Here is a 288,358-nt window from a genome sequence, read left to right on the forward strand (position 1 = left end):
CTCTTAAACATACTATGATGGAATTGATCCAGGGACAAGATGAGAGGATGTGCTCCTGCACCCAAACACTTCAAAGCTTTTAGAAAGACAAGTGCATTAGAAGCACTACATCAGAATATATTTTGATCTAGCCTAGTGATCAGCATCTAAATAGTTACACTATTCCTCTTTCTACATAATTTTTTTTTTTTTTTTGCTGTGTTTGGTCTTCATTGCTGCACGTGGGCTTTCTCTAGTTTTGGTGAGCAGGGACTACTCTTCGTTGTGGTGCATGGGTTTCTCATTGCAGTGGCTTCTCTTCTTGCGGAGCACAGGCCCTAGAGTACACGGGATTCAGTAGTTGTGGCATGTGGGCTCAGTAGTTGTGGCTCGCATGCTCTAGAGCGCAGGCTCAGTAGTTGTGGCGCCCAGGCTTAGTTGCTCCGTGGCATGTGGGATCTTCCCTGACCAGGGAGCGAACCTGTGTCCCCTGCATTGGCAGGTAGATTCTTAACCACTGAGCCACCAGGGAAGTCCCCTTTTTCTGCACAATTGTTACGAAATAATATGGTGCCACAGAAAGAAAACCATACTGTTTAGTAACATCTGGGTGCTACAAGACCCTCTTATTTTTTATATTCTGTAAAAGGTCCCTACATGGGATTTCTGCAATCCTGCCGTGCTAAAGTACTACGATACCCGGGGAGAACACCATGTAATATGGTTACATATAGTTCTAGTCTTCTCAGCCAGAGATTCTCACACTTTGCCTCATTTGTAGAGATTGTTTAAAAGACAAATGACTTGATGCCATCCTGTGAAGATTCAATATGGAGATGCAGAAATATACTAAGTTATAGGGCTTCTATATACACTTCTTCCATAACTTCTGTCATACTCCATATAATTGCTAAGGGACCAATCAAAAAAATAATATGACTATCACACTTGCTAATCAACATCTTACTATGATCTATGCATAACTATATGTGAATCGATTTCCTAGCAGTACCAAACAGTCACATGAGCTACAGGCTTTCCATGTTATGATCATTCTCCTTCCGCACCCTCTGGCTTAATTTCTCATTGCTCCTTTCCTGCGTTTTAAGCTCCAGATTAAATCACCTGGTGATTTCTCTTAACACTCACCTCCTGTTATTTGCCTCATTAGATTCTCATCCAATAGAATGTAAACTGTAAATATAAGTCATTCCGTAGAATGTTTAGTTCATTGCCAACAACAGTGTCTGGCATATAGCAGGTTCTCAAAAAAATATTTTCTGAAGAAGTGAATGAATAAATGAAAGAATTCTTTAACGTTTAGCTTTTCTGTCTACTCTTAACAGGAGGCCTTCTCTGCTTCTCCTCTAGTACCGTCAAGCTAAATTACATACCTCTCCACAGTGTTCCCATGTTAATACACACATTTTTCTATTACTGTACATCATACATTGCTTGTTGATAGGTGTGTTTATTTCTAGACACCGAATTCCCTTTTTTTTAGGATCTATTTTATTCATATTTCTTTTTCAAATTTTTCATGCCTAGTAGGGCAGATGACACATTTTGGGCATTCGATAAATATCTGTTGGATGAATCCATGAATAAGTTCACTCTTAACTCTCTGGATGTGTGTGTGTGTGTGTGTGTGTGTGTGTGTGTGTGTGAGTTCGCGCGCGCATGCGCACACGTGCACGCGTGCTTCATCCAGGTTCAATTCCATCCAGGCTTCTCTCAGGTTTTGTCAAGGTTAAGTGTGCATTTGCTTTCTGGGCTAGATTCTACTTTGGCTCCTTTGATCAAAAAGAAAATTTTTAGGTTACCAAAAGAGAGAGATTGCTCAAGTTTCTATCTTTGTTGTTGCTGTTCATTTATTTTACATGTTCTTTATGCCATAAAAACATTCATGTTATCCATAGTTTTTCCAGCCTCCTGCTGAAATGTGAAAATTGTCAGTGTTCTCATTGATCGGGGTGGACAAACTGTCAGTCACATCTTCCATTATGTGTCATTTTATAGAGGTGCCAAGAATCTACACTTAATTTGGACATTGTCCAGAGTATCCATGATAAAGCTTTGCTAAGGTTGCTATATCCTAAAATATGATAGGAAACCAGGAAAGTAAATATCAAGTGAAATGTGAAGGTCAAGGCAGAAATGGATCCATTGACAGAAATTAAAATGACAATAAAGATGACATAGAAGACAAATTCACTTGAAAGTCCATAAGGTTTAAGTAGCAACCAAGGAGTAGTCAGGAGTTGACAGTCAACATGTGAGGCTAAATGGTTAGCAGCTGATCCATAAGAACCACAGGGAACAGCAACAAGAAGTGATAAACACTAAGATCAGCAAAAAAAGGATCCAGCGCTAAGATTGTTGTTTTCTGTGGTTGTTCAGGATGTTGTTCAGTTACTTTGATTCCTCTCTCATTCAAATGAGAGTCATTAATAAATATGACCTGCAGGCCTGTGTGTAATTATAGTATAAAACATTCAAATGTCTAATATTTCAATAAAACTAGCAATGGCTCAATAATTGCAAAACACTTTGAAATTTTATGTTTGCTTTGTTCATATCTTAGAATGCTTCTGTTTATTTCTCTTTTTACCTTTTTATCTGAGAGGAGACACAGATTGTAAGTATGTGGCTCCATGAAATGTTCACAAACTGCACACACCCATGTCCCCAGCCCAGATCCAGATACAGAGCGTTCCTGGCAATCCCCCTGGTGTCCCCTCCTGGACGCCCTCAGCCCTCCAAGAAAAACCACCACCTGACTTCTAACCTCAGAGTTTCAAACATGAAGTTTCTAAAAAATTCTGCTTTGGATATTTATAAGTCAGGAAATCTGCATTTCTGTCATACTTTGAGGGACCATGGGCCATGCACTCCTTCCAGGCAGCTGCCTGAAGGAGACCGTTTCTCAGGAAGGGTGTGGCCTCTCCAGGCCCACCTGACTCACTTCCTCCTTTTGTCACGTGCCCTGCCCACTGGTGAAAGAGCTTGCAACATTTGTCTTTTTCCATCTCTGTTTTTTGTTTGTTTGTTTGTGGTACGCGGGCCTCTCACTGTTGTGGCCTCTCCCGTTGCAGAGCAACAGGCTCCAGACGCGCAGGCTCGGTGGCCATGGCTCACGGGCCCCAGCACGTGGGATCCTCCCGGACCGGGGCACGAACCCGTGTCCCCAGCATCGGCAGGCGGACTCTCAACCACTGTGCCACCAGGGAAGCCTGCCTTTTTCCATCTCTTGATCCTGATTTCAGTGTCTTTGTGTTTTGAACACCCTGAGCCTTTTGTACAACATGGTATTATTAAATAAATAAGTAAATTAAAAAAACAAGTAAAAAAGTGTTTCCTTTCTCTTTTTCCTCAATTAAGTGAATTACAACACTTTAGTTATCAACAGTATTTCAAAACTAGGAAATTGTACAGCCATCCATAAATAAAGCTATGTGGAAATATACTTCCTCTATCAATTACAACAATCAGGAGAGTTTAAATTTTTGATGGGTGTTTAGAATTTTGGGCAAATCAGAATTCTTCAGTATTTGTGAATGGATAGTGAAGTATAACATATTTTGATTCTACTGTTTTGAACCCATCATTTCAACTGGTCATAAGGTTTTACAGTGACCTTTTAATCTTGCAGATTAAAATTTTAAAATTCACGTTGATGAATGCAAATAATTTAATCATAATATTTAATTTAGAGATACAGTTTTTGAAGGTAACTCAAATCATTTTTGATCAGCCTCCATAATGTGAAGATAAATCATTTACATTCTTTGCTTTGAATTTTAAATTTTCTTTGAATTTTTCCTTCATAAATTTCACAATGAAGACTAGATGCATTTAATTTTTTAATATGTATCAACTTTTACCACTAACAGCATCTGTCATTTGCAATCTTATTTTCTGGCTATCATTTCTACTAAGTGCATTCTGCTTGTTTAAATTTGAAGACAGTTTACAATGATTTAGTCCTCCTGTTATATTTTTATCAATAAAAAATTTTATAAGTACAAATTATTGCTAATGTTCAGTAAAATGAAGTTAATATATGTAGTTTTTAACATTAAGATAGGAATTCACAGAATTTTATGTAAAAATTTTCCATGTGGAAATTTAATTGTAATTAGCATTATTGTTTACTTTTCTCAGTTTATATGATAGCAATATTCAATTTGCAAGAAATAATAAGGTGAAAGTTTTTTTAAACAGTTACATCAGATAATAGCTGTGAGCCTCTTGGGTATTACAGAATTGTTTTCATTTTCAAGGTTCAAATACTTCTCCATTTTATCTTTTTTTCCCCTAGCTATGGAAGATATACATAACAAAAAGAAAATGCCTAAATATTCTATTGGCTAATGGTCCTATCTTCCTATGTTCTTATTACCTGAAGGACAAGAGTGAAGACCTGGATGAGACCCAATTTGAAGTTTGTAGTTGTCAACTGAGCTACAGTATTTCTGGGAAGGAAAGTCAGGTAGGAGACAAGAGTTCTTTGGAAGAGGGAGTCACTCCTTTGATGAAGTGGGTTTATGAGATATATGAATATATTAGACCCTATCTACTCGTATGTGTCAGCTAAACCGAAAAAACAAAAACAAAAGAATAACAAAATAGGTTTAAACAAGGAACCAGTTAAAGGATTCATTCCAATTCACTTTTTTGTATGCTGTCGTATATGACACTCTATTTTTCCCACGGTAGTCTATACATAAATAAAGGGTTGGAAATCCTTCAAAATTGAGATAATAATTTGCATAGCTTGCTTTTTGTGTTTTTGCTGAGTTTGAAGTATATGATAAAAAGCAATGATAACAGTATTGGTAGAAAAATTTGGAACATCAGAAGCAGCTAAAATAATGAATAATTTAGAATAAGAATAAACACAAAAAATGTAAAATAGCATTTAGCTGTTTTTAAAAAGTCTTCATAATCTATCAACTAGATTCTTAAAATACTTGATTAAAAATACTTTTATTCAAAAGGCCAAGTTACTTGGAGAGAGATTTAAACCTTCCCAGTAAAAACAATGGATTTGTGATGAAAATTCTAAATTGCTGGCATTCTATTATTTCTTCACTCTTAGAAGAAACAGTCACACTGAAGAAATTGGAACTCATTTTGAACTTTAAAAGATTTTTTTTTAATATTTCAAGTAATAGAAGGCCTTTAGAGCAAAGAAACTGAAACTGAATCAAAACAAGATTTCATACGGGATTTCACATTTCCATTCTTTCCTCTTCTCTCTTCCTGCCATGTGAATACATACACCTGTCTTTACTTGAGGTCTGGGATAATTATGGCCAGATAAAGATCTGCCCCTAGAAGGAATTCTATGAAATAGCTTCTACCTAGAACAGAAACTAGATATAATTGTTCAGGTCTGTTTTACAATAATTCAAAGTTCCTCTGTTTTGGTGAAGACTGTCAAGGCATACAACGCAGAATGCTATTTCTCTCTCTCTCTTTAATTACAATAGCACCTAATATCTGAACTACTTTTTGTTACCCATTTCTTGAAGCCAATCTATTTCTTCACAATTTTTCCATGATTTTTTTTTTTTATGGCATGGTAAATGTCCTTAAAATTCATAACTCAGCTTAGTTCACCTTTCATCAAGTAAACACTATCAGGCAACTCAAAGAAGCAAATGAGTGACCAAAGATAGACAGTTGGAAATTTTTAAATTTTCCATGTTCTTCTACAGATAATTAAGATGTGAGTGCAAAATAAAAAGGAGCTTCGAATGTGATGTCATGTTCCATCCAGGATTAATGGCATCAGTTTAGTGACTGTGCCCCTCACTCTCACCATATTTCTTTGTGCTTAGAGTGGAATACTGAAAATAATTCTCCTCCCAATTTCATCTCTTGTTATATCCTCATAACTTTTTAATGAAATTAACATAATACCATATCTTACCACATCCCTTTCCATGGAAGCATATTCCTTATTCCATATCCCCAAAAAATGATGAAGAGAAGAAGACAGTTATATTACTATTATATTCTTCCAGTATATGGCATTCCACCAAGAGATCAGGAGATTATCTTCTCTTTTCACCACTGCCTATTTTTTTTTAGATTGTTTTTTGATGTGGACCATTTTTTAACTCTTTATTGAATTTGTTATAATTTTGCTTCTGTTTTATGTTTTGGTTTTTTGGCCCCAAGACATGTGGGCTCTTAGCTCCCGACCAGGGATCGAAACCATGTCCCCCGCATTGGAAGGCGAAGTCTTAACCACTGGACCACCAGGGAAGTCCCTGCCACTGCCTATTTTTGATGTACTTTCCTATATGCCTTATTTTATCATTCTCTCAGTTAATATCAGGTTTTTTTCAACTCCCACTCCCAAGAGTAGGAGTTGAAAAAACATAATATGTAATGCTTATCATTACAAAAATAACAAGCGTTATTATGAATGCTAAGTATGTTCTAGGCACTCTTACAAGTACTCATTTAATCCTGAAACAACACTATAAGGTAAGCAAGTGCCCATTTTTTTCCAGCTTTACTGAGATATAATTGACATATAACATTATGTAAGTTTAAGGTGTACAATGTGTTGATCTGATGCAAAATAACTACCATCATAGTTTAGTTTGCACTTGCATTATGACTAGAATGATGGTTACCAGGAGCTGGGCAAGGGAGAAAAGGGGAGATGTTGGTCAAAGAATACAAAATTCCATTTAAAAGATGAGTAAGTTCTGGGGATCTAATGTACAGCATAGTAATTATAGTTAATAATACTGTGTTATACACTTGAAAGTTGTAAAGAAAATAAACCTTAATTATGTAAGATACCCATTTCAAAGATAGGAAACTATAGTTCAGAGAGGTTGAAAAACTTGCTCCAAGTCTAGAGCCAGTAAATGTAAGTTAAAATTCAAACTCAGGCTGTGTGGTGAGGAAGTGTCACTGCCAGAGGGAATGTCATACACTCTGTCATTTGGCTTCGAACTTTCTCATATTTCCTTTGTCAGTACAGGATGTATTCTCTCACTTTTAAAATTATTTCTTGTTTATAATCTATTCCTCTCATTTTACTGTTCAGATTGTGAACATCTCTCTGTATTCATTCCTATTCCTTCTGAAAAAAACTCTAAATTCTTCACACTGAACTTTTAGGTCACTCACTAATAATTAATTATGAGTTAAAGTAAAATTCCAAACTTTTAATAAGTTAACATTTAATCCCAACTTCTTTCTGAATGCTGAGAAGTAAGGTCCCAGCATTAATGTTTGAAAAAATTTTTGCTCTTCAGAACATGAGGACTTGCCCAAAGTACCAATTACTTATAAAGAGATGTATTATTTCCAGTCAAAATCAGAAGTACATATCTAGTAGTAATAAAGCATACGCAGCACACATTTCAGATAATCAAGGTCTTTCAAAGAATAACTGCTTTTCTGTAGTCCAATCATCTCTGGTCTGGCAAACGTGCCTTAATCCATATCCAAAAAGTGGAAATCAGAGACTGGTACTTTGCTGTTAAAAAAATTACAGTTCTAATATCACTGACTTGGGTTGTCCAAACAAGTTTTGGTTTGGGAAGTATGATTTCTTCACAGTGAGGGCAGCCACTCAAAATATATTAATTCATTGGTCAATCCAAATAAGGTCTTTTGATGAGAACATTATATATATATATATATATATACACACATATATATACATATATGTATGTATGTATGTATATAAACATATAATTGACTCATTTATCCAACTGGAACAGAAGGGAAGACCTGGAGCAATGCTTAAATATGAAATTGTGCTTTGTTCCTCAAAACAATGAAATAAAGACAGGATAATTTAAAATCCCTAAAGGAAAATCTGGGAAGAAGGAAAAGAGCCAATTTTTGAGATCTCTTTGAGAAGTGAGAGAGAATAAATTTCCAGGAGGCATCCAGGATTGCCCAAAATGTTCACATGAGAACATAAACATGAGAGTGTGTATATGTGTGTGTGTGATATTTTCTGTCCTATGCAATGTGAGCCCTCTTTCCTACCTTAAGTATCTTTACGAAAGACTACAAAACTATCTCAATATCTGGTGTTAATAGATGACTTATGAAAGTCAATGATGGATGTGGATTTTGTGTCTGAGACATAGCAAATAAATATAAATACGGCACTGGAAGATTCTGAGCTGTCATCTGGATTATATGAGTGATACTTGTTTAATCACTTAGCAAGTCAGTAAGACACAGTTGGTTTAGCTTTGGATATCAGGAAACAAATTATCACTTGAGCGCAAGCAGGAAACAACAATTTTAAGATGACCAATGAACTGACAGACCAGGGAACAAAATGTCCCGAATTAGTTTTTTTTTTCTGAGGTATATATGTACCATTTCTTAGATGAAGAGCCAGCATCATTTCCATTATTTAAATTTTTTTCTTACAAGGGCCAGAGCAGGAACAGTTATATCATTCCAGGCCCTTAAAACAGCTTATGCCAATATATTGAATGGAAAAGTTTGTGTTGTGTTTGCAACACACGTTGAAGACTTCCATTCACATAATAATCGTTCTTTAGACCCAGATCAGCAATCACTTTTCTCAAGAAGCACTTGATTAATGAAAAAAATTTTTTTCTAGCTCCCTCTGTGTATTTGCTTTCTATTGCTGCATTACAAATTAGTATCAACTAAATGGCTAAAAGCAGTACATATTTATATTCTCATAATCTCTGTGGGCCAGAAGTTCTAGCTTGGTTGACCCTAGTCTTCTACTCAGTGTTTCCCAGGACGCAGTCAAGGTGTCGGTGGAGGATGTGTGCTCATCTAAGGCTGGGGATCCTCCTTCAAGATCACATGGTTGTTGGCAGAATTCAACTCCATGAGGTTGGGGGATGGAAGCCCTCAGCTCCTAAAGGCCGCCTGCAGTTCCATGCTACTTGGCCCTCCTTATAGGCAGTTCGTGTCAGCAGCGTGCTTCATGAAGGCCAGCAGGTGAGTTTCTCATTCCAGTAGGCTAAGGAAGAAACTTGTATAAAGTATGTAATCAAAGATGTGACATCCCATCACCTTTGCCATATTCTATTGATTAGAAGCGAGTTGTATGTACTGTCTACACTTAAGGGAAGAGGAATATACAGGATACAGGAATTATTGAGGGTCTCCTGGGGCCTGTTGACCACACTCTGCCTGCTTTAGTAAACTGACCATACTTTATTTTGTTTCTCAATTGTGTTCTAAGTGCTTTTTTAACATAATACATAAATCAACTAATAAATTATGTTTTTCTCCTCCAATCACTTAAATTTCTGTATTAGTATGCTAATCTATGTATTTGATATGTTTTTCTAAATCAGTGATTTAATGAATGAATGAAATAATGAATGCATGAGTGATCTACACTCATCAAAAAACATGAGTATATAACAATTTGAGTAGAACAAATGCAAAATCTTCCATGCCATGAAGAAAACTGGATTCGAGTCAAAGTCTTAACATTTGGTCCGGTTTTGATATGTTTTGCGGGGTTGGTGGCATGGTGGGGCTTATGGGTTGTGAGACATAACAGCATAAGTATAACAGGAATAAACACTGAATTTCATGGACAAAGTAGAAGGTTACTATGGGGTGTATAAAGTTATCAGATTAGAATCATATAGGCCCCTAAATACCATGTTCAGAAGTCTCCTCTTTGAATTTTTAATTATAGGTTAAATTTCAAAAGTACAGGACAAAATAATTACAGCTATTTGGAGTTTAGATCTGTCCTTTAGAGACTCCTTTCTGTGTAAGACAATAATGTTTCCACATCTCCCATGATATTATTTGCTACAGCATATATATTCAATGGGCATCATGACCCCTACATTTTGGTCATTTAATTCCAAATTTCATATACATAAATCACTCAAAATTGTCTACGTTTTATTATATTTATAAAATGTGCTGACCAGTGTATAAATCCTGCACAGCATCTTGTAGCTTGTATAATATTATTTACTAAACTACAGTCTATACCCTTCTCTGTAACAACCGGTGTCAAGTATTTTCAAGACGTAACCTACTCATTTGAATTCTTTCCCATACCCTCCATTTATTAGCCAGCCTGTTTAGAATCCCCACCAACTATTACTTTCAACTTACTTTTGAACGGATTTTTTTTGAGGTATATTATTCCAGACCTCTAGATACTCAGAATTTCAAATCAAGCAAACGACCTACGTATAGATCACTGAAGAAACAGAGAGAGCAGTCATACCTTCATAAATTATATGGCGCCTCACAGAGCCCGCAAAGAAAACATTGCTCCATCTCTATCACCCCTCTTTCACTTTGATGTATCTGCTTTCCCAGCTTTTCCCCCCTGACTCTATCTTATTCCCATCACACTGATTCTGTAAAAATTCTGGTCAACATAAAAGTTCAAATCCATCAATGCACTATCTAGAACACCGTTCATGTCATTTAAATCAATCTTGTGTTTTTGAATCAATTGCATTCACACTCTAGGAGGAACGGCTTTTGGGGTCCTCCCAACCTGCCACTCTCACCACCCACTCCACAAATCAAAATCTAAAATACAACTTTATTGCCATGTTAACCTCAGTAAGGACCACACATCTCTAAAAATAAATAACAAAAGGTCATTTTTTATTGATTATTCAATCAAGAGCCCATTCCCTGGTAAATTCAAAAGATGATCTAAATCAGTCTGCTTTGCTAAAGCATTTTATTTCATCTTAATTATTACTTCATTATAGCTGTCAGCATTTCATTCTGGGTATTTCCAAGGCATTTTTGCTCCAATCAGTTTCTACTTGTCAGACCCTTGATTGATACAACTCTGCTCACTTTACTTTTGCTTAGCTACACCAAGAAGATGTTGCTATGAAAGTTCAAACTGTAAAACTCTTATTTGATTAGGAGCTGTCAAAATCCATTTCTTTTCTTTTTTTTTTAAATAAATTTATTTGTTTATTTATTTTTGGCTGCGTTGTGTCTTTGTTGCTGTGCATGGGCTTTCTCTAGTTGCCGTGAGCGGAGGCTACTTTTCATTGTGGTGTACGAATTTCTCATTGTGGTGGCTTCTCTTGTTGTGGAGCATGGGCCCTAGAGCACGTGGGCTTCAGTAGTTGTGGCACGTGGGCTCAGTGGTTGTGGCACACGGGCTTAGTGTGCTCCACGGCATGTGGGATCTTCCCGGACCAGGGCTGCATTGGCAGGCAGTTTCTTAACCACTGTGCCACTAGGGAAATACAAAATCCATACATTTTCTATGGAACCAATTTTCTCACAATAATTTGCCTTTCAATGGATTTAGATAAATGAACTAAATTGCAAGCATGCAGGATCAAATTAGGTGGCAATCAATATAAGTTGTTTAAAAATGTTTCATAAATTCAGTGAGAATCATATTAGTTTTTAAAAAAATAGCCTTGATTGATCAAATAATTATATATGAGTGTTTCTGAAAGCTAAATGCAAGTACCTGTTTCTTATTGTAATATTTAAGAGGTCTTTTCATCTTAAGAATTGAGACACATACAAACACATGCACACATCTGCAAGTAGTGCTGATTTGCTGGTTTGGTAGCAGAAGTTAGTCCTCTGCCTTCTAATTCATAGTCACTGAGAGAGAGCTTACTACAAAGTGGACTTGAGAAGCAAGGATAGACAGCTTTGCAAAAAGAACTCATCCAGTCCAAATTTCTCTGGAAGAGACATTTTCAAGGAATGGGGCAGATACTGCTCATCTAATTGGAGAGAAACTTTTGCGGAGGATAGTATTATGACAACCGATTCTTATTTGGTATTTAAATAATTGCTTCGCTTTCTTCGAGTGACAAACATTTAGATAAATTCGCTTGTGTCCTAGTGTTCACTCCTCTGAGAGTTACGTGCAGAATGGATTGTAGGCTGTCACTCTGACTTGTGGCTAGAGACAGATTTGGGTTTGTACCTCTGCAGTGCATGGTGCAATTCTCAGTCGCTTCCATAACTTGTTTCCTCCATCTTTCTCATAAATACCTAAAATTCAAATTGCCTAACTTTGCATTAAGCAGTCTAATTTTGGAGCCGGTCTGGTCCCTGAACTTCGCATTGTCAGGTAATTTTGCCCCCATATTTTCAAACTCTATCTAAATTTGTATATTTTTCCCCAGAGATATTGACATGCTTAAATTTCTCCTATCTTAGAACAAAATAAAATGAAACGAGTTTGTTCTGCAGCCTAACAAACACCATTAGCTACTGCGGTTATCTCTTTTCTTCCTCAAAGTGTTGAGCTGCTGGGCTCAAAAAATTGAGCCCAGTCAGTGTCAGTATTTCTCAGGAAAATGATACTTCTGGAAATATTTCATGAAAAATTAACAAGATCTAATAATTTGGAGCACATTTGGATTAAATAAAGTAAAATAATTTCCTGTTGCAAGATTACTCAGAATCTTAATTTAAAACTTTCCACTGTGAACTTCCAAGTTGTTTTCTAATGGCCATGAAATAACTATGAACACTTTTTCATTCATTCATGTATGCATTCATACATTCATGCATTCATTGATTCAAAAAGCAATATACTTTTGCAGTCTCTAACTTCTCACTCTAGATGTTCACTTCAATCCAGAAGAATGCACATTTACCACCTAAACTCATTTTGATCCTCTACAGAAATTTTGTAGAAGAAAAGAAGAGGCTAATGGTCTTTTCAGGCTTTAACTTAACTGCACTGCAATATTTTATACCAGTGGCTCTTCCTTCCCCAAAGGTCCCTCTCTAAAATTCATGCTTTCTCTCTGCCATGATTCTCCTCCTGTTTCTATAGTTCCATCTCAGTCTCTTTGGCAGGCTTCTCATCTATTTACCTGTTGGTGTTCACAAAAGGCTGGTCTCTGATCATCGTATTCTACACAGTCTCTGGATTATCAAATATGTTCTTGGGGTTTTAAAAACTATCTGTATTCTCAAGACAGGAAACTTGCTATATCCCCAAATTTTCAGTCTTCTGATTCACATATTTAGCTGCTCACATCTCTTTCTGGGCTTTCCTGGGAAATCCTCAATTCGAATGTCTAAAAATATCTATTTTCTCTCCTGTGTCTGAGCACATGGCATTACCATCTGTTCAATCACCCATGTCAGAAAACTGAAAACTTTTCTTCAGCTCTTCACTCAAGTCTTGACTTAAATAGATGACTGGGTTTCATTGCTTCTGTTTCCTTAATATCTTGCAATTCCATCTCCTTCTGTAAAACTTAAAGGCTACTGACTTATTTCAGTCTCTTACCCTTCCCCCGATTATTGCTGGAGACTCCTCACAGCATTTTCTTTCCCAGATCTTAGCACTTAAAAAGGTTCTCAGAATTTTATAAACACAAAGACCATGTGTCTGTACTACTAAAATCTTTTGATAATTTTATAATTATAATTCTATAATTTTATAGATAAAAGAATATTTCAGTTCATACATAACCTTCCAGAAACTTGTCTCTTTCCAGTCATTAGTTGAGTTCTACTCCCCCATCCACTGAAACTTGCTGGGCTATCCTGACTGCTTTTATAAAGAGAACAGAGCAGAAATTGTGATGTTTGAACTATGAAGTTAAGTATAAAAAGCAATACACTTCTCCCCTGTCCTCTGTTACGATGTTCATCCTAGGATACCAGCCACCATGTTGTGAGCCAGGTCACCTGGAGAAGCTACATATAGGTCTTCCAGCAAACAGCCTTAGCTAAGGTCCAAATTGATAACCTGTATCATTGGTGATGTGTCAGTGATCACATTTGAGTAAATGAACTTTCATAAAATGATCAGCCCTTAGACATTGAGGCACCCTCCTACAACTTAATGAATTATCTCAATAGGAACATTCTGGAGACTTCTCTGGTGGTCCAGTGGTTAAGACTTCTCATGGGTTCAATCCCTGGTCGGGGAGCTAAGATCCCACATGCCTCACAGCCAGAAAACCAAAACATAAAACAGAAGCAATATTGTAATAAATTCAATAAAGACTTTAAAAATGGTCCACATCAAAAAAAAATTCTTTAAAAAACTTTTTTAAAAAAAGGAACACTGTGAAGTCATGTCAGAGGTCATTAACAGTCTTATCTATTAAACTTAAAGGGGTATGTGCCTTATAAGAAAGCAAATCTATTATTAGGTACATCCAGCAAACATACTGAACATTTGCACCAATAGACATATACCAAAAAATATTTATGAGAAGCCCAATATCCTTAAACAGCAGAATGCATAAATAAATCATAATTTACTCAAAAATTAGGATATACCATAATGAAAATAAACCAATATCATAGGCAAAAATAAGTAAACTTCATTCAAAATATTTAGCAAATGAAACTAGAGACAAAAAAATGTACTTACGATCTGAAATAACTTATATACAGTTGAAAAAGAGCAAAACTGAAACACAACACCAAAAGTCTAAGTAGTAAGTGATGCCTTGGAGGAATGGGGCATAGTGATGTGGATGCTTTTGTGATATTGTCAATATTCGATTTCTTGATCTGTGAGATGACTTCACAGTGTTCTTACTGAGATAATTCATTAAGTTATAGAGGGGTGACTCAGTGCCTAAGGGCTGATTATTGTCTGAAAGTTCATTCACTCAAATGTGAGCACTCACACATCACCAATGATACTGGTTGTCAATCTGGACCTTAGCTAAGGCTGTTTTCTGGAGGACCTATATGCAGCCTCTTGAGGTGACCCGGGCTCACGGTATGGGGGCTGGTTACCTAGGATGAACATCCTAACAGAGGGAAGTGGAGAAGTGTATTGCTTTCTTCATTAGTGTACCCAAATAAAATTATCTTAATTTTAAAATGGCTTCTATGGTTTGAATAGAAACTTGGTCTAGATTCTGCAGAATAGAATAACTCATTCAATCAATAAATCATTTCTCAAATGCCTATTACATGTCATACTCTATGCTGGGTACCAGCATTTTTGTAGTAACCATTATAAATCAAGTCTTGAGGGTGTGAATAGAAACCAAGATTATTATATTCTCTTTCCTTTCCTCTATCCCATTTTCTCCCGACCCTTAGAAAAAATCTAGGGCAAGCTCTATGATTTATGCAGTTATGCTCAGATGACGAAAATTCTTCCTGTCACTTCTGATCACAAGTATAATCTCATTTCAGGAATAGTCAAATCTACAAATTTTATTTGAATGCAATGTCTTTCTCCTGTTCCACTTCTGTTGGCAGTGGGAAAAGCGGGTCATGATGGGCTTCTTTATTTCCTCAACTTGGCTTTTTATATCAGTCTTTCTGTGACATCTGCCTAGGTTAGAGAGGAGTGGGAAACCAGGGAAAGTCTTATTAGATTAGCATCGTTTGAACTAACATTTATTTCCTCTGGCTGTGGCTGATACAGAAAGACAATATTTCTCTTTCAGAGTGTATTGTGGGCTTATTGCAGACATCTTCCAGTTCTTCATTATCACTTATCTAGTGTACTTTATGGTACGTAAAGAATTCTACTCTACAGATGGTCACTTGTTATTCTTCCTATAGCTCCCTTATCATGGCAGTCCACTTATACTCAGATGCTCTCTGTGGGGACCCACAGTCTAAGAAATCTTCTAAGTCAAAATCATTTAAGAGACTTGCAGACAATTCCTCTCTTTTTCGTCTCACGTGGCCACATTTGATCTTTGGGAAATACATTTTTGAATCTATATCTATAGAAATGTCATTACTTGTCTAAGTTTAATGCTCCATGCTGTTGCCACATGTAATTTCAAACTCCCAGGCTTTATATTTCCTGGGCATGTATCAGTTTATAGTAGCCCTCAAATGCCAGGGGACATATATCAAACTCTCCAAATGGCCTCCTTGAAGCCTCCCTTGCCCAATTTAAGGTGAAGAAAAGTTCCCTTTCTCCTTTCCCTGTTGGAATATGGGTTGTTATTTTTAAGGCAAAATTCTCTGCAAAGAAATATTCCCAATTTCCAAACTCCTTTTTGAATCATCAATTTCATAGCCAGAAAATGAGTGATAGTTACAAAAGCCATTTTTATCTATCTTCTATGCAAATTCAATATTGGTTGATTACAATAACTGTTAGAATATAAAAACAACTCTTATCTTAGGATCTCAGCTAAAACTGCGATAATTCCTTTCCTATCATCCTTTTATGAAATGATGACTAGGAGCTTGTCCTATTGAAGTTCACATTCTAGAAGAAAATAATTGGTACACAAATAATTGCTAACAACATGATCTAGTCTATAATATATATATAAACTATATACTCTGAGAGCCCAAAAGATTGGGAGAATAACTGGTTATGTATGATACATTTTTTTAAAGGCAGATAATAATTGAGGAATACTTGGAAGATGAGTAGAAGTTTGGCAGGAATAGAAGAGCAAAAGATTCTCTAAGCAGAGAAAACTGTGTTTGAAAGGAAATAGTAGTAAGAGAGAAATATTTAGGGAGAAATAAAAGTTTTGGTGTATCTAATGAGTAGTGCAACAGATATGGTGGCAGCAAGAAGTGAGGGATACAAACAATGCTGGTTAAGTATTTTGAACAAGATATAAATGGTCTTATCCCATGCCTTCAGAAAATGGGGTTTTATTGAGGATTTCTGATCTGGAGAGTAATATTATGAGATTTGGATGAAAGAGAAGAAAAGCATTTCTCAAGATTTATTGCATGGAAAAATGGTCTGGGGTGGAGAGGAAGGTCAGGATTCTAGGGAAGCTCCTCAAAAACAGGCTCTATAATTAAATATGTTTGAGGGAGTCTGTGTTCAAACTATCAAGCATACTAATCTATTGAATAGCTGGAGAATTTTTGAGGTAGGAGAATCTTTTAACATTGAATTAACCCAGCATCAATCAAATGTGTTAGAACACATGAGTTTAACAACTAATGTCCTACAGAGATATTGAGAAGTGAAAAAATATTCCAGGTAATCCGGTATTGTTGACATTTATGAGCTTTAGCGGCTATTTAGAAAGTGATCGTAACTATTTACATGAAAGATTTTGCGCCTTCATTAAAAGAGTGGTAATTGGGGTGACTAAGAGTACCTATGTAGAGGACTTTTTCTACAAAGGCACATGGGTGGACAGGGAAGGAGTGAAGTTTTACCCTGAGAGCTTCACATTTCAATTGTCTGTAAAATGTCAAACCATTTGCAGATACTAAGAAAGCATCATAAACTTGTGTTTAAATTGTAATTTTTAATCACAAATATTAGTATAGAATTAAACATCCATCACACTTATCACTCCACCCTTCGTCCACAGCAGTCCTGTCTCAATTTTGTGGAAATATCTCTGAATAATTCCTAAATCAAGAAGGAAATATCCAGTTATACAGGATAAGAACCCTGCTTAGGTCACAATTGATATTCTATAAATATTCTTCATTACATTTTATCTTTTCTTCCTGTCAGTGTCTACAGTTTTAAAAAGGAGAGCTTATAAAAGATTTTTTTTAAGTAGCTATTTTCACAGCTTGAAAAAATAACTTTTTTGTTGAAAAACTATATTGTGACTTCTATTTCCAGTAACAGTGCTGACTATACACCCTGAAAAAAACAAAAACAAAAAGAAACTACTGGCATAAAATGCCTAGAAATGCCATTTCTAAATGTATAGCTGACCTTGCACGATGTTGAGTGAAATCCCCAGAAGCAGAAAGTGAAGAAGAAGCGGAAAACTGCAGCGTTTAGAGAGCCCTGAAATCACGAATGCCCTAAGGGCATTTACTAAGGTCAGTAGCTAGCTTTTGGGTTTGAACGTCTGTGCCAGTGACAGAAGCCAAGGCTCTGGGCATGGTAAAGTGGTTACTTAGAAGTAAGACTTCTGCCTGAAATAAGACCATTGAAGAGGTGCAACTTCAGGAAAATTTGGATTAAAAAAGTCCTCCTACCGAAAATATCTGACAACAACAAATTACATCAGTCAGGATTCAAGGCAGAATTTGAAATACAGAAAAAGGAAAATTTTGTTGACCATTCATAATGCTATGCATGACCTCATGTAGAATTAGTTTGAGTTTACAATTCTTGAGTAGTTACCAAAGTCCATTTAAATTAGGTTAATGTTTTATAGCATTCTAGGGGTCCTGGCAGAGGGAAATCCTCCTGGGAGAGAGACCTGTCTCTGGTCTCAAAGAATATGGAAAGATTTGAGACAAAAATTGACACAGTTGAAAGAAAAATGGACTGCTACACAAACAGTGGGCAACTGCAGCACATCAATCACAGTAACTATAAGAACAAATGTCCTCAAATTAGTATGCATACAGAATACTTTATGAGTCAACAGTTATCCAAATAATTATATACATGTATGTGTATATATATATATGTATAAAATCATGCACCTTCAAATTAGAAAGTAAACATTCTTACATGATTGCTAGTGTGAAGAAAACATGATAATAAAAATTTGAAAATACTGATAAAAACATGAAAATAAAAATTATGACATCCAAACCTCTGGAATGCAAGTGAAATAGCAATTAACAATATAATGTCTTAAATTCTTATCACTAAAATCAGAAATAAAGAAACAATAGAGAAGTTCAGAACTGCCAAAGTTTGGTTCTTTGAAAGGATCAACAAAGTAGACAAAAATTGAGAATTTTGATGAGACAGAATAAGAAGCAGGAGTTTTTTATAAACTATATTAGAAAAAAATTAACCACAGATAGAATAAATGATTAAGAGTATACTAGTTTAGGCAAATAGGTATAAAAACATAGTCATAACCCTAGTATAAATACAATATCAAGTAAGCAATAAGTTAATTGAAAAGTAAAATACACTCATTAAAAACATTAAATCAGTAAGTTAAAATATATGCCTATACAACCCACTCCTCAAAACTATTCCAGGTTAAGATGATTTAAAAATAAGTTTTCACAAAGTTAACAATTAACCATCCAAATATATATGAGTTCTTACAGATATTTAAAAATCAATTAATATTATAAGGATAGTATCAACTTGATATAGTATAGGATTAGCAGAAGAATAGATAATCTCCAACCTATCCTGTTATGTATACAGATGCAAAATTCCTAAATAAAATACTCATAAATAGTATATCTAAAAATTGTATAAAAATATATGATAGAACATTTGATTTACATGAAAAATGCAAGGATGACTTAATACTAGCATTTGATCTCCTTAACTACTGTAAACATAGCCTATACTTGTACTCAAGATACTGAATGGAAAACCCCGTTGTGTGTTGCTGGACTGTTTTGGAAATATTTGGTCAAATGTGTGTTAATTTGGCTGTAATTGAATTTAAAGCAAACAGACAAAAAAAAAAAAAAAGTTGTGAAAATGGCCTTGGTGCATTACCTTTAGTTACTTAAAGAGTTTTTAGTTTTTCTTAAATACAGTTTATGTTAAAATAATTTTTATTAATTTAGAGAAGACAATGTCTGTGAGAAAACGGACTTTCTTTTGGATTTTCTTTTTGTGGTCATTGTGAGTGATTGCTTTTTCCTTTTATTAGTTTCACATTATTCCTTTGTTCTAAAACTTAGACTGACATCTAACATTGACAATCACAGTATGTTTTATTTTCCTGAGGCAAGTACTAACATATAATGTTGTTTACTTTTGTACTATTGGTGTGTTTGTGAATTTTTAAACTGTGTGCTAACTGCAGTAAATTATATGAATGGAAAAAAAAGATGTAATTTAGCACATTAATAAATTAAAAGAGAAAATGCATATAATTATCTCAGCTGTTGTAGAAGAAAAAAATAAACATAAAATACAACATCCAGTCATGATAAAATCTCTCAGGAAACCAGGAATAGGATAGAACTTCCTTCCCTTGAAAAAAATGTATCTAGCATAAATCTACAATTAGTATCATATTTAATGATCATGTATGTTAGAGACATTCTTTTGAAAACAGGAAAAAATTAACATACTTGCTCACACCATTTGTATTTAGCATTTATAGGACATTGTAGTTAATATGTTAAGAAAGAATAACCAAAAAAAGAATGTAAAAATAAGAACTAAAACTGACTCAAATAATTAAAAATTTCATACTATTGAAAATAATATGATTGCCTAGTTAGATGACTCAAGCTAAAGAAAATTAGTGGACTTAAATAAAAAATAAAGAATTTTAAAAGATTATTGTATAAAAAGTTAATATATAACAACAAATTATATACTTAAATACCAGCAAGAAGCAGTTAGGAAATGTACATTAAAACATTTTTAATAATAATAAAATCCCCTACATGATTTTTATGGGCCAAATTCCCTCTAGGAGAAAAATATCTGCTAGTATAGGACTTTTGTTGTTGGTATTTCATCGTGACAACTCATAATCTTTCCTTGGGCTCTTAATGTTACATTCTTTGTTTGTATCATGGAAATAATTAGTCATAGGCTTTAATTAGTTAATTTAACTTTACCTAGTTTAATTAGATTTTAATTAGTTTTATCAAACCTTAACTAGTTGAACATGTAGAACCTCCACCTAATGAGATAAGAAAGTGGACAATATTTTTTTTCAGAAAGCAACTATATAGATGGATAAAACTGTCAAAAACAAGTATTTCAGCATTCTGGAAATTGACCAAAGACATACAGAGAAGCATTTATTCTTGAAAACTGCTAAAGTTTGCATAGAAACTGGATGATTCTATAGTGGTCTTTGATGAGGACTCTTCCCATATCTCACCCCAGCTCTGTCTGTGTGGTTCAACAGTACAGTGTGTGTGTGTATGTCTGTGTGTGTGTTTATGAGAGCGAGAGAGAGAGAGAGAGAGATGATATGAGACTGCTTGGCAGAAACTAAAGTAGCAAAGCAAAGACTTGAAAATGGCCTGGCATTTGAATGCACTCTACAGAACACACACAGATCTATCTTCAGAGTGTGAGCCCTTCTGACCTGAGGGGTTTGAACACAGTCTCTTGTCAACTTTTGGCTGAACACTGATTGTGCTGACACAGGGACAACCCTAGGAAAACCAGCTTAAACATAAGCATGAGAAAATGAACTGAGAAAGAGAGTCTCACAGAGATTCATCATAGTTAAGCTAATCAAATTCAAAGAAAAAAAGAAAATCCTGGAAGCAGCAGGAAAAAGAAAACAACTCATCATGTACAAGAGAACAAAAATATAATTAGTGATTGACTTTCTATCAGAAAAAAATGGAGGTCCAAATGTAGTGGAAAGATATCTTTAAAGAGTGGAAGGAAAATACTTTATTTTTAAAATATAAAGGTAAAATTGGGACCTCCCTGGAAGTCCAATGGGTAAGTCTCTGTGCTTCCACTGCAGTGGGGCATGGGTTCAATCCCTGGTTGGGGAACTAAGATCCCGCATGATGTGTGGTGCAGCCAAAAAAAAAAAAAAGGTAAAATAATGTTATATCCAGAAAAAGAAATTGAGAGAATTTGTTACTATCAAACCTGTCTTACAAGAAACACTAAAGGATGTCCTTCAGGCTGAAAGAAACTGATGCCAGGAAATAACTTGAATTTCTAAGTAGAAGTGAAGAACATCAGATACAGCATATATAGGGTGAGTATAAAAGAATCTATAGATATATTTCTCATTTGTTTCATTAACTTATAAAATTGTATGGAGCAATAGGTATAATAGTCTATAGTGGGGTTTATAACATATGTAACATATATGACAATAAAGCACAAAGGAGAGGGGAAGAAAATATATTGAAACAACATGTCTATACTTTACCATAATTAAGTCAGTATTATTCTTAATTAGAGTATAATATGTTAAAATCTACTTTTAATTCCTCAGAAAAAAGGAAGAAAATAAATGGGAAAGGGTTTTTAAAAAATCAGCAGAAGAAATAAAATAGATAAAAATGGTTTGACACAAAATAGGACATTAAATGAGAAAGAGGTGAGCAAAAACTGCGTGAATAAAATAGAAAGCAAAGAGAAAATAGATGGCGTGAAATCCAACCATAACAGTGATGACACTAAGAGTGAATAGACTAAGTACTCCATTCAAAGGGAAAAAAAGATATTAACAGATTTAATAAAAAAGGTAGCCTGAGTTATATGGGGTCTAGAAGAAACACTACTTAGGTACAGAGACAAAGCAAGTTGAAAATAAAAGGAGGAAAAATAGATCATGTAAAGAATATCTGTAAGAGAGATGAAATGGTTATATTAATACCAGGGAAAACCTATAATATTTGGAACTTAAAGACAATCCTACATAACCCATGATTAAAAAAGGAAATCACAAAATAAGTTTAAAATATATATTTCAATCTGTGTGAGAATGAAAATACAACATATCAGAATTTATTAGATGCAGATACAGCAGTGCTTAGAGAGAAATTTATAGCTGTAATCTCCTCTATCAATAAAGATGAAAGGTCTCAAATCAATAAACTGAGCTTCTGCTGCAGGAAAATAGAAAAAAAAAAAAAAAGATAAACTAATTCCAAAGCAAGCAGGAAAAATGGAAAAAATAAAGATTAGAGCAGAATTCAATTAACTAGAAAATAGAAAACTGAGAAAACTCAATACACCAAAAGATGGTTTTTTTGAAGAAGTCAAGAAAATTGTCAAACATTTAGCATACTGACATTTAAATGATTAAAGCCAGAAAGGAAAAAGGAAACCAGTATGAGCCCTATAGAAATCAAAAAGATTATAATGACATATTATGAACAACAGTCTGCCAAAAAGTTAGATGAAATAGACAAATTCCTGAAAAATACAAAATCTAAGACTGACTAAAGAAATGAAAATTTTGAATTTCCTCGGGAATAAGAAATTGAATTAATTATTTAAAATTTTCCCACAAAGTCCCAAACCAGATGTTTTTACTAGAGAATTCTATGAAATATTTAAAGAAATAATACTGGCACTTCAAAAACTCTTTCAGAAAACAGAAAACAAATGAACATTCCCCAACTCATTCTATGAGGGTAGTATTACCATTACATCAAAGAGAGATAAAGATATTTCAATAAAGAAAACTATAGATAGATAGCTCTCAAGAAAATACAACCAAAATTCTTAGTAAACTATTAGCCAATAGAATCCAGGAACATATAAAAAGGATTATAAATCATGGCCAACCATAATTTCTAAAAGGAATGCAAGGTTGCATCAGCATCAGAAATAGAATAAATGACAAAACCATGTGATGCTTCCAATAAACTCAGAAAAAGCATTTGAAAATATTCTCTAACTTTTCACAATAAAAACATCTAACAAACTAGAAGGGAACTTTTTCAACCTCATTATCGTCATTTTTAAGGCCTGCAACTTGTATCATAAAAAATAGTGACAATGTTTTCCTACTATCTTTAGGATCAAGGAAAGAATGTAAACTCGAGATTTCTGTTCAACATTGTTCCGGTGGTTCTAGTGAATGCAAGAAAGGAAGAAAGAAAAAAAGAGAGATAAAGGTAGAGACAGAGACATATGAGAGAGATAGAGGGAGAGAGAAAGAGAAGGTATTTTATAAGTAGAAAATCCAAAGGATCCACAAAAATATTGCTGGAACTACTAAACTACAGAGGTCACAGAATGCTAGATATATATACTGAAATTAAATATATTTCTATATATTTGGATTGTAGCAAACAATCCAAAATTAATACCAACAAAATAATTTTATTCATAATATCAAAGTTAGTAAAATACCTAAGAAAAATTATAAAAACACATGTAATATTTGTACATTGAGATCTACAAAGCATTGCTGAGAGGATATCAAGAAGGTATAAATAATTGAGAGAACTGCCATGGTCATTGATTGGAAGACTCAATATTGTTAAGGTAGTAATTATCCCAAAATTGATCTATTGATTCAATATAATCACTATCAATAGTCCAGCAAGAATTTTTATACACATTGGTTAGCTAATCCTAAAATATATATAGAAGTGCAAAGGACCTAGAATAATCAAAACAATTTTTAAAAGGAAGAGCAAATTAGAAGATTTAAACTACCAGGTTTCAAAACTTATCACAAAGCTACAGTAATAAAAACACCATATGGATATAACAAAATTAAGAGTCCAAAATAAACGCTTACATTTATGGTCAATAACAAGATGTTAAGAAAAATCCAGTTGAAGAAAGGAGAGTTTTTTCAATAAATAGTTCTGGGACCATTTTTATAACCAACTGCAATAAAATGAACTGAACACTAACGTGACACTATACACAAAATTAACTTAAAATGGATCATTGACCTAAACATAAAAGCTAAAATACTAAAACTGCCAGAAGGAGACAAAGAATAAAACCTTCAACATCTTCAGATGGGTAAAGTTTCCTCAGATACAATACCAAAAGTATAAACCTTAAAAGAAGGGGAGAAAAAGATAAATTGGACTTCATTAAAATTAAAATTTTTATGCTTCAAAAAGTACCCTTAGGTAAATGAAAACACAACCTACAGACAGGGAGAATATATTTGCAAATGATACTTGGAGGACAGACATTAGATAATCCCCCATAGTTTCCTCCCGGTGTCTATGTCTTTGTTTAACTCCTTTCTATTCAATGTAGGCAGGCCCTTTCACATGCTTGCAAATTAAAAGATATGATAACAGTGATGAGATACCACTCCCACTGCTAGTTATGTTGTATAGGACTGTCTTAGCAGCTGAACAAGCTTCTCCTTACTGGCTTCATGAACTAAGCAGCCATGATGAGGAAGTTCATGTATTAAGCAACTGAGTAGCCAACAGCCAACAGCCAGCAAAAAGCCAGGACCAACACTCACACATCAATAGGAAGACGAATTCTGCCAATAACCTGAATGAACTTGGAAGCAGATCTTTCCCCATTTGAGCCTCCAGAGGAAAATACTGTCCTGTCAAAATCTTGATTACATCATTCCAAGACCCTGAGCAGAGAACTCATCTAAGCCATGCTCAGACTTCTGACCCATGGAAATTGTGGGATTATAAATGTTTGTGCTGTTTTGGCCCCTAAATTAGTGGTAACTTATTATGGAGCAATATAAATTAAATGAATGATATATTTTCTAAAATATATAAAAATGGATACAGAATATGTAAATAACTTCTAAATTCAATATTAAAATGTCAAATATTCCAATTAAAAATGAGCAAAATAATTCAATAGACATTTCTCTAAAGAAGATATATAAATGGCTAATAAACACATGAAAAGGTCCTTAACACCATTATTCTTCTGGGAGATGCAAATTAAAAGCACAATGACATAACACTACCCACTAGAACGGATATAACCAAAAGAATAGGAGCCGGGTGTGGATGATGATCAAAGGGGCACAAATACCGGGAACCAGGAATGTCTCCCTGCAGTATCCAAATTCGGAAGGTGTGGAGAGGCTGTGTTTGGATTTGAAGAAGGCGCGTTCTAGATGGCGGAGGAGTAAGACATGGAGATCACCTTCCTCCCCACAAGTACATAAAAACTACATCTACATGTGGAACAACTCCAAAGAATACCTACTGAATGCTGGCAGAAGACCTCAGGCTTCCCAAAAGCTTTCCTTTTGTCATTTGTCCTAGGGTTCTGACTGTGCATATTTTGTTTTTAGGTTTTTTTTTTAGTATAGTTTTTAGTGCTTGTTATCATTGGAGGATTTGTTTTTTGGTTTTGTTGCTCTCTTCTTTCTTTATTTTTAATTACTTTTTTAAAATAATTCTTTTCTATTTTAATAACTTTATTTTATTCTTCCTTCCTTTCTTTCTCCCTTCCTTCCTCCCTCCCTCCCCCTCCCTCCCTCCTCCCTCCCTCCCTTCTTTCTTTCTCTTTCTTTCTTCCTTCCTTCCTTCCTTCCTTCCTTCCTTCCTTCCTTCCTTCCTTCCTTTCTTTCTTTTTCTCCCTTTCCTTCTGAGCCATGTGGATGACACAGTCTTCGTGCTCTGGCTGGGTGTCAGGCCTCAGCCTCTGAGGTGGGAGAGCTGAGTTCAGGATATTGGTACACCAGAGACCTGCTGGCCCTGCATAATATCAAACAGCAAAAGCTCTCCCAGAGATTTCCATCTCAATGCTAAGACCCAGCTCCAATCAACAACCAGCAAGCTACACTGCTGGACACCCTATGCCAACAACAAGCAAGACAGGAACACAAACCCACCCATTAGCAGACAGACTACCTAAAATCATAATAAGTTCACAGACACCCCAAAAACACATCACTGGACACGGTCCTGCCCACCAGAAAGACAAGATCTAGCCTCATCCACCAGAAAACAGGCAGCAGTTCCCTCCACAGGAAGCCTACACAACCTGCTGAACCAACCTTAGCCACTGGGGGCAGACACCAAAAACAATGGGAACTACGAACCTGCAGCCTGCAAAACGGAGACCCCAAACACAGTAAGTTAAGCAAAATGAGAAGACAGAGAAACACACAGCAGATGAAGGAGCAAGGTAAAAACCTACCAGACCAAAAAAATGAAGAGGAAATGGGCAGTCTCCCTGAAAAAGAATTCAGAGAAATGATAATAAAGATGATCCAAAATCTTGAAAAAAGAATGGAGGAAATAAAAGAAACGTTTAACAAGGACCTAGAAGACGTAAGAGCAAACAATGATGCACAACACAATAAAGGAAATTAAAAATTCTCTAGAAGAAATCAATAGCAGAATAACTGAGGCAGAAGAACAGATAAGTGACCTGGAAGATAAAATAGTGGAAATAACTACTGCAGAGTAGAATAAAGAAAAAAAAATGAAAAGAATTGAGGACAGTCTTAGAGACCTCTGGGACAACATTAAATGCATGAACATTCGAACTATAGGGATCCCAGAAGAAGAAGAGAAAAAGAAAGGGACTGAAAAAATATTTGAAGAGATTATAGTTGAAAACTTCCCTAATATGGGAAAGGAAATAGTCAATCAAGTCCAGGAAGTGCAGACAGTCCTATACAGGATAAATCCAAGGAGAAACATGCCAAGCCACATATTAATCAAACTATCAAAAATTAAAATACAAAGAAAAAATATTTAAAGCAGCAAAGGAAAAACAACAACATACAAGGTAATTCCCATAAGGTTAACAGCTGATCTTTCAGCAGAAACTCTGAAAGCCAGAAGGGAGTGTCAGGACATATTTAAAGTGATGAAAGGGAAAAACCTACAACCAAGATTACTCTACCCAGCCAGGATATCATTCAGATTTGATGAAGAAATTAAAACCTTTACAGACAAGCAAAGGCTAAGAGAATTCAGCACCACCAGACCAGCTCTACAACAAATTCTAAAGGAACTTCTCTAGGCACAAAACACAAGAGAAGGAAAAGACCTAAAATAACAAACCTAAAACAATTAAGAAAATGGTAATAGGAACATACATATTGGTAACTACCTTAAATGTAAATGGATTAACTGCTCCAACCAAAAGACATAGACTGGCTGAATGGATATAAAAACAAGACCCATACATATGCTGTCTACAAGAGACACACTTCAGACCTAGGGACACATACAGACTGAAAGTGAGGGGATGGAAAAAGATATTCCATGCAAATGGCAATCAAAAGAAAGCTGGAGTAGCAACTCTCATAGCAGACAAAAGAGACTTTAAAATAAAGACTATTACAAGGGACAAAGAACGACACTACATAATGAACAAGGGATCAATCCAGGAAGAAGATATAACAATTGTAAATATATATGCACCCAACATAGGAGCATCTCAATAGATAAGACAAATGCTAACAGCCACAAAAGGGGAAATCGGCAGTAACACAATCGTAGTAGAGGACTTTAACACCCCACTTTCACCAATAGACATATCATCCAAAAGGAAAATAAATAAGGAAACACAAGCTTTAAATGATACATTAAACAAGATGGACTTAATTGATATTTATAGGACATTCCATCCAAAAACAGCAGATTACACTTTCTTCTTAAGTGCTCAAGAAACATTCTACAGGATAGATGATATCTTGGGTCACAAATCAATCCTCAGTAAATTTAAGAAAACTGAAATCGTATCAAGTATCTTTTCCGACCACAACACTATGAAACTAGATATCGATTACAGGAAAAAATCTGTAAAAAATACAAACACATGGAGGCTAAACAACACACTACTAAATAAGCAAGAGATCACTGAAGAAATTAAAGAGGAAATAAAAAAATACTTAGAAACAAATGACAATGAAAACACGACAACCCAAAACCTACAGGATGAAGCAAAAGCAGTTCTAAGAGGGAAGTTTATATCAATACAATCCTACCTCAAGAAACAAGGAACATATCAAATAAACAACCTAACCTTACACATAAAGCAATTAGAGAAAGAAGAACAAAAATCCCCAAAGTTAGCAGAAGGAAAGAAATCATAAACACCAGATCAGAAATAAATGAAAAAGAAATGAAGGAAACAATAGCAAAGATCAATAGAATGAAAAGGTGGTTCTTTGAATAGATAAACAAAATTGCTAAACCATTAGCCAGACTCATCAACAAAAAAAGGGAGAAGACTCAAATCAACAGAATTAGAAAGGAAAAAGGAAAAGTAAAAACTGACACTGCAGAAATACAAAGGATCATGAGAGATTACTACAAGCAACTAGATGCCAATAAAACGGACAATCTGGAAGAAATGGACAAATTCTTAGAAAAGCACAACCTTCCAAGACTGCACCAGGAAGAAATAGAAAATATGAACAGACCAATCACAAGCACTGAAATTGAGATTGTGATTAAAAATCTTCCAACAAACAAAAGCCCAGGACCATGGCTTTCACAGGCGAATTTTATCAAACATTTAGAGAAGAGCTAACACCTATCCTTCTCAAACTCTTCCAAAATATAGCAGAGGGAGGAACACTCCCAAACTCATTCTACAAGGGCTACCATCACCATGATACCAAAACGAGACAAAGATGCCACAAAAAAAGAAATCTACAGGCATATCACTGATGAACATAGATGCAAAAATCCTCAACAAAATACTAGCAAACAGAATCCAACAGCACATTAAAAGGATCATACACCATGATCAAGTTGCGTTTATCCCAGGAACGCAAGGATTCTTCAATGTATGCAAATCAATCCATGTGATAAACCATTTTAACAAATTGAAGGAGAAAACCCATATGATCTTCTCAATAGATGCAGAGAAAGTTTTCAACAAAATTCAACACCCATTTATGATAAAAACCCTCCAGAAAGTAGGCATACAGGGAACTTACCTCAACATAATAAAGGCCATATAGGACAAACCCACAGCCAACATCCTTCTCAATGGTGAAAAAGTGAAACCATTTCCACTAAGATCAGGAGGAAGACAAGGTTGCTCACTCTCAGCACTATTATTCAACATAGATTTGGAAGTTTTAGCCACAGCAATCAGAGCAGAAAAAGAAATAAAAGGAATCCAAATCAGAAAAGAATAAGTAAAGCTGTCACTGTTTGCAGATGACACGATATTATACACAGAGAATCCTAAAGATGCTACCAGAAAACTACTAGAGCTAATCAATGAATTTGGTAAAGTAGCAGGATACAAAATGAATGCACAGAAATCTCTTGCATTCCTATAAACTAATGATGAAAAATCTGAAAGAGAAATTAAGGAAACACTCACATGTGCCATTGCAACCATAAGAATAAAATACCTAGGAATAAACCTACCTAAGGAGACAAAAGACCTGTATGCACAAAACTATAAGACACTGATGAAAGAAATTAAAGATGATACAAACAGATGGAGAGATATACCATGTTCTTGGATTGGAAGAATCAACATTGTGAAAATAAATATACTACCCAAAGCAATCTACAGATTCAATGCAATCCCTATCAAACTACCATTGGCATTTTTAACAGAACTAGAACAAAAAATTTCACAATCTGTATGGAAATACAAAAGACCCCAAATAGCCAAAGAAATCTTGAGAAAGAAATATGGAACTGAAGGAATCAGGTTCCCTGACTTCAGACTATACTACAAAGCTACAGTAATCAAGACAGTATGGGACTGGCACAAAAACAGAAATATAGATCAATGGAACAGGAAAGGACACCCAGAGATAAACCCACACACATATGGCCACCTTATCTTTGATAAAGGAGGCAAGAATATACAATGGAGAAAAGGCAGCCTCTTCAATAAGTGGTGCTGGGAAAACTGGACAGCTACATGTAAAAGAATTAAACTTGAACACTCCCTAACACCATACACAAAAATAAACTCAAAATGGATTAAAGACCTACATGTAAGGCCAGACACTCAAACTCTTAGAGGAAAACATAGGCAAAACACTCTATGACATAAATCACAGCAAGATCCTTTTTGACCCACCTTCTAGACAAATGGAAATAAAAACAAAAATAAACAAATGGGACCTAATGAAACTTAAAAGCTTTTGCACAGCAAAGGAAACCATAAACAAGATGAAAAGACAGCCCTCAGATTGGGAGAAAATATTTGCAAATGAAGCAACTGACAAGGATTAATCTCCAAAATCTATAAGTAGCTCATGCAGCTCAATATCAAAAAAACAAGTAACCCAATCCAAAAATGGGCAGAAGACCTAAATAGACATTTCTCCAAAGAAGATATACATATTGCCAACAAATACATGAAAGGATGGTCAACATCACTAATCATTAGAGAAATGCAAATCAAAACTATAATGAGGTATCACCTCACACCAGTCCGAATGGCCATAATCAAAAAATCTACAAACAATAAATGCTGGAGAGGGTGTGGACAAAAGGGAACCCTCTTGCACTGTTGGTGGGAATGTAAATTGATACAGCCACTATGGAGAACAGTATGGAGGTTCCTCAAAAAACTGAAAATAGAAATACCATATGACCCAGCAATCCCACTACTGGGTATATGCCCTGAGAAAACCATAATTCAAAAGGAGTCATGTACTCCAATGTTCATTGCAGCTCTGGTTACAGTAGCCAGGACATGGAAGCAACCTAATTGTCCATCGACAGATGAATGGGTAAAGAAGATGTGGCACATATATACAATGGAATATTACTCAGCCATAAAAAGAAACAAAATTGAGTTATTTGTAGTGAGGTGGATGGACCTAGAGACTGTCATACAGAGTGAAGTAAGTCAGAAAGAGAAAAACAAATACCGTATGCTAACACACATATATATGGAATCTAAAAAAAAAGAAAGGTTCTGAAGAACCTAGGGACAGGACAGGAATAAAGACACAGACCTAGAAAATGGACTTGAGCACATGAGGAGAGGGAAGGGTAAGCTGGGACAAAGTGAGTGGCATGGACATATATACACTACCAGATGTAAAATAGATAGCTGGTGGGAAGCAGCCGCATAGCACAGGGTGATCAGCTCGGTGCTTTGTGACCACCTAGAGGGGTGGGATAAGGCGGGTGGGAGGGAGATACAAGAGAGAGGAGATATGGGGATTTATGTGTATGTATAGCTGATTCACTTTTTTATAAAGCAGAAACTAACTCACCATTGTAAAGCAATTATACTCCAATAAAGATGTTAAAACAAAACAAAACAAAACAAAAAAAGGATAGACAATGCTAAGTGTTGGCCAGAAATCGGAGAAACTTAATGTTGGTGAGAATGTAAATTGTAATTTGGTACAACCACCTTGGAAGAAAAAACATGTATCCCGTGATAGCTTCCTTCATAGTTAAGTATAAAATCATCATATGATCCAGCATTTCACTCCTATGAATATTATCCAAGAGAAATAAATGTTTATGTTCACAAAAAGATTTGTGTGTGAATGCTCATAACCACATTATTTATAATAGCTAAAATCTGGAACTGATACAAACATCAACTGGTGAACACAACGTGATGCATGTCTACAATAAAATACTACTCAGCCAAACAAAGAACCAAATACTGGTACATCATGGACATACCTCAAAACACTCATGCTATGCGAAAGAAGCCAGATGCAAAAGTCTACTATTGTATGATTTGTCTATATAAAATTAGCAAGCAAATTTATAGAGGTAGGAAGAGATCAGTGGTTGCCTGGGGTTGGAAGTGGGAGCAAGGTTAGACTATACGCTGGCTGGTGGGGAATTTTAAGGATGATGGAAATGTTCTAAAAGTAGATTGTGGTTCTGGTTGCACGTTTTATAAATTTACTGAAGATGACTGAATTGTATACTAATGTGGTTGAATTTTTTGATATGTACATTATGTCTCAATATAGCTGTCTAAAAAAAAAAAAGAAAAAGGAGGTAAAGACATATTATAGTTCTTCCTGATTTACTGATTTGTAATTGTTCTTTCCAGTAGTTAAATCTGAGCCTATATCCTCCACTGATTAATCTGGAGCTAGAAACATCCAACCCAAATGGGTCCAAATAGTTCTCACTCTATGAAATCTGAAGCTTGACAGAAGAGTCAACAGGATTGAGCTAAACTTGAACTTAATCACACTCTTGCTATCCTACCTCTTTCTGCTATAGTGATCCTGCATGGTATTTAGGTCCTGCCTTCTCTAACGGTTCTTGTCTTGTCTGCAAGTGGGTATTCTGACAGACTGCACTTTTTGCCTCAAATCAAAGTAGTTTTCTGTGGTTTGCAACCAAATCAAACTTAACAAATATAGAATTTAACTTTAAAATATATAAATGCTATATACATTAGTGAGAGGGCAAGTAAATTTTATGTCATTTATTCAACATATTTATGACAGTATCCAGACCTTTAGTCACTCACCCTCAACATCTGTAAAAAAGAAGGGAATTGACAAACTTGGAGGATTTGAAAGATAAAATCGTAGAGCACTAAAAATGAGAATGATTCAATCATCAATACCAGTTTCTTGCTAGAGCAGTGTAATAGAATAGCTATAATCTCTAAAGCAAAGTGAGTAAAAGAAAATGTTTTTGAAACAAATGAAAGTTGTAGATTTCTTGACAACGAATCACCAAGGGAGATCATGAAAGTGTCTCACTAAAGAATTTGAGTAACGGAAAGGAATTAAAAAAAAAACTACTTCAGTGGGATAACTTAACTGCTTTTCTATCAAAAGATGAGGGTTAGATTAGTAATAGCCCTGACATTCTAAGGATTTTTGGTTTTTACTTCTGTGTAAATCTAACAATTTACTGTGTATATCTAACACTTTCCTGCCTTGCTTATAAATGGTCCATTTAACACGCTGTAACAATTCCAAAAGCTTCCAAAAATCTGTGGATTTGATATAGTCCTTACTACGCTCTAGACAAGAGGGCAGGCAGTACATGATAAATATTGCTAATAGATTAAATGGTCTCCTCTCCTAGCTAAAGTTCCTCAGAGTCATGGGATAAATAGAGTTTAAAATGGAGTATGCAAAGTTAGAGTGAAAAAAACCACCTCATTTCTAGAACACTACAACCCATTATAAGCATTTTGTTCAATGGTGTTTTGAATAATCTTTTGTGAGATTAGTAATTGAACCCTGTAGAATATTAAGAAAGCACTAATTATTTTTTAAGTGCCTAATAAAATGATAGATGACTTTTATGTAATATCTCATTTAATCATAAACTTAGGATAGTACGTATAGTAATAGATATCATTTATCTATCTATCTACTATGTACCAAACATTTGTCTAAGTGCTTCATATAATTTAATCTTTGTAAAAACTCTGTGAAGTAAGTACATATGTCATTATCACCCACTTTGGGAAATGAGAAAAAAAAAGAGAGATAGACAGACAAAGACTTGAAGTTAAGAAATCTGCCTACAGTTAAACAGCAGTAAGTGGCAAAGCTGAATTTCAATAAACGGACTATGGTTTGAGACCTCAATTTCTTAACCCCTATGTATATATCCTCCCTAATAACCCTATATATGATAGCTATAAAATGGCAGAGCCACAACTGGGAGATATTTGTTTCCAAAGCCTGTGATATTTTCTTTACAACATACCTCTTTATTATCTAGAGTAATAAGTTGGCTGGGTATGAGGTCTAGGCACATGAACATTTTTTCTTTTTTTTGAGCACTTTAGGTGGGACTGAGCAAACTGAATGAAACTAGAAGGTGGTACAGAGTAATTGTTACCTGTGCCCTCCCAACCCTATCTATGATAAAATTGCTGGGCTGCCGAAAGAAAAGTACTCCTTACCACACCATCTTCTAAGTTTCTCTGAAACAGCCTTTTGTTTTTCCCCCTCCATGTCCAAGATGGTAATACGCAAGGTATGAGCTAGTGCTTACCTGCTTTGGCTCTGCACCAGCCTGGATGACTCCAAACTACTGTGCTCCAAACTTTCTCCGCAGTTAAAGGTTTTTCTCTGTGCATGGGGCAATCTCTCACAAATTAAGTTGTGATCCCCTACATTTCCATGTCCTATTGCATTTATCTGGAGAACATGATCTCACAGCAATGCAAAATTTATTTTCATACAAGTATTAATTATAATGACCCGATGTAAAGTCATTTTGTAATGTAAGAATAGCTTTCCCTCCATTACACGAAAGCAATTTCCGCTGACAGATTAACCGTAACTGAACACTTCCCTAATTTTATCCAGGCAGTATCACACAAGTGGAATACGAGGGATATTTTAGAGGGAGTTTTTTTTTAACCTATTAGACACTTGTGAAAAAAATAGAAAAATAAGAGAGAAAGAGAGAGAGAGAGGAAGAAGGAAAGAAGGAAGGAAGGAAGGAAGAAAAAAAAAGAGAAGTTTCTACATTTAACATTTCCTCATTGTTTCTATTTTAGTGTCAATTCTAAATCAATTTTAAAAAGGATTGAAGAAAATGTCTTAGAGAATGAAAGAAACTGCAAAATGCTTTGCAATCTATTTAGGAAAAGTTCATGGCATTGAAGAGAAAATAATTGGTCTAAACTAGCAACTCTTTTAAGATTTTTTTTTTTATTGAGACATGTTTCCTCTTAAATATTTTTTCAGCTTTACTAAAGTATAACTGACAAAGTTCTAAGATATTTAAAGTGTACATCATGATTATTTGATGTACATATACCTTGTGAAGATCCCCACCACCCAGTTAATTAACACATCGATCACCTCCACACACTCTACATATTTATTTCCTTTTTTTTTGGTGAGGACATCTACCCTCTTAGCATATTTCAATTATATAAAATACTGTTATCCACTATAGTCACCATGTTTTGAGGTTTAACATTAAATCCTCAGACCTCATTCATCTTATAGCTGAAAGTGTGTCCCCTGTAACCAATTTCTCCCTATTACCCCAGCCCCAGCCCCTGGCAACCACCTTTCTACTCTCTGTTTCTGTAAGTTTGACTTTTTTTTTTAAGATTCAAGATATAAGTGATACCATACAGTATTTGTCTTTTTCTATCTGACTTGTATCACTTAGCATAATGCCCTCAAGCTCCATCCATGTTGTTGCAAATGGCGGGATTACTTTCTCTCTCATGAGTGAGTAGTATTCCACTGTGTATATATACCACATCTTGTTTATCCATTCATCTGTTCATGGCCACTTGTTTCCATACCTTGGCTATTGTGCATAAAGCTGCAATGAACAGAGTAGTGCAGATAGCTCTTCAAGCTCCTATTTTCATTTCCTTTGGACACATACCCAGAAGAGGGATTGCTGGATGATATGATAGTCCTATTTTTAATTTCTTGAGGAACCTCCATACTCTTTTCCTTAGTGGCTAGACCAATTTGCATTTCTACCAACAGTGCACAAGTGTTCCTGTCTCTCCACTTCTTCACCATCACTTGTCTTTTTGATAATAGTCATTCTAACAGGTATGAGGTGGTATCTCATTGTGGTTTTGATTTGCATTTCCCTGCTGATTAGTGACGTTGAGCATCTTTTCATGTACATGTTGGCCATTTGTACATTTTCTTTGGAAAAAAAATGTCTATTTGTTTCCTCTGTCCATTTTTCAATCAGATTGTTTGTATTTTTGCTATGGACTTAAATGAAAATTTTATTACAGCAATGGTAAGATATATACAGGTGGAATGAATATAGACGAAATATGCATGAAGGCCTAACCTCACATCTTCTTGGTTTCCTCGTGTCTTCACAAGGCTGTCCCTGAGATATCTCAGTGTAACTCTAGGACACCATGGAACACAGTGTGAAAACCTGTGAAATAATTTATTATAAACCTCAGAAAAATTACCTCCAGATCAAGAGTAAGAGCCACCATTAAAAGGCAACATTGGGAGAATTTGCTCGTAGAAAGGATTTTTCAAGAGATTGAAGAAACAAGGATAAGAACGTGTTCTTACGAAATACTCACTGATCTGTAGCAAATCAGTAACTAATTCATATCTAAAATAACAGGGGCTTCCCTGGTGGCGCAGGGGTTGGGAATCTGCCTGCCAATGCAGGGGACACGGGTTTGATCCCTGGTCCGGGAAGATCCCACATGCCGCGGAGCAACTAAGCCCATGCACCACAACTACTGAGCCTGCGCTCTAGAACCCGTGCTCCGCAGCAAGAGAAGCCACCGCAATGAGAAGCCCGCGCACAGCAACGAGGACCCAACGCAGCCAACAAAAACTAAATAATAAAAATAAATAAATTTAAAATAACAGAAAAAAATTTTAACCCTACTTTTTTCCTAAACTCCTTTCCTATTCCCAATCACCTATTCCTCTCTAAACTTTTCTCACTATCTTCCTTACTTAAATTCTAGCCATATGGACAACCAGGCTGGGCCACTATGATAGCCACAAGGATAAGCCTTGTTAAGAGAAAATGGTGAGAGTGGGCAGTTAACCTGATTTTAATGACTGAGGCGAAATCTAAAACAGGGAATGCAATCTCTTCCTGTAAGGAGCCAGAGAGCAAATGATTTAATCTATGCAAGCTCTACACAGTGTCCATCGCATGTTCTTTTTTATTTGTTTGTTTATGCAAACTTTTAATATAAAAACCATACTCAGCTTGCAGCCCTTTCAAAAAAAGCCACAGGGCTGGATTCCATAGACCATAGTTCGCCAACCCATGATATAAAGAATCTCTTTACTGTGAGACAAAAAGTATGAGGAGAACCTCTGAAGCCATATTCTGTCATAACTCATTCTCTATTCACTATACACACTGATACACAAAACCATTGAGTTTCAATATCTATAATTGCTACTCTGGATGAAGTATTGGTGAATATTATCTAGTTTCTTTGGCTTGGTTCCCTGACAGGGGTTTGTGGAAACCTGTGGGGTTATTTTAGCTTGTCACACTGACCACAGAAGAGGGTGGTTTGGACGAAGGGGAGTCATAACACGTATTTATTGCCGTATGTTCTGCAATGGAAGTTCAGCCACAGTGAAAAATTACCCTCCCCATGTGCTAACAGCAGCCATGTCATGAAACATTGGATTTTTGGAGTCAGTACTTTGACCCAAATTTCAAAACAGACATGCAGTTTTAGAAAACCGATTTCAAGAATATGAAACAATCGATACAAAATTAGGCATAAAACGAATGTTTATTTAGAATGAGAAATGAAAACACTACAAATTACCAATTTTAAAAAAGTTGACAGGTACTTAAAAATCAAAATTTTGGAATGCAAGTATTTTGTACTTAATTTTATATTTTTATAATAATTCCTTTTTTTCTACATTTTATTGCTGCATGCTATTGGTACTCTTCATATGACAACAATTTCACAATATTTTCTGAGGAATCTACAGAAAGAAAATATTGTTCAATATTTCTTCTAGCATGGTGGAGCAACATTGTTTTTATTTCTGTTCGTGAAAGTCTCAGCTCATCACTCTGTGATTGGTATCTGAAACTCCTACATTCTTTCTCAGGAAGAGCTTCCTGTGGAGAAAAGGCTTTGGGGAACTTCAATCCATTGATCGCTTCTAGGCATCTGGCAGCCCCTATAGTAGCCGGTTTAGCTTTCCTCTATATTCTCTAATCCAGTTCCCTTCATTTGCCCATAGGCAGTCTGACCTCAGCCAAGACTGAGTAGAATCTTATTCACATCCTTCTCCTTGGCATCAAGAAGAGAGTTGGAGATGCTCCCTCTGGGTCCATCAGGGACAGCTTTCCACTGCAGGCATGCTTCCTCTGACCCCTGCTAGTACCCAGCCCTAGGAGTAATGCTACGGCTGAGGTGTTGACTCCCATGCTGAGGCAGCAACTCCCTCCATATGCTCCCCAAGGACAACCCCAGGTCTTTAGGTTCCTAGGCAACTGAGGAGCCCTGAAGATTAGGTTATATATACTCACATCACAGATTTAAGAGTCAAGTTATGATCAATCCGTTCTATGGAAGACTTTGCTTCTCTCCAATACACTATGTCCATATTGGCTATCTTCTCCCTTCTCTCTCTTCCTCCCATTTACTTTTAAGCCCAGGTTATTGATCTGTGTATCATCTAGAAGACATATTTCCTGTGTAAGAGCAGCAGTCTCTGTGGGTATTAGAGGATTATTTTAATTCCTTTTATTGGAAAAACCACTATTATAAAATTGCCCTCCATCAAGCTCTTCCATGATACCTTCTGTATAATACGACTTAATAGCCCACCGGCAGAAGTATCTTGGAGTATTTAAAAACAGTGGTCCTACTCTCATAGGTATTGAGTTTTTATTCTTTAAAGAAGTTTCAATCACTATTTTCTTAGTTTCTTAGCATAGCTCCCTTCTTGTAACACCCTCAACTCTATAAGAATACACGCTATAAACAGAAAATAATATCAATTTAAAGCAAAACATGAATTGTAATCATTTCTATTTTTAATGAATTAAAGTTCAATTAAAAGCACAGTTAAGAAGATACCTTGAAAGAAATTTTTAAGATAATGATAAATCCTAGATTGTTGTAACAAATCAATGAAAGCTATATATCAACAAGTAAAACGTTGGGCCCAACACACTTATATGTTTTGCTGGTAAACTTTCCATCCTGTGATGTTTCTTCTTATATTTTACAACAAATAAATAATATATTTTATTCAAAGTAACTCACAGAAAAATAGATGTATTTTAGTAGCACAAGATGGTGTACACAAGCAACAAGAGTTTTTATTTTTCCTAAAGAAAAGCTATGTGGAAATAATCACAGAAGAAAAAGCATCCTAGTCTCCCCAAAACAAGAAAAACACGATGTTTTTGTAACCTGGCAATGCTGTATCTATTACTTTCAGAATTATAGTGCTTCCTGAATTGGTTAATCAGTTAACTTGATGTTATCTTTCAATGCTGTTGTGCTTCTTAGTTTATCTCATGTTGTTCACAAACGTTCTTTTCTCCTTCCTTTGGAAGGTCTCTCAAACAAGAAAAACAGGCATATGCAGTGCAGTATTTCTGAGAAAATGCACTTGCATTTTATTTCCACTTATAGTTTACTTTTCTCAGAAGCATCTAGAAAACAAGAATTATTGCTTTTAAAAGTGTTGAATATTAAAGAAATAAATGTCTTCATGTAGTGAAAGAAGAAAAAAATGTGGAGTTTATTATACCATTGGTAGTTAAAAATATGTAAGATATATGGAAAAAATTTTAATTATATTTCTAATTTACCTGATGTTTGTTCAGGGAGTTAATGTAGGATCATTGTGCAGATGATATAGACAATCATGCCATAGGATGATGGAACCTAAAGACAACCACTCGCCTGAGATTTAAATCCCCTTGAACACGATTAGTGATTACCTGGTCTCGGAATATTTCCAGTCATCAGGGAATTAATCTCATAAAGTTACCTATTTCATTATTAGAAAGTTCTGTAAGTTATAAAGTTCTTCCCTATATTAAGTATAAATTTACTTTCATTAGCTTTGAATCCCTAAATCTGTCCTATCCATGTACAACAAATGTAATTCCTCTCAACCTAATCATATTTCACTTCTTTGAGGCTCCGGTTCTAACCTACTGTGTCATTAAAAAAAAAATTTACAGACGGTTTTGCGAAGTATCCCAGAAACTTTTGTGAGAAGTAAAGAGACAGAGAGGGATTAGGAAGTGGAGGTGAGTGGAGGGAGTGGGGTCAACTCTGCTTCCTCCAGAGCAGTTCTGCATTTACATCTTTTGCATTTAGCTCTTTTTTTTGTTGTTTTTTATTTTTATAACTTTATTTCATTCATTTTATTTTTGGCTGTGTTGGGTCTTTGTTGCTGCGCGCAGGCTTTCTCTAGTCATGGTGAGCGGGGGCTACTCTTCGTTGTGGTGCGCGGGCTTCTCATTGTGGTGGCGTCTCTTGCTGTGGAGCACGGGCTCTAGGTGTGCGGGCTCAGTAGTTGTGGCTCGCAGGTTCTAGAGCACAGGCTCAGTAGTTGTGGTGCACAGGCTTAGTTGCTCCATGGCATGTGGGATCTTCCCAGACCAGGGCTCGAACCTGTGTCCCCTGCATTGGCAGGTGGATTCTTAACCACTCTGCCACCAGGGAAGCACTAACTCTTTTCTAAGTTGGGCTCCCTCCCATAGGAGATTTCAATTTTATTACAAATATTTAAAAGTCAATATATATATTATATGACAACCTAAACATTTCCAGGTTACATGGACATTTAGATTCTGTGATTTACTGGTAATGATTTTCCTCATAATATGAGAATGCAGTCACTCCAAAACATTGAAATCGATGTGAATGTCAGACCTCATGTAGCTTGGGTTTGAAATAGAATCTTAACATTAGCTGTTTAGTGGAGACTTTAACTTCCCCACAATTTCTTTCCAAATATTGCTGGAGTCCTTCAGAGGTGTCCTATTGGTTCAGCAAGAAACAGGTCTCTTTAATATGTAAAGTACTTGTAATTGTCTTCTGAGGCAATGCTGGCCTTGCTATGGACAGCTCTTGCTTTTGCTCTTTGCAGAACATGAGGCTCCTTTACCATTGACCACCAAAAACAATGTCATCACTCCTCATTACTGTCAAAGCAACTGATGTCTAAGACACTGCTGATGTGTAAGACAAATTTACCACTGCCCAAGATTAAGATACTGATGCCTCAGGTAATAGCAATGAAGCCCAAGAACAATATGCATTCAGCATGCACTTTCCCTGTCACCAGAAATGGCATGGCTATCCACCAATGTGGCAATATTATAATTAATATTTCTACTACCAGCACTGCTGTTTCCACCATCAGCATTGTAACACTATGAGTTTTAGTTTTTTTTTTTTAATTTTAAATTATTTTCAAATTGTATTATTTAGACCAAAATAACCCATGCTATTTGGTCATCCAGGAATTTTAAACACTTTTCTAAATTTTAGGAATAACCATTTTACGAATGTCTGCTCTGTAAAGTTAAAGCCAGCAACCTATTCCCAACTCCCTTGAAGCCAAGCTCAGATATTTGATACAGGCTTGGCAGTTTGCATACATCCCCTGGGATGTTGATTAGGAGGAGAGGAACATGAATGAGACACTACAAGGGAATCTATTTTCATGAGCGTGATGGGAAACAGCCAGCGCGCAGGTGTAGCAACATGCAAGGTCAGAATAGCACTGCTATACTAGTGGCTGTCATTCTTGTGCTCAGTAGCAGCTGAAGTAGATTGTTCATTAGGGCAGACAAGTGGCATAACACGATCATTGTTCTTGGCTGTGTAGATGCCTGGTCTGGTTCTCTAGCACTGTAGGAATATTTGATGGACTCTGTTGATATTTTAATGAATTTATGTCTAGCTTAAAATAGCTACAGTGGGATTTGTGGTTTTTAATTATGTCCTGACAGATACAGTCAGAATGCTAAATATTTGAGGAGAGACCTTAATAAAACTCGCGAATTAAGAGTAAGACTATATAAAAGGCAAATTATTTCTACTTCAAAGGCAAAAATCAAGCTAGGAGGGCTTCCCTGGTGGCGCAGTGGTTGAGAGTCCGCCTGCCGATGCAAGGGACACGGGTTCATGCCCCGGTCCGGGAAGATCCCACATGCCGCAGAGCGGCTGGTCCCGTGAGCCATGGCCGCTGAGCCTGCGCGTCTGGAGCCTGTGCTCCACAATGGGAGAGGCCACAGCAGTGAGAGGCCCGCGTACCGCCACAAAAAAAAAAAAAAAAAATCAAGCTAGGTTAGAATAGTCCTCTGAAACTTTAAAAAAAAACTATATATTTACCACATAATTTTATTAATAATGATAACCACAATCTTCTAGGACAAATTCTTTTTCTTCTAGGTTACAAATACGGTATAAATTTATATTTAGAAGAAAATACGTTCAGAATAAGTATATTGCCACTTATTTCCTTATTTACTAGCTTTTTGTATGAAAAGTAATGATGAGACTAATACAGGTTTATTGGGAATAACTAATGAAATAAAGTTTCAGAAATTTTTTAAAAATATTGTTTATCTTCAGTTGTGTCAGAAGGTATCATTCCCTAACACACAGAATAAATTACCAAAAAATTGATCAATATAGGTAATAGGAAAAATCTGAAGTTCAAATTTATCTATTACATTCTGAATACAATATTTACTCCTTTGTTCCCACAGTTTTCTTAACTACATCATGAGTGTTGTATCTATTTTAGCATAGTTCATATGATTTTAGTGGGGAAAAAACTACTATAAGAGTAAAAATCTTATTTTGCCTCTGCTGAAAATTTTTGTAGCAAGGACTCACTTGTGCCATTTTTATCAGTCATCAGAAACAGAAACAAAATTGCTGACATAGCATACGTTTGCCAAGAGCTGGGTTACTTATCATAATGAATGTCAGAATGATATTTAATAGGATTTGTGTCAAAGAAGGGAAATGGTGAAAAGTCCAATTAAAATATATCTGACCAAAATACATTTTTTACATTCCAGCAAATTTTGCTCTTAGTTTAGTCTAAGTACATTTTAGAAACAGGACAGAGTAAACTATAATCCATCTTTTTAATATTGCAGATGATGAGAATAAAGATAAGGATGTAATCTGACTATAAATTTTATTCATGAGGAAGCATTCTCTATCATGAATAACTGAACAACGTGACTTTTTTATAAAGCAGATAAGAACCCATAATATGATATAACATTTATACTCACATATATTTACATACATGTGTGTTTGTGTGTGTGTACAGAGGAGAGAGAGAGACAGAGACAGAAAGAGAGAACACATGTCCTTAGCTGCAAATCTAAAATCCAGACAGCTATACATCAAGATTTTTCTTCAAAATTCACATTTTAGCAATGTCTGCAAAGAACAATCACTAGGCTATCTGTAGTCTTTTTTTTTTTTTTTTTTTTTAAACAGTAATTGTGATTGCTCACACATTTTGCTGCAGAAATGCTGAGTCTGATTACAGGTTACTGCCACCCATTCCTCTGGCAGTGTTAGCTATTATATAGTATATGTGCTACATCTCCTGTTTAAAAATGAAAAAAATTTGAATTCTAAAGCACACCTGTCCTCAGAGAATAGAGATAAGGATTGTCAACCTGTATTGTTAAACCTTATGACCCGCAGACTGCGGGGATTATTTTCTCACTAAGTCAAGGGTTTACATTGCAAATACATGAAAATTCACCTCAAATGTTCTGAAAAACTAAAGGAAGGGTACTGGTACACATAATTGAAAAGACTGGAAGTAGTGGGGGGCTTCACCAGATTTGGATCTCAGTGACATCAAAGCTGTAAATTTCCCCCAGGAATTTTCTGAGCTCTGCCCTGATCTACTGAATTTTCAGGGTGGCTTAAGGAACAACAAATGCCTCCAGTGGTAATGGGGATTGCTATGATTACCAAGAGGGGCAGTGCTTTTTACTCCCATATATCAAGCCAGGCTGATGAGTTTCACTCCGGGTTGAGCCATTTAGGTCATAAACTTGGATTGGAGAAGGGATGCATTAATTGGTTAAGGCTCTGTCCGTCTTCTATCCTTAGAAAGAAGATAGGGCCACCACCAGACTCTGCAAGTGAAAATCATGGATTATTGGAGAGAGACAAGAGAGAAATGGGTTCTGGGGAATCACTCAACCTGATTACGATATAGTAGTCACATTCTAAAATGATGGAGGTTGAGGCTCAAACAGCCTAAAAGAGCAAGAAACAGATTTTAAGCTGAGATCCATGTGACACCAAAACCTACCCTCAACTTTTCTAAGCTGTACCTGTTCTTTGTTTTCTGACTTACTCATCTTTGATTTCCTTTAGTTGAATCTCTTTCAGGAGAGTTTCTGGTACAGGCAAAACTTTAGTTTCCAGCTATATTTCTTAAATATATACACTGAAGGACCTTTATTTTTGAAATGCTTTCAATACATTAAAATATAAAACTATTTTTTACATAAGCAGATATAAGAATAATACGTATATGAATATATATAACATACATAAAAATAATAACATCCATAATAAAAGCACATGAAAATAGTTTGTTTTTCATGAATATTAAATTTTGTACAGAAACAGTTAAGTGCTTTCCTTTATGAAATTATTTTACTGAGAAATCAAATGTGCAGAAATAATATTTAAAATGGATTAATACATTATTCTGATTTTCCAGTTAAAGACTATTGAGCAATATAAAAAATTCACTACTTTGATATATATAATAAATGTATACTGGCATTACTGGAAGCAAATACAATTACAGTGTTGTATAGCAATGACAAAAACAGAAAATAGTTCAAGTACCTTCCAGTGAGCTCTTAAGCCCCTTTACAGTACAAATGAACACTAGACTAAAAAAACATCTTATTTCAAATAAGACTTTCATACTATACCACTGATGGAGCTAACACACCTTTCAATACAACAAATTTTTATGAAGTATTTGAGATCATCTACTGTAGGTTTATCCTTTTTCAGGTTTTGTTGTTGTTATTGATATTGTTTTTTATTTAGAAAATGTATCCAAAGAAGCTAAATGACATGTTTAAGTTCAAGTGCCAGAGTAGCATATATGAACCAGTCTGTTATACTTTCAGGAGTGCAATTTCATTTTCCCTCTTTGGTTCAAGAAAATTGCTCTTGAGCTTTGGAAAGAAAATTGGCTAATGTGGCCTACCCAGTGGTTCATGTGAAGTTTACCGAAAGGGATTACCTGGTGAGGCAGCTAAATGAGGGCTCTAGTGAAAGCCTAGCTTTTAGTCTTGCTACACATTTTCTACCAACCTGAGGAAGTACTTATGTCACATCAAGCCTTAGTTTTCTCATCTAAAAAATGCAAGGGTCAGTATGTAATACATATTCAAACAAGGATAGTTTAGTTTCGTTTAATTAGATATTATCAAGGTTGCACTCATCATGTGTTATCTATAAGGCATTATCCTTTGGGTGCATTTACACATTCCCTTCATTCTTCATGTTCGTTATCTTCTTTTTCTGACAATATTTTTTTTAATGGATATACAAAGCACATAAGGTATAAGTACCATGCGTGCAAAAAATACTTATTAACTTCTTACATGTTTACATTCTAAAAGGCTTATGTGTATCACATCCATACACAAAAGAAGCTCTGAGGTAGGTTCTATTATAAACTCCTTGTGCTCCTAAGGAAACTGATCAGCGAAGGTTAAACGACTTGTGTGAAGTCATATAGCAAGGAATTTTGGAACCTGGACTCAAACCTCAGCACAATGTCACTCTTATTCCAATTCTTTTGACTTACTGCTAAATCTCACTATCTTCCAAATTAGTGGTCAGTAAATATTCTCAGAAGACATCAACAGTAATTAAATGTATATTTTTAATAATGTTCCCTTTCCATCGTAGCTTCAAATATGGCATTTGAACATTATCATGCGCAAATCTATGCATGGCTATTTTTCTCCATTCAAATGCCTCTTCTTGCAGCTTAAAATTCCTTTAGAAACTGACTGGAGTATAAATAAATAAAAAAGTTTAAAGGTTTTCAGAAATTATTTAGGAGGGAAGAAAATGGAAATAATCAAATGAAAAAGAACTATTCATTAAACAAAATGGAAAAGAAATAACTGGGTGTGCTGGCTATGTGTAATGTGTGATCTGCCATGTTTATCAACAATTAATAGTATTCTTCTCATGAAAATACTTCAAATATGGAGAAAACTATTCTGGAATTGGATTAAGTAAGCCATGATCTCTAAAAAGATAATAGGCTTGCCATGAACCTTGGTTTCTAGAAACCAGTAGACCGTACTTCCTTGAATGTCAATGCCTCAGGACAGGTGAAGTGGCACTGCAATTAGAAGCTATGCCCATACACTTCTTTCTCCCTCTTTCCACATCATACCAATGTTTCACATAGCAATTTTCATTCAGTTGCTACAATACCTTGACACAAAGTGATAGATCACCTGTCAGCAACTGCAACAGCTATATGGCTGAAAACAGACTAATTGCAAGAAATAGAATTGCCAGTAATCATTTGCTGAGAATTTCTGAAATCTCAAAGAGTTCAAATACATGAGCATGATAGCTTTTGGTGAAGAGAATAAATATAATTCCATCCTTCACCCAAAAGGTTCAATGTATAAGGTCCACATCCTTAAAGTTCATAATTACCTAATAGGTACGATTCAATCCAACTAACATTTATTGACGCTGACTATGTTAAATTCAGCATTTAGGATCTGGGTATGCAGGGATGACTTATACAAACTTACATCGAAATGAAAGAGGGTAGAGGCAAGTACAAATTGATGCTATACAAGCCTTATCACATGGGTACAGAGTCAGGGGAGTGAGAGACAAGAAGTATCTTGTTTTAATTAAAAGTAGTGAGTCAATTTACTTTGACTGAAGACATGAATGTATAGCTTTCAGTCAATATTTACAGCCGGTAATAATGTTTTAAAAAGTATATATTACTTTAATAATATCATTTGACATATTTCTAGGGCCTCCTTTTTTAGTGTGCCAAATAGTTTCTACTTGTGGAGATTATGTGTCCTTCATTTTGTTGGAGAAGATATATGTACTAAAAGAGTAACTGATTTTAGTCAATGCTATTAAACCCATCTCTACATTTGATGGAGCATTTCAAGTATGTTTGAATATGTCTTTAGAGTGAATTGAAACTCAGATGGCCTTCCTCTGACCTCAAGTGTCAGGGTATACGATCTGAAGACATACTAAAGACCAAGGGGGTTCTAAAGTGGCACCAACCCCTCACTGATAACCTATATTTGGGGGCAGGGGCAGTGGATATGTGTGTGGTGGGGAGGATTACAAGCATTAGGTCTTACTGAATCCAACAAAGAACCTATGAAGATCTTTAATATTCTTGATAGATTTGATCAGGGATTTTATCTGTCTTTCTTTTTATCAATAGGATCTGTGATTCCACTTCATAAGAGGTAGCCAAAATCTTAGATAATAAAAATGAAAACAGTTTAGAGTAATATGATGCTTTGTATTTTTTTTTTTGTTTGTTTGTTTTTTTTGGTGGTACGCGGGCCTCTCACTGTTGTGGCCTCTCCCATTGCGGAGCACAGGCTCCGGATGCGTAGGCTCAGCGGCCATGGCTCACGGGCCTAGCCGCTCTGCGGCATGTGGGATCTTCACGGACCGGGACAGGAACCCGTGTCCCCTGCATTGGCAGGCGGACTCAACCACTGCACCACCAGGGAAGCCCGATGCTTTGTATTTTAAAGGGTTTTTCATATATATTATTTTATATAATCCTTACAGTTATTCTGTGGAGTACATGGGACAGGTATTATTAGTAGTCTCAAGTTAGAATATTGAGGAAAGAATGTTTTTAATGGCATTTCACATGAGGGTTAATATTTTTAAATTTGTCACTCAAAACTTTACTGATATTTATATTTGTAAATGTTTGCAACATGTGTTGTATCATCATATAAAAACCCTATAAACCTCTATCAGTGTATCTCAGCATCAATTTTCATTTATACAGTTATATTTATGTATTTATTTTTAATATATGATTTAAAATATATGTTTCAGTTGTACAGCATTATACATCTCAATGTATACATCTACATTATACAACTCAACATCTATATACACTACAAAGTGATCACCATGACAAGTCTAGTTGCCATCCAACACCATAGAGTTGATCCCTTTCACCCATATCACCCACCCCAACCCCCTTCCTTTATGGTAACTACTAGTCTATTCTTTGTATGAATTTGTTTTATTTTGCTTGTTCATTGGTTTTGTTTTGTTTTGCTTTTTAGATTCCACATATGAATGAAGTCATCTGGAATTTGTCTTTCTCCATCTGACATGTTTCACTTAGTATAATATCCTCAAGGTCCATCCATGTTGTCACAAATGGCAGGACTTCATTCTTTCTATGGCAGAGTAGTACTCCATTACATCCATTCATCCAACAATGGAGACTTCGGTTGTTTCCCTATGTTGGCTATTGTAAACAATGAACACAGTAGTACATATATGTCTTTGAATTAATGTTTTTGTGTTTTGTGAATAAATAACCAGAAGTAGAATAGCTAGATCATATGGTAGTTCTATTCTTAATGTTTTGAAAAATCTCCATACTATTTTCCATAGTGGCTGCATCACTTTACACTCCCACCAACAGTGTATGAGAGTTCCCTTTTCTCCACATCCTCTCCAACATTTCTTATTCCTTGTCTTTTTGATGATAGCCATTCTAACAGGTGTCAGGTAATATCTCACTGTGGTTTTGATTTGCATTTCCCTGATGATTAGTGATGCTGAATATCTTTTTATGTGCTTGTTGGCCATCTGTATGTCTTCTTTGGAAAAATGTCTATTCAGACCCTCTGCCCATTTTTTAATTGAGTGGTTTGTTGTTGTTGAGTTGTATGAGTTCTTTATGTATTTTGGATATTAACCTCTTAATTGGAATATATGACTTGCAAATATCTTCTTCCATTCAGTAGGTTGCCATTTTTGTGTGTGTTGATGATGGTTTTCTTTGCTGTGCAGAAATTTCTTACTTTGAAGTAGTACCATTTGTTTATTTATGATTTTGTTTTCCTTGCCTTTGGAGTCAGATCCACAAAAATCTCCTTAAGACTGATGTCAATAAGGGTTACTGACTATATTTCATTCTAGAAATTTTATGGTTTCAAGTCTTATATTCAAGTGTTTCATCCATTTTGAGTTAATTTTGGTGTATGGTATAAGACAGTCATCAAGTTTTTTATTTTGCATGTGGCTGTCCGGTTTTCCCAACACGATTTATTGAAGAGACCGTCCTTTCTCCATTGTATGTTCTTTGCTTCTTTTTTGTAGATTAATTGTCCACATATATGTGGGTTTATTTCTGGGTTCTCAGTTCTGTTCCATTAATCTATGTGTCTGTTTTGGTGCCACTATCACACTGTTTTGATATTATAACTTTTTAGTATAGTCTGAAATCAGAGAGTGTGACACCTCCAGCTTCTTTCTTTATTCTTAGGATTGTTTTGACTATTCAGGGTCTTCTGTGTTTCCATTCAAATTTTAGAATGATTTGTTTCAGTTCTGTGTAATATGCTATTGGAATTTTTATAAGGATTGCAATAAATCTGTAGATCATTTTGGATAGTATGGCATGTTAATAATATTAATCCTTTCAATCCATGAGCATGGACTATCTTTTCTTTTCTTTTTTTTGGTATCTTCTTCAATTTCTATCACCAGTGTTTTACAGCTTTAAGTGTATAGGTCTTTTACCTCTTTGGTTAAATTTATTCATAGGTATTTAATTCTCTTGATCCAATTGTAAATGGGATTGCTTTAAAAAAACAAAACAAAACAAAGCAACAACAAAAAACCTGTATCTCTGTCAATGTATCTTAGCAATAATTTGAATTTATACATATTTTAAACATCTAGTTTTCCTCATTAGTAGTTTTCCATATTTTCTCGTTTAATGGTGGACTAGGAGTTGCAGATATGGAAGTAAATTGATTTCTGACTGAAAACTGTAAAATCAGTCATTTTTGAAGACCAAAACAGAAAAATCTTATCTAAAAGGATAGTCAATCAACACCTTACTTTTATGGCTTAGAAGAGAGACAAATGATCTAAAAACAGAAGAAGAAAAAAAAAAGTTCATTTATAAGATGGGAAGAAAATAAGGAATGTTGAATGCATTCTTCATTCATTGCAACTTTTATTTTTTAAAACTTTCATTCATGAGGTTTGCCTTTGGTAATACCAAACAATTAACTCTGTGTGCACAAAGCACATTAATCACAATGTGTACAACTGAAGTTTTACTTTTTTTTTTTTCTGGCTTGCATTGTTGATTTATTGGCTTTACTTTTATGTGTCTTGGCTAATTGTTGTTATTTTGTCTACGTTACCAACATCAGTTTGCAATTGAAATCCTATAAATCTCTCATTTGAATTAATTTTATTTAAATTTTTCCTTTCCATTGTGCATTCTTGTCATTTACAGTGTGAAAATCAGAGTGGTATACAACTGCAAAATTTTAAACCCTTACGAATGTAGCACCTTCATGCAGCACTACTGAGCTCTCTCAACTGAGTTTTGAGGGAGAAGCAAACATTTAATCACAGAAATGAGGAAAAAAAATGTCAAACTTAAAAGTATCATTATTAATCATTGCTCACAATCCTTCCAATTATCCACTAAGTCATTCAGAGACAACACACCATCTCTTCTGAGAGCCCATCATGCTGCCTAATGAAAGGAGATGGTGTATTTAGAGTGAGGTGTCTTGATTTTAACCAGAGTAGCTAGCAGCTGACTGTGTAACAATGTTAGTGGAATAGCCTGTGCTGTAGTTCTTTATTTCTACTGTAAAAAAAATCTTTTTCACAGCAATCACTCCCTGGATGAGTCATCCACTAGTAGCAGATCCTTAACACTAATTACTTCAAATACCATTTTAAAAAATGCCTACACTTTGAGAGAAACAAACAAGAAAACATTGAGAAAAAAAGCAGCAGGAATCCTTTTCCCCTCTAATCTATTGCTTGAATGTACCAGAAAACCACTTCACCTGCAAAAATTCACTTGCTAAAATAGTTCAGTACAAGGAATGAAAAGAAACACCTAAAGCACCAAAGAGATTACCCAGAAGGAATTAGAATAAGACTAACATTGACTTTCTCATATAAAATACATGCAGCATTTTAGAATACAATGAAAAAAATATTTTAAAGATCAGGGAAAATATATTTGAATCTTAAATTCTAAATCCATTCAGTCATGGGCAAGAGCCCAAAATACATTCAATATTCAAGGAGTAAGAACATTTACCTCGGAAGCATTCTCTCTCGTAAACATACTCTATCAAAGCAAGTAAGTGAAACATAAAAGTAGAAGATATGGGATTCAGGAAACTTTCACTTCATTTAAATAGAGCAACAAAGGGAAGTCCCAAGATGACAGGTTTGTATCAGATCTAAGAATCAATCATTACAGTTTATAGAAGGAAGATGGTGAGAATGTGGAAGGGGATTTCCAGGGGTTAAGAGGAATCCTGAGAATAGCTGATATGATGGATCATTTGAAAATAATTAATCATATAATAGATACAAATCTGACAACTTAAAAAGAAAAATCCAATAAAATTTTTGGGAAAATAAAAATCTTGAACAAGTAAGGAAATGTATACTCTCCTAGTTATCTTTTGTGGCATTAAAAAAAAAAAATCTTGAAGCAACCATTGTATTAAATCTCACAATTTTGTAGATTAGCAATGTGGACACTGTTTACCTGGATAATTCTGCTATTCCACGTGGCATCAACTGAGGTCATTCAGTGGTACTCAGATAGTAGGTGATGGTATGGAGGGTACGAAACTGATTCACTCTTAAGTCTACTACTTTGGAAGAAATGGATGAAAAGTGCAGGTCCCATTGTGACTGTCAAACAAGTGCTTACATGTCCTCTCTCACAACAGTGAAGCCCCAGAATGTGTTTCCATGGCACTCGAGGTATCTCACATGGTCTTCTAAGTCACAGAAATGAAAGCTGCCATCTCTTAAATTCTGGGCCTAGAAACTGACATGGCATGAGCTCTGCCATGTTCTATTTGTCAAAACAGTCACAAAGCCCAGACAGATCCAAGCAAGAGTCTTCAACCCCATTGTCAATGGAAAGAATGTTAAAAAGAAAAAGAAAAAAAAAGTGTGGTTATCTTTCACCTATTTATCACATTACATCATTTTGTTCCACTGCTCCTGATTTTCACATAGACATATTTGATTAGAAAATTTTTTTTTGATATTTATTTATTTATTTGGTTGTGCTGGGTCTTAGTTGCGGCAGGCTGGCTCCTTAGTTGCGGCATGCATGTGGGTCTAGTTCCCTGACCAGGGATAGAACCCAGGCCCCCTGCATTGGGAACATGGAATCTTAACCACTGTGCCACCAGGGAAGTCCCTGATTAGAAAATTTTTGTGGATTTTAGAATTTTAGAATCAGCCTATACTTAAAATAGAAAAGATTTCATATGGTTTTAAAAGAGAATGGAAATATTACTGAACTTAAGTATACTAAAGTAAAAGCACAGATGACAGAATTTAATAAATGGAAAGAAAAGGAAAACAACATTATAGGAAAAGAATTCTAATATCCTTGTTTTCTGGAGTAAAGTTGCTATGGTCTAAATGTTTGTGCCCCTTCCCCCATTCATACGTTGAAACCTAACCTCCAAGGTGATGATATTAGAAGATGGGGGTGATTGGGATATGATTAGGTCAAAAGGGTGGAGCCCTCATGAATGGGACAAGTATTCTTATAAAAGAGGCTCCAGAGAGCTCCCTCGCCTCTCCCACCATATGAGGACACAAGGAGAAGTTAGCCCTCTATGAACCAGGAAGGAGGCTCTCACCAGACACTGAATCTACTGGTGTCTCGATCTTGGAATTCCCAGCAGCCAGAATGGTGAGAAATAAATTACTGTTTTTTATAAGCCACCCAGTTCATGATATTTTGTTATAGCAGATAAAATGAACTAAGACAAATGTGTAAAACAGTATCATTTATGGTTGATGTTAGAGGACATAAAAATATATTATAAACATTTAAACATATAAAACTAATGGAAAAGTGAATTAAAAGTAATGGCAATACTATGAAGGTAGGAGTTCCAGGGAAAGAGTAATAATTTCAGTAGCTAAATCCTCACTTGGTATAGCAAAATCAATGGATACATTAGAATGTGACCACTTAAGGAATAGTGCTACAAACACATTTTTTTTTAGAGATTTAGATCAGCTACCTCAAAAAATAAAAAGATAACTCTCAAAGTGAAGTGAGACGGATAATGAAAGAGGAATCTAGCAGAAAGCTGTTGCTTTTTAATACAAGCTGTTTGGTTCTACCAGTTTGTAGACATTTTTTAGTTAAACATGTGAATGAATAAACTACTTTGGGAAAAAAAGGAAAATGATCCAAAATGGAGGTGTGGTCTATCCCACACTTCCACCCCTCTAAGACCCCAAAAGGTATTGTAGCATCATATCAGTAGTACTGGAATCCAGGAATTCCCAGAGGAAAGGCCACAGAGTAAGAAGTAGTGGTGGGTCTAATGACCAGAAGGAGGAATAGTCACTGAGACCAGAGCAACAGAAGAAAAATTTCCTCTATCCCAAATATACTGGAGAAAAAAGAAAACCTTTAAGTGGAACAAAACACATAGCTTATACCTGGATTTTTATAAGAAAACAAACAAAAGATGTGGTTAAGCATGTAGAGATGAATACAATTCAACAGTTAACGTCAATTCATAATTGGCAAAGGAGTCAAGAATACTTAATGGGGAAAGGGTAGTCTATTTATTAAATGATATTGGGAAAACTGGATATCCACCTGAAAATGAATGAAGTTGGACCCCTCTCTTACACTACTCACAAAAATTAACTCAAAATGGAACAAGACTTAAATGTAAGACCTGAAACCATAAAAATGCTTGGAAGAAAACATAGAGAAAATCTTTTTAACGCTGGTCTTAGCAATAATGTTTTGGATATGACACCAAAAATACAAACAATACAATAAAAAGTAAACAAGTTGGACCACATCAAACTAAAAAGCTTCTAGACAGCAAAAGAAACAAGCCGATAAAGTGAAAGGGCAACCTACAGAAAGGGAGAAAATATCTGAAAACCATATGTCCCATAAGAGGTTAATATCCAAAATATGTAAAAAAAGAAATCAAATTAAAAAATGGGAAAAATATATGAATAGACAGTTTTCCAAAGAAGATATACATATGGTCAGTTGGTTCATGAAAAGGTACTCAACAGCATTAAGTATCAGGGAAAGGCATATCAAAAGCTGAGTTATCACCTTACCCCTGTTAGAATGGCTATTATGAAAAAGATAAGTGTTAGCAAGAATGTAGATAAAGAGGATCACTTGCACAGTATTGGTGGTGCTGTAAATTGGGACAGTTTCTATGGAAGACAGTATGGAGGTTCCTCAAAAAATTAAAAATACAACTACCATATGAGCCAGCAGCTTTACTCACTGTTGTGTATCCAAAGGAAATGAAATCACTATCTTGAAGAGATATCTGCACCCCATGTTCACTGCAACATTATTCACAATAGCCAAGATATGGAAGCAACCTAAGTCCATCTATGGATGAATGAATAAAGATTCACATACATATGCAATGAAGTATTATTCAGTCATGAGAATGAAGGAAATCCTACTATTTGCAACACCACGGTTGAAACTTGATGCCATTATGCTGGTAAAATAAATCAGGGAAAGACAAATATTGCACGATCTCAGGGTGTGGGAAACAGGGGGATGTCAGTCAAAGTGTACAAACTTTCAGTTATAAGATGAATATATTCTGGGGATCTAACGTACAACATGGTGACTATAGTCAACAATACTGTGTTATATACTTGAAAGTTACTAAGAGAGTAGATCTTAAATATTCTCACTACACACGCATACAAAGGTAATTAACTGAGTTACAGATGTGTTAACTGACACTATTGTGGTAATCATTTTGCATTACAACACATTGCATACCTTAAACTTACACAGTGTTACATGTCAGTTATCACCTCAATAAAGCTGGGGAAGGGGAATTGGAAGACTGAAGGATTTGGGCAGATGGCAGCAGCAGTATAGTTTTTTTGGGGAAAAAGAGTTAATGGCTACTGATTTTTAAGTGAACTTAAACAGATAAAATTGTAATGGGGTTCTGACATTTATTACCAAAATTACATGCTAGGTATCGATAAAAGCCTTCAATCAGGGAATGCTTAGGGAAATAGACAATTTGTTGTCCCCTTTTTCTCATCTGTCATATCCCTTGTTTTGATGCATCCAATTAAGTGCCTTATCAAATGGTCATGTCCTTGTGTGAAGACTTTCATTGTAAATGCAGCAAATGTTCAGGCTCCAGGGTTGAAATTGATTCAAGAGTACCGATTTTAAGAACTGTTTTCATCAAGTTCATTTCATAGCTCTAGTTATTTCTGTTCCTATTTGCTATGCGCAGATCTTTGCAAATTCTAAAACTCCAGGAGGTAGATCTCTCCTCCAGTTCTGCTAGCTACAGCTGCTCGTAAATACCAAGGAGTGTATGAATCTAAATGCCTGCTGTTGTAGGAGGGCTTATATAAGATTTCCTGGTTCTTGGTAGAAAGAGAACAGTCTTCCAATTTGAGAAAGAGAATTCTTCTTCTTCTCTCCACTTTATCCAGCCACAATGTACTTAGGAGTCATTTGCACTATAATCTTTCTTGGGGTTAGGGTTATAAAAGTTCATTTTACTTTCTCTGAAGTTTTACAGTTTAAATGTTTCAAACATATTTGCCATCTATTACCCGAACATCAACTTCTTCTAACAATCCTGGAATATCTAAATATCAGAGTTATTTTCAAATAAGAAGATGACTCTCCTAAAAGCTTTTTAAGTAAATCATGCAGAAAGAAACACAAAATGTACACTGAATATTTCATTTAGTCTGTTGTCTATTTTATATTTTGTCTCCTTATTTTTATTTTAGGTTTATAAGGGCTGATTTATTGGTTTTCTAATGATTGCTATTCATTCCAGCAGCCAGTACTTCAGTACAAACAGATATGTACAAAAAAATTCACTCATTAGAAAAATAAATATTTTTGAACAGCTAATAGTAGCTACTATTTCTGGATGTACTAATTCTGGATCCAGTCATAATCTCTGAGAAACTCACAGCTTAGGGGTGGGAGGAGACAGATATACAATAATGAATTTTCATATAACAAAGTAATATATTATCACAGAAACACATTCAGATAGCTGCAGGTACCAGAGAAGGAAATACCTAACTGCTAAGCAGGTGTGGAAAAGAGGGTGAAACTGTATTTTTGGTTTTATAGTGTCTATGAACCAAGCTACAACACTGACATATACAATTTTCTGTTTTCATAAGAGCAAAAAAATAATTTAGAAAACTTTAAAAGCCCCCAAAACAACCAGAATGCGGTATTGTAAGTCAAGTGACACTGTCTCAGTGAGTGCATAAAATTGGAAAATCAACTGTGAAATCAATGTCTATTAAGCTGGGAAAAAAATCTGCTAAACCATTTGCCCTTCCGCTATTTTATGTAGAGTAAGGATCTCATCAAATCCTAGAAAAAGAGAATCATTCTTTCTCTCCAACATTCCTAAACTAACAGGAATTGCCTGAACTTCAGATACTAACATCAATGGCAAGGGTTTTGGTCATTTTTCAGCTACATTTTCCGTCAAGTTGTGAATATTAGGCTGCGCAGAAAAGAATGAACACAGAAGGACTGCTATCCTTTGGAAGTCCTGCTTACAAGGTTGGCCCTTGGCTGGCATTTGGGAACTTGGATTTGGGGAGGGTCCCCAACATTAACTGATAAGAGTGACTTGCTATGCCTAAACTCCCTGAACAAAGAGTATGGTTCATGCTGAACAACTTCTTTCCTTCTGGGAGTCTGGAATTTGGGGACTTGCCAGCAGGGGAAGCCTATGTGATCAGCAGCAGCCCCCCAAAAACACAAAAAAAATCTCTGGGCACTGGTCTCTAACAAACTTTATACGTGTACTCACAACTTGTTACTGTGATGAGTGTGTCTTGTGGACACCACTGACAGAAGATGTTTGGTAGCTGGTTCCTATTTCCCCCCAGACTTCACCCCATGAGACTTTTCCCATTGTCAATTGAGTTTTGTATTTTTCCACTTTAATAAGTCAGCTGTGAATAAGACTATTTGAATCCTATGAGTTCTCCCAGTGAACCATCAGACCTGGGGGTATTAATCAGGACTCCCAACAAATAAGGTATATATTTAGTTATATTTTGATAATCTTTCTGAATTTTTGCCAATGTAAACTCCCATAATACAAACAATCTACATGCAGTAGAAGAGGAGAAGATACTATTGCCTCAGAGAACATACAGAACTTAAAGTAAGCCACTGGTTTTCCAATTGTAGCTAGTTTTCTAGCAAAGCCAAGTATTTAAATTAGACACACATAAACATTAATTTATATGTTAATTATATATATATATAAATTATATATTTATTCATTAATATATGTGTGTGCACCTCCTCTGAGCTATTAACTCATAAATAAAAAGTACCATTCTGACCAAATCATAGTTAATAGAGTGTAAACTCTTCAAGCACAGGTATAATCACCTTTTCTAGTCCCAGTACTACCATTAACCTACTGAGTGAACTGAAATAAGTTAATTACCTTGAAAGAAGTCACTAATTTCACTTTCCACATTTATACTTTTAGATGTTGGAATAGATAATTTTTGGAATGTCTTTCCTTTCTGAAAGTCTAGTTATATGAATAAAGGATGCCCTTGGTATTCACTCTGCTTTCTGTTTGATTCTAAGGATCAACTTGACTGATCCAGCAGACACGTGGGTGATCCTGTACTCCCTCTAAGTACCTGTGTGTCCTACCAACCTTCCCATTCTTTCATCGATGAAGAATATCCCTGTTAGTTGAAGAGTGAATCTTCTGTTAATGATGTATTAGTCTGGGTTCAGACAGGTAAAGAGAGCAACTAGAGGTATTAGAGAAAAAAAGCAGCTTAGTAAAAGAATCAGGGATTATACATATGTGGGAAGAGCTCAGGAGCAACTGTGGGAGTGATGGTAATGAGAAGATGGTAGAAAGAACTGTAAAGGACTCCAGCCTGAAGTATGAGAGGCAGAGGGGAGGGTACTACAGCTGTGCAGTGGAAGCTCGCCAAGAGGTGTGCGAAGCACTGCACCTCGCCACCATGATCTCCTGGGAGGAGTGGCTTCTGTTTCACCTTCTTGCAGTGGTAAATGATGATTCACATAAGGAAGGGAACTGGAGAACATTAGTTCCCAGCCTTACAAGGACTGCCTTGTTGACAAAGGACAACACAGATGCCATGCTGGTTCTTGGGATGCCCTCGAAGACTTTCCACACGTAAAAGCCTTCTAGAGATATGTGAATCTGTATTTTAAAAAATAAAATATCAGAATATTTAATCTAATACTAATCAAATTTCCAGTGATACTGATGGTATTTTTCTACTTAAAAAAATTAAAAAGGTGGTGGTAGGAGAGATTTGATTCTTCTTGTCATTAAGGTTCTGATTCTTATTAATGTACTTCCTGGATCTTAACTAGCTCCTTCATTAAATGACTCATCTACCAAAGGAAGTTAGCACTTCCTTATGTTGAATACAGAACAGGTAGATGTTGCCAGTACTCGGTCAATGCCATAGTTGGAGTCTAATAAGATTACTATTTTCTATTCATTTTGGACAAGGTTGCCTAGTCAATCTGACAGATAATCATACTAAAACACATAGTTTTATTAAATGCTATGTATGCAAAGGAGAATAAGGGAGTATTGCAGAGGGACATCTAACACAGACAAGTGGGTAAATAACATATCAGGTAATATTTCCTAAAAAGGGGGATATCTAAACTGAATCTTTAAAGATTCAGTGATAGAGCCTGTACCAAGCAGAGAAAAAGAAGATGCAAAGGATAGAGCTATCAGACTGTGGAGCGTTCAATCATCTACAGTTAAATCAGATTTATTGGAACAATGGCAGAAGTAGTAGCAGGAAATGAACCTGATTACTTAAGAAAGGAACAAATCATGAAATGCCTTGGCTTTTATTTTGGGAAGTTTAGCTTTCTTCTTTAAAATGATGGAAAGCCAATTAAGAATCTTATATAAAAAAGTAATTATTAAGATATTTATGTGTAAAAATAATTAATCTAACCCTTTTACTGAGAATACATTTAAAATTAGAAAAAATGTTAAAAAGACTGTCAGATTAATCTGGTTGAAAAACATTATGAATGTGAACTAAAGCAAGAAGAGGAGATACAATAAATATTCAGGGTATAAAATATACAAGGCTTAACTGAGTTGAAAGTAGGAGAGAAATAAAGGTGAATCGTACATTAATCTTGGATTTCTTATTTGGTTGACTGAATAGATCATGGTGTTAACACAAAGATCCAGGTTAGGAAGAGATTTGAAGAGAAGATGAAGAGGTTTTGGTGTGGTAAATCTGAGATGTCCAAGTGGAAATAAAACATTATATAAATAGGTCAAGAACTCGAGAAGATTTTTTTCTGGAAAATGTTGAATTGGCAATCATCAGCATATTGTTAAAGTTCTACACAATCAGGCTTCAACAACATATTTCATAACTCCCAGATAGACAGTAACATTTTTATACCTGTTCTCAATAGAGTAAAAATTATAGTCTTCCTCCTACATCAATTCATCCAAGCGTATGTCCCATATCTACATATAGAGGCTTCCATCTCACCCACACATCAAAACTCACATCACACATTATGATATATAAGACTTTTAAGAGTTACGTAAAACTCATGTGCCAATAGCACATTTTGCTCTTAAAATTTCCCTGTCTAGGAAAAATGGGACAAAGTGCTTAAGATCCCTAAATTTATAGAATACTAAAATGTTTAAAGGCAAAGAAGTATGATTTCCATTGAAAGGTATTATAGTCATGGGACTTTAATGATAGATCTGAGTTTTGCAAAGAGTAACTCATTTAGGAGACTAATAAGAGACTTTAAATTTCCTCATATAAAGTGAGGTGGTGGATTAGTTCAACTCTAAGATTCCTTCTTACCACCAAATTTCAAGGTTAAATTAAAAAAGTATTTAAGTAATTCATTTTTATTGTAAGACTACTGTTGATGTGAATTTTGAATAACATATGTGCATCATTCTGCATTAGATTTACAGACTTATTTTGCACATAGCCATGTGCAGAAATTGACTTACTAAAACATATTGGAAAAACATTTCTGAATATTGTTGAATTAATCAATGTAGTCTTTATGGCAACACATTATGTATATGGATATCACTTATTAATTATACTTTCCATAATGCCTGAGCAAAGAGTCTCATTTTAATACAGTAGATAACTGTGTATGCACATCACAAACTGATAGAAATGCTTACAGAAGGAACGAAGGTACATTTACAATTTCAATTATCAATCTCTGCCCTTTGAATTCATGCACTATTTATTTGATAATAAGTATATGAATTCAAATTTATTTGGCCTTAAAGCTAAAGCTTAAGTTGATAGCCATTGTAACAAAACAAACAGTCATAATATATCTCCTTTCAGCATAGCATCTCTATTCATCGAACCAACAGTTGGTTTCGTTCAACATTATCACAGTTGCTGGAATTTTGTTTCACTTAAATTATACTCACACTCACAGACATCACTCATTCACACATACTCACACAAATTCACAACACATACACATGAATACAACTCATACATATGCACACACACACACACTCACATTTATGTACACTCTCTCTCACACACACACAGGAATTTGAGGTTTTCTTTCTCCTGCTTCTGCACACAATCTTACATACTCAAGACTTATGGAAAAGTGGGTAGTCCAGCCCCAATAATGAACAATTACTGAATAGAAACAGCTACTGCCCTGTCCTTGAATGTTTTCGTATGCTGGCAACATGGAGTTGACAACTTAAAATAATGTAAATGACCCCTTTAGCTATCTAAAACTTTTTGGCTGAGATCAAACGCTTTATAGATACTTCCTGCTTCAATTCCAGGGTCTAGTTTTACCCCTCTCAGCATTATACTATCAAAGTAACTACAAAGTAAGAGAGAATTTGAATCCCCAAATACATGTCTGTAAAACAGTAAAACATTTCCTCAACAGTCCTCAACAAAAAACCTCCCTCTTATCAAACAGTCTTAATTTAGATGGGGATGCCCAAGAAGCCACAAATTCTTCATAGGTTTGTAACATTTCTTCCTAGGGAAGTTCTTTTTTCTTCCTTCTCCTACTGAAGTTCATTTCCGTCATCAAGGTAAGTATAGAAAAAGAAAGAAACAGGTTCTGAAATAATAAGTTGCATTGTATGACAAACCCTATTAGTTGTTTTTCAGTAATTTAATCCTCAGAATAATTCCGTGTATAGATTTTATTATTACAACAAAGGAAAGTGAAACACTGAGCGACATTTCTGACCAACATCATACAGAGCTGTTAAGTGACACTGTTGATATATGAAACCAATTTCTTGTTTCTAAATTTAGAGGTCTTTCGGGTACCTCACAAAGAGAGAGAAGATGTATCAGGCAGATTTTTCAATTGGATGTAAAAAATTCATATCCTCCACATAATTCCACACCTGTTTAATGTAGAGACCTAAAACCGTTCCCTGGTGGATTCAGTATATTCTGTCCTAGTTGGTCTCCCTCACTAAGAAGAATCATTAGCCACCTTGAGAAATTTGGGAAGACAATACAAAGTTGGTTTCAATGAGAGCGGTAGCTCAATTTCAATTTAATGCCTGCGCTGTGGACAGTGCACTCTTGAGACGTGATTTGAAGCTTGTATGGGAAACGGATGTGTCTCCTTCTCCACTGGCATCTTTGCAGACATAGTTTGTGTCCTCTGTTAGCCAACAAACACCCAGACCTCTCATTGCACCCACTTTAGTTACTCCAGATGATAACTTTCCATTGATTTCAGTTGTCTCTAGGCCTCTCAAAGGGAATTTTTTATATACCACATAAGTTAATATCTATTTCCATTCAGAATATTTCATGCATACTATCTCAATTTGTGAAAAAAAATTATATAGCCACTTTTATTTAATGTTAAAATACAAAGACAGAAATTTTCTAGAAATACGCTTTTAAAAAAACCTTCATGATCTTTAAAATGTATATGTTTATTTATAATAAAATCAGGCTAAATTTAGGCCTGTCCTACGTAAATGGAATGATTCTCATTTGTGCTACATTTGGCTTCTTACCATCAGTGACCTTCAGTATAGTTGTTTCATGATAATTTTAACCCATCTATACCATTGTTTCAGAGAATAGGTCCAAGTCTTAGCTCCCGAAACCCACTTGTTCTGCCTTATGAGACTGTAGCGTCTAGAATGACAGTTTCTTTCAGAACCAGTTCCTGCTCTCTACTTGTTCTTGTGAATTTATGGATGCAGACGAATACCTGCTTCCTAAATGCTTCTTGGCTCAGAGCACAAAACTCAGACGTCCTTTGTCTCAGGACTACCACTGTGGGTTAATACTAACATATCTCTTCTCCAGACCCAGTTCCTTGTCTACACTATTGTCCCACACCTCACTCACCCAGCATCAGAGAGAAATTGTCTACTAATTGTCCCAAATTTTAGTATTAAACAGGCCATGGGGCCTGTTTTCAAAATAATTTTAGACTCATCCTATTTAGTTATCCAAATCTGCCCCCCATCTTTATTTATGAACAGTAAAAACTGCAAATAAAAGAGGTGCCTGGATTTTCAGCCCTGGGTTCCACAGCCTCAGACTCTGATGCTCTAATCAAGTTTTTCAGTTTCCCTTTTAGCTCCTCTGACAGCAGCAGGTCTGGAAGTAATCAAAGTCAGCATGAGAAAAATGAAGCTTCTACCAGATACCAACAGCGTTCTCAATTTTTCTGCAGAAAGATTCATCTGTCAGCTTTTTTTTGCAGATGTGCTTCTTCATATGTAGATGCAATTTACTCAGGGCACAGTAATGTCTAGCTTTATGGGTGTTTGGTGTGAAGGAGCTGAAATGTAAGACCTTTTCTTATTTTAGAAATGGAAGGAAAATAAGAAAAAGGAACAATGATACAGACTCAAAAAAAAAAAGCAAGGAAAGTTGTAGCTCTTTATCCAAGATTATAAATAGAAGAACTATATGAAGCTCTATGATCTCACTTCTTTGAAGGAATTGTTGCAAACCCTCATCTTTATTAGCTGAATATAGCTGGTTATGCGATCATGCCTTCTTAAGCTCATTGAGGTGACTTTGCTTATTTTCTCAAGATTGAGAATTTGAGTCAGAACCAATTATACACTAGGGGGAATCACTGAAATTTCTGAAACATTTCCATGGTAAATTGACCTTTATGAAATTACTTTCAAAGAGGTGGTATAGTGTAATCATCTGAAGCACACAATTTTCAAACAAACTTTAATCCAAATACTGGATTCATCCAAGAATCTTTGGCTAATGTTACCTAATTTTCCTAATCTGTAAAATGGGATTAATGATTCTTAATTTAGGTGTGTTGTGAGAATTAAATCAGAAAACATAAATGAAGTGCTTAGTACTATGTCTGCAAGACAGAACCTGATCAATGAATGGTGAACATTTTAAACTATTACTGTTATAATTTTATTGGGAAAGGTAACTTGGAGAAGGTTGCATTCTAGATAAACCTCGGCCAGTTTGAATACATAGAAATGGTTTTACTCAACACTGTGACTGTCTACAAAGCATGGTGAGTAGAGCTTCACAATCCCCCTAGTGGGATGGATTATGGTATCACGGATAACAAACACTTTAACTTTCTTGACATTATATCTCATGAGCCTTTAGTCCCATCTGTCCCAAACTGCTCTTAGCAACAATGCCTCCATGCCAACTCCAAAAATCACAGTTCTGAGAGCCTGCTTTATCCGAGTCAACAGGTATCCATTATCACCACATCTGAAATGCCAGTACTCCTAACCAACCAAAAGTAAGAAATTCCTAGGTACTAACAGCAGTTTATTTCCCACTTTCCTGCCCTACCAGTACTGTGTACATCTTCAATAAGAAACAAGTGTTTGATTGACCTCTAGAACTTGCTAATCTATTAGAGCAGCAGAAAAATGTAATTTATGTCTGAGACAAAGATTGCTAAGACCTTGACCACAGAGATCACTGCTTTGTGCTGCCTAATGTCCAAGGTCTGAAAGTTTGTGCTTTAAATGTTTTATTTAGTTTACTATTTGCTTAATGTGTAATTGACCCAAAAAAAGTTCAAAACTGTACTCTAGCACTGTAAGGAATACCTAACAAATGTTAAAATATATCATGTTCATTGACTGGAAGAATTAACACTGCTAAGATGATTACCTTCTACAAGTTGATATATATACAAGTTGATATTATGATATCATATCATATTATGATATCATATATTATGATATGATAAGAATATCATAAGGCTTTTTTTCTTTTTTTTTTGAAATTGACAAGCCTAAACTAAAATTAATAGGGAAGTTCAAAGGGCCTAGAATAGGCAAAACAATCTTGAAAACAAAATGACTACATAATTTCAATGCTTACTATAAGCTATAGAAATTGACTATATGGTATTAATGTGAGAATATACAAAAATAACAGAAGAAAGTAGAGGGTTTGATAGTTAAATATATAGATAGCCAAGTGATTTTTGACAAAAGTACTAAGTTAATTCAGTAGGAAAAGGGTATCTTGTTCAACAAATGATGCTGGAACAACTTGATAGTCCCATCGGGGGGAGGAACTTTGCTTTCTAACTCATAAAACTCCTAGAAACAAACGTAGGAAATAACTTCATTATTGTGCGTTAGACAAAGTTCTTATAGATAGCACAAAAACAGTAACATAAAAGTATAAAAATATTCAAAATATTGTATTTTATATAAATTAATTCTCCTCGTCTAAAGCACTAGTTGGTCAAATTTTTCTGTGAAGAGAGAGTAAATATTAAAGGCTTTGTGAGCCACACGGTCTTTGTCACAACTACTTAACTCTGCTTTTATAGTGTGAAAGCAACCATAGGCAATACATAAACTAATGGGCGAGACTGTGTTCCAATAAAACTTTATTAACAAAAACAGGTAGCAAGCTGGATTTAACCCATAGGCTAGAGTTTGCTGACCTCTGCTCTAGAGACACCTTCACAAAAATGAGAAGGCAAGCCTCTCAACGGAAGAAATGATTACCTTTTTGTTTTTGATAAAAGATTGATAGCCAGAATATAAAAAGCTCTCCTACAATTCAATAATAAAAAGACAGAAGCCTGATAAAAATAGGAGGAAAGACTTGGACACCAAAGAAAATATAAAAATTTCTGATAAATGCATGAAAAGTTGATCAACTTCATAGCCATCAGAAAAATGGATATTAAACCGTCTAGAGTTCAAATGTCACACCAATCAGAATGGCTAAATTTAAAAAGGCTGACAACATCAAATGTGGATGGGGTTGTGGAGCAACTGGAACTTTCATACATTTCTGTTGAGAGTAGGAAATGGTGCCATTTGGAAAACTCTTTAGCACTGGAATACCTAGAATTCCCCTTCTAGGTATTTACCAAAAGAACGAAAACATATGACTATAACATACTTTCATAAAATGTTCATAATAGCCCCAAGATGGAAATAGCCCAAATATCCCTTAGCAGGTGAACAGATGAACAAATTATGGTACACTGTTACAACATTCTTGATAACATGAATGAATCTTAAAAACAGTAGACTGAGTTACAGAGGCAAAAGAGAAAAGACCATATACTTTTTTTTATCCCATTTATGTTTTGAAACAGGCAAAACTAAGGTGTGCTTATAAAAATCAAATCACATTTGCCTTAGGAGTTCATTGCCAAAGGAGCATAAGCAGATTTAGGTGTAGAAATACTCTATCTTTATTGGGGGTGGTAACTTCATGTGTGTTAATTTGTCAAAATCTACAACTGTCCATTTAAAATCTGTGGATTTATTACAAGTAAATCATGCCTTAATTTTTTAAAAACTTGGTTTTGTTATGGCGAAGATACCATATAACATTTTCTTAAAGGGTAAGTTAAATGCCACAGTGATTAAGGAGCCAGGGACAATCCTGAACTTCTCTGAGCCAAGGAATATTATGACAAGTCTTGGAAATGATATTAAGGAAGAGCAGGACTGGCCTTTGTCAAAACTCTAAAGGAATTAACATTAATCTCCTAGTTACTCTGTCTTCCTCCTATTTAGCCCCTAACACGTATTTTCTTTTTCTGTAATCCAGTGTTTTGTCTTTTATCTTGCCTTAGCCCTACCAAAATCTATTCAAAGTAAAGTGTCTGATCAATTGTTTTACCTTCCTCTCAGAAACATGTAGCCTTCACCCATCCCTCATCTTGCAGTGAAAACAGACTCCTGTTAAAGTATCTTTGTAGGGATTTAAAACCTAGATGGACTGGGATATACTTTGAGGAACAGAAGACTATATCTTTCCAGGTGGTTGATTATGATGAGTAAGAGAATCAGGCCCTCTTTAATTCTTAGATGAATTTTACAAAATCACCCGGGGCTTTAGAGATCATCTATTGGCCAGGCTAATAAGAAATGAGTTGTTGAAATACGCATTACAGTCCTTGAGGACAAAAACAGAACTTTGTCCTTACTTAATGAATTTCAGTCTAATCGCATAACACAATCTCATAGAAAAGTGCAAGCATTTAAAAAAAAAAAAGATAAATTCTGGTCTATATATTATTTTTATACCAATACAATTATAATTAGTAGAATGAAAATAGATTAGTTTAATATTCTCTTTAGCATAACATATTCTGTGTATGTTTTTAAAACTAGGGTGATAATCTTTGCAAAAACGAATTGAAATATTGTGTCCTAAGCTCCTCTCAACACTTCTGTATTCCTCAATACCAGAACTCTCTTTTGGTTTAGAACTTTGCTTCTAAATAGTCCTGAATTCATTTAAAAAACCCTTTACTTAAGGAAAGAACAGGTGTATCTATATTGGCTTTGCTTCACTAACTAATTGAAATTTAGGCTCAAGAGAACAATACCTTGGGAACTGAACTCAAGATTTAGCTTATTTCCATTGAGAATTATATCTTATAATTCTAGAAAAAGCATATTGACCAGGCAGAGTATAGCTATGGTTTACTTTTGTTCAGGAGAGAAGGTAACGGGCTTTATTATGATAATTATAATATTAATAGGCAGCTGGAACCAGCTTTCTTTTACTAAGGGGATAGAAAAACTACTCTTATTAAAAATGTTGGTACTGTGTATTTATGAAATACAATTTTGGTGATCATAAAATACCAGAATGCATTCTAAATATACTTTGTCAATGGTGTTTATTTAAATTGGTCGACTTATAATCGGAAGTCCCAGTCCTTCCTTAGTAATCTTAGGAATCTAGACATAAGGAAACTATTTTAAATAATTTCAGAGAATCCAAATTGTTTCGATATTTATTTATAAATAATTCAATTGCAAAAAAAAGTGTATAGAAGTTTAGAAACCATCCGGGGGATAAAAAAGAAAATTGATCTTAGTTTTAGTGTGACTTCTTGAATTTTATTTTTTATATTTCATTCATATGAATTTCAATATAGGCTGAAACAGATGCAACATCTAGTAAGACTTAAAGAAAACTATATTTTAAAAAGTCACAGAAAAATGGGCTATATTCAAGATCTTGTTGCCAAGTGACATATGATTTACTGCTAGTACCTTAAATTCTTTTGACTGCCAGATTATGCACCAAACCACCAAAACAGCATCTGTCTTGGAATAATCAGCCATTATAAGAAGAATATAAAATATACATTCTCTAATTTCACTTAACAGACAGAAAGTAGTTAACAGAAACTGGCAAGTATCAAAATCTTTAGTGGAAACAGAACGTATGTTCAAAAGATTTGTAATAAAAAAAGAATCAAATGTAATTAAACATTTGATTCTTTGAGTTAAAGTCATTTGATCAGAGAGAATTATTTGTAACTGAAGGTATCAATCTTCAAATTCTAGAAGAGTAAAGAACCTAAGAGCTCATCAATTCCAAACCATTAACTTTACAGTGTTTCAGACAAAATATCATTAATTTGGTTATACATGTGCAGGTCTGTCATTTTGAGGATGATTTAAATTATTAACTCTAAGTTGATTTCATACCACTGCTCAGTAAGGTGTCTAGCAAAGATGACCTAAGGGATGCTATCCAGCCTTAGTATTATTGAAATAAAAATAATAAGGTAAATTATGCATGCAAATTGATTATAAATAAAGGGATTCATTTTCCTCTTGAAATGCACATATCGTAACATTAATATCAGTGTCAAACATCTGTCATTCTCATCACATCTTTATTCAGATGTGTTAAAGTAAAATATATTGGAACTATATATGCTGTCACTTTTCCTATAAATCCACGTGTATTACAAAATTTTGATTTGGTCACAGGGCCAGCAATAGGGAAAGAAGTTATAGGCAGTGGTGTGTGTGTGTGTGTGTGTGTGTGTGTGTGTGTGTGTGTGTGTGTGTGTGTGTGTGTGTGTGTGTGTGTGTGTGTGTGTGTGTGTGTGTGTGTGTGTGTGTGTGTGTGTGTGTGTGTGTGTGTGTGTGTGATTAGCTAATCTGCAAAGTGAAATTCACCTGATCATCAACATATAGGAAGTTAGGGAACATCTGCTTTGACAGCCTAAAACACCTTTCTTCTGAGTGTAAAGAACCAAAGAAAAATTGTGAAATAATCCAATTTTGTCCTGGGAGCATTATTCTTTGCAACTGTTTCACTAATCTTTTGTTTATTTGTTTTTTTGTTTTATATCAAGACTTCCTTGATGAAGGAAGCAGTATGTTACTTTACATTTTGACACAGCCTTCTTATATTAACTCCTGAATCCTCTCAGATAATATACGTGGAGCTCCTAGCACTCATGTTTACCTTCTTTTTCCTTTTTTCTATTTTTATCTCAAGATCTCAAATGTTACATAGCTAATCTGGTTATTGAGTCTCTGCTTACCATAATATCCTTTTCATTTTGTTATATGATAAAAATACGAATAATAGCATAGTTTCTGCTAGTCCAATGGATTTTACCTATTCATTATCTTTTTTTCTCTCAATAAACCTAGAAGATATGCTGTATAATCCTTATATCTCCATTTGAGACATATTAAAATTATAGATCTCTCTGTCAACTCACACTTGTATTCATATTGAGAAGAAGTCTCTTATGATCTTATGATGGAAGAGGATCTAACCTAAGGGGAGTTCATGGATGATGTGGCTTTGTGTACAGGTGTGAACAAAAAATGTATTGCTACTTCATTAACGTTCAGTCAGAGGCGGCTTTGAAAGGTAATGCTGAGGTGAAGCCCTCCCACTGTGCTGAGCCTTATTTAGGTGTCACACCTACTTACTGACTTTTGCTAAATAGAAGTAGCTTAAAATAAGTATGCATGTGAAATAAAAGGAGTAGTAAATGGCTTGGCTAGCTGGATGGGGCCTTGAAGGAGAATGATAGGATGGGGACGGATGAGGAGGTGTGGAGAGGAGGTGTATCGATGGCCATATGGGAGCGGGTCCCAAGCATAATGATCTTCAATTCACACGTTAACACACCAAAGAGCATCCAACACGGAAGCGGCCCTAGAAAGCTATGCAGTTCCAATAACTCATTCAGTGGATGTCAACCTACCCCTTTCTTCAGCTCTCTGGGAACAGGCTCATGAATAGAACAGCCATGGTCATCGGAGGTAGAGTCTAAACATGTGATACACTGCTTAGCCTTCCATTCTCCAAACTGAATTTAGCTGCTACTTTCGGCAAATGTAACAGAAACAGAAATCAATACCGAGCCCCTAATCAAACATCATTTTTTGAAGAGGCTAATTAGCCATGTAGTGATTCATTGATTATAACAGATACATGACACCCTGGAAATGCAGTAATTCTTATTGACTTGGATAAACACGACACAGGTACGGATTAGCCTTTCCTACTAAAAGTGTCATGGGCAGAACCACTGTCTAAGATCTGATAAAATATTTGATTCAGCCCGACCAACGTCACACCACGTAATATCACCTTTGACCAAAGAAGCCACTTTATGGTGAAACAGAAATGGTGGCTGGCACGTAGTCGTGAGTACAGTAGTCATATCACATTCAACAGCTGCCAGAAGCTACTGGCCTAATGGGCTAAGGCAGGATTTCTAAACCCCTGCATGATTGACATTTTGAGCCAAATAATTCTTTTCTTGTGTGGTGGTTTTCTAGCACCTTACAGTATATTTATCAGCATTGCTGGGTTGCTGGACTCTACCCACTAGATTCCAGTGGTACCATCACCCAGCTGTGAAAAACAAAACTATTTCCAGACACTGGTAAATGTCCCTATGGGGCGGGATGGGGGTGTGGGACAGCAGACAAAGTCACCTCCAGTGTAGAACCACTGAGCTAACGGAGGAAACTTTCGAAAGGAAATCAGAGTTGCCAGGTTGGAGTAATTCTGTGACAATAGATGCTATCATCCAGGATGTGCTATCTCTCTATCTTTTTTTTTTTTTTTGTGGTACGCGGGCCTCTCACTGTTGTGGCCTCTCCCATCGTGGGGCACAGGCTCCGGACGCGCAGGCTCAGCGGCCATGGCTCACGGGCCCAGCCGCTCCACGGCATGTGGGATCCTCCCGGAGCGGGGCACGAACCCGTGTCCCCTGAATCGGCAGGCGGACTCTCATCCACTGCACCACCAGGGAAGCCCTATCTATCTATCTTAAATTAATGATTATTACACGGTGTTATGCCCTTAATAGGTAGAATATTAGAATATATGGATCCAGGAACCTAGGGTATAAATAGGAGTGGGCCTTCCTTATGATCATCTAGGTTAATCCACTTGGGTAATTTGCAACTCTAGACTCTGGGTTTACTCTAGTTCCCAGAGTAAAGATACTTCTACTAGAGGGTATCATAAAAAACCCATTAAACTTTAAACTAGAGCTGTCCCTGGTAACCTTGGGCTCCTTGTGGCCAAGAGATGAGCAGGCAAGGAACAGAGTCACCAAAGTGAAAGGGATAATTAACTCTGATCATTAGAAGGAGTTAGGACTGCTGTCACCAAGTAGTAACGGAAAAGAATGTGTTTTGTCCCCATTGATCTATTTGTCTATCTCTTGGTAATCTTTAGCCCAATTTTGATAGTAAAAAGACAAATGTAGTAGTAGGGTATGGTGACCAGGGGTCTCAGACTCCTGAGGGATGAGAGTCTAGCTCACGGCACACAGGAAGCCACCTAGACTAGCAGAGGTGTTAAACCAGAGTAAGAGGAGTCAAGTATGGGTCAAAGAGGAAGAAAATGCTGAAAATCCGCTGTGGCTCTGAAAACAGCTGGAGCGGCAGGCCTGCAATTTATTCCACTCATCTTCCTCTTATAAAATTCTCAGTTATAGAGATTAATGAGGATCTTGAACGAGCTGTTCCCAGATGTTATGAACCTACACTATGAAGCAAGTGGATATGAGCCGCACATGGGCTGGACTGTGGCGGCTGATGTGGTGCATCACCCAGATTTCCCCTTCAGGAATGGGGCGCTCACACTCTGGGGGGGGGGGGTTGGGCTTCCAATGACTCACAGCTGAGACACTTACAGGCACTTGCAGTTAGCCGAAGGGAGCTACTTCACCCTAGGTTTCACTCCCTCCAGGGGCAAACCACACCCAAAACTCGGTCAGTGTGGGGAGATAAAGACCTGTCCCCCTTGCCTCAACTTGGGACAAATATTAAGAGCTGTCCCAACTCTAGAACTTCTCATAAAATTGATTGTGACTTCTCTTCCAAATGCACTGGAGTTCAACTTTCTCCACCCAAGTCTCCTTCTCTTACTTCTTGCAGAAGATTTCCCCAACAGCACTCTCCAATTAACTCCCTGCATAGAGTCTCTTCTCCAAGTCTTTTTCATGGGAAACCCAACTTAAGATAAGGACAAACATCAAGCTATGTTTCTCAAGTTGCACTGAATAGTTTGTCTATGTAAATTTAAAACAGACAAACAGCTCATGCAGCTCAATATCAACAAACAAACAAACAAACAACCCAGTCAAAAAATGGGTGGAAGATCTAAATAGACATTTCTCCAAAGAAGACATACAGATGGCTAAAAAGCACATGAAAAGCTGCTCAACATCACTAATTATTAAAGAAATGTAAATCAAAACTACAATGAGGTATTACCTCACACTGGTCAGGATGGCCATCATTAAAACGTCTACAAATGATAACTGCTGGAGAGGGTGTGGAGAAAAGGGAACCTTCCTACACTGTTGGTAGGAATGTAAACTGGTACAGCCACTATGGTAAACAGCATGGAAGTTCCTTAAAAAACTAAAAATAGAGTTACTATATGATCCTGCAATCCCACTCCTGGGCTTATATCTGGAAAAGATGAAAACTCTAATTCGAAAAGATACATGCACCCCAATGTTCATAGCACCACTATTTACAGGAGCCATGACATGGAAGTATGTCTATCAACAAATGAATGGATAAAGAAGATATATATATATATATATATATATGTAGATATATATATATATATATATGTAGATATATATAGATAGATACATAGATATATCACAATGGAATATTACTCAGCCATAAAAATGAATGAAATAATGCCATTTGCAGTAACATGGATGGACCTAGAGAATATCATACTAACTGAAGTACATCAGACAGAGAAAGACAAGTATCATATGATATCTTATATGTGGAATGTAAAATATGATACAATGAACTTATTTACAAAACAGAATCAGACTCACAGAAATAGAAAACAAACTTATGGTTACCAAAGGGGAAAAGGGGGAGAGGGATAAATTAGGAGTTTGGGATTAGCAGATACAAACTTGTGTATATAAAAAAGATAAACAACAAGGACCTACTGTATAGCACATGAAACTATATTCAATGTCTTGTAATAAACTATAATGGAAAAGAATCTGAGACAGAATATATATATATACACACACACATACATATATAACTGAATCAGTTTGCTGTATACCAAAAACTAGCACAACATTGTAAATCAACTACATTTCAATAAAAGAAAAAAAGAGAGAAAATAATTCTCCTCTGAAATCTAAATGAGGTAGAAATTGTGAATTATTAATTGGCATTAAAATTTTATTCCTTGCATCATGCCTAGTGGGTACTAACTCCATTTCTCCTTTATGTTGTGTCCCTGGGAAAAGGGGAATTAAATTAAAATATGCCCAAGGAAAAGTGAGGATAAACAGTTATGAATCCTGACTGTATCAATAACTGAGTTTCTTCTTTGGACATTTACTTATAATTTTTGTTACATTAAATATATATTTACCCTTCTGGGGTATTTGAAAATATCCATCGTGACTAGTAATAAATCATTATTTTCAGAAAAAATCAGCATCTTTTTTACAATGAGGAAAAAGTCTATTATTCAAATTTTAAGTTGAATTTTGAAGTGCATCTCTCTCCTCCAAGTCTCTAGAGTTTAAAATATTTAATGCTTTGAAAATTAATTTTGAAACCTGTGGATAATCTCAAACTCAGTGGTCTTACATCGATCTTAAACATGGGTGACTCAGCTCTTTGATGTTAGTACAGGGCAAGAATTTTCAGGTATTGTTAATGTGGCTCAGAATTCTTTGAATAAATTTAGATTCCTAGCAGATAATTGACCTAAGTGTATGTATAAAGTACATAGTTATACTACAACATACTCATGTTCATCAGGCCGAGATTTTTTTTTGTCATCTTGTGACATGTCTTTCAAATTCACGTTTGAAGAAGTTACAAATGTCAGGGAGGCCCCTATAACTTAAATAAATAAAACTATATTTCCACACATAAATAATATGTGGATGCAGTTTTATGCCACAATAGAATTTCCCAAGTTAATCTCAATAATTATTTATTAGGTCTAAATGATTACCCCAATATCTTAGCTAATTTTTGAAAAAAAATTTAAATACATTTATGGTAAAAAAAAAAAAGGAAATTTAAATACACATACACATTCAAGGAAGTAACTGAGCATAGCAGATCTCAGCCCATTAACTGAAGTTGGCAAGGATATCTCATTTCATACATCATTTAGAGACTAATTTGCCACAATGATTCTGTAAATATAGTAGTTCTTAAGATGTCATCAGAATGAGAATGGGAAAAAAAAATTTGTTTTCAACAAATGCCTATGCCAAGATGTGCATAGCTGGTGAACTCTCCAGTCCTGTCAGGGGTATATTCACATTTGACTGAGCTAATATGCCTGACTTTTTGTAAGCTCAAAAATGAGATAAAATAAACAACAAAAATGACTTATTTCAAAACAGTGACTTAATTTTCATTTGTTTTGAAGGATCCATAATATTTAACAGCACATAAATTAGACGCTGGAATGTAATGGATCATTCCCTGTCAATATTTAATTCATAATTACGTTTCCTTTGGGGCCAATTTAGAGATAAGGTAAATGAGAGAAAATGGGCCCAATTGTCCTAGAAAGATAAGTCAATGTCAAACCCTGGCTATAAACATGAACTAGCAAATTACGTAAAGAGATATAAAAAAGAAATAATTTATAAAGTTCATTAATTGCTTCTCACAATATTGGACAAAGTACCTACATGCCCATCTTTTTCCAAATGTGTCAACAATATAACATTAAAGAAGATGTCAATCAAGAACTTTTGCAATCAACCAGGACATCCAGGACCCTAGTAAGATATAAAATAAATAAATAAATATCCACGTCTTTGTCTTAACAGGTTTATAATTTAAAATAGGAAACATATCATAATCATTTATATATCAAAAATTTATAGAAAAAGAAAGGTAGATACTGTAAATAGATAGATACATACATACATGGATAGAGGGATTAAGAGGTAGATAGATATGGATATTACTGAGTATGTAGCTTTTTATCAGACAATTTTCCAAGCAATATAAAATTTTAACTCATTGAATCCTCAACAAATCCTGTGTTATCATTAGTATTTAAAAAATGAAGAAGTTGAGATTTTAAAAAGTTAATACACTTGATGAAATTCCAATAGTTAAGAAGTGATGGATAAAGTAATCCAACATGCCTGTCTGGCTTCAAAGCAAGTACTCAACCATGATGCTCGCTACTTTCCTCTCTATAAATAGGGTATTACATTTAGCATTAAAATGCTGGAATTATTTAAAAGAAGCCTTAAATTGTTTCTTGGAGATCATTACTGTGCACCCAGATTCTGAGTAGGCCAGGTGGTAGTGTAGGACTCTGCATTTTTTAAATAAATTTTTATTATTTATTTATTTATTTATTTACGGCTGCATTGGGTCTTCGTTGCTGAGTGTGGGCTTTCTCTAGTTGTGGCGAGCAGGGGCTATGCTTCGCTGCGGTGTGTGGACTTCTCATTGCGGTGGCTTCTCTTGTTGTGGAGCATGGGCTCTAGGTGCGTGGGCTGCAGTAGTTGTGGCGCACGGGCTTAGTTGCTCCGCGGCACGTGGGATCCTCCTGCACCAGGGTTCGAACCTGTGTCCCCTACATTGGCAGGCGGATTCTTAACCACTGTGCCACCAAGGAAGTCCCTCTGCATTGTTTTATAAACACACCAGGTAATTTTGTTACAAGTGGTGCTTCATCCACAATATGAAAGCACTTACAGAACTCACCTTGTAGCTATAATTCAATGCAAAGGTAAAATATGTTTCATTAAGGGAAAATAGATATAGACACCACAGGGGATTACTTCCAGTTTTGTTTGTAGCGCAAGCAGCCACAATCTAAGAGAAGAGAATTTTAAATGAGCAATTTAAATGGTGTAATCCACAAAACCAACAGCTATCGTCCCATGAATTTTCTCACTGACATCATTCACAATGTAGCTATTCGGTTTTACCTTCTCTTCATAATGTCAGCAGCTAACGTTTTTAAATTTTGAATTCTGAAATAGTTGTAGATTTACATACAATTATAAGAAATAATACAGAGAAATTCCATTTATCATTCGAGACATTTCCCTCCATTGTAACATCTTGCATAACTAGTAAAAGGTCATAACCATAAATTTCCTATCCATATAACTCACTGATCTTATTCAGATTTCATATTTTATAGGCATTCATTTATCTGTCTTTAGTTCTACAAAATTTTGTCTCATGCATAGATTTTTGTGTGTGTGTGACCACCATCAGAGCCACAGAATATTTTCATCTCAAGGATCCCACAGTGAAACCTTTCTAAGGCCACAGCTACAACCTTCCTTCTCTCTTTGATAATCCCTAGCAACCACTAATCTTAATCTCTATAATTTTTCTGTTTCATAATGCTATATAGATGGAATCACAGCATATATATAACCTTTTGAGATTGGCTTTTTTCATTCAATGTATTGATAATTCCCCTGAATTCAGCATCATACAAGTTGTTGCTTATGTCAGTGGTTGTTGCTTCCTTTTTATTGCTAGTAGTACACCATAGTATGAACGTACCACATTTTGTTTAACTATTTACCTGTCGAAGGATACTCGGGTTGTTTCCAGTTTGGGGCTCAAATCAAAAGCCAAGACTCATTCTTAATACTTTTTTATTTCATCAGTTCCTACATCCAATTATCAAGAAACTCTTATTAATACTACTTGCAAATATATCTCAAATCTATCCACCTTTATGGGATACATTGTCTAAGTCATTACTGTCTCTTTCCTGCCATGCAGCCACAAGTCCTTTAATTGGCAACTTTGTCTCCTTATAAGCCACAGTGATTACAGGTAGTCTTTTTACTAGCCTCAGAGTTTCTCCACGACCTGGTCTCTCTCTCATCTGTTACCAACTGCACCCTCACCCTTTGTCAATAAGATTTAGCCACACTGGTCTTCTTTTCTTTCTTAAGCTTATTTTTTCGGGGTCATTGCAAGTGCCAGTCCTCTGCCTGAAGCATCTCTTAGCCTTACTTACGCTTGGCCAACTCAAATGTCACCTCCCCAGGCAGATCTTTCTTAACCTCCATATCTAATGTTGAACACACCCATCTCGCTTGTATGCTGATGGGAGCTTGCGTCAATTTCTTTTCAGGATGTGTCACCACTGAAATAACCCAATGTGTTTATTGTGAATCACTCACATAAGAATATTAGCCACTTGCTAGCTTAAAATGCCTCTCTCTTACTCACTGCTGTATTTCCAGAACTTGAATGGTATGACACCTGGAATATAGTACTTACTAAATGTTTGTTTAATAAATACATGCATTAATCTATCTGTTTATCACCTACCTATCAAATGTTCTTTAAAATATGAACTGAAGTTAATCTGGCAATCTGTTGTCTCAAATTCATACATTGTGTGCCTTAAACCCAGAATTCTTCATTTTTCCTTAAATAGCATATGCCCTTCCCCATTTTCTTTCCTCCTCATAGAATATTTAATTTCCCCAGTCCACACTCCTTCTTTGTTTGAGAAACTCTTACAGTAGTTTGGGATGAATCAGGAAAAATATTCCCTGATCTTACAACAAGGTTGTAAATGCTAAGCAGAAAGAAGGGACTTTTGGCTAACAATCAGTATTTCAGCTGTTTTGCTGCTCGAGAGTCGAAAGTACATAGTTCTACTACAACATACCCATGTTCATCAGGCCGAGATTTTCTTTGTCATCTTGTGACATGTCTTTCAAATTCACGTTTGAAGAAGTTACAAATGTCAGGATTTGGTGGAGACAGGTGTGAAGGCACATGAAGAGAGTTTCCAAACTCTGAAGTTCTTATTCACAATTCATTGCTTATAAACTTATTCCTCAACTCGGCATGCATTTCTGTTACCCTTCTTCCTTTTATTTCACCACCAATGTGCAGGCCAGCTGTCCCACCATGTTTTTGAATAGGGTACCATTATCCGTGCAGTAGGGACTTTAATATAGAAAAAAATATTCTTTGTTAATGTTAACTATCACTAGCAGAATGAGATGTTTAAAATAATGCATAAGGAGGCAAAAAAAATTGAGTATTAAAAAAATCCCTAGGTGCATAAATATATTTCTGATAGCAGGGCAGCTTAGGTCAGCAGCCTGCTTTACGTAGAGGAAGGCTTTGACAGTCTTCATGCTTTGGTTGCTCAATAGTATTCCGTCAGGAGTAAATTGAGTTTCTGGTAACACATTTGCTCTAAAGCAGCATAAAAACTAATGACTGTGTCCAGCTATGCACACTGCCGGCAGCTACAGGATGCCAGGATAATTGCTTAAGTTTGGATTTCTGATACACTTGCTCAATCAAAGGCTGTTTTGAATATTGGCAGACCAGACAATAAACTCATTGTGCATTTTCTGGATAGACAGAGACTCTGAAACTGGCTTATCTCCCTTCAGAACTCTGATTATTTCAGCAATGATGGTGTCCTTTCAATTTTCCACCCTGGCATCCCATTACCGAGCACAAAGACTTTCAAACTATGGAATGAAAAATGTTGGGGAAAGGCCAACTTGAGGACAGTGTTTGGGATTGTAAGACTTCTTATATACTTGTCAGAGTCCCAGTTTTAAATAAAAATAGTAACTCTTAGGGTTAAAAGAAGACTTGGATGCTAGTAGGTGATAAATGTGTGTTGTTTGGCCTCATGTCCTGTAAGGATATGCTTTTTCTTCTTGCAGTTATTCATGGGTTTATTCTTCAATACTTCCCTTGTAGTTTCTCTTATTACTTCCTCTATTCTACCTCCTTTTTTGTGCGATGTCTTTCTTCAGTAACATTTATTGGGTATGCATTTACATTTATGGTACACTAAACTAAAGGAGAGAGAAAGACTTTACCAGATAAAGAGAAACTGAGGCAGTTTGTCTGCACTAGTCCTGCCCTACAAGAATTACCAAGGGGAATTCTTCAAGTTGAAATGCATAGATATTAAACAGCAACATGAGAGTATGTGAAAGTACAAATCTCACTGGTAAAGTAAATATACAGACAAACACAGAATATTGTAATGATGGCATGTAAATCACTTTTAATCCTAGTATAAAAGTTAAAAGACAAAAGTATTAAGAATAATTGTAACCACAAAAATGTTTTAGTGGAGGCACAACATAAAAAGAAGTAAACGCTGACATCAATAACACAGTGTAGGGGGTGGAAATAAAAGTGTAGAACTTTTGTATTGAAGTTAAGTTGTTATCAGCTTAAAATAGATTTTGGAACTATGAGAGATTGGATGCAAGCCTCGGGTAACCACAAGAGAAAGATCTATAGCAGATACACAAAAGATAAAGAGAAAAGAATCCAAGTACATCACCACAAAAATGATTAAACCACAAAGAAAGACGGCAAGAGAAAAGGAACAAGAGAAGTACAAAACAGACAGAAAACAGTTAACAAAGTGGCAGTAATACGTCCTTACTTATCAATAATTACTTTAAGTGTAAATGGATTAAACTCACCAATCAAAAGACGCAGAGTTACTGAATATATTAAAAAAACAAACAAAAAAAGACGCAAGCCCAAACTATATGCTGTCTACAACACACTCGCTTTAGATTTAAAGAGATCCGGAATTAAATTAAAAGTGAAGTTATGATTTTTGCTTTAAAGAAACATATTTGAAGAATTCAAAAACATTCTTAATGTTTCAAAAGAATTCTCAGTTCCAGTTTTATCACTATGCCTCTGTACTTTTTCTTCTATTCTTAATATCCTATAAAAATGATTTCTTCCCCTAGGTTTGAAATATAGAACCACACATATGACTCCCAAACCTACATGTGCAAAGTCATATCCTCAAAATTTCTCTTCATTTGGTCGACCTCAAATCATCCAGTGTCTACACTCATCAGTTATCAACTCCTTCACCTCAAACACAGACAGGCATTTTATTACTGGTCATTTTCCATTATGCCAACCTAAACAATGCTTCATTCCCTTAGCATTAACATAATCACCTCCCATATGCATTTTGATGATCATTTCTTTTGATGGTTTTCCTTTGCTTTCATTTTCAGAAGTTTCACAATAAGGAACAGAAACATTTTCTCAGATAAAATGATATGAGTGCATAGATAAAGTAAAAACAAGTAGAGCTCAGAGCCACATTCATAGAAGTTCCGTTCCTTGAAGAAAACAATTTAGTTAGAAACTCAGCAACTTACAACTAGAGTCCTTAATAGCTAGCTTCTTATTCACATTTTCTTATTTATTTCATCTTTAGACATTAGAAAAATAACAAAATTTCAGAGACGTCATAGAGTGAATTTTGTGGCTCACCAGGGCCCAAAGGACTCATTAAAATTCACAGATTCAAAACTCACTCTATCAATGCATCAAGAGTTTGCTTTGAGAATGATGCTCATCAAACCAAGATGATGGAAACCACTGTGTTTATTATACTTGGGCTTTTCCAGATTTATAAAAGCCAGGTATGAGCTAGATCACTCTCTGCATCTTATTGACCTTCTTAACTCTGGCTGAACCACCAAATTTAAAGCCTGTTACTGTTGAAAATTTATTTTTTTATTTTTTTTTCTTTCATATTATTTCACTGACTTCCACATGCTTTTCTGCTTTCTGAAACATGTGAGTATTGCCTTTATTCCACCTATGTTAGTCTAATAAGTCCAACTCATCTACCATATCCAAAGATACTTCAACATTTTGAAGCCTTGGAGTCTCTACTGAAGACATGGTCTCTGTGGGTGTGGGTGTGGGTGTGAGTGTGCATGCAGGTGCACACTTGCTGGGTTGAAGAGTGTCAAAGGTCATAAGGAAGACACGTGGACTTCCGAGACTTCTTCAGCTGGTTTTACCTCCCCCCATCTTACCATCTTATATTTTCTCTTGGTCCCTTAATTTGGTCAACATCTGGGCTCCCTCATGTTCTAGCCTAAGACCCAAGTTGTTATCAAGGTATTTTCCTACAAAGATTCTCTAACTTCTCAAAAGAATTTTGGTAAAGATGAAAGCTTCTAGACAAAAAATAATTGGGGGAAAAAAAGAGAATTTGATAGTCTTAAGAGATGCATTGTTGCACCAGATCAATCTTATCAGTACCTTTCCACCTGGTGACTAGAGCACATGTATCTACTACACAGTGTTTCTCTCTCTTGGTCAGTTTTCCTGAAAAACAGACATACTTAGTTCCTGATTTTGTACAATGTGTGCGTATCTCAGCACCTGCGTCCCCTTCTTTTCATCTTGACACATTCTTTCTCCAAAAACACTAAGATGTGTTCCAGTCCTGAGGATACACTCCTTTCATCTTGATATTTTTCAGGTCTCTTCACTTACAGAATCACAGAAATTGTTTTGTCATAGATGACTTGCAGAAATAGCAACACTCCTCCCTTATATATTATTATTCATTTAAATACCAGCAGGATGTTTATTTTCAACCTCTGGAGCAAATTCGAGTAATTCTTTCTATGCTGACTATACAATAGGTTCTTTAGGCCTAATGTTAATCTTTGTACCCCAGGAAAAGCCCTAGTTCCGGTTCTTGATGGCTTTTTATATCAAATCACAGGCTTTTTATAACAAATCCACAATTATTAATATGCAGGATATGTTTCAGAAAATATTTTCTGAAGAGAATAGAGTGAGCAAATACCTGATGTTACTTAGAGTTGGAAAAATACCACCGTCATGTAAACAAATGACTACTTCACATATATAGGTGTGTATTGTATATGCGTGTATTTATCCTACACCTTACTTTCCCTGAAGTGAAGCCATGTGTACCATGGAAAAATAAGTTTTTCTAAATTGTTTACCTTTAGCTCTAGGAAGAAAGGTAAACAATTTATGGAATCATTTGGCCAGTTTTAGACCACTGAAACATTCCACCAGGAAAACTAGTAGTCCAATTTTCATTTTCTAATCTTTCTTTGGATCTCTGCTTGGTACTTGAAGTTTTCTTTTAAAATGGATGTAAGGTAAAGGTTAAGAGAAGACAGAAAACCTAATGCTTTAAAGTTCACTTATCATTTATCCAACATAAATTCTCTGGGAGGAGAGTTCACTGAAAGCTTATCAGTCCTTCCTATTGTTTGATATCTTTTTTTTTTTTTTTTTTTTTTTTGCGGTTCGCGGGCCTCTCACTGTTGTGGCCTTTCCCGTTGCGGAGCACAGGCTCCGGATGCTCAGGGTCAGCGGCCATGGCTCACGGGCCCAGCCGCTCCGCGGCACGTGGGATCCTCCCGGACCGGGGCACGAACCCGTGTCCCCTGCATCGGCAGGCGGACTCTCAACCACTGCGCCACCAGAGAAGCTCCTGTTTGATATCTTGACACCCAGTTAATCGGGGCTTCAAGAGTTTAGCTCAACTTCAAAAAGAAGAAAAATAAAACTCCCTTTTTCTCCCAGACCTTTCTGCCCTATAAAGGTCTATTTTATAACATCATATTTATGCATTTTTAAACTCTCGATTTTATTAGTTTTGTGGAAATTACACACTGTAATGAATTACACATCTTACCTAATAATACAGTAGCCTTAAGATAGAAGCAAAGTATTTAGAAGAGAGTCCACTCTGGGTAACCCAGCTGGTGTGAGTAAGTTCAATTACTATAATCTCCAGTGCTGTGAGCCTCAAGGCCAAATGAATGTCTGTGAGAAATGAATATTTTCTGGAGATTCACCGGCTTGAAATAATCCGAGCCCTCAAAGCTATTAAGAATGGGTGCTCTCAGGTGGAACAACGGATCAAGGGGCCACGGTTTCAGTTTTTAATGTTCAATACAATTAATTTTGCAGCCATACACTTGTCGGTTAAAACTACTGGATAAAGTATATTCAGAAGTAATGTTTATGTTTACATGTTTTACTTTCTTTGGATTTTCCCATGTTTCCTGTGTCTGAGCGCCAGATTTTTGTGTTCTTTCTCATATTTCTCCGATAAAGTCTGCTGGCCCCAAATGTGGACATATCCTTTTGAGTAGTTTTATAGCCATCTTTTCAGGGAAGATACCTGGAACATGATGCGTATCAATAAATATTGGTATTTATGGATAGTTCTTATTTCCAGTTTCTAGTAGTTTTTTTAAAAAAACTGGAATCTTTCTTGTGCCAGGAAATGACAGCCAGTAGACTTGGGTCTCGGTGACGGTTCCACGAAGTTACTGCTCCCTGAGACTAAATATATCAACCCAGAATCTGCACATTACTGTGGCTTTTTCAGTGCCCTGTGATCCCTCCTGAATCCCCGAAAAGATATTCAACCATAATTCTAGAGTACATACTAATTTATATACTGAACCCAAAGATAATTTGATCACCAGGGATGGCAAACAACTCACAGCAATGTTTTTTTGTTTTCTTTCCTCTAGCTGCCAAGAAAGGGTTGGAGAAAGTTTTTCTTCTTCCTTTCTAGGTTCTTTGGCTGGTATATTAATTAAATTCATATAAGATAGATTAATATAAGAAAAACAAAGTTTAATACTACATATACCTCCTTATACATAGGAGAGACCCAGAAAAACAGAGTAACTCTCTGCAATAGCCAAAGCCACCACCTTAAATACCATCTCCAGCTAAAGACAAAAGAAGATGTTGTGGGACTGGGGCATTGGTACAGATTACCAGGAAAAGCACAGTAAACAAGGGTATGGTTGTTATGCAGATTTAACTGGGCACCTTCTCCATTTGTAAATGTTTCTAGAGATTTAGTTATTCTTCTCTTCCTGCTACAGCTAGGGAGACAGCATTACAAATGGAAATTTTCCATATAAATGTAAATGTTTCTAGCAAAAGGGTAACTCCTACTCAGTTTCCAGAGCTTCATCCCTGTCTGCTTTTTCTTAAAAAGAACTAGCTTAAAAAAATCGATATGCCAAAGAGGCATACTTTGGGGTAGTATATTTTGCTCCCCTTCAAAACTCATATGAAATTTGAACTTTAATAATTACAAGTGTATTGACAACCTATAGTTGAAATTTTGAGTAGAAAGTTTCAAGTTGGAATGCTCACTTATAAAGGACACTAGGATAGAAAATTAAATACCCTGACATAGCACACAGATATTTGATAGCTATATTAAATTTATATTAAAGAAATATAGCATGATGTTGAATAAAGATTCTGTGAAGAGTTTTAGCAAATGGAAAGCATTTCTTTATAAGGCAATTTTTCTAGTTACATAGTTGAGATTAGCAAATAAGATAGTTCATTGCAAATATAATCTTCAAAGTTTTACTGGTGTTTTTCATAGTTTTGTTTTTTATATGACTTATAGGTTTATTACTTTTTCTATAATTAAATATCTTAATTAAACCTACACAGAGCCTGAATTTAAGACTGAGTGATAAAAAACATTCTGATATTAAAAGTAGTTGTTGGTACATAGAGTGAAAAAATATTTGCAAAACTGTTAGAGTTAATATTTAACTTTGATGGTTAATGATAGAAATGATGGTTAATATTTATAACTTAGAAAATAAACATGAAAATATATTAAAGACCTTAAGATTTTTATGTTTTATCATTCACTAATTTATTTATTTATCTGTCAATATTCTAAGTAAAGGTATAGTTACTTTTTAATTAATTAATTAATTTTTTGGCTGCGTTGGGTCTTCATTGCTGTGTGCGGGCTTTCTCTAGTTGTGGCAAGCGGGGGGTTGTGGTGCGCGGGCTTCTCATTGCCGTGGCTTCTCTTGTTGCAGAACATAGGCTGTAGGGTGCGTGGGCTTCAGCAGCTGTAGTTCGTGGGCTCTAGAGCGCAGGCTCAGTAGTTGTGGCGCACAGACTTAGTTGCTCCGCGGCACGTGGGATCTTCCAGGACCAGGGCTCAAACCCGTGTCCCCTGCATTGGCAGGCGGATTCTTAACCACTGTGCCACCAGGGAAGCCCAAGTATAGTTATTAACACTAAAAAAATTTAAATCTGATTTTTAACTACTAAGATATTATATAAAAGATAGGGCTGGGGTTCCCTAAAGAAAGAAAACTAGGCATGGCTTTCTCTACATAAGGGAAGCCATTGTTGGCCTAGGCCCTTTTGTGAGCTAAGCCTGGCCAAGATGCTTGCTCTTGAACGGGTCTCAGCAATTAATGATGTTAAGGCAACAAAAGAATGCAGAGACACTGCCTGTTTGCAGGAAGAAAAGTAACAATAGCAACATCAGTTGTAACATCAGTTGTAAAGATTCCTAGTTCTGTTTTTATGGTAAAGATTAGCCTGCAGTGCTCAACCATCAGGTCAACCAGAACCTTAGGGAGGATGACACTGACCTTTTCTGACCCTCCTGACTTCAATCAACTCAAGCTTGGACTCTGTCTACCACCCAAACGCCTTCATGAATATGCTTGTACTTTTAGCTTAAAACTTCCCCAATCTTGCTGTTTGGGAAAGATCCCTGGTGTTCTCCCTACTTGCTTCAAGTAATAAAACGTTCCTTCTCCCAGTCTTTGGCCTGGTTGTGTCTTTTGGCTCAACACTCACCAAGAGGCAAACCCAGTTTTGGGGTAACAGTACTTCATCAAGGAAATCCATTTCAAATAATTTAAGAGGCATAACTATTCATTTCAGTGCTGTGTACCTCTGAAACCAAGTCCCCCTAAAATCAAGTTTCCCGGCCAAGTTTATGATTAACCTCTCTATCCAATACTTTATTGCCTTTCTTGTCTTACATATGTTCCCCTCAGGATTGAGGAATAACAAAGAAAAGGGGGACTTGAACCCCAGCAGGACCCTGTGGGGCCCTCCCGGGTACAAAAGCCCCTCCATGACACACTCCCTCCCCCCCACCCTGTTTCTTGTTTGTAGGCAAAGGCTTTAGTCTCCTAGGCCTTCCCTGAGTTTCAAAGAGCAGGCAGCAGCAGTTACTAATTAGAGAAGTGAGGAAATGCAGAAACAAAGGAAAAGCAGTCAAGAAAAAAAAGTTCAGGGATAAAACAGTCCTAGTTCCTCCTCAAGAGATATACATAACAATCTGATGCCTATCTTGGAGTTGTTCTGCAGAAACTAAGATTCCTACCCAGGTGGAGGAGGATAACTAAGATTCCTGGAACACCACTCTGTTACCTCACCACCAACCAATCAGAAGAAAGTCATGCCCCCTGCAACCCACATCCCAAGTGTTGCTTTCAAAACTCTTCCCTGAAAGCCACCAGAGTTCAAGTTTGGGTCTTTTGAGCACGAGCCACCCTTTCTCCTTGCTTGGCCCTGCAATAAACCTTTTTCTGCTTCAGACTGATGTTTCAGTTTCTTTGGCCTCACTTTGTGTTTTGTACACAGACTTCGGTTTGACAATGCCTCTCTTACCTGTGTCAGAAAACGGAATTTTACTTTTTGATTTTTTTCTTTGAGGGCCACATATGACTACAGTCTTGGACATACTCTAGAACTGGGTGTGTAACTTTTCTTTATTCTGTCTCTATCTCTGCTCTAGCTTTGAGATGTTTCTATCTAGGCTGGCCTTCCTGCTCCTCAATATTTACCACTGACATGGCATTGAGTATCGGAGAGGAACAAAATTTGCCACCCCCAAATATGTCTCATTGGAGTAAGGATTATTTTAGAATGATTTTTTTTTTTTTTTGCAGTACGCGGGCCTCTCACTGTTGTGGCCTCTCCCGCTGCGGAGCACAGGCTCCGGATGCGCAGGCTCAGTGGCCATGGCTCACGGGCCCAGCCGCTCCGCGGCCTGTGGGATCCTCCCAGACCGGGGCATGAACCCATGTCCCCTGCATAGGCAGGCAGACCGCCAACCACTGTGGCACCAGGGAAGCCCTAGAATGATTATTTTTAAAAAACAGCAGGCAAAGAAATAAAGCACTGAAAGCTGAGTAGAAGTTATTCTGTAAGAGACATCTACCTGTATAAGAGCAATCTCCATTTGAAAGGGTGTCTCCCTCTCCGTACCAGCAAGAGAAAGATGACAAGATCTCTAGAAGCTCTTATCAATGAAGAAAGCAAGGACCTAAATCTGCATAACAAATTCTCCTATGTTTACCATGTTTGCCCTGATAGCCTCACACAGCTGGCTTTCCCAGTGCCCAATATCTTCTTTTGCTTTAGCTCAAGATGGTATTTAAGGTGGTGGCTTGGGCCATTTTGGGGGCATTACTCAGTTTTTCCTGGATATCACCCATGTGTACAGGAGGTATACATGTTATTGAACTTACGTTTTTTTGTTTTGTTTTGTTTTCCTGTCAATCTGTCTTTTATTACAGGGGGTCTCAGCTAAGACATTAGAAGGGTGGAGGGGAAATTATTTTTCTTCCTTGACAGTATTCTGGAACTTCTCCCAACACCTTTATTGTTCAGGGTGGAAAGAAGCATCCTTTGTACGGAATTTGTAACTTGATTGAGCTATTAACCAAAAACACATATTTGATTAAAATACAAACATGAGAAAAATAGAAAAAGCTGTGAAAAATAATTCCAGGAAATCAACCAAGTCTCGTGCATTAAATTTCACTTACTATTCACAGAACAAAAATACTCTTCAATTTCTTATTGATCTGACAAAGCCTATCTCAATAGGAAACCCTGATGAAAGGAAAAGGTAAGACTAGGATTTGCCTGTCTTAAACAAAATCCTTCATTTTACACAATGACAACTCTATTTAGTTTTTAGTACACTGAACAGAGTGCAGGTACTACATATGGAAAACATCATCGTAATGAAAAACAGATGCTCCGGGAAGTTAAGCATTTTGCTCGTAGAGAATTGAAAATACCTCTGGGAGGTTGTTTAGCTTATATTAAAGTGCCCCCTTGAGGATAAAAACATGACTACATGACCAAAAGTATTAACTGAACCACCCAATGCTTTAATTGAATCACGAAAATAAATTTTTCAAATGGTCATATGTGTATTAAAACTAGTGAAGATGTATCTCTTTTTGTAAAGCAAGGGATAATTTGCATGTCTTCTTTCCTATTTACTCTGTTAAGAGAAAGAATTCTGCAAGAAAAGCTGCCTAATCTAACAGGTAGGAATTTTGTCCGTATCTCATTGTTTAAGACATATAACTTTTGTTATCGTGGAAGAAATATTATTTTCAACAACACCACTGAATTTCTGACAAAAAAAGAACTTCCTGTGATTATATTCTACTTCAGAGTCTCAGGCCTTTCCAAGGCATTAATGAGAGAGGTTGATGTGTCCCTACTTCTTCTGTTCACACGGGTTATTGCTGAATCTCCCGATTTTCAATCCAGTGGCCACTTCTGGTTGGGTAACTCCCTTGTGGCTGCCACACAGCTTTGGTGCATGCAGATTTCAGTGGGAACTTAAAATACTGGCTGCTAAGACGTTCCACGAAGTTACCCTTCATAGTGATTTTGCTGCTTCCACAGTACCCTGACCAAAGACGGGTCACTCTTCTTGGCCCTTCTCTTGAGTTTAAAGAAATATCTTTATGTTTCTGCAAATAAAAAATAAATTCTATCTGTTTGCTCCTTCAATATACTCATTATGTACCTGAAAATTTCCTTCTTCTAAAAGTTGAAGCTTTAAAAAATAAATGCAAAGACATCTATAAGCTCTTTCTTTTTTTCAGTTCTGTTAACTTTTCTCTCCTGTGACAATGAGCATAAAACCTCCCACCCCCATAAAGAAGAAGAAATAAAAGGGAAAATTGCAAAGAAGAAACAGATATTTTCTCAAAATAATACTCTGCTAATTCAAAGATTAGGCTACTTAGAGTACTACTAAATGTGGAGATATAACCAGTTTAAGAATATATAGGCAACTAGATATCTAGTTCATATACCAAAAATAAATTTTCTATAAAATTCAGATATTATATTTTAGGGTTTTTTTCCAAATTTAAATAAACTTTACACCTTTGGAGGTTTGTCTTGTCAAAAAAAAAAAAAAAAAAAAAATGGAGACCAGCCTTGAAAATTCCTGAGCAGACAAAACCAGTTTAGTCCCACAAACAAAGCACACTTTATCTTAAATTGCAAGATAAATTGGACCTGGGTCATTTCTTGTTCATGCCTCTGGAAATCATAAGCAAAACCTGAACTGTTTCCCAAGGTTGGTATGAGGTAACCAGTAACCAGTTCTTATGAGTTAAGAAAAGTCTACTATTGCAACCAATCGCTGTGAAAAATAAAGTCACTGTTTTCTCACTATTTAAGCTGCTTCATAACAATAAACCCCTGAGCCTCATTCCATGTTTTGGTTTGAATGGTCCGTTTGCAAACTGTCTTCTCGGTGTGTGTACAAAAAATTTTACTAATTACAGCTTTGGTGATTTATGGGTTTTACTTCAGCTATTTCTGAACTTTTGACAATCTAGAACAAAATGCTAGTATGGTAATTCTATTTGATTAAACAATAATCACTGAATTATCCCTAAACTATAAACAGGGTAGGCTCTCCTTCTTGGTTTTAATCTACAGATATGTTAAATTTACACATTTGCAAATGTAAATTTGTTAAGAATAGGAAACTAACTACATAGATGCACCGTGTCTTCGAGGTGAAAACAATGGTTAAAGTGAAAATTGGGAGATTTAGCAGAAAAGACTTATGAGCTGTGTGGGAAAAGAATGAACAATAAATCAAGCAAGTGGAAGGGAATATTAGATTATAAAATCTTAACACCATAACTGGAGAGAATATCATTGGAAAAGTTAAATGCAGCTTAAAGAGATTTTTGCCCCAGACCTGATGGCAGCTTCTACATGGAAGAACTAGAAAAGCCATGAAAAACAATTAAATTGTCTTTTAGGAAGCAGTCGTCCTTGATTGAGGGCTTACTTCTGTATGAACAGGGGAAATCTGTCTGATGCTTACACAAAATGACTATTATGGTATTGAGAACAGAACCAAGACAGCAGAGGTCACATAGTCTTAGGGGATATAGACAGTCCAGCCTAGCCAGTGTGGAGGGATTCTATCACCACTTCTTTGAGACCCCAGCATCCAGCTAAGACAGAAGTGTACCGCCTTGGGAATAAGGACCACATCCTAAAGTAAAGTTTCCCTTAGTCTGACCACATTTTGATTTTTCCCTCCAAGTCCATAAGCACTCCCATAACATAACACCCCATCTGGAATTCCTTTTATCTTCCAGTTTACCCAAGCCCTATTTTCAGACTTTATTGCCAGTCCATTGGCTACCAAGAAATAATAAAAAGCATTATCATATTAATATTGTTATTCTCTTGTTTATTGATGCCATTGACAAAACCGATGGATCTTAATTCTACTCATTCAGCAGATTTATCCTTTTAATCTTCAGTTAAATCACAACAATGAGTGCATTGTAATACAGCTGTTTTCCAATTTGAGTTTCTGTCCTCTACTCTTGAGCTACCATCCTTAAACCTAGATGCATATTTGGCACCCTCTGATAACTGATTATAGGGAGGGGCTCATCCAGTTATGGTGTTACGAAACTCCTGAAGGAGATTTCTTGTGGGCTCAATGGCATACCAATCACCTATTCACGTGTGCAATGGATACTTCCAGTGGTCCGCTGTCATATATTCCTGAATATGCCATTTCATTTAGTAAGGAATCTCTTTTACACATGTCCTTCCTTGAATTTCTATTGTCTTTAATTTAATGATTCATCCATACCTGGGATCTACCAACTGCAAGTGCATCAATATATTTTCCCTACCCTCAATGCTCCCAGTGTTTTCCTGACCTCACCCCAGGGATGGCCAGGAAGCCATCCTGACAACAATAGTTTCTCACTCCCACTTTCTTCCTCTCAAGCAAACCCTTAGTTAGCCATTACTTAAATGACTGAGTCAAGAATTGTTACAAAAATCTTATTTATAATATGAACTGCAAAGATTACATAGGTCAGATAATTGACAGGACTCACAAACCTCTACAGAGCATGTTCATGAAGGCTATAATAAAGGCAAATAACATGGTATAAAACAGAAAGAAAGCACAGGTAAGTGACAGGGCCCAGCAGATTTCCAGGCTTAATTCCCCTGGAACACTTCTTAGTCACACAGAATAAACTTTGTCTTCAGATGACAAGCCACCTACACGTGTGTGAGGAGCTATATGAATTTCCTGTGGCTGCTATAAGAAGTTACCGCTGACCTGGTGGCTTGAAACCAACAGAAATGGGTTCTCTCCTAGTGCTGGAGGCCAAAATTCTAAACTCAGCACCCCTGGGATAAAAGCAAACTTTCAGCAGGTCTGTGCTCCCTCTGGGGACTCTAAGAGAGAATCTGTTCCTTGTCTCTTCTAGCGTCTGGGGGCTGTCCACATTCCCTGGCTACTAGTGGATGGATGCGTTGTCCATTGTGTCTGTATCACTCCAGTCTTTGCCTTCATGGTCCAATTGCCTTTTCCTCTTTTGTGTGTGACAAATCTTCCTCTGCTTTAATCTTATAAGGATAGATGTGATTGCCTTTAGTACTCACTTGGATAGTTAAGATAGTATGCCCATCTCAATATACTTAGCATAATCACATCCACAAAATCCTTTTTTTTTTTTTAAACAATTAAAGTGACATGAACAGTTTTCATGGATTAGGATATGGGTATCTTTTGGGAGGGCTATTATTCAGCTTACCACAGGAATCTTAATTTCAAGACAGTCCACTGTGGTCTTTCATGTCCTACTGGTCACATAGGCAGGACAGGCTATTTAAACTTTTGTACCAACAATAAGATATCAATAGACAAGTGGCCCTAGGGGTGGCGGAGGAGCTTCAAACATTGAGCAGTACACTTGAGGTCACTAACTATCTCATTCATCCACTAGTAGCCCATCCAGTCAGTACTGGGATTCCAGATACCCTCAGAAATTAAGCATGGGGTTGGCCCAATACAGCTGTAAGACAACCGTTTCTTAAGGGAAATGGGAGAGAATGATTTAAACGTGTTTTGATTCATGGAGCAAAATAGGCTGTTACAAAAAATTGTGAAAAGAGTCCTCACATCTAAGGATTAAGAGAACATATAGAGTCTTCGTTCAAAATTTGCATTCAAGACCAGGGACAATAGTCTCTCCAACTAAGCCAAACCTAGCCGACTACAGTAACCACAATAACAGCAATAAAGCTTCACACATTATAATTACATTGTAACTCTACTGCAGGCACAGCGATTGAGGTGTGAAAATAGGACTATAATCTTCCACAATCATCTGCTACTCCCCACCTTTCTAACTCATCAAGTCACCAAATTCCTGTGATTCCAAATCAGAAATGATCTTCATTCTCATACTTACCTTCTTATTTCCATTGCCAGGGCTCTTTTTCTGGCCATATTTTCAAGACAAGTGAACTACACTTGCTACTCTTATCAATGTAGCCTTATTTTGCCTTCCTTATCTATGTTTTTATCTGTTGCTAGAATTCTCCTCCTAAAATATAGATTATCCTGTATTAATTTCTTCCAAATCATATGTTTTTTGAATTTTACCTTGCAGAATCTCTTTGAATTATTCTGCTCCCTCTGCAACTCCTATAGGAGGACTTAAGAGTAGCCCTTTCATTGTTCGTGGATGAGTTATAATACGATTAGGTCTAGGGTTATTTACTTAAGGCACTAATAAAAGTACGTTTGTTCTCATCTCACTGATTTTCAGCAACAAAGAACACACAAAGGATAGAATGATTTTTCATTAAACCACATTAGTATCTACAAAATAAAGCGAATTTAAACATATTACAATTATGTGTCTTTTTAGGCTTAACTGGTATCTTAAGCCATGTAAAACGGTGCAGCATATGCATGGGTAGAAAACTACAAGCAAAACTACACACAAGCATCAGCAGATCTTGAGCAGATATTTCTAATATATCCATTTAGCCCTTTGACACGTAACTTCCACTCTTTTCAAAATTTATAATTTATAAAAAATAAGGTGTTTGCAACCAAGAATATTAAAAATAATAAAATTTATTATTCTCCAAAGAGGCAAGAAAAACCTTAAATGATTGTTTCCATATTTGAATTTTTTTCGTATTATGAGAGCAAGGAAATACTAGCCTTACCAGAAATCCCATAATTAATCACATACATCATCTGTTGAGTTGATGTATCTAAGGCATATATTTATTGTAAAACAAAAACCAAAAAAGTCACTGGCCTTTTGGAAGAAAGACTAGTCACCATTTCATTTGTAACTCACTTGAAATTCAGCCAGGTCCCCACACTCACTGAAGTATCTAAATATACTTGCACAGGTGACCTTAGAACTACTTCCTGTCTGTAGAGGAAATTGAATGCTTAATGACATGGAAAGCATAATTCCTAACTTTGTTTTCTTTATTATTACAATGAAAAACATAGGCAGGAAAAAAGCCATTCATCATAATATCATAACAACTGCACACAAATTGCATGGCCAAAAAATTATTTCACTAATATGTGCTCTTAAGGCATTTGTAGATTATAAATGAGAAATTTGAATTTATATTAAAAAAATCACTGTTGCAACATTTCTGTACATACTTATATTAAAAATCAACCTACCCTAGTCTTGCTAATCAAGTAGTAACATGCTTTACTTAAACATTGATATAATAAATAGCTATTTCATAAAGGTCATACAGTTTGCATATATTTTTGATGACACATTGTAGAAACAAAGGATTACTGTGAACTGCAAAGAAAGCAAAAATAGCACAAATATATTTGAATTAGACTCATGGTAGAAAGCCAACAATATATAGACAGAGCCCAGCATTTAAAATCAGAAGTCTGGGTTTTAGGTCAAAGATCAATTCTTTGATTGATCAATGAATTTGATCAATTCATTGACATGTTTTGAATGTCAATTTACTCATTTGTAAAACATAGATAATAAACTATGATCATATGTAATAATATAAATTTAACAAAAAGTTGCAGCACCGGATAGGCCAGCCTTTGAATTCCGGCTTCATCGTTCATAAAGTGCGTGACCTTGGGCACAGATTATTTACAACCAGCCCTCCATATCCACGGGTCCTGCACCATGGATTTAATCAACCATGGATTGAAAATATTCGGAAAGCAAATTTCATAAAGTTTCAAAAAGTAAAACTTGCATTTGCCACACACCGGCAACTATCCACATAGCATTTACACTGTATTAGGTATTGTGAGTAATCTAGAGATGATTTAAAGTGTATACGAGAAGATATGTGTAGGTTATATGAAAATACTATGCCATTTTATCTAAGGGACTTGAGCATCCTTGGATTTGGTATCCGCAGGGGCTCCTGGAACTAATCCGTGCAGATGCCAAGGGATGACTTTATTAAAAATCAAATCTGTGAAATACATATTCTAATAACATGTTCATATTAAGGATTGTAAGAATTAAATTAGTCTATGAAAAGCATAATAAGTGCTACACAAAAGGTAACACTTAACAGTATTACTCATCTGAGAAGTTTTTATTCTCTTTTTCTTCCTAATTCAAAATGCTTATAATAAGAACACTTTGCTCTAGAATGAATGAGGATAGAATGAGACCATGTGTGTAGAAGCATTTTAGGAAACATAAAGCAACAACCCTATTCAGATTTTTCTTTTTCATGATTCACAGTTTCAAATTAGCTCTGTGACCAGTGAACACATACATGAAAGTGCTGCATAAATCTGACCTTAATTTAACTAATTCAATGTTTTAAAATATTTGCTATTTGAAAAGAACCTTATTAGCAAGTGGAGGATATGCTTGCTTGAATGTGTTCCCTAATTCCTCTGGTCATATTTTAAACTTTTCATAAAACTAACCTCAAAACACAACTCTTGCACAGCTATGTCCCTGTGTTCTTGCTCATTTGCAGAAATAATACTAAAGTTTAAGAAGTTTAACTCTAAATAGTCTAAAAGCGTAAACTAATTATATAAAAAAACAAAAAACAGGTTTTTTTGTTTTGTTGTGGGTTTTTTTTTGCGGTACGCGGGCCTCTCACTGCTGTGGCCTCTCCCGTTGCGGAGCACAGGCTATGGACACGCAGGCTCAGCAGCCATGGCTCACGGGCCCAGCCGCTCCGCGGCATGTGGGATCCTCCTGGACTGGGACACGAACCCGTGTCCCCTGCATCGGGAGGCGGACTCCCAACCACTGCGCCATCAGGGAAGCCCCCAAAAACAGTTTTTACCTGATATTATCTTCTTTTCTTTACTACCAGAACAATTAAGAGAGCTGAGAGTAGCTTATAATCTGCAATAACCAGACAGGTAAATGTTAACTATTTTTGATGACTTTAATGATGCAGGCAGGGCTACCCTCTATGTGAGCTGATTAAATCTACTTGCTGAATCTTAAGGAATTTTCTCATAACTACAAAGCGTAACACAGTTATCTGTCTCACGTGTGATATTACTACTGAAATCACTGGAAGTATATTAGATCCATAAGAATGTCTATTGCCTCTTTTCCCATAGCTTTGGAGGTGCCAAAATAATTTTAAATTTCTGTGAAGAATCTTAACCTACATTGTCAGAGGATAGGCTTCTATATGAAATAATTTTCTAGCTGATTCAAGCTGAATTTTTCAGAGCTTATCTTTATTTTAAAAAACAGCATTTACAGCTGTCCCAAGAATAATATGTATCCCTTATGTACTTAAATATAGTGGATGAATAAAAGTCTTATCTTAATGAGGTAGGGTATCATTAAAAGAATCAATTATTACAGTGAATAGCAAAAGAGCAAAGGTCTCAAGGGTAAGTCACTTTGAAATATGTTGAAAATATTAATCTTTTTGCGTTTCCACTGAATGACCTTTTGCGTGTGTTTTGATTTTTATAATTACTCTTTTTCATTCACTGTTGAGCTATCCTTATCTAGGAGGTGAGCTTCTAAAGAGGAAGACTGTCTCATTAATCATTGCAGCTCTCCCCCACCCCCATTCAAGGACCTGTCTTTGATCTGTCGGCCACCAGCAGCTACTGAGTTCTTCCCAATCCATCTTTCTTATTTACTCTTTATAAGCTTCTGTGAGCTGGGAAACGGTCTTATCAAACTTGTAAGAACTTTGCTCAAAACTAGACTAAGCTCTGAGACAGTGTCTGAGATCTTTTCCTTAGCACATTGACTTCCTGACCTCAATACTGCTTCCACATTCCTACAAGCCTTCTGGATAGTTGAGGTTGCCACATTAATGAATGCACTTGTATTCAGGCAGTTTGAGTCAACAGGTTAGTTATAAACATATCTGGCTTGTATGATAGTTTAGATGTTATAGGCACTTTGTAAATTAAACAGTGCTGTACTGGCTGCCTGAGCTTTGAAATATTACCTTTGCAAACGAGTTTAAATAAAGCAATAAATAATCCAGATAGGACTAGGAATCTATTATGGCAATAACAGCATTGCACATCTCCATTTATCTTTTTAATACGTACAAGCAAAGAAGGATAGGCTCACATACATCCTTTTCATATAGTTTAACTATACCAGATAAGAGCTTATACCTTCATATTAAAGAATCCTTGGGAATCTATTGTCCCTGTTCCCTTATTAGACATAAGAGGTCATATACTACATGCAAAGCTGACAGTTGCCATCGTTTCCTCACTGTTTAGACTAAGAGTACATATAGCATTATTATTATCTGCATTTATCTATTTTTAAAATTAAAAAAAATTCTTTTTTATTATTATTATCTGCATTTAGACCAGCAATGTGACTTGGAGTTTTCAATGCTGAAACGACAAGGATATTTCCTGCTTAAACAAACTTTTAGCAAACAACAATTACATAGTACAGTAGAATATATAATATATGTATATATATATAGTAGGATATAACACACATACATATTTTATATATATTAACAAAGGATATATACAGTGTGTGTATGCATATATGTAGTGATATATATATCCTACTTTATAAGAAGCAGTCTACATGTTTTATAAGCAACATAAGTATTCAGTCAGATGCTGCCCTTGAAGATGTATTCTTAACCACCTGACTCAATTTTTCAAACTTGTTCTGTGACAATTTGTCAAGCATCCACATCTGCAGCACTCCGTGAGGACTAAATTGGCATCCAAATATATTTAAAGTACATTAGCATTTTTTTCATGCCTGCCGAGAGGATTAGTTCACAAATTCTAAAGGAATAAAGCAGTGAATTCTGTAGTTGTACCAAAAGCCTTTGCCACCCTCTAAATAAAAGAGATCAAAGGTACCTAGGAATGTTTAGGTAATAGCAAATGTAATAGCTGCCCCTGCTTTTTCTGGAAGGACGGTTCACAGCCTTTCCAGAATTTCACTCAATTCTAGTCCATACGAACTAGAAGACCGTGTTCTGGGTTACCTCCTGAATTACACGTTGGGTCCAGCTTTACGTTTTTCTGTACAAAATCAAGGGGCTGTGACCACGGAACAGTGAGTAACACGGAAAGAGAAGACTATTCAAAAAATAAACTTAGAGGGAAACAGCATTAGGAAAAGCTTGGCATGAGCACTTTATTGTAAATCTGTGTTTGTAGAGAAACTGTAGCACCACAGGACTGGTATATTAAAAGTTCCTTTAGTTCACCCTGCTCCAAGCGGCCAAAAGGCTACAGGCTTTCTCTATTTGAAAGAGGGAGATAGAGACAAATATTAATCTAAGATATGTAAATAGTTAAAAGCACACACACACACACACACACACACACACACATATATGAAACCCTTGCACAGCTACACTAGAAAAGATATTTAAGAATTTTTGCAGTAACACTTTCATAATAACCAAAAAGCAGAAACATGCCAAATGTCTATCAAGAGCAAAGTTAATACATCTGGTATGTTTATATAATGATAATAAGAGTAAAACAGAATGAAGTGCAGCTACATACAACAACCTGGATACATCGTAAAATGTTAGGGAAAAGGCATGTTAAGATGACTACATGCAGTGACATGAATATGAATATTGGATAGAAATACGTATAGTATATATATCATACATATATGGTACACAATTCTGGATAGTAATTAAGTGGCTACCTCTGCCTAGGAGGCAGGATTAAGTGACAGAAAGAATCACACGACAAGGAACACTATTGGTAATTTAAACACACACACACACACGTAAATACACACACACACACACAAGCATTCATAGACCAATTTAAATACTGTGCTATGAACCAAAATATGATTAATCTAATTATAAACTCCTGTATAAAAAATAATTTACTAAGACCAACCAGCTCACAATTTATTTTTATCAGTTCTTCAATATTTACTAACTCCATTTCTCTTTTCCAATATCTTTTTTTAATAGTTCATCTTTACTCACAGTTAAGTAATAGGTCACCAGAATATGTTATTTCAAACTTGAATAAAATGGATATTTCTCAAATTTTAATGAGTCAAGGAGAGGAAATATATTTAAAACAAACAAAACGGAACACCTGAGGGCTATAGCAAGTGATTTGTTTGAAGTTGCTTTCTACTTTCATTTTTTTTCCTTTCGCCAATTCTCATCACCTGTACATCCCCCATTTTTACACACACGGACACACACACACCGCCCCCCCCAGTAGAATATAAAAAGTTTCCAATGAAATATATTTTTAAAAATAGGACATACATGTTGCAGATGTTTTTTCAATATAGCCTGGTTTCTTGTCCCTGTACCTTTCATTCTTTCCGCTGGTTTCACTTAACTTTTCTAAATGGGAGGTTCAGCTATAACACAGGGAGTACACGTGGAAATGCAGGTGGTAGTCCATTTACTGTGTCAAGTGGATGTGTTTGTTTCACCTACTCTCACCTTATACTCTTGCTGCTGTGATTGAGAATTTCCTATGCCATCTCTTCACACTGAGGTCATTTCTGGCTTCTGAATTCCACTCTCCTAAAGATGAGGTCACTAATACTTCCTGCTACTCCCCTCCGTTATCAGAACACCTTCAGCATATCCACATTCAATATCTCCAACCACCTATTCCAATAGACTCTTTGTACACTGGCAATTGTATCATCCTTTATTTCATAGTTTTAGAAGTATTTTTGGAGTCATGTTCTCTCTTGCATCTTTTTCCAATAACAACTTCTTTTAGGACGCTTTTGCTTGTCTTCTCTTTTGCTTCTGTGTCTATCTACCACCATAGTACATGGATACTTATTAAAGCTTTTTCAGTGTGGTCTATTTGAAAATCACCAGGGCTGCTCTCTGATTATCTGAATGTCTGTCTGTCTACCCACCTACCTACCTATGTCTCATTGATCTATCTAGGTATAGATTAGATATATACAGCAGAGTATTTATTTTGAAGACTCCTATTAAGCCAAATTTATGGCTTATTCAGGGTTCTTATTTCTAAAACATTAATTATGTTAATGAATACTAGGAACCCTCATCACATTCTGCCTACCTATCTTAAGTAATGATTCCCAAAAGTGATAATAATACTTTATTGGAAAGGAAATTAAATTCTTCATTAATATAGTTCACTAAGTCTCAAAATCTCCTTCTAAGTCAGTTATCTAAGTAAAACAAGTAGTAGAATTTGAAGTTATTTTTACCTAATATTCACCTCTAATGATAATGCTATAAAAATGAGGAAGGCATAATTTCATTTTTATATTATCCATTTATGAACTTGGAATTTGTTTATACAGTGAAATAATAAACATTTTACATACATTTAGGATTTTTTATATTAAGTGAAATAAATACTTGGCCCCAGATTGGTGTCCAGCCATTATATATAAACCATGTGGTTGGATTCTTAGGTAAACATAAAAAAATAAAGTAATAACTGATAAAATTTGTTCTAAGTATTAGACAAGCTGCAGGGCTTCCCTGGTGGCGCAGTGGTTAAGAATCCGCCTGCCAATGCAGGGGACACGGGTTCGAGCCCTGGTCCGGGAAGATCCCACATGCCGTGGAGCCACTAAGCCCGTGTGTCACAGCTACTAAGCCTGCGCTCTAGAGCCCGTGAGCCACAACTACTGAAGCCCGCGTGCCTAGAGCCTGTGCTCCGCAATGAGAGAAGCCACCGCAGTGAGAAGCCCACGCACTGCAATGAAGAGTAGCCCCCGCTCACCACAAAGAGAAAGCCCGCACGCAGCAGCAAAGACCCAATGCAGACAAAAATAAAATTAAAACAAAAAAAAGCTTAAAAAAAATTAGACAAGCTGCAATATCTCTAAAGGTTCAGTTAGTAATTATGTATGCACCTCTCATTGTAAATATTTAATACTCAAAGGATATAAAAATTTTGCTGTCTGTATTTAATCATAAATTTGACTTTTATAAGGAAAAAAAGGAGAACGTCCATTTCAAGAATCCTAATTCAACACTCAAATTAAATACCCCTAGTCATTTATTTAGATTAAGCTCTATATATTGTTAACCAATGTTAGCTATCCTCTTTATCTTCCCAAATCTAAGAGGTCTGATCATTTTTTATTTAGGGAACTCATTTAAACATTTTCGAAGACTCATGCATCTTGCCCTAAATAGCATACAGGCTATAAATAACTACATGCCCTTTTCCTTCTTTTTGTGACAATGGAGTGTTCACATGGCTGAGTTTAAAATTCTTGGTCTGTTTTCTCTTACTAGTTGTCTGTACACGTTATTCCAGTGTCTTTAACTTTTGGTGTAATAGATGAAAATAAGGTCAATTTCATTCTTTTCATTTTTTAAGAAAAAATTTTTTTAATTTACAAGATATTATATTCATTCTGAAGTTTAGGAATCATTAGCTATATATCTAGATGTGTTTCTCTCTGTTCTTTTGCCTGAAATTTGCGGACTGTTTTAATTCTGCAAATTCAATCCTTCAGTTCATAGAAATACCATTCTTAATTTGTTTAATTATTTTCCATTCCTCATTTGCTTCTTATGGAAAATGTTTTATTTATATCTTCTGCATTAGTCCCGTAGGAGGCTTGCTTTTCCCTCATGAGTGAAACACTTTCAACTTTTACTGTGTTTACAAAATGTTTCTTCCATTTGATTGTTAGCCCACAAACTCAGGTCTCAATAATGGCAATGTTATTATTCAATTCATCTACTAATTTCTTAAATGGAAGTATTTTTAAAAATAAAATAGTTTTTATTTTACAATTGAAGCCTATTTTAATATTTTATATTTCTCTCAATTTTCTTTGCCTTCCATTTTGTCTGTTCGACGGATTGCTCCTTCTTCCTTTCTACTGTTGGCTCCCATAAAGTGCCCTCACTTGGCTCTGTAAATCTTTGGGGTACAAGTCCAAATTCCAGGATATTTTATTGGGTATAATCCTTTGAGGGAGGAAAGGCTAAACAATAAATTTGTCACTCATTTATCAAAACCTTGAGGAAGACTTCTGTTACCAGGCATGTACAGCTTCAAAGTGTAGCTTTCTTTGCCTTGGAGGCAGCCAAAAATTATGATAATGAGTTGACATAAAGGAGGTCTATATATATAGATAGTATGTGTATGTCACAAAGCCCGATATCACCCCTCCAATGATCTCCATCATGGGTAACCTTTCCTCTTCTAACGCTCTATATTTAGCCCCTCCTACTCAGGAGCAGTGAATAAAAGTTGTGCCTCAGCTCTTTCTACTGGGAGAACTGTCATTACAGAATCAGCAGCTTCTGACAATGCCTCATACTTCAGCCGGCACCAGTAGCTCCATAAATTGCTCTACTAAAGACATATAGATGGAATTTGGAATAGAACTGGAGGCATCAAATAACTTTTCAGAATCCCATATCCCCCAAATCGGTCAAGGCCTTATAATTCACTAACATTCACACTCCAAAAGAAAAAGCAACATCTTTTATCTGGATTTCTCCACTAAGTTAAGATGTGTAAATTATGTAGTTGAAATTTCCACTTGAATGTCTAACAGTCACATCAAACATAAATGTCCAAAACTGGCTCTCATTTTAAATATTTACTTGTTTGCTTATTCGCTTATTGCCTCTCCCTCATCCCTTGGCATGTAAGCTCTATGAAAAGCAGAAATTTGATTTGTCTCGTTGACCCTGTATCCCCATACTTGGTAGAATGTCTGCCCATATAGTAGCTGCACAATAAATATCTGTTAAGTTCAGAGATTAATACATGGTAATAGAATACAATATCAGTAAGGTATTCACAGAAGAACAAAAGCAGTAAACTTGAAAAAAAACTGGTCAGTGATAAATATTAAACAAACATAAAATAGCAGTTTTACTCTCTAAATTGAAAAGATGGAAAAGCAAGTAATTGAGTCTAGAACACACACCTTGTTCATTAAATATTTGTTGAATGAATAAATGCTGGAATCGGTCTGATAAAATCGACAGTATTTGGTAGTGAGTATACAAAATAATTTGCCATCAAGGAGCAAGAATACTGAAACATTCATACTCCTTGTATAATTATTTCAAAGCATAGTATGTCTGCTGGAATACATACTAATACACGCACAAGGAAATAATGAGGGATACACTTATACATAAGAATATAAGGAGGTAAATATCAGAATATTTGTTGCAGTATTACTTTGTATAACATAGCAATAAGTCTAAATATACTATAGGAGAATGATTAAATAAGTTGTAGTTACAAAATTTAGTCATTAAAAATGTTTTTCCAATCCCACCTGACAATTTATTTCATAGAATATCCATGGTGGGGGGGAATATACGGACATGTATCGTGTTCGTTAAAGAAAGAGAAAGAAAGAGAGGAAGGAAGTAAGGGAGGGAGGGAGGAAGGGAGGAAAAGAAAGTTAAGAAAGAGAGAGGGAGAAAGGGGGAAGGGAAAAAAGGAGAAGGAGAGGCAGGAAAGAAAGAAGGAAGGAAGAAAGGAAGAAAGAATAAGAATAATAAAAGGACAAGAAAATAAATGAAAGGGAATAGCTATCACTAGAGGAAAAGATAAATAACATAGATTATATTCATAACGTAAAATACACTGCAGCCCTTTCAAATTAGAAATTAGAACTATCCTCCAAGTTGTGTGATAAAGGCCATATATATATATATATTTATATATATATCACATGGTCCCATTGTGTAAAGCAAAACCAAACAAAAATAACCCCAAAATGATTAAAAAACCCCAAACTATGTGTGTGTTTGTGTATCAATATGTGTATATAAATTATGAAAGATACCAAAAAATGCATAAAGGTAACTGACATGTGTTACTTGGTAGGACTGAGGCAGTAGCTGCTTCTTATCAGCCAGAGGGTAAGCAGAATGACAACCAGAATGGAAAAAGAAAAAAATAAAGACTGCTCATACAAGAAAAAAAACAAGGACAATAAACTAACATAACATTTAGTCTTTGGGAAAAATAATACTGGACGAAATAGCAATATAAAACCCTGAATATACTGAATGGCCCTGTGCTCCACAACGGGAGAGGCCATAACCGTGAGAGGCCCGCGTACCGAAAAAAAAAGAAAAAAAAAAGAAATAATCAGCTTAACTCCTGTTTAAATAGTTCAGATTTTAAAAAAAGTTTTAATTGGAGAATCAAAGCACGTGGAGCACAAAGGACGTGGAGCACAGGCGCCGGACGCGCAGGCTCAGCGGCCATGGCTCACGGGCCCAGCCGCTCCGCGGCATGTGGGATCTTCCCGGACCGGGGCACGAACCCGTGTCCCCTGAATCGGCAGGCGGACTCTCAACCACTGCACCACCAGGGAAGTCCTGATTATTTCCTCTAAGGATTTTTCAATAGTCTGCTTTTGATTAAGGAAAATATTCTGACTTTGAAAAATGGTACATCAAAATAGCTTTATAATTCAAACTAACACTCTAGTCATGTCCCTCCTTATCCTAAATGCTTCCCTGTATGTACGGCATCGTGAGGGATAAAGAAAGAAGGTGGAGTGAGAGGAACTTTCCTGTTTTAGCCCACAATCATGATTTTTTAAAATAAATTTATCGGGCTTCCCTGGTGGAGAGGTCACAACAGTGAGAGGCCTGCGAACCGCAAAATAAATAAATAAATAAATTTATCTTATCAGTTTATAATCACTGTGACTACTATCTTCAGACCTTATTATGTACTACTTAATTAGAAGAAATCTTAAAAGCACCTTTTTCTTCAGTTACATGTATCAGGTCTGCTTCAAGACCCTAAAATGTTAATTATGCAAATAAACTCAGTGCAATGCTTTATTGTATCCTGTCAAAATCTAACAATCTCCATCATACTTTAGCTTAGTATGGCTTCATGGAAACAGCTAACAACCGGTGGAAGGCAATTATAAGGAGGAAACACAAGATTTTGCTTGTAAGTACAGTTTATAAAATTCTTGAAGAATAAATACTAGATTGACAAAAATCAACTAGATATAAGTTGCATAACATAGAACTCTTTGTGTTCCAACAATTTAAGAGGTAATTCCTGTCAGCAGGAGCCTCCTCTGGGACCTCCTTCCAGCATTGTGGCTGTAGGCCCTTCTCACTGAGGAGGGACAAAGCCATACTGGTTGATATGTGTTTTATATATTATGCCTGGATGTGTACAAACTATCTGAATCAAAAGTTAGCTATAGACAAAAAGAATATGAAAAAAATTTGCTAAGAAATTAGTCACTTACTGCCTTGAAATGTCTTTTCTATTTTCCTTTTAATTTTTAATTTGTTTTGCCTTGAACTGTATGATTCTTGAATGTTAATTACTTGTAACACCTACAGCAAGTGACATACTTTCATATATATTTTAAACACTGGCAATTTAAAAAAAAATTTATGATAAAAGAAAATCTCATGGTATTACCATAAGACATGAATCTCTGTAAACGCCGTATTTTAGAGATAAATGAATGCTCAGAAGTAGATATTAATTGAGATTTTGAAGACAGAATCAATGCAAAATGAATGAGTACAATGATTTTCTAAAATTTTATACTATATGACATATACATGTCTTATGCTATATATGTAGTACTGACACACTTAATAACTCAAAGAAGCACTATTCATATTATAGTTCCTATATGAATAGCACGTCTGGAGTTTAATGCAACAGATAGCTATGCATAATATGATATTAAAATACAGTAATATTTTTAAATTTTTCATTAGGGAGGTAATTAATAAAAAATTCAATGATCCTATGATATTTTATCTAAATATTTAATAAAACATGGAAGATATATCAAGACTAAAAATCCACATTACTTTCACTTTATTTTCTCTTCAGTAAATCACTTATGTAATATTTCTATTTACATAACTTACAAGTAATGTGCTCTAATTTTGAATTAAGACCCACTTAATGATGGAATACTATATTCATACATTCCCATGCAGTCTTCTTTTGAATGCTAAACCAAATAAAATCTATTATAAATTCTTCCTCAAAAAAATTTTTATGTAGATTCTGCCTGTTTCATGAGTTTGGAAACCTCCCTTAGGATAGCAGAAGCCAAGAGAGCCACACGGTTACAAGGCATCCAAAACCACAGATACATGATCAGCATTCTTTTAATAGCTCCTGCTATCCCCTATTCTGTTATCACTTTGACTGCTGTTCCTAGATGGAAATTACTAAGAAAGCTTGCATTTCCCTATTATAGTTGTGGTGATACTAAAATATTTCCTATTTACATTTGCAGATAGAAAAAATGAGACAGCCTAAATTACTCATTCTTTGGTGAAGATACATTGGGGTGGTCAGAATCAGTTATGGAATTCAGAAATTCTATTCATCTATTCCTTTTCGTAGAATGTATATTGCAACTTCTTTTCTCATTTATACAAATATTTAACACTGTACACAATAAAAAGATATTCCCTAAAGAATAACATAAATCTGAACAAACTGGTAATGATATTTTTATTACCTAACTTCACTTGTAAATTTATGAAAATAACAGTAAGCGTGACTGGTTAAGTGGATTTGTTATATTTCTTTAAGAAGTTCTTAAATTCTTTACATATTTCCTTATGTAAATATGCATATCTAGTATATCTAGTTTATACAGTTTATATACATATTGATAAATGTTAGACAGATAGGGCCAGTTATCCACATTAAGTAGTTAAGGGATAGACAAAACAAAAAGATGTAAAATATGATGTCAAAAACAGTAGACATAGAGGCGGGGGAAGTAAATATGCAAAACTGTTAAAATGTATTTGAACTTGAGAGATCAGCAACTTGACTCACAGACATAGAGAACAGACCGGTGGTTGGCAAGGGGAAGGGCAGCTGGAGGAAGGGTGGATCGGGAGTTTGAGACTAACAGACGCAAACTATTATATGTAGAGTGATAAACAACAAGGCCCTAGTGTATAGCACAGGGAACTCTATTCAATATCCTGTGATAAACCATAATGGAAAGAATATGAAAAAGGATGTATATATATGCATAACTGAGTCACTTTGCTGTACACCAGAAATTAACACATTGTAAATCAACTATATTTCAATAAAATAAATAAATAAACCTCACTGCATTTTCTATGTCACTCACAAAACTGTATTGTCAGTTTTCCAATCATTAACACCTGTTCACATTAAGTATTTTAAAGGTATTTGGCTACAATTTAATTACCTGTTTTTCTGGTGGGGGGATGGTTATAAAAGAAAGAGTAATCTCCATCAGTATAATTAATTCTATTCTTCTATAAGAAGCTATATATCTCATTATTTTGTAATAGCTCATTTTGTGTTATTCTGTATCAACAGTTTTTGACACCCTCTTTTCTTAAATTTAGCAAAATTTGAAATCAGTTGGCGAAGTCTGGCAATTCTATTATTCATTTCCCATTTTTAATCTTTTATTTTGAGGCTAATATATTGATATTCTCCCTGAGGAGACTGTTGGGTGATGGGAAACACAGGAATTCATCTATAAATTTTGGTAATTTGTCTTCTGTATTTTTGAAAGAGTTTTCTAAGAAAGTATTTTATAATAAAGAAGAATTTTACAATAAAGATAAAACTAAAGGGAAAATTAATGCTTTTATTAACTGTTTCGGGTGGGAAATATTACAAATGAAACGTAAACAAAATCATTCAAAAATATTAATGTCTATAATTAAATAAGAATTTTAATCTTGTGCTATTTTCCCATAAACATTCCAGAAAGAATAATTTCTCCCTGTATACTTCTATTTGTACGTATAGGGATACAGATTCAAAACTGTTGAAATAAATATATAAAACTTTGATACTTCTCCCAAGTTATTTCTTCAATGTCCTTTCCCCTTCTTTTGACTTTTCCACCATCTCTAGGATATTACATTTCATTTAAAATTGCTAATGTTGAGATAGCAGGCAATGGCGAGATACAGTTACACAAAGCAACTGTTCAGCCTACTCACAGTTCTTGAAAACACTCTGAATCTCAGTAAGAGTGAAATAAATCAGAACCTCTCACCAGTCAATGAAAAATATAGCATTGCATTTTTTTTCTGTCAAAATGATCCAACAATATAACATACAACATAATGACTATGGTTAACATTGCTGTATGGTAAAAATGAAACTTTGTAAGAGATTAGGTCCTAAGAGTTCTCATCACAAGGAAAAAATATTTTCTTTTCCTTCTTTATTTTTCTCTCTATGCAAGACGATGGAAATTACCTAAACTTATTGTGGTAATCAATTTCATGATATATGTAAATCAAATCATGCTATACACCTTAAACTTGTACAGTGCTGTATGTCAATTATATTTCAATAAAACTGAAAAAAATTATTTAAAGTTAAAAAAAGCACACCCCCCCAAAAAAAATTATCAAGCAAAATTTTACTTCATTTTTGATAAACACATAAAGTTTCTAGTTTTCAGAGAGAAAACTGAAGGTTTTTTCAAAGCTTTATTCAGGTTGTCTTTGGTGTTAGTAAACATAGATGCATTGTATTTATACGCCAAAATCTTAAGCACAGAAGGAAAGGTGGTGCTTTAGCAATGATATGAGTAAATTTAAGTTTATACGGTAAATGTACTAAATATCCTTAAACATACAGTGGTTTCCTTTGTCTTGATTAGTTCAAATTCAACTTGTAACATATAATTATCATTGAGTTTAGAAAATACTGAGTAATAAAAGACATAGACTGTAATATACATATACAGACAGTATTGTAGAGATATTGTCTCTTCATATCACATAAAAAGAGGCAGATTGTCTTCCTTCTTTATGTTTGACTGTTCATTAACAATTAGTTCTGGTGTTTTATTACTGCCTATATGTCAAAAATAAGTAGTTACTACACGTGATTTATTACTCACAAGAGCGTGAGACGGAGAAAGCAAGCAAGAAAGAACACTAAAGTCCCCCCACCCGTCACACTTCTGTTTTCTCGTTCATTCTCAGCGTGCTACTATGAAACATTTAAGAGATGCTCAAAACACCTCAGGAACAAATAAGCCACTTCTTGGCTTCTTCCTGATCACGTGTACACATTTACATTCCATTGCAACATGCCACAGTACATCCTACCTTAAACTACTATTGCCAGGCTTTAAAGGACTTTACACATGAAACAGGATACTGTGTATTTAGTTGGTGGAAAGCCAAGTGTTCAGTTAGAAACAATAAAAGGAAAGTGAATGAAACATTATTTGCCTGGAGGACAGACCTGCTTTTCTGTCTCCTGTGAATTAATCCACAGAGATAGATACCTTTGGCTTCTCGGATAGAGTGTATCGGCGTAAATATTTGTAACATCGGATCATAATTTTCAATGCTTATTTTTAAAAATGAATTAAATTGACTTAGTTTGCCCCAAAGCTATGTGATTCTTAGGTTGAAATCAATCCAGAACATTTTCTAGGTGAAAACTCTTTGCATCCATTCATTCAGCCATTATTAATATATTAATATTATTAATAAGTGCCTGACACTGTTCTATGTACTAGGAATATTACAGTGCATGAAAGTGAAAAAGTGTATATGTTCCTAACGTTTATATTCTAGACAGTGGCGACAAGGCAACAAAAATAGCAAAAGTAGCCTAAATGGTATGTTAAATGGTGATAAGCAGTGTGAAGGAAGGTAAGGCAGAGAGTAATGAACATCAGGGGTGGAATGAGGGTTTATAGATAGATTGCTGGAGAAAATCCCTGTTTAAGATGATGTTTTAAGTAGTGTCATGGAAGAAGGATGGAATCATGGGGTGCTGAGCCAACAGCGGTTCTGGTAAATGAAGCAGTAAAGACAAGGGATGGGAGCATCCATGGTGTGTTCAAAGCAGTAAAAGGAGGCCAGTGTGTTTGGGAAGAGCTGAGAGGGGAAGAGAATTAGTAGATGATGGCTGAGAGGTCATGTGGAAGGAAGGATGTGCCAGGCTGTGTTGGCCATTGTGAAATGTTGGCCTTCTGCTGAGCGTTGTGGGGAGTTACTGGAAGTTTTAAGAACTGAAGTATCAATAGTGTGATTAAACCTAAGTTTTGAAAGGATTTTTCTGGCTGCTTCACTGAGCTAAGACTATGGAGGAGGAACAAGTGAGAAAAGAGTAAAACAGGGAGACCGGTTAGGAGTCTGTTGCAGGCGGTTGAGGCCAAGGTGGTAGGTGTGGCGGTGATGTGAGGCCATCAGATTTGAGTTACATTTGAAAGTTGCCAGTGAGTATGGGGTGTGACAGAAGAAAGGGGTGAAGGTTTGGGGATTGTGCAAAACACGAAGGTGTGAATTTCTAGCAATTGAAATGGAAAAGACAGGAAGGGGCAGATTGCAAGGGAAGAGGTTGAGTTTAGTTTTAAATGTGTGTATTCTGAGATGAGATGCCTAGTAAATTGTCAAGCAGAAATGCTGATTAGGCAGTTTGATATGTGAGTCTGGATTTCAGGAAAGAGGCCCAGAACAGAGATGTAAATTTAGGCAGAATGAGCTTCTAGACAGTATTTAAAATACTTCAACATTGTCCTCTTATGTACAAATGGATAGAAGTGGCAGATGATCGGAGATCACATTTTACAAACACAGAACGTTACAGTCAGCTCTAAGGATGTCTGTTGATCTCACTCTTTATAGGATTATGTCCACAATTGGCCATTGTTATAAAATATGGTTAGCATAAAAGTGTCATTTTTCTTTTTTGGTATGACTCCTTTAGTCATGATGTCAAAATCTGAACCAGGTGGGCTTATAATAATTAGAAGTAATAGAATATTTTGACAATTTTTTGTGGCTGTTAATAGGTTCTAAGTATCAAAATGTTTCAGTAAAATAAGGACATGACCTTATCCCTTAACACAATATATACATGTTAGCAGCAATTTTTGTAAAGCTATTAACATATACCTATGAATAGCTCATTGATTGCTGTATTTTCTACTTGGTCAATATTGAATTTTTAATACTGATCATACTGTCTACAAGGTTGAATAAAAATAAAAGACCAAAATATTTTGGGATAGGCAAAAAGTTATGAGTTAGAGCACTGTGCATAGAAAATGCTGAGCAATTACTAACATTAATTGCTAATAAAATAAAATAATAATCAAATCAGGACACCATTCAGGTGTCATACTACGAAAACTTGCAGGCGAGTTGAAATGTGTTTAATAAAGATATGGAAGGCAAACTGACCAGAATTGTAACTAGATGCATTGACTACACTGGCTGAATAATATACAGAAACATGTGCAAGCTAATATGGGAGATTTCTAACACATTAGGCAGAATTTTGAATGTCTTAAGTTCTGAATTCATCAACAAGGGTTCTAATATACACATAATGTAGAAGTGAACAGTGAAGAGAGGAGTTTTAGTATAGGCAATTGTTCATTCAGGTGTGATACTTAATATGCCATATATTCAGTGCATTTAAAACGTATATTATCAATTATTTGCTTCTTTTGTAGCTTAGAAATGTTTCTTAATAAGTATTCCAATTGATTATTAAATATAATGCCCTATTTCCAGTAACATTAGACACCATTTTGTATAATTTATCTGTTGACAAAGCCATATTTCCTGTTTTAAGGGGTTGACATGAAGTGCTCATACTGTCAAAATCATGCAAATTTCAAATAATATTTAATCAGTTGAAAGATCTGTAAACTGAAATGGTGAATTTCTGTTTGTTGACACTAGATGGTGGTAGAACACTTTATAAAGGGTTGAGCACAGCCTAAATCAAGGATCTCCAGGATCAATAAAAATGAAATGGAAACAAAATGCCGAGCGAGCAAATGTCTATTAATTTTGAATTCAGTATTAGATTTTTGGAGGCAATTCTTGCTCCACTGGTTATCAGCATCTGGCAAGAATAACTTTTTGGGTTTTAAAAGATTCCAACACTGATCACAGTTCACGAACCTTAAACCCATTTTTTCTCTTCCTACCAGAGTCGTTTACCAGAACCTTTTATCAAAGTTTCATTATAAACACAAGATGAAGAAACCTCTGATAATGATAAATTTACAATGTTTTTGTGATATTATATTTACAAAAGAAACATTAATTAGGGTAAACTATATGCTCACAACATAAAAAATGTCGAAAAATCTTTATGTTGTGATAGGAGCATTTTTTTTTGACACGGTGCATCATAAAATAAAAATTATCACTGACTTAGTCTTAAGTATCTGGCCACACACAAATATATCTGGGATATAATAACTGTCTAACTTTTTTAAAGTGAGTCAACCAAAGATTTCAATAAACTTTTTGAACTGTAGGTATCTTAGTGAACATCTCTTACAACTTCCTTATTATGCAAATCCATAGAGATTAAATGACTCATCCAATATTGCTGGAATTAGACACCTGGTCAAGTGTTCTCTCAAATACACCGTTTCTGACACATTTCCAATTCACTTATCCTCATGTCATGAGTTATCGTTTGATAGCCAGCCATTTTATTTGTCCAGGGAAATAAACACCATGGCCAACATCTAGATATGTGTATTGCAATTCATACTAGAAAACTATAAGTATGCATCCAACACAAATGTTGTAACTGTCTCCAAGATACTGCCATTGTCCTCTGCTCCACATCTGTGTAAGTCTGAGACATACCACTCACGTTTTTAAAACTGCATGGCAGTATAGGCTACTTGACCTATCTGCTCACAGGTGCCTCTTTAAGTACAAGCATATGTATGTAAAATGAGTGGGGACAATATTGTTGTCAAAAAAAGAAATCTAAGGTTGAAGGAATAAATGAATATTTCCAAAGCATAATTAGGAAAGTTTACTTGGTGCATCAGATACATTCACTATAAAGTCAGGAGGAAATTATTTTTTCTGGCCACGCTGAGCGGCTTGTGGGATGTTAGTTCGCCAACCAGGGATTGAATCCGGGCCCCGGCAGTGAAAGCACGGAGTACTAACCACTGGACCACCAGGGAATTCCCCAGGATGAAATTTTTCAAATAGGGCATGTTATAGTTGATTGTCACTGTACTACTTTACATTGATAGCGTTGCATAGACTTTCCTGTAATTGTTGTTTCTATTTTTAGAATAAGTCATTTTCCAAAGCACAATACCTGAAACACTGGAGGTGAAAAGTCTCCCATAATAAGAGCTTTGATGCCAAAGGTAAGAAAATTCTGCATAAATACCCCAACACGTCCTTAACACATAATTTTTTGACTCACAATATATATTAGCACATTAAAGGATATCTTTAAGAAGCTTGTTGAAGTTTTTCAACCCAGTATACAATTTATTTTAACCCTCAAACTCGTTTTCATAAAACACATTTCTGGAAACCGTGCTCTCATTTCTTGTCTCAACACTCAGTCTATTATGTTCTTCTCAATCTAAATCACAGCATCTCCACATCCTCAACAATAACTGATGAATATTTAGCTCCTTAAATATTTAACTTCTGAATATGTCAGAATTTTATTTTAGTCTCTATCAATGTGTTCTTGGTGTCCCATTTTCTTCTCATTTCTTCACAATCTCGACATAAATTTCAAATGCATGTAGTGAAAACAAAATCTGAGTCATGACTACAATCCACATCTAATATGATTTTGATGTTGTGTAATTAAACACAGCAAAGAAATCCTAACACAAGCATATAAATAGGTGGAATTGCTTAAAGTCAGGAAATATCCAGCCCTCAAAAATTCAGCCCTCAAACAAGTGCAGCATACAACAACCTCTTCTTTAGCAGTAAATTTTTTGTTACATTAACCTTGGCTCTGCCGATAAATTTCCATCAACACATAAATATAAAATACCCATGCACTCACTCCGTATGCTTTAAACAACTAATCAGGAGGGTTAGGAGAAATTATAATCCGAAATCAATTCTCACAGCAAATTTACTATGGAGATATTATTTATATCATATTTACTTTCAGAAACTAGTGTACGCAAACTGCAATAAAATTCACGCATTCAAGGCAACTATTAAAGCACAAAGAACCATGAAGATACAGAAAAGAAGCCCGATTACCTAAACATAGCAGAGGTAAGTAGTTTCTAATTTGATTAAGCACTTTGTTTGGGGAATAAAAAATTTTTTCCGAGAAAAAAAGAAATGTCTTATTTATTTATTTTTTATTTATTTAGTAGAGTGGCAGTTTAAAAGGTATTTATAACTCAGCCTTCATTTGCTAGGTCTAGACACCTTATGGGCAATACATTCAATAATGTTCTTCCAGTAAGTAGAAACATGCTCCTTAGCCTATACAAACTTTCATTCTAAGTATTTTCAAAACATTTCCAAAAGTTTTTCAAATCACTAAGGATCAAATTCCTTCACCGTCTCTACAGGGTTTAAAGTGAGTGTTATTTTAAGACTCTTCCAACGTTCACGGGAATTTTTTTATTACAAACTCAATGTTTCTTTGGCACTTTAATTCTCTTAAAAACCTTTAATGCATCTCATCTCTTTGTTCTCAGTTAGCTTTAAGTCCCAGTAGCCACACCCAAAGATCTTTTTAGACAGAGATTTCAAGTCTAATTTATTGCGCTGCCCTTTTTTGTCCCATGGTTTTCCTTCTGCTTAATCTGGGCCCCTAGGGACCACCTGGAGCAAATGCATTGCGTGGGTGGGTAACATCCTTATCTGATGTTTACTTCAAGACCAACTCAAGCACTTCAACTGAAGAATCTCACTGGATCTTTCTTGTTTTTATGTCCATTTATTATTTTTGGGTGGAGAAAAGCAATTGGCTTTTGAAACTCTGAGAAGTTTAAAATTTATAGATTTATCTCTTTTTATTTCTGCTCACAAACTGGCCAGCTATTTCCTGATATCATCTTTCTTATAATACATTGTCAAAAGAGCCTCCAGGAGCCAATGAGTAGAGACACAGGCTAAATAAGTTATGCCTATGTTATGCCTTCCAAATTGCTGTAGGTGAGAACTTTACTCAGGGTTTTGTGGCTGCATAACTTGGATCACCACATTCTCGGCCGCGGATATGTTTCTTCATCACAGACCACCCACTATGCACCTGTAGCACCTATTTAAAATTTCCTTTTTCTAATTGTTCAATAATCTTCAACTCTTACAGGTATAACATAATAAAAGTTTTTTCTTACTCGGATAATATTCTAATACCAATAGGGATAGAAGAAGCTGTTTTCCATGGAATTATTCATAAACTTGGGTTCTTTCTCTGTAATATCTCTGCCAGTAAATTTCTTCACTGCATTCTTATTGTCTGGACAGCAGAGTAGGTAAGAGAGATGGGGAGAGAGAGAGAGAGAGAGAGAAAGAGAATGGAGAAGGCCTTTGGGCTCTTAACTGCTCAACCTACATGTATCACATATCACTTTCATCATTTCCATCCATATTCCATTGGTAAGAACTAATCACACGTCCCTACTCAGATGCAAAATTCCTATAAAATATTATCTAACCAAGTGCTGTGGAAAAGAAAATCAAATATTGTGAATACCAGCAGTCTGTCTCAAATTACCAACATATTGCGGTAACGCCCATGTGTTATAGGTTGAATTGTGTCCTCCCCAAAACACATGTTGAAGTCTTAACCCCTAGTACCACAGAATGTGACCTTGTTTGGAAATAGGGTTGTTTGTAGAGGTAGTTGGCTAAGGTATGTTGAGGTCATTCAGGACAAAGATGGACCCTTAATCCAGTAATTGGTGTCCTTATAACAAGAGGGCAATTTGGATACAGACAGACGTAGAGAAGACAATGCCATGGGAAGACAGACAAACAGGAATACCACCATGTGGAAAGAGAGGCAGAGATTGGAGTGATGAATCTTCAAGCCAAGGAACAAGGACTGTTGGCTGTCATGAGAAACTAGCAGAGAGGTATGGTACAGATTCTCCCTTCAGAGCACTGACAATGAATGAACCCTGCTAACACCTTGATTTTAAATTTCTAACCTCTAGAGCTCTAAGGCAAGGAATTTCTGTGTTTAAACCATCCCAGATGGTAGAACTCTGTTACAGCAGTCCTAGGAAACTAATACACCACAGACTTTTAACTTTTTAGTAAGATCATTTATGGTTGACCTAGATTCATTTCACATGAAGAGACCTCTAAACTCACACATAAAAAAGATGCAAATTAAAAATATTGTGATATGATTTGTCACTGATAGCACTGGCAAAAACTGCAAAGTTTGTCAGTACACTCTTATGAAGTTGGAGAAGATGAAAAATGACACAAACACTCTGGAAAGTAACAGTAATATCTGTAAAATAATACACAAATTTACTCTTTGACCAGAAAAATCACTCTTAGGAATCTGTCCTCAAAAATAAACTGGTACAAGTATGAAAATACATAGCATCAGATTTTGCATTACTGCAATATTTTAAATAGCAAAAGAATAAAACAACAATAAAAAATAAATAAACAAAACTCAAATGAGTTTTAATCAATGATGCTATCTGAATAAAGAGCCACACAAGAGAAAACCACACAGAATAATAAATATCCCTCTATACACTTATGTAAGGATAATCAGAATATGCGGCAAGTGTGAAATGCAAAATGGTATTCAATCCTTATTTAAGAATGGACATAGATTTGGGAACACAAATATTCACATATGTGAATATGCCTAAAATATGTTTTCCAGCAGGAAGGATACAAAAAAAAAATAATTAAAAAATGTGTTCTAAGAGTAGAGTGGAACTAGATGCAAGAGATATGGATAGAATATGGAATTCTATGTAAAAACCTTGTCTTGTAGGTTTGACTTTGAAGTTATGTAAGCATTTTTATAGTGAAAAAATTAAATAAAAAAGGAAAAGGTAAAGAAAAAAATTAAACAAAGAATCTGTTATCAGATTTTTGCTTACTTAAACAAAGAAAAAATTTTTAAAGTAAATTTAAACAGTTTTTTATCTCCTTAGTAATATTTTATATATACAGATTCATATATATATATATGTATGTATATATAGGTTCATATATATATAGATAGGTTTATATATATATATATAATGTATAGATAGATAGAGACAGAGAGACAGAGACAAAGAAGCTTGTCTTGGCCTAAGCTAGGTAGACATTCTGGCCATGTCCACTCCATGCCACAGCCTAGCCATATATCTGCGTTGATCATAATGGGGAAAGGAAGTGACCATGGGCTGTGTCTGAGAGGAGCCACAGATGCCGAAACAGGCAGAGCATTAGACCTCTGTAAGCACATAAGTTTCACTTGCTTCAGCAAAGACCCCAGTTTGGGGAGAAAGAAAAACACACTTAGAAGGAACACAGCCAGCTCAAGTCCGACCCTTAGGGCTTCCACTCCAGCAACTTGGGAGGAGACCCCACCCCTGACAGGAAAATGACAGCCACTGAGCAGAAGAAGTCCTGACTCATACTCTATGCAGGCTCTAGCTCCTCCATCACCAGCCACATCCCCTACCAAGGTGATAGTAGCCAGTCTATCTTGAGGAAAGACATGGCTGGCATCCACATCAAATCAAGTCCTCCCACCAAAGGCATTGGGCACACACAGTCTACATAGGGATGCTCCCACATAAGAACTCTCTTTCAAGACCACAATACATAGCTGTTTCACCTAAATTCACAGAGACAGAGAAAGTTAAGTAAAATGAAAAGGCAGAGGAGCTACTCTTAACTGAAAGAGAAAGAGTAAACCTCTGAAAAAATAAATAATGAAACATAAATAATTTACCAAAGAATTCAAAACAATGGTAATAAAGCTGTTACCGGAATTAGGAAAGAGAGTTGATCTAAATACACATCATTTTAACAAGGAACTAGAAAATATAAAGAAGACTCAAACAAAAATAGATAATAAAATATATGAGATAAAAAGCACTCTAAAAGCAGTGAATATCAGACTAAATGACACAGCACAAAGCATGAGTGATCTAGAAGATAGAATAATGGAAATCAACCAATCAGAACAGCAGACAGAAAGAGGAAAAAACAAACACCCACGACCCCCCCACCATGAGTGCAATACATGAGATGTCTGGGATAACACCAAACATGCCAACATTTGCATTATAGAGGTTCCAGAGGCAAAGAGAGAGACAAGGGTATTGAAAACGTATTTGAAGAAATTATGGCTAAGGAAAAAAACAGATATCCAGTTAGAGGAAACACACAGGGTCCCAAACAAGTGAACCTAAACAGACCCACATCAAGACATATCATAATGAAATTGCAAAAATTAAAGATAAAGAGAGAATTATAAAGGTAGCAAGAGAAAAACAGTTACATACAATGGAATCTCCATAAGGCTATTGGCTGATTTATCTACAAAAAATTTGCAGGCCAGAAGGGTGTGGCATGATATATTCAAAGTGCTGAAAGGAAAAAACCTTCACCTTAGATACTCTACCTAGCAAGATTATCATTTAGAATAGACAGAGAGATAAAGAACTTCTCAGACAAGCAAAAACTGAAAGAATTCAGCAATACTAAAGCTATCCTAAAAGAAATGTTGAAGAGTTTTCTTTAAATGGGAAAGAATTAACAATCCATAGCAAAGGGAAAATACCAATAGGAAAGGCAAATATATAATAAGGATTGAAGATTACTTAAATAAGTCAGTATAGAGATTAAAAGACAAAAATTGTAAAATCAAATGCAAGTACAATAAACAGTAAAAGGAAAAGCATAAGGATGTAAAACATGATCAAAAACACAAAATGTGGGAAAAAAGTAGATATTTTAGAATGTGTTTTAACTTAAATGACTATCTGTTTAAATCAAGTAGATATAATTATGGGTCAACATATATGAACCTAATGATAACCACAAATCAAAACACCAAAAATAAATGAACCCTACCAAAATAAAATGATTATTATCAAACCAAAATGTGAGAAACAAAAAAGATGAAGAAATGAATGAGAAGAACTACAAAAACAACTGGAAAACAAGGAATAAATGAAAATAAGTACATACCTATCAATAATTACTTTAAATATCAATGGACTAAATGCTCGGATCAAAAGACTTAGTGTGGCTGATTGGATTAAAAAAAAAACACCCCAAGACCCTTCAATATGCCGCCTACAAGTGACTCATTTCAGGCTAAAAACACACAGAGATTGAAAGTGTTGGGATGGAAAAAGATATTTCATCCAAAGGGAAATGACAAGAAAGGGTGGGGGTTGAAATACTCATAGCAGACCAAAAAAGACTCTAAAACAAAGGCTATAACAAAAGGCAAAGAAGGGCATTATATAATGATAAAGGGATCAATTCAAGAAGAGGATATTACACTTGCTAGCATATTCACATCCAATGCAGGAATGCCTAAATATAAAATACAAATGCTAACAGATATAGAGGGAGAAATTGACAATAATACAATAATAGTAGGAGACTTTAATAGCACACTAAATCAATAGACAGATCATCCAGACAGAAAAATCAATGAGGTTGCAGTGGGCTAAAATGACACAATAGAGCAGCAGGACTTAACTGATATCCATAGGATATTATTCCATCACTAGAGGCAGCATACACATTCTTTTCAAGTGCACATGAAACATTCTCCAGGATAAATCATATACTAAGTCACAAACTAGCCTCATCAAAGTTAAGAAGATAGATATTATATCAAGCATTTTTTCTGACCATAGTTGTATGAAATTAGAAATAAAGTACAGAAAAAAAATTGGGAAAAGAACAAATACATGGAGACTAAACAACATGCTACCAAAACTCAAATGGATCAGTGACAAAAATCAAACAGGAAATCAGAAAATACCTCAAGACAAATAAAATTGGAAACAAAATTTTCCAAAATCTATGGGATATAGCAAAAGCAGTTACAGGAGGAAAGTTCATAGTGATACAGGCCTTCCTCAAGAAACAAGAGAAATCTCAAACAAACTAACCTACCACCTAAAAGAATTAGATAAAGAACAAACAAACCCCAGAGTCAGCAGAGGAAGGAAAAAATGAAGATCAGAGAGGAAATAAATAAAATAGAACAAAAAAATAGAAAAGTTCAATAGAAGAGCTTGTTTTTTTGAGAAGATAAACAAAAATGATAAACCTTTAGCCAGGCTCACCAAGAAGAAAAGAGAGAGGACCCAACATAACAAAATAAGAAATGAAAGAGGAGAAATAACAACCAATATCACAGAGACACAAAAAATCATAAGGGAATACTATGAACAGTTCTATGCCAAAATATTGGACAACCTAGAAGAAATGCACATATTTCTAGAAATATACAGCTTGAGAAGACTGAGTCAAGAAGAAACAGACCATTTGAACAGACAGAGCACTAGACATGAAATTGAATTTGCAATTAAAATATTCCCAGCAAACAAAAGTACAGGACTGGATGGCTTCACCTGTGAATTCTACAAAGCATAAAAAATAAAAATAATACCTATACTTCTCAAACTACTCCAAAAAATTGAAGAGAAGAGAATACTCCCAAATTCATTTTACAAAAAGCGTCTATTACCCTGATACCAAAACTAGACAAATATGACACACAAAAAATGAGAAAATTACAGGCCAATATCTCTAATGAATATAGATGCAAAAATCCTCAATGAAATATTAGCAAATCAAATCCAACAATATATAAAAAGGACCATACACATTAAGTTGGATTTATTCCAGGGTCACAAGGATAGTTCAACATTCACAATTAATCGATGTGACACACCATGTTAACAAAAGGAAGGATAAAAACCACATAATAATCTCAATAGACACAGAAAAAGCATTTGACAAAATTCAAAATCCATTCATGATAAAAACTCTCACCAAAGTGGATATAGGGGAATATATCTCAATATAATAAAGGCCATTTATGACAAACACACAGCTAACCTAATACTCAATGGTGAAAAGATGAAAGCATTTCTGCTAAGATCAGGAACAGAACAAGGATGCCTGCTCTCACCAATGCTATTTAACACGTATTGGAAGTCCTATAGCTGCAGCAACCAGACAAAAAGAAAGACAGGAAGAGAGAGAGAGAGAAGAAGAGAAGAGAGAGAAGAGAAGAAGAGAAGAAGAAGAAGGAAGGGAGAGGAGGAGGGGAAAGGGTAGCGGGAGGGGAGCGGGGAGAAGGGAAGGAAGAAGGAAAGAAAAAGTATCAAAATTAGAAGGGGAGGGGCTTCCCTGTTGGCGCAGTGGTTGAGAGTCCGCCTGCCGATGCAGGGGACACGGGTTCGTGCCCCGGTCCAGGAAGATCCCACATACCGTGGAGTGGCTGGGCCTGTGAGCCATGGCCGCTGAGCCTGTGCGTCCGGAGCCTGTGCTCTGCAATGGGAGAGGCCACAACACTGAGAGGTCCGCGTACCGCAAAAAACAAAAAAAAGTTTACAAATAATGAATGCTGGAGAAGATGTGGAGAAAAGGGAACCCTCTTACACTGTTGGTAGAAATGTAAATTATGCAGCCACTATGAAAAACAGTATGGAGGTGCCTCAATAAACTAAAAATAGAACTACCATATGATCCAGCAATTCCACTCCTAGGTAAATATCCAGAAAAAATGAAAACACTAATTTGAAAAGAAGCATGCACCCAATGTTCATAGGAGCACTGTTTATAATAGCCATGACATATGACATGGAAGCAACCTAAGTACTCATCAACAAATGAGTGGCTTAAGAAGATGTTTTATATACATATATATATGTGAATGAAATACTGTCATTTGCAGTAACTAGGATGGACCTAGAGAATATTATGCTTAACCAAGTAAGTTAGAAAGAGAAAGACAAATATTATATCAGTTATCAATTAATGTGGAATCTAAAAAATAGTACAAATGAATGTATTTATAAACAGAAATAGACTCATAGAAATAAACTTGTGTTTACCAAAGTGGAGAGAGAGGTGTTAGGGACAAATTAGGGGTATGGGATTAACAGATACAAACAACTATGTACGAAATAAATAAGCAACAAGGATATACTGTATAACACAAGGAAAGAGCTACTATCTTGTAATAATCTATAGTAGAGTATAAAATGGAAACAATACTGAATCACTATACTAACATAATATTGTAAATCAACTATACTTCAAAAAATAGTAGGTTCAGTTATGCAAGATGTATATGTTCTAGAGATCTGTTGTACGACATAGTTCCCATAGTTAACAATACTGCATTGTGCACTGAAAATTTTGTTAGGAGGGTACATCTCATGTTATGTGTTCTTACAAAAACAACAAAAGGGCACACAGAAAATTAGAGGTGATAGATAGGTCTATTACCTTGATTGTGATTATGGTTTCCAAAGTGTTTGCGTATGTCTAAACTAACCATTAAATATATTCCGTTTTTAATATATCAGTTATATCTCAAGAAAGCTGTTCTAAAAAGTAAAAAAAAAAAATGATGAGCAAAAATTTTTAAAAAGCACTAGAGAAAATTAATGGTATCAAATTGGCTTCTTTGAGATCAATAAAACTGCTAAACTCTGGCCATACTGATGATGCCAAAAAGAGAGAAGACACAAACTCCCTAAATCAGAAGTGAGAGCTGACATCACTACTGTTTCTTACACATATTGATGGTATTTAAGTGGTGTCTGCAAGGTTTCCCCTATTTAAACTTACTATCTTCCTTATCCATACTGTATTTGTTTGAAGAAAGTCAGTAAGTTGTGGTAACTTTATAAAATTGAACCATTAATTGCATATATTTTCATTCATCATCAAATGTGTGACCTTTGTGTACCAGAGCTTCAAGCATAAATTGCTTACTGCTACTCATGCAGTGACATGTTTTAAGGTGGCTGGCAATTATAAAAAGATTTTTTTTAATGTTGGAAAATATACTCCAGTATATTTACACTCTCTCCCTTTAGCATTACTAATGCATCTTGATGTTACAAGTAGCTTCTTATAAGTTTAATGAGCATGTCTCAAGAGAATGTGGAGCTTATCATACTTAATACATCATTTAGCCTGCCCTAAATATGATATCTTGAACTTAAAACTTTTATGTCTGAATGGGTTTGATGAATTGAAATCTCCCAATTTAAAGATTTCAAAAGGCTTATTGGATAAGGACACCTTTGTTATTAAATACGTTTGTAGAAACTCACTCTTTTGATGGCTTAATTATAAATGGATTTAATTTCATGGGTTAGATGCCAAACTCAGAAACTGATGGGGGAAATGACTGACAAAACGTGCTTTAGCTTTTGTAAAACACAAACATTTAATCACACAGTTTGTGATAGCCAGCTAAAACATATTTTATTTTTCGTTCTTATTTATCCTGCTTTGAGGATTATCTTTCACCTTTATAACAGAATTGAATTTCCGTGTTTGATGTGGTGATCCCAAACAAGCAGAACTTTTGGGGGGAGAATTTTGTGGATTTAAGTTCTTTCTTGATTCTGCCCCTCATTAGTTCTCCCTATTAGATAGAGACCAACAAAAATGACATCTTCCCACGAAATATCAGAATAAGATGTGAAGGTCTATCCTTTATAACAATATTAGAGGACATTTCAGGCAGCTTTAGAATTAAAATTGAACAACTGCCACATATAAGTTGTTTGTCCCAGCTTTCTAACTCTGGGATAATTTCTATACGTTTTGTAGACATGAAGTTTCATCCCAATAAAGAATTATTTCATCCCAATAAAGAATAGCATCTTGCATTAATAGCTGATGTGATTAAGAATTTCAAAGTTAAAATAACTTGTTGCTGGACTATAAGTCAAAATATAGTACAGCAGACATGTTCTCTTAATAAGTAAGTTAAAGTCAACCACCTGTATTCCTTGTCCCTATATGCTTCCCGTTAGTACAGGGATAAGTGAGAAAAATGAGGTCAGTTACAGAAAATATGGAAACCACATGTTTCCTGTGCATGGAAGGTAAAGTTAGTTTGTTAAATTCAACCCTTCTATAACCTTTTATAAAGGTTATTTTTGGAATATAGGAAAGCCATGTTGTTATGTATATTTGTCTCATCTCTGGGCACTTTTTAATTTTCTTTTCTACTATTGGAATTTTGACTTCATCGTAGTTTTTTTTTTTTTTAATCTTTATTGAAGTATAATTGCTTTACAATGTTGTGGTTGTTTTATTTTTAGATTCCATATATATGTGTTAGCATACGGTATTTGTCTTTCTCTTTCTGACTTACTTCACTCTGTATGACAGACTCTAGGTCCATCCACCTCACTATAAATAACTCAACTTCATTTCTTTTTATGGCTGAGTAACATTCCATTGTATATATGTACCACATCTTCTTTATCCATTCATCTGTTGATAGACACTTAGGTTGCTTCCATGTCCTGGCTATTGTAAATAGAGCTGCAATAAACATTGTGGTACATGACTCTTTTTGAATTATGGTTTTCTCAGGGTATATGCCCAGTAGTGGGATTGTTGGGTCATATGGTAGTTTAATTTTTTAAGGAACTTCCATACTGTTCTCCATAGTGGCTATATCAATTTACATTCTGATCAACAGTGCAAGAGGGTTCCCTTTTCTCCACACCCTCTCCAGCATTTGCTGTTTATAGATTTTTTGTTCATCTTAGTTTTTATATTTATATAATCATGTTTCTGCAAATAAGCTTATTTTTTCCAAAAAGTATACCTAACTGCACCATGTTTTTTGTATTTTCCAGAATGTCTAAAACAGTGTTGAATACTAATGTTTCTTTTGTCATTTTGATTTGCAATGAGATGATTTCAATCTTTCACTTTACAGTATGATCTTATTTGCTATTCAGTGACTGGTGTCTTTTACCAAGTTTAGTGTTTGTATAATGTTTTAAAGCTTGCTAAAATTTTTCTTTGTTGGTTGGTTGTTTGATTTTAGAAATGAGTGTGCGACTTCCCTGGTGACGCAGTGATTAAGAATCTGCCTGCCAATGCAGGGGACATGGGTTCGATCCCTTGTCCGGGAAGATCCCACATGCTGTGGAGCAAAACTAAACCCGTGAGCCACAACTACTGAGCCCACGTGCCACAACTACTGAAGCCCATGCACCTAGAGCCCGTGCTCTGCAACAAGCAAAGCCACTGCAATGAGAAGCCTGCGTACCGCAACGAAGAGTAGCCCTCACTTGTGGCAACTAGAGAAAGCCCGTGTGCAGCAACAAAGACCCAATGCAGCCAAAAAAAATTAAAAAAAAAGAAATGAATGTGCAATTATTATTCTTTTCAGAAACATTTATATATATTTTTAAAATACTGAGGCTAAAAAAAGGATATATTTTAATAAGTTATTTAATAATAACTGGATTTTTAGGATAAAACCTATTTGTTGATAAAGAATTAATACATTATTTACTTTTTAAAATAATATATTTAGAAATTTGCATCTATGTTTTATTTTAAACTGAGCTATAGTTTTCTTTTCCATGCTGTGCAGTTTGAATACTGGTACCAGGATTATCGTATTTTTACAACATTTACTGGGAATTATTCCATCACTTTCAATGACCTAGAAGAGCTTAAATAATAAAGTTATCTTTTATTGAAACCTGGAAAGAAACCATGGTTGATTTTTTTTTCTTTTTTTTGCGGTACGCGGACCTCTCACTGCTGTGGCATCTCCGGTTGCGGAGCACAGGCTACGGACTCGCAGGCTCAGCGGCCATGGCTCACGGGCCCAGGCGCTCCGCGGCATGTGGGATCCTCCCAGACCGGGGCACGAACCCACATCCCCTGCATCAGCAGGCGGACTCTCAACCACTGCGCCACCAGGGAAGCCCCATTAGGAACATTTTTGTTATTTAGCACAGGGTCATTTGCAAGTCCTAACTTCTCCCACTTCATAATTCCACATATGTTTGGTTTTACTGAAGGTAACTGAATGTTCTCCAGAATTGTTGTGTCCTCTCTTTGTTTTAGTTCCCTTTATCCTCACCATCAATGTCCACACTTCCTCTCTCCCACAATCTCTTCTCTTCCTCCTGTTCGTCCTCCTCAGTCTCCTTCTTCTGTGTTTGCTTATTTTGTGTCTTTTGCTCTGTTTATTTTTGTTTCTTGCCATTCCAAAGAAAAGCCTGACAACAAGAAGTAAGCTTTTTCTCTTTGATCAGTTGGCAAATAGAGCACCGGATTAACTGAGCCTTCTATTCTTCTCTGTTTGCTTCTTATGCTTGAAAGGCTGACTCTTTGTGATATTTCTCCTCCTACCCTTTCCTCTTCTTCCATTTATACTTTTGGAGACTTTCAGTTACCTGAGGCTTTTGGAAGACTAGACTCCAGGTTTCTGAATTAGCCACATTTTATTGTAACATCATCCACGAAGGTGATATGTGGAAAAATACAAAATGACACTCTTACATTTTAAACTGATATTAATATGTCCCATGGTTAAATATACTTGTTATTTTACTCTCAATATTTCAGAATTGACCTATGACTGCTTCTTATTTTACATACATTTTGGATTGCCAAATCTCTGTTTTTTGACTTGCTTTACTTTTGTGTATGGCTTTATAAGCAAGCACAATTATTGATACAATGTTAAATTTATGTATATATGAACTATATCATCAGGAAATGGCTTCGCCAAGTGATTTTTATGATACCGCTTTTTCTCATCAGCAATATTAACAGACAAACCTAATTTGTAGAAGTCGACTGGTTTATTTTGACATATTGATGGAATAACTTCAACTATTTTTGAGCCAGAAAAAGTCCGTGTTTAATAAATGGGCTCAGTGAGATGTTTTCCTGGGGTGGTTTCTCATTTCTAATTATTTATTGCCAAAAATTTAAAATACCTAAATCCAGAATGATTCAGGACTTTACATCCTTCATTACAAGAGTACTGTAGCTAAGATTACAAAAGATAAAAGTTCTAATATCCATTTAGGCATGTCATAGCTCTTAAAATGATTATATATTCGAAAAGCCATTTGGATCTCATTAAAAATGAAATGGAAGCTATGAAAACTGAAAAAAACAAATCCATCAGGTAAGTGTTCTCCTATGTGCCTTCTAACTAAACCCAGTTTAGACAAACTGTATGTACAAGGTTCCACCTAAAATAGTTTAAGCATAAAAGAGAGAATTTAATGATAAAATAAATACAAGTTCAACCTATCTTTCATGATTCTATTTCTTCCTATCCCATGTCTTTGGTTACATTTAACATTTACTATAAAAATGTATAATTATTTTAAAAAAAAGAAATCAATGACCATGTGGCAGAACTAAAGAATGTTCACCTGTTTTCTCTAGTCTTTGAATATAAATGGATTTTCCAAATCACCCACAGTACCTCATTAGTCACTAAATTATACCATCTCATTTACCAGGGGTATCATGGGTAAACTCAACATCCTATCCCTCACGGAACACGAAACAAAAAGTGTGATTTTAATGTGGCATTAGAAGAAACAGAAAATACATCTTCTCAATTCCAGTGACATGTAATTTATTACTGATCTAGTTATTAATGTTTTAAAGTTCATAATGAACTGCAATACAGTATATATCACATTTTTTTTATTAGAGTAACTAATATGGTTGCAGAGAAGTATTTTTTCCATTCTTTGTCTCTCTCGCTCTCTCCCCGCCCTGCCCAGAATAGTACAATCCAAGAGTTGGAGGGAGTCTTAGAAGTCATCTAACTCAACCTGCTGCCACATTTATAGCAACTCTAGCAGTCATAGCGTGAACTGTTCCTATGAAACGAAGCATACTATTTTCCAGGGTAACTCATAAATTAAATTCTGCTATTTTCATAAAAGTATCTCTGTATTGAGCTTAAATATGTTTAAAATGTTAGATTACTTTTCCCTAGATTTTTTATTTGAAGTTAAGTAGAGTAAGTCAAATTCCTCATTTTATTCATTGAAAATAAATATTTATACTCATTAAATTGCCTAAATATTTACATAAAAAATTGACATCTCCTCCAAAAGTTCTTCAGATGACAGAATGAACAGAACTTTCATCATGTGCACTCCTCAAATGAATATAATATTGCATTTAAATATTCATTTAAATGCAATATAAAATGTGCTGTTGTTTACATAATGTTGTACACAATAAAATTTAAAATTGCATTTCTTATGACTGCATATCATTACCATAATTTATCTGTGTTAAAATGAATTTTAGCATGTGTATATTATGTATCAATAAAGTTTAAAAATATACATATAAGTATGTACACGAATCTCTAGCTCTGTGGTTATAACCCCTCTCCCATTCATACTTTTCATTATCATACTTGTTTTTTTTTCCCTTTGTTTTCATAAGCTAGCTACAGGATAGTCTAAAACAAAACTGAATTTCTCATCAACTTCATTAATGTACAGGATGCACACGGCAGGAGAAAAGAAAGATCAGAATGATAAAACAGTTAAGGTTGAAATACATAAATGTCCTAGAATGTAGGAACAATATTTATTTTCAAGTGTCTATGGAATAGTTACAAATATTAAACATGAGGTAGCAGACAAGGATAGTGTCAATAAACCTTAAAGGAAACACAGACCAATAACAATACAAAGTAAATAATTTTTTAGTTAAGAAAAGCCTAACCGATTTCAGATAAATATGGATATTTTAAAACTCCCCTGTCAGGTAAAACAAGAATAAAAACTAGAATTTCTGAATATTTTTTTAGAATTCTACATATCAAAACATAGGAGATGCAGGTAAAGCTTTAATTGGAAGGAACTTTAAATGATTTAACATTTAGGCTTAAATAATTCATCATTAACCAAAATTGCTCATTTCTGAAAGTAAAGCACTCTTAAGATAAATGTGAACTTTCTGTCTCTCCTCTCAATCTCCCATCACTCTCCTCCCCCACCACCTGTCCTCTCTAATGCTGGTTAGATCTTTTCAAAATATTCTGAGTATATTTTAAAAAGGAGATCATTTGACAAACTTTTTGGCTATTGCAACTGAGCCATTATTTTCAATGATTTCTATAACTCGAGTTAGAAAACAACTGCTAAAACCAATATAAATTTCTGTAATGAAGAAGAAATTAATTTATAGAAATGATAACTTTTTTGTGCCTTTTCCATACTTATGGAGGAAAAAGCTGTTTATAGTTTTGACTTTTTACCAGAATTCTACATAGACAGGGATAACTAATGAAAGAATCATTAGTGGAGGGTATTTAGGCTAGTAGTTCTCAAACTTTAGTGTACATCAGAATCACCCAAAGGACTTGATAAAACACACATTGCTGAGTCCTGCCTCAGAGTTTCTCATTCAGTAGATCTAGGATGAGGCTCAACAATTTACATTTTAAAAATGCTTTCAGTTGATGCTAATGCTTTTATCCCAGGTACCGGGTTCTGAGAACCACTGATTTAGGCTCCAGTCAAAGAAATCTATTATGTAGTTCCTAGTGTTTTATGTACATCTTTTGTAAATATTATTTAAGGAGATACTGATTTATATAACAGGGATTTGATGACTTACTCCACATGCAAGGATACGTTTTGATCTTTCAGGGACTGCATTGTTTGTGAATTATCCAGGCTTATTACTTTTTATCTTTTACCTTATTGTCATTTTATAATTCTTAACTTTTGTCTTATCTGCTTCCAATGGAGTAGAGAATTTACACAGATCCTTGTGTAAGATTAAGTACTAGACAATCTGGGAGTAAGTTTGGCTGCACTAATTTATTGCAAAATATGTGTCCTCATAATAGTGACCTTTAATCAGTGAACACCAAAAACTGTGTATATTCCTGAGACATTTTAAAGTTACACTCTAAAGGAAGGAAGGAAGGAAGGAAAGAAAGAAAGAAAGAAAGAAAGGGAGAGAGAGAGAAAGAAAGAAAGGGAGAGAGAGAGAAAGAAAGAAAGAGGAAGTGAGGAAGGAGGGAAGGGAGGGAGAAAATATTTCCCAAATTAGTTGCCTGGAATAGCCAACTCAAATTAATTGAGTTAATAATATTTTAACAGAGTGTATGTACTCAATATCTTGTAATAATCCATGATGGAATAAAACCTGCAAAAAAGAACAGAATCACTATGCTGTACACCTGAAACTAACACAATATTATAAATCAACAATACTTCAATAAAAAAAAAATAAAAATAGAGTGTAAATTTTTTTAATACTCTCATTTTATATCACCAGTGACAGTACAAATTTCCAATTAAAGATACTTTTTACTCAAGAAAAAAATATTTTAAATGTTTAGTTGCACACTAAACAATTTGACATTTTTGTTTTCAGTTCCTCTTGGCATGGTATTTCTATGTTGATTTGGTCCATTACAGTTTTGTGGGCTCATGAATACTGTGTAATTCTGTGTGGATTCCTCCAGTACACAGGCATTTTGCACTGGAAGCACAACAGATCCAAGTTTGTGATTTTTGGCTTTTATGGCCTGTGAGTAATATACAGCTCAACTGAATTCCAGTACACAAACATGAAAAACAAACAATGGAAAACACTAGTATCATTTTTGAGTGATGAAGCATCTGGACACATGTGAGCTCTTAACTTATTTCTAGCCACTGGCAGGACACATTATTTAGTCCATTTGTGAAAAACAGTACATCAGAAGGACTTTGTTTATTTTACTTAAATGGTTTAATTTTTTGACAGTCAGTATGTGCTGAATGTTACCTGAACTTTAGTAGCTGGGTTATCTGGCAAGTTAACAAATAGCTATAGAAACTGGCAATTCAGTCATCAAACAGTAGAAATCTTCAAATGATCCTACTCTTTTCTGTGGTCAGAAAATGCCAGTGAAATTAGAATTAAATTATGTGGAAATGTAGTTTTAAGGTAGCATATTTATATAGAACTCTAACCATTTACTAACCTACATTATCCGTTTTTTTTTTTATTTACGGAATACTTTATTAGTTTCTGTAATCAAAGCCATGTAGATAAGACCTTACATATTTAATACAGTGCGTTACCCCTGTACAAACGGAAAAAATTATGTTAAACATTTCTAGACCAATATGGCTGTTGATTTCTGTACAATGCCAACCCAACATGTTACAACTGGGATACATCTCCAAAGTTGACAGCACAGCTAAAGTTTCCAAAAATTCAAATTATATATGTATGTGTGTGTGTGTGTATATATATATATATATATATATATATATATATTTTATTTATATAAAAAGACCAATAGCACTATGTTATGCATCAATAGCAGCAACAGCGTTTCCGGGTTCTGCAGTCATCTGAACAAAATTAGAGAGACATCCAGCACACTCCATTAAAAAAAAAAAAAGGTAAAAAACAAAACCTCAGAAAACAGCAAAGTTCTCTCACTGTTGTGGTACCTGACACCATTTTTTTTTGTATTAGCTTCTCAATTATCATCTGGAAAGAAAACATTCTAGAATAACGTCATTGAAAACAGATCTGATAAAGCACGGTCACTACTACGTATCATAAAGCAGGTACAAGACATTTTACATCATACATTATCTCTGGATAAAATTTTCTCTTTGAAGTTGGAGGGGCATGAGGCACCGAATACTATAACTTTTTCTAGAAGGGTTTCGTGAATAATAGTAATGAGCATTTATAAATCATTGATTTGTTTCATTTATTTCTATGTTTGCAGAAAATACAAGAGCAATGTTTGTAAACTTTTTCCATCCTCTCCATGAAGAAGCAAGCAAAGTTTATTTGTTGCTTTTGTTGGTCTAACTATAAAGTAATCATTTTAAAAGAATTTTCAAATGCTTTCAGTTACTGAAATTGTATTCAGTAAAGCAAATCCCTCCGAAACTGGCCATTACTCCCCTATCACTTGGTGAACTGGACCATTATGAGGTCCCAGCCAGTCAACGGGAAAGATGCTAAGAATGAAGTAGAGACACTGAAGTCAAAGGTAGAAGGGGGAAAAAAAAAAGTATGGCCACAAAGGAGTTCCTGTCAAGGAGAAAGTGTTCAGATGTACACCTATTAAAAACCATGGCTTGACTGATTCCATCTTTCGCTCGGGAATGGCATGAAGGAAATCTTACTAATCTCAAGAAATACCCAACTGTAGGTCCACAATTTACGACACCCTGGCATCAGTCGGTGTAGATTGGATATCCTAGTAATGGGTTCCAGTTATTTATTCTCTTTAGACCAAATGTAAAAACTGCCCTTTGTTTCCACACAATCATTCCACTGTTTGGAACTTCTGGTAGCACTAAAGTTCACTCCGTTCTGGAAATTGATACGTGGGTCACAGGAGCTTTTTCTACCCTCTATACCTCAAATATCACCGTAGATCAAAACATACAGTAGGGAAAAGGATAAACGCGACTGGTGTTTGAAAATGCCAAATTTACGCTCCTGTAACCACCTGCTTTCCAATTTCCTCTCCAGGCAGACTTGGAAGGGTCATTTTGAGACCACTCTGCTCTTTTTAGGTCCTCTAAGAAGAACTTGTTTTTCTTGTTGAAAGGGAAGAACGACTTTTGCAGATTTTTCTTATAGGATAAGAAAATATAAGATAAAAAAGAATAGAAAAGAAGCACTTCTCCAAAGGCGGCAACGACAACACAAAGGTGGAAAATAACTGTTTAGTGACATATTACTAACAAAACAGATAGTGAGAGAAAAGTATTTCTTTTTCAGTAGAAGTAATGATAAGTGTGAAAGTGTTTCTATGCACTACACTGGTGAGGTTATACTCAAAGAGCTCGGCTCTTCTCAGATTAACCCCACCCTGGCCAAAGCAAACAGTCTTCACTCTCCTTCCTGAGCTAAGATACACAGATATTAATAATTGCACTGCTTGCCATTCAAGACCACTGTGACAAGGAGATGAGTAGATGACACGTATGCTTTTAGAAACTTCATGTGTTGTTTTTCACATTGTGATTTTCCTAACCTTATCATCTTAAGTCGATATATTAATATAGCATTCGTTCATTTATCAATTATTCAGTAAACATTACTTGAATGCCCCATGTGAAAAGTCTGAACAAATGTTTCCACCAATAAAGTATTTCCAACAGAGATGTGAAAAAAAAAAAAACCAAACTATTGTTTTATGTTCTCTTTTCTAAGGTTCAGAGAGGAGAAGAAAAAGGAAACAGACACACAGTACACTATCAAATTGCTGAAATGGGAAATTCAAGTAGGAAGAAACTTCCAATACATTCGTTTTGAAAACGGACTGTAATAACACAACCAAGGAAAGAAAAAAGAACAAACGGAGTAGAGGCCACATGTAGAAATGGAACAGATAAGAGTTAAAAGACCTAGTACTGGGCTTCCCTGGTGGCGCAGTGGTTGCGAGTCCGCCTGCCGATGCGGAGGACACGGGGTTCGCTCCCCGGTCCGGGAAGATCCCACATGCCGCGGAGCGGCTGGGCCCGTGAGCCATGGTCGCTGAGCCTGCGCGTCCGGAGCCTGTGCTCCGCGACGGGAGAGGCCACAGCAGTGAGAGGCCCGCGTACCGCAAACAACAAAAAAACAAAACAAAACAAATACCTGGTACTTCTAGTGGAATTTACTAACTTTCAAGAAGATGTGTATGATACTGTCCTACTATCTCTTTTTGTAGCTAAAGTAGGTATCTAATATTTACTAGTTTTCCCAAATATAAGTTATACCAAGAGGAAACATGTGCAGTGTTTAAAACCACAACTGACAGTGGAAGGTTATCAATGCTTAAATCTTGGCTCTGTTACTTACAGCTCTGTGGCCTTAAAAAAAAGTTACTTAAATTCTCTGTGCTTTCATTTCTTTATCTGTGAAATTGGGGCAATAACTGTACCTATCTTGCTATAAGGATGAAGTAAATTTGTACGTGGTAAGTACTTAGATGAGTGCCTGTTACATCATCAGTACCACATAGCAGTTAAATATGATTATTTTCTCCACATTTTTTTCATTCCACTCTCCAAATGAGGAAAACCACATATTAATCAACAATAAGATAGACTGTTTATAATCAGGACCATACCAGAAAATTTAAGGCACCAATCATAATAATAACAATAATAACTACTATATACAGAGAGAGATTAGTTTTGCTGGGCACTGTCCTAAATTTGTTACATGCTACATATAATGATCATCTCACCCTTAGGTAGTTAACTATAATTATCCCTATTTTGCATATTAAAAAACTGAGGCATCCTGAGATAAGCTAATTTACCCAAGGCTAGAGAGCTAGAAAACGGTTGAACTGTGATTTGAATCCAGACACTCTGTCTCCAGAGCTTGCACTGTTAACTTGTAGTATCGCTAAAAGTACCATAGAGATATAAATATTTATATCTGTGGTAATTCAAAGCTGCTTAAAATGTTAACAAGAGCATCCAGTTTTTCCAATACTCTGGATAAACAGAATTGTATTACACATACTTTTATTGCACCATTAAATTTTCTAATAAACTTTAAATCTCGGGCTTCCTTACTAATCCTGCACAGTAAATTATATTAACATATTTGCCACAAGATGGCAAACTTCACCAAGAAGTGCTCATCCTTGTCAGGTGCAAAGACCTATCATTAGGTACTTTACAATAGAGCTAGGAGAAAAAAAAAAAAAAAAAAGACGAGTAGCCTTCTGTGAGTGTTTTCTGTAAACAAAGATATTTAACCTTCATTTTACCATGATCATTCTTGGCAGAAAACGTGCAATAATATTATTCAACTCATGTTCAAAGCTACGCCTTTTGTTTTTCTTTATTAAAAGCATTGTATTCTGCTTTATAGATTCAATATTCTGCTCTCAAGATCAAAGCTCTGAGTCTGGCATTGTGATGCTTTCACATGAAATATTTTGATTACATAGAGATTACATAACCCCTGGGAAAAGCATTCTTTCAATGTACCTATCCAAATGGGTGCTTTGGGTGGAAATAAACATTTGCATTTAAACTGTTCTGTGGCCTGTCAACATCACTATGGCCCATCAACACTGTCAGGGCATTAGCAGGAGACTAAACACTGGGACAAAGCCTTGATAAGTGCGATGGACTAACTGAACCTATGAAATTGGTCCTTTATGGGCAGATTCCAAGTGCTAATCCCATGCAGAAAATAACTAAAAGTTTGACCTGTTTTACATTCATAAGTACAACGATATTAAAATGTGGAATGTCAACACTATGAAAGACATTATGAAATATACCTTCATCTTATCAAAATATAGCCTATTTTTCAAATTACATTTCTAGTAGGATCCCAAGGCATTGCTTGCATTTTAAAAAGTTGGGTATGGATAAGAAAGATTTTCATGTTTAAGTAACAACGTCCTGTGAGTGATAGGGTCTGCTCAGCGAGCTGTCAGTTCTCTTTAAACCGTACAGAACAACTCCCAGATAGCTATAGGTTGGTCCCTCTGAGTGGTGGGGTCAATGAAAAGTCATGTGTGGCTCAAACTTTCTCACCCCAGAATCTGAGAGCCTGAATCTATAGAACTCACGGCTCTGGCCAGCTCTGGAGTGGAAAGTGGATTTGAGAGATTAAACCTAAATCTCTTGTGGATGAAGACAAGGAACAAAGCTCAGGACTACTGTGCTGGCTGAGTAAGGATGCAAAGCTCGTATCAAACCCTGCAGGCCATTATCACTGGGTTGAGGTCTCAACCTCGAGACCCTTCTTTGTTTTCACTCCCTAAGAAGGAAAGGGAAGTTTTCAGATGCAAATCTTTTTAATATAAACTTTTTTAAAAAAACTTTTCATCTGTTTACTTATATATACAGGAGGATCGAGTTGGGATTTTTTCATTAAGTCCTGTTTTTCTGTGCTCCAAGAGAGCCTCACTTCTGTTAAAGATTCTGTTAAAAATTAAAGCATCCAAAGGTCTGCCGGAATTCACAGACTGGAACCAGGGTTCTATCTCTGGTGTATCTACAGTCAAATGATTGCCTTAGGCCATGCAGTGGCTACAGAGTGTGGGTCTTTGGAGGTCAACCGCTGTGATAATTGTTAAAATAGGAAGAAGTCAATATTTCACAGATTCACAGCTCCTACGTAATTTGTGAAGTAGTAAGTTCAGTGGAGCTTTTGGAAATTTTCAATAATACTATTAAGAGTGTGCCTGGATGAAGATTCAGGTCAACCCTGCTCAGTGGCTCCTCTCATGATCTCTGTGGTAGAGACTTCCCTAATAGTCAAAGACACGTATCTGCTTCTTGTCACTTTAAGATAGGCTATGATTAATGGGGAAAAGCAGAAGAAAGAGAATCTAGGGCATTTCCACCGATAGTGAATTGTGAGACATATTCATCGAATAAAACAAAAATCTGAATAAACGGCATTTGTTTCAGAATTTATATCCAGTATTCATTGCTTCTTTAACAGTTATTTATATTTGGATTGCTTTTATGAAATACTTTACTAATATAAAGGTGTAGTGATTGAGGTTTATATTCAAAAATTAAAAGGTGCAGGTTTAAGAATGGCAGGGTCAGTAAAAATCCCTCTCTCTGTGAGTCAAGATGGGATTTTTTTTAGTCCACAATCTGCTTTCTGTACCCCTGTTGAGCACTGCTACGCCCAAGGCTGCAGAACTAGTTACTAAGCATATTCAATTTCTCTTTCTGCTGTAACTAATTACCATGAACTTGGCAATTTGAGATAACACAAATTTCTTATCTCACAGTTCTATTGGTCAGAAGTCCCATGGGATTGGCTGATTTGTCTGCTCTGAGTATCACAAGGCTAAACTCAAAATGTGCTCAGGCAGAGTCGCATTCCTTTCTGGAAGCTCAAGGGGAGAATCCATTTCCAGGGACATGCAGGTTTTTGGCAGGTTCAGTTCCCTGTGGTTGTAGGACTGAGATCCCTACACCCTTGCTGGCTGACAGCTGAGGATTGTCCTTAGGTCCTAGAAGGCTTTCTCCAGTCTCCCACGTAGCCCCTACAACTCACAGCCAGCAGGGATAAGTCAAATCCTTCTTAAGCCTCATGTCTCTTGACCCCTACTGTGCTGCATCTCTCACAGACTCTTCTGCCTTTCTCTCTCACTTTTCCACCCGATAATCTCCTTATTTAAGGTCAGTTGATTAGCAAGCAACCTTTCATCCATCAGCAAAGTCCCTTTTGCCATGTAACAAATCTGGAGGCTTCAGGGATTCGGGTGGACATCTTTGCGCATGGACGGCGGGGGGGGGGGGGCGGTAACGGGGTGGGGAGGTGGAAGAGGTACATTATTCTGCCTAATACACTAAGTGTGATGGTCCATATCTTGTAAGAGAAGTATTCCATCAAAACCCATGTTTTCATTATTACTAGGTCCTTGTTTTATTTTATTTTAATGCATGTCTCTATTGTTCTCAGGTGTACTTGTTTAGAAACCCTAATTTAGAAAAACCGTTTTGGAGTTACTTGCATTGATCTAAGACTTTTCTAAACATATTTCCTCCAATCATCTTCTTTTCAGGAAATCCAGTGAAACATTAAGTGACTTTCCCAAGATCACCAGCAAAGGAATGACACATTAGTTCCTAAAGAAAATGAAGCTTTGATGCAGTGACAGTGTAACCAGAACACAGTTAGATGTCTCCTGGGCAGCTGCACTTCCCACCACCCCTGTCCAACCGACACCTTCATATCTACAACAGGGAGTACCAGCAGAACTTGTGTGAAACGGATGGCCTCACATTCCTCTAGAGGAGGAAGTGAATTTACAACAAAATTGAATTTAGCATTTGGTAAAGTATAATTCAGAAGGCTGAGGTGAAATGTTCAAAATGAAGAAGAAGAAGGTTTTATGGGGGAAGTAGGGAGTTCAGATTAAGCCCAAACAAGCGGAACAGCCAATAATGATAGTGATGATGATGATGATGATGATAATAGTAATAATAACAGTAGCATGTTATTGCTAAAGAGTGTAAACTCATTTGACATGTTAGGCAAAGTGTTTAGGAAAAAAGACACCTGAGCAGGTGGAACACCGGGTTGGAGATAGGAGAAGGGCAGGCTGAGGTGGGGGTGAGGTAAGCTTCTTAACCAATGGTCGACTGGTCACATAGCTGCATGTTTTAGCATCATGGGAGAAGCCTACAGTCCCTGAAAATACTAAAGTGTAAGTTTTTTTGAAAATAATAGCATTTTTTCTCTCAAGATATTAGATGTTGGAATTGCAGTGCGAGAGGCCTAGGTGGCTTATTCTGAGCATTCTAAGAAACAAAACAGTATATACCGATTGGATAGATCTTTTCAAAACACTCAGAAGAGCTGCTACTTTTTGAGCAGTTTTGAGGGAGACAACACTGCTTGCAATCACACTTTTCCTGTTGGTGGTGACACTTTTCAATTTGGAAATCTGAAACAGTTACACTTCCCAACAGATAAAGGCGACAAAGTAACTTCATGATTACAAAAACTATGGAGACACAAAAATCTACACGGACTTAGGTTTTCATTTTAATCTTCCCAAACTAAAGTTAACTGAGATGAGAAAATCATTGAGGCGGTGTGCCACTGAACAAAAAACCAGAGGGTGGGGAGCTGGGTCTACTGTTCTCCTATCAGTTTTGTCCCTATATTTTTTTCTCTTTCTTTTCCTGGTGTGTGTGTGTGTGTGTGTGTGTGTGTGTGTGTGTGTGTGTGTGTACAGCTCCTTTCTCCCCTTTCTTCAGTGTAGGTATGTCATGCATTTGGAATACAGCTGGGTTCATTTGTCACAGTCTGCGTCTCGTCTTGGGTTCCCCATTCATCAGGGTTGATCCTTAATTTGCATACGGTAACATTCACTCTGTGGTGTACAGTTCTATGGGTTTTAACAAATGCATATAATCATATATCCACTGGCACATTATCATATAGAACAGTTCCATCACCCCCCACTGTTTCCTTGGGATACCCTTGGGCTCATCCTACCCTCAGTGCTTGGCACACTATGATCTCTTTTTTATTTTTAGATTTTTGTTTTTCTAAACTGTCACATGAATAGTATTATATAATATGCAGTCTTTTGGATCAACTTACTTGATTTAAATGCCTAGGAGGATGAGTGTTATATCATAGTTTCATTTTATAAACAAATCGTCCAACTGTTTTCACAATACTGCGTTTCTACCAACAATGTATGCATCTTCCAGGAGTTCCATATCCTCAGCAGCCCTTGGTACTGCCAGTTTTTTGTTTTTTGAATTTTAGGCATCCTGACAGGTTTGCAGTGGTGTCTCATTGTGATCTGAATTTGCAGTTTGTTAACTATTTATATTCATTATTTCATACGCTTAATAGCCAACTGTATATCTGTGGTGAAGTATCTACTTAGATACCTTGCCCATTTTTTATTGCATTGTTTTCTCATGGTTGAATGTTAAAAGACTTTTTAATGTATTTTGGATAAATGTCATTATCAGATATGCTATTTGCAAGTATTTTCTTTCATTCTGTTGCTTGTCTTTTCAGTCACTTAAGAGGACATTCCAAAAAGCGATTAAAAAAATTATAAAGTCAAATTTGTCAATTCTTTAAATTGACGTTTTTAGAAGAGTTGAAGGTTCACAGCAAAACTGAGGGGAAGTTACAGAGGTTTCCCAGGTACACCCTGTTCCCACGCATGCACAGCTTCCCCCATTATCACCATCCCCAACCAGAGTGGTACATTTGTTGCAATTGATGAACCTACACTGACACATCATAATCACCCAGAGTGTATAGTTTGCCTTACAGTTCACACTTGGTGTTGTATATTATATGGGTTTGGACACATGTATAATAAGATGTATCCATCATTATGGTATCATAGAGTATTTCCAGTGCCCCGAAAATTCTCCACGCTCCACCTATTGACCCCTCCTCACCTCCCCAAAGTCTAGCACATGCTGATCATTTTACTGTCTCCATAGTTTGGCTTTTTCCAGAATGTCATACAGTTGGAATCATATACTATACAGTCTTTTCCAGATGGGCTTCTTTCACTTAGTAACATGCCCTTAAGTTTCTTCCATGTCTTATCGTGGCTTGATAGCTCATTTCTTTTTAGTACTGAATAATATTCCATTGTCTGGATGTAGTGGCACAGTTTATTATCCATTCACCTACCGAAACATACACTGATTGCTTCCAAGTCATGGCAGTTCTGAATAAAGCTGCTTATAAACATCTGTGTTCAGGTTTTGTGTGGACATGAGTTTTCAACTCCTTTGGGTAAATGTCACGGAGAAATCTGTCAACTTTCTAAAACTTTACTGCTTTGCTTATGTCTTTGTGTCTTTGTCAAACTTAAAGTCATGCAAATTTTCTCCTGTATTTTACTCTAGAAATTATATAGTTTTATATCATACATTTAGGTCTGTGATATATTCTGAGCTAATGTTCATATAAAGTGTGAGATTTAAGTCACCTTTTTTTTTGTTTTTAGACAACAAATGCCCAACTATTCCAGCACCATCTGATGAATACAGTTTACTTTCTCCACTGAATTGTCTTTGCACTACTATTGACGATCAGTTGGCTATACTTACACAGGTATCTTTGGGCTCTCTTTGGTGTCCCATAATCTATGTGTCTATCACCTTCCAGTACTACACTGTACTGATTTTTGTAGCTTTATAATAAATCTTCAACTCGGGCAGGGTGATTCTTCCAATTTAGTTTTTCTTTTTCAAAATTATTTGCCTATTCTGGATACTTTGCCTTTCCACACATATTTTGAATACTGTTGTCAATATTGATAAAAAAACTTTCAAAGAGTTTGATTGGGCTTGCACTGAATCGATAGAGCAAATGACATACAACTGACAGCTTAATAATACTGAAGCTTGAAATCCATGTCCAGGCTATAGCTCTTCATTTGTAGAGTTTTTCTTTTGTTACTTCATTACTGTTTCCTAGGTTCTAGCATGGAGTTCCAGCATTTCTTTTAATATTTATATCTAACTTTATCTTTTGTTTATGCTATTATATTTAGAGTTATTTTTGTTTCATTTCAGACTCCAGTTGCTTTTTGATGGTATATGGAGATGTGATTGATTTTTCTGGTTTATTGACCTTTTATCATACGACATTGGATACACACTTAGTTCTGGCAGCTTTTAGTTAAATTTGGGGGGATTTTTACATAGACAACCATGCTGAAAATAGAAAAAAAAATATTTTTTTTCTCTATTCAGTAGGCCTTTTATTTTTGTATTTTGCCGTGTTTGCACTGGCTAAGACTTCCAAAACAGTGTTGACTAAGAGTGGCAAGAGTGGCCATTTTTGCCTTTTTACTAACCTTAGTAGTAAACAATTCGGTTTTTCAGAATCAAGCATGCAGTGAGATGAAGAATTTTGTTGTTGCTACGGCTTTGTAGATATCCTGTCTTAGGTTAACAAAGTTTTATTCTACTCCTAGTTTGCTGAGAGTATTTATCATGAATCGGTATTTCATTTTATCAAAAAATTCTTTTCTGCGTATATGAGATATTTATATTTTTTCTACTTTACTCTGTTAATATGGTGAATTATAATGTTTACTTTTCAAATATTGAATCAACCTTGCATTCTTGGAAGGAAACCTGGTTTTTCATGATGTTTAATTATTTTTATATATTTCTGAATTCAATTTATTCAGGATTTTAGCGTATATGTTCACCATGCTGGGTTTGTAGCTTTCTTAGAACATCGTTATCTGATTTTGGCATTAGAGCACTGCTGGCCTCAGAAAGTAAGTTTGGAAGTGTTCCCTCTTCTATTTTCTGGAAGGAATTGTGTAAAATCAGTATTATTTCTTCCCTAAATATTTGTTGGTGTTCATCAGTGAAATCACCCAAGCCTGGAAATTTCTCTTCTTGTAAGATTTTTAACAATAAATTCAACTTCTTAATAGATACAGGACTACCAAGGTTATATATTTATTTTTGCATGTTTTATTAGTCTGTGTTTTTCAAGGAAAGAATTATTTCATCTAATTTGCTAAATTTATAAGCACAGAATTGTAGGATTCTCTTATTTTCCTTAAAATGTCTGTGGGATCCCTCACGATATCCCCTATTTCATTGCTAATATTAGTAAATTCTGTTTCCTCTCTTTTTCTTTGCCAGTCTGAGTAGGGCTTAATCAGTTATATTCATCTTTTCCAACAATCACCCTTTGGATTCATTGACTTTCTCTACTGTTTTTCCATTTTCAACCACATTGCTTTTTGCATTGATCTTTATCATTTCCTTCCTTCTGCCTACTTTGAGTCATATTTGCTTGTTCTTTTTCTACTTGTTGGAAAATTAGATCACTGATATGAGATCATTCTTCTTTTCTAACATAAGCATTTTATAAATTTTCTCCTAAGCAATACTTTAGCTCTGTCTCACACATTTTGATCTGCTGTATTTTTGTTTTAATTTAGTTCAAAATACTTTAAAATTCCCTTCAAAACTTCTACTTTGATCCAAGATTTATTGAGAAATATGCTGCCTAATTTCCAAATATTTGAGAAATTTTCTAGATATCTCTGTGTTATGATTTCTAGTTAAATTCATTATGTACCAAGAACATATGGTTTCTTTTCTTTAAATTTATTAAGGCTTATATAAAGAATCTGTATCCTGAGAGCATTAGTTTTTCAGATGTGTTCTATAAATGTTAACTAGGTCAATTTGGTTGATAGTGTTATTTAGGATATGTTTATCCTTACTGATTTTCTTCTTCTTTGTTCTACCAATTATGAAACAGTAATATTGATGAATCCACATATAATTGTGGACTTGTCTCTGTTTCTTTTAGGTTCTGTCCTTTTTTTTTTTTTTGCCCTATGTAGGTGCATAAACATTAAAAATTATATATTCTTGGAGCACTAACCCTTTTATCATTGTGAGAATTGTCTTTATGATTGATAATATTCCTTCTGATATTTACATCTTCTGATATTAATATATGTATTCCTGCTATCTTTTGATAAATGTTTGCATGACACATCTTTATTCATCCTTTTATTATTCTCTTTTGCTGTTTTTTTTAAGCTATCGTGTTTACTATAGTACAATGTTTATATTTAAAGTGAGTTTCTGGGGGGGTGGAGTCAAGATGGCAGGGTGGGAAGACACGGAATTCACATCTCCCCACAACTAAGGCACCTGCTGGATGGTGGTGGGGGACCTCAACCCCCAAGGAGAGAGAAGGAACCCCCAAGAAAGCTGCCGGGGGTTGGGCCAAAGCTCCTGCAGTGGGAGCTCCGAGTCTGAACCACTAGACTAACAGAGAACCTCAGACACGAGGGAATATTCATCAGAGTGAGGTCTCCCAGAGGTCCTCCTCTCAGCACCAAAACACAGCTCTACCTAACAGCCTACAAACTCCAGTGCTGGAAGCCTCAGGCCAAACAACCAGTAAGACAGGAACACAATCTCACCCATTAAAAAAAAAAATGAGATGGCAAAAAAATATATCACAGATGAAGGAGCAAGGTAAAAACATACAAGACCAAATAAATGAAGAGGAAATAGGCAATCTATCTGAAAAAGAATTCAGAGTAATGATAGTAAAGAAGATCCAGAATCTTGGAAACAGAATGGAGGCATGGATTGAGAAAATACAAGAAATGTTTAACAAAGATCTAGAACAACTAAGGAACAAACAAACAGACATGAACAACACAATAACTAAAATGAAAAATACACTAGAAGGAATCAATGACAGAATAACTGAGGCAGAAGAATGAATGAGTGAGCTGGAAGACAGAATGGTGGAAATAACTATTGAGGAACACAATAAAGAAAAAAGAATGAAAAGAATTGAAGACAATCTCAGAGACCTGTGGGACAACACTAAATGCACCAACATTCAAATTATAGGGGTCCCAGGAGAAGAAGGGAAAAAGAAAGGGTCTGACAAAATATTTGAAGAGATTATAGTGGAAAAGTCCCCTAATATGGGAAGGGAAATAGTCACCCAAGTGCAGGAAGCACAGAGAGTCCCATACCAGATAAACCCTAGGAGAAACACACCAGACACATATTATCAAACTAACAAAAATTAAATTCAAAGAAAAAATATTAAAAGCAGCAAGGGAAAAGAGAAAAATAACATACAAAGGGATCCCCATAAGGTTATCAGCTGATTTTTCAGTAGAAACTCTGCAGGCCAGAAGGGAGTGGCAGGATATACTTAAAGTGATGAAAGGGAAAAACCTACAACCAAGATTACTCTACCCAGCAAGGATCTCATTCAGATTTGACAGAGAAATCAAAAGCTTTTCAGATAACCAAAAGCTAAGAGAATTCAGCACCACCGAACCAGCTTTACAACAAATGCTAAAGGAACTTCTCTAGGCAGGACACACAAGAGAAGAAAAAGACCCACAAAAACAAACCCAAAACAAAATAAAAAATGGTAACAGGAACATACATATCAGTAATAACCTTGAATGTAAATGGATTAAATACCCCAACCAAAAGATTGGCTGAATGGAGGCAAAAACAAGACCCATATATATGCTGTCTACAAGAGACCCACTTCAAACTTACGGACACATACAGACTGAAAGTGAAGGGATGGAAAAAGATATTCCATGCAAATGGAAATCAAAAGAAAGCTGGAGTAGCAATACTCGTATCAGATAAAATAGTCTTTAAAATAAAGACTGTTACAAGAGATAAGGAAGGCAGAATGATCAAGGGATCAATCCAAGAAGAAGATATAACAATTATAAATGTTTATGCACCCAACATAGGAGCACCTCAACACAGAAGGCAAATGCTAACAACCTTGAAAGGGGAAATCGACAGTAACAGAATAATAGTAGGGGCCTTTAACACCCCACTTACACCAAAAGACAGATCATCCAAACAGAAAATAAATAAGGAAACACAAGCTTTAAGTGACACAAGAGCAAATAGATTTAATTTATATTTATAGAACATTCCACTTGAAACTGGCAGAATACACTTTCTTCTCAAGTGCACATGGAATATTCGCCAGGATAGATCACATTTTGGGTCACAAATCAAGCTTCAGAAAATTAAAAAAAATTGAAATCATATCAAGCATCTTTTCTGACCACAACGCTATCAGACTGGAAATCAATTACAGAAAAAAACTGTGAAAAACATAAATACATGGAGGCTAAACAAACTTTACAATTTGTATGCAGACACAACAGACCCTGAATAGCCAAAGCAGTCTTGAGTGCACTACTACTAAATAACCAACAGAGCACTGAAGAAATCAAAGAAGAAATTAAAAAAATACGTAGAAACAAACGACAATGAAAACATGATGACCCAAAACCTATGGGACACAGCAAAGGAAGTTCTAAAAGGGAAATTTATAGCAATTCAATCTCACCTCAAGAAACAAAAATCTCAAACAATCTAACCCTACACCTAAAGCAACTAAAGAAAGAAGAACAAAGTCAGTAGAAGGAAAGAAATCATAAAGGTCAGAGCAGAAATAAATGAAATAGAAACAAAGAAAAAAATAGCAAAGATTAATAAAATTAAAAGCTGTTTTTTTTAGAAGATAAACAAAATTGAGAAACCCTTAGCCAAACTCATCAAGAAAAAAAGGGAGAGGATGGAAATCAATAAAATTAGAAATGAAAAAGGAGAGATGACAACTGACACAGCAGAAATACAGAGGATTATAAGAGACTACTACAAACAATTATATGCCAATAAAATGGACAACCTGGAAGAAATGGACAAATTCTTGGAAAGGTACAATTTTCCAACACTGAACCAGGAAGAATTAGAAAATATAAACAGACTTCTCACAAGTAATGAAATTGAAACTGTAATTAAAAATCTTCCAACAAACAAAAGTCCAGGACCAGATGGCTTCACAGGTGAATTCTATCAAACATTTAGAGAAGAGCTAACACCTATCCTTCTCAAACTCTTCCAAAAAATTGCATAGGGAGGAACACTCCCAAATTCGTTCTATGAAGCCACCATCACCCTGATTCCAAAACAAGAAAAAGACATCACATAAAAGAAAATTATAGACCAATATCACTGACGAACATAGAGGGGAAAATCCTGAACAAAATACTAGCAAACAGAATCCAACAGCATATTTAAAGGATCATACACTATGATCAAGTAGGATTTATCCCACGAATGCAAGGATTCTTCAATATATGCAAATCAATCAATGTGATACACCATATTAACAAATTAAGGAATAAAAACCATATGATCTTCTCAATAGATGCAGAAAAAGCTTTTGACAAAATTCAACACCCATTTACAAAACAAACTCTCCAGAAAATGGGAATAGAGAGAATATACCTCAACATAATAAAGGCCATATATGACAAACCCACAGCAAACATCATACTCAATGGTAAAAAACTGAAAGCATTTCCACTAAGATCAGGAAAAAGACAAGGATGTCCACTCTTGCCACCCTTATTAAACATAGTTTTGGAAGTCCTAGCCATTGCAATCAGAGAAGAAAAAGAAATAAAAGGAATCCAAATTGGAAAAGAAGTAAAACCTGTCACTGTTTGCAGATGACATGATACTATACATAAAAAATCCTAAAGGTGCCACCAGAAAACTACTAGAACTAATCCATGAATTTGGTAAGGTTGCAGGATACAAAATTAACGCATTCCTATATACTAACAAGAAAAAATCAGAAAGAGAATTTAAGGAAACAATCCCATTTACCATCACAACAAAAAGAATACAAAACCTAGGAATAAACCTATCTAAAGATGCGAAAGGCTTGTACTCAAAAAACTATAAAACACTGATGAAAGAAATAAAGACATGGAGAAATATACCATGTTCTTGGATTGGAAGAAGCAATATTGTGAAAATGACTATACTACCCAAAGCAATCTACAGATTCAACGCAATCCCTATCAAACTACCAATGGCATTCTTCACAGAATTAGAACAAAAAACTTTACAATTTGTATGCAGACACAATAGACCCTGAATAGCCAAAGCAGTCTTGAGAAAGAAAAATGGAGCTGGAGGAATCAGGTTCCCTGACTTTATACAAAGCTACAGTAATCAAGACAATATGGTACTGGCACAAAAACAGAAACATAGATCAATGGTACAGGATAGAAAGCCCAGAGATAAACCCATGCACATATGACCACCTAATTTATGACAAAGGAGGCAAGAACATACAATGGAGAAAAGACAGCCTCTTCAGTAATTGGTGCTTTGAAAACTGGACAGCTACATGTAAAAGAATGAAATTAGAAAACTACATAACACCATACACAAAAGTAAACTCAGACTGGATTAAAGACCTAAATGTAAGACCAGACACTATAAAACTCTTAGAGGAAAACATAGGAAGAACACTCTTTGACATAAACCACAGCAAGATCTTTTTTGACCCACCTCCTAGAGTAATGAAAATAAAAACAAAAATAAACAAATGGGACCTAATGAAACTTAAAAGCTTTTGCACAGCAAAGGAAACCATAAACAAGATGAAAAGACAACCCTCAGAATGGGAGAAAGTATTTGCAAATGAAACAACGGACAAAGGATTAATCTCCAAGATATACAAACAGTTGATGGAGCTCAATATCAAGAAAACAAACAAGCCAATTAAAAAATGGGTGGAAGATCTAAATAGACATTTCACCAAAGAAGACATACAGATGGTCAAGAGGCACAGGAAAAGATGCTCAACGTCACTAATTATTAGAGAAATACATATCAAAACTACAATAAGATACTACCTCACACCTGTCAGAATGGCCATCATTAAAAGTCTACAAACAATAAATGCTGGAGAGGGTGTGGAGAAGAGGGAACCCTCATACACTGTGGTGGAATGCAAATTGGTACAGCCACTATGGAGAACAGTATGGAGGTTCCTTAAAAAACTAAAAATAGAGCCACCATATGATCCACCAATCCCACTCCTGGGCATATATCTGGAGAGAACCATGGTTCGAAAGGATACATGCATCCCAATGTTCATTGCAACGCCATTTACAATAGTCAAGATGTGGAAGCAACCTAAATGTCCATCAACAGATGAATGGATAAAGAAGATGTGGCACATACATACAACGGAATATTACTCAGCCATAAAAAGAAATGAAACTGCGTTATTTGTAGTGAGGTGGATGGACCTAGAGTCTGTCATACAGAGTGAAGTAAGTCAGAAAGAGAAAAACAAATACCGTATGCTAATGCATATATGTGGAATCTAAAAAAAAATGCATATATATGGAATCTAAAGAAAATGGTACTAGTGGCAGGGCAGGAATAAAGATGCAGACATAGAGAATGGACTTGAGGACAGGGGGAGGGAGAAGGGGAAGCTGGGGCAAAGTGAGAGTAGCATTGACTTATATACACTACCAAATGTAAAATAGATAGCTAGTGGGAAGCAGCAGCATAGCATAGGGAGATCAGCTTGGTGCTTTGTGACGACCTAGCAGGTGGGATAGGGAGGTTGGGAGGGAGGCTCAAGAGGGAGGGGATATGGGGACATGTGTATGCATATGGCTGATTCGCTTTGTTGTACAACAGAAACTAACACAGCATTGTGAAGCAATTATACTCCAATAAAGATATATTAACAAAATAAAATAAAATAAAAGGGCTAACTGGAAAAAAAAATAAAGTGAGTGTCTTGTAGGCAACCTATGTATTTGGGTTTGCATTCTTTTTACATATCTCATTTGGCAATCTCTGTCCTTTAACTTGTATGTTATATATAACATTACTATCTAAGACAATCATTTCTATTTTAAATCTGTGCTTTGTTTCTCTTTTTCTTTTTTCCTGCATTCTTCTGTATTGGTATTTTTATGATTGTAGTTTATCTCATTGATTGATTTATTTATACTATTACAAAAACAATGGTAGTTTCCCTTAGTTTTACAATATATAGTTTTTAATTGCTCAGATTCAACTTCCAAATAATATTACACAACTCCATGTATAATTTAAATGATTGGCAACTCTATATCTCTCCCATCCTACATAACATTGTCATGTGAATGCATTTTATGTATACTATTAACACACAATACATTATTCCCATATTTGCTTTACATGATTATCTTTTAGAACATTTAAAAAAAAGAAATAAAATAAATTTCATTTATCTTCATTTATTCCATTTTCAATTCTCTCCATTTTGGGGGTAGATACAATTTTCTTATGTTCTCTCTGCCTGAAAAACTTCATTTAAAATAGATTTTTAGATGAGTTCTGCTGACAGTGAAGGTCTTCAGGTGTTTTGATTGTTTTAGAAAATCTTTATCTTTATTTGAAGGATATTTTCACTGGGTATAGAATTCTGGGTTGATTTTTTTCCCCTTTCTTTTTCAGCACTTAAAAATGTTACTTCATTATGTTCTTCCTTGCCTGGGTTTTTATGGAAGTCTGTTGTAATTCTCATCCTCATTCCTATATAAGTAATATGTCTTTTTTTCTTTGGCTTCTTTCAAGATTTTTTAATTTGACTTTATTTTCAGCAGTTTGTTTGAATATAATTAGATATACGTGTGTGTATATGTTTTAATTTATTCTACTCAGTGGTCCCTGTGATTCTTGGGTCTGTGGTTTGGTGTCTGTCAATAATTTTGGAAACTTCTTGGGTATTATTTCTTTTTTGAGGGAGGGTATTATTTCTTAAAAAGTTTTATCCACCTCATTTTCTCTTCATCTTTTTGAATTGCAATTATGCATATGCAAAACTTATTTTTTCACCATTTTTAGGCACTCTGTTCTGTTTCTTTTGCTATTTTGTTTTCCTTTTTGCTTTGTTCTTTGATTTTTGTTTCATTTTGGATGATTTTAGTGACTTTTTTTGCTGTGTCAAGTCTACCAATGAAGCTGTTGAAGGTCTTACATTACTCTTCTCCATTATTGTTTTTTATGTTACTATGTTTTTAATTTTTAGTATTTCCACTTGAATTTTCTCTTATATTGTCCATCACTCTGATGCAATTATCTGTCTGAACTTACATGTCTATCTTTTCTATTAGACTCTTTAACATAACAGGTTTTTAGAAAATTTCCTATCATAATTATATTTTTACAACTGGTCTGATGATGATTTTATCTCCTTTTGTTGTGTTTTTACTTGCCTTTTTATTTGCCTCATTTGTTGAAAACTGACACCTTCTTAAGGAGTGTAGTCACTGAGGTAAATATGTTCTGTTCTTAAAAAAACTTCTACTTGGCCTTCAGTGTATGGCTTTATGTGATTCTAATAGAGAACTGGCTGGTGTGAGGTGTGTTGGTATAGTCACACTCAGTCATACACACACAGGAGTGACACACAGGTTTAAAGCCCTCTAGTGATAGCTGGTTTTTATCAAGTAGACTGTCAGAGCATTTTTGTCAATGACTGTTTTCCTCCATTGGCTTTGTGTCTTTCCTTTGCACTGTTCCTGAGAAATAATATCTCATGCAGACTTCTCAACTGTATTCCACTGTTACTTATGCAATACTTTTCATGTTGTGGGTGAGATGGAAGGATCTTCCTACATGTTCTGATTAACCCACAGTCTCAGCATGGTGCTGTGTTCCTCGGTCTCAGAAGAATGGCCTTTAGAACCCTTGCTTTTCTCCAACTCTAGAGTTTGTTAATAGCATGTGTCCCTGGTCATCCTCAGAGGTAAAGATTTTCTTCCCTGTCACCCCTCCCCACCCCAAGCTGGAATGGTTTTCTACCAGTGCTCTTAGATGACACTTCTTATTGCTTTTCCCTTACAAATGAAAGCTTTTATTCTGGAGGGGAGATGGGACAGTAACTGGGTGGAGTTTTGGCAGCGATGTCTGTAAACCACTCCTGGACCCTCCATGGCTGAGCCAGCACTCAATAAATGCTTTCTCAGGATGCTCCCTGATGTTGCCTACGAGTGTGTTGTGGCATTTGTAGAGGCAAAGCCTGAGTTTGTGAACCCCTCTGTACCTGCCCCCAGAGGCTTCACATTCTCATTAGCCTGCATTCAATATTTAGTAACTAACTGAGAAGTTGTAGCTGTAGCTTTTTATAGGCTTACATAGAATCTGGTGGTGTTTGGTTCAGGTAAGCAAATGTTCAGGTCCAATTTCTCCCTGCCAGTGCCTGGCTCTTCCCAGATTTTTGGTTATTGGGTTGCTCTGCGACTTCAGTTCTCTGGTGACTTAAAAAAAAAAGTAATTAACTTTCAGATTTTCTAGCTTTTTCGTTCTTATAAAGATTGGAGTAATGCTATTTTCCACCTCAAACAGAGGTTCTCTGCCTCTATTTTCATGATGTTGTTCATTGACTTAAACCCTCCAGGCTATAACTTCAAGCCCCTTCCTTAAAATAAGGGACACTAGATGACCTCTAAGGGACCATCCAACATTAAATTTTTGGAATACAGTATATTCCCAACCATCTACTTCAGGCTGTCTGAGAAGCCCTTCAATCCTCTGTTTTATAGAAATAAAACAGTCAGAGTTCGGACCTTGTAGGTTGTTTGTTGTTAATAATCAGGAACTTTTTTCCCTTCAGCATGAGACAAGAACGTGTGGTGTGGATGTTCGTATTTCTATGTGATGCACATACACATCTGCACACAAATCCACACATGCATGGTCATTGGAATCAGGAATTTAGATTGCATGCCAAGATAGAATACATGCTAGGGCCATCTGTCACCTGTAAAATGTAATATCGGAAAATGCATGAAGGCATATTTACTGAATAAAAAGTATTCTGGCAGCTAATCAGATGCATAATGTAAACAGCACAGTTTTGGAAGATTAAATTAAGTTGCTTTTAATTAACTTATCTGGGATTTCCAAAAGGAATTATACTTGGACTGTTAATATTTTAGTTACTTCTATCGGCTACAGAAAGGCCCAAATAGACTACATTAGTCTTGCAAGAATATTAAGGCTTTATGTTGCTATTAAATCTTTTAAGAAACAGGAAATATATCTAGCAGGAAAATATTTAAACATATCAGTCACTTAAGTCAGCCTGCAAATATATACATTTTATTGAATAGCCTGATTTATCCCCCATATCCCTACACTGTTACTCCATTTACAGTCCAAATGATAAAGCCACATCTAAAGGAAGGTGAGAAATACATTATAAAGCTTCTTAACTTAAAGCATTCATATATTTCTCACTAATTTTCATTACTCTAACTTGGGTATTTTACTTCCGAAAATATTATGATGAAACAAATTGAAGACGGTTTTGAAATTAGAACATATGAGTGCCATGCAAATTTGATTGTTCTCTTTCTCATTTGAAGTCTTAATTTCTTTTCTGGAAGCATTTTTTTGTATCTTGATTAGTGTTTCTTTAAAAGCTAATTAAGAACATTAAAGTAAGTATAAGGAACATCAAAATTCTTTGATGAAAATTTGAAACTGATGCTTGTAGCTATTTGGTTGAACTAAGTGAATTCCCTTTTTATGCTTCATGATGTGTCTTAACGGACTGATGGAAAATACCAACTCTTATATCTCACAGCCACCATCTAATAATTGAACTCATGCTATTACTCGTTACTGGTCCACAATTTAATAAGTACAACTTATTAATTATATAATCTTTCTCCTCATATCAGTTGTAAAGCAGTTTCACTAGGGTGTAGTGACAGAAATAACTGCTTGTTTCTCCCACATATATTTTCATCTTTGTCATTGGTAATAGGATCCTTATTTCTGGGTTAGTGGCAAATCTCACATCATAAAGCACCATGGTCCAGACTCCTTTACAATGAGGGTGCCAAGGAAATGGAAGCAGGAGCCCTTGGATGAGGTTTTAGGGAAAGCACTTTAAAGACATGTGACTCAGTTGGTAAGCATCCTTTATTGCACTTGTTCCATCATAATTCCTGGTACCTAAGACAGGGATAGATGGATCTGTAGCGGCCGTCTTAGAACCGTGATGAAAAGGCTAAGAGAAACACAGAGACTTGGCCCTGATATCTGAACTATAGAAACAATGATAGCAACTGCCTACTTCTGGATTTCTTGTTATAAGAGAAAAACTAACCCTTTTACGTGTAGACCACTGTAATCAGTTCTCTGATAATAGCTGTCAGATGCAATTTGTACTGAAATGTGTGATGTCCGGGTATGAATGAAAAAATACACTTCCTCTATTCAGTATCTGACATAACATTGTGAGTAATTCCTGTCACCCAAGTCAACTCTTAAAATATTTGTTTATATATTTTTTTAGTTTGGTTTTAATTGCCTGCCTGTCATGTGCAAAGCCCTCATGCCTTTAGTTGCTTACATTTTCTCTTCCTGAATTTAGTCACGATCGCCTGTGCTTCATATCTCAGACCAAATAAAAGTCTTCTTTAATAGACCCATTTCCCATTATTGGCTTTTTTATATCACACAGTGATTTGCTAGTGGGAAGGGGGTAGTAGTATTCAGCATGTATCAAATTGTAGTTAGGGTCTGAATATCTCAATCAAAAGCTGATGATGCTAATTTAGACAAGGAGTTGAAGGAAGAGCTTATTTACTTTATCAAACAAGCCTGACTTTAATGACAATTTCAGGTGCAAAAATTATTTGTAAAACCAGAGAAAATTGTTGATAATGATATTTCCTTGATGAATAGGAAAATATTTATGTATGGCTTTTAAAAAATTTTTTTTATTGTTATTTTATATTTGAGTATACTTGATTAACAATGCTGTATTAGTTTCAGGTGTACAGAAAAGTGATTCAGATATATATCTGTATCTATGATTTTTCATATTCTTTTCCCATTTAGGTTGTCACAGAATATTGAGCAGAATTCCCTGTGCTATACAGTAGGTCCTTGTTGGTTATCAATTATAAATATGGTAGTGTGTATATATGAATCCAAACTCCCAATGTAACCCTCCCCTCCATCCTTCACCCCTAGTAATCATAAGTGTGTTTTCTAAGACTGTGAGTCTCTCTGTTTTGTAAAGAAGTTCATTTGTATCATTTTTTTAAGATTCTGCATATAAGGGATATCATACAATATTTCTCTTTTTCTTTCCGACTTCCTTCACTTAGTATGATAATCTCCAGGTCCATCCATGCTGCTGCCAATGGCATTATTTCATTCTTTTTAATGGCTGAGTAATATTCCATTGTATATATGTACCTCATCTTCTTTATCCATTCATCTGTTGATGGACATTTAGGTTGCTTCCACATCTTGACTATTGTAAATGGCGTTGCAATGAACATTGGGATGCATGTATCCTTTCGAACCATGGTTCTCTCCAGATATATGCCCAGGAGTGGGATTGGTGGATCATATGGTGGCTCTATTTTTAGTTTTTTAAGGAACCTCCATACTGTTCTCCATAGTGGCTGTACCAATTTGCATTCCACCACAGTGTATGAGGGTTCCCTCTTCTCCACAGCCTCTCCAGCATTTATTGTTTGTAGACTTTTAATGATGGCCATTCTGACAGGTGTGAGGTGGTATCTTATTGTAGTTTTGATTTGCATTTCTCTAATAATTAGTGATGTTGAGCATCTTTTCCTGTGCCTCTTGGCCATCCGTATGTCTTCTTTGGAGCAATGTCTATTTAGGTTTTCTGCCCACTTTTTGATTGGGTTGTTTGTTTTTCTGATATTGAGGTGCATGAGCTGTTTGTTTACCATTGCATCAAAAAGAATAAAATACCTATGAATAGACCTACCTAAAGAGAAAAATACCTCTACTCTGAAAATAAGATGCTGATGAAAGAAATCGAAGATGACACAAGCAGATGGAAAGATATACCATGTTCTTGGATTGGAAGAATCAATACTGTCAAAATGACTATACAATCCAAGGCAATCTACAGATTCAGTGCAATCCCTATCCAATTACCAATGGCATTTTTCACAGAACTTGGACAAAAAAATTTTTTAATTTTTATGGAAAAACAAAAGACTCTGAATAGCCAAAGCAATCTTGAGAAAGAAAAATGGAGCTAGAGGCATCAGGTTCCGTGACTTCAGACTATACTACAAAGCTACAGTCATCCAAACAGTGTGTTCCTGGCACAAAAGTAGAAACATAGATCAATGGAAAAGGATAGCAAGTCCAGAAATAAACCCACACGCTTATGGTCAGTTAATCTATGACAAAGGAGGCAAGAGTATACAATGGAAAAAAGACAGCCCCTTCAATAAATGGGGCTGGGAAAACTGGACAGCTCCACGTAAATAAATGAAATTAGAACATTCTTTAACACTGTACACAAAAATAAACTCAAAATGGTTTAAAGACCTAAATGTTAGACCAGATACTTTAAAACTCAGAGGAAAATATAGGCAGAACACTCTTTGACATAAATCACAGAAATATCTTTTTCAATCCACCTCTTAGAATAATGGAAATAAAAACAAAAATTAAAAAATGGGACCGAATTAAACTCAAATGCTTTGCATAGCAAAGGAAACCATAAACAAAATGAAAAGACAACCCACAGAATGGGAGAAAATATTTGCAAATGATACGACTGCCAAAGGATTAATATATGCTTTTTTTTTTAACATCTTTATTGGAGTATAATTGCTTTACAATGCTGTGTTAGTTTCTGCTGTATAACAAAGTGACTCAGCTATATGTATACATATATCCCCATATCTCCTCCCTCTTGAGCCTTCCTCCCACACTCCCTATCCCATCCCTCTAGCTGGTCACAAAGCACTAAGCTGATCTCCCTGTACTATGCAGCTGCTTCCCAGTAGCTATCTATTTTACATTTGGTAGTGTATATATGTCAATGCTACTCTCTCACTTCGTCCCAGCTTACCCTTCCCCCTCCCCGTGTCCTCAAGTCCATTCTCTACATCTGCGTCTATATTCCTGGGCATATGTCTTTTTCATAGATACGGTAGGTTGCTTTCTATTCAAAAATAGATATGCTTAACATTAAATCTCAAAATGTTTTTTGAGAATCTACACTTGTTTGCAATGCACTATTTTCGGTGTAAAATTAAAATTACGTACGACAAATATTCAGTTCTTGAAGAGCTGCTCAATTATGGAAGAAATATTGTAATGGTGGTTTTTGACAACTTGAAACAGAAACATAGAAACCCACAGACTTCGTGTGAATTCTAATTCTACCCCTTAACAGATTTTGAGCACAATACTTAAATATTTATGAAATACAAAAATATGTAACTTAATGTGGTGCCTAGAACTTACTAGATGGTTTTGGGTATCATCCGTCCTAGGTATGAATTCTAGCTCTCCTTGAAGATCTCTAGGAACATGGACAAGCCTGTTTTCTCGCTGGTAAAATGAAGCTAAAAAGAGGACCCACCAGTATTTTATAGAGTTATTGTTAGTTTTAGGTCAAGTAATATATTTAAGGAATTTGTATTCTGGGTAGCACTTGTTAAATTTCTAGTCTACTTTAGTTGTCTCTATTTAATGATCAACAATGTTACAGAACTGTAAACTACTTGGTACTTTTGGAAAGCACTTTCAACTACACTACCTATTTTAACCATATGTTTCGATGAGATAGAAAAAACTTTTCTCATCGACATATTTATGGAGAAGAAAAGCAGGGAAAAGATTAACTCCATTATCAGGTTAATTTCACAAGTGGCGGATGATGTAATTCTGTATAAGCCTACTTGATTCTCTCAACATTACCTGTACTACATGGCTATAACGTTCTGCCAAACTTGTATCTCTTCGCATCCACCTTCTGAATCTCATGAAATCCAAGGAGCCAAAATGCCATGCAGTGTTGTTTGAGGGGTTTTACGTGGCAAACGTACCCCAAAGTCCACCACTTATTATGGTTCCTTGTTCCCCCACTCTCAACATAGCTTCCACGTGGGTGCTATGATTTCTGGTACTCACTGTGAAATTCTAGCTCATTCATTTCGGGGAAACATTTAAAAAACAACGACTTTTCTGCTTACAATTATATACTGGCCTCAGATATGCATTCAATTCTACTTTACTTTCCTCATCTGTGAAAGTTGGATAACTGAAATAGGTACTTACAAATCAGCTATTTACATATTTTATTTACAAAGAAAAGAGCTCTTAGTTGCACATATATGAATATATACAATGGATTCACATTAGACAGGGCAGATATCACTTCAAATGTGTACACAGTCATCTACTGTTTATGCTATGCATCAGTGTATCTCCTGATCACATTATGTAGAAAGCTACAAGGAAAGAGAATGGTTTAACATTTGTGCTCAAAAATTAAAGATGAATCTGAGAAAGTAGACAAATCTACTGAAAAATGATTAACATGGCTTTCACATATTTGCATTTTCTTCTGAGTTTTTTGAATTATATTTTGTGGACATTTATGTGGAATCTTTGAAACTTTTTTTTTAAATATAGAGATGTTTATTGCCCTGTTAAGGAAACAGCATGCCAAAAGTATAAGGCAATGATCTTGTTGATAGATCTTTGAGATCAGCATTAATGTTCTAACTGAATGCAACACAAATTTTAAAGTAGAATTGGTACTCAAAAATGCTGCTTGAAAGGCTGTCCAGATATAGCTTCTCAATGCTAATTGAGCTTCTATATGTCAGGTAAAGAATAAATACATCATGGAGCCATCCTCCATTGTAAAAAAGACATTAACTTCTTGACCACTTACCAAATCAGAATACTATAGGCTGGAAGAATCTTCAAAGATAATTTACTCCATACTACAATTCAGGATACTGAATCCCAGAAAAATAAGTGATTTATACAAAGTCATAAAATTGAATCAGCTTTTTTAAAACCTGTTTTGCATATAATTATGATTTGCAAGTATCTAGATTCACAGGACATCAAAAAGACTCTGCTTTCTTAAGTCAATTATTTTTCCTTAGAGTTACACAAAAGAAATAATGTGGACAAATAATATATTCATTTTCATCTTTCACTATAATAGGTTCATTCATCTGTTTACAAAAAGTTAATCAGGAAGTTAATCTAACCCAATGGCCACCATCACCACTGCCAATAACTTTTACCAAAACTTGATGCAAACCTTGATGCAGGCTTTTATAAAACTACATAGTCTGTTTTCTTTGGAAAGAGTTTTCTTCATTTTCTACTTTCTAACTAACTTTTAATTAACTGTGAATCTTATATTACTTGACAATATCCTTAAAACAAAATAAAATCATTGCAAAAGTAAAAGGCTTTCAAATGAAAGGAAAACATCTGTAACATAGCAAGGTAGTCTTAAACTCAACTAATTATGGGCTTAATCAGGCAAGTTCTTAAAATCCCTTTAAACAACACTGACCATAACCACACTTATGGGCTCAGTTTTGAAAAGGAAAATATCACACTGAGCACTTCTGAAAGAAACTTTATAGTAGGTTCATCTACCTAACCTAAGAAACAGATCTGGGGAACCAAAGTGAGAGGGTGTGAAAAACATTTTTAAACTTTATTCCTCACACCAAAATGCGAAATTGTGGCACCAAGATTGGAAAAAGCACACCAGCTTTTTAATACCCTTCATATTAAAAGAAAAAAAAAGTTTGGCATTGAAATAAAGTAAATACAGATACTTGTAACTTTCCAAACTCTACAATTTGACGTAAATTTTCCTCTCCCTATTATAGAATTTCTTTCAAAAATTTACCTAGAGGTGGACGGATATTATTCAACCAATCCTCATAGAGCAACAAGAACCATCATTACTCACTATTTTTTCCTGAATAGAGGCAAAACCTACTCTAGCATTTTTCAGATTTATCATTTTATTTTTTCCCCTGCTTCTTTCACAGCTAGGGAGACCAAGATGAAGAACACTGATTTCCCTGAGCCATCATCTTTTTTATTTCTCTGTATGAATTGTCCCATATAACGACCCTTTACATCTATGAATGATATTCTATCTAGAAATTTTAACTTGAGTTATCACTTCCTGTTTGCAAATCATTAGGATTTATTTTAGTAAGCCTATAAATGCTAGGTTACAAACTTTAGACTTTATTTTGCAAAGAAAGGGAGCACTTAGAGGGATTTGAGGAGGGCAAACTCTTCCAATTTTTAGTGTACAAATCATTGTGGTAGTAATGTAGAGGATGGCTTATAACAAAATGAGATTTGAGGGAGACCAGCTAGAGGGCCCTTTGGCTAGTCTAAGAGAGATTTGATGTGCACTTGAGCTAAGACAAGTGGCAAAGGAAATGGAGTGATAGAAAGTTGTCGAAAGCTGTGATTCCTCCAACTCTAGTTGGCATCAGATTCAGAGATTGCGGTGTTAGGATAGGGCCTGAGGATACGAATTTCTAATAAGTTCCGAGGTGGTATTAACGCTGCTGGCCTAGGACCACATTTTAAAAACAACAGGGCTAAAGCCTTTCTACTCAAAGTGGCCTTTGGATCAGCAGCCTTGGAACCACCTCCATTATTAGAAACTGAGATTATTAATAACTAGGTTATTAGACATCTAGTCCTATCACATCCAAATCTGCCCTTAACAAGATCCTCAGGTGGTTTCTATGAAGATTGAGGCTTGAGATGTGATACACTAGCCTAAAATAAAGAACAAGTGAGATCAATAGACTTTGGAAAAAGTGAAAGAGAGTGTCTAACATGACTGATGCTGCTGCCTGGAGCATTAGGTAGATAGTGGTGATAGTGCTTATTCAGCTCCTCCAACTGATGGGTGGACAGGTAATCTCCTAGTAATTGACAAAATTTTCACAAACCCCGAAGTCAATTCTAATATATACATATGGACAGGTAATCTCCTAGTAATTGACAAAATTTTCACAAACCCCGAAGTCAATTCTAATATATACATATATATATACATATATATATACATATATATATATATATATATATATATATAACTCTAAGCTTGTATAATACAAGCCAACGTATAAGGGTAGCCCAAGAAATAGGTATCAATACAAGTCATGAGGAACTTCTGAAAGTTGAGAGTGAGGACTGAGTTTTCTCTACAAAGAAAGAAGTCTCTGATCTACAAATAGGAAAACTTTTCAATTCCTGGCTCTAACTCTGGATTTATCTCCAAATACACTGTTTCCATCAATTTTGGTAGAGGATCAAGTTCCAGGCCAGATGGCTAAATGATTGCCTTCCTTCCTACAGCTAAGCCAATTTTTTGTTGTTTGTGTTAACAAAAATGGAAAGTAACTGCACTCATGTTTTTAATGAGAAAATGGTCTCTTAAATGGAAAGATCAAACATAATATAAAAGCAAGGCTGCTCTTCTGGTCCATAAATGTGTTGCTCTTTAGGACTTTCTCTTAGGAAAGATGAAATTTCTGCCAACTTAGCTGTCTCTGAGAACAAGGCTCAGTAAATGATGTTAGGAACCAAGAACTACAGTTAGAAAAGTTTTAAAGAGGGGCTTCCCTGGTGGCGCAGTGGTTGAGAGTCCGCCTGCTAATGCAGGGGATGTGGTTTCGTGCCCCAGTCCGGGAAGATCCCACATGCCGCAGAGCGGCTGGGCCCGTGAGCCATGGCTGCTGAGCCTGGGCGTCCGGAGCCTGTGCTCTGCAACGGGAGAGGCCACAACAGTGAGAGGCCCATGTACCGCAAAAATAAAAAAAAAGAAAAAAAAAGAAAAGTTTTAAAGAGATGAGTGGCCGAACATATATTCCACTCACGGGGTAGTACGGCAGACACTGAGCAAACACCCCCCATCCAAATCCAGGTCACATGCTAAATGGCTGTGAGACCTTGGAAACTTCCTTTATATCTCTAAGTCTCTTCAAAATAATCTTAACACATGGTTTATGTGAGAATTAAATGAACTAATATATAAGATGCCTTAAGCACAGTACCTTAAAGTTAATAATTTCCCAGTAATTTTAGGTAACTCCTGTCTTACCCATTGGCCACATCAATGGATAAATATGCCATAATTTCTTGGCTACTGCAGAAAATCTAGACTGGATCAGAAGCAACAGGTCAAAATTATAAGCATTAAGTAGTTTTCAATTACTGGGCTGCGTACTGATATGCCAGGAGCTCTTTTATCATAAATGTGCTACTCCATTGCGCTCAAAAACTGTAAATAAACACTGGTTTGTTGCAAGTGAATGTACATGCCTTTACAGTGGTGATTATGTGATAAGCTGAAATGAACAAGGCCATGCAATGAGCGCTATTTGTAAATAAGAGACAAACAATTTTGCAGGACATCAAACCACCACAAAAGTTATGTCACATGTTTTTTTTTCCCCCAATATATCAAAACTTTGTTCTATCAATATTTAAGAAAGTACTACTAGGAAAAAAAAGAAAGCTCTCCTCAAACCAAAACATAGCACAGAGTTGACCTAACAACTATTTTGATGTGCAGTGTATTAACTATCAAGCAGTTATAATGTAATTACATGCAAATTTTTGTAGATCGTTTAGCTGTGTTCTGAATCTTTTAATATTTTTAAGCGAAAAATCAAGTGTTTGAAAATTTTTAAAGAGAAAAGGAGAGAAAGAGAGAGAGATTGAGAACTTTGTAGAAGTGTCTCATTGTTGAAGAAGGATCAACAGAAGGAAGAGGAGCTGATAGCAGAATTAAAGAGGCCAGTTACAGACTGACTGACTTGCAATACAGAGATAGATCTCAGCTTTCCCTGTCCACAACCAGAATGCTGTCTTCCCCTTGACTAACTTTAATACAAAGTTTAATTTTGGTCTGGTTCCCTGAATATTAAGGGGCCTCCAGCCACAGTAAGGTGAGAGAGGATGAAGAAAATCAGAGAGGGAACAATTATGCCAAGGCGAATATCCACACAGAGGCCACACTCTCTTTGACCCACACAGGAAGTTAGGTGAAGTAGTCGGGAAATGTACTATTAAGTGATATAGTGGCAAAGAAATAGTGTTTTTCCTTGTGCTGTCACATTTCTGGCGATAATTTGCCTTGAAAAAGTCCCTCAAGTATGATTCTCTTACTGTGTCAGAGGAAAATATAGGTATAGAGGGTATATATCAGGATATAAATGCCTATTAGAGCCGAGAGATACATTACCTTATCATTCTTGCCTATAAGGTACTTATACTTATCATTCTTGTCTATAAGGTACTTATACTTCCTCTCTTCCAATGAAAACAAATGACCCTTCTAGACTGTTGAGCCAGACTCTGCAATTCTCTCTCTTGACCCATCTCTCTCTTGACCCATTAAAACTACTAGGAAAAAAAAAAAAAAAGCAGAGAAGTGTATGGACTGAAGATGTGAAGAATTCTCTTGTGTGTCTGGGTCTCCTCGGATCCCATTCATGTGTACATGAACTTTCTATCTGCCCCCATGACTAAGATGAGAAAGTCACCTGCACTTGTCACAGGCTTGGGTATTAGTAACTCAACCAGAGTACCTGGAATTCAATAAATTTCAGCATATGAAAAATACAATATGGATTTAACAAAGTCTTAAATGTAAAGTCAACTGTGAGAATAAGAAAGACTGTAGACTCTGTTTTCTCTTTTGGTGAAATAAAGTACTCTAGAAAGTTAATAATAAAAGCAAAAAGTTTTAGGAGCTTGTTCTCACAATCCCTAAGTAGAAAAAAATCAAAACATTTCAAACCATTTAAGTTGTAAGAGTTTTTCTGTTTTTTTTTAATTCTAGTTTTTGGGCATCACTGATTTTTTTCCACACTATAATTAGAAAGGGGTGGGGGGGATGGATAATTATAGATAAAACATCTGTGAAGTCCACTTTGGAATCACAAAATATACATATATTTAAGATGAGTCTTTAATTTTTCAAAATCGTTCATTTTCCGGTCCCCCTTTGGTAAGGGAAAAGCCAAGTCAAATCTCTTTCTGCTCTTCTGCAGTGAATTTCCACCAGCCAGCCACAAGTGGGAAAGGATTTCATATGTTTGTAGCACTTTACAACCAGTTTTTTTGCCCCTCAAAGCGTAAGAGCAGACTGTCCATTTATTGGCTTGTGATGATGATTCCTGGGCAATCAGTGCATACCACAAACCAGAATGCACTCTATCCCTGTATAGACTGTGAAGATTTCACATTGCTTAGGTACATTTTATTTCATTGCTTAGGCAAATAATTCCACTCCGATTTTTAAATATCCTTTACACACCTTTCTGCAAATATTTGCTTTCTATGGACGTTCACCATCAGTGTTGGCAAGAAGTTTTGTTGCCAGAGATGAATGAATCAGAAATTCTCTGAGTATACTGGCCAATTAGAATGGTGCATTTTGTCCTAATCGTTGTCAGTGCCAGGACACATTTATCTGCACAACAACAAAACATGGCACCATGCCTCACAACAAATATGTCTACAGCAAATTCAATACTCTCTGGTAATATGGAAAAAATACTTCAATAACAGATTTTCTTTTAAATATATCTGTGTGGAAAATAGGTTCATAAAACCATCACAGGATACGAAGGAATCTGTTGAAGTGATTAGAAAACGAAGATGGATCCTTGGCAACCAGGAAACTGTAAAGTGTTTCTGCTTGGGTGCAACAGAATGTAAAAATTGAGGAACAGGAAAAATAAAAAATAAAAAAACTAGAGTAGACTTTCAAGAAAAAGTCACATGTTTTACATTAAGCACCTCTACTGTCAGCTACAGAATCTGCTTAATATTTAATTAAAGACTTAAAAGGAATATGTAAACTAGTACAGGAAGTTTAAAGAATAACTAAAATGATTTAACAAATTATGGGTTGTAGATATATGACAAGGAATTAAGAAAACTGAGGATGAATTTTTTGGCTTGGTAAGTGAATTGGGGTGGCCAACAAGGAAAGACAGAAAGTAGATATAATGACTCTCTACTGAGTTTCATGGTCCCAAGAAAGAAAAATATAATTAGAGCAGAGAAGAAGGAAATATAAGTTAGACAATAAAAGTAAAGGAGGTTTTCCAACAAAACTATGGTTACGGGGGGGAAGCGAGGAGGGATAAGTTGGGAGATTGGAGATTAACATTTACACACTACTATATACAAAATAGGTAACTAATAAGGACCTACTGTATAGCATGGGGACGTCTACTCAATACTCTGTAATGGCCTATATGGGAAAGGAATCTAAAACAGAGTGGATATATGTTTATGTATAACTGATTCACTTTGCTGTACAGCAGAAACTAACACAATATTTTAAATCAACCATACTCCAGTAAAAAAAAAAACAAAAAACTAAAGGAAGTTTTCTACATAAAATATTGGTAATCCTGTCTTCTAAGATGAGAACAATTTTATTTGAGATCCTTAGTACCAATTGGTATATAAAATACAAACCATTAACCATATTCACCACACGACTTGTTTTTATAAATGTAAAGGATTTCATGTTAGAAGAATGTTACAAAAAAGAAAACCCTGATTCAAAGTAAATTATTTAATTATTATAAAAAGTATATCAGTTAGTAAAAAATGATAAATACCTATTCAGCAATTATTATGTGCTAGACATCTATTTAAGCTTCAAAGAAATTACATATGGCAGGCACAATTATAGCCACAGTTTAAAAGAAGATCTGAGACCAGAACTGGTTAGTCATGTCAGAATTGATCACCTAATCTTGTAACCACTAGGTAATACCCTTCCTGCCCTAACTACTTGATATACAGTGTAGGATAGTCACAATTTTCTTAAGAAAACCTTACCTTCTTTCCACAGGCCTTAAAAAATTTAAATATGAGTGGTATGAAACTAGATCAAAACAAAAATCAATCAAAGTATTTCACTTAAAGCAACTTAAAAGAATTGTTTTCTTTTTCTTGGCATTATTAATGCAGTGAAAAGAATTTAATCATTGATTTTTATACTACTTTCATAATATATGTTTATTCTGGTCTTTTAATGTCAGATCTGTCAATTTTTCCTAGAACTGCCTCTGTGTAAGGCTGTTCTTTCTCAACTTGATGTAAAATGACAATAGAACTTTATACACTTTTCATTAATTACTTCTAACCAGGTGAAATGATTATTTTTATTTTTTATTGAAGTATAGCTGATGTAAAATACTATATAAGTTATAGGTGTACAACACAGTGATTCACAATTTTTAAAGGTTATGCTTCATTTATAGTTATTATAAAATATTGGCTATATTTTCTCCATGTTGTACAATATATCCTTGTAGCTTATTCTATACCTAATAATTTGTACCTCTTAATTCCCTGCCCCAATATTCCCCTTGCCCCCTTCCTTGTCCCCAGTGGTAACCACTAGTTCTCTATATCTGTGTCTGCTTTTTTGTTATGTTTACTAGTTTGTTGCATTTTTAGACTCCACATTTAAGTGATATTATACTAAAGTGATTGTTTAAGTGAGGGATAATAATCTGATTTATAAAGAAAGGAAGTGAAGGAAGAAAAAAATGAATAATTTCAGAGATAGTTGGAAAGAAAAGTCAGTAGTCCCCAGGATCAATTGTTTATAGAAATATGAACAGTGAGAAGCTGATGAGGACCTTGACTCTTCTTGCTTAGATGTCAAGTGTAAGAAAAGACGGCATTAGTTGACAAAGGAGCACATGAGTCATCCATAATTTTGATTTTCACTCCTAAATAGCCTAATTCATAATTTCAGGTCCATTTACCTTATGCGACTTCTCTACGGTACATGATGCTGTGGAATATTTCACCTTTCAAAGCTTTTTCCCCTCAGCTTGCATGGTATCATTCCCTCCTGATCTTTCTCCTCCCTGATTCTTCTTCTCAGTGTCCTGTTTCTCTTCCTCTGCATGCTCCATAAACATTTTCCCCAGAATTCCAGCCGTATATACAATGAGAGCATAGATCAATATGCTATTACATTTCAGCTCCTCTGCTCACTACCTTTGCAAACATATGCAATCTCTTTAGAGCCTTCTGGTCCTCTTTAGACTGGCCTACAAAGCCCTCCAGTTGTCTGGGTCTTGCTTATTGATCCATCCTCATCCATTAAAACTTCTCTGTTCTTGGACCCTCCTACACAGTTGGTAGGAATGTAAATTGATACTGCCACTGTGGAGAACACTATGGAGGTTCCTCAAAAAACTAAAAATAGAGTTGCCATATGATACAGCAATCCCACTCCTGGGGATATATCTGGACAAAACTATAATTCAAAAAGATACATACACCCCTATGTTCACAGGTGCACTATTTACAATAGCCAAGACATAAGAACAACTTAATTGTCTATTGACCGATGAATGGATAAAGAAGATGTGGTACATATATACAATGGAATACTACTCAGCCATAAAAAAGAATGAAATAATGCCATTTGCAGTTACCTGGATAGACCTAGAGATTATCATATGAAGCGAAATACGTCAGAATGAGAAAGACAAATATCCTATGATATAACTTATATGTGGAATACAAAATAGAACACAAATGAATTTATCCATGAAACAGAAACAGATTCAGAATAGATTTGTGGTTGCCAAGGGAGGTGGAGTGGGGTGGGATGAACTGGGAGTTTGGGTTTAGCAGTTGCTAACTATTATATAGAAAATGGATAAACAACAAGGTCCTACTGTACAGCACAGGGAACTATATTCAATATCCTGTAATAAACCATGGGAAAGAATATGAATAGACGTATATGTATAACTGAATCACTTTGCTGTACACCAGAAACTAACAAAAACAAAAGAATGCAAAAAAAAAAAAAACCCCCAAATAACTTCCCTCTTCTCTTGCACAATTCCTACACTCTGGGCTTCGGTCATTTTCATTTGTTCAATTATCCAACATAGTGGTCTCCCTTTTTTGTGAGTATTGATGTGTTATTGCTTCTGTGTGTCACGAACCCCTATTATCTTTTCTCTTGGATCAATCTGAATCATAACTTAGGTCCAACCAGGCACTGACACCGCTTCCTCAGTGATATAGTTCCTGAAACTTCCAAATTAGGGTTAGTGCCACACCCATAACCCAAATTAAGGTTATGTCCTAGTGGTCCGCTAGTTTTGATGACTATATCATTTATCTTCCAAACTTGGACATAATTGAGGGGAAAAGGAGGTGCTATTATGATTACATCAGCAAAACAGATGTAAGCTGGGACTACTCTACCTCTAGAAAGCTCCTTTCTCAACCATAACATCAGAATTATAACATCACAATAACCTCAGAATTATCCACTTCTTTGAGTGTTTTTAAATCTCTCTCCCTGCTATATCTATTACTTTTGTGAGAATTATATTTCTGTGTAAGTTTATAGTCTTACTACCTAGGTACACCTGAACAAGATATGTGTGTCTTCCAAAAGTATAGTTTTATTTTCCATGTTTTTGAACCACATGAGTATGAAATAAAGCTTTATGCATTCTTTTATTTTACTTCTGTCAACAGTGTGCTCTTGAGTTCAGCTGAAATTTGTTTATATTGATGTGTACTAAATAATTTGGATGTTTTCAGTGAACTACTGACAGACATCACTTCTCCAATACTTATTCAGATATACTGTTGCAAATGGGCAAGATATTTTCTAATTTATAGCCTATGACTGGCAATGATGGGTCATAGGGTATTGATATTCTCAACTTCAATAAATTATGCCAAATTTTTTCACCAACATGGTTATTTTGATTTACATTCCCATCAGCATTGCATGTTAGTTTTTGTTCCTCCACATTATTATTTTTTAATTTAACAGCTTTATTCACGTTTAATTTACATACCATAGAATTCCCTTGTTCCCAGTATTTAAAAAATCAATGATTTTTGTAAATTCATAAACTTATAGAGTTGTGCAACCATCATCACAATACAATTTTAGAACTTTCCCATCACCCTAAGTATATTTCTCATAGCCATCAGTCCTCATTCTCACTTCCATCCTCAGGCAACCACTAGTCTGCTTTCTATCTCTACAGATTTACATTCTCTGGACCTTTCATAAAAACGGGATCATACAAGTTGTTGCTTACCATTATTAACAGTATTGTCAGACATTACAATTTTGACAACCTGATGGATGTGTAATTTATTCTACAGCTTTTATTTTCATTTCTCTGATTATTTATGTGGCTAAATACCTTTTCTTATATTACCCACTTGGTGTTCATCTTCCATGAATTGCTTGTTCAAGATTTTTTTTTTCCTTTTTCCTATTAGATTATCTATGTGTGTGTGTGCGCATGTGAAGGCGGTGGTGGTGGGGGGTGTGCAGTGAGAGAGAGATTTGCAGAAATTCAAAAATTTCCTCCTGTCAGTTACACGTGCCACACATGTCCTACCTCATTTCCATAACTCCTCTGTTTACTCATGTATTCTTCACTGTGGATGAACACATGTTTAATTTAATGTAAGCAAAATTATCTTCTCCTTTATGGTGTCTAAGATTATCTGGCTTTTCCTTTATTTTTGCCCAAGAAAAAAACTCTTATAGTGAAGTTGTGAAGATATTCTCTATAATATTTTGTTAAAGCTTTATAGTTTTGCTTTCCATATTTTGTTCTGGAATCCATCTATAACTGATTTTTTTCTCTGTTTTTAGGAAAGGTTTTTCCATAAGTATATCCAGTTTTCTCAGCATATTTGTTTGAAAAGATCTTTTTGCTGATCTGCCATATTATCTCTGTCATATAGCAATTACCCATGCAGCATTGAAAGCTATTTTGACTGTAAATACTGTTATAATTGTTTCACTATGTTGCACCTATGAATAATGTAAGATTCAGTTATTTTATATCTGCTTTGTCATTTTATAGTTTCTGGCTTCCTGTAGAGATTTCCTTGTTTTTAAAATTTAAGAAACTGATTTTTTTACATTAACTCCTTATCTTTTATGTCACTGGTTGGGTTCAGTCATGGTGACTTTTTGCTGTGTGCTTGGTTTTCTTTGCCTGGTGCTCCTTGGTGACATTTTACAATAGCTTCTAGGGAACTACTCAGGCTTAAAATGAAGGTATGTCTCCCAGGATGTATTTGCCTTTTCATTTGCTTCTGCCAAGTGCTTGAGGTTCTACAAAATGAAACCATGCTTGAATGGCCACTCATAATCAAACAAATTCGAACTGAAATTCATATGACATCTGGCCAAGGGTTCAGTTTCCTGGGAAAAAGATTTAGCTCTTTATTTTTTTCCCATGCTCAAACCAGGACTATGACTTTCCCTGAAAGGATAACTCTAATCATCGCTGTTCTGAAAAGTATAACCCAAATGTTCCCTGCTTAGGTTACATATGGGTATCTAGCCGCTTCCTCACTTTGGGAGGCAGTGCTTATTAGAATGGATGTAGGTTCCCTTGGCCCTTTGAGCCTTCAGTTATAGCTCAGATACTCAGCTGTATTTCATCATGATTGGCGGATGTGTTCCAACCAAAAGCAACCTCCTCTGATTGCTTCCTTGCTCTTTAAATTCTTACTTTCTTGATATTCCTAGCTTTTAAGAAAATGTTCTGTTTTGCTTTGTTTTGCATATGTTTATCAAACATTTTAAGTTATTTTTGGTGTTAGTATGGAAATGTAATCTGCTATCTGTGGGATTGCTGTTGGGTTTGAGGAAATTGGGAAAGTGAACCTGCAATTTTATAGAAAGTAATATTTATTGGTAATGCCAAAGTCTAAGATTTGAACTCGGCAGTGGGTGACTGAATTACAGTGGAGAGTAAGATTACTGGAGAATTGGGAGCAAAAGGACAAAAGAAATAAACATGGAGACCACAGACTAGTTTTCTGACACATATGGCTGAGAAATAATGGATCTGCCCTCTATGAAGGCTACTTACATTGTGCATTCTGTTTTCGTTTTCTCTTGAGATAGTTGTTCTTGTTTTCATGTAGAAACCCTAATAATTAAGGCCCTCTTATTTAGTTACAACGAAGAACCTCTATTTCTCAAATACATGACATTATTCATTGCAAATAGGATTTGACTGAATGCCCCAAGTTTAATTTGGCACACTGAAAATAGAATTAGTAACAGGATATAAATGTCCACTGAATAAAATAAATTCACATTATTAGTATGGCCCTATGTGTAATATAACTAATTTATTATTATTAATGTAAATATTTTAAAAACCTTTAACTTTTTTCTCAAATTTCATAGTCTTTGGTTTTATTGTTTTCTTTCCCTTTATTATTTGCTTCATTTTTTTTTTTTTTTTTTGGTATGCGGGCCTCTCACTGTTGTGGCCTCTCCCGTTGCGGAGCACAGGCTCCGGACGCGCAGGCTCAGCGGCCATGGCTCACGGGCCCAGCCGCTCTGCGGCATGTGGAATCTTCCTGGACCGGCGCACGAACCCGTGTCCCCTGCATCGGCAGGTGGACTCTCAACCACTGCGCCACCAGGGAAGCCCCTGCTTCATATTTTTTAAAGTTAAGTTTATTTAAAAATTTTTCATTTACTAAACTATTTATTAAACTACAGCTTCTACCATAAGCATCACTTTTCTTTTTGTAATAAACAATTGTTCTTTTCCAGGAGCATAAAATATAGTTTTTTTTTTACTAAGCTTTCTTTTAAATAACTACCTTGAATTAGTACATATAAACATTTAACAATTGACTTATATTATCAATTAGGATTCCTCCCCACTTCTTATTTTAGTAAGTTTCTTTAGTCTTATTCTTATTTCAATGGATTCTTCATTTAAACATTACAAATAGATGTATCTGAAATAGATATATTAAGGTAAGTATAATATTTAAGTAACAGTTATTGCTTCTTTGTGAAAGAACCATATCTATTCTATTTCAGAATGGTTCGATGGTCTAGAAAATTATCTCCTTCTTAGAATTATGGGGTATTGAGAGCTTTTCTTGAACTATACACAAGTAGTGCACAAAGGCAACAAGATTTAACTTGTATAGGATTAAGAATTCTAAGATTTGATATCAAGCTCATCTCTGCAGAAACGAGACACCTGTATTGGGTTGGCCAAAAAGTTCGTTTGGTTTTTTCCATAACATCTTACAGAAAAACCCAAATGAACTTTGCGGCCAACCCAATACTATGACAAATCTCTTAAGCTTTCTAAATATCCCTTTTTGCATTTATAAAATGGAGAGCATATTTCTTCTAATGCTTTTCACAAAGGGTAATGTACTAAAGAAGACCAGTGTATGTGTCAGAATTGTGTAAAATAAAAACTATTATGGACATGAATAGTATATACTATATACTGTATATAGTATATACTATATACTGTATATAGTATATACTATATACTGTATATAGTATATACTATATATAGTATATACTATATACTATATATAGTATATAGTATACTCAATATATGTCAGCCATTCACAATTAGCCCATTTAAAAAGGAAATTTTGTTTGTGTACAATGTGAGAAGTTACCCTGCTTTCCCCCAAACTACTGCTGTCCAATTTTCACAGTGACATGTAATAATTAATCCATAATCCACTTGTAATTTTTCCATTATTACATAATTGTTTCATTTATAATGGAGACTCTGTGATATCTACATTTTCCCTTTGTCTACTTTTATGCAAGCACCACACTATTCTAATTTTTATTATATTATAATGTTTGGTAGCAAGAGCCACATCATTCTTTTAAAAATTGTAGCTATTCTTTCACATAAATATACATATACCTCTTTGTTTCCAAAATATACATATACCTCTTTGTTTTTCAAATAATTCCTTATCTATTGGTCAAGTTTTGTAATTTTATTCTTTTTAAAGTAATACATACATGGTTGGGACTGTTAATTTATTTTCTCACCTATATGAAATTACTTGTTTTATTATTATGGGTATTCATTGTTTTAAAAACTAGTCATTATTATTGTGGGCATAAATCAATCAGCCATTGATTTATCTACATTTCAACTGTATCTAGCTATTTTCATACCATTACATTAAAAGAATTCGCAAATTGTTTACCTTGTTATCTTTTTTTTTATGCTACACACAATGGACCAGAAGCAGTGATGATATTATCTCTCGACTTTTCTGGTAGGTCATTTATGCCTGCATTACCTCTTAGTAGGCTGGTAAAAATATTTCATAACTATAATAAATAAAGGGTAAATAAAATGTTTCTAGCTACTCCCGATTTTCGTGAGAATGTTTATTAATTCACTTTTTATATTTAAAGAAATAAAAATATGTAAGTTCTTGGGGGAGAAGAAAACACTATTTCACAATAATGATAGCAATAATAGATTCAGATATGAATCATCAGTAGATGATAAAACAGATGGATTCATGTTCAATGAAAAAATATGACACAGCATCCAAGCAGCTCACCACAAACATTAATTGCAAAAAGAAAAACAGTAACCTTATTGTGTAATAACATGGTGGATTCCATTTTAATGACGTAATGAAAATTTGTATTACCATTAATGGTGCAAATTGATATTATGTGCTTACTGCTGCAATGCACTGAGAAGGGCACAAAATCACTATTACTGTAGTGCTAGAAATATACAAAATGAACCTGATCGTGAAGAAGTAGCCAATCTAAACTGAGGGATATTTTACAAATGTAATGCCCTGTGCTCTTTCAGAATCATGAGAGACAAAGAAAAACTGAGGACTAAAGGAAAATAAAGAGACATTTCTGCTAAATACAATGCGTGATCACTTATTCAATTTTTACTGAGGGAAAAAAGCCATATAGACATTAGACAATGAATGAAGTTTAGATATGGACTGTTAATTAGCTAAGAGTACCAATATTAATTTATGTAATTTTGGCAACTTCACTCTGTTTATAAAAGATTACATCTTCGTTCCTTGGAAATAGGTACTAAAGCATTGAAGGGTACAAAATATGATTTCTATTGCTTTCAAATGGTTAAGAAAAATATCATAGATAGCAAGAGAGAAAGCAATTACTACAAAATGATAAAAAGTAAAGAATATAGTAATTAGATAGTAGAGTCTTTGCAATATGCTTGAAACCATCCTACAACTTTGGAATTATATAAATTAAAAAAAAATTAAACACATCCTCTTTTCTTTATAGGATATCTTAGACCATAGGATAGAGTTTCCTTTTTAATTACAATTGTTGTGACATCTTGTATCAGCTCTATCAGCCTAACACTGTCACTAAACTACCCTTTAATTTTTGTTAAGTCTAATGCTTCCTGTATTCACCCTACAAATGCATACAGCCTGGAAGAGCAATAAAGCAACAGAGTGGTCCCAGGATCCTTGGTTCTTAAAAACCTCAATTTAATGACACTCACTGAGCTCTGCTACTCTGAGAATCTGTTTAACTAATACCTTTCTTGGTCTGAATGTGCCTCTAAGTACGTGCAGGCCAGGCAAGAAGCCTCTCGTTAGGGTTGTCATGATACCTGTCTTTTTCTTCTCTCTGTCTGTATGTTATCAATTGGATCGTGATAGGCAGTCAATCCATCAAGATCATCATGGTGTATACTTGTCTTTCCACCCTTGTATTATCCATAGAGAAATGGTAGCAGGGCATGGTGTGGGAACATAGGCATTTGAGGTTTAGATTTAAATATGTAACAAAGATCCGTGTTAGTCTTCATAGCAGCACAGGTTTTGATACGCTTGTATCTTTTCATTAATAACACCTTTTGATAAAATAATTATTTGCACTCTTCTAGAAAATAACATTAGAAAGGCTGGTTAATTCCATTGTTCATTGAAGTTATAGGCAGAATGTTTCAGGTAGATTCATGGCTCAACAATGATAATTAAATAGTCCAGACCCTGGCAGAAAATGTAGTTTTAAGTATAGAAAAACACTGGGAGTTTACTGGTTTCATCCCATTTTTAATCCCCCAGGGGGTTCCTAAGAGTTGAAGGCTTTGGCAAGACTTGGACGCTTTAATGAAATGTGAATAATCCAGAACACACAAGCATTTGAAGAGCGTATTGCATTTAAAGAATGATGACTGAAATTACATATGTATATAATTACTTCATTTAGGGTTGTAGGTGGTAGTAATAAACCTTTGGCACAATAAGAATGATGTTATAATTAATTACTACTTTTCTTAGGTTGTTAGTGGAACAGACCTGCTCTGTATATACAGTTTGGAGGCGAGCAGAATAGTTATTTGGCATATGATATTCATAAGGAACAGGAAATGGTACATGTCTTTGAGTGAACTCATATGTGTCAGCACATTTTATTATGTAGTCTCATCTAACATAGCTTGAGGGAAGGAGATTATAGTTCAGTGACTCAGAGAAAAAAATACCCTTAAGAAAATTTAAAGAAACTCTCAGTGAACGTTTTTAAACACATGAAGCCACAGAAACCAAGCACTTTATTAAAAAATCAGATTGTATGCAAGTGTGACTTTTCCATTAATGGCCATTCATCTTATTAAAAATTAAAATTTTTAATTAAATTAAAAATTAAAAATTAAATTTTTATTAAAAATTTAATTAAAAATTAAAATTAAAAATTAAAATTTTCTTTAAAAAAATTCTTTTTTTAAAGAAAGTAGCAAGATGTCAGTTATTAAGATAATTAATTTATATATTAACAGACCTCTAATTATCATACTCTGAGTCAGTAACTTAATAATCTCAAAACCAAGATTTCTCCATACTGTCTTCGGGGTAATTGTTCACATTTTAAAACAAATACAAAAATCACACTTGAAAAAATGAAATTTCTATTTCTTACTGAAAGTTTTTCTCTCCCTCTCTCCCTCTTTCTCTTGAAAACAAACCCCAAAATGCCTCCTTTGTCCTCACATTCTTCTCCAGCAAGTGCTACAGGTACACGCCTTCAATTTTCTTCCTCTCATTTTCTTCTGAACTATATCCAATTTGGCCTCTGCCCTACAGTTTCACCAAAATTCATTATCTACAAGATCACCAACACACTCTTCCTTACTAAAACTGACAGTTAGTTACTAGTCCTAGATGCCCTTGACCCATTTGGAACCTTTGAAAATCTTTGCATTTTCTCACGCTTGAAGCAGCCCTCTGTTTCCAGGGCATGGCCTCTCCTGGATCTCCCCACACTCCTCCTGTCACTCCATCTCAGTTTCTGGTGGCTTCCTCTGTTTCTCTCTAACTCTGACTATTAAAGTAACCTGAGGTCAGCCCTCCAATCCCTGCTTTTTTCTACCTACCCTCTCTCCTTTTGCTATGGCTTAGTTATCATGCAAGAGATCCAGCGAGAAAGAAAAACTTTTCTTCCCGTAGAGCACAAGGCAAAACAGAAGTTCCAAGCCTCTTCCTGGTGCCAAAAAACTCTTTAGTTTATCCCTTCATTTAAACAAGGTGTCTTTAAACATTTAAAACTCCTTGCTTAGCAATGACCTGTACGTTTTGTGCCCCTTTCTTTTGTGTGCCATAACTGACTCATAAACCCTTTCATGTTTAGTAAATTATTCAGGGTTAATTTCTTGAAGTCACTTTGTTTTTGTCACTTTATTCTTCTGATGTTGTTTTACTTAATTTGCACAATGATGTAAATCATTTCTAGTCTTTAGTTCAGAACAATTGGCATATTACAACTGGTTACATCAGGCTATCCACATGTATTCCCTAGGCACACAGGAAATTAAACTGATCAAATTTCAAAGTATTTAAATTATTATTGATAGGACTGATACCTAGATTTCTTAAAAAGACAAATATTGATTTTTTTCTTCTTTGTTATTTACAGGACCCTGGACAAAGGATATGAAGATAAAGGAGACATGAATCTGTTTCTCAAATAAATTATTTCTTATGGATATATAGAAAATATGTCTATAAATAACTATAATATGAAATCATCATGAGAAATATAGGTAGTGTTACAAGATTAGAGGAGGAAAGATCAAACTCTTACTGCAGAGTATCAAGGACATCTCCACAAAGATGACATTTAAAAGGAACCTCATGAACCACCCCAAATGTCATCATTTGGAGGAGTCTGGCAGCAACTGTGGAGTCATCCTAGTATCTCTTCCTGTATGATTTCTCAATTTTATTCCCAAGCTTAAAAAAATATAAAATGTATCTTTCTTTCAATATTAAACATTTCAACAGTTAAGATCCAAATTCCATGATATCATTTTTCTAGAATAATAAAAAAATTAAAGAATATTTGAATAATTGAATTTACCTAAGAAGAACCTCAATATATATCTATCTCAACATGTATGACTAGTTACCATCAGTTGTAATTATCATTTTCAAAGCTCAAATTGTCCCATCTTTGGCAAGAGCATTCTTTTTAAATTAGCTCCTGATCCTTTTGATGTGACCTTTTGATGTGTCTTTGATACCTTTGTCACTATCCTATGTGACACCATGTTCCAAGCTTTCCCTGGACATTTTCTGCTCCAGAATTGGAACTGGTCACTTGTCTAAAAGGCACTCCTTTTATTTAATAGAAAAAGTAATTAAGACCCGTATCTGTGTAGTAAGGACTCTCACTGGTACTAGGTTGGCCATTCTTTTCAGGCCTCCTCAGTGGACTGAGCTAAGAATATATGCTGACGATAGATGATAAATAGATAGAGACAGACAGGCACTTTTAAGAGACATTATGCTTCGTGAGGTCTTACTGATACTTCCATTCAAATTTAGGACCACCAGACTTTTTCTATATCATGTTCTATATTACATTCATAACTGCTTTCTTTTACACTGAGAATTCAAATTCTCTAGGGAACATGACATAGTAAAATGTATATAGTCCATAGCATTACTTAAATTTTTCCCACTTTATACACATATTATCAGAAGAATGATATTAACACTTTTAGTATATACACAATTACTGAGAACAGTTTAACATTTTACATATGCTTTCCCAAATTCCCCCAGTTTTTTGCTTGTTTGTTTTTTGCGGTACGCGGGCCTCTCACCGTTGTGGCCTCTCCCGTTGCGGAGCACAGGCTCCGGACGCGCAGGCTCAGCGGCCATGGCTCACGGGCCCAGCCGCTCCGCGGCATGTGGGATCTTCCCGGACCGGAGCACGAACCCCGCGTCCCCTGCATCGGCAGGCGGACTCTCAACCACTGCACCACCAGGGACGCCCTCCTCCAGTTTTAATAATTGCTTTATACCTATAATACCTGAGCATATGGTCATTACATACTGTTCTATTTCATGTTTAACCCTTCTTCAATTTTAAGTCTATAAGTAATTCTGTTTAATGTTCTCCATCCTCCTCATGTCGATGCCTTTATAGCCATTTTGGTTGTCTGAAGATCATTCTCCAGTAGATTTCTCTAGAAGGATCAAGGGAACAAAATTTCCTGAGTTCTTCCGTGTTGAGAAAACTTTATGTCTTCATACTGGAAGTCAGTTCTGCTGGATTTTACACTGACTCACATTTAAAAAATTTTCTTGAGTATATTGAATATGTTACTCTATTTTTCTTACAAAAAGCACTGCTGTTCAAAGTCTAATGATAATCTAATTTTCTAGTTCATGTACCTTTTTTGTCTTGATACCCAAATGAGTTTTTGTTTATAATAATTTTATTAAGTCCAAAAATTTTAATAGAATATTTCCTGGGTTTGATCATTCTGGATCAAAATTCATAGGTACCCAGCAGGCATCAGTACAAATTTCCATTTTTTTAATGACAGGAAATATTTCTTAAGCTATCATTTTTTCTTTTCTATTTGTTCTTTTTCCATGCTTTGGATTTGTTCAGAAAGTTCTATTGTGTCTCTTTTTTTATCTTCCTTGCCTATCTTCAATAACGAACACTTTTTATTGAATCCTTTTATTGTTCTTTTTGGTTTTTATAATTGTCCTCTTAATGTAAATTTCACAAGTCATTTTCTATTTATTTACTTGTGTTTCTTCTAATTAAGATGCCATTTATTAAGTAATTTTTCTTTTCTTTTAGTTATTTCTTGAGTTGTATCATCATATTTCTGCTTTACTCTAATTCTCATTTATGTTGCTCTTTCATTTCCAAATGATATAAGGTGGTTTAAAACTCATCTTAAACTTTTCATTTTCTGTGGGGATGTTATTCTTCACCTTATTACCTTTTTGTCTTATAATAAATGTATGGAATTTGACCTTGACAATGATCTGTTACTTATTTTTATGGAAAATAGTTTTTCTGATGTTTTAAGAGGAGGCATGGTTCAGAGACTTTTCTAACTTAAAAGTGCTCTTATTTTCTAAGAGTGTTAAAAAAAAATACTGTCATGCTTTCTGAAATTTTATGGGTCTCTTAACTCAACGCCACTTTATCTGGTCATTTTCTTTTTTTCTGTCGCTGTCCATACCTTGCTTAATTTTGATTGCACTCAGCAGTTTCTCCTCTGTGTGTAGCTTTGGCCTGGCAGGGAGCCCTGGCTAGTCAGTCCGGGGAGTTTTTAATGGCTAGAAACACCTAGCTTTTTAGTGGTTACTGTGCAGTCATTGTGCTCACCAACAAAGCAAATCTCCTCCTCATTTCAGCTGTTGTTTTCAAGTTGGTCCAGGGTGACATCTATCACTTTCAGGCATGGCAGGTACCTTGTAGCTTCTTTGTTTTCTGCCTCACAGATATGAGTGCCATGCAGGCTTTTGGTCTTCCTAAAAATTAAACCTACTTGTATTTGGGGATCCATAGGAATAACTTGCTGCCTAGTTTTATTGTAAATATTGTCCATGAGTTTTGTTTTTGCTAAATAATTTTAGTTTTGATGTGAAAATTTAAAAAGATTAAGCCATTTGTCAAGAATTCTCCACAGTTAGTATTTCCTTAAATACTTTATTGGGAAAGTTTTTTCTGGATATACAGTGTTCCAAATTGCTAGATACATAAGTCTTTTTTAGACATTTAAATTTCTTGCAATGAGTGAAATATTAGAATTTATTCTTTGATTTTTTCTGGTTGTTTTATACTTATTTTGTCATTTATTTGAATTTTATTTTTTTATGCTTATCTGCTAATTTGAAATTATGTTTCTCATTTTCTTTTTTAGAAGTAAACAGAAGGATCCATGGATCTTTCCCCACCCCCAAAATTTCTCTTTAATTGCATCTCTGGGCTGGTGGGAAAATGAGGAAAATCTCAGAAGTTCAGAATGGTAAGAAACTACAAACTCATTTCCCCAATATTGTCATACAAAAATACATATAAAATTATATAATTTTTTTGTTTATTTTTTTGCTTTTAAAATTGTAACTCATTGAATAGGCATTCATATAAGGTAAGGAAATTGTTAAATAAACAATGCCCAAAGTTATAATCCTAAAACATTACATGCATGGAAATTCAAAATGGATATTGCAGACTCCTACTGCATCCTCAAAAGGTTTCCACAATTGCCCTGGTCATTATGTTCAAACAGGCAGATGGCAGAAGAAAGCCTAGAGAAAATCTAACTTCTTTTCTATCACCTTGGGTCACATTTTATTTGTGAGAACCAGTACGATGGCCTGAGGCAGACATAAGGGAAATATGGTCCTTGTCCACTCAGCTACTTTCTAGTTAATTACACTATAGAATTAACTAGTCTTAGTTAATTCTATAGTGTATAGTCTTAAATCTCTATCAGGTGTTTTCAGTGACTATCAAAAACTCAAAACACTTATGGACATTTTAATAAGTGTAATTAAAGTGATCATTACTAGGGATAAAAAACACATTAAACCAATATACTGCTCATTTATTTTTCACTTTAATTGATAGCTCAAGATTGCTGAATTGTTTTGTTTTGTTTTTCCTTTGGTTGCACCGGGTCTTACTTGCAACAGGCAGGCTCCCTAGTTGCAGCTCATGGGCTCCTTAGTTGTGGCATGTGAACTCTTAGTTGCGGCAGGCATGTGGGATCTAGTTCCCTGACCAGGGATAGAACCCGGGGCCCCTGCATTGGGAGCACAGAGTCTTAACCACTGGACCACCAGGGGAGTCCCTGTCTTTCTTTTTTAATCTTAGACTTATTCGAATTAACATGTTTGTCGAAAGAGCTAAAGGACATTAGCCTAGTTGAACTGTCATTGATGTGACATTAGCAGAATGCCTGGCCCCGCAATTTCCTAAATTTGTTTCCTTGGACAAGTTATTTAATCTCTTTGCTTCTTTTTATTTAGGTATAAAATAGAGATATAAATTATACCTGACAGAGTAATAGAGAGGATTAAATAAATTATGATTTATAATACACACAAAATAGAGCGGCACATAGAAAGTCCACTTGCTGTTGTTTTATTATTTTTATTATTATATATTCTCTAATTATCTATAAAATTGAATGTTAGCAATTACTTGAGATAGCATTTACAAAATATTTTGAAAATAACATATTCCCATGCAGATGCAAAATATTATCCCCCAAAATGCTATTTAGCTTTGGCAAACACCCCGAATTTCCCATTTAATCACACTTTCTGCCCCGATTCTTTTAATTGGTAACTAGTGGATGTTCCTGTCCTAATAAATATATTTTAAACTAGGTTCTATCCCCTATAGGCATGAAATAGTGTGAGCCTGTTTCTTCTTACAGATCTCACTAAACACATGGATCTGGTTAAGTCCCAGGGTGAAAGAAGGGCGGAAAGCACTATTATACAACCTGCATATTTCCCCTGTGGACAATCTATGGAGAGAATGATATAAGCCATCCTTTGAAATAGTCCATGTGGTACATAATAACCCTGTGGTATCTCAAAACAGGATTTCTTTAGTCATTTACATGATAGTTTTGAGAGACATACATCTTGTGAAGCTAAAGCCCAACTGTATTAAGTCATCAAAGATAACCACTACTGAGGGGAGGCACAGCTGATTGGTTAAATTCTACATGAGGACACAACCTGAAGGAACAGATCCATATAACATTTGTCATAATTTATACCCAATCCTGACAAACTGCTTTAAAAGAAAATCAAAATAGGTATAATAAGATAGCTGCCAAATTGAGGAGTCCACGTGCATCACCCTAGTGGGGTGCTAAGTGGCTTACAGATTGAGTATCTATGGAAAACAAAGAATCTTTTTTATAATCCTCCAGGAAGTTTAGGCCATCAAATATTGTATTATTGTCTCCAATTATATATGAAGAAAAGTCAGGAATTGCAGATGTGTGGGATGCATGAATTTCTACATTTAATAAGAAATCATGTAAATGTCTAAAATATCGTTCTCAGTAAAAGCTATTATCTTTGGAATGCCATTCATATCACATGCTTCTTTTTAGTGCCTTCTAAATATGTGTTCCCTCTAGAGTTGGCTTGGTTTGAGTGTATGTTCTCCCAGTTGCCTATTTCTTATCAAAGAATTTAGAACTTAATAGATAGCACACTTCTGGACCAGACCAGTTCCCTTTCTCTCACTATATGGAGGAAGAATCTGCAGTTCAGAGAGGTTAATTAGCAAGTGTTTAAAAATAATGCCTTAACATATTGTGCTCAAAAGCTATCTTGTTGAATGCATGAATGAATTAATGTCACCCAATCAGTGGAAACACTGGCACGACACAGATTTTTGTTCTTGACCCTTTTTCTCTTGGTTAAAGACTTAATGCTCAGGCTCCAGCCTTTTGTGGTGATGTAATATGTGCTAAATAAATAGAGGTGTAAAGTCATTGTAAGTGAACAATGATTTGCATAACTTGGTTCATGCTGTCAGCATGAATTGTAGAGACATAATTTTACTGCTGAGTTTTCTGTATCTTATATTCCCCCTCCATGGTAAGCAATGAGGTTTATGGTTGTTATTTCATTTGAACTTTGAAAGAACTTTGCAAGAGATAGAACAGCTTTTATTATGAGAAAACTGATAGTCTGGTGTTACAAAACCTGGTAGGAATTTGTGGATGCATTCACATATAGCCCTAAATAATTTCTTTTTCTCTTCTATTCTTTAGAAAGTCAGAACAATGTTTTATGTACAAATATATTACACTTGTATGTGTGTACTTAAGATGGGGACAGTGAGAATGTGCGACTCTCCCTCTTTTATCGTAAGCTATTTTGCCACTAAGATTCCATATGTCTAGATATGTTTATAGGCGTCTTCCAGGAGCTTATTTATGAGCACTCTACAAAGCTCACCAGGACATATGATAATTCATGGGAAGACAGAAACACTATTGATAATGAAAGCTTTAAAAAAGATAGTTCCCTTTGCTAAAAGCATAAAGGCAATATATTTGTTCAGCTGATCTCCAGTGACTTGTGTCTCAGTGCTTTGGAGAAAATTTACTGGAGGAAAAAGAAACAACAAAACAAAAACCAAAATTTAAAATGACAATTTTTCCTCCCAACAAACAATAGTCCAGGAACAAATGACTTCACTGGTCAATTCTACCAAAACTTTAAAAGAGAATTAATACCAACCCTTCTCAAACTCTTCCAAAAAATAGAAGACAAGGAAAAACTTCCAAACTCATTTTACAAGGCCAGCATAACCCTGATACAAAAAACAAGACAAGGATACTATAAGAAAAGAAAATTACAGGCCAATATCTTTTTTTTTAGGCCAATATCTTTGTTACTGTTACTTTTTTATATCATGATACTATGTACAGAAAACCCTGAAGACTCCACCAAAAAATTGTTACAACTAATAAACGAATTCAGTAAAGTCACAGGATGCAAAGTCAATATACAGAAATCTATGGCATTTCTATACATTAATGTTGAACTATCAGAAAGAATAATTGAGAAGACAATCCCATATACAAATACATCATAAAGAATAAAATAACTTAGCAAAATTTAACCAAAGAGGTGAAAGACCTGGACACTGAAACCGTAAAACACTATGAAAGAAATTGAAGATGACACAAATAAATGCAAAGAAATTTCATGCTCATGGGATGGAAAGATTAATACTGTTAAAACGTTCGTACTACCCAAGGCCATCTATAGATTCAATGCAATCCGTAAATATGCATGGTGTCAATGGCACATTTCACACAACGCAAGTATATAATTCTAATATTTGTATACAGCCACACACACACACACACATATAAAAACAAAAAAATAAATAGCCTAAGTAATCTTGAGAGAGAACAATAAAGCTAGAAATATCATGCTCTCTGATGTCAAACTATACTACAAAGTTACATTAATTAAAGCACTGTGATGCTACGTTAAGTAAAAAATATTATAGAACAATATGAATAGTATGGTTCTATTTGAGGAAGGTATCATAAAATACATATGTAAGCAAAATTACGAAAATAAAAATCATTGACTTGTTAATATTTTGTTGTAGCTTCTAAAGTTGGTACAAGGAATGTGGGCTATTTAAAATAAAACAAAGAAAAACACAGAACAAAACCAACAAAAAATAATTAAAACAGTGTGATACTGGCATGAAAAAAGACACATAGATGAATGGAACACAATCTCGAGACCATACATAAACCCACACATACATGGATAATAAATTTATGATGAAAAGCCAAGAATATACAATGGAGAAAGTCTTTTCAATAAATGGTTCTGGGAAAACTGGACAGCCACATGCAAAAGAATAAAATTTGACCACTATCTTATGCCATGTGCAAAAATTAAACTAGATTAAAGACTTGAATGTAAGACCTGAAACCATAAAATTCCTGGAAGAAAATGTACTTGGTAACCTCACTGACATTGGTATTAGAAGGCTTTTGTGGATCTGACTCCAAAGGCAAGGGTAACAAAATCAAAAATAAATAAGTGGGACTATATCAAAGTAAAAAGCCTCTGTACAGCAAAGGAAACCATCATCAAAATGGAAATGCAACCTACTAAATGGGAGAAAATATTTGCAAGTCATGTATCTATTAAGAGGTTAATATACAAAATAAATAATAAACTAATAAAACTCAATATTAAAAATCCAACAATCTGATTTTAAAATGGGTAGAGGATCTGAATAGACATTTTTCCAAAGAAAACATACAAATGGCCAACAGGTAGGTAAAAGGTACTCAATACTGCTAATCAAGGAAATGCAAACCAAAATCACAATGAGGTATCACCTCACATCTGTTAGAATGGCTACCATCAAAAGGACAAGAGATAATATATACTGGTGAGAATGTAGAAGATGTGCACTGTTAATGGGAATGTAAATTGACGCAGCCAGAGTGGAAAACAGTATGTAGAATCTTAAAAAAATTTAAGAACAAAACCACCGTACGACCTAGCTATTCCATTTCTATTTATCTGAAGAAGACAAAAACACTAATTCAAAAAGATAAATGCACCCCTGTGTTCATTACAGCATTATTTGCAATAGCCAATATATGGAAACAACCTAAGTACATTGATGGTTGAATGGACAAAGAAGATGTGACATTTTATATGTGTATACACACACATACATACTGTATATACACGTACATATACATATATATATATATATACACACACACACACAAACACAATGGACTACTACTCCGCCATAAAAAAATGAAATCCTGCTGTTTGTGACATCATGGAGGGACCTTGAAGATAGTATGTTAGGTGAAATAAGTCAGCTAGAGAAAGACAAATAAATACTGCATGATTTTACTCATATGTGGAATCTAAAACAACAGCAACAATAAAACCAACTAATAAATAAAATAAAACAAAAACAAATCATAGATACAGAGAACAAAGTAGTGGTTACCAGAGGGTAAGGGAGTTGGGGGGGGCAAAATAGGTCAGGGGGGTTAACTGTATGTTATGGATGCTAACTATACTTACTGTGCTGATCTTTTCATAGGATAGTATACACATGTCCAATCATTAAGTTGTATACTTGAAACTAACATTGTTATATGTCAAGGATATCTCAATTTTAAAAAAGAAAAAAATAATAATTGAAACAAAAAATAATTATTTTGTTACCCAATGTCTTCCTGAGGAAAAAAAAATTCTTTCCCTTTTAGAAGGCACCGACTATGGTAGCAGGTGACCTGGAGGCATCAGAACTGGTGATAGCATTGCTATCAGGAGTCACTGGAAGCATCCAGGGTTTACTCATGAGCTAATGGGAAATACTAGGGTACTGTAACAGCAGATTGGAGGTGTCTTGACAGGAAACAGGGAGGCACTTTTCTTGGCTTTGGGATCGGGGTAGTGCATGCTTTGCCACCACTCAAGGAGACAAGCTCAGAGCACACCTGGAGGCTATTATCAGGACATACGGAAACTGGTGCAGGGCCTCCTGCACCCCCCTCGCCCGGCAAGGTCAGCAGTCCCTGAACCTGGCAGCTGTCTATGCCAGTAATGAGATGAACATGAGTGATGTCAAGGTCTACAGCTCTCACTATGAAGAGATGCTGGCCCAGAACACAGCTGCATTGCACCTAGCAATCTACAGTGCTGCACATGACATCCTGATTGAGCAGTACAAATGCTCAGAAGGGATTCAGAAGTATGACTACAACCTCTAGTTTGCCTTTGGGGACTCCACTATGACATTCAGAAGAGTATTCAGATGAAGAATGATGCCTTCCATTATATGCAACTGGGGAATGCCTCGAGGGTCCTCCAACTCTGCAGGAAGAGGAAGTGATCCACCTGTTTGGGGGCACCCAGCATACCCCCTGTACCAGGTGGACAGCGAAGTTCCCTCCATCATACATTTCATGGACATCTTCTACTGCCAGAGAGGTCACTGTTCTGCATGGTAGACCACTTCCTGGCTCATGATCTGGAGTTTGACCAAGTATACCAATACAAGGATGCGATGGAGGTCATTCAAGATGCCACACAAGACATGACCTCATATACCAGCGGATTGAGTGGGGACCTAGAGAAGTACATCCCAAAAGTGAAGTAAATATTGCTATCCTGAGCCACCTGGTGGCCCATGGGAAACAGCTGTCCCTCATCACCAACAGTCCCTTCAGCTTCATAGACATGGAGATGTATCATATGGTGGGTCTTGATTGGTCAACCCTTCAATGAGGTTATCCTCCAAGTGCACAAATCCAGCTTTTTTCACCAACCAGCACAGTATTGCAGAAAACTCAATCAAAAGGGCTTAGTCCAGTGGGACCATATCACCCACCTGGAAAAGACAGGATCCTTCCACAGGGAAGCCTGTTGGACTTCCTGGTCTGATGGAATGGGATGGCCTCTGCATGCTTTACTTTGGAGAACACCTCAACAGTAACCTGGAAGATTTCATGCCCCAGGACGACTGGTGCAGTGATGCCATCATGCCCAAGCTGGAATACGAGATCCACATCATCAACACAACACAGAACAGGACCTGTGCTCACAGACCCTGAAGTTGCACTCATGGGACTGCTGGAGCATAGGTAGACCTTCCAGGAGGTGAAGTCCAGGCAGGTGCTGTGTGCCTGGAAGAAGGAACAGGAGGAGCCGACTTGCATCACCTAGGTCCTATTCAATGCTCAGTTTGGGAACATCTTCCACACCTGCCAAAACCTCACCTTCTTCTCAGGGCATCTCTTGTGTGTATCTGACCTTGGCATGGCCTCCCTAGGTTAACTGCTCAACCACTGAATGGCCTTTACCTCATACAGGCCCTACTCACCCCTGCAGCATGAAGCAACCTGCTGGATGGACCAACTCTGCACCTGCTACAGGAAGATGCCTTTCCTTGGCAACGTGGGCACATGTGCTGAGGGCACCTCTATTGTCAAGGAAAGGCCCCTGCCCTTCCTGCCCCGCCCACACTGCCTGTCTAAACAAGCAGTAAAAGTGGTCTCCTGCTTGTAAAAAACAACAAAAACAAACACAAAGCCCCCAGAATTATACTGCACAGCAATCAGAAAGGCTAAAAGAGCCAAGCTACCAAGTGTTGGCAAGGATATGGAGAAACTGGAACTCTCCCACGTTAGGAGTGTAAGTTTTATATCCATGTTGAAAGATTGTTTGGCAGTGCCTACGAAGGCTAAATACACATAATCCCTGTTACCTAGATTTCCAATTTTAATGGAGACTCGAGAGAAATATATATATGTGATTACCAAAAACTGTGTATACGAAACTGTATAGCAGCATTGTTCATACTAACCTTGACTGAAAATAACCCCAAATCCATCAATAGTAGAATTGGATAAAAGAACTGTGGCATATTCATTCAACGGAATAATTTCCAATAATAAAATTAAACTAACTAGTGTTAAGTGCAACAACATACAAGAATCTCACCCACAAAATGTAGCACAACAGATGTCAAATATAAAAAAAATATGGCTCTTATGATTCCATTTATATAAAAGTTTAAACTGACGAAACTAATCTATAGTACTGGGAATCTAGATGGGATTGGGGGAGGAGGTCGTCTAAGTGACTGGAAGAAGGTATTGTAAGTCCTTCTGGGTGTTGGTGTTACTCTATTTCTTGACTTGTCCATTTATGTGTGTATGTTACAGATAAGTTACTGGAAAGCAAGCAAGTAAGCCTGAGTATCTCCATTAAGACGAATATCTGATTGGCAACTTCTATAGGTCTCCTTAATCACACTCCACAATATCTTTTAGTGAAGCTTGAAAATATAAAAAAGTTGGGTTCAATCCCTGTTTCCAAAAAAAAAAAAAAAACCCCCCAAAAACCAAGAAGCACTGATAGCTGTGACTATGCTGGAAATGAGCTTTTAAAACTCTAAGCTCTTTCCAGCCGTAAGCTATGAGCCCTCTCATAGCTTTAAATCATCTGGAAGAATTCTTGTATCCACTGGTGAATGCACTGATTCTTATTATTTCCCCCCAAGTAAATCTAAAATCAACATCATGAACCTTGTCTGCCAAGTCAAAATGTGTAGCTTAAACCACTTTTATACAGAAAGGAAAAAAGCATTTACGTTTCCCACATCCCTACAACTTCCCCGTAAGAGGGACCCGTCAAATAGCTGTGTCCTTCACGGAGCGATCATCTGGTTGGAGATGCCACGGCTCAGGATTTCATTAGGTGACTCCCTCAGGGATAATTACCCTAACTTTACATTTTCTCATGTAACATGACAATTAAAGCTATTTATTACTAGGCTTCTTTCCTGGCAATAGCACCGTTTTTAGACGTGTTCTCAAACTCCCGAACTGACAACATGGAAATGTAGGCTCGTTTATCTTTCTTATTTGTTTCCAAGTCCCACTAAGTGTTTCCCTTATCTGATTCAGACTTTGGAAAGCATCTTTCAAAATTCTATGACTCCTCACTTTCATTAATACTGGAAAATGTACTAAGTGTACATTTAGTGAACAGGAGCTAGCAATGAATGCTGGCGCGTGCACATACACATATAGGCATATAGTACTGCGACATGATTCTAACAGCTTTTTAAGTGTTGGAGGTGGGCAGAAAGAGGTACTTGTGAGTTTCATGAATCTACTCCTGCCTGGAACAGTCCTATCCCCGGGACCTATGTGTCCAGAATACGAGCTGACACACCTTATAAGGTGATTCACCTTATTTCAGTTCTCCTATCCTTGCTCATCATTGTAATCCGAGTGCCTTATTAGGCTCTCAGGAGGACTTCCTTGGGGGAGACAGAGGTGTCATAAATTATAGCACTGCCTCTATCATTTCCTGTGAGAGCCTTTTCCTCATCCTGGAGAACAGAGGACCTTCTTGTTTTCAAAAATCCAATAAATACGTGTGCCCACAGGAAGGCCCATAAAGACCTGAACCTTAAAGCTCTCAGGCTCATTTAGAAACTGCTCACACAGGAAGTTTAAAAGCAGGAACCACATCCTCGTCCTTGGTTCACCTATCCCCTATAAAAACACGAGCTGCGGTGCCAGTTTCAAAGCTGGGCAATTGTAGCTGACCCTGGAGGGCATGGTACTTTTTAGTACAATAAGCTGGTTTCTTTTCACATTCAAGACGGGTGGAAGGAGAGTTTGTTACAGCCAGATAAAAAGTAATCCTTTGGCTCTAATTCAGACGGATTTGCAAAGTATGATTTTCTTGGAAGAAAAATGAATCCCTTAACTGTTTTCGCCTGCCATCACAACAGCCCTAACAGTTGCCTAATTTTCCATCTGCATATTATTTGGAAACGGTAAAAGTTAGGGTAATATAATGTGCAGATGAGTGAAAACAGAATTTGTTTGCTTTCCTTCTTGCCTCCATACAGGGTTTTCTGATGTGTAAGTCATAGAATCTGCTCACTTGGTGTGTAAGCTGTGTTTCGATGTGAGTTCCAGTGTGCGCTTTAGACTCGAGCTGCTGAGCAAATTTTAGGAATGTATTACAGGTAAAACACCAGGAGACAGCACTGATGTGAGAGAAAGTGAATGACAGCTTGTTAGCTATTCTGTCTGAACAGTTAAAGTCTTTTACTCTTTCAGTGAGTGAATGGGGGAAAATCCTCTGCTTCTGTCAGTTTAGGTTACAGTAAGAAAAGAAGATAATTATCTGTTAGCTGTTTTCAGCCCCTCAAGAACTTGGAAGGAGATGGAGCGAAAAGGTAGGATTCTCCGTCCAGTATCTAACTCTTCAACTAGATGTGCTCTTCTCTTCTCTCTTGTACATACCGAAAGTATAACTTTCATGTATAGCAATGGTTATCTTTTTAAAAAGTTTGAAACCATGACTGGTATTGCACCAACTAAAATCACAGTGCAAGCAGAAAAGGTGGCGTCAACAAGTTTTAGACTTTTAAAAAAAATACTGACCTCAGAATATGAGGGCAAACTCCGTACACAGCACCCCCTCTAATTAAGTGAATGCCATCCATGGAAGGGAAATATCCATCAGCATAATACAATCCCCAAGCTTAGCTGCAGACACAGTTATGATTCATCTGAAATTCAGTCTTGGACGTGGCAATTTACCTGATGTGACACATAATGCCAAACGAGGAGAACAGAAGTTGAATTCTATTCATGTATTTGTAGCTCACTGTTTATGGCCAAAATAATATAATTGGCATTTTGGATAATAATCAGTGCTAGATATTTGATAAATTATTTTCTTAAACTCTTATAAATGATTATTCTCTTAGTGTCTCCTAGGAAGATTACTAAATAATACAGGAAAGAGGTGAACTGAATAGTCCAAGGTAGGAAAATAGAATTCCATTGAGTAAAAACTTATCTGGTAATCTCACTCTGTTGTACTCCCTTAATCAGCATTGAATTTCAGGATTATTTTTCTTTTAGCTTTGGATATAGCCTGTTATAATCAGAAAGATCATGTGCCAAGTGTTCTGCTGCCTGTTTGAAAACTTCACTTATGAGAAAACCCTTCTGGCTTCCTGGAAATGGAGCCTGGCATTTCACTATTGCTGCAAAGTCTTCAGTAGTTCATGTGTGGTGTTGCATATGCACGCTGTGTACTCAGCCTGTATTAGTAAGCAGTACTAGGGTAAGAGGCATAATTACTGTATACAAACTAGCATGATTGGCACAGACTCATTTGTTGTCTCCAATTTGAGGAAAGGTGATTTTGACTTGAGAAGTAACTGGAGCTTACAAAGCACTGGCGATAACTGTATTTTAGCCGAAAAGTGGGCAATTTATTCATCCTTAATTTACTCAGATACTCCTGATTTTCTTTACTTTTTTTTTCTAAGAAGGAGCCCAGTAGAATTTTTTTTTTTTCTGGTGGATCCAGTTAGTCTTGCAATTCTGTGAAAGCAATCTAAACTTATTGGCTACATTATGAGAGTAGGAGAGAATAACACCTCCTTGTCCCAACTTTCTACTCCAGTCTTTTATCCTTTTTCAGATATGCCAAGTCACTGGGGAGACATGGTGGTCTCTAAGGCAGCATTCTGGAGCCAGGAGTGCCTCCGAGAATGTAATCAACAGTTAGATCTAAGGTTACATGAGTTCTGGCTCATCAGCCTGATGCATCAATGTGTGAAAGCTATTTCTTGTGCTTGGCTTTAGAGAATATGGATAAATTCTAAGTAGCTTCTCTTTTTTCAAATCTGTATGTTTAACATTAAAACAGCTGATATTATACCCAGAGAGTAACTCCATCATCAATGATCTTACAATTTCACATCTTAAAAATAACATATTCTATATTACTTAAGCATTTTCTAATAATGCAGTTGTAATCAGGTATTATTTCTGTCAAGGAGTTGAACTTGGCTGAAGCAAACAAGTGTAATTATGTATCCAAATATCTCATGAGATTATCTCGTATTCAGGAGTTCTTAGCCTGAGGTAGAAGGATATAATTCAGTGAGTTCAAAGAGACTTCTAAAATTAAAAAAAAATGAGGCATATTTATTACATATTTTCAGTGTCTTTTTTGCTAAAAACCCCATGGCTTTTATCAGAATTTTTCCCCCAAACTGCTAAGCAATCAGTGCTAAGCACCACTGATTTTATGATTTTGTTATTATGATTAGTAGTAATAGTACTGAAGTAGTATTTTGCTGATGACTCAAAACTGAAATTTGTAAAACAAATTCAGAAATAACCATAGGTTGTTTTTTTCTTTTCTTTTTTTTTTTTTTTTTTTTTTGGTCTGCGTTGGGTCTTCATTGCTGTGCGCGGTCTTTCTCTAGTTGCGGCGAACGGGGGCCATTCTTCGTTGCGGTGCGCGGGTTTCTCACTGCCGTGGCTTCTCTTGTTGTGCAGCACGGGGCTCTAGGCACGCGACTTCAGTAGTTGCAGAGCGCAGGCCCTAGAACGCACAGGGTTCAGGGTTCAGCAGTTGCAGTGCGTGGTCTCTAGAGCGCAGGCTCAGTAGTTGTGGTGCACAGGCTTAGTTGTTCTGCGGCATGTGGCATCTTCCCGGACCAGGGATCGAACCTGTGTCCTCGGCACTGGCAGGCAGATTCTTAATCACTGCGCCACCAGGGAAGTCCCACTATAGGTATTTTCAAGTTTATGATTATCTATTATAAAAAGATTGTCAACATGCTTTCTCCTATCTGACACATTACATGATCATAGCATGGATTCCAAAATACCTGGAGTCAAAACAAAAGTTTTCCCCAAAGCTTTATGCTTTTAACAAGTAAGAATCAATCAATTACACAGTGATGCCTCACTTCCTGACACTATTCTAAGGGCTCTGCACATTTTGTCTAATTTAATCTCCCAAACAAGTTTATAGATTAGGTACTATTGTTTCCATCCCAGTTTTACAGACGATAAAACCAACACAGAGAAAGTTGCATATTATGCCCACCGTCAATGAGTTAGTAAGTCTGGCCTTAGAATTTGTAAATTAACCACTGTAGCTATGGTACCTTGAGAATCAAAGATCACGTGACACAGAGAACAGTACACATTTCAAGGCTCATGTCTTAGATTGAAGTAATAGTAGGACTCCTTTACCATTTTCTTCCTATCAGTAACATCAGATCTTCCCAACTCCTATTTCCATAGTCTTTGTAGCTCTCAATCCTGCAGTCTCATCAACAACTTTAGTGATGTCCCGTATCAAGAACATGCATCTGTTTCATTGTCTCTACTTATCTTTTGTTTTCTTTAACCCTCTCTCCAGGAAAAGGACTCTATGGTCAATGTTAAAAATTAGAATGTTAACTGAGTGTACCTCCATCCTCCAATTTTTGCAACCCTTAGGATATGACAGGAAGGGGTAGGCTTTTGTAATTCAAGTCAACACAAACACGCCTATGAAATGCACCTTTGTGGAAAATTCAGCACATGCGCCAACTTTTGTAAGTATAGTTTGCTCATTAGTGGTCAGAAAGTACCAAACTTGAGGTAGCTGTATTGTTTCATGATGTCATATATGGTATCATGGTCACCCTGTTTATGTTTACTGGGGAAGAGAAATTCAATTTGACCACATCAAAAACTAATTATTCTCACTAAAGAGAGTGGAAATATTTTTTATCACCTTACCTGCAATATGGCTAACAATACAGATTAACTGAAAAATAGTCAAATGAGAGATGAGCTGTGTTAACACACACTTCTATGATTAACAAGTAAAACAGGCATCCAGGAATTGGCATCATACTGAAATTGAAAACTCAAACACTGAGGTTTTCCTTTGTATTAATATGTCTTTCCAACTCCTGAGTAAGCATGTGCATACAAACTCACTTTAAGCAACTGTTTATCAGAGCTTGAGGACTACGTGAAAATATTAAAAAGACGCTTGGGACAAGGACTGATAATTTCCAGCACATCTGGCACGGAGGAAAAATTTGTGATACAGAGAAGTGAAGGGGAATGGGAAGTGGGCATAAGAACATCATACTCTATTTTTAGTGTGTTTTAGGAAATTAAGTTTTGTTGTGTGTGTTGAGAAACACAGAATACAGTCATTTAATCTAAGTCAAAATAAGCTTTGATTTTCACACAACCTTAAGGAAAACATCTCATGTAAAACTGAACTCTTCTAAATTACAAAATCAGGGGTTTGTTGGTAGGTAAATAAAAATACATATGCGTACCACTGAAAATAGTTTAACTACTTCTGATTATCCAGATAGTCTGGAATATATCAACAGAGAAAATTATCAATAACAATAATTGCCATGGTTGGGATATAAAACATTTCTCTCAGTGTGACTCCGTTATTATGAAGGTATGCTTGAAGATACTGACCATGTATGCCGTCAGTGCAATAGCAACTAAAAGCTTTGCCACAAAATCTTATTTGCATAAGTAATTAATTATATGAACAATTATATTTACCAATAGCTTCACATGATTTTTATATTCAGCTCCTCACAAAAGACATATACCACATGAGCCAGAGTTTCAATAATACTTTTGGAAATCCTGAAACAACCACAAAGTCAGCTCACTACATCAGTTACTTTTAGGCAGTAAGTAAAGGACTAAGGGGCATGTGAAGCATGCCAATTATTGGGTTTTGTTTGTAAGTAATGCCTCATTATTTTACAGTAACAATATTATGACTTAATTACTCTTTGAGTTACAGTAAAATCTTGAGCTTTAGAAAGACTGCTACAGTTTGGCTATGCATTTGACACCACATCAAACTGATGCTTAAAGAAACCAGGATTCTCTATGACCACATATCTAAAATGATTAAACTCTTATCTTCAAAACTATTTAACAGAAATCGTAAGTTATCATCACTGTCTTATGACAATATTGATAACCATATCAAATCCAGTAGTTTACTGTATACAGATCTGTAACCATAGTGTACCACACAGCTTTATTCCATAGCTATATTTTAGAATAGTGTTGCCTTCCATTTATATGAATATATTATAATATGAAAGTATGTAATAAATGTTGATATGCATATCTCATATACATAAGTCTGATTTAATATATTGTTTAGCCGATCAGTCAATCATTTTGAAAATTACCACTGAGGAAAATATGAATCATTTTATCCTCACATTCTAGCTAAATATTTTGACACAGACCCATCTGGATAGAATCCTGTGTAACTTGTTTCTGATGACCTATGATTTTGACAGTTTGAACACCAATTCTACTACAGTTACATTAGTTCTTAGGTTGGCACACTGAGATTTCAAATAGAGATGGAAGGGCCTACTGTTTTAGATGCTGGTATCAGTGGCGATATGCAGAATCATTCAAAAGATGTGGAAAGATGGAGTAAAAATTATAAAGCTTTAGGACAAAGATATGAAGATTAAGTGAGCAAAACATACAAGCACTCTAGTGGAAAAAACACAGCAGGCTAGATCTATAACAAAATATTAGCTAACCACAAAAAATACTATTTATAAAAGATCCAACACTCGGCCTTGAAACAAATATGAACAACTCTGTTGCTATAACTAAGCATATATACTTGACTGCCACCAGAACTTATGCTTATCTTAACATGAAAGATTATATATATGAAATAAATTTGGACCCTTTAAGCAGACATTTTATCAATAAAACATTGTCTTTTTTTAAAAAAAAAAAAAAAACCTCATAGCTGATTGGGAACATGATTATAACTCCTGGGTATAGAGTAAGCCATCTCAACCTACCTTAAGTATAACACTATTCTCTAGCTATGTAAAATTGATCACACACACACCCACACACCCCTACCTCACCATACAGCAAGTCATGAACCAAATTTCTCTGTATGCAGATTCTCTTTTAAGTATCAGATTTAATTTAAGTGTAACTACATCAGTCTCTCAAATACATTTTAAGTTAGATCCTGACTCTGAGATTTTCCAGTATCAAGTAAAGGCATAAGTAACACATATCAAAGGAACAGACTGCCTTTTAAGTAGAAACCAAAATCCCAAATGCTGTGTCTACTATATTGCTTAAATTCCTTAAAATTCAGTAAGCATGCTAAAAACCCTTAAGTAAGACACAAACCCGAGATTATCCTACCAAGGAAGGACAGGATGGTCACAACAATCATAAATGTACATACCATATGAATATCCACTTGATGTTCAGAGAAGATAACTCAAGGAGATGAAATGATGTGAGTTATAATTGAAAACACTCCAGCTATCATCCACAAAACGTTTGCGGTAATGTGAGAGGGCTTGTCTGCAGAACTATCATAATTCAGGCTTGGCATTTGGCTTTGCCTGGTCACCAAAATTCTGTTCTAGGTTATTATTGCACACTCTGTGGACTGAACTGCAGCAGCGATAGAAGCCAGTTTCCATATTAGTGTTAATTGAACATTGGCTTGGATAGAGCCTAGATCCCACAGAAAGTGATCTTATGGGGGAGCAATGGATTTAAATTATCAAAAGAGTTCTCTTTCTTTTCCTGATCTCATAGCTGCGTACACACATACATCGCAGGCAGCTTGCCAAAACACTGTGAAATAATGCCCCTAATTAAAGCAAGCCACTTTTACCATTTGATATACAAACCGTTCCCTTTACAAGGTTTATCAAGAAAGATTATATATTGAATATCAAAGTGGATTTTTTTGAGCTCAGATATTATTTCTACATGGTATTTTGGCACCGCAGATAGTCTGGAATGGGTGTGCTTGATCTTTTCATATCTTGGGATCTGTGGATAATTTACAGTCATCAACATTGTTGACACAGCACAAAATAATGTAAAAATCTAGCCAAAATAATGACTGTGGGACTAAGTTATTTTGCTTTGGTCTCTTTTTCATTAATTCTTTGTAAATGCAGTTTAATTTATCATGCCTAATCTTGAACTTAAAATTCACTGAAATCTTGAGTTGTATTTCTTTAAGCAACATGGTATAAAAATGTGGTGGTGTATATTTTTTCATCTCTAATGGTGTTTTTAAAATGACTCACTGCTGCTCCAAGTCAGATGTCTTACAGGAACTTCTTTTTCATATATAATTTGCATATTAAATGATAACTGCTTTCTAAAAATGATTCAGATACAACTCATGTGTTATTATGCTCTGTGTCATGGCATAACGGGTCCTCTATTAATGGGTCCTCTATTGAGTCTGCTTTTGGTACTAAATCATCTTTACAACATTGCCTGGAAGGAAAGGTTGACTCTAATGGCTAGTACTTCTATACTTATACTCCATCCGAAGAAAAGGTCAAAACATGTTTTAAAAATTATTATTATTAAATGAAAGAAAAAGAAAATGTGCAGTAGTACAGGGTAAATAAAGTGCCGGCATTATAACTGGAGAACTTACAAGGGGACTTGCAGGGAATTGGAAGACACTATGGAGATCACAGAAAGAGAATAACTTGAGACAGAAAATCTTTAAAGTTATTTACAAACTTTTCGGGTGACCCCTCACACCATCCCCAACCACCAAGATATGCATGCATGGATTTGTCCTAAGAAGTAGACAAAAGGCTTGGAAACTAAACCAAGAGACAGACAACCAGACAGTTCCCAGACTATCCCAGTGCATATCACACTCTGGAAACAGAAAACAAAATATTAAAAACACAATCCAGAGATGGATGGATGGGTGAGTGGAACGTATGGCTTAAAGCCAGAGTTGTTATCTACTAGAAGTATCAACATTATCTAGAGGTTTTAGAAGATAGAAGAGTCTCATAGCACAATATTAAAATGTCCAAGACACATTTAAAAAGTACTTTGCACACAAAGCACAAGGAAAATATCAACAAGCAAATGATACAACAATCAATGTTTGCCAATGACATGACACAAATGTTGGAATTGACAAAGACTTTAAAGCAGCTATTAAAAAAATGTTGCAACAAGTAAAAGTGATCACTCTTAAAATGAACAGAAAGCTAGAAAAGCTCAGAAAATGAACAGTATAAAAAAAATGAAATGGAAATTTTATAACTTAAAAACAAACCCTCATTGGATGTGCTTAATAGCAGAGTGGTTATGACAGAGAAAACAGTAAGCAAACTTGAAGACTGATTAATAAAAATGACCTAATATAAACAACAGAGACAAAACATATTAGAAAAAAAATGCACAAAGCTTAAGGAACATATGGAACAAAATCAAATGGCCCTAGAAGGAGAGGAGAAACTTAGTACAGAAAAAATATTTGAATAAATATTAGCTGAACACTTCCCCAGTTTTATGAAAGACATAAACTTACGGATTCAAGAAACTCATTAACCCCAAACAGAATACACCAAAGAAATCTATCCCCATCAGCTGTTATAAAAGTGCTGGAGGGCTTCCCTGGTGGCACAGTGGTTGAGAGTCTGCCTGTCGATGCAGGGGACACGGGTTCGTGCCCCGGTCTGGGAAGATCCCACATGCCGCGGAGCGGCTGGGCCCATGAGCCATGGCCGCTGAGCCTGCGCGTCTGGAGACTGTGCTCCGCAACGGGAGAGGCCACAACAGTGAGGCCCGTGTACCGCAAAAAAAAAAAAAAAGTGCTGGAAATCAGAGACAAAGAAAAAACTCTTTCAAAGCAGCGAGAAAAAAAAGAATGCATTGATTTTGGGGGAATAACAATTTGAAAGCTGGCTTCAAGTTTTATTTCAGAAATAACTGATGACAGAATGAGTGAAACAAAAAATTTAAAGTGCTGAAATCCTAGATTTCTGTATCTAGTGAAAATATCTTTCAGGGATGAAGGGGAAATAAAAATACTTTCAGATGAAATGAAACTAAGAGAAGTTGTTGCCAGCAGACCTGTACTCAAAGAATCACTAAAAGAAAATTTTCAGAAGAACACCAGAAATAAACTTGCATTATTAGGAATGAGGGAAGAACAGCAGAAATGGTAAGCACCTGGGTAAATATAATAGACTCTTCATCTCTACTTCAGTTCTTTAAAATACATCTGACGGTTGAAGTCAAAATTATAACATTGTCTGATGGAATTTCAATGTATGTAGGGGTAATAAACAAGTACAACACAAAGGGAGAAATAAAGCAACACATATTGTGCTAAGGTTTCTATCTCCACTAGAAGTGGTAAAATATTCTTTCTAAGTAGAAGTGAAAAGACAAGTATATAACTGCAATCTCTAGATCACTAAAAGAATTATACAAAGACATAAAGAGGAAGAGAGATTTAAATAATTTAAAAATATTCAAATAACTCAGAAGGAGGCAGAAAGGGGGACCAGAGTAAGGATAATAAGAGGAATCAACCAAACAAAAAGAAATGCCAGACCTAAATCTGAAGACGTTTATTTTATGGTATGTTCATGTCCCTAAATACACCGATGAAAAGACAGAATGTCAGAATGAAATTTGAAAAACGTGAAACAACTATACTCTATCATAAGTCACTTGATAGAACGACAAAATATAATGATAGAAGATGATTTCCAGAATGGCAGTGTAAGGAGCTCCACACACCCTCCCCTCAGTGAAACAACCATAATTGGTGAAAACAACCATTCAAAGTCTCTGAAAAGTGTCCTGAAGGATTTTAGTGAATGGAGAAATAGTTACTGAGGAAAATTTACTACATCTTGTGTGAATAGTCTGAGCCTCTGACACCTGAGTCACTGTATCCTCCATTCTTCCCCCACCCTAGCTCAGGAAGCTACACTCATGGCAGGTACCACCAAGACGACAGAGCTCCCTCTCTCCCCAGTTCCCAGGTATGGCTACTGTTCCAACCTGGCCACCAGCATTTATCATCCCCTCCCACCTCATCCAGTTCCGTGTTGCAGAAGCTCTCTATTCCAGGCAAGGGCAGTTGAGATGTCTGGGGCTCCCGTCCTCCATCCAGACCCATTATTGAAGAAGCCCTACTCTAGACATGGCAGCCTGAGAACACTCTGCCCCAATTCACCTTAGTACCAGCTCATATTTAGGGCAAAGATTCCACACCATGAGAGGCAAGCTGAAAAGATCAAGGGCTACCATGGCCACCAAACATTCCATTCATAGAACACAGGTGTCACCCCAGGAGAACTGGTTGCTCAAAAGAAGAAGAACAATGCTTCTGCCCAGGCATAAGGGAGGCCTTAAGAACAGAGAGCTGTGTAGCTCCCACTAAGGAAACTGCCTTTATGACCCAGGTGATAACTTAAATCCACCAGAAGAAATAAAGAAAACCAGATGTGATAAACAAAAATTTTAATATAATGAACTCTAAATACGTTTCCTCCTTGTTTTCCTCTTAGCTTCTTTGAAAGATATAAAATTATATAAAGAATTATAACAACGTATTGTTGGTTTTGTAAGATATATAAACATAATATGTATAACAAAAAAGCACCAAAAAAAGAGGAAGGAATAGTTTTATATACAAGTAGCATTTTCTAACTATCAATTTATAATCCCTTATAATTTGTTTGCCAGTTAACTATAATAATTACGAAATGGGAATAAAGAAATTGACTGGGGCCTTTTTAAAATTTGAATACAAAAATGTTATTAAATTAAAATAATCTTTTCCAAGATTTTTCCAAGTTTTATTAAAGTTTAATTAAATGTCAATAAAATTTTAACATAGTTTTATTTTCTTTTGCAAGTATATATATGTTACAGTATATAAAATAAATGTAATACTTATAAGTGTTGAAACAATTGCATTCTGTAGATCTCTTTGTTTTCTTAGGGGAAACAAATACCCTGTACCTCTCTTTGAGCCAACTTGAATAGGAGAACTCTGTAAATGAGGCATGAGGCAAGAATGTGACTTCTTGGCTCAATCCTTTTCATAGGAAACCCTTGACAAGTTAAAAGAATAAAAGAATAATATACACATTTTAAAAGATTATGAGTAAAATAAACGATAATGAAAAGTTCACTGGAATTTTGTGATCAAACAAAGAGAATCACCCACCTAAAGAAAGGAAACTTAAGAAAATTTTCCTTATTAATGCTGCATGGGAGGGGACCAGCCCCAGATCCTTTAGTGGCAGGTGGTACAAGGAAAGCTATCAACTGTTCAAGTCTGATCCAAATTGTTGAGAAGGTGCCCTGTTATCCTTCCATAATAAATTCATTTGTAATATGATTCTTTAAAAATAGTATGTTTCTGTAAGGTGCTCCTTTTTTTAATGATTTAATATTTATTTTCTTTCATTATGAGCTTTGCATGAATATTTTGTCTACATATAATTTTAAAAACTCATATAACTTAATCATTTGAGCTCTTACAATAAATAGAACTCTTTGATAAATGTAGGTTATTCCAATTTGAACTAAGATAAATCTCTAGACATCCATATGTTTCTGGACCCTGTTAATGGGGCTATTTAATCAGGTTTAGAAAAAACAAAAGGTTTCTTAGGCCTGCAGGATTACAAAGCATCCCGATGCTAAATCCAGTCTCTTTTCCAACCGGAAAAATTTGACATAATATTCTCGGTTTAGATGGTTCCAGAAACAAACCTTAATATGTTGGACCAGCACTGGGCACCTGGGCCATTGAAAATTGCTTTACCCCAGGATATGCATTTCCAATACAGCCTTTGGACATCTGCTCTACGTTTTTCCTTACTGACTTTTCATTTCCACTTCTTGACTATGTCTTTGTTACCTACCATCCTAAACTCTCAGCAATTCCCAGTCACATTCATACTACTGCAGCCTCAATTCCGATCTCAATTCCAATTTCAGGTCCTGTATCTACCCTTTTCTAACCCAGCTTCTACTGCACCCACACTCTTGCCCCCCCCGTCTCCAGTTTTCACCATTTCAATAATCCATATTATGTAAGGTATAGACTCTAAGTTTTCCAGGGGTTGTCTGGGATTATCTAGTCCAATTTTATTAAATACACACGTTCCAGATAAGCTGAAAAACAGGCTCAAGATGATAGAGTTAATTAACAAAAAAAGAGAACTAGGTTGTTATATTATGACTCCTAGTCTAGTGCTGCTTCTATCAAATTGGAAATATAGATTGATCACTAAAAAAAGTTAAAATACGATTAAATGCTATTGTGAAAACTGGACAGGTACACGCAAAAGAACAAAACTGGATTATTCTCTCACACCATGCACAAAACTAAGTTCAAAATGGATTAAATACTTAAATATAAGACCTGATATCATAAAGCTCCTAGAAGAAAACCCAGGCAGTAAGCTCTTTGATATCACTGTGAGTAATATTTGTTTGGATATGTCTCCTCAGGCAAGGAAAACAAAAGCAAAAGCAAACAAAGGGGACTAAATCAAACTAGAAAACTTTTACACAACAAAGGGAATTATCAACAAAATGAAAAGACCACCTACTGAATGAGAGAAGATATTTGCCAGCGATATATCCAATAAGGGGTTAATATCCAAGATACACAAAATAAAAACTCATACAACTCAACACCAAAAAATAAAAATAAACAGGCAGAGGAGCTGAATAGGCATTTTTCCAAAGAAGACATACAGATGGCCAACAGGCACATGAAAAGATGCTCAGCATCACTAGTCATCCGGGAAATGTAAATCAAAACCACAATGAGGTATCACCTTACACCTGTCAGAATGGCTATTATCCAAAATAACAAGAGTTAGGGAAGATGTGGAGAAAAGTGAACCCTTATACACTGTTGGTGGGAATGTAAATTCGTGGAGACACTTGGGAAAACAGTATGAAAATTCCTCAAAAAATTAAAAATAGAACTACCATATGATATGATCTAGGAATTTCATTCCAAGGTATTTATCTAAAGAAAATGAAAATGTTAATTAGAAAAGATATATGCACCCCTATGTTAATATCAGCATTATTTCAATAGCCAAAATGTGGAAGCAACCAAGTGCTCATCAATAGACAAATGGATAAAGAAGATGTGGTGTACGTATATATATAAATGAATATTACTCAGCCATAAAAAAGGAAACCCTGCCATTTACGACAACATAGATGAACCTAGAAGGTATTATGCTAAGTGAAGTAAGTCAGACAGAGAAATACTGTCTGATTTCACTTACATGTGGAATCTTGATAACAAATGTATAATTATAACAAAACAGAAACAGTTATAAATACAGAAAACAGGTGGTTGCCTGAGGGGAGGGGGCTGAGGGGAGGAAAGAAATAAGTGAGGGAGATTAAGTGGTACAAGCTTCCAGTTGTAAAATAAATGTCACGGGTATAAAATATACAGTGTGGGGAATACAGTCAATAACTATATAATATCTTCGGATAGTGATATATCGTAACTACACTTATCATGGTGATCAGTTTGAAATCAGTTTGAAATAGAATCACTAAGTTGCACAACAGGAACTAACATAGTGTCGTAGGTCAATTGTACTTCACAACAAACAAACTCATAGAAAAAGAGTGCAGATTTGTGGTTACCGAGGCACACGGTGGAGGCGGGGCAGCTGGGTGAGGGCAGTCAAAAAATGCAAACTTCCAGTTCTAAGGTAAGTACGAGGGCTGTCATGTACAGAATGACAAATATTATTAACACTGGCGTATGTCACATATAAAAGTTAAGAGAGTAAATCCTAAGAGTTCTCATCACAGGGAAACATTTCGTTTCTTTAATTTTCTATCATTTTGAAATGACGGATGTTCACTACACTTGTGATCATCGTTTCATGATGTATGTAAGTCAAATCATTATGCTGTACACCTTACACTTATACAATACTGTATGTCAATTATACCTCAATAAAACTGGAAGAAAAAAGTATACATGATTAAATTTTGGTGTTCCTTTTAGAGCTGCTCTTTCCAGACTTTAAGATTCTTGTGTATTCCTTTATGATTACTTTAGGACCTACAACACTTTTGGTGAATATAATGTGGAGTCATAAATATATTGCCCTAAGCTCAGGCACTCATTTGACTATTTTCAAAATATAATATAAGGTAGTGGTAACTTCTCTCTACCGCTCCTTCTATTCACTCTTGATTTCATTAACATATTTCCATGTGCTAAGCTCAATTTACTAGTGGTTTAAAAGAGCATTAATATTAAAAACAGCCTCTCCTTCTCACTCCAAGAAAACTTAATCCGAAAAACAATCCTCTAAGTGTTGTATTTTGCCTTTGATTCCTCCTCTCAGCCCATTTTGAGATCCCTTCCCCTGAACTTTTGAGCAAATATTTCCTTAAAGAGACTTTCAATTCTGTCACAACACTAATATCTTCCTGATGGGCCTGATCAACTTGTGTTTCTTCTCATCTAGGATCAATGTATAAGAGGACACAGACCCATATTTGTATTTAAAAGAATGAATAAAAGGGAGAGTTACTATAATATCAAATATTACAGTTACTGTAAAGGCAAATGATTGTTTCAAAAGAAATAATCTTTTTTTTTCTTTTTTTTATGTCAAAGGAACTCATTATATGGCTAGATATGTCATTTTGTATTATTTTCCAGATTACAGGATATAACACCTCAGATAAAAGTATATTTTTTATAGAACATTTGATCTCAGTGGTAATTTCAGAATGTAAATATTAGAACTATTCAGTTTAATTGGCCTGACCCCAGAAATGAAACCTTGCTTTCATGAAATTCTAACTATATCTGCACAATCTACTTTATTTGCTTTTAGAGTTTCCTGGCAATATTCTGTGTCTGTGGCTTATGTGTCTTTCATATGGCTAAAGGATTTCTTCCAATTTTCCCCATTAACCCAGTAAGAGATTTCAACTGAGATCACTGTAATTCCAGAATTTCTATTTCAACTCCAATATTTCCGAATCCTATTTGAGATTAAGGCAAACACTAGATGTCGCAGATGAGTTCCAATTAAATCCGATTTATCCACACAGTTCTCTTAGAAACTTCATTATCTGAATGGCTGGTATTTTAGTTTAAACTTAGAAAATCATGTGAAAAATACGTTTGTTTCATATAATTGATATGATTTTGACTTCGTATTTTTATATATTTCTTTCTTAGGGGATTAATGGTATTATATAAACAACATCTGTATCAACTGAAACTTAGTTAACATGTAGAACCTTTTCATCAAGATAGAGCCATCAGTTAGACAAAAATAAAACTTGCTCAGATAGTTACCTCTTTCCTGCCTCACTGTTATTAAATAAACCTGGAGTTTGACTTGCATCATATTGGTTTGTGGGAACTGGTGTCACAGAATAAATATTTGGAAGATCAGTCCTTGAAAGGACATTGTCAACATCTTTAAACCATGGGTTTGAATATTTTATTCTTCTCCTGTTTACTGTATAATTTTATTTTTTTAACTTCCAAAAATATTATCCCAACTATTGGGCTTTATAAAAAATTGCTTTTAGTTCTTTCTCCAAAGTATTCTTAGTTGAGTTCAATTTTACACTAAAACATTGAGCACAAAGCTTAGTAATAAAATTATCTATGTGTAATTAATTCCTTGTGCTAAATGGTGAAGTTTGCCACTTTCTATCATTCCCCATGTACTTTCAGAGTCAATGTTACCATTACTAAATCAGACTGTTACAAGGTAAATTTTTTGCCCAAAGTTTTGGCAAAGGAAGCAAAATCATTTTAAGTTGCTCCTCTTAAATTTGAGATATATTGCTGAATATAAATTACACTAAAAAGGAACACAATAGGATTATAGATCAGTATGTTAAGTGACCTGTTAATATTGCAATAAAACATCACTATCGATTTTAGTCATCTCTGGTAGGTATTCTAGATTAATTTTCTCATTCTACTCTTCTAATTGGAGAGATTGTGTATTAAATTATATTTTCAAGACTCTTGTACCACCAGGCTTCTGGATATAGACTTGTTTCTGTTAATTATGGGAATATGTGAGATTTTTGAAAGGAAAAATGAGACAAGAGTCATCTTCCTCTACTGGTAAGATAGAGGTGTGAAGTAGAACTGTTTTTACATCATTTCAGCATTGTATTCCAACATTCTGGGTATCAAGAGGCAGTTACATCAGCAGTAACAGATAAGATGGTAGAGATTCTTGAATGAAGCTTCTAGATTCATAAATTGCAGGTGCTGATGTGCTGCCTCGATTTGGAATCTCCATTGGTGACATTAGAGATAGATGGCTCTGCATATCCATGGAGTCAACCAACTATGGAGCAAAAATATTGGGGAAAAAATTCCAGAAATTTCCAAAATGCAAATCTTGAATTTGCCTTGCACTGGTAACTACTTACATCACATTTACATTGTATTAGGAATCATAAGTAATCTAGAGATGATTTAAAGTATATGGGAGGATGTGTGTAGGTTATATGCAAATACTATGCCATTTTATACAAGGAACTTAAGCGTCCCTAGATTTTGGTATCCATGGGGGTCTGGGAACAAATCCCTCTCAGTTATTGAGGGACAACTATAGTTGTTCTACTATCAATTCTGTATTGCTCTAAAGGTCATTCATACAGTCACATGCCTGCAGCATTCTGCTGATTTTTATATACACTGAATTCCTTTTGTAAGTAATCTGTGAGAAGAAACAACTAGGTTGATTACTGGTTCCAGGCTGGACTTTGATATGGTAACTTTATTTGGGGACTCTGTTAGATTTAGTTTTCTTTTGTCAGTCTCTTTCACAGTACAGCTTTCATTATTTTTAATTATACTTCACATAAATCATTCTAGTTTTGTCTTATTCATGGAATAACAGGATTATTTTACCCTCAACAGGAGAAGGCAGTGATTCACTTTTTTCATTAAAGAAATCCACTTCCGGAGCCTTTACTTGTATTGATTATAACTCATGCTTTCCAAAGACATTCATTTATTTTTAAATAATGGATTTTCTCCAGACGCTTGTGCTTTGGGTGAGTCTTTCCTGAGTAAGAAAGTACAAAGATTTCAACACCATTTTTTCTACTAATTTATCCATAAATAATTTATCAATGGCTTTCTCTGGCTTGAATTTAGAATCTACAGTAATTCTTTCTTATTTCATTTATGTATTTAGAAGTTTTATTTAGAACAAAGAAAGTATTAAGCAGTTGTGAGTTAATATTTATTGAGCACTTGGATAGAAAATAATATGCGCAAGGCTGTGGGAAGAGGGTATGTTATTTAGACTTCATGATACGTCCGAGAGAAAAATGGTGTATTTTCACTTTGGAAATAAAAAAGTGAATGGGGAGCAAGATTCACGCAAAGTTTGCTTTGATTAAAAAGCTGAATACCTTTAATTTTTTTTAAGTGTTTTTTTTTTTTTGATGTGGACCATTTTTAGTCTTTATTGAATTTGTTACAATATTGCTTCTGCTTTATGTTTTGCTTTTTGGCCCTGAGGCATGTGGGATCTTAGCTCCCTGACCAGGGACTGAAGCCACACCCCCTTCATTGGAAGGCAAAGTCTTAACCACTGGACCGCCAGGGAAGTCCCTGAATACCTTTAATTTTATGCTTAGCACTCAGCTTTAACCAATTACTGCTGACCTTGCATAAATTGTAATATCTGTTTCTATATTTCCTAAACTGTAAAGTGGAGTTACCATTGACTGCCTGACATAGGTAGTTGCTCTCTCTCTCTCAATATATATATTTATATATATATATATAGGCACCCTAACCCATTTGCTATAAAGATGTTCTTTGATATTTGTGGTAAAAGTTCTTTCCTGGAAAGTTACTGGTATACACATCAGAGAAGTTTTAGTCTTTTGCAATATTTTTAATATCTCTTTAGAACCATGTTTAAGAAAAATACAAAAAATCTGAAGTATATATATATTTTATATGGTAATCATGTCATAAAGTTTGAAAAGATTGTATACATTTGTAGGTATACAACATAATCACTGACTCAAACTCTACATAGAAGAATGTGTACTTTTAGAAATAATCTGAAATGTAGACGATTCTGCTAAGCAATAAATAAAAGGTGATTTTGGAGTCAAAGGTGGTTCACAGAACAGACTGGACTTTTAAGAAAGGAAAAGGGTAGGGTGCCATGAAGGCAGATATTTATCTGATTTTATTGACTTGACTTTTGGAGTCATGTTTGGACATAAAGTAACTCAGAAATGTCTGGCTCTAGTAAGGGGTACACAACAAAACAAGCTGTGGAGTTGGAAGTTACGTGCTCCTGAGACCAGTCTCTTTGATTCTAATCCAGTAAGATCTAGAGCAGATGTGGCCACTTTAATTTTAGGAGATACACAGATCCCACGCTCATCCTTGTTTGAAAACCACTAAGGTACATTACTCAGTGTCATAAACATCTATAAGATTTCAAAAATATTCTCAATTTAAACATCAGGCTTTTGGACAGAAACAGCAAAATGAATTTAATATGATATCAGAATCTCATTATTTACAAGTACTTTTAAAATTTCAATATCAATTTAGACCACCTTCAGATGAGCCAACAGAATTGACTAAATGTCAAAGTTATTTTTAGGATTGACTTAAAATGTTGGGCACATATGTGCACCACTGCTTATGTCTAACTCCAGAAAAGAGATTTTAGGGATGAAAAGACATCCACTAATATGTAATATCTAGTAAATAGTATCTGACAGTTAGTTCTATGGAGAATAAATTAACTTTTTTAATCTCTTTTTCTGAGACTTTCTGAAAATGCTTAAATTTCTCATGGGGCATTAGCAGAAACCATGTAATTTCTTGGGACACGTGGCAGAAACAGTTTGTGACCTAACAACACCCATTTCCTCATGCTTATTAACAAAACACAGATTTTTGACCTGGAGAGTAGTGAGCTCATCTAAGTATTGCTGTTCTTCCTCTCCTTTGCTGTTAGATGTTGGCATACAACAAATTTCTCATCAGAAGGGGCATAATTAGAAATCTATGAAGTGTTTCTGAAAAAATCTTTCATTTTCTGGTGAATAAAATACGAGTCAGTAGGCACTACACTCCTTCCTGCATTGACGAATTGCAATAACCTTACTGTGCAAGAACCAAATGTCCCTTATCGGGAGGGAAAGGTCCTTCATATCCAGAATGTGGCTTCATTTATCCCTCTGTTTTCAGCTAGGCTAACAGATGTTTATTGAACTGAATCAAAGGCCTTAGAATTTAGAGTGTGACTATGCTTAATCTGGATTAATATCTTACCTAAGAACCTCAGAACACTTATTTCCAACAGTTAGAAACTCTTTTTTCCCAAATCACTTTGGCAAGTGGGACAGGGGCAGCAAGGAGCAAGGGCTAAGCTATTTTCTTCTTTTTTTTCTGGACAAGAATTGACTAATATCCTCACACATTATTTCTCCCTTTCATATACCTCGGCATGTATGTATATGGCTAGCGGAAACAGAGAGAGAGAGAGAGAGAGAGAGAGAGAGAGAGGGAAAGGAAGAGAGAAACAGAGAGAGAGAGAGAGAGAAAGAGAGAGAGAGAAAGAGAGAGAGAGAGAAAGAAAGAGAGAGAGAGAAAGAGAGAAAGAGAAAAAGAGAGAGAGAGAAAGAGAGAGAGAGAGAAAGAGAAAGAGAGAGAGAAAGAGAGAGAGAGAGAAAGAGAGAGAGAAAGAGAGAGAGAGAGAGAGAGAAAGAGAGAGAGAGAAAGAGAGAGAGAGAAAGAGAGAGAGAGAAAGAGAGAGAGAGAAAGAGAGAGAGAGAAAGAGAGAGAGAGAAAGAGAGAGAGAGAAAGAGAGAGAGAGAGAAAGAGAGAGAGAGAGAGAGAAACAGTTGCTTAACAAATATGCATAGCTTTATGAGGAACCTAGTAAAAATTACAAAATTAGTAAAGTAATATGTAATATTTAATTATAATCCAATCACTATGATTAAAAATAGTGTGATTTCTTGCCCATGATCTTGACTTTTACTTTCTATCCTTTTGTGAGGCTCTGCTTTACATATGCACACAATCTCTATACTTATTCAAGCATATCAAAGATACAGCAGTGCTACTACTAATTATAGGTTTACAGTTTCACATTTCTTTTCTCATCTAGTGTTCCCTCAATCTCTTCAATATCCCAGGTAGATAAAAACAATAAATCTCACAAGCTCAAAAATCAGAAGCAAAATTTTACGGAATTATAAGTAACAAGTCTAACTAGACTTTACAGAAAAGTTCAGAAGAAAGTTGGCAATTAAAAAAATACAAATTGTAAGGCAATTAAGAAGTAACAACTGAATGATCTGCATGGAAGCTTTTGGCGGATATAGATTTTGGCTGGGCAGAGAAGTGAATGAACCTTTTTTCAGTTTAAGATGCAATGCCAATATCCTGGGGAGAAGATGAGTACGGTTTGTGTTGTAGGGTGTCTATGACACAGGAGTTGTTGAGGATTCAACATGTTGATGTCTCATTGGAGAACATAGGAGAAAGAAACGAGAAATCTAAGGAGTGATCTGACATCTGCAAACTAATTCCTTTCTTTTCCTTGATGGAAATAATGCTAGAACAAGTGTGAGCTCTGATGAGCCAGACTGAAGTTATTTATTTCACACTGCTTATTGTAGAGGTTGGATAATCTATTGACACTGGCTGGGAGTGTCAGCAAGAACTTTATTCAAGCTCAGCAAGAACTTTATTCAAGTAAACTGCAGTAAGAAAACTCCTCCTTATTAAATCATACTCGTTTCTGACATCAAAATACTGGCTTCTGAAAATGAGAACTTGAAGCAATACCATCTTGAAGTACTTAATTGTACTCCCCGATCATCCTATAAATCAGAGTTGATTTGGTTTCTCTTTCCAAAGGGAAAAAACTTTTTTTACAAATTCATTTTCGCTTTAACTATAGAATACAAATGAAGATAATACTACACATGTTCATGTTGTTTTCCTTAAGTGAAGGGAGAAAAAGAAAAAGCTTTAGGATGGTAAAGGGAGGCAAAGCATGGCTTTTTCCCCATCATGTTGGGAATAACTTAAGAGAAAAACCAGCTTTGTGTAGAACTGCCTTTTTGTTTTCCTTCTTAGAAAGCATATGCACCCAAGTAAGAATTAACTGGATTCTCTGTTCCAGGACCCTGAATATAACTAAATGTTGGCTTTAAAGTGTTTATTATGTATCAATTTCTGTACAAGGCATTGCACACGTATTACCTAGTTTAATTGTACAACAGCAGTGAGGTACTACTATATTCAGTTCACAGATGAAGGAACTCAAGTCAGGAAGATCATGCCAATAGTACATAGAGGAGAACTTACCAAAGCCCGGTTTGTCTTTACATGAAAACGCCACGATGCCCAAGCCTCCATACTCCAATTATCTGAGGTCTATGAAAACTGTAATCCCAGCTGTCTGAAATTACCCTGCCCGAGCAGCATGCCACAACAAGCCCCAAAGCCCTCTTTGTGCTACAGTTCAAATACAATTCAAACACAATCACGGAACCTCCACCAAGCAAACGGTAGGCTTTGTGAAAACTACTAAAAGCACAAGTGAAAAAGAGATCCCTCGGAATACTTCACCAGTGGGTCATTTTCCATAAGTCAGATTTTCAAAATTTAACAGCTAGGAAGAAAGATTTCCACCTGTATTAATTAGTTTCCTATTGTTGCTGTAACAAGCGCAGAGCAAGCAGCTTAAAACAATAAAAATTTTGAAACTTACAGTTCTGAAAGCTAGCAGTCCAAAACAGGGGTCACAGGGTGTCAAGGTGTCATCAGGGCCGAGCTCCTTCCCGGAGGATGCCGATATTTCTCGGACCGTGGCTTCCTTCCTCCATCTCCAAAGCCAGGAGCTGCCACGCTCTCACACCTCCTCACTCTGACACTGACTCTTCAGCTCCAGCTCTGTGTCCATTTAAGTACCCTTGTGATTACATTGGGCCCACCTGGTGGATAATCTGGACTAATCTCCTTAATTGAAGATCAGATAACTTGCGATCTTACTTTCACCTGAAACTTTAATTCTCCTTTGCCATGCAACACAATATAGTTAAAAGTTCCAGGGATTAGGATGTAGACACCACTTAGGGACCATTATTCTGCCTACTACACAACCATTTTAAAAATCACAGTGGAAAATCAAAAGTTGTAGTAGAGACAAAAGGGCAAATATGGACAAAACCTCAAATTGCTTATCTTCAAATTCTAAACACTGGAAATCAGTAAATGTCCCTGGCAGGAGCATAAGGATGAACACAAAAATCCCTCTAAGACTTCTCGGGAATTTCAGAAGCAGCATGAAAGGATAGTTCCAATTCTGGTGCCTGAAAATTGTGTGACCTTAAGCACGTCCGTGAACTTGTATTTCTGGACCTCAGATTCCCCATCTTCAAAATAACAGGGTCTGAGTAGACGACCCCTCATATCATTTCCAGTAGGTAGAGTATGATCTCCAAAAAAGAGGTTTTTTTTTTTTTTTTTTTTGTGGTACACGGACCTCTCACTGTTGTGGCCTCTCCTGTTGCGGAGCACAGGCTCTGGATGCGCAGACTCAGCAGCCATGGCTCACGGGCCCAACCGCTCTGTGGCATGTGGGATCCTTCCAGACCGGGGCACGAACCCATGTCCCCTGCATTGGCAGACGGACTCTCAACCACTGCACCACCAGGGAAGCCCTCAAAAAGAGGGTTTTGATGACGATATGAAACTCTGACAAATGTGGATACTAGTGGCCCGTAATGACATAGCACCTGCCAAAAAACAAGGCAATTAACATTTTACTACTTTAAAAAAATGTGCAATCTGATACTGAAGTAATAGTGCAATCGTGAGCAGGGAGTCTTTTTCTTATGATTTGCAGATGATGATGGACAGACTTAGAAGCATTTGGGTCAAAGTAAAGTAAATACCTATGAGGATTATTATATGAAATAATTTTTACTTAACTTTCTTATTCATTGTATTCATTGTCATAGAAAATGAAAATTAATTGAAATCCTATAAACAGAAACATAAGCTGTTTTTTACAGTTAAAAACAATTGCGCTGAAACATGATTAATGGGCTAGTGAAAGCAGTTGTCAAACAAAAATTTATAACTGACAGACAACAAAAGAATCTCATATTTATGATATTTCATATCATATAAGTTAGGATTTATGATTTTATAGTATATCTCAGACTTTAAAACCAAAATAAAAACTCAAATTCCAATTACTTAAAAGAATAATTAATAAAAATGGATAAAGCAGAAAAGCACTTTCTGATATCAAATATGGGTCATCTTGTTTCAAAACCACATTAGTCAAAATTATTCTTTGAATACATGTACCCCTTTCTCTTCATATTAAATGTAATTGTACATATGTCGCTCAATCATAATTTTGTGGGTGATGATTTTATAATAGGCCATAACTTGTTGAAATTCGAAGAAGACACCTTGTGGCTAGAAAAAAAAATAAAATCAACTTCAAGGAAAAGCAGATGGGGTTAAGGCAAAGATAAAACCGGTAAGGAAAAGACATTCCAAGATATGTAAACTTCTGTAATCCCTTTGGTCCTTCTTTTCCTTATTTGTGACATATATAGTGTTTCCTATCTATCAGATCTGTGATTCAAGAGGTGCACTGATAGAGTCCAGGAGATCCAAGTAACAACTGCAAGATGCAACTTGCTCAATATTAAAAGGCGTAAGAGTGTTCCAGACAAAGGCTGAAGAAATAAGACTCGCAGAAACTGACTGAGATGAATGGGGTGGAAGGCAGTGGGGGAGGAAGTTGGAGGCAGTTATAGGTGAAAAGATGTTCTGTGCTTGGGATCTTGGGCCAAGTTAAATTAGATAATTGCAAAAAAGTGCAAGTAGATAATTGGAGTGTGGTTTAGGCCTGGAATCCTTTGGGATTATAGGGAAAGTCCCAAGAGCCACCAAGAACAGTGAGGTTGCAATAGAGCTGAAATTGAGGCAGAAAAAGCCTGAAAAGGAAATTTGGAGAGAGGCAAATTGTCATTGGTGGCTAAAATGTAGCGTGAGAGCTAATATATAGCTGATACTCAGTAATACATTGCCCAATTTATTTTATATACCATTTATACAATCAGATGACAGTAATTACAAAGATTTGGCATTCATTCTTCCAAGTTACATTCTGTAACTAAGTTATTTTCTTCTTAGGAAAGCTACAGAGGTACCTAAAAGATGATGCAGATCTAAGAAGGAGAAATTCAAACTTAAAAATATTTATTGGACTAATATACTACCAAATGTAAAACCGATAGCTAGTGGAAAGCAGCCGCATAGCACAGGGAGATCAGCTCAGTGCTTTGTGACCGCCTAGAGGGGTGGGATAGGGAGGGTGGGAGGGAGGGAGAGGGAAGAGATATGGGGATATATATATACGTGTAGCTGATTCACTTTGTTACAAAGCAGAAACTAACACACCACTGTAAAGCAATTATACTCCAATAAAGATGTTTAAAACAAATACATTTATTGGATTTCTGCCTTGTTAATGGCATTAGATACTGGAACAAGGAGAAAACACTGTAATAGAGTAGTAAGAATATTTTGTTTATGCAAAGTTTTACAAAAGCTCATTATCTGTCATATGATGAACATTTAATAAATGTTGATAGGGATGACAATGATGATTGGATAATAAATAAGAAGGCTTAGATGTTAATTTTAGTTCTGCTAGTTACCAGTTATGTTTTCTTCTGAAAGTCATTAACCTCTCTTTAATCTTAGTTTCCACCTTTAATTAAATCATAAAGAAAAATACCTCTTGTACACCTATTGGATGGGATTTTTGAGAAGAAAGAAGACAATGAATCTCTTCTATCTATCTATCCAGCTATCATTCCTTTTTGTAAACTCTAAAAATCATAAGAATCCATATGGCTAAGGCAAAGTTTTGTCTGTACACAGACTGTAAGCTAAAAATTGAGATATAACGCATGTACAAGGGCTACAAACACATACAAAATGTTGATGATACAATGACAGAATACAACAAATGCTGTAAGAAAAGTACAGTTTTATTTTCATTAACACATTAATGAAGGATTATAATACAATATTAACACCAATTGACTCAGTAGACTTAATGGAATGGATCAGAGTAGATAAAAGGAATCACTCACCAAAAACTGAGTTAAAGAAAGGGTGTAAATGTTACATAGAGCATATCTGCAGTTGCAGCCTTAACACTGTACTTAGTCACTTCCATCCTCCACTCCTGACCTTTCATATAGATTCAGTTTTAAACCATCAGACTCTTGAAAACCTAACATACATTTCAGCCTAATAGGACCCATCGATAACTAAAAGAATTTTTGAAACTTTGTAAAGAAAACGTCAAAAACTGCTACTGATTCTAACAGCAGAATATGAGGTATCCTGTAGAAGACGAAGAGTGACTTACAGTGGTATAGAGAAAATAATAATACAATGTATATTGGGTTGAATATAGAAGAAACCACAGAGAAGTTAGAGTTAAATTTTAGGGAAACCACAAAACGATTAGATTATAGAATCCTCTCCCTGGGGAAGTAAAAGAAACCTTGTGACTACTAAAACTACATCGGGGAAATGAAAGTGTGGAGACAATACAGGAATTCTATACCAGAGGGGAGGGGAGAGATGGATGACCTTTGATTTTTTTTTCTGTAGCATTCTTGGACACCAAACTGCTCGGAGACAGCACTATTTTTCCGAATTAACTGTAAATAAATCAGAACCATATGTATTACAATTTCACATTCTGAAAATGACCCTGGTCATCCCTAATGGGGTGGGGAAAGTTACTCATTAAATTCCAGATATTTTCAATTTAGCAAGCTCTGTCCAAAGGGCACGAGAATAGGTGTAGCCAGTTAACATCAAGACTAAAAGAGATAAATCTGCAAACAGGCATCTGAGGCTGTCTCTCTCCACTGCTTCTTATCTGTACCTTAACAAGTCATCTCCTTCGGGCAAAATATATTCTCACATGACAGAAACTAATTCTGACACAAAATGTTCTGTATTGATTTCTGGGATTCTGTTGTGGCCTCTCCTCAGCAGATTCCTGCTGGACCAAACAGGAAAACCACTTTGATCCATAATTCAATAGAAAGCCCAATATAACTTTTCAAATTTACTACTGACATCTGAGAAGATGAAGAATGGCATCCCATCCTTCTTCCTGGAACTTCAAGCACGATGAATAAAACTTTTCTGTCCAAAGGGCATATTCTGCATGAGGAGCCGCATCACTGGGGAGAAACGTACCAAAAATGATCCAAGTGTTTAAATAATAAAGGAAAGGATGAATGGGTGTAGCCGTTAAGTGCTTTTCATTACATTCCTACCCCCTAAGGAAAAGTATTCCTTCTGGATGCCAAGATTAAGCCCTTTTGTGCCATAAAAGGCAGCAGGATGATGTTCTTTACAGCAGTTTTTAGGGTCCTCATCTAATGTGACCCAACTTGATATTCTAACTGGACATAGAAAAAACAAAGGGACCAGCAAAAAAAAAAAAAAAAAAGCCTGATTATTATGATTTTCAACTACTTTTCAGGATATATAGTTAAGAATTTCTCAAAATTATCACAATTTTCATTCACAAAAGAATTCAGATATATATCACATATTTAGTAAAATGTACAAGATGCCTTATTTCCAAGGCAACACTTCCTGATAATTTCAAAGATGTATTCATAAAATTTCAAAATGCCCCACCACAGTAAAACGCAATATAGTCTTTTATGATTTTATGATATTGTGCTCTCTAAAATACTTATTTATTGATAATGCATGCAAATCTTAATTATTCAGAAATATGTAAATATCTTTGTGACATCTCTGGGGACTATTGATAACATTGCTATAATTTTGTGCCTGAGATAATATGAAATCTGAGAGTGATTTTTGTTGATCATACCTTAAATTCACTTGAGAAACTTCTCAATCCTAAAATAACTGAATTTATTTCAGGATTGAGGGACATCAGACTTACGACTTTTGTCATTCGATTGCTTTATGTTTTTGAAGGTAAAATATTTTTACACACAAAATCATTTCTCTTTACACTAAAAATAAAATGTCAGAAAGAGAAAGTAAAAACAAAAAAATCCTATTTAAAATAGCATAAAAAAATACCAAAGAATAAACTTAACCAAGGAGGTGAAAGACCTATATGCTGAAAACTATAAAACACTGATAAAAGAAATTGAAGATGATGTAAAGAAACAGAGAGATATTCCATGCTCTTGCACTGGAAGAATTAACTTTGTTAAAATGGACATATTACCCAAAGCAATCTACATATCATATTTAATGTGATCCATATCAAATTATCCATGACATTTTTCACAGAACTGGAACAAATAATCCTAAAATTCATATGGAACCCAAAGCGATCCTGAGGAAAAGAACAAAGCTGGAGGCATAGCCCTCCCAGGCTTCAGACAATACTACATAGCTACAGTAATCAAAACAGCATGGTATTGGCATTAAAACAGACATATAGATCAATGGAACAGAATAAAGAGCCCGGAAATAAAGCCATATATATACAGACAATTAATCTTTGACAAAGGAGGCAAGAAAACACAATGTAGAAAAGACAGTGTCTTCAGCAAGTGGTGTTGGGAAAGCTGGATAGTCTCATGTAAATCAATGAAATTAGAACACTCCTTCACACCATATAAAAAATAAACTCAAATGTTTTAAAGACCTAAATATAAGACATAACACCATAAAACTCCTACAAGAGAACATAGGCAAAACATTCTCTAAGTCTTACCAATATTTTCTTAGGTCAGTCTACCAAGGCAATAGAAATAAAACCAAAAATAAACAAATGGGACCTAATCAAGCTTATAAGTTTTTGCACAGCAAAGGAAACCATAAACAAAACGAAAAGACAACCTACAAAATGGGAGAAAATATTTGCAAATGATGTGACGAACAAGGGCTTAATTTCTAAAATATACAAGCAGCTCATGCAGCTCAATATCAAAAAAACAAACAACCCAATCAAAAAATGAGCAGAGGGCTTCCCTGGTGGTGCAGTGGTTGAGAGTCCGCCTGCTGATGCAGGGGACATGGGTTCGTGCCCCGGTCCGAGGAGATCCCACATGCCGCGGAGCGGCTAGGCCCGTGAGCCATGGCCGCTGAGCCTGCGCGTCCGGAGCCTGTGCTCCGCAACAGGAGAGGCCACAACAGTGAGAGGCCCGCATACCGCAAAAAAAAAAAAAAAGAGCAGAAAACCTAAATAGATATTTCTCCATAGAAGACATACAGATGGCCAACAGGCACATGAAAAGATGCTCAACATTGCTAATTATTAGAGAAATGCAAATGAAAACCACAATGAGGTATCACTTCACGCTGGTTGGAACGGCCATCATCAAAAAGTCTACAAATAATAAATGCTGGAGAGGATGTGGAGAAAAGGGAAACCTCCTATATTGTTGATGGAAATTTAAATTGGTGCAGTCACCATGGAGATTCCTTAAAAAAGTAAAAATAGATGTACCATATGATCCAACATACCACTCCTAGGCATATATTTAGAAAAGAAAACTCTAATTCAAAAAGATACCTGCACCCCAATGTTCACTGAAGAACTATTTACAATAGCCAAGACATGGAAACAACCCAAATGCCCATCAATAGACGAGTGGTTTAAGAAGATGTGGCATACATACACACACACACACACACACACACACACACACGCACACTAGAACATCACTCAGCCATGAAAAAGAAGGAAATATTGCCATTTGCAGCAACATGGATGGAAGTAGAGAATATCATAGTAAGTGAAGTATATCAGACAAAGAAAAGACAAATACCGTATGATATCACTAATATGTGGACTCTAAAAATATAATAGAAATGAATCTATATACAAAACAGAAACAGACTCATAGACACAGAAAATAAACTTTTGGTTACCAAAGGAGAAGTGGGGGAGGGTTAAATTAGGAGTATGAGATTAACAGATATAAACTACTGTACATAAAATAGATAAGCAAAAGGATTTACTGTATAATACAGGAAAAAATATTCGAAATCTTTTAATAACCTATAATGGAAAATAATCTGAAAAAATATATATATATATAACTGAATTACTCTGCTGTATACCCGAAACTAACACAATATTCTAAAACTAACACAATATTGTAAGTTAACTATATTTTGATGAAAAAATCATTTCAAAATCATTACTGTTCAATAAAAATCTCTACACTTAATTTGGTACTTATGTGGAAATATACACTAAGATCACATATGTGGGTTTATCATAATATATGACATATATAACATACATTTTTATACAATATATTATGTATACATTATATACATGTATACACATATATATGTATTCATATGGCATATTAATATATACTATATATAATATAGAAATACATATGTATACAATTTTACCATCCCATAATAATTAGAATTATTTTCATTTTACTCCATTAATAATTATAAATTATCAGGAATAATTCAAAAGCTGAGTATAACTTTTTAACAATTTTTACCATTGATCCACAAGTTCAATGATCTTTGATAATTGATTACACTTTTAGACCTTGCAGATGTAATAAATTACAGGTTGGCGCTGATGTCACATAATTCAATATATTTAACCTTCCATTATTTGGTTGTGAACTCTAGCTTTAAAAACATGAAATCAAATACATTTAAATGAACTTCCCTTTACTGCGTTTTCAAATCTACAGAGAAAAAAATACTCCAACTCAAGTCAGAGTATGTGAAAATGCCTCAAAAAAGAAAAGAGAAAATAAAGGTTTATAATGTTTGGAAACTTTTTAGAAGCTTTGTTTCCAGTATTTTATTTTACTTATAGACCTTGGTCCAACACAAACTAACTAGAGTCAGGATAAATCTAATGATTTTCCACCAAATGAATTCCAAGCTTGCAAAAATAAGAACTGATAATAACAAGAACAATATTTTGATATCTCCCTTTCTTATTTAGGTCCATCAAGAGGAAAACTACAAAAATAAATAGTGGTTAATCCAAAAGGCAGAAGCACAAACATGACAGGCCTTGTGGTATTATTTCCTGAATGGCTCATGTGATTTGTTGGAGAGTATTTTTATAGGCTAAATTACAGGATCATAGAATTATGGAATTTTTAGAACTGGAAGGAATGTTAGCAATCACTAGGGTGCTGTTTAGTAAACTTTCCCTTGAATGTTCAAAACAATACCCGAAGGAACTCATATAATTTCCTAAGACCTTCCTTTCCCTGAAGACGGCTTTCTATACATGTTGAGGTGCTTGGGTATACAGCACCATGTAGCTTCACTACATTGTGATTTGGTACAGGGTGGATAAGGTTTGCTTCTTTAGGATTCTACCCAAGGAGGTTTATCATTGGAAGTTAAAGGGATTCATAGGCAAACATATTTATCAAAACATATCCCATACAGAAATCCAGATAATACCACCAGGATAAATTTTCTGTGTATAAAAATGCATGTCACTAAGTAAAATCTGCAATATGTAGCAGAAACTTTAGCCTAGCTTGTGATCTCTAAGATTACATTATAATATGTTTGTAGATTATGGTGTTTTTTAGGGTAGAGTTTATGTGCTACATTACTGTAACTCATATAGAACCTAGCCTTGCATATAGAAGGAGGTGGATATTTGTTTGTTTTATTTTTTAATACTTTAGGTGGCATCTGTCTCAAAAAGAAAAACAAAACAAACCTCTGGAGTATAATATGGGCATCTAAAGTGTCCCATTTATTTTAGTAGAATTATTAGGGAAAATTTAACTGTGCTTAAAGAAGATTATCTCATTCAAGCCTCACAAAAATCTAGTTTGCAAGTGAGAAGACTGCTTAGAGAGGGATAATCATTTGACCTGAGTTACACAGCTGTTAAGGCACAGCTCTAAGCTTCAAGCCCAAATGTCTGTTAAAGCCCCCCTGTGAGGAATGACAGAAAGTGAGAAGAATTTGTACATTAGTTCATCCATTTTTCAAAGGAAGGATAATAATTCTTAGAAAATTTATATCAAGTAAAAAATACGTAATAATTCTAATTACTGTATGAAAAAGGAAAATTTAAACTGAGATGTACCATGGAATCTAATCAAAGAGGAAAACGAAACAAAATCATTCTCCCCAGAAATCTCCCTTTTACCCGTCTCCAGAGTTTCTTCATACTAAAAAAGAAACACAGCATCCCCTGGAATATAAACGATGCCTGGAAAACATGCTCCTGAGGATGTGATGGACTAAGGTCCTCCTCAATCTACATTCCTCTCAGTCTAGCTCATAACTCTGAATATATGTTGTTGGAATGATTAGCTAGTCTGTGGATTCATCTGCTTCCATATATGCCCGTGGTACAAGTCTGTATATTTCCCTCAACTCTAACTTTCAAGCATGCACAGATTTGGTAAATTATTTCAATCTTTCACAATTTCTGTTCTCAACATGTTGAACTTCTGCCTTTCAAGCATTCTATTAAATAGTTACACTCATTCTCTGAACCCCATTGTCTTTCTGCTGAGAACTAGCGATACAATGTTGATCTTATAGATTAGCAGACTTCACCAGTAGTTGATATTAGAAGTTTATTCTCTTTATTTTCTCTTTCACTGGGCATTTTGCCCCATCCTTGTGGGTGATTTCTAAGGTCACTTGATACCTTTATTTTTATTTAAGGGGGTTTCCTAAGGTCATTGGATATCTTTATTTTTATTTACATATCTTGGATCTTTCATTAGGAAAAAAGACACTTTTCCACTGAAAATAAATCAAAATACTGGGTGGGCTTGTAAAGTTCCAAAATTATTTAAAAGTCATACTTAGCTGCCAAAATTGATATAATTTATCAGCTGGCATTTTTAGTGCAAGAAAATTTCCAATTATTTGAATCAACTTTTTAAAGTAAATGAGGATATGATCCTTATGTTCATTCTAGCAATTTTTTTTTTTTTTTTTTTTTTTTTTTTGCGGTACGCGGGCCTCTCACTGTTGTGGCCTCTCCCGTTGCCGAGCACAGGCTCCGGACGCGCAGGCTCAGCGGCCATGGCTCACGGGCCCAGCTGCTCTGCGGCATGTGGGATCTTCCCAGACTGGGGCACGAACCCGTGTCCCCTGCATCGGCAGGCGGACTCTCAACCACTGCGCCACCAGGGAAGACCCCATAGCAATTTTTTTTTTTTTAACATTGTGTTCCCTTGGCTATTTTGTAGTCTGGCTGGATAAAAATTGCAAATCAGCATGTTAAATAATTAGAGAGAATTAATAAACTAATGTGAGAACTGATACCATCTCAACTTAGCATTACTACAGTAAGTTTCATTCAGTGCCTTAAGTTTAAAGTAGAAGTGAGCAGTAATCAACAGACTCAAGATTTTTAATACATAATAGTTCTATCTCATTCACATAGTATTTAATGAACTATATTTTACTATATAAAGCAAAAATGTTCTTAATCTATATTTATGAAATCTGATTAATCAATAGTTCTTGTAAAGGGGTCCATTACAGTAACTGTTAGGATTACATAGGAGGAAAAAATCAATTACTCACATTCCACTTTACAGGAAGCAAGAAGTATGTGTAAGTTTATAAGAAATTTTGCATGTTATTTCAATGACCTTTTATCTCAACTTCAAAATTGTCAGATTTTATACATACCTAGAGTATTAAATTTTATTTTAGCCAGCTTCACCTCTGCTTTCTAAATACAGCCCATACAGAGCCTATTTCTTAGCAAAACCATTCTTGTCTGCTATATGGAGCTATTCACTTACTCCCCTGTGATGTATTTGACACATTTTTCAGTTGGAGATCATACCCTATTGTTTTCTAATTATTATTTATGTCTGCCTTCCCTTTTAAAATAATGGACTTGTAAACAGACGGTCTCTTCTGTTTCATATTTCCACACTCTCTACTTGGCACTCTTTCTAGCACTTAGAAGATGAACTAGAATGTAAATTTCCACCAGCCAATAAATTTCATGAGGCAGGGCTTTTGTTGTTTGTACAATGATGTGTCATGATCACCTAGAAAGTGCCTGGCACATAGGAAATTCTCATTAAAGAAATATTCATTGATCTCATAAAGTTTTATTAAATTTAAATTAATTAGTTTATTCAATTAGAATTATTTTTTAAATTTGAATTAGATCCTGAAGTGTCTAATCATGAAAATTATCATTTGCCTTTCTATTAGCTTCTATGAATCGTATCAATGTATAAAATATTTTCTGAATTTAAGTTTACACCTCAACACACATTTCAGTCACCAAAATAAAGGAAAGAATCAGATCTGCTACATCAGATTGTAACCCATGCCTGCCTTTCTGACACAAGCACCATCTAATACGTGTGCATTACATTTCCCAAGTCTGGTACTCTCATCAGAAGCTTCAACCAAACTGTTTGAGTCTTAACACTGAAAATGGGGTGGAAACTTTGCTGTAGAGTCTCACTCATGATATTTCTGGCACTATTTAGGTCATTTCATGCCAAACAATTGCAAGAGGCCACATTAGATTTCAGAAGGACATACCACCTCTTGCCAGAAACAGGAAGATAAGTGAACATGATGAAACTGTCACAGGTTAACAGTAATTACAACAACATATTTTTCAAGTCCTCTCTTTGGCAATCTCCTGTTTCCAGTCTGTAATTTTAATTGTTCCATTCATATTGAATTAAATGTGAACTAGTAAAATTTAACTTATTTATTTAAAAGAGCACTGGACTGTGAAAATCAAGAGACCCAGATTCAGGGATCAATTGAATCATTAACAAGCTGTGTGTCTTTGGCAAGTCCCCTCTTTTTTTCATTCTTAGGATCCCAAATTGAGAAAACAGGACATTGAGCTGTGTGATGTTTGAAGTCCCTTCAAGCTCTAAGATTCTAAGATCCTTTTAACTTATCCCCAAACTTTGACATTTCCCAATTTTCACCCATATCATTATACTTTGTGTTCTCTCCTTAGCTTAGAATACCCTCCCCTTTCCCTGCTTTTTCAAATCTTGATGACTTTTCAAGACCCAACTTACTTCAAATTTCCAAAAAGAAGCCTTCCCTGATTGCTGTGTGTGGACATATTAACAGCCATATGAATATACTATTTTGTTGGATAGATTAGTTTTTTCTATTCAGCAATAGTTTTGCATATGTATTAGTCTTGTGTCTCCAATTAGGTTACCTATGCTCTTGAAGAGAGAATGGCTATGCTTCCTTTGTATGCCTCATGGCATTTAGTAGTATTGTAGGTATTCATTAGTTTTCTGTTGTTGTCTACTTTCAAGAAGCACTTGATTGACTGCTTACTTAATTCATTTTTGAAATGAACCTGTAATATTTGTGCAATTAAAAAAATCTACAATTAAAACTTCACAGTTTACTTTTTGCATAAGCTCTTAAGCAAGATCTGACTAAATTTTCCATTCTGTTGATAATGCTGGTCTTTCATTTTTGAATTTATATACCTTGTTGTTTCTGAGAATCAGTTTTGTCTATGAAGGAGAAAAAGGCTTTTGGTGAGACCCCTGTGTGTGTTCAAGTAGTGGGAAATTTTACCATTCCAGATGATTCATTTTAGCTAAAACATTTCTTTATATGGCCTAAGGAATGAGAGGATTATGACTCAAGAGAACCAGATTTTAGTACCAGCTTTGTCAGGAAATCCCTGGATAATAAAACCAATAAATTAAGACGTCTGTGCTCAGCTTTCCTATTACATCTTTAATTCAGTCTTATTCTCCTGACTTATTTCATAGATTAGCTGAAAATAAAATGAGAAAGTTTTTTAAAACAAATTTTAAATACAAGTGGTATAAAAATGCTAGAATATTGCTACTTTCAGCTTGCTTTTTCTATCCTCAGTTCAACTGTGTCTTTCTTATCAATCACAATTGTTGAGATTATTTTAAAATTCAGAAGAAAAAACTCCAAAAGAAAAATTGTACATGAAACTGGGACTTTCCTTTTGCTGAAAATAGATATAGGCAGAAGCAATGCATGAGACTCATCTAAATAGCCAGTGTGATTTTTAAAATTACTTTAAAAAATGTTTTAAATTACTTTTCTTTTTTGTGAGTTTAAAAAATGTTTATTTGACGAAATGAAAGGTGGACAACCCTACACTGATTTCCATTTTTAATTTACTTCTTCATGAAAAACAAAAGCACAAGAACCACTGGTCTAGCCCAACTCTTCATTTTCAAGCAGAAAATAAATCAAGCCCTGGAGTGATCACATGACTTTCTCAAATTCCAGATTTAAAGTAGTTAAAATGATACAAATGATCTTATTTACAAAACAGAAACTGACTCACAGATATCTCAAAATCAAACTTATGGTTATCAAAGGGGAAATGAACATGAGGGGAAGTGATAGATTAGGAGACTGGGATTAACATATACACTTTACTACATACAGAGTAGATAACTAATAAGGACCTACTGTATAGAACAGGGAGCTCTGCTCAACATTCTATAGTAACCTATATGGGAAAAGAATCTGAAAGGGAATGGAGATATAATATATATACATATATTACTGATTCACTTTGCTGTACACCTGAAACTAACACAACACTGTAAATCAACTATACTCCAATAAAAATTTAAAAAATAAATAAATAAAAATAAGAGCACATATATAAAAAAATTAAATTACTTTTCTATTTAAAAAATTACTTTTGGGCTTCCCTGGTGGCGCAGTGGTTGAGAGTCCACCTGCCAATGCAGGGGACACAGGTTCATGTCCCGGTCCGGAAAGATCCCGCGTGCCGCGCAGCGGCTGGGCCCGTGAGCCATGGCCGCTGAGCCTGCGCGTCCGGAGCCTGTGCTCCGCAACGGGCGAGGCCACAACAGTGAGAGGCCCGCGTACAGCAAAAAAAAAAAAAAAATTACTTTTCTATTTTCTAAAGAAGACACTTTTTTCCCACAAAATCTCTCCAATACAGTGTGCTTTTACTTTATAGAACATAAAACATATGACTTTTCTACAATGGGTAAATTTGCTGAAGCCTGTGTCTGGAGCACATGAGCCAACAGTTGAGGTTATGGCAAAGCCTATTTCTTACTGAGGTCCTCAGTGTCAAAGAAAACTGTTAAAACATGAGCGAGTGTCGATAAGTGTGTGTTGCATTAACAATACCGTTCTTGGACTACTCTGGTGGCGCCATGGTTAGGAATCTGCCTGCCAATGCAGGGGACACGGGTTCGAGCCCTGGTCCGGGAAAATCCCACATGCCTCGGAGCAACTAAGCCCGTGCACCACAACTACTGAGCCTGCGCTCTAGAGCCCGTGAGCCACAACTACTGAAACCTGTGCCCGTAGAGCCTGTGCTCCACAACAAAAGAAGCCACCGCAGTGAGAAGCCCACACACCGCAACAAAGAGTAGCTCCCGCTCGCCGCGACTAGAGAAAGCCCGTGCGCAGCAACGAAGACCCAACGCAGCCAAAAATAAATTTATGAAAACAAACAAACACAAAAAAGAATACAGTTCTTTACTGAGATATATTAATTTATAAAGAAACTCTAAAACTTTATAGAAGACTACAACTATACACTTTGCTGACAAATATTAAATAAAAATGCCAACAGATAACAAGTGAATTAATTGTCTTGGGTTTCCTCTTAAGATAGTATATATAACTTTCCGTTAGTTATCTATTAATTAGATCTCTTCTAGTTTGTTCAGTTTTAGTAAGACGTTTTTATATTCTTGATTGATCATTCCTTTTAATCTCCTTTTCTAGTTATTTTTTCTTTTGGTTCATTAATTATTTTATTAAGAGCTAATTTTAATTTAATAAAGTACATTCATTTTATCATTTTATTTTCACAATAAACCCATGAGGTAAGTAACATTATCATCTTTATTTAACTAAAGACAAACTTAAGTTTTAGAGAGATAAATAACTCACCAAAGACCACATAGTGAGCAAATGGCCAAGTCAATAACAAGATCCAAGCATTTCTGAATCCAGAGTAGATGTTCTTAACCCTAATCCATTCTGCCTTTGTCTCACCAGCATTATATGTTTATTAGTCCTTAATTCTTATTCCTTGAAGAAGCCCATGATCATTCATCTTTGGAAATATTTTTCACATTTGAAATTTATAATCAGAAAAAAAATTAACTCTAAACTCAATATTTCAGCTACATTTACATAATATATATCAGAAATTATGAGAATTAAAATGCAATCATAGAATAAGCACATATTTTGCATCCACACAGCTCTCTCTATATACAGACACATAATAAGGTAGACTGATTGGTTTTCAATAAAGTAATTCATTCATTCATTTACTTAAGCATAATTCTTTATTTGTCAAGGTCATGAAAAACAAGAAAAGACTGAGGAACTGCCATAGATCTCAGGATATTAAGGAGACATGACTAAATGTCATGTGGTATCCTGAATTAGATCCTGGAACAGAAAAAGGACACTAGAGGAAAAACTGGTGAAATCCAAATAAAGTCTTTAGTTTAATTAATAGTATTACCAAGGCCAGTGGTTTAGTATTGACCAAAGCACCGTAGCAAATATTATGTTAACATTAGGGAAAGCCAAGTAGAGGATGTACAGAAACTCCTTGGATTACCTTTGCAATTTTTCTGCATATTTTGAGATTTTTTTTTTAAGTTTAAAATTTAAAAATGCTTTATTGAATACCTAGCATGTGCTATACTGTACTGAGGAGTAGTCAGGAAAGAAGAGTTAAGAGAGCTCCTGCCTTCGATGAGTTCACATCTAATTAGGTTAGTAGTTCTGACTGCAAAAGAGTAGAACACTGTTTTGTACGGATATGCACAGAAAGCAGATGGGGGTACAAAGAAAAGAGGACATGAACTCTACTTGGCCAAGATAAAGAATACTCGGTGGTTCAGAAAATACTTCACTATATTATCTAAATTGTTAGTGTGACAAAAATGGATACTATTTGTAGGCCAATACTGCTTCTTATTTTAAGGATAATCTTGAAAAAATTATGTGTGGACAAATATTTCTCTTTATGAATAACAAAAGGTTTTATATAGATAGATTAGATAGATAGGTAGTAGATAGATGTAATAAAAAGATTAGATATAAAAATTGTCTTACATATAATACTAAAATACTTTTCTTAAGGTAGTGATATGCAGTTTGCTTTACTCTAGACACTAATAGCATCTAATTAGCAAGAGACCCAAGAGAATAGGAAATATTTTAACATTTCAATTGGTAGTGGGCAGTATAGATAGCAGTTCCTTCTCCGTTAGAACATAATTTTACAAGCTCCTGTTAGACTTGTAGAAATATTAACTTTTTCAAGAAATAAGGACTTATAACTGAAGTTTTCTTAGGCTTGTTTATAATGCCATCTATCATGTTTCAGATAGGAAATTTTTATCTAAATATGGTCCTCCGATATTCAATTACACTGTCTACATTTAACAGAGTTATGAAAACTAATGCAGTAATTGCTTTGATAAGAGGTTTAGGTTAGTATTCAAAAACATAGTATCCTTGAGAGAATAATTATAAATCAACTATGGGATCTGCTTTTGTAACTAATCATTTAGAAACGCATTAACAGAAGGTTCTGTGAACAGCTGAAATACTGGGCATGTCACTTTATGTTTGGGTACTATAAATATAGGATTAAAAAGGCTTTATGAACGTTTAACTACAATTTAACTAACACCCTGCAGTCCATTTTCTATCAGTAAAATGCCTAGGAGTTTACACTTGTAGAGTTTCAAGAAATCCAGATGGACTGCATTACCGTTTGGCTTCTTTGAGCAGTGTGAAAACATGACCTTGTTTCTCACAAAAGTACACAGTTTTATGTTAGTGTTAAGTGCTGTAATATCTCTAAGCTTTTAACTTAATTTGACCTGCTCAAAACAAAATATTCCATTTTGTTGTTATATGAGAATTGTTATGACTTACGATGATACTGGCCTATTTGCCAATAATGGGACCTAACATAAATATACAATCAATAGCATCATGACGCCATCTTAGGTATGTAAAGCTGACTCTTTTGATACACCATTAGACATACATGGACTTGGATTTGTTTTCCTGGTAGTGGTAATAAATTTGACTCAATCCATCCACATTGTGTTTTCCAGTCCTTCATATGACCTGCGGTTTTATTTGCATTTTAGTTGTCAGAGTTCTCAGACACAGTAAATTCAGATATATTGAAGTAATAAAGTTTGTTTTTGGTTCACCAGCCCCTACTTTCTCTACGTTGGCCTCTCTTGCTTACTCAACCTTTAGATATTCTCTCAAGAAATGTTCTCAAGATAGGAGCTGATAACCTCATTTACATTTCAGCATGAGAAACAAAAAGCATGTCAACTTCCCCAGTGGTACTTTCTTTTTTTGGCAGTTGAAAAATCTATTCAAGCAAAGGACACAAAAGGGAACCTCTGTAATATTGAATACAAATAGGATTATTGTAAGTTCTGCTTGGAAGGAAGCATGAACCTTTTCATTATCCTAACGTGGATGGTCCATAGAAACGCTTATATCTAGGTTTGCTGGGAACAGATCCAGTTCACATCTGTTACCCTGGCATAATTACAAATTGAGTTTCATTTTACTGTCAAAAAAAAAAAAAATCCCAATTTTGATTTTAAACTATATAGTTGTTTAGCCCTGCGAAAGACCTTGCCCACAGAGGGACCCATATTTTGCCCACAACAGGATAGAGTGAAGAATACATAAATGAACTGTAGTTAGTTAGGGCCAACGTTTCACAATAGTCTAGAGTAGAGCTTGTGAGGCGATTACTGTGATGCCATTTCCCTGAGTCTTTCTCAGTTTTCAGCTACTACTTTTTACATGAATAGGAATCATTACATAATGTGATATATATTTCTAATTGAGAAAAATTCAAGTGGAGAAAAGCTTTAATTAAGTTGTTTAAATTTCATGACAAGGCAAGCCCTGAAAACATCACGATAATTTTATAGAAAATAATACACACTGTTAAATAAAGCAAGATGAGGGAAAAGGTATATATTTCCATTAGATACACATCAGCAATAAACACCTCAATCATGAAAATAAAAATCAGTGATAAGCATTTTTCTATCTGTTGCTGATGACCCATTGTAATACATCTACGTCATAGCCAAAGAAACAAAAAACTTTGAGCCAGATCTAGTGATTTATTTTTTTACATATCAATTCAATATATGCTTTAAAATGGGAATTTTATATAAATGTATGAATTTTTAGTATTTTTAAAAATCTGAATTCTTCTTTAGGTAGCATGTGCTTTCTTCAGTTTAAAATAATCCTTTAAATTCCTCACCATTCTTGTACTTGAGCCTTTTGATTTCTGTATAGTTTATCTGGCCTGTGCTGAACGTACTCAGTCAGCACTTAGCGTGGTGCTTTTTTTTTTTCACTCTATTGGCTGAAAAACAAAAAAATTTACTTTCCAATGCTTTCTTGCAACTAAGGAGGCTGGGAAACTCAAAATTACCTTCCCATAGTTCCTGAGCACCAAAGTTCTGGATGTGTCTTTGGTTCTAGTAACTGATAAACTCAGATTAGTTTCGGAAGACAAAAGTGAGGCACTTCTGTTTCCAATTTTGTCCTTGGAGATGTGAGTATTTAGTAGTGGTTACACGGGTGGATCCAGCATTCCAGGGTCTGGTAACCTGCTGTGGGGAGACCCTTGTAATCGCCTAGATGTTAGCAGCAGGAGCTTGCTGAGCTCTGGGCTGCAATTATGAATTGACTATCGCGATGGCATCCCCTGACTCTAGCCCTCCAGTCATTCCCTGACGGTGTAAAGCAGACATTTATTTAGGAAAAATCACTAGAATTATCACCCTTAGTTACAAACATGTAAATTAAACTATACTCATTGTCCCATGAAAAAATGTAACAGAACATTTTAGGTGACCCACGCTGCTCCCATAACAATTATTAGGCCAATGCAAGTGCTTCTGAGTTGGAGGTTAGAGATTTGAATGATCAGGGGCATTTTTTTTTTTTTTTACAGCGTTATTGGAGCATAATCGCTTTACAATGTTGTGTTACTTTGTGCTGTACAACAAAGTGAATCAGCTATGTGTATACATATATCCCCATATCCCCTCCCTCTTGAGACTCCCTCCCACCCTCCCTATGCCACCCCTCTAGGTGGTCACAAAGCACCGAGCTGATCTCCCTGTGCTATGCAGCAGCTTCCCACTAGCCATCCATTTTCCATTTGGTAGTGTATATATGTCAAGGCTACTCTCTCACTTCGTCCCAGCTTCCCCTTCCCCCCACTGTGTCCTCAAGTCCCGTTCTCTCTATAAATGTCCGCTAAAAGTGGCTTACTTTTTCAATATCGAAGAGGGATCCCTAAATGGTACAGTATCAGGACAGGGAATAGAAATCTTTCTAATTATTTCAAACAACAACAAAAAACCTGATCGTGGAGAATTAGATCTTCCTTTACACCGTCCGGGGATGACTGGAGGGCTAGAGTCAGGGGACTGTCATCACGATAGTCAATTCATTCCTGCCCTGCCACTAGGTTCATCAGTACCATTTTTTTAGATTCCATATATATAGGCATTAGCATACAGTATTTGTTTTTCTCTTGCTGACTTACTTTACAATGATCAGGAGCATTCTAAGAAGAGTACCAAAGGCTCACCTATTTAATGGATTTATATATCCCCAACCAGTATCTGAGGGTAGGAAAAGGAACGAATGTCGAGGACCACCCTCCCAAAGAGAACAGAACTCACTGTGATGGGATAAAAAGTCTGGATAGAGAATTTAGTTTGTCAATGGGAAGGCCCATTGTGAAGCAAAGATATCGAGACTGACTGCCTGTACCTCAAATCCAACACAGACACCTTCACATGATGTGCGTGATTTGGGAGCAATGGCTAAGGAGATGGGTCAATTGAACTCTATGAGATTCCACTCCAACCTCTCAAGGTGTTGATGTGCAAAGGCTCCCGTATATAAGCCAAGTTAGCAAAGAAAGAGAGACATTAGCTTCTTGTGGAATAGTTCCTATTGGTTCCATTACGCCTGGAGAACTAGGACAATTATTTTCTCCCAAATTCTCTCCTTAGAACTCTTGTCTGTGAAGGATTTAAATGCTTCAGTTAAATATTTCTATTGCTGGCAGCCTAATTCCTGTCCATGTGACTTCTTTCAAACCACAGCAGAAGTCTCATACTGGTCTCCTACCCACAGGGTCTCCCCAGCACTGCATACTTCTAACAGATTCATCATCACAGGGCTAAAGGATTCCAGTGAGTTTCTGTCATCCTGGAACACTGACTGGCATTTTAGAACGCAGGACAGAAGTGTCTATGAAAAAGTATTTGTAACTTAATAACATATAGGTCAAAAGCAATTTCCCCAAAAGGATTAATGATACAAGAACCCCATTTCACTTCCAGTGTGCTGGCAGCAGTAACCAGTGATTTGTCTCTATGATGACATTAGGAGAAGCTGAAGCATGAAGCTCTTCACCCCACAAAGAGAAAAACTTACTGTCAAACGTGGTATAGTTGGGAGATAAAGAGCTACTGCCTGGTAGCATCATAGAGAGAAGGTCATGAAATCAACCATTCTCTAGTTCCACATGCCTTAAGAAAGGTCAGTAGCTCAAGTAGTGATCATTTTATGATCTAAGCTTTTAATTAAAAAAGAAGCCTCTCTGACGTATAAGACAGTATCACACATGGCAAATGATTAAGCTTAAAATTGCCATAGAGATGCATGTAATACAGCACAAATGCAATAAAAATATGAGGAACTCTGTTGATGAAGAAGAGGTGTTATTCTCTCCCCAGGAGTGACTTACTACATCTGTTAATTTATGGGTGCCGTGCTGGCACTGGATAAGAGCATCCTGCCAGACAGTGGTACAAGTTATTCTGAGAACTTAACATTCATATGTTGACTATGTTTTCAATAAGCAAGCAACAAGGCCCACTGGCATAGACCAAAATTTCATATCAGATTTCATATATGAGAATTAAAAAGCCTCTGTAATACTTGCCATTATCCTCAAATTCTACAAGCTGTTTCCCACAAATTCAAAACATTCAGCTACTCAGTGCATTTGGTCTTGCTCATGCCCAAACATCAGATCAGCATGCATTAGTTCGTTCTCAAAACACAATCACCTATTATCATCATTAGGTGATTCTGTAGTCAGAACAATACATAGGAACTGCCTCTGCTGTCAAGAAGCTCATATTCAAGTGGGAGAAAGAGAGAGAAATGTAAGGACACCATTACAATATAACATAACACATGCAACTATACAAGCACAGGCAAGATAAAGAAATATAGACAGGGCTGTGAGTAAATCTTACTGAGGCAAGTCAGCAAGGATGGCAGATAATATTCTATGTGCTTCCTAACATTTACAGTTAGTTTCAGATCACATGACCATGCCTACTTAAGGACTGTATGTCACTTAAAGGACAGTTCCCCCCCATGTCCCACTCTCTCTTTCCCTTTGGTAATGGCCAGGAAGGCCTTATGGAGACTGCAAAGCCACCGAATAGAGGCAGCCTGGAACTCTGAGGCTACTTGAAGAAGAGGCCTTAGTGGGATTGAGAAATAAACTTTATCTTGTTGAGCCACAGAGTTCTCCAATGTGTCTGTTGCATAGCTAACATTTACTATCTCGGCTATTTTAAAGAGAAATAATTTGGTCAACTTCGTTAAATGTTACAACTTGGATCTGGGAATACAAAATTGTATCAGATTTTGACAGGTGAGTCATAGACTGTAGCATCAAGTAGCATAGTCATTGAAAAGAGTACATATGTATATGAAGATATGCAGTTCTGAAACACTCTTCAATACTCTAAGATTTGATAGTCACATATCAATAGGCAGGATAGGAGAGATAAGCAAGATTCTCTAGATCATCAAAAAGAAATTTAAAAATCTTATGGTCAAAAGTCAAGCATTGATTTTTTTTTTTATTTTTTACTTTTTTTTGCGGTACTCGGGCCTCTCACTGTTGTGGCCTCTCCCGTTGCGGAGCACAGGCTCCAGGCGTGCAGGCTCAGCGGCCATGGCTCACAGGTCCAGCCACTCCGTGGCATGTGGGATCTTCCTGGACCAGGGCACAAACCCACGTCCTCTGCATCGGCAGGCGGACTCTCAACCACTGCGTCACTAGGGAAGCCCTCAGGCACTGATTTTTAAAGGGAGTCAAAACCATGGCTTGGTTTGTGTTTCCTAAAAAGGTCAATCTGGTAGCAAAATGAAGAATATTATGAAAGTAGTTTGACAGATAGGTTAAAAACCATCAGCCTGGGTAAAAAAAATAAGACACAACAAAAGCACAGACACAGAAGTAAAAAGGTTTAATCTAATGACTATTAACAAGGCAAAATTTGAGGGGCTTAGGTAATTGATTATAAATAGGAGGATTAGTGAAGGAAGAGTCGGAGTTTAGCTCCTAATTTCTAGCATCTGTATGGATAATGCCACCAGTAGCTGAGCAGTTACATAGGAGAAAGATTTGGAGGTAAAATAATGAGTGTATGACTCATTGTGTTGGCAAATTTTCAGCAAACAGGTAGAAAACTCAGAGCCTATCTAAAGCCTAGAAATAAAGACTTCTCATAACATTGTGAATCTAGTAAGTACTCAATATATATGTTTTCCTGTTTTTCTTTAACTGAAGGATAGCTATATCAAGGGCATGAAATTTGGGAACTAGACCAATGATTAGAAAATATTATTTGTTCATAAACCTAAATAGCAAAGGTTTTGATAGTACTGAACTGAGAAGAAACATGCAAATGCCATAAGAAGATTTGATATTTCCAAAGAATCTCTGAAGGAATGACAACCATGTCCTGTTATCCAATCTCAGCAATGGAATTCATTTGCTGCAGAAATGTTTCCACACACTTTCTGAACTAAAAAAGAACAGATCATTATTTCCTGAAAATTAAGTAAAGAGAGGGAAGAGGATGAAGCAGAGCAGATAGAGGAAATTTTTTAAAAACGCAAGATTTTCTATAAAGTCTTATGAAAAATTCTCCATTGCAATATTGGAGATGATTGACAGAAAGAAAAAACAAATGAAAGAAAATAAAATCTTGTTAATAAAAGTATGAATTAGCTTCTACCAAACCTAATGTTTCCCCAGCCCACACATATGACATACTTTATTAGGCTATACGCTAGTTGAGTAGATGCTTCCCAGTGGCAATTTCACTATTTACAAGGTTTTAATGCCGTAGTGGTTGTCCAGAACTTGTTAACGTTACTAAAGGTTTTTCTCAAGAGGGTTGCCACAGCACAGCTGTCAAAAGTATACCCACTAAGTTTAAATAATCAGTACGACATTTTACAAATGAGTAAAAGCCAAGAGACTCAAAGTCTGGAAAACTTATCCTGAACTAACATTCTTGATTTCCTCAAAGCCTTAAAAATGAAAAGAATAAAAATGTCCACATTACCGGTAAAGATTCTTGAAGTTGTCTCTGCATAGTTTTCTGTAACTAATTACCTTTAAAAAATGAGTGTTTGCAAAGCTAATATAAAGCAACATTCTCAAATGGTCAAAATCTTGGACCGCATACACCTGGCCTTGGTTATTTTTCTGTGTAACCTTAAGAAGTTACTTTCAATTTCCCCGTCTACCAAAAGATGATAAAAAACATTTGTTTACCCCTAGAACTCTGGTGGAAATGAGTTAATAAATTAGAAAAAGTTATTCTGAAAATTATAAAAGTACTTCATAAAATCCAATTATCAATTATACTTTCAGAGCTTTATTTTTTTTCTCAAAGGCATTTGCACTAAACTAGATGTAACATATGTATAATTAAACTGTTATGTTTCTTCTCATGTGTAAGCATATGTTTGGAACTAAGCAAGGAGTGAATTTTTAATCAATGTATATTCTTCAAGACAAAAAAGGCTATTCATCACAAAAGTAGCTATAAGAAATAAAGGAAATGCTACATGGAACTTATATTGACAAACATTTATTTATAATGGTAACAATAACGATCACTTTCACTGATTCTAGAACACATAACTTTATATCTCTGGAATTAAGATACATTTTACAATTGAGGGCAATTCATAGTTTATTGATAATGGGGGGTTTTTTGTACAGAAAATAATGTGTCTTAGAAAAAACTATGTGGAATGTGTTTGAATAGTGCTTTCAAAGTGCCTTCTTTGTGGATGCAAACTGAAATCCTACTCACTCAGCAAAATGAAGATATTTTTTCTGTATTTTATAAATATAGAAATTCACAATCAGACTACTAAGAGCAAATGTGTGTCAGTTCATGCCTTCCAGAAGAGAGGCCAAGATGGAATTAGACATGAAAGGGAGTTAATGGGGGAGAGACAGGAAAAGGCAGGAGGGACTTCAGACCTTGATGCTGATCTGACTCCTGTGGCAGGACAGAGGATTAAGAAGGTTTGTATTGAGCCTATTACTGCTGCTAGGATGGTGAGAAATCATGAGGCTAGGTTTCCTGTTGGAGGAGTTCCACGTCTCACAATAATGGACCCGCCTTAGTACATTGCCATGTTCAGTTACCAGCTGGGAGCTACCTGGGAGGAGTATGGACTTGGCAAGATGATGATGGGGCATCCAGACTGACAGCAGGTGGGACCTTCAGTCAACTGCGCTTCCCGCAGCCAGAAATCTTAGTTGTGGATTTCCATGGCCACCACACATGGTTTAGGCAATACAGCTCTTAAAAATTGGAACTATTTCCTTTGTATTATGAAATCTTTTTATTTCTAAGAAAAAAAATTTATTCCATATTAATAAGTCATATTTTTATAGCACATAAGAGTTTTTATTTCACACACATTATAAATTTACTGGTATGTAAAGCCAAATAATTTAGTGTTATAGAAACACAACATGAAAAATTTGCTTCCTGTTTTCAGCACCTACACTTGATTATTTACTTGCATATTTTATCCAGAACCCACAGATCTCTCATGTATTAATCAGCAGCATTGTGAAATGTAAAGAACACCAGCAGAGGATTCAGGAAACCTAGTATTTGTCACTTTTTTTGTTGTGACCACAAACACACACTCTCTCTCTTCTCTCTTTCTCTCTCTCTATCCACCCCCTATCTGTCCCCTCTTTTCTTTCTTTCTCTCTTTCTCCTAATGACCTCTGGAAAATCATTCAGACTCTCTCAGCTATAATTTCATTATAACTAAAATAAGTAATAGCATTTAAAGTAGTTACCTTGTGAAAATATGTTCAATCAATTGACTAAAGAGTTTACAGATAATTCTAGGTGGTGATTAACCATACTAGAGGAATTCTGAATTCTGCAGAAAATAAAGAAATTGGACCAGCTTAACAGAACACAATAGGCTGATTCTGTTATTTTCAATCCTAGCCAGATCTGTGGTTTCTAAAGCAAACTTGAGCTATGCTCATATTTTAAGGACTCATCTACTGGTGGCACTGCCTACTAATAACACTGGATTTGCACAAACTGTTATGTTTCAGAAAGGGAAATATACCTCTAATCTGTGGTTTTTAAAATATATGTATAAAATATGAAGTAATAAAAACTGATCCAAAGAATATGGTTTCTTATAGTTTCAAGGCGGCTTTTAGGAAAAGTCCATTAATTTTTAAAGGTAGATCTATTGACTAAGGCGAAAAGTATACTGAGTAAAAGAATGACAGAAAACAGCAGAAAAGAAGGAACAGATTGGAAAAGAAGTTTCACTGTGTCCCTGAATTCTGGTTTTAAGATTGTATCTTTTGAACAATCATAATTTATAAATGAATTAGACAATATTATGATGAGGTGACAAATAAAATGAATTATATTTCAAATATAAATATAAAAATATTTTGTGATTTTGATTCATATAGTGTATTATACAGACTATCTTTTTTGATCAACAGGCTAATGTAATTGAAATAAATAATGTAATTGAATTGACTTTATTAATTGTACTCCCTATTAAAATGAATATCAATTTAGTGGTAGTAACCAAGTTACAAGGCTATATATTCAGAAAATTTCTTTTCCTTCTTAGCAAAATGATAAATGAAATTGAAGAGATACTAAAGTTTAATAAGATGAGAGAGAGATGTAAATATGCCATTCCAAGCAGTCAAATGAACAGCCATGGAAGAAAGGAGCAGTTAGACGTTTACAATTGAACAGTAATAATTTTATATAAAAAATATTGTATATTTTATCACTTCATTAAGGTATAATTCACATGTAAAAATTGCCATTTTATATATATCTGGAAAAAGCTATAATTCAAAAAGATACATGCACCCCTGTGTTTATAGCAGCACTATTCACAATAGCCAAGACATGGAAACAACCTAAATGTCCATTGACAGATGAATGGATAAAGAAGATGCGGTAGACCTACACAATGGACTATTACTTAGACATAAAGAATAATGAGATTAATGCTATTTGCAGCAATAGATGGACCTAGAGATTATCATACTAAGTGAGGTAAGTCAGAAAAAGAGACAAATACCATATGATATCACTTATATGTGGAATCTAAAATATGACACTAATGAACTTATCTATGAAACAAATACAGACTATAGAGACAGACTTGTGGTTGCTAACGGGAAGAGAGGATGCGGGAGGGATGGATTGGGAGGTTGGGATCAGCAGATGCAAACTATTACACATAAAATGGATAAACAACAAGGTCCTACTTACTGTGTAGCACAGGGGGCTATGTTTAATATGCTGTGATAAAGTATAATGGAAAAGAATATGAAAACGAATGAATATATATGTATAACTGAATCACTTTGCTGTACAGTAGAAATTAACACAACATTGTAAATGAATTCTACTTCAATAAAATTTTTTTTTAAAAAAATCACCACTTTAAGTGTATGAATCTATGAGTTTTGACAAATGTATTCAATAAACAGTAACCACAATCATGATATGGAACATTTCTTTCACCCCCAAAAAGTTTTCTCATAGCTTATTTCACTGAACCCCCTTCCCTTATCTTCACCCCTAGGCAAATATTCATCTGCTTTATTAATACTATAGCTTTGCCTTTTCTAGAATTTCTTACAAATGGAATATAGAATGTAGCCATTTTTGTCTGTTTTTTCACTTAACATAATGCTATTGAAATTTACTTACTCTAATACCAATTTATTCTTTTTATTCCTGAGTACTATTCCATGGTGGGGTTTACCACAATTTGTTTATCCCCTCTTCAACAGAGGGACACTTACAATGTTTTTACTTTTTGGTCATCAGGATCAAAGCTGCTATGAACGTTCAATAACAATTCTTTGTGTGAACATATATTGCCATTCCTCTTGAGTAAATAACTAGGAGAAAGATTTCTAGGTTACATGATAAATGTGTACTTAACTGTATAAGAAACTGATAAATGATTTTCCAAAATAGCAGTCTCATATTGTATGCTTACCAGTGTTATATAAAATTTTCAATGGCTTCAACACCCCTGGTATTGTCAATCTGTTTGTAATTCTAGCAATTCTACTGGGTTTGAAATGATAATTTGTATTGTCCTAATGATAATGAATGATGTTGAGAATTTTTCATGTCCTTATTTGCCATGTCAATATCTTTTATTTTTAAAGTGTCTGTTCAAGTCATTTGCCTTTTTAAATCAGTATTTTTGTCTTCTTATTAAATCATTTTTAAAGTAAATTATATTCTGGATGTCTTTTATCTTGTATATGTTTTGTAAATATTTGTTAATGTGAATGGTTTGCCATTTTGTCTTTATTGGGTGCATTTCAAACGACAAATGTCTTAATATTGACTAAATTCCTACTTAGTTTTTAAAAGCTTATGATTTATTCTATTTATGTCATGTTTAGAGATTCTTTGCCACTCTAAAGTAGCAAATGTGTTCACCCATGTTTTCTTCTAGAAAATTCATATTTTTAGCTCTTAGTTTAACTTCTATGATTAATTTCACATTAAAAAGATTTTTGGTGTAATATATGAATTTTTAGTACATAGATAACTAATTGTTCCAGAAAATTTTATTAAAAATATTATTTTCAGTAAACTTTTAAATTCTAGAACAGTTTCAAATTTACAAAAATAACTACAGAAAGTCCCTGTGTACCCCACACTCAGTTTTCCTTATTGCTAACATCTTATGTGAGTACGGTACACCTGTCACAATTAACAAACCAATAATTATATGCTATTACCAACAAAGTCTATACTGCATTCAGCTTTCCTCAGTGTATCCCAAATTCTTAATCTGTTTCAGACCCACCCAGACTAACACACTACATTTAGTTGTCATGTCAACTTAGGCTCCTCTTGATTGTGACAGCTTCTTACATGTTCCTTATTTTTGATGACCTTGACAATTTTGAGGATTGTTAGTCAGGTATTTTGTAGAATGTTCCTTAATTGGTATTTGTCTGATGTTTCTCTCATGATTAGACTGGAGTTATATGTTTTGGGGAAGAAGAACACAAAGGCAAATTGCCATACTCATCATACCACATCATATCAAGTGTTCATACTATGGATATGGCTTTTAGTTCATCTTAAACTTGATGACCTGGTTTGAGATAACTTTTGCCAGGTCTCTCCACTGCAGAGTTACTTTCTTTCTCCTCCCTTTCCATACCCTACTCTTTGGAAGAAAGTCACTTTGCAAAGCCCACATTTAGAGAGTGGGGAGATGTGCTCACCCCCTTAAGAATAGAGTATCAACATAAATTATTTGGAATTCTTCTGCATGGGAGATTTGTCTATTCTAACTCACTTATTTGCTTAATCATTTATTTACATGAGCATGAATCCATGCATATTTACTTCATACTTTTGTTTATAATCTAATACTATTTTTTTCTCAAATTGTGACAACTTTGGTCATTGCAGAGCTCCTTCTATTGGTTGATATATCCCTTTGACATTCCCCATCTTTTAGGGGGTGGTCACTTTCTTACTTTATGGCCCTGAAAGATGTTCTAGGTTCACTCTGCATGTTTCTTTCATAATCCTAGAATCAGGAATTCACCAAAGAGCCCAAGTTTCTTTTATTAAAGAATGGGATTACAAACAAATTTCTAGCTGCTAAATGTGGTCGTTGCTACGGTGTGTCATTGATTCTTGGCTCCCAAAGCTAACAGAGCAAAGAGATATATGTGTGTATACTAGCCTATGCACACATACATATGTATAAATATTTCTATATGGAACAACCTATATTGATATTAAGCTAAATCTGAGTATACCCTGATATCACCAAGTCTTATGCGCTGCCACATGGATTATTCTCAGCCTCCTTCCCTTTCTTATCTGCAAATTCCCACTCCAACAGGCTCCTACCATCCAATATCCATTTACTTAATTGTTCAATTCCAATAGACATGAATAGTGGCTTCAGGGTTTTTAATCAATACTCCATGGGAAACAATCTTATCAACTAGAGTTGAGTGCATATACACAGTTTTATTTGCCATTAGTCTTACACATAACATTAATTTCCAAAGGGACATAGGTCAGCCTTTTCTGTCACCTCTCTCAGTGAGCTTTTCTCACTGAAGCACTGCAAGGATAGACATTACAGAAAGATACTCTGATTTGTAGATTCAAATACCAAATAAAGGACCTTCTAAAGAGGTATAAGAGGAAAAACCAAAAATCAAATATATGAGACAATAGCAAGAAATGTTGGATAAATTTTTAAATCTATGAGAAGAATACAGTAAAGACATGTTTCTATAAGCCCTAAAGACTCTACACTACTAAAACTACCAGAACTGAAAAACGAATTCAGAAAGGTAGCAGGATACAGGGTTAACATACAGAAATCAGTTGCATTTCTTTACACTAACAATGAAATACAGAAAGGGAATGTTAAAAAACAATACCTTTCAAAATCACACCCCAAAAATAAATTACTTAGTAATAACTCTGACCAAGAAGGTATAAGAGTTATATGCTGAGAACTATAAAACATTAATAAAAGAAATTGAAGATGATTCAAAGAAATGGAGAGCTATTCCATGCTCTTGGATTGGAAGCATTAATATGGTCAACGTGGCCCTACTACCGAAAGCAATCTAAAGATTTAATGTGATTCCTATCAAATTACCCATGACATTTTTCACAGAACTGGAACAAATAATCCTAAAATTTATATGGAACCATGAAAGACCCAGAATTGTCAAAGCAATCCTGAGGGAAAAAACAGAGCAGGAGGCATAACCGTCCCAGACTTCAGACAATACTACAAAGCTACAGTAATCAAAACAGCTTTGTACTGGCACAAAAACAGACATATAGATCTATGGAACAGAATAGAGAGCCCAGAAATAAACCCACACACCTACAGTCAATTAATCCTCGACAAGGGAGGCAAGAATATACAATGGGAAAAGGTCTCTTCAGCAAGTGGTGTTGGGAAAGCTGGACAGCCACAGGTAAACCAATGAATTTAGAATACACCCTCACACCATACACAAAAATAAATTCAAATGGCTTAAAGACTTAAATATAAGACATAACACTATAAAACTCCTAGAAGAGAACATAGGCAAAACATTCTCTTATATAAATTGTACCAATGTTTTCTGAGGTCAGTCTCCCAAGGCAATAGAAATTAAAAATAAACAAATGGACCTAATCAAACATACAAGGTTTTGCACAGCAAAGGAAATCATAAACAGAACAAAAATTTACAAACCTTACAAACAGCTCATAGAACTCAACAACAACAAGACAAAAAGCCCAATTGAAAAATGGGCAGAATACCTAAGTAGACATTTCTCCAAAGAAGACATACAGATGGTCAACAGGCACATGAAAAGATACTCAACATCGCTAATTATTAGAGAAACGCAAATCAAATCTACAATGAGATACCACCTCACACCAGTTCGAATAGCCATCATTAAAAAGTCTACCTATAGCAAATGCTAGAGAGGGTGTGGAGAAAAGGGAACCCTCCTACACTGTTGGTGGGAATGTAAGTTGGTGCAGCCACTATGGAAAACAATGTAGAGGTTCCTCAAAAAACTAAAAATAGATTTGTCAAATGATCCAGCAATCCCACTCCTGGGCATATATCCAGACAAAACTATAATTCAAAAGGATACATGCACTCCTATATTCATAGCAACACTATTCACAATAGCCAGGACATGGAAACGACCTAAATGTCCATCGACAGATGAATGGATAAAGAAGATGTGGTACATATATATAATGGAATACTACTCAGCCATAAAAAGGAATGAAATAATGCCATTTGCAGCAACACGGATGGACCTAGAGATTATCATACTAAGTGAAGTAAGTCAGAAAGAGAAAGACAAATACCATATGATATCACTTATATGTTGAATCTAAAATATAACACAAATGAACTTATCTATGAAACAGAAACAGACATAGAGAACAGACATGTGTTTGCCAAGGGGTGGGGTATCGAGGGGGAGTTTGGGGTTAGCAGATGCAAACTAGTATATATAGAATGGATAAACAAGGTCCTACTGTATAGCACAGGGAACTATGTTCAATATCCTGTAACAAACCACAATGGAAAAGAATATAAAAAAGAATGTATATAGGTATAACTGAATCACTTTGCTGTACAGCAGAAATTAACAAATTGTAAGTCAACTATACTTCAATAAAATTTTTTTAATTTAAAAAGGCATGTTTCTATAGAGTATAATACTGAAATATTCACCTTTCTTTCATGAATTTGAAACACTCTTTACATATTAAGCTTTTTAATAGTTTGTCCTACAAATATTTTTATATATCATAGTTTATCTCCTCAATAGTTGACTATCATTTTACACACAATCATTTATGTTTTTATAATGGCAAATTTGGCAGGTGTTTTTGGGATTCTCTAGATTTTATGCTATATTTAGAAAAGACTTTTCTACTTCCAACACAATATTTTCCTAGCAGTTTGATGGTTTTAAATTTTACATTTAGGTCTTCAGTCTGTCAGTGAATTTGGTAACATCTATGCTTATTTCTACCACCAATTTTTTTCACGGAATAAATAATTTATTAACCCAGGACTTTCACAAACTTTTAAAAATATTATAATTAAATGTTATTTTATGTGGATATAGCTTTCTGGTGCTAAAATCATTCTCCTTAGAATTCTGAAATCACAAATCATCCATTGTTGTCAACCATTTAATGACATAAATGATGCCAAAATAATTCTGTATTTTGTGGGTAACTGGATTTTCTTAGTTTATAGAGTTATTTTATATAATTTTTATTCAAGTATTTCATTGACATATGATTAGTTCATTCACAATTCCTTTCCAAATTCAGTGGTGCTTTTTGATATAAGATTTAAGTCTTTTTGCAACTCGGCAAAAAGAAAATAAATAATAATATGGAAATTTAATCCATGGTTCAAGTTATGTACAATAAAATCAAATATGACTACCTTAAAGATTCAAGTAGTATTATTCATAAAGGAGTATAAAACCAGAAAACCATATTAAACTATTTTAATATTTATTTTTTGATAGTGGAAAAATATTAACTTAAAGTTGGAGGGTCATACATATGCCACATTTCATAAATTAATTCCTGATGACAAAGGGTGAGGACACTGACTAGCCATATTGGTAGTTTTTCAGTACATCAAATTGCCTTTCCCTTTCTTGTCTCTGTGCTTTTACCTGTTTGGTCCTCTCTGCCTAGTTATCTTTCACCAACTATCCAGCTATTTCCTTCTCATTGTTCAAGGATATATTCTCACTTAATGCCCTGTATTTTCACTTTTATACGACTCATCACACTAGAGTATTTCTTCAATCTCATTTTTCTAATTAAATTATAAACTCATAACTCTACTTCTTCCTAGTACTAATTACATTTCTAGAAGATTGTATGTACTTATTAGACCTTCATATTATATCCTGGAGTCTTTCCTTAGTGATTTTGTGTGTTAATGTCTATTATGAAAGGAACTTATTTTTTTTCATTATATTTTCTAACAGTTAATTTTGAGCATATAAAGTAGTTATCAATTTGGTATAATTATCTAGTAATCTTTCCTTTTTAATGGTGACTCAATAACCTAGAGATTCACATTTGATTATTTTGTGTTTTCTGCTACTTTTGAAAGGTTTTCATTGTTTATGTTTTTAGTTACTCTCTATAAATTCCTCAAGTTCTTTTAATTACATGAAAATCAAGTTACAGCCTCATATTCTTCTTTATAACATAATACTGTAGCATGCTTGAACTCTCTCAAACTTTTTATTCAATCTCTTTGCTAATAGGTTTTAATACTTTATAAATCCTTACCTCAAAAATACAATAATTATTTTTGGAATCTACATTCTCTTTAAAGAATAGTTCTAACAGAGTTACATGTTTATCTCAGACCTTTTTTTTAATCTAAGTTTTATTCCTGAACTTTCGATATTATTTAACTCTCAAAACAAAACGTATGCCAACATATTTTTAAACAAATTTTGTTTTATAATTATTTGTTTTCTCAGATATATTTTCTGATACATTAATTACATAAGAATGTTTCTGCATTCATTAAAAAGCATTCAGTTGGGCATAAAATAAATGGAGCATGTCCTTTTGCTCTCCAAACACTGTAGACATTGTTCCCTTTTCTTCCGGCAATTTGATTCACAGAGAATTCTGAAGCCAACTGGTTTTTTGTTCCTTTGTATTAAATATTTTTCCACCTGAATTCTTGTGCAGAACATAAGTGCACACACACACACACACACACACACACACACACACACACACACACACCCTTGTACATATAAAAACCAATTATGGCAAAATAATAACAATTCGGAATCTAGATAAGATGTATACAGTTTTCATTTTACTATTCTTGCAAGTTTCCTGTATATTTGAATATTTTCATAATAAAAATTTGTAATTCAATCATTTTCCAAGATGCTTACAGGTGTGATTTTTTTCTTTGAACCAAATGAATGAATGCATCATTCTGTATACTAAGGTGCATTTCAACTCAGAAAAGTTTCTCTAAACACTTCTTTGACTGTTGTTCCAGTTCCCATATCTTTTTCCCTATTCTACAATGACAATAATTCTTGGATTGTATTTCAGCCAGTTTTCTTCCCTGCCTATCATATTCTATTTTATCTTTTACAGTTGTGTCTTTTTAAATTCTATATTTGGGGAAATCTTATTTTCCCTTTACATTACTGATTTAATTTCCCAGTTTGTATACGCTGCTCTTTTCTGCTACCAATGCTGTTTTATTTTTTGAATTTGTTAGAGCTATTTCACTCTTCTTGAAATATCTCTTATTTTCACTTCCTTTTAATCACAACCTGTAGTCTTTGCAACAAACATCATTGTTTTGTCAAGTCATCCCGTCTTATTCTGATACCAATATTTCCTCTTCTGACTTTTAATCATATTTTATGTGAATCCAGATTACTACCTTTTTCTCCTTTCATGCCCCCCCAAAATTTTTCTAGCATGTATTCCTTTTGTCTATTTCTTCAGAACACCTATATGTCAACATGATGTTATATTTTCCCTATTCTATATTATTTTATCATGTTATATGCTTTCTTTTAATCCTTTTCTACTTTTCAATATCCATTTTTTCTGAAGCAGGGATACTCCAAATTGTATTTGTCAACTGAATGAACAGAGTGGCATGTTATTTATACCTTGTTCAATGTCCACTTAAATGTATGAAGCCCCCTCTTAGAGTTGAAAACTGAGGTGACAGTTAGGGTGACCAAACTTCTCGGTTCTCTGGGCAATGGCTTCCTTTAAGTGCCACACCCTGGAAAACTCCTCAGTCCTGGGTAAATCATGACAGTTGGTCACCCTAGAGCAAGCACAGGTCTCAGCCCAGTATCTAGTAATTTCATTCTATGTAACCGAGTTTCACTCCAGAATTTCCATGCTATAGAATATAGACAGCATGTAGAATCACAACATAATTCATATAAGGAGGAAGAAAGGATCAACAGTAACTATGGGCCCATAAACTCATTTAGATTGTATAATTTTCAGGAAAGACTTTAGACTTTTATTTAATATGAAATTTTACATCTGCACCCATCTTATTATGAATGCAAGAGGAATGAGACTCAGGCAAACGTTTAAGATAATGTGAAAATATTTATCTGTGTTCTTCAAACATAGGGTAAGTCGCAAGAGTAGATCATTGCTTTTACTGATTGGGTTCAATTTCTAAATCTAGGTCTGCTGGCACTTTTGTCGGTAGGATTTCTTCCCAGATTCCGGCAGATTTTCTGTATCTTAATGTGCTTTTATTAGGATTTATAAAAGGTAGTGTCAGAAGTTAGTACAAGTGGCATTTTTCAACGAAAGTCCTGGTTTCCATTTTTCATTTAGAAAATACTGAGTTAACTGTCTCCTGATTGAAATCTAGGAAAAATATTAATTTTTTTTTTTTTTTTGCGGTACGCGGGCCTCTCTCACTGTTGTGGCCTCTCCCATTGCGGAGCACAGGCTCCAGACGTGCAGGCTCAGCGGCTTTTACTTCAAAGGGAGTTATATAAAAAGTCATGTTAAACGTGGGTTATTTTACAAGTGGGTATTATTTTTAAAGTTATTTAATAAGTGTATTTAAAAAGTAGATTGCTTTTTAAAAATTAATTTTCAAGAACATCCTATTCATAATCATTTATAGATAGAAAATAATAAATTTGAACTCTACTTCATTTAAAAGGATAAAAAAACAGGACCATATATGTATTTATGTCTATTTAGTAATGGACCTGATACAACCATTGATAATAACAAGTAACTGCACTGTTTATGAATACATCTACTCTTACCATACCATGCTCAAAAAGTATTTGTGGTTATTCACTAGAATGTATATGATTCAATAAGTAAATTATTAAATAGGAAAATAATTTTGAAATAGAGTATAAAAAATGAATTCAGAGTTATTTTTTAAAAAGTAAAAATTGGCCTCATCATGGCAATTAATATCAATTAATGTCATAACCGCCTTTGCATAAAACAAACTCATCCGGCAGTAAGTACTCTTTATCTTTCTACTGCCTCAAAATGAGTTACAGATAGACTTTAAAAAGAGATTATCTAAACTGAGTAAAGTACGCTGGTAGAAAATCTGGATTCAGAAATCTAACAAAACCAGCTAAAGCAGATCACCATCCCTACAACTCAAAAGTTAGAAAGCAGTTCCCATCATAGAGAATTCTCCATTTAGGTTCCACAAGTGACTCAACTATGTGTCTGGAGATTCTAAATTAACCACATGTGGAAGTATTGCTAACATCTTGATCTTGAGCTCCAAATTCAAGCAGACATAGGTTTAAATGGGCTTTTAAACTCAGCTGCGTGATTTTAAGGCAGTTTTTTAACTTCAGGGTTTTTTTTTTTAATCTATAAAATGGGGATAATAATATTATCTAACTGTAGTAGATATTATACCTACTATTATTATATAAAATATATTATATAAAATATTGCATTATATTATATTGCATCTAAAAGTTGCAATTATTATTATATAATATAATTATATAAAATATTATATTTTATATAATTATATAAAATATTGCATCTAAAAGTCACTTACATTTTATGCCTAAAGCAATTCACTTGCGAACACCTGGAATATTAAAAAATTCAATCACCATGTGTCCAGAGGAGAATCAGAAATATTAACAATGAATAGTTATGCCTATCAAATTCTGTGGGCTCAGGTTTAATAGAGCCCCAAGTTGAACTAAAGTGGGCTCCAATTGAAATAAAGACCACTGCTGATTTTTCATTTAAAAAATGAATAAATAGCCTTTTAGGGATAACTGCTTCTAATAGTTTCTCTTAATTTCATAACAAGACGAAAATGTTGAGGAATTCCACATAAAATCAGAATATTCATATAATGCTGACAAGAATTTTAGTAGAGAAGAAAAATGATAATTGATTCTTTTTAAGGTAGGCTTGCATATTTGTGATGTCAGAGCCAGGGACCATAATCTTTCTACTGAGTTATTTCCCTGATTCTTAAAGTGTTCACAATTCCTCATTTCTAACCAAGGTTAGGGAAATGGCATTGCCTAAAAAGAACCCCCTTAAATTGGTCTCCTGCCTACTATCAATCATTTATTTCTGTTTTTGTTTTTGGCCCCAAATATTTACTTACTATATATGTCAGAAACTTAAGACATAAGTCCCTTCAAATAAGGACAAGATGATATGAGATTCAAAGATTTAGTTCTAGTCCAATAACTCAAGCATGATAAATGTACATTGAGTAGTTATTATTCTGGGAAGAGTCAACATATGGGTCTCCAGAAATTCTTGTGGTAATTTTTTAGAGCATCTAGAAAAACACAGAATATTTATTAAGAAGCATCAAAAGGGTAGGTATAAAGGCTTCTGGGTTTGAGTACAGGTTCTGCCACTTACAACCTGTGTGACTTGGCCAAGTTACTGAACCTCTCGATACCAATGTTTTCATCTGAAAGAAAAGATAATAATAGCACCTACTTCAAAGGGCTGATTGCAGATTAACTATCTATAGAATGCTTAGAATAGGTTATAATATGTAGTAGGCATTTAAAAAGTATTTGTTCTCATTATTACTACTTTCTTTTTTTTACTATGCTACCTCCCCTCTTTGAAGACTTAAAAAATCTTAAAAGTTAAACATTTTAAAATGCTTTAAGACAAGAGGCTAGAAATCAATGAAGTAAGTTTAAAATTAGGAAAAATGAACAAAAATATTAAAATAAATAAACATAAAATAAATAACATTTTATGACAAAGGAGCCAAGAATATACTGGAGGAAAGGGCAGTCTCTTCAATTAAATGGTGCTGGGAAAACAGGACAGCCACAAGCAAAAGAATAAAACTAGAGTACTATCGTACATCAAACACAAAATAATAACTCAAAATATATTAAAGACTTGAACATAAGACCTGAAACCATAAAATTCCTAGAAGAAGACATAGGCAGTAATTTCCTGACATCAGTCTTGGCAATTACTTTTTGGATTTGACAGCAAAAGCAAAGGCAACAAAAGCAGAAGCAAACAAGTCGGACTAAATAAAACTAAAAAGCTGCTACACAGCAAAAGAAACCATCAACAAAATGAAAATACAGCCTATCAAGCAGGAGAAAATATTTGCAAACTGTATATCTAGTAAGGCATTAATATACAAAATATATTCAAAAGAATGTATATAATGCAATAGCAAAAATCAAATAATTAATTTTAAGATGTGCAGAGGATCTGGATAGCATTTTTCCAAAGAAAACATACAAATGGCTAACAGGTACATTAGAAAGTGCTCAATATCACTAATCATCAGGGAAATACAAATCGAAACCATAGCGAGATATACCTCACACCTGTTAGAATGGCTATCATCAAAAAGACAAGAGAGAGCAAATGCTGGTGAGGGTGTGGAGAAAAGGGAATGCTTGTGCACTGTCGATAGAAAGTAAATTGGTACAGTCACTATGGAAAACAGTATGGAGGTTCCTCAAAAAATAAAAATAGGGCTTCCCTGGTGGCGAAGTGGTTGAGAGTCCGCCTGCCGATGCAGGGGACACAGGTTCGTGCCCCGGTCCGGGAGGATCCCACATGCCGCGGAGCGGCTGGGCCCGTGAGCCATGGCCACTGAGCCTGTGCGTCCGGAGCCTGTGCTCCACAACGAGAGAGACCACAACAGTGAGAGGCCCGTGTACCGCAAAAAAAAAAATAAAAATAAATAAAAAAATAAAAATAGAACTACCATATGATCCAGCAATTCCATGTCTGGGTATTCTTCCAAAAACAAAACATAACAAAAAACAAAAAAGAACATTACTAATCTGAAAATATATCTTCACCCTCATGTTCACTGCCACATTATTTCCAAGAAGTGGAAACAACTTAAGTGTCCATCATCGAATGAGTGGATAATGAAAATGTTACATATATATATATATATATGGAATATTATTCAGCCATAAAAAGAAGAAAATTCTATTTGTGACAACACAGATGGACCTAGAGGGTATTATGCTAAGTGAGATGTCAGACAAAGAAAAATATCATACAACCTTACTTATATGTAAAATCTAAACAAACAAACAAAAAAAGTTCTCAGAGAGAACAGATTGGTGGTTGGCAGAGGCAGAGGTAGAGGTTGCAGGGTGGGATGGGTGAAACAGGTGAAGGTTGTCAAAAGGTGCAAACCTCTAATTATAAGATGAATAAGCCCCAGGGATGTAGTGTACAGCATGGTGACTATAGTTAATAATACTGTATTGTATACTTGAAAGTTGCTGAGAGAGTAGATCTTAAATGTTCTCATCACAAGAGAAAAAATATCTGTAACTATGTGTATCAATGGATGTTAACTAGACAATGGGGTGATCATTTGCCAAACCAAATTTCATCAAATCATTATGTTTTACATCTGAAACTAATAGAGTTATATGTCAATTATAGCTCAACAAAAAATTGAGATTACAAAAATAATAAATACAACATTTTTATAATAATGAACAGATATACAAATAAATATAAACTGGAGATCAAGATGATTAAGTAGGAGGATGCTGAGCTCACCTCCCCACATGAACACATTAAAACTAACTCTACAAAAAAAAAAAAAGAAAGAAAGAAAAAAAAACTAACTCTACATGTGGAGCAACCCTTGCTGAAACAGACAGATGACTTGCAGAAAGGCTCCTCTACAATCAAGGCTATAAAGAAAGATCCACATGGAGTTTGGCAGGAAGCGAGAAGAAGCAATGCAGTCAGGACCCACGTCCCTAATAGGGGACATAGAAGAGCAGGGGATTATCATGGGCTTGGGGATCCTTCCTGGAGAATGAGGGATTCAAGCCACATACTGGGCAACCCAGCTCTGAGGTCTAACATGGCAAAGATAAGTCCACTGAGCTGGTTTGAAAACCAGGGGGACTAACAGGAGGGCTGTAAGAAACCTAGACTCCACTTATGAGAGTGCTCTTGCTTACTCCAGGGAACAAGGTGGAGGAAGCAGACTGAAACTGCCTGGGCTCTGGCCAGTTTCCACTACTGCACCAGAGTACAGCCCGGGGTGCAATGGGTCCCTGCTCCAGCCACTCTTGTTCTGGTGCAGCTCTCCACTAGGGGGAAGGAGCTTTGGCAAGGAGAGTGTCCACACTTAGAGAGAATGGCTCAAACCTGACGCTGCCTCTGAAGAGGGTGAAGACAGTCATTACCAGTGTTCCTGCAGAGGCAGCAGATTGAAAACAGCTTGGGGCTCTGAACCACTTGCCAGGATCATCCCAGCCTCCACCACAACCCTCAAGAGATGTCCCCTCCAACCCGCCTTGCTCTGATGCTGCTCTCCACTGGGGTCAAGGTACCATTGCTGAGAAGAGGGTGTGCAACTGAGGGAAACAGAACTGGCTTGGGTCTGGCCCTGCCTCTGAGTGGCACAAGGGTGGCTACTGCCAGCAAGTGTAGAGAAAGCAGATTGGAAACAACCTGGGGCTCTGACTGGTCTGCCAAGACAGTCTGCTCTGTTCCAGAGCATACCCTGGCCCACACCTGGTACATGTTCCAGCCCCTCTTGCTCTGGTGCTGTTCTCCACTAGGGTGGAGGTGCCTTTGTTAGGGGGTGTGCACACACTGAGAGGGAATGGAGCCAGCTTGGACCTGACTCTCAGGACTTCTCTTCCAGCACCTTGGGCCCTGACTCCACTGACTATAGGGCAGTGACTACCAGTGAGCGTGGGAGATGCCCCAGTTCACACCTGGCTTGGGCTCTAGCCCCTCCAACTCCAATCCTACCTCCCACCAAGATGAGAGCTTCCAGAATGTCCCAAAGGAAGACCCATGCTCACATCAGATCCAACTCTCCCACCAAAGCCAAGGAGCACATGCAGACTGCATAGGGACACTTCCACACAAGGACAACCCTTCAAGACTGGGAAAGGTAACTTTTCACCTACTTTCAGACAGACAGAGAAAGATAAACAAAATAAGAAGACAGATGAATCTGTTTCAAATGCAAGAAGAGAAAACACCCTGAAAAGAACCCTAATGAAACAGAGAGAAATAATTAACCAGTTAAAAGGTTCAAAGCTTTAGTAATAAGAATGCTAACTGAACTTGGAGAAAAATTAGATAAACACAGAGAAAATTTTAACAAGGCACCAGAAAATATTAAAAAAGAAGCAGTTGGAGCAGAAGAATACAATAACTGAAATGAAAAACAAACTGGAAGAAATTAACAACAGACTACATAATACAGAAGAACACATAAGAGATCTGGAAGACAGAATAATGGAAGTCACCCAATCAGAACAACAAAAAGAAAAACAAATTTTTAAAAATGAGGATACTTTAATGAGACAACATAAAGCATACTAACATACAGACGGACATACAGATTGGCAACAGACACGTAAAAAGATGCTCAACTCGCTAGTCACCTGCAAAATGCAAATCAATACCACAATGAGATATTATAGGGGTCCCAGAAGGAGAAGAAAGAGAGAAAGTGTTCAAAAATATATTTGATGAAATTATGACTAAAAACTTACTAAAGCTAAAGAAGGGAACAGATATCCAGGTACACCAATCACAGAGAGTCCTAAACATGATTAACCCAAAGAGACTCACACCATGACATATAGTTAAAATGGCAAATGTCATGAATAAAGAGAGAATTCTAAAAGCAGCAAGAGAAAAGCAAAGAGCCACTTACAAGGGAAGTCCCATAAGGCTATCAGCTGATTTTTCTGCAGGAATTTTGCAGGCCAGAAGGGAGTGGCATGATATATTCAAAGTGCCGAAAGAGGAAAACCCACAACCTAGGATACTCTACCCAGCAAGGTTATCATTCAGAATTGAAGAATAGATAAAAATTTCTCAGAGAAGCAAAAACTAAAAGCATTCATCAATATTAAACTGACCTTACAAGATGTGTTAAAGGGCCTTCTTTATGTGGAAAAGAAAAGGGTACAAAAAGAATGTATAGGAAACAAAAAAGCCCACTAGTAAGGCAAATATATAGTAAAGGCTGTGGATCAACTACTACAATAAGCTAGTACAAAAATTAAAAGACTAAAAAATTGTGAAATCAACTCTAACTACAATAAATAGCTAAGAGATAGACGTGGAATGAAAATATGACATCAAAACCACAAAATGTGGGGGAGGGGAGTAAAAAATTTAGATCTTTTAGAATGTGCTTGAATGTAAATGACTATCAGTTTAAAAGAAGTAGATATAGTTATAGGTCAACATACATGAATTCCATGGTAACCACAGATCAAAAACCTGCAACAGACACACAAAAACTAGAGAGAAAGGAACAAAGGCATACCACAAAATAAAATCACCAAACCACAAGGTAAGAAGCTAAAAGAAGAAGAAAGAACAGAGAAAAACAGAAAACAAGTAACAAAATGGTAATAAGTACATACCTATCCATAATCATTTTAAATGTCAATGGATTAAAAGCTCCAATCAAGTCTTAATGTGAAAATGACTCTACTACCCAAAGCAGTCTACAGATTCAATGCAATCCCTATCCAACTACCACTGGCATTTTTCACAGAACTAGAACAAAAAATTTCACAATTTGTATGGAAGCACACAAGACCCCGAATAGCCAAAGCATTCTTGAGAATGAAAAATGGAGCTGGAGGAATCAGGCTCCCTTACTCAGACTATAATACAAAGCTACAGTAATCAAGACAGTATGGTACTGGAACAAAAACAGAAATATAGATCAATGGAACAGGATAGAAAGCCCAGAGATAAACCCATGCACATATGGTCACCTTATCTTTGATAAAGGAGACAAGAATATACAGTGGAGAAAAGACAGCCTCTTCAATAAATGGTGCTGGGAAAACTGGATAGGTACATGTAAAAGATTGAAATTAGAACACTCCCTAACACCATACACAAAAATAAACTCAAAATGGATTAAAGACCTAAATGTAAGGCCAGACACTATCAAAGTCTTAGAGGAAAACATAGGCAGAACACTCTATGACATAAATCACAGAAAGATCCTTTTTGACCCACCTCCTAGAGAAATGGAAGTAAAAACAAAAATAAACAAATGGGACCTAATGAAACTTAAAAGCTTTTGCACAGCAAAGGAAACCATAAACAAGACCAAAAGACAACCCTCAGAACGGGAGAAAATATTTGCAAATGACAAAGCAACTGACAAAGGATTAATCTCCAAAATCTACAAACAGCACATGCAGCTCAATAACAAAAAAACAAACAACCCAATCCAAAAATGGGCAGAAGACCTAAACAGACATTTTTCTCCAAAGAAGATATACAGATTGTCAACAAACACATGAAAGAATGCTCAACATCATTAACCATTAGAGTAATGCAAATCAAAACTACAATGAGACATCATCTCACACCGGTCAGAATGGCCATCATCAAAAAAATCTAGAAAAAATAAATGCTGGAGAGGGTGTGGAGAAAAGGAAACATTCTTGCACTCTTGATGGGAATGTAAATTGATACAGCCACTATGGAGAACAGTATGGAGGTTCCTTAAAAAACTACAAATAGAACTACCATACGACCCAGCAATCCCACTACTGGGCATATACCCTGAGAAAACCATAATTCAAAAAGAGTCATGTACCACAATGTTCATTGCAGCTCTATTTACAATAGCCAGGACATGGAAGCAACCTAAGTGTCCATCAACAGATGAATGGATAAAGAAGATGTGGCACATATATACAATGGAATATTACTCAGCCATAAAAACAAAACTGAGTTATTTGTAGTGAGGTGGATGGACCTAGAGTCTGTCATACAGAGTGAAGTAAGTCAGAAAGAGAAAAACAAATGCCATATGCTAACACATATATATGGAATCTAAGAAAAAAAAAAAGGTCATGAAGAACGTAGGGGTAAGACGGGAATAAAGACACAGACCTACTAGAGAATGGACTTGAGGATATGGGGAGGGGGAAGGGTAAGCTGTGACAAAGTGAGAGAGTGGCATGGACATATATACACTACCAAACGTAAAACAGATAGCTAGTGGGAAGCAGCCACATAGCACAGGGAGATCAGCTAGGTGGTTTGTGACAACCTAGAGGGGTGGGATAGGGAGGGTGGGAGGGAGGGAGACGCAAGAGGGAGGAGATATGGGAACATATGTATATGTATAATTGATTCACTTTGTTATAAAGCAGAAACTAACACACCATTGTATAGCAATTACACTCCAATAAAGATGTTTTTTTTTTTTTTAAAAAAGTCTTAATGTGGCTGATTGGATTAAAAACAACAGGACCCATCTATATGCTGCTTACAAGAGACTCACAACAGAACTAAAGACACACACAGACTGAAAGTGAGTAGATGGAAAAAGATATTCCATGCAAAAGGAAATGACAAGAAAGTTGGGGTAGCAATACTAATATCAGACAAAGGCGACTTTAAAACAAAGTCTATAATAAAATATAAAGAATGCCATTAAATAATGATAAAGGGATCAATATAAGAAGAGAATATAACATTTGTTAACATATATGCATGCAACATAGGAGCACCTAAACATATAAAGCAAATGTAAAGAGAGAAATTGACAATAACACAATAATAGTAGGGAATTTTAAAACCCTACTGACATTAATAGACAAATCATCCAGACAGAAAATCAATAAAGAAAGAGTGGCCTTAAATGATGCATTAGACCAGTTGTACTTAACAGATATCTACAGGATACTGCATCCCAAAACAGTAGTATACACATTCTTTTCAAGTGCACATGGGATGTTCTCTAGGAAAAATGACATGCTAGTCCACAAAACAAGTCTCAACAAATTTAAGAGGATAGAAATTATATCAAGCACTTTTTCTGACCACAATAGTATGAAACTAGAAATCAAATACAGGAAGAAAAATTGGAAAAACACAAGCACATGGAGACTAGACAACATACTAGTAAAAAACCAACGTGTCAATGAAGACATCGAAAAGGAAACCAGAAAATATCTGGAGACAATTGAAAACAGAAACACAATTGTCCAAAATCTACAGCACACAGCAAAAGCAGTTCTACGAAGGAATTTTATAGTGATACAGGTCTAGCTCAAGAAACAAGAAAAATCTCAAATAAACAACATAACCTACAATCTAAAGGATTAGAAAAGAAGAACAAACAAGCTAAAGCCAGTATAATAATGAAGATGAGAGTGGAAATAAATAATATAGAAACCAATAAACAAAAAAACCAATGAAAACAAGAGCTGTTTTTTTAAAAAAGATAAACAAATTGATAAGCCTTTAGCCAGGCTTATTAAGATGAAAAGAGAGAGGATCCAAATAAACAAAATAAGTGAAAGAGGAGAAATAACAAATATCACAGAGATACAAAAAGTCATAAGAGAATATGATGATAATTATATGCCAACAAACTGGACAACCTAGAAGAAATGGATAAATTCCTAAAAACAAAAATCTTCCACACCTGAATTAGGAAAAAATAAATAATCTGAACAGATCAATCAGTAGTAGTGAAATTGAATCAGTAATCAAAAAACTCCCAAACAAACAAAAGTCCAGGACTGGATGGTTTCACCAGATAATTCAACCAAGCATATAAAGATGAGCTAATACCTTTCCTTCTCAAACTATTCCAAAAAATTAAAAAGGAAAGAACACTTCCAAATTCATTCTCCAAGGCCATTACTACCTTGATACCAAAACCATACAAAGACACTACAAAAAAAGGAAATTACAGTACAATATCTCTAATGAATGTACATTCAAAAATCCTCAACAAAGTATTGGCAAACCAAATTCAAAAATATATAAAAAGGATCATACACTATGATCAAGTTGGAGTTATTCCAGGGTCATAAGGATGGTTCCACATTTGCAAATCAATCAATGCGATACACTACAATAACAAAACAAAGGATTAAAATCACATGTTAATCTCAACAGATATAGAAAAAACATTTGATGAAATTCAATATCCATCTGTGATAAAAATTATCATCAAAGTGCATATAGGGGAAACATATCTCTACATAATAAAGGCCATTTATGACAAACCCACAGCTAATATACTCAAATTTGAAAAACTGAAAGCTTTTCCTCTAAAATCAAGAAAAAGACAAGGATGCCCACACTTGCTGCTTCTACTAAACTTAGTATTGGAAATCCCAGCCACAGCAGCGAGACAAGAAAAAGCAGTAAAGTCTTCCAGATTGGAAGGGAAGAAATAAAATTTGTCACTGCTTGCAGATAACATGGTACTATTTATAGAAAAAGTCTTCACCAAAGATTATTAGAACTAATGAATGAATTCAATAAAGTTGAAGGATACAAGATTAATACACAGAAATGTTGCTTTTCTATAAACTAATAATGAACTATCAGAAAGAGAAAGCAAGAAAACTACCCTGTTTAAAACAGCATCAATAATAATGAAATATCTATGAATAAACTTAACCAAGAAGGTGAAAGACCTATACTCTGAAAACTATAAAACGTTGATGAAGAAGGTTAAAGATGACACAAAGAAATGGAAGGAAACCTCATGTTCATGAATTGCAAAAATTAATATTGTTAAAGTGTCCTTACTACCCAAAGGATTCTACAGATTTAATGCAATCCTTATAAAAATACCCATGACATTTTTCACAGAACTAAAACAAATAATCCTAAAATTTATGTAGGACAACAAAAGATGCTGAATAGCCAAAGCAATCTTTAGGAAAAAAACCCAAAGCAGGAGATATCATGCTCCCTGACTTCAAACTACACTACAAAGCTACAGTAATCAAACAACATGGTAGTGGCACAAAAACAAACACATAGATCAATGAAACAAAATAGAGAACTCATAAATAAACCAATGCACATACAGTCAATTAATCAACAATAAAGGAGCCAAAAATATACAATGGGGAAAACACAGTTTTTTCAATAACTGGTGCTGGGAAAATTGTACAGCTACATATAAAAGAATGAAATTAGAACATTTTCTCATACCATATACAAAAATAAAATCAAAAGGTATTAAAGACCTAAATATAAGACTGTAAATCATAAAACTCGTAGAAGAAAACATAGGCAGAACATTCTTTGACATAAGCTGTACAGATATTTTTTGGGTCTGTTTCCTCAGGCAAAGAAAACAAAAGCATAAATTTAAAAAATGGGCCCTAATTAAACTTAAAAGCTTGTGTACTGTGAAGGAAACCATAGGCAAAATGGAAAATCCACCTACTGAATGGGAGAAAAACATCTGCAAATGATCTGTACAATAAGGGGTTAATATCCAAAATATATAGACAGCTCATACAACTCAATACTGAAAAAAACAAACTTATTAAAAAATGGGCAGAAGACCTGAATAGATATTTTTCCAGAGAAGACATACAGATCGGCAACAGACACATAAAAAGATGCTTAACTCGCTAGTCACCTGCAAAATTCAAATCAATACCACAATGAGATATTACCTCACACCTGTCAGAGTGGATACAATCTAAAAAATGAAACAAACAAATGAATATAACAAAACAGAAACAAACTCAGAGATACAGAGAATAAACTATATGAGGAGAGGGAAGAAGGGAGGAGCAAGAAAGGGATGGAGCATTAAGAGGTACAAACTACCATGTATAAAATAAATTACAGTGATATATTGTATAACACAGGGAATATAGCCAATATTTTGTAATAACTTTAAATGGAATATAATCTATAAAAATATTGAATCACTGTTGTATGTCTGAAACTATTAAAATAATGTAAATTAACTATACTTTATAAAAAATAATTTAAAAATAAATACAAAAATAAGGAAATAAGATGAAAAATAAAAAGTACACATGATTGTTTTGTGAATAAAACTTAAAATTTTTACAATTCGATTAAAAATTTATTTAAAAATTTGCTTAAAAATTGAACTGACTGTGGATCCTTTCCTAACTTCTCTGCATTAGATCATGATCTGATGAATCATGCATATACGCTGGGTGTATCACTTTGCCACTCAATTTTAGTAGAAAATTAAGGAGTAGCAATGTTTATACTGAATCGTAACATATACCATTTTTGTACACACACACACACACACACACACACACACACACAATAGTGTGTAATACATTCCTGTTCCTAGACTTAGTTTTCCCATTGTCTGGTAGATGGAAATTGTTCTTTCTCTGTCCTTTGTGTGTATATACATATTGCATTCCCACTTGTTACTTGTTTTCTTTTCCTTTTTGTGCCTTTCCACCTTAACTTCAAATGCCTAAGCATCTTTTTATCAGGTGTGCAGTCTTTACATGTGATTCATGAATTCATGTGATTCATGATCTCATCTATTAGGACCATCATGTCAAGGCTTCATGAAATATGAGTGAAATACACTGCAAAGTGCTTTCTAAATATGAGGTTTTAAATAATAAATAAAGTCTACTTATGGCAGATAGTGAGTAGATGGTGGACCTTTTTTTAGAGTCTCATATTGTTAAAATGTCTTCTGATATATCATGTGGAAAGAGAAAGAATAATACTACCTTTGTTTCTGCTCCATTCCATTATATACCTACTCCATTCCATGCATCGCTAATGATATCTCTATTTTAAATAAATTTAAGGAATTAATTGCAATTCCATAAAAGCATATCTAGAAATTCAAATGATAGACAATGGTGTGACTTGGTTATACAGGTATCAAGCAACCTAATGGAAAAGAAATTTTGATTGGTCTTCTGACTTCATGGGGCCACAAACTATAGTCCTTCTGTTATTTCACTTAAGTGTATTATGTCCCAGACAGGCACTGTCTGAAAACATTAAGAAGCATGAAACTCAACTCTAGGAATAAAGCTCTGTGGGCCCTGAAATAAACCATTTTTATTTCTAAAAGAAGCTAGAAATGAACCATAGTATTGTAGAACCTAAAACTGCAAAGTGCCCACTGGCCCATTTTTTTTCCCTCCAGTGCTTCTGCACATGAAGTATAACTCCCCAAAGAATACTACAAAATGCTTCCTTCTTCTGCTGAATGATTCAAATGATGGTCTTTCCACAATTGCTTTCACTTTTACAGTTTGAAAGCCCCAGCATTTGTATATTTAACCTTTGACTTTTCCTTTTTTGTTGCTGTATGTTTAACCAGCTTAATTCAGTGGGGAATACAAACTGGCCTATATTTTAGCACTTCCTGCACTTTGCCTACCGCACAGGGCCAGAGTTATGGACCGTGAGAGCTGGGTTCTATTATCATAGCCTTTTCTACATCACATGGAAATGTACACTTTGACAGAGAAATTCACTCTCAGAATTGCCCCTCCAAAGACACAAAGGGAGCATTATCCTCTTTCTCTTTCCTCATCATATAACCCTATAGAATTGTCTTAATTATCTTAAATACCAACGACTTTTTAACCAGAAAATTATTTTCTACGATGGCTTGCAGGAATGCCTGAAAGTGCACTAATTTTGCCTTCGGGTTACAGGAGAAAAAAAATCTTTTGAAATTTGTTAGCTGGAAGGGTGCAAAATTTTGAGAGTTACCACCTATAAGACATTAACACAAATGGAAAAGTATGATTACCCAACAAATCATCCCAAACAGTGGGACCCTGAGGCACTGGGTCAAGGAACAAGTAGAAAGTTTTGAAAGACTCTGAATATGAAGGAGAAAATAAAGGGTTGGAAAGAAATGGAAAACACATTTTGCCTATGGTATACCCTCTATGTAATAAGGTGCCTTACAAAATTTCAAAGGTTTTGACTAAGATGTTGATTTATGTGCATATATATATGCTTGCTTGATAATATTTGGATTTAGGATATTAATAAATGATGATTAAAGAAAATTGTGGCCTTCATATGTGCCTAAGGGCAGCCTTGATAGGCTTTCCAATAATTACCATCTTTTTGATTACAGAAGGGAAGTTGAATTTTAAAACAGAATGCCAAAGTTTTAATTAAATGTGCAAGAGAAAGTTGATACTAAGTCATACAAGAGAAAATTACTGAAGCATATCCAACTGGATCAAAAGTCAAGAATTTTCAGTAAAAAGAAAACCTTATAATCATAAATTCTTAATATCAACACACTCATTCATCTGATAACTCTAACATTGAATTTAAATGAGTATCCAAAACCAATAGAGTCTAAACAATGTTTTCATGGGGCTACAGAATTGTACCCTGTCCTCACAAAGTTTTTGACACAGATCCAGGATTTATATTACAAGTGTACCAACGATAGAAAGGTATTGTTCAAAGCACAAGAACTGGAAAATGGAAGAGAGAAGAGAGTAATAGGAGTGGGGAATCCAATGAATTGATTTTCTTCATATTGGCCTATCTATGTGGCTATTAATTTTTGGAGTAGTCATTTCTGTGTACTAAACTATATGCTGCTTTGATCTAAAATGACTAAAGAATTTATAAAGTTTTACATAATTTTAATAGCGCACTGGAAATTTAGAAACATTTTCAGACTGAAAGAGCAGACCACATTTATTACAAGCTCTTCATGTTACTTCATGGTAAATATGTTACAATGATTATATACTCTGAGAGAGACTTGAGTTATTAAATAATAAATGATATTAGTAACGAACACAATAGGCAGCATTCATTCATTGGGTTAAATACAGACTGCCCGCTTATTTTCTTCCACGCAGTATCTGAGGCATCAGGATACAGACAGAAACAAATGTTTTCTTTCAAGGAGCTCTCCTAAACTGTGGGTTAATCAAGTAAAGAATCTAAGGGCTGGGGACTTCCCTGGTGGCGCCATGGTTAAGAATCCACCTGTCAATGCAGGGGACATGGGTTTGATCCCTGGTCCTGGAAGATCCCACATGCCTCAGAGCAACTAAGGCCGTGCACCAAAACTACTGAGCCTGACACTCTAGAGCTCCCGAGCCACAGCTACTGAGCCCGCGTGCCACAACTACTGAAGCCTGCATGCCTAGAGCTCGTGCTCCACAACAAGAGAAGCCACTGCAATGAGAAGTCCGTGCACCGTAACAAAGAGTAGCCCCCGTTCACTGCAACTAAAGAAAGCCCACGCACAGCAACGAAGACCCAATGTGCCAAAAATAAAATAAATAAATACATTTTAAAAAGAATCTAAGGGCTGGATTAGCACTAAGAACATAGGGAGATCATATGATATTTCTTATATGTGGAGTAAAAAAAAAAAAAAGATACAAATGAACTTATTTACAAAACAGAAATAGACCCAGAGACATAGAAAGCAAACTTATGGTTACCAAAGTGGGAAAGGGAAGGGGGAGATAAATTAGGAGTTTGGGATTAACATATACACACTACTATATATAAATTACATAACCAACAGGGACCTACTGTATGGCACAGGAACTATACTCAATATTTTGAAATAACCTATTAGGGAAAAGAATCTGAAAAAAATATATAAATATATATATATATGTATATATAACTGAATCATTGTACAGTACACCTGAAACTAGCACAACACTGTAAATCAACTATACTTTAATTTAAAAAAAGCATCAAGTTGTATACCTTAAATAATCTCAAAAAGGCTGTTAAAAAAAAAGAAAAAAGAATATAGGGATAAATACTAAGTAAGAATATCCACCCACACTGGGACAGGAAATGGCCTAAATCAGAGGCATCCCAAGTACGCAAAAATAACCCTAGGTTCATAACACACTGTCGTCATGGGTCTATGCATACTGCTCTTCAGAATAATTTATATCATATATGTGTATGCCTACCTAACCTTGTCTTTAGTGCTATACACCTAAAACACAACATTATAAATCAACTATATCTCCATAAAAAAAAGAAAGAAGATATTGATTTTAGTTTTGTTTGAATTTAACTTTCAATTTCATTTGTTTGTTTCATTTCATTGTTTACTGAAATAATGAACACTCAGGAACCTATCATTTAACCCAAAACTAAAGCAAACTGGCATATATACTATTGGTGGTTCACATCTACCCACCTTTCCTCTTACTTCCTTTCTCCTATCCTTCCCCAATATCCATCACAGAAATAACCATCACTCTGAATTTCATTATTTTTCCAAGTTTTTAATTCTTTTAAATATATACATATACCCAAATAAAATACTATATGGTATTGCTTGTTTTAAAGTTATAAATCTCAAAACCTGATCTATGTCTCAAAGGTTGTGCAGGTACTATTTGAACAGTGTGCTTGCTGTCTAACCAAGAGTGTTTAAAGTGGTGTGAATACCTTCTCTAGAATGTTAGGTATAAGTTCATCTCTTTCTAATTATTAGGAACACATCAGTTTGTGGGACACCAAAGTGAGGAATTAGTAGAAAAGAAAATGCCAATTCACTCTAAAAAGCATCTTGATTTCTCTTCAGTTTTCATAGTCAATTCTTGCAATCATATTTCTACTCTACTTGTCACTTAAAGGTCTAACAGAATCATCTGGGTGAATTTTCAAAATATAAATATGGGTGTAAATCCTGCAACTGATCCCATATACGGAGGAGACCTCTGCTTCATGTACACCAAAGAAGGCCCCTAGATGTTTCTGAATTGCCTCCTGTGATCCCATTACCCAAACTTGGAAGAAAAAAAGACATATACTAAGCTGGTTAAATTCTTCTCAGCATGTCTAAAATCTGAGGATCTGCTACTAGATGAAAGAGGTTACTTTGACAGGTAGTATGTACAGTGGTTAGGACTACGGATCCCCTCTGTGCATCTGTTTTCTCACTAATTTAATAGAAATGATATCATTACAGAATCTTCTAAAATAGGACTTGGTAAATAGTCCTTGTTATTAGAATAAGATTTTTGTCTTGTGTTATAGCTGTGTGGATTCATTGACTAAGATTTCTTCAGTCATAAATTATCAGTGAGATCAGAGATGTTAATTTTATTTTTTATAAACAAAATACATATGTTGATATGTTTTCAATCATAACATAACTAAGAGGGATATCAATTAATTACTAAATTTATAAAGTGAGGCAGATCCTGTTTTATGAGGTCTGTAGCTTATACAATTTAGGGATTTAAAAATATATATATAATTATAAATTTAAATTTCAGTATGAAAATGAAGATTTATTTAGAATGGGAAAATAAGTCACACAAGTAACAAATATCAAAAGCTGGCATATACCACACACATCAAAAAATCCAGAAAAATAATGTAAATTTGTTTTCAATTTAGTTATCTTCCTGACACAGTTTTATGATACATTTTGCCCTACAGTTTTTGGCAAAACCTCTAATTTTTCATATGATAATGCTTTTGTAAGAGTTTCAGTAGAGAAAGAGTTGAAATTGTCTTTTAGCACAGCTGATAGAAACTTATTATTTATTTTTCTTAATTATTACTATTGTTATTATTTAGTTCTAAGATTTGAGGACACAGTTGAGTATATGCCTGAAGGAAAGAACACTGTTTTAACCTGAGTGTCAGTCAATGAAAAAAAATTTTTTTACAGAAATCAGCAACTGGCTTGATACATTTGGTACCTTGTACCTTCCTCACTTCCCACACCAATCAAGACCAGGGTGCCATGGGACAGGATGTTCATACCTCAATATGACCTTTGTCTTTATACCCTTATGCCACAATGTTGGACAAGTTGGCATAGAACTTCTGGAAATCACTCCTACAAGGGGATAGTGAGCAATAAATTAACTATGCACAGAAGTCATTGCCAAATCATAAAGTGATGATCAAATACATATCCTACCAAACCCAAACAAAATGTGTCCCAAGCTTCCCCTTAGACAGATTCCAGAAATGCCCAGGGCCACTTCAAAGCCACATGACACAGAGGATGGAGTAAAGACACGATAATCTCAAGTGATTTTAACTGAAATGACTTATTCTGGTCAATTTTAGTAAAAATATAAGACCATATGAATGCGTTGCTAGGGCTACTGCCAGGGTTCTGAAAGGAGCTCATGCAAGTGAAGAGACGTAGAGTTTAAACTCTGATCTTTTGCAGATAAAATCCTTACAGTAAGAATTAGACATATTTTTAAAAATCCGTACGAATGCAGCACTAACTGTTACAAAAGATAATACTGATTATAAACACAAGAAAAAGTACACGTTTTCTTATAAGAGAACTAAAGTACACATTTCTTCCAATTTCACTTGAAGTTTTGGGGTAAAATATGTTATGTAATTGACAAGAAATTTAAATGTTTTTTATTTTTTGGTATGGAAAAATACATATATTCTGAGGTAGAATGACATCGTCTCAAGGATGCATATGTTAATAACTTTTATACAAGTCTCATGCTTAAAATAGGTTGCTTTGGTCCAAAATCTAGGGTTATGAATTTTTTTTCTCTTTAAAAATATTAGGTTATATGCACAAAACATTTATGACTTTTTAAAAAGGATTAAAGAACTTTTCATGTTAGCATTATTTTTTTTCCTATAAATAAAATAGAAATAGCTTCAGTGATACCAAAGTATTACCAAATTTGGGGAATAAATTATTTAAAAGATTGTTATCAAACAATAGTTCATGAGACCATTTTGATTAGGTATATATCATTCAAGACACATCATTTCCTATTAGTTGTGATTAAATGTATTAACTTCAGAGTATTGAACAGAAAAAAAGCAGTGGCTCAATAATAGTTTATGGTTTGCCCAAACTAATATAATTTTGTAAACAGGATTAGAGTTCAGGTGTTGGGGCAACACTCTCATGTGAAAATGTCTTCTCCCAAAGCAAACTGAGCATATTTGTCAAATGATATGCTTTACATGCACTTCCTAATAAGAGATTAGTATGTAATTTGCAAGAATGGCATCATCATTAATGTATTCCTATGTGTCTAAAACTACAAGTCAAAACATAGGACCAAATGAACATAATTAATTTTGTGTGCTAGTATTAATGTCAAGTTTTCAATTAACTACTGCTTTGAAAAACCAGGTGTAGGCCATTTTGCATTCTATGAGGCAAAAAGCATAGAAAGAGCCAGGCGGTATAATTTATCATCCAATATGAATAGGCCGAATACTATATATGACAGTGAGAATCAGTTTTCAAGACCCCCATCCCAATTTTCTCCTGTCAGTAAACCCACTGCTTTATCACAGACACACTGCATTAGCAAAAACCTTCCCCAAGTCATTAACTTCCCCTTTATGCTCTGAATCAAAACCGCTCCCAGAAAAATGGGTTTAAAGCTGGTAAAGAAGGTTTTCAATAGCCATTTGGTCTTTTTATAGGAAGAGAGTCCTTTCGGCTTTTCAAAACACTCTTCTCATTTTGAAACTAACATAAAATCTGATTAATGTAACAGGGCTACCTTGCACTCTCCTCCATCTATAAATTTCTGCACTCCCATGTACTACAGAATCATCTGGATCAGCAAAACAAAATGAAGAACAGATGGACAAGAGACATACAGCATCATGAGGAAAACTACAGGGTATAGGACACATTATTATTCATTATTATTTATAGTCAAGCTAAATATTTATTATGCATATACCGTTAGGAGCTTTACATCTTAATACTTTGGAAAATAAAAGCCTTCCAAAAAAGGTTGCAAGAATACACCCTCCCTCCATTGGAAACTGTTGTTTGACACCATTATTATCGTTTAGCAATGGAACGTATTTCCTTTTTAAGATATAAAGTACCTTGAGAAGGCCTGACCAAACGTACAAAATGTGCATAAAGCTACCTATGAAGTAAGCCACTAGGAACTAATAGATATTAAGGATGTTCTCCTAACAGGTCCTGGATTAAGGACTCTAATGGTAAGTGGCTGTTGCTAAGTATGGGTGGGGGACAGCAGCAAAGCAAAAGTGGAAAATAAACAGAGGAGTTAGGGAAGAATGCCCAGGAGCCCAAACTTATTGTATTCCTTTAAGAGGCCACAAAAGGGGGGCTTCCCTAGTGGCGCAGTGGTTGAGAATCTGCCTGCTAATGCAGGGGACACGGGTTTGAGCCCTGGTCTGGGAGGATCCCACATGCCGCCGAGCAACTAGGCCCATGAGCCACAACTACTGAGCCTGCGCATCTGGAGCCTGTGCTCCACAACAAGAGAGACCGCAATAGTGAGAGGCCCGCGCACCGCGATGAAGAGTGGCCCCCACTTGCCACAACTAGAGAAAGCCCTCACACAGAAACGAAGACCTAACACAGCAAAAATAAATAAATTAATAAACTCCTACCCCCAACATTTTCTTTATTAAAAAAAAAAAAAAGAGGCCACAGAAGGAGGTTGTGAAAGTAGAGAAAGAGGTATGTTTACATGGCAAATAGAATTCTCTGTTCTTTCAGAAATTGGGATATGCTTCCTATATCATATCATCGAATATTCTTTCCAGAAGGAGGTTTTATTTTTAGACAATGTGTAACATTATAATGTCATGACATAGTAATAACAATATGCCTCGTAGATGTTTTTGTTTAAACTTTCTGAAGACGTCAGTTTCTCTCTATTGAATAACCCCAATTCTCCTTTTGAACCAATTTCCTCATAAGTAAACATGATCAACAGACTTTCAAAATTACACTACTTGAATACAACAAAAACTATTTTATGTAGGCAATTAAGATGCATAATTAATAATTATTTAATAATGATTAAATAGCTACATTTTGCAAAGCTGTCCTAAGTGTTTTACATATACATTCTCAGTCAATCCCCCAAAATGTCCTGATGAGAAAGATATTATTTCTATCTCCTTTTTCACAGTTTTCACAAGAAAACTGAGGCTTGGAGAAACCGGATCCACCACTAGGATGTGGGAGATCTTGAATTTGAACTCACACAGTCAAGCTCCAGGAGAGCTATGCTCTTGATGACACTGAATTCTGCCCTGCTATGGTTCTTTTGCATATTATGTGCCAAGAACCATTTATAACTCTTTACATGTACTAATTCAATCAATCCTTCCTCAACACTATTAATTAGGTACCACTATTACGCTCACTTTATATATGAGGAAACTGATGGCCAGAAATTGCCTAATTTGCCCAAGTCCACCTCTTAAAAGAGGAGAAATATCAATGACTTCCATAAATAGAAGAAAATATATCCACCCAGCCCCGGTCTAGATGATCTCAACCTGGTTGGATACATCACCAAGGTGAAGAAAGACTGCCTAACTCCCAGTCTAGTGCTTTCTCAATTCTTATTCAACACAGAGCACACATCAACTGAGCCAAGCCTACCACAAAGGATGCTGCTTGCCTCATCTTCCTAATTTCCATAATAAAATCTTGAATTTCAATGGTGAGTCATTGTCCAGCTGGTCCAGAGATCTAGCTACAAAAATATCTGAATTGTTTTACATAGTTACCAGAATTTGGTGAAGAAAAAATAAATCCTAAAAACCAAAAGAGTATATAGGTTATTATAAGTTAAGGTCATTAAATTATTGATGCATACCATAGTAAATACTATATGCTGTGTTTCTGCTATTAAGTTCCACTCAACTTGTCCTCATTCCGAACCGGGGAAATCTTTACACAGCGGTAAGCTGATATAATCTGCCTTATCCTCTCTGCCCTTTCTTCTCCCATGTCTCAGATGGCTCACACTCTTTCTGTAATACCTTGGAATGATTATTTCCACATACTATTTCTTTTATTCTTAATTGGATATAAATAGATGCTGAATTTTGCAATGTTTAGACTTTAAATACAGCTTCCATTCAGTGATTACTTAAATATCAAATTAATTTAAAAGACATTATCCTCTCCTGAGGAAGAAGCTCACCCAAAAATGTTTCTCTACGCAATGGCATGGTTTTCCATTAGTTTCATGTCCCTGTTCAGTCTAGGATCTGTCCTCAGTGCGATCGTACTGGTTGTATCAGGAAAGATTGATAATGAAGTAGCATCAGCTATGAGAGAAAGGAAGGCAGCTGAAATGAACTCCCATGGTACAGTTAACTGGAATATATAGATGTAGCCAGTATTTAGAGAATGCTAGTTTTTTAACAACTGAAAATTTTTAATAAAAAAGGAAATTACTGATGATAAAATGTGCTGTTAAACATAGGCACACATATGGCTGAGCTATTCATTTGATGAGTTTGGAACTAACAGTTACATCACATGAAACGTGTGAACAAAAGTCAACTTTTACTCACATTCTATGAGCAGTTACTTTAAATAGTAACTACATCTCAGGACTAGTTTGGAGCAACTGACAGCAGACTGGTCTGGTATGTCATATTTGGTAATCACAGGATTTACAAGGATTTCTAAAACCACACAATCATCACAATGAAGTGTAAATCCCTACAGGAATACAAAATCTGGAAAGTAAACATGGCATGTTCTAAGTAGCTAATTCACATAACTGGAAAACCAAAGAAAGCTTGGGAAGTTTAGTTTCTGCAAAATAATCTTAGCCCATGACCAAGCTGTATTCTAGGTATAAAAATACATGTGAGAAAAGACAAATATCATATGATATAGCTTATATGTGGAATCTAAAAAATGGCAAAAATGAACTTATTTATAAAACAGAAATAGACTCACAGATGTAGAAAACAAACTTATGGTTACCAAAGAGGATGGGGGGGATACACTGGGAGATTGAGACTGATATATACCCACTACTATATATAAAATAGATAACTAATAAGAACCTACTGTATAACACAGGGAACTCTACTCAATACTGTGCAATGACTATATGGGAAAAGAATCTGAAAAAGAACAGATATATGTATATGTATACCTGATTCACTTTGCTGGACACCTGAAACTAATACAACATTGAAAATCAACTATACTCCAATAATAATTTATTTTAAAAAAATGCATGTGTCATGTTGTGGGTCCTGGAGGGTGCTAGGAAAGTGGGTGTTGTGTTGTGACCCCTTCCTAGCTTTCTCTATTAACCCTCCACCTTCCGTTTTCCATGCTAAAATTATTCACTAAGGTTGGCTCTACCTGGTGACTGAGAGGGAAGACTTCTAAGAAGGAATTGAAATGGGAACTATTGCTCCAGCAACAGAAAAATGGAATTGTTTTATAACAATATTTTGAATTAGGGAGAAACATCCAGAAAAAAAAGTAGCATGACTAGTTACAGGGGGGGCTTACTAGAAGTTTCCTCTTCTTTATATGTACCAACTACTTATATTCAAGTCTAAATAAAATGGATATGAAAATATTTCCTTTGCCTCGAGACATGACCTACTTTTCTTCTCAGTGCCTACAGTTTTCTTTACGATCTCTTTTTTTTCCCCTTCTTGTCTCTTTATTACTGAAAAAATCTCTGAATTTTGCTTTTGCATTATTATTGTAGTTCTAATGAAAATTGTGTGTGTGTGTGTGTGTGTGTGTGTGTGTGTGTAGTTTGGAGAGAGAGAGAGAGATGGAGAGAGAGGGAACTGCATTTTTACAAGTTCTTGAGAAGACTCTTGTACACGCTAGTTTGAGTCACTGCCTTAGATTTCCTATCTAGTATTCTTTTTACCTTGTGGTGAAGTGCTGTGACTCAATTTAGTAAAATTCAATAAACTTGTCTTGAGTCTGTTATTGATCAGGGATTTTGCTATGTGATATGTGTATACATATGAGTAAGAGATGATTTCTATCTTCAAAGAACTCATATTTAATATTCTAGTTTAAGCTATCATGTATTATCAAGTTGAAATCTATAGACCCTTCAAACAATACAACTGCATGCTTTCCATCCACATAATGAAATCCACCACTGAGAAGTAATTTCAAAACACACCTTTTGTGATCTCAGTTACATTTCAAGACTTTTGAAGCAAGTGTGTCAACAGTGTATTTTGACTTGCCTATTTGGATTTCAGATACAAAATTCTGTTTTATGCATTGACATCCTAACTGCTCATCTTATCTCTTCAGCTGATGAAGTTTGAGAGGCTGAGACCAAGAATACCTTCCCAGTGCCCAGAGACATCACAACTGCTTTATTTCAAATCCTAGTTCAGAGAAGTGGGTCACAGAAATGCTCTTCAGTCTTAAAACTTCAGGGAAAATGTTAATAGAAAACCTCATAACTCCTATTGAATGAAATTGATTTTGAAATGCAGACAGCTATTTCAATGATGTGCCTGACACAGTATTGTCAAAATACCATCAAAAGGTTTATATTGCACTTCCCAATCTTACTGTTCCTAAGAAGCCTGGAAAAAATCCAGGCAAGGCATCTGCTATTATTCATTAATCAATGTAAGTTTCACTGTGTTAACAAGTTTTTAATTACAAAATAAATAAATAACATAGAAGGGTCCAAAGTTTAGGGCTGATTCCTTTCCAAATGTGAAACCTTGGAGTTCTGAATGTATTCTTTCTTGAATTAGAAAAGGATTTTCATGCTAAATTCTCCATTTTTATTTCCTTCACTCAGTGTACTACATTTTCAGGCATTGCATTGTGTCCAGTCATCTGACATTATGAAAAGCAAGCTGTACATTTTTTTTTCCTCTTCAAACAATTGATGAATACCCCTACAGACTTTGCTTCTTTTGCGAAATTCCAGGGAAATCTCTAACTCACCTCAGACATGACGTGTATCATAAACACGCCTCAGGCTTCTTCTGAGCGCCTGCAAAGCATGACCCATCTGGCAAGCCTGAGTCATGGCCTTATTTCTGGCAAAGCAATCATTCAAGGGAGCCAAGAATAAGAGTAGCAGAAGGAACTGCCCGTATATCAGACTAAAAGAAAGTGATGAGTGTATGAAATCTCCCAGTGGGTACAGAACCATTCCTAAATTACTCTGGTCGCCTTTGCAGACACACAGAACGCCCTGCCCTTACTTTGTTCTCATTGAGATCTTCCGCTTTCACGTAGGAGACCAGCTGCAGTGACACATTCAATTCACTGGAGAAAACACATTCCAACCACAGGCTTTTCATTAAAGTGCAATGTATCTCATAAACATTCTTCTGAAATTTTTAGACACTTAAATGGTGCCAAGTGCAATCCTTTCTTCTATTCATTAAGCAATCAATTTTACAATGCATTCATTTTGCCAAGCACAAAAAGAAAGATCATGTATACTATACACTGTGGATGAGGCACGTAGGAGAAGGGAGTTCCACTACTACTAGTAATAATAGAAGTAGTAATACAATAATAATAATAACAACTAACATGTATTACTTTCCCTGAAGAGGCACTGTACTTTGCATTTTACCTGGGCTATATTATTTAAATGTTAAAACAACCTTAGAAGTAGGTATTATTATTAGCCTCAGTATAATATTTGAAGACACTGAGGTTATAGACCTTGGGCAAGCTTATAGAGCTAGGAAATAAATGCCTGGGAAGTAAAAGAAACTCATCATATTAGAAATCTACGTACAGTAACTGAATTAATCTATGTACAAACCCTCAGAGAATGATTTTATACCCATATTTGTTATGTTAAAATCATCATCAGGTTAAATATCTTCCTCAAGACCATGTACCATGGTATTCTGATTTACACTTAGGTCCGACTCCAAAGACCATGATCTCTCCTTTAACCTTGCATTTCACTAGGTGTATTTCTCAGAAGAAGGAGTAGTATGACTAGGAATAGAAGGAGAAGAAAAGAAAGCTACAATCGTCTCTCAGTATCCATGGAAGATTGGTACCAGGACCTCCGAGGATACAAAAATCTAGGCACGGTCAAGTCCCGTAGATAAGATGACATAGTGTTCGTATAAAACGTTCATCCTCCAGTGTACTTGAAACCATCTCTAGGTTACTTATAATACCTAATCAATGTAAATACTATGTAAATATAAATAATTGCTGGAGCTGGCAAATTCAAGTTTTGCCTTTTGGAAGTTTCTGGAGTTTTTTTGTTTTTTTTTTTCCAATATTTTTGACCAGGGTTTTCAAACCATGGATATAGAGAGCTGGAGGCCCCACTGTACTTTGTCAGAAGGGGGTAAAACATTTTCAGGTGCACTTTACACCATGCATCATGTATTGATATATTAACAATGTTTTGACAACACTGTAGTTATGACATCACTGAAACTTGATGACCATTTGTCATGTTTCTATATAATCCATCTCTCTACTCTTTCATTAATATGTACAGTAATAATAGAACCTTCCATTGCCAATCTGACACTCATTTCATCTCTAAGGAAAAATATGCAGGATTAGTTCCGTCCAGGAACATAACACTTTTACATACACAGCCCCTTATAGTCTCATTAAAGGTCATTTTGCCTAAAATTGAGGACCACTTCCCACCAGAGAGTCATACCAAAAAGAAAATGGTTGAGTCAGATGATACAGTAGGTAAGAATGGAACATTATACTTCTCATTGCCTCTATTTCTTTCTAGCCAAACCTTAACTACAAGCTCTCAGTTGAAATGCACATTCCTGAGAAAGAAAAATGGGGCTGGAGGAATCAGGCTCCCTGACTTCAGACTATAGTATAAAGCTACAGTAATCAAAGACAGTGTGGTACCGGCACAAAGACAGACTTATGGATCACTGGAACAGGATAGAAAGCACAGAAATAAACCCACAAACCTATGGTCAGTTAATCTATGACAAAGGAAACAAGAATATACAATGGAGAAAAGACAGTCTCTTAATGGTGCTGGGAAAACTGGACAGCTACATGTAAAAGAATGAAATTAGAACGTTCTCTAACACCACATACAAAAACAAACTCAAAATGGATTAAAGACTTAAATGTAAGGCTGGCTACTATAAAACTCTTAGACGAAAACATAGGCAGAACACACTTTGACATAAATTGTAGCAATATCTTTTTTAGATCCACCTCCTAGAGTAATGAAAATAAAAACGAAAATAAACAAATGGAACCAAATTAAACTTAAAAGCTTTTGCACGGCAAAGGAAACCATCAAGAAAACAAAAAGACAACCCAGGGAATGGGAGAAAATATTTTCAAACGATGCGACCGACAAGGGATTAATCTTCAAAATATACAAACAGCTCATGCAGCTCAATATCAAAAAAAAAAACCCAACCCAATCAAAAGAATGGACAGAAGATCTAAATAGACATTTCTCCAAAGAAGACATACAGACATCCAAAAAACACATAAAAAGATGCTCAACGTCAGTAATTTTTAGAGAAATGCAAATCAAAACTACAATGAGGTATCAGCTCACACCAGTCAGAATGGCCATCATCAAAAAATCTACAAACAATAAATGCTGGAGAGGGTACCCTTCTACACCGTTGATGGGAATATACATTGGTACAGCCACTAGGTTGGGATTAACATATGCACACTACTATATAAAAAATAGATAATCAACAAGGATCCACTGTATAGCACAGGGAACGCTACTCAGTACTCTCTAATAATATGGGAAAAGAACCTGAAAAAGAATATGTATAACCAAATCACTTTGCTGTACACCTGAAACTAACACAACATTGTAAATCAACTATACTCCAATATGAAATAAAAATTTAAGAAAAAGAAATGCACATTGGTTTTATACTCATTTTATGTCACTTTATGGATAATTACTAAAGACCTTACAGTGTAAAAAAGTGAACTTTAATTACAAGTATGTGAGATGTTATTTTGTAGTCAGAGTCAAGGAAACACGTTCTAATGAACAAAACTGGTCTTCAACGTATTAGAAAAATGAGTGGCTGCTTTATTTTATCTCACATGGAGATGTGCTAAAATCTTTGGGGGGATGAATGGAACCAAGAGAGAACCTTTCCTACTGGACTTCTTTACTATTTTTAACCATTGATATTAGCTCATTTTGGTTGCACTGTCCCTATGCTTCCTTGAAACAATGATTTATTCACCCCCAGGCAAGAAGCAGAGTGACATACAGTACATGAAATAAAACCCCCAAGGTGCTAAAACTTAAAACACCAGTCTACTTTGTCAAGGTCTGATGATTCCACTTGGGAATGGGGAATTTGGCAGAAACCGGTTGTAATATTTTAAGGGTTGTCACAAACTTGGTTAAAACCTGTCCTTCTTAAGAAGGCAGTTTAATTGCATCACATTTCATCATTATTTTTTTCATATTGACATTTAGTTCTTAGGGACTACCAAGGTACAAATTTCATGTTATCAATTTCAAATTTGGGACACATGTCAATGTCAAATGAACCAAATTTATTTATATACCAATTTATTTCAGATTGCTCAAGTTCCTAGTTTTGTTAAAGTAATAACAACTTAGTCATCTAGTAATCACTACGTAGATGCCTAAGTACACACTGAAATTTTTTAAATGTCAATATGATTCAGATGGGACAGACGAACCTTAAAATTTTGACTTGTACATTCAGATCTCCCAAAAAGAAATGGTTCAAGAGAATGTAAGTCATCCTATCAAAAAATTATCGAAAACAACTCCTCTTCTACCAAAGCTTGGGAGGTTCACACATGTTTGGATTCACTCTATCTTAGTAATTTTCTCTTTGCATGTCCTAGGCTAAAAGAAATACCTAACAGTTCCATTTATTTAGTAGCTAATTCCAGACAGCTTAATAAGTATTTATGTCCTAACAACTTAGTAGGCTTTTGGGAAAAATACACATAAATTGAGAGAATAATACTTTTAGTTCATTCTTAATAACCACAATTACTTACAAACGGGGTGTGTGCACCTGTTTGGCTCTGCAAATGCTTAAATCAGATCAAGCACTCACACACTCATTTCCTGTTTCACGCAGATTGTCATATGGTACTTACTTTTTATCATGCAGCTGCAGGAAACATAGCTCAGAAAGTTATGATGTCATCATCAGGAATGCAGCCCAATGTGATGTTGAAATTGTTAATATTTTTCACTCCATGTCTGAGGGATGTTGAGTATTGCTGTGTTTTTCTTGAAAACTTAAAATATTACGCAGCTCCTCCATGAGTTTGCTGCAGCTCTGGAGAGAATACGTTGGTGCACAGTTTGAGTGGTATGCCTGTAGTCTGTTGATCTCATTGTCATATAGATATGTGGCAAATCACATAGGCTTTTAAAGCTGTCATTTCACTACCAAACTCATAACAGTTTCAGCGTACCAACCTTCCTCCTCCTTCCGTAGGCACAGAACACGGGGTGAGAGAGGAGATTAGGAATAGCCAGCAGCTGGGTCCAATCGGCCTTTATTGGACTGAGATGTGAGATGTGGCATCAGCATCCAAGCACTGGAGCAAGGAAGCTTGTCTTTCCAGGAACACTTTTCTAGGGTTCCACTCTTTAACTTAATATTATTGGTTGTGCAGGATTCCAGGGAAATATATTTGATAGGGCTCTTGTCTACAGGAACAGTTTGGTTACAAAATAAATAATGCCATGTTGGGTATAGTGAAGTATCAATGAAGGTTCAGAATAATGGGTAGAGATACTTCTGTATGGGAGATTTCTGTATTCAGTTTATTGTCCAACCAGCGCACAGTGATGTTTTTTGTTTGTTTTTTCACTGTCCAGGCATCATTTCTTCCTGTTAATGTCCAGGAACTGTCTCTTTATTGTCATTGTTAAAGGCACCATCCTGGCTAATTCCATATCTCCCACTAAGAGAAAAAGATGTAGTATGATCTCACTTATACGTGGAATCTGAAACACAAACAAACAGCAAACCAAGCTCATAGATACAGAGAACAGGTTGGTGGTCACCAAGGCAGGAGATGGAGGGTGGAGAGTGGGCAAAATGGGTGAAGGGGGTCAAAAGGCACAAACTTCTAGTTTTAAAATAAATAAGCCATGGGGATGTAATGTATAGTTAATAATACTGTATCATGTATTTGAAAGTTGCTAAGAGAGTAGATCTTAAAAGTTCTCAACACAAGAAAAAAATTCTGTAACTATGTGTGGTGATGGATGTTAACTAGACTTACTGTGGTGACCATTTTGCAGTACATACAAATATCGAATCATTATGTTGTACATCTAAAACTAAGATAATGTTGTATGTCAATTAGTCTAAAAAACAGTTAGCAATGCTGTTAGAACTCATAGTGCCATGAAACAACATAGATAGTCTTGCCTCTACAGTTTCTTAATATCATTTATTTCACACTGATTGCATCACCACTCATGATTCTACATTTTCGGTAATATTGCCCATGAATAGTGGTCTCCAAGGATTCTTTCAGTGGTTATTAATATTACTACACTTTGATGATTGACGACAGCAAATGTGAGTGTTAGCTATGGAAACAATAATAATAGGCATGTAAACAATAATTCATTTTCTGGTCTGGTTAAATTTATCTTTAAAAACTTGTTGACGTAAATGTCAAACAACACATCTTCCATCCGTGCCTTCTCCTGGAATCATTAGGCAATGATCACTGGATCCCTAGAAAGTGATCTTTTTCAATGCTGGCTGCACTCCCACCTTCCACACACTGAGGAGGATGTCAATTAGGAGGGCTTACTGATCTTGCAGAATGACAATCTCAAAAGCCCTTGGAGGAGATAGACATGGCCGCTGCCAAGCATGTCCTGTCATGTGGCCTGGAGCCTGTGGAGGGATGGAGTGATCTCCCTGGGTGCCAGCAGGGAGGGGTGAGTGGGGGGGTAGGGCACAGGATAAAGCTAAGACAAACAAACATCATAAACCACTTCAGCTAAAAGTTGCTTAGGGAACATCTGGTAGGGCATTTTCCTTTAGACTGGCAACAGCAGGTGGCACATGAAAGGAAGACTTGGCTGCAATGGTTTCTGGACTTGTGAGTGATGAGTGATATCTCTCCAGGTCTGTTTTCAGTGACTTAACCATTGGAAGCGATGTGCTATTGATCCTCCTTGGGCACGTTCTCATCCTTACAGTGTTCCTCTCTGTGGGCTTTCTTCTTAAGCCTTTCCCCTAATATATTAGTTTGCAAAAATATGTCGCAAAGTTCCTTTTGATTTTACGTCTTTACCTGCCATCTGTGAGATCCAAAACCGGATTTTATATTCTGTTCTGCTCCCAGGTTGTCTAGTGTCCCACAGTATTCATGAATATTGGTGAAGGTAACTCACTCTGGAGGGACTTTTAATGTAGCTGTGCTCTTCCAAAGTATCATGATCTTCAGAGACCTGTCACAAAGAAAAGGAAGCAATAGAAGTGGACACGTAAATTCTTGCCAGATAAAAAATAAGGTTTATGTGCAATCCTCAATTATATATTGACATTTATCCTGCTTATTTCGTTTAGTTTTGTCTGTGTATTTCTGGTTATTTAGTTGTATGGGTTAAGTTGAAGTGCTTGACATAAGTCATTCTACAGTGCAAAGATATTTAGACTGAGGGCCAGGATTCTTGTTTCTAGACCATCTCTCTATTAATTGACTGCATGCTCCTGTACTAATCACGTTAAGCTTCAACTCATCTATCAAGATAATTAAATCACGTGAACTCTAAGGTCCCATTATTCAGCAAAATTTTAGATAGCTATGGTTTTATGTTAATAAATGACTGTGACTTGGTTTGATATAGCTCCAATTTATGTCATTTTGACCACACACTTCACCTTTTATATCTGACAGATTTCTGGATTAACAAAATTAAATTCATCCTAGACAGTTATTAAAATATCATTAATGTTCACATTTTCTCCCCAAGATAGTGAGAACAGGCTAAAGTAATCTAAGGTAACTACCTCTAGTTACCTTCTCAGCCACATAACAAAAGCACTGGACCTGAGCCTACGCAGGTGGGTCCACTTTTCTTCTCATTCTTCGATAATGAGAGTAGTGCCATAAACAGTTTCAGCGGGCAATTTAAGATATCCAGTTCCATTTATTTATCGATATTTTAACCTTCTTTCAAGGGTAAGACTTCTTTCCTCCTTAACTAGGGTCAGAAACAATAGGAACCTAGAGAAGGATGGGGTATCCTTTACCCACCCCCGCCATGAGAAATCACTATTTAAGACTCTCCAAGGTCAAATGAAGGTGAGAGGGAAAAAAGGTGATGAGGGGTTGGTGGGTTGGTTGGTTTTGGGCTTTGTAATATAAATTATTTTCCAGTTATTGATAACTATTTTGCCTTTAGTCTCTAAATTTACTATTTAGTTAGATTTTGTTGCTTTAGTTTTATTATTTCTGTAGTGTGTATTGGAAGAGGAAATCTATCTTAGGCTTCCGGAGCATCCCTGTATGTTCTTGTTGAATGTGCCAGACTGCAAGCTCCTCCTGATAAAGAGCGATTTCTGTAGTTAGCCACCCAGGCAACTAAGTAGGTTAAGAAGATGAGAGTGACTACATGCATCTCTTTGCTCCAAAAGGGGAGACAGCAGGTTTGTTTGCTGCTTGCTACCATGTTTGCCGCTGGCAAAGGGGCAGTACTGGGTCGTTGGCCCAGGTTCTTCTCCTGTAAAGCACCTGTGCACAGGTGTCCTCTGGCCCTCCACGTGGTCCTGTGGGAATTGGGGCTCAGAGGACCCACACAAGCATGCTGACATGTTGAACACTGCTGTTCCTATGACTCTTTCATCTGATTCGAGAGTCTCTTGTCTTTTGTCAGTTTCCATGAACCTGTGGCAAGTTAACTTACTCTCTTGCGAGTAGGGCAAATCACACAGCACCTCACAGTTCCTGATGGTGTTTGGCAATGAGAATGGGCCGCTGACAGAAACATGGCTTTCTAGAAAAGAACTACCTGGGCTCTGTTGGACAATTAATGGGATTTAAGGAGGGTTCTTGGAAATTTGCAGCAAATGTATTGACCAAATTGTATGGTCAAAGGAACAATAAATGTTTCTCCGGATTGTTGCCTGTTAATGAGGAGGAATTAGACAGGTCTTAACAGTATATTTCTTAAATATTTAATTGGTTGTGATAAAAACCTTCTAAACAATGTTAATAAGGAAAAAGGAGTACCCAATTTGAGTTATGCATTACTGAAAAATATATACTAATTCAAAAGAGATAACAAGCATCTCCTAAATTATCTCAATAATTTAGCATTTTATACTCATACTTATTATCAGAATTATTACCCTAAAAAAACCAGTATCTGATTAAATACTCTTTTTAATATTGTACTAATGACTAATTAATAAAAACTAGTTTAAGATGAAAAATCAAAGATGAAAAAATTATTATTTACCAATTTATAATTAGGTCAATCATATAAATTAATTTTAATCTATGTATTTGCACCATATTGTCTGCCCCATTTTCCCCAACTACATTTCACCATATATCAATAAGACGGTTATTGTAACATGTAATAAAAGATAATTCTGCTCCTCACAAAGCGCCTATTTCGAAAACATCATCAATGTTTTCACTCAACATTACAAGAAATGGATTTGAATACAGACTTGGGTAGGATTTGGAATTTCCAGAGTAGACTTAGTTCTTAATGAGTGGTCACTTTGTATCAGGCATCACTCTAAGTGTCCTATGTTCACTTATTTCATAGAATGATGCCATGGTTAGGCTTCCCTAATAACTCCGTTCTACAAAGAAGGAAAACAAGAACAAGAGTTCCACTACATTGCTTTGTGCCACATGGCTCCTTAGTGCAGACCCAGAATGCCAACCCAGCAGTCTGGTTCCACAGCCAGATTTAAAGCCACTGTGCCAGGTCAGGTAACCTTATTTTCTCTATGTCTGAGTCTCTTCAAATGTGAAAATATGGACAGGTTAGTGCTGAAGATCCCTTTCAGGAATAAGATTTTTCATGACATCAGAAGAGAAATCACATTTACAAAATGCATTTCCAAGTTAGTCAAAGATTAAATTTCTCTTAAAAAAGGAGGAAATTTCAAGATTCTCAATTACTTTGAGGAAACTGAGGAAAAAGCTGTTCAATACTAGAGCATTATTTTGCATCTGTAATGTCTCTTGAAGCTTCATTGAAGTCCATGATCTTTTTAAAGCAATGGAAGTGAGTGAAAATATATAATTCATCATGGCTCTTTTATTTTCTGGCTTCTCATTTGGTCATGATGCAATGCCTAGACCTAGAATATTATCAGGAAAAGTCTTATTCTGTTCTTTCTCCTTCACAAAACAATTTTCTGCGTTAGACTGAAAAGCCTCAATGATGTGGCTAGTACAACAACGATGCCCTCTTTATTACTGAGACTTACTGAGAACTATTGATGTCAGACCAGATGCAAAAAAACAGGAATGAAAGAGCCACACATCCAAAGAAGACAATTTAATTCTTAATTCAAAATCATTGTGTATTTTTATTATTTCATTATTGCTGAGTTAATTCAAAGGTATTCAGATGTTTATTTAAAATAATGTCAGCTTAAGGTCTTTGGTTCTTAAGTTGCTGCATTTTTCATTTTTTAGTAATATTTACTGAACACCCACATTTCTGTTTGAGATATTGTGCTTGAAGGTCGGCCTCTGCTTTCATGGAATCTATAATCTCCCAAAGTAGACAAGCCAGCAATTATAATGTAATGTGACCAGTGCAATAAGAGGGTAAGCAGAAGGCACTAAGGAAGTACCGAGTGTGGGGCATCAAAACTAGTCTAGGAATTCTGAGATGGTCCTCTGATTCGGTGTAGTAACTACAAAAATTGTATACAAGCCACAGCTTTCTCAAAAAAAAAATTGTACATCACAAAAAGTACACCTACAGGTATATTCAAATTAAAATTCTGTGAACGGTACGGCTTTGCAAATATGCATTTTCACATCAGATATAAGAAAGATTACATTAAATTAGGACATAATTAACTTTCTGATAACAAGCTTTATTTTCCTAAAATTTAAAAATTGCTTGAAGACATTTTATTCTTACATAATAGTATTTTATAAATATGACCTCTTAAGATTCACTGATAATAATTCAAATGTTAATGACTTGGAAAGTATTAAGCTCAAAAAGTTAATGTTCTCCAAGTGAGACACTTTCATATACATTTCCCTAAAGATGTCATCTTTGCTAAGATCGGAGCAAAGTCTATTCCAAGTCCCAGTATTTCTCTGCCTTTAAAAAATTCAAATACCACCCCCTCCAAATTCCTCACTTTAAATGTATATTAACACAACCTATTTATTATTATGTTTTTGTGCAAAAGCGAAGGTTTACATCTCAGATCTTGAACGAAGATGTAAACCACAGAGTATTGTTTGGCCAACAGTCAAATACTATGGCGTTTAACCCTTAACCTTTCCTTTCTCTAAGACATTTTCTCTTTTTATCACAATATTAATCTCTCCATGTTAGCTACTTCTGCCTTCCCAGCGTAGTTAACATTAATTCATGGCGATCTTGTCAAAATACTTCTATTTCACCTTTTAGAGCAATTCCAGCTGTTTCTTTTTGTAATAGAGTTTTGTTTTTACTGAAAGAACATGCAAATTAGACAAAGTGAGAAACGAGAGTTTTTTCCTTATAGATAAAAATTTTGCATTGTGAAAAAAATTATTTTAATTCTATCTTTAAAAGGTAAGTAGGCCAGTTTTTCTTAGCATAATTAAAATGCATTGTTTAATATATTTAAATGCCTTCAGTAGGTCATGAACTTGCTATTTCATTACTGTTACAAAGATGACTGCTGAAAACTATAACAAAGAATTTATATAAACTCGTCCCACATTTCCTATATTTTTCAAATGTGTATCCCAAAACTTGCAAAAAATTTTGAGCCAAAGATCCACAGGACTTTCAACCAAAGTGTGATAATTTTTCACAAAGTACTTGGGTATCTTGAGCGAATACTTCACAAATATTGCTTTCATTGGTTTTAGCATATTCCTAGCCATTTATAACAAGAAATTGGCTATAGAAGCAGCATAGGCTATTAAGTGTGCCATTTGTATTTGAAGTTTGTTTCAATGTAGCCTTGTTTGTCTGTTAGTCACTCTTTTGTGAAGTATACCGTTATCATAATAGCTTCAAACAAAAAAATACAGTGGCTACATATTTCAAGAAGTTGGCTCTGCAACTTCAGAAGTTCAGCAAAAGAACACTAAAGTCCTCAGTTATCTCTTTGTATTTCTCTTCTCAAACATCATTTATCTTTTCCATCACAGGTCTGCCTTACCTCTTATCTGGGATATAACAACACTCTCTTACCCAGTGTAATTACCCACAATCTTTCTAACCCCTACCTACTGCCTCTCATTCCATATAAACATCACGGACAAATTATCTTTCTGAGGCATAGCTTTGATTGTAACATTTGGAATCAACTTTTTGAATTACCATATGACCATATTTCAGTTGTGCAGCATGCTGCTATGACAAATGTATGTACCTTTAAACTATCACCACCATCAAGATATGAAAAAGTTCTGTCACTCCAGAAAATATGTTTATGTCCCTATTTATTCAATTCTCTCCCAAAACCTGACCCAAGGCAACATTTAAGCTGATTTCTATCAAATGACTTTTTTTTTTTTACCTCTCCTAAGACCTCATATAAAAGGGATTATACAGCATGTACATCTGGCTTCTATTGCTCAGATTAGTGTTTGGAGAGTCATGTGTGTTGTGGCTGCATCTGAAGTTTGTTCTTGTTAACTGGTGAGTAATATTCCAATGTATACATGCACCAGTTTGTTTCCCACTCACAGTTTTTGTACATTTGGGTTGTTTCAGTGAGTAATATAATTAAATTAGCTATGAACATTTGTTCACAAAATTGATGGATATAGGTTTTCATTTCTCTAGTGAAAATTTCAAAATACGTTAAATGTTTATAAGAAATGTCAAAATATTTTTCAAAGTCACTCTCTCATCATAAGTGAGAGTTCAAATAGCTCATATCCTGGTCAATACTTAGTATTGTAAGCACTTTTAAGTTTTGCAATTCTGGTGAGTGTGAAATGGTATCTCATTATACTTTTCATTTTAAGCTCTTGTCTCACATTGAACATCTTTCATGATCTTATTGGTCATCTGTATACCTTATTTTGTGCAGTACCTGTTTGAGACTCTTGCCCATTTACAATTGCCAAGATATGGAAGCAACCTAAGTGTCCATCAATAGATAAATGGATAAAGAAGATGTGGTATATGTATGTATATATATACACACACACACATATATATATACACACACATATATATACATATATATGTATATATATATATATAATGGAATACTACTCAACCATGAAAAAGAATGAATTTTGCCATTTGCAGCAACATGGAGGGCATTATGCTAAGTGAAATAAGTAAGACAGAGAAAGACAAACACTGTATAGTATCACTTATATGTGGAATCTGAAAAATACAACTAGTGAATATAACAAAAAAGAAATAGACTCACAGATATAGAGAACAAATTAGTGTCTACCAGTTGGGGGAGGGACATTATAAGGGTGGAGGGAGTGGGGGGTACAAACTATTGGATGTAAGACAGGCTTGAGTATGTATTGCACAACGTGGGGAATATAGCCAATATTTTGTAATAACTGTAAATGGAAAGTAACCTTTAAAATTATATTAAAAAATTTTTTATTTGTTTACTCTTTTAGTATTAATTTGTAAAAGGTCCATTTATGTTCTAGATATAAGCGCCTTGCCAATATGTGTTTGAAACATACCTTTCCTCCAATGTGAGCTTCTTTTCAAAAGCAAACACAAATTTGTTATGAAGTCCAACTTAGCAATTAATTCATTTGTGATTAATGTTTTTTGCATCCTCTCCAAAAAACCTTTGCCTACTCCAAATTTGTGTAGATTTTTCTCTATATTTTCTTCTGGAAGATTTATATTTTTAACTTTTCTGTCTATGGATATTTATTTTGAATTTTTAGTAAGAATAATATATAAGGGGCAATGTTCACATTATACATACAGATATCCCATTGTTCCAGGAGCATTCGTTGAAGACTATCCCTTCTCCATTGAATTACCTTGGCACATTTGCTGGAAATCAGTTGGCCATATCTGTATGCACCTATTTATAGACTCTATTCTGTTTCATTTACCTGTGTGTCTGTCCTTATGAATTACTACACTCACTTTATCATTGTTGCCCTATAGTAGGTCTCGAATAATGATAGTAGTACAAGTCATCCAATTTATTTTTCTTTTACAATACAGCCTTGCCTTTCTAAGTTCTTTGTTTATCCACATAAATTTTAGATCAGCTTGTCAATATCTACAAAATAATCTTGCTTGGGATTTTGACTGGGAGTACAATGAATCTACAAATCAATTTTGGAAAATTTGATACCTTAACAATATTAATTTTTCCAGTTTATAAATCCGTATATCTTACCATTTACTTAGGGTTTCTAAATTCCTCTTAGAAATATTTTGTGTCTTCAAAGTACAGGTTTTGTAAACCTCTTTTAAAAATTATGCTTGAGTCTTTTACTTTAATGCCATTATGATTTTTAAATTTTTATTATTTTCCAATTGTTCATTTCCAGTCTACATAATTATATTTATTTTATGTAAAGCTAATTACAACGATTGACTGCTTTGGATTTAAAATTTGCATTCTTTAATTATCCGAGTTTACTTAAAGTGAATATTGTATGACTTCCTCCTTTACATCTCCCAGTTAAATGTTATAAAGTTTCATAATTCCACTTACATACCACCTATCTTTTCACTATTGTCATACTCTTGTTTTTATCTGAGTCATAAATCCTGGTTTACAATGTTATTGTTCTTGGTTTGAAAAGTAATTTCTCTTTTAAAGAAATTTTGCTAAGAATTAAACATAGTTTTTACATGTATTTATTTGCCATTTCTAGTACTCTTCATCCTTTCTTTCAGTCTTTAATCTATCCAGTATCACATCCCTTCATTCTGAAGAATATCGTAAAGCTTTTGTTGCAGTGTGGTCTGCCTGTGACACAATCTCTCAGCTTTCATTTATCTGAAAATGTCTTTTTTTATACTCTTTTTAGAAGCAGACATTTATTGAATTTACAATTCAGATTTGACTAATTTCTGTCAGCAATATGAAGAAAAATGGTAAGTCTAAATGTAGAAATTTCAGGGTTGGTTCGGTGCCTCAACAATATCAAAGATTCAGGTTTCATCTGCATTTAAGCTCTATAATCTTAGCATATTGGTTTACAGGTCTGTGAGTCCAAGATGGTTGTTGTAGTGCCAAAAATTATGTCTTCAAGGCATAAAGTAGGCAGAACTCTTCTCTAGCTGCATTTTCCTATTTTCATCTAAAATATTAAAAAATTTTCCAGAAGCTCTTGTACCAGACTTCCACTTAAATTCACAGACTGAAATAGATCTTTGTAGTCACCACTGGCTGTGATGTGAGGCTGGAAAAGTATTTGACTTTTCCATCCTCCGTAATGTGATACCATGAAGAAGAACGTTTTCACTATGAATTTGGGGTCACCCATCAGTAGGATTTGTATCTATAGTAAAAGAAATTCAGAAATAGTCTCATATGTACAACTGGAATCCCAAAGAAAAAAGAATATGCAATTATAATTCCAGAAAGAATAGCGAAATAAAGAGAAGAAGAACTATTTGAAGAGTGAATGCCCAAGAATTTTCCAAAAATAATAAAAGATGTCAACATCAACTATATACTAAAGATATGCAGAGATCCCCAAGCAGGAAAAATGACAATAAAAAAACAAACAAATTTTTTGAAATCTAGATGCTTTATAACCAAGTTTATGAAAACCTAAAGATAAGGAGAAAATCATGAAGTCAGAGAATAAAAGATACATTACACACAGAGGAAAAGAGGTAAGAATTAGTGAAGGGACTATGCAGATCGGATGACAATGTGATTATGTTTATTTGTATGACATTCTGGAAAAGGCAAAATTTTAATGGAAGAAAACTAATGAGTGGTTGCCAGGGATTAGCGGGTAAGGGTGTGCTTAAATACAAAATGGTACAGGGATAATTTTGTCTTGATGGAAATTTTCTATATCTTGATTGTGGTAGTGGTTACACAGAGCTGTATATATATATGTCAAAACTCATAGAACTTTGCCCTAAAACACTTGAATTTTACTGTATGTGAATTATATCTCAATCAACTTGACTAAATAAGGTAGAACAAAGTGCACATTTTCCAATAAACATTGGAGACATCATGCATGTTTGCCACAACTTCCTCCCAAGACACGAATACAAGAACAGTAAACAAATATTCTATTTAGCATATAAACTTCATATGTGAACAAGAGGAAATGGAAGGGAAAAAGCAGAGGATAGGACAGCAGAACAAATTTCTGCAGCTGAAGGATTGGTTAGGGACGAGATGAGGAGGAGACATGTGAAAGTTCAACCCCAGGGCTCCGCAAAGCCTTAAGAGACAAGGTAACAATAGTTCCCCAAAAATTCTGGGGTAAGGCAAGGGTTTAGCAACAAGGGACTTGTGTAACAAGGGCGATCAAGTAACCTTCATATACCTTCATATTTTCATTAAGTGTGTGGCAAGAGTGGAAGCAAGTTCTCAATCAGGGGACATTATTCTGTGGTGACAGAGGATGGGATCATAGTTGAATGTGAATGGTATTGACAGAGTTCAAGAGAGAGGCTCCTGTGGTGGTGGAAATAGTCTACATCCTGATTTGCAGAATGGTTACCCAGAGGTAAACATAGGTAAAAATGCATTAAGATGCACATGTAAGATTAATGTGCTTTACTGCAGTTAAACTATATCTCATTAAATTTTTTTAAAAAATAGGAATTTTCAACAAAATCTTTTCTTTTTTAACATTCACAAACATTAGATAATTTTGGTTTTGTCTTTTAAATCTCACAGGTGGCATGGTGCCTCATATATTGTAGTTGCTCAATAAGTATTTTTGAATGTAAACAAAAGATGAAGTATAGTGTTGGGGAAATATATTTTATTAAATAATGGCTTTTAATTTCACACATGACAAATTCAATTATTTAGCATGAAAATCCATTCAGCTATATTTGTACACTGAATTCCAAAGTCCGTGATTTTTTTTCATTTTTCTAAGTTAGCATACGTCCAATAGTAAAGCTCTAATAAAAATAATGTAATCTCATATTTCAATGTTTTTAGTGTGAGATGAAGTTATTGACAGAAGAAGAAATAACCCCAAAGGTAGGATGCTTAAAAATATTCTATTATAATTCATCACTAGGATTAATAGTAGAGAAATATGATTTAAAATCTTTTAAAATGTTCTTACCTTTGATCTTCTTCTCATGTGATATTTGCTGTTCTATGGTTGCAGAGCATAAATAAATTGAAAATGTGGTTGTAACTCTTATGTGGTTCTTCTCACGATATTAAAGTTTTGTGGTAGGTTAATGGTGTTCAATAAACACGTTGCTACATGTAGAAATCTTGCCGTAAGTATATAGTGCTCCAGCATTTCCTGCAAGATTTACTGTGCTTCACAATATTGGATAAGTGATGTTGATCACATACCTGAAATATACATTTAATTGTTTCAAGTAGCCATAAAACATTATTGTCAAACACCTGCTTTCAAACAAGATCTCACAAAGATAAAATGTAAGTCTTCCATCAGCTGCATACAACAAATAATTCACATTAAAAAAAATTGCACCCATATATCCTGAAATATATGATTTCAAAATAGTTAATTTATATTTTGGAAAAGAAATCTGCTGGACTTTCGTAGCAATTGGATTTATTGGGTACCAATGCACTGAGATTTTATTTGGAAAGTAAATTTTCATTTTTATAAAACTAATAAATATTCAGTTACTGGAAGAATATGAAAAGGATAAAGGAAGAATGTTGCCTTTATATTTATTTTATAGGGTAAGATGTATACAATAGAGCACCACATCCTGTAATTTTGACCCCTAAATTTAAACACAAAAATTTTTTTAAAAAGAGAGCAGTCTATCTACTACAATGAATTCTTCACAAATTAATCAATACACAAAGTTTTAAAATTACCTTTGTTTTTAAATTTGATGAAGTGGACATACATAAACATAACAAATCTGTTTGAAATTATTTTTTATTTTTCTTCTTGTTCTCTGACTTTTACTCATTCTTTTGATGTCAAATAGAATGGAATATTTTTCTTTGAAGAATAAAGTATTCTGCTAAGTCAAACCCTTTAAAGTAATATAACGTATTAGCGTCACATGTCTTATCACTTTTAAAATAATAAAATATATTTTACAATTTCTGATATTAACAGGATGCAGTTAATTCTACATTTTTGAAACCTTGTGTCTCAACTTAATAGAAAGGTATCCCAAATGCAGTGATGGTCAAATGGGGATTAGAAAGACACAGAATGCTCACTCCAGGGTACACTGAGCAGTAGGTAATACTTCTCTAAAATAAGGGGCAAAAGCAAAGGTGCAAACCAACAAGTCTTTGCTTACAAAAATGGGAAGTAGGTCCCTGGAATCGCAGTGAGAGATTTCTTGGACTTGGTTTGATTCCTAATCCTACAGATGAGCATTATTTGCATAAATCATTTTGCCAGTGAGGCAGGGTGGAGGACAATGACTGAACTAGAAGCAATATATTCAGTTGCCTGAGAGAAGTAACAGATAAAAGAACTCATTTGCTCACAAACCCTGTCATAAAGATAATTCTCATTACCTTGGAAATAACCTTGAACCCTTCACTGGTGAAAGACAGTAGAACAGTGCAGCTCCCCAAATGTGACTCAAGGACATTTCACACAATTCAATTATATTCAAATATAAAGCTAATAGGCAGAAATTTTTGAACTTGAAATAACTCAGGGGATATACTGGTCATATATTGCTCGTAAGCTTTCATTTAACTTACTGCTTGAGAATGAACTTCAGGCAACTTTGAGATGATGAAGAAACTCTGGCAATAGGAATGTGTGACCATGAATAAGTTGAATATGGAGCTTAAGTTCATAATACAACATATGAACATGATAAACCTTAAAATTTTGGAAAATTCATAAGTAAAAAGGGGTGTCAGGGAAAGGAGAAGAGAAATTTGTAGATATTGTCATTTTTTCATTTTTTTATGTGTGAAAATTATTTAAAGCTAATAAAATAACAGTTGTTTGGGTAATTTAATTAT

At 35.3% G+C, this 288,358-nt stretch overlaps 1 long non-coding RNA gene across 1 annotated transcript; it reads right to left on the minus strand.

The window, feature by feature from the left end:
- Positions 1-274,787: 274,787 nt before the first annotated feature.
- LOC132597823 (uncharacterized) lies at positions 274,788-286,573 on the minus strand. Its single transcript, XR_009565183.1, has 3 exons — positions 286,491-286,573; positions 276,339-276,495; positions 274,788-275,025 (listed from the first exon to the last, which is right to left on the minus strand). It is a non-coding gene; the product is annotated as an uncharacterized lncRNA (long non-coding RNA).
- Positions 286,574-288,358: the final 1,785 nt, after the last annotated feature.

This window comes from Globicephala melas, chromosome 9 (genome assembly GCF_963455315.2).
Source record: "Globicephala melas chromosome 9, mGloMel1.2, whole genome shotgun sequence".
Classification (NCBI taxonomy): domain Eukaryota; kingdom Metazoa; phylum Chordata; class Mammalia; order Artiodactyla; family Delphinidae; genus Globicephala; species Globicephala melas.